A 288,358-nucleotide genomic window follows, 5' to 3' on the forward strand; every position below is an offset into this window, starting at 1 on the left:
ACGCCCCCGATTAAACATCGTTTCTTGGCTGCCCTCTTCGGTCCTTGTTCCTCCTTCCCATTGTGTCCCAACGCAGTAAGTACTGTGTGCTTCTGCTCCGTTGTGATTGTGGCCCTGTGTTTCACTTCACGGCCAGTGTTGCCATGTCCTCTTATAATAAGCGACTTTGGGCTTGTTTTTTGTTGTTACAAAGTCGCTTATATTTTAACGCGTATTGTTGCGCTTGTTCACTTCACCGCAGAGGCCTGCTAAGCTTAATTAAAAAATAATTAAATAGGTGTGGCGCTGACATCTGCGGCTAAGTTTCATTAGTAGCAGGGGCCGGCAGTGCGTGAAGCGAACAAGCGCAACAAGAAGCCACGGTCATGGGAAAGTTAACTCCTATGTCAAATTTGAAATGGGAGTTAACTTTCCCGTGGGTGTGGGTTGACGCCCCGGCTCATCCTTTTCCCCGTTTCCTCTACTGAAATGAGTCACTGTCTTCTGAGGCTCCTATCAACACAACCCTTGGGACACAGGAGCAACACACCCCATAAGTTGTCAGATCACATGTGTGGCTTGGGTTAAGAGGGGTGTCGCAAAGGAGACTCCGGACAGGGTGAGACAAACAGCATCAGTGGACTAAGGTTGCATTATAATTAATAAACACAGACCTGCGCACCGCTGAAGGCAAAGGCTCAACGCGGTTCAAATTCATTTTATGGGATTGTAGTAACGAAAGGTCTGGCCAGCATGCTTCATGGCAAACAAAACTTTTATAGGAGAAACACACACACATAATATTATGTGAGAGATCCAGTCTCAGAAAAAAAATGTCACTTAAGCATTTTCCTGTTGATATGTGCCATTTGGCATGTATACCTTCACAATGACAGTGTGTTACACTACAGTGAGAACCTGCAAATGTGTTAACATGCACACAAACAGGTCTCTCACACTTAGCTTCAGAGTATCTCCCAAAATAAGTGCTAAGTGGCAATAATCCTCCTAAAAATAAGATCTTTCAAAATTTAGTGTCAAAAGACTTTTCTGGCAAGCAATGGTACAACTTCAAATGTAGACATTGCCCCTCCCCAGTCATTTATTGACTTCATGGATAAAGAGAGCACCCACATCTCTGAGAATAAGCGCTTAAAATTTTAAATATCAACAATATGTGTAATGTAAGTGGTGTCAGAGCCCACATTCATTGTTGCAGCGCTGAGGAGTCTCTGAAGCGAGGCCTTGTGCTGTGAGTCAGGGCATGGTGGGGCGGCCTAGCCAAGCTGGCTGAAGATGCAGAGAAGAAAGAGGTTGGACCTACAAGACAGGGAATAGCCTCTTAATACATTTATTCTTTCATAAATACCAATAAATGTTCCAATTTAGTTTCTAAAAACTTTTATTCTCATGGTAAATTAATATACAGTACTAAAACATTTTAATAAACAGTTAATTATAAATTCAACTCAGACTGATTCACTCCTACCATTCATGCTGTTTTTTTGATTTTTGTAACACACTAATAACATGCGTATATTTTTTGGCCTCATATATAAAAGGCCTCTAACTCTATTTAGACAATTCCACAAAAGTCCTCCATCCACTGTTCTGATGGTTCCGTCTGTGCGTTCTTATCACACCGACATTCGTCTACATGTGTTTCAGTTGTCTATTTTCGGGATGTCAATATTCATCGACCCTTAATTCAACAACCTTCTTCAGGACAAGATTACTGGGAGTTTGTTCATTCCCACAAACATCAAGTAGGTTGAGTATCACCACTTAGAATAGAATCCAATTGATTCTCTCTATTTATACGATCTTTTGGCCCTTTTTCTCAAGAGGGGTTCTTCGCAACTCAGATCCTAGATAAGTTCAGCTACTCCAGTTTAATTCTGAATCCGGAAATGTCTTCTAGAAGTGGAGATTGACTGTTGGGGCCTGTGTAGGACTTTGATAACTGACTTTGGTGGCTTTAGAGTGAGTCAGGGGTGCAACCTAGACTAAAGGGGGGGCTTACCATTCACATGTTGGGAGAGGTGCTGACCTCAGAGACTGGAGGCGAGTAAAACAAACTTACTTCCCTTCAAATACTAAACCCCCATCACGATTTAATTTGCCTAAAAATGAATGCATAAGAATGCAGGTGCTAGAACGTCAAAAGGTGTAACCGCGATGTGGCTGTGGTGGTGGTGGGACTGCAACTCTTTTGCAGCCAGTCTTGGTCCTTGGCTTGACTGTGCACTTCTCCAAAGTCCAGACCTACCTGATGGCCTGTTGTGTGCATACAGAGTGTGCTAACAAAATTGTGGGGCCTCACTGATCTCATTCCACAAAAGCTGTTAAGATGACTCCTGTATCAGCATTGTGTGAACGTTGACTACATGATAGTGCGCTGCTTTGAATGCTATGGAAAAGGAATTGGAACAGTTTGTGGTTGTGTTGCACACTGGGCTTTCCCTTTTCTCATACTATGCAGTGCATGCACCCATTGCACACAAAAGTAAAACATTTTGGTTTGGGCTGTTAGGTGTCGTATAAGCCAAAACTATTGCATTGGAGTACAGATAGGGAAGACCATCCAGTCCTGTTTGTTCCCTTTTTGATTCTGGGATTTGAAGGTTTTCCCCACTTGTTATTTAAGAAAGATATACATCCTAGAAGTCCAGGCAAAACCAGGTCTGGATAGCTTTCTCGCACATGGCCATGGGAAACTTTAGAGCTCCGCAAGACAGTATTAATGTGGGCCTTGAAATAAACATTTTAATATTTGCACCAATTGCAGCATGAAAGGTAACTTCCTAAACTGTACAGTGGGTTAAAATTCCAGCATCACTGTTTAAACAAATTGTGTGATCCTGGACAAATAATTGAATCTCTTCTAGAAAAGCACACTGGTCTGAGCAGAGCCACCATTCATTTTCTCCCGTTGTTCTGTCAGTCACCAGTTGGACGACAGACCAGAGAAGCCAATGATATACTTTAAAATAACATATATACAATAAATGGAAACAAGAGATACTAAATGTCATATATACAAGACATGGAAACAAGAGATACTAAATGTCAGAAAAATGCAATAATAATCTAATATTTTTGTTATAACACATGTGTTCTTTCTATGTATATTTAGGCTATTGTTCTGTTTCTTACATTTGAGACCTATCCACAGAATTTTAAGTGTGCGCTTGTTTTCTCTGCTTATTTGGATATAAGTCAGCTTGTTTTGGGCTTGTTTTAGAAGGGCATTCCAGTTTATTTGTGATTTCTGACCTGGCAACACTGGTAAAGGCATCTGCTGCCTCTCCTCTCCTAGGCCCTCCTGAATGGAGCAAGACCGGTCACGTGAATCATCCATGAGGCACAGGGAGTCCTCCCCCAGCCTGTCGGCCTCTAAGCGCAAGTCCAGGGTGCCAAAAGAAAGTTCTGGACCCCTGACAACAGCCTGCACTACTGCCCTCATCGCCCAGGCCTCCCCTAGACCCACAGATTTCACAACAGAGGCGGACTGCCCAGCAAAACGTTCCAGAGAAGCTCCGAGAATAAGGCGATATCGGCCAGGTGCTTTGGCGCTAAACGAGATCCTTAGGTATCAGAAGAGCACATGCCTCTTTATCCAAAAGTTTCTGTTCTTGTGACTGGTCCATGAACTCTGCGTTGAGTACACCAAGGGGTTGGAATTATGTTGGCAAGCACAAGCACTTGCTGCACTTCCAGAGGCCACGGAAGCATTCGTGGTGCTTCTGCTCCAGGAATCCTACTACTGCACTCTCCATGCCAAATGAGTCACGCTGCATTCTCAAGACATGCAACTTGCACGCCGCTTGCGTGGGCTCGATGGTGGATGGTGGATTTAGTTGACTCTATAAGAAAGAGTACAGCTTTCACCAGGATTATCGGTAGCCAGAGCCTTAAGACCCCTGTACCCCCCAGGAGCCACTCTTTTAAGTGTTTTTTTTTTTAACTCCTATGTTTTCCTGATTGTGCTTTTAATGAAGTTGAGAATGTTGCATTGCTTTGAATGTTCATGCAGTTAATTTCCCCAAGCTGCTCCAATTCTCAGCTTCTCCCATTATTCCTATGTCTGACCCCCTGCACCCTAGTCTTCTTACCTCCTGCCCTGTGCCCTAATCACACTTGCCCACTGCATCCTCTCCCTCTGGTTAAGGCTCCTCTGCATGCCTCATTACCTATTATGACAACACTTCTATTGTATACTTTTAGTGTCTGCTGTTTGCAGTGCCGCTCTGCTTTTCACTGTCTGAATTCTTATGTCTCTGCTGTTCCTGCTCATCGGTCTTTCCGCCTGCCTTTTTTGCCCTGGCAAAGTCGGCTATCCATACGTTTCCACGTTTTAGCTCTCTCCACCCTCAGCAATGCTTCCTCCTTTCTCCCCTTCTAATCAGCATTTCTAGATTCCTATGTTTTATTTTCTATTGAATGTTTGTATATTGTAAGTAAGGTGGGTGCCGAATCTTCCAATTTTCATACAGGTTGCCGTTCACACTCTATATTCAGGCCTAATGTTCTCGTACGTGGCTAAACAGGGGCATAACCACCTTACACAGGTATTTCTTCATTGTTGGCAGTGCAGGATCAGCACCCTTAGATCATCTGACAGGGGTCAGACATCAGCGACTTCAGGAACAGTTGGACTCCAGGGTACTTTGACTACTGTTAAGCCTTTCAGGCAGCCCCTCCGAACATAGACTAATATTAGTCTTTTTCACATTAATCTGTTGTTTCCATGTTGTTCCAGGCTCCTCTATTGCCCCTTTACACCAGTTTAGGAGCACCCTCCTTGGCCAGGCTTTGAACTGCCCTCTAATCCCCCTTTGTCTGGATACTCTATGTTCTTCTTTCTTAACCATGATCATCTACCCCATCCTTCCCGCTCACTTGCCCTCTCATCTCTTCCATCCTTCCCAACTCCTTTTTTCTTTTGATATTAATACTTCTTGAATTCCTTTTTTTTGACACAACGATCGCTAAAGAAGATCTAGTGGCGGGTATTCCTGCATGCAAAAGGAAATTTCAGTCCTTCTATTGGTGCGTCATGTTGGACAAAATAGGCAAGAGTAAAACCTACTACGAATATGCCAAATTTACCAGAAAATGGGGTGATCGCGTGCGCTATTTAGAAATCTTTCCGTGCAATAAAGCCAGAAAGGCCTATTTACGTTTCGAATTGAACCAGCTGTGGATTAATGAAAAAGAACAATACTCGGATCATAAAGTGGTTAATATGTCGACTGGCAGATGTCGTTTTTGTAGCTATTCCAACGAGTTGGAAACCTTGAAGCATCTGACAATGTATTGCTCATTCTTTGAACCTCAGAGGGCCATGATTTTGGGCACATTTATGTTTACATCTTCCAGTACGTGGAAGAGAGCCTGTGGCAACAATGCATGTGGGGGTCTAGCCAGCAGTTGTTGCTTAGAATAACGCAACCCTTAGACATAGTCGAGGAGGCATTGTCTCAAAAAACAAAAGTAGTGAAGGGCGTGGTCTAATAGCCCATCAACCATGGCTGATTCTGTGTAATTGTTGTTAACCTTAGCCTTGAGCCCTAGGTCTAGTCACATACTGATGCCCATATACTGAAGTTAATTGGAGGGTTCTTGCTTCATATGTTGGGCAACCTTACCTTATTGTTAAATTAAATTGTTATAAGTGGACCAGGTGTAACCTAAAGTTGTTTGAAATATGACGATTACCATATTATACGGTCAAATGTTTTGTTGTTTTTAATGGAGTGATTTTTATTGTAATATGAACTGAAGGATATTAATTATGTTTTTTCCTTTTGTATATATGAAATACTTTGTAAAGGTTTGTTTTAAGCCATAAACAATAAAAAAAATCATTTTTTTAATGTTCTTCCTCCTCCCCTTCTTCTTTGTGCCACTCCATCATCTCTCTCTTCATTTTTTCACCTTTCTCCCCTCATCTTTTTCCATGTTAACCAAGAATGTTATAACACACACACTATTATCTGGGCAAGGCTCCCATTTATATCCCTCTTGGGACTCTTAATTGTGCCTTTGAGTGTGGAACTTGCAACAGCTGTGGAGCTACCAGGAGCAGGCTCTCTGATTGGAGGGCATCTCCTCGATCTACAATTTCCTTATGTGAATTCACTTAAGTTGAAGTGGACCGTACACTAAAAGAACAAAAGGGCAGTCTGCCATTGTGGAGTCAAATGGTCCTAAATTCATGTCTGTACAGATCCAGGATGGTGTTGCTAGTTTATGCTGGTGCTGTGTTTCTCTACATCCGATGTCTTGCTTCACTGTGTTCGCGGGGATATGACTTGTGTGTCCGTAAACCATGCTTGCATATCTGTTACCTGTTCGCTTCTAGTATCTGTTATGGGTAATAAGTTGTTTGCAGAGTTTGTGGTACAGCGGCTTCCAAAAGCCATACTCACAGAGCACCACATTTCCTTCTCTTTTGAATGCATGCTACAACCTAGAGATCACACATTAAGGGTTTCTGGCATTTCTGTGATGCACAGCATAAGTTTAGGGATGGGACGAAGATCAAGCAATGCGACATAGTGGGTGGTTCCCAACCCACATGCTCTCCAGGGCCTATCTCCTAGACTCTTCAAAGTGACTTTGTCAGAAACCTCCTCCTTTCTATGGTGCCCTCCTAGTTTCTTTTTTAGGAGTTCACGCATATCAGCTTAGGAAATCAACATTTGCCAGTAAATGTCTATTTCAGTATTTTATGGGAAATGTGTAAGGTTGCAGGGCCAGCAATCCCCTCATGATGCATATGTCCTGTGACATATTTTAAATCATCTGTGACCCATATGATTACCAGGCACGCTAGCTGCATAGTTTTCTTCCCTTGGCAAATATCTTCTAATAGTAAGGATGTGGCACGCACTACCACTCACTGCTCTTGTGAGAGTACTTTGCCAAATCCTTCTTGTGAGGCATCCATCTGGAGGATAAAAGGCCAAGAGAAGTCAGGAAGAATGAGGAGGTTTCGATGGCACAGGGACCACTCCAACTTCTCAAGGGCCTTTTGGTTCTGGGTTTTCTCTCGTAATTGGTTGGCACACTTTCGATTGTTCTGTCGAGGTCCCTCGATTGTCACGAACATGGGAATGAGACTCCTAACAGCATCTGACTAATCCCAAACATTTTCTGAATTCCTTGTTGGTGGTCGGCAGTGGTAGTTTTTGCACTGCTTTTCCGTACCCGTTATTGGGCTGACTGGACATTTTGCACATATTTGACAGTATGTTGGACCAGCCTTCCTCAGCACTTCTGTCATTAGATATAAGTAGCTCATATGTTTGCTCCAGGTTTGAGTAAAATGGACTATGTTGCCCAGGTAAACTCCATCGTATGCCTGGGATTTGTGATGAAGTTCTCTGCCTGGATCTTGGGTGAAGGGTTGGGTGACTTAGAGTCTATGTAGCACTGCTTCTTACATAGTGCAGTGTTCAAGGGTGGTATAGGAGGTTGCCCTAGTCCACTCCACCCTCTCTTGACCACATGGCAGGGACTTGTCAGTTGCCATTCCCAAGAGACTGTCCTTTTAAGAGACTTGTTTTGTAAGTTCCTCAACTCTGTAGCAGACGGTACAACACTAGCTACACCAGCGCAGCACATATTTGACCTAGAAAAGCGCCTAGTTAATGTGGACACACATCTTATTAGTCCTTGTGAGCTTCTTTCACGAAAAGACCTGGAATAATGTGAGAGTGGAGGAAGCCTGTGAAGCACACAGCTCTGCTGTACTAACAGAAGTACTAAGATGGTGCCGGCCCCATATTTCGCTCATTGTGGGCGGGGCAGATTGGAGACCCTCCAGTTATTAACAGAAACCACTTATGTTCTTTAAACTCAGAACCCGCAATCCTGAGAGAGGGGACAGGACCCTACATAAAGGATGGGGATTAGCAGAAGGGGTGGATGTTCAGAGGGAGGAGCTAAAAGGAAGAGGCAGGTGTGGAGAAAACTAGAGGATATAGGTGAATAGGGGTGGGAGGAAAGTAGAGCAAAGCAATTAGATGAGGAGGTGAAGACAAAGGAGCGAGAGGTGATGTGTCATCAGGAGGAGGTATTGAAGACTAAAACAGGAAGGATGATGAGGTATCGGGATGCAGAGGTGGTAAGACATGGGTAGGAGGGGTAAACAGAGTGAAAGGTGATGAGATATCAAAAGGTGGAAGGAAAGACTGGAAGTAGAGATGGTAAGACATCAAGAGGAGGAGGCAGTGATACATCAGGAAGGCAAGGCGGTGAACAAGAAGGAGGGAAACGCAACCTTACATTATAATGAGAGAAAGAATAGTCTGGGCTTGTCAGAAGAAGGATAAACTCCAGGTATGCCACAGACCTGGCTGATCAGAGTGGAGGAGTGGAGTGGAGAACAAACACTTTGCTCTTTGTTGCTCAGATGGCAAGCTATACAGCAAGAGGGCGGGGTGTAAGAGGATAGGTAAATGTGTAGACAGAAGCCTCATAGGAATGAGATCACACTGGTGCAGTGAGGAGGTAGAATGAGATGGGGTCCTGGGAAGTTCCCTGGTCAGAGAACAAGACCAGTATCACATCATGCCTAATTATAATCTATGTTGGCCCAGCCTTTGGTGAAACATTTGACTGTGCTTGATCACAAACAACCTAGCCTCTGTCCATTGCCTACACCTTGTGTGTGGGGGCAGCTAGACCCATCGACCCAGGCGGACAGGTCTCTCAAGCTAATAAGAGAACTGGAAGGAAACAAGGGGAACCCATACTGTTACCCAAAGAAAAAAGTGCAGGATTTAGATACCACTGACTGAATGACTAAAGCACTCACGGATTGCCGGGAGGAAACTTGATTCTTTTTTTTTTACAACTTTATTTATTTTGGAGGCAGCATATGTATACAGTTACGCACATGAGACAACCTGTCCGTTACATATCATGGAGTAGCTTAACTTAAGCATCCCCCTCCCAAGTACCCTTTGCGGTTGCCCCCGGAAATCTGAGGTTTGTGGGTCATCACCGCCACTGGGCGGGGTGAGGGTCTCTAGGATCTCAGGAATCTCGTTGCCTGCTGCGGTTGGAAGGTTAGAGCTGGGAACCAGCTATGATACTCCAGTGCCAGAGACCAGGAGTCAGTGAAGGGGTGTAAAGCTCTTTCCTTTGCCGCTGTGACTTTCTCAGCCACCAGGATCTCCCACACTTTTATCCACCAAAGGGGTATCAAAGGTCCTTCCCTTGTTTTCCATTTGCGGCCAGAGTAATTTTGGCCGCCAGAAGCAGTTTCGTAAGCAGTTTGGCGTTGTTCCACGTTTTGGGTTAACATTCCGGTCTTGCCACTCCCAGAAGGATCACCCCCGGGTCTATGGGGAGCCTACGGTGGGTTATGTCCTCAACGATGGGTGTGATCTTTACCCAGAATGACTGTGCCGTGGGGCATTCCCACCACATGTGGAAGAAGGTTCCCCTGCTCCACATCGTCTCCATCAGGTCGGTCTATAGATGACTGAAAGTGGTGGAGGCGCTCCGGGGGATAATACAGCGGTGGAGGAGTTTCAAGGCGCATTCTTTGTTGGTGATACACCTAGAGACTGAGTTGATCCTTGTCCAGATGTCCAAACATGTTTGATCCGCAATGGAGTGTCCTAGGTTCTCCTCCCACCTGGCCATGTACAGCGGCTTGGTCGTCAGCATATCCTACTGTAGGAGCTTCTACAGCTTAGTGATCTTCCCTCGACTGGGGCCCTCCTGCAGTGCATGCTATAGGGAGTGAAGGTCCCTCATGGCCCCTTAATGGATCGTTGGCTGCATGATCCAGTGCCTAATCAGGGCGTATGTAAATCTCTCTGTTTCCCCCAGCTGGAAGCAAATCTTGCATTCTTTTAAGCGCAGTGGGGTGCCATTATCATAGAGCTGTGAGAGGGTCTGCAGGTCCCCTTTGGACCATCTGCAAAAATTTGCTATATCCATTCCGGGAGAGAAGTCCGGGTTCTGGAGGATCGGGGAGAGAGTGCTTAGGCCCTTGGGTACCTTCTTCTTTCGCTGGGCCCTTGACCATGTGTCAAAAGTGGCTTTGGTGGATGATAGGATTGAAGGCCAACGGCTATGGGTTATGCCTGGGATGTGGAGCAGGGAGTTCAGCTGGAGAGGGCATTTAGTCTGTTCGATGTAAGTCCGTTTGGGGGGGGTTGCCTCTTCCGCCCAGGCTGTAGCATTTGAGAGTTGGGCTGCTATGTAGTAGTTTGTAAGATTGGGAAGGCCCATGCCACCCCATTTGGCCGCTCCAGTCACATCCTTCAGCGGAATTCTAGCTTTACCCACTTTCCAAACACATTTTGAGAGTTTCTTCTGTAGCTGCTCAAGGGGTTGTTTCGGGAGAGGGACCGGCAAGGTTGAACTCTGGTATAGAAGTCTGGGGAGAAGGTTCATCTTACATGCTGTGACTATGCCTAACAAAGAGATTTCCTGCCCCTCCCAGCGTTTCAAGTCGGCTTCCAGTTACTTAAACTAAGGATAGCTGTTTCTGGTCCGCTTAATGCGAATCCCGAGGTAAGATGAATACGTAGTGTTCTATTTCAGCGGGCATTGTGTTTGGAGATCTGCTGCATCGTCCGTGCTCAAGTTTATCCCCAGTGCCTCCGATTCAGAGTAAATTACCTTGAACCCTGCCACTTGTTCGAAGGCTTTTAATTCTTCCAAGGCGGCGGGGAGAGAGGATTGACAGTCAGTGATGGAGAGCATTACATCATCAGCGTATAGGGAGATTGTAAATTGTTCGCCATCTATGTTCATCCGAGCTATCCTGTCAAATTTTAAGTGAATCCTTCGAGCAAACAGTTCCATCACAAGGGCGAAGATCAGTGGGGAGAGCGGGCATCCCTGTCTCATTCCGCACAAGAAAGGGACCCAGGCTGAGACTTTTTGATTCATCCTCAGCAAGGATTTCGGGGCCTAATAGTTAGCCAGCAGCATCCTGCGGAATGAGGGGCCAAACTGAAAGGCTTCCAGCTGAGGTGCATTCCAGTCCAATTTATCAAAAGCTTTGGTAGCGTTTAAGGTTAGGAGTGCTAGTTCCTGCCGACCTTGGGCGGCTACCTCGATGAGAGTGAGGGCCCGTCGGATGGATCTGTGTGATTTTTCCAAACCCAAAGGTTCGACTCCCAAAAGTTCAATTATTATTATTTTTATTATTTATTTTTTAAATTTTCTGCAAATATATATGTGGGGGAGACCCCGCAGAGCCCCCCCACCTTACCCCTATACATTTTTATACACTTTACTCCCCCACATATATATATATGCGAAAAATTGGGGGTCAGACTTTTGGGAGTCAAACTTTTGGTATTCGGTCCTTTTGTACAATACCTCGTCGGATATTGTCCCCTGTGCTTCTGCCTCTGATAAAGCCTATTTGATCCGGGTTTATGATGGATGGCAGGAACAATGCCAGCCTGTTCGCCAGCACTTTAGAGTAGACGTTTGCGTCTACGTCAAGAAGAGAAATAGGGCTGTATGATGTACAGTCTTTCGGGTCTAAACTGGGCTTCAGGAGTAGGATTGTGGTGGCTTCCTGCATGGAGGGGGTTATTGTGCCTGCGTCTCGGGAGGAATTGAATAGTTCCGTCATTGGGCCCAGGAGCAGGGCACGGACTAGTTTATAGAATTTATGCGAGAATCCATCAGTTTCTGGAGCCCTAGGTTTCAAAGTTGGGAGCACCTCCTCAATTTCCTCAGCCGAAACGGGGTCTCCAAAGAGGATCTGTCCGTTTCCGACAGGTGTGGGAGTTTGGCGTGTGCCATAAATTGTTCCTGTTGCACTTACAGGCGGGGAGTGGCTGTCAGCATTTCTGCTAGGTGGGATGTTGCTACCTGTAGTTTTGATTCTTTCCCATAGAGGATCTTGCCTTCCGGACCCCTTAGGGCAGTGATGTAGTTTCGACGGTGAGATCTGGCTAGTTTGCTAACCAGGAATCGGTTGGCCTTATTACCATTCACATAATAGCTTTGTTTAGTTCTGGTCAGGGTCTGGGCAGTGTCCTCCGTGTAGTGGGCCTCCAATTTAGTGCGGGTCAATCTCAGGAGTTTGGCTGTCTTAGGTGACCATCCCTTCTAATGCAGTGTCTCCACTTCAGCCACTTCCTTTTCCGTCTGCTCCTTTATGTCGGCGCGTCTTTTCTGATATGCCGCTGCCTGAGCTATCAATTCCCCCATGATCACTGACTTCATGGCTTCCCATCTTTTCGCCGTGGAGGTAAGGTCGTGAAGTGGGAGAATGGAAGGCCAGGCTCCCGTCCTTCACCTCTCGCGCTTGGCCTAGAGGGTCACGACCCAGACACCCGCCACGAGAAGAGTTTGTCCATTTACCAGACGACCAGATACCCTGGTACAGGAACATACGGATGTGTCCATCTGCCTGCCCAGCAGCCCGCACTGGCCATGCCGACACCTGCGGCACAGATCAACTAGACTAAAATCTACACGTCGTTAGAGATGCCATGACGACCTAGACAACGGGAAGCACATCTGTACAAATATACACACTGGACATTCCCACACCAATCTACACGAAGAATATACTCAGTGCTATGACGTAGGCGACAGGCATATTCACGGACGTGCATCTTTATTATTTTTACATAGGCTTTCAGAATGCAGAAACGCAAGACGCGTCATGAACTCATCTATAAAGCTTGCTCACGCTTCTCTTGAAACCCGTTACCACCATGAGAGGTATAATGAAGACACGATACTGGTCATGGAACTATATGCTACTATAACCTAAAGCACCTATGCACCAAACGGACTACTTATGCACCAGGCCCGAGTAGGCCTCAAACAAGAGCTCCCGTGGACATTAACAAAGCAAGAGTCAGGTTGCTGATCCTGCAGAAAGAGCCGGGTGAAGCAACCAGCCAAGGTCGCAATGTTGCAAACCTACATTCCAAGAACAAATCATCAAAGGCACGATGTTGCAACCTCGTACTCCGCGCACCAACGTTAAAGTCACACCGGCAAATTAAACCAGACGCACAGTGGAAAAGCAATATTAATTGTGCAGAATTCTGCCTCTTTCACGGTCCCTCCCCACGTGACCAAGCCGAACCTGACGAGATGCCAAACCCAGGAGAGAAGAGGCGTCTGGATCTCTCGCTACGGGACACAGGCAGATACACATGAAAGGCTCAATGGACATCTGCGACAGTGGGAGCGGTCAGCCTTCCAGCTATGAATAAATCCTCACATTGTCTGCACGTACCCATAGTGAAACATTGTTGCAACTTGCAGGTACACCGAGAGCTGGGAACAGCGGTGGTCCCAGGCTGGGAAGCTCACGGGCGCACCAATCAGAACATGGGGCTCTTATCACTGACGCCAGTAATGTTAACCAATCCCCAGGAGTCTTCATGTAACAATTTTCGTGTATCTAATTGTAGGGACAACCCAGATATACCACCTGACTACCCTTTGTCCACTAACATCGTTCTCTATATGTGTGCTATACTAACCCTACCACTCGAGCAACCAATTAAGAGTGGCGATAGGTTTTTTTGTTAACTTTCTGAAGTGACGCAAGTAGCGCGTCATAATAAAGTAAAAAGGGCCTGCGAGCCCCACGATTGTGTGTGTGTCAGGACGGACGCGTACGCTCCTTGACCCATCCCTGCCGTTTTGTTTAATAAACAGCAGAGTCACCTTGCTCCTTGTGTGTGTCTCATACTCTATCTCATCTGGGATATACACGGGAGGAGTTGGGGCCTCCCTGCCTGGAGGTCTGCGGACGGCCCGGCCGACCCCGGCAGAATTTCCCCCCGACAAGTTGGAGGCACCGCTGAGATCTGTTTAAGATCGACTTTTTATTTTTTACTTTTTCCAGGCACTCCCGTTGCGAGGAGGCCCGGCGGCGCGGCCCCCTCTGCCGTTGCCCCCTTCTGAGGACTACAGGACCATCGCGGAGCTGCGAGAAGACCGGACAGCGCAATCCGGATATTGGCCCTCGGGAGCCGGTTGAGAAGTATCCCGCCCGCTGTCGGCGAGTGTCCAGACGTGGTCCAGACGAGGGGAGGTGGCGAGCCGCTTGGAGGGGTGCACGCAGTCGAGCGGCCCTGCATCGAGAGAACTTGGTGAGCATGCCACGCACAACAAGCAATGTGAAATTGTGAGGGAAGGGGTAGGAATTAAATACGGGAGGCGGGAGGTGTTGTACAGATGCGCGGCGAAGGTCTAACAACTTAGTGTTGCCAATGGAATGAATGGTAGCGAAACGAGTGCGAGAGCAGTCGGCTACGTTACGCGAAAGAGGGGGGCGGGGCACGAAAACATCACGTGCGGCCGCTCGTAAGACACTGATTGGCCTAAGTCGCGACTACGTGTGAGGGTGGGTGTGTGTGGTTTCCTACGATTTGGCATTTATTGATCAATGAGTAGACGAGGATCCCTATTGTTCGAGCAAGAAACTCGATAGGTAGATGACGTTTCCCTGTAGGCGGTAGCTAGTTGCCTAGTTGCCCAATACAGAAGATAATTGGCTGGTTAAGCCCTCCTGTTGAGGGGCGTATCACACGCGAGGCGACGCAGCGTGCGCAGTCCGATTATATTATTGATTTGATTACCTTGTTCCAGGAGAGACAGGAAGACAGCTGTAGGGTTAGCGGGGGTAGATTGCAAGTGTATTTTGAACTTAAAAAAACATAATAAGAATGTACCAGTAGCTCGAAGAGATCGGTGACGTCACCAGTAGGGATTTAATAGGATATCGCGAGCACAAGGAACTTTGGTTTTGAGAGTGGTGGGGAAGAGAAACATGATAAGGGAGCGGATACGGAGATAAACGATAGACGAGTGGATCGGAAGAGGAGAAGGGGAGAGGGGCGTGGCTGCGCACGGAGAACGCCGGCCACGGCAAGTGTAAAAGGGGGAGGAGAACGGGGAAACAGGACGACTGTATAAGAGCGTCGTAAGGGGTACGCAGCCGCAGGGGGCTGCGTGCGCTTCGGCCACCGGGGGCCGTAGGGGAAGGAATATACAATATAAAATCATACACATATATATTTTTGTTTTTTATGTTTTTTAATAATTTTTACTGCATATTCTGTCAAAGGATTGTCGTAAGTCCCCACACTTGCGGGGCAAGGTAAACAATATAAGGTTGTATATTGTAAACTGCTAGTGAAGGGAAGGGTAACAAGGGGAGCGCCACTATGTCATACGGGACAGGGTCGGGAGGGTGGGGGAACACCCTCACTACCCCACTACAACACATATGCACCACACTGCCACCCCATAGGGAGAAATTAATTAAGTACAGCATAGAGTGGACCCAAGGGACGGACAACAAAATGTTAACACCATGGCCGCCTAATGGTAGTTTCGATCCATATGCCCAACATTCACTGCTAAACCATCTGCACAATACATACAAGGGGAAGAAGTTGGCAAACCATGTGGAGGTGTTTAACTTATGGAGGATGTTCCAGGGGTCCCGACCAGGACCAAATGGAATGTTCACTATGGGGGAAACACCGGAAGAAAAGGAGATTAAGAAAGAAGGAACGGATGGGGAAAAGGGGTGTGAAAGCACAAAGAATACGGGGAACGGAGGAGAGGGAGGAGAAAAGATTGATAAATCAGACGACATAAAAAAGGAACCGAGCAATGAGACCCATAACACCGGGAGTGAAAACAGAGGGAGGAGGGTTGTACCCTTTAAGAGAATTAGGAGAAATAGAAGGACAGTTAAGGGCGGCTGAAGGATACTCGAACCCGGCATACAGCCCTCCACCATATGTGGCTCATAGGAAGATGACAGTGGGGGAGGGGAGGATTGGAGAAGAGCAGACTGTAGAGATAGGAAATGATGAGTGGGTAGCTGCACAGATATTATTAAAATTACGAGGTTCACTAACTGGAGAAGAGAGGGAGGTAGTAAAGAGAACAGACGAGGATAGTGCAAGAGAGAGTGAGATGAGGGGGGAGGAGCTAGTACGACAAAAGGAAGAGATTTTGGAGGAAAGATTAGCAAAGCTAAGGGATGAGCAGAATGAATTGATCAAACAGCTTGAGAGGGAGGAAAGAGAGAGAGTGAGGAAAAGGAAAGAAGGTAAGGACGAATTGGAAAAATTAAGGGAACAAAATGAGGAGCAAAGGAGAGAAGCTGAAAGGGTAAAAGCAGCAGCAGACAGGGTGTCAAGAGTAGTGCTGAGAGAAAAGAAGAAGGAAGAAGAAGAAAAGGAAAAGGAAATGGCAATATGGAGGAGGAGGGTACTATCAGAGACAGCTAAGAAATATGAAGAGGGGAAAGTAATAGAAAGTATAGTAGAAAGAGAAAGGGTGAAATGGGAAAGGAAGAAAGAGGATGAAAGAATATTGGAACAGATGAGCAACGAAGTGATGGAGGAATTAAAAAGGAAAAGGGAGGAAAATAGTAGGGAGATGGAGGAGAGAAGTGAAGGGGAAAGAGAAGGGAGGAGTAGGGAGAGTGAAAAATGGGGGGATGTATATAGAAGTAGAGAAGTAGCAACAACATCAGCACTAGGGGGAGCAGTTGGTAACAAAGGAAAAGGAGAAATGGACTTAATAGACTTAGAAACAGTAACATTAAAAGGGAAAAAGGCAGAGTGGGGGATACCATTTATGACTGATTTTTGCAGTGAGGAGGAAGAAGGAGTAGAGAGGGGAGGAAGAAAGAGTGAAAGGGAAAGCTTAGATAAGCTATACCTCACTCGAACAAACATAGACTCGCCATGGATCAGTAGGAGAAGGGAGGAGCTGGAGAGAAGTGAGGAGGGGGTGCAACAACTAGTGGAAAAACAAACCCATGAAACCACACCATCCCCATCTCCATCACGCCCTCCCCCATCGCACCCTACATGCTCAACCACCGCACGCTCGCTGCGCACAATAAAGCTCGCGCCCTTCATGGACGAACTGACTCCCTATGCATGTCGGCTTAGAGACCTCCCTAGTCGCAGGCAAGACAGACAAATAAACATGCCCACATTAAACACAGGAAATGACGAAAAAAGGGGAAAGGACGGAGAAGGAGTTAGGAGCAGGGGTAATAAGGACGAACTTGAAGAGGTAAAGGAAACAGGAGAAGAGGAGGGGTGTGAGGACTCGATATTATGGAACGTAAAGGGGGACACAAGACACAATTTAATGCCACTGTTGGAGAGAGGAGGGGTTAGACCACAGTATGTACCTTGGAAGCATACGGATAAAGAAAATATAAAATGTAGGCTCCCATCACTAAGTGGAGGTGCGGGTAAGTGGATATATGAAATGGAAAAACACACAGCAGGACAGAAACTAGCAGTAGGAAATGTGAAGGGCCTGTTAATATCAATATTAGGGGATAGAGCGGATGACATTTGGAAGAGAGCGGGATTCCATGGGGTAACAATAACGAACACATCGCATGATGGGGCACCATTTGCAAACTGCAGACATGCGCTATGGCAGGCACTGAGAGTACAGTACCCAGACACATCAGACATAGGAGCAATTACTTCCCGTAAGATGCGTGAGAATGAGGATCCTGTTGATTATATCCAGGATATTCAAGAGAAGTGGCGCATGGAAACTAGAGAACAATGGGACAAAACACCAGCCATATTTTATAATATACTAGTACAAGGGCTCCCAGAAGGAGTTCAGAAACAACTAAAGAAAGTAGTGGGAATGGAAGCAAAACCATGGCCAGAAATACAACTGACTATAGTACATCACTGCAGGACATGGCAAGGAAAAATGAAACAAAAGGAAGAGGACAGGAAAACAGAAGAGGCCAAACTAGTACAGAAAAAACTTACTAAATACACAATGGAAGGGGCACTAATAACTACGCCCACACCAATGGCCCAAAGCCCCACACAAGTAGTGGCTGCACAAGATCCCGCTCAAATAGCACCTCCACAAAGTGTAATACAGCAAGTGCCGCCTCTGCAATTACACGCACCAAACATGGGAGGAGGGTAGCCAATGCAAGGAGCTGGGTATTATAGTTATAACAGGGGGAGAGGAGGATTTATGAGAGGGAGAGGATACGGATATAATACCCAACAGCAGGTGGGGGGACTTAGAAATTCCTACCCCACAGGGCAACCAGTATACCAGGACAACACAGGGAGCTTCCCATGGCAAAGCAGGGAACCACCCGTGTGTTGGAGTTGCGGACTATTAGGACACATGTCACGTACGTGTAGGGTCAGGCCAGGAACACCAGCATGGAATGAACAAGCACAACCTAGGACCTCACAAGAACAGCAGGGCATACAACAACAGCAGACGTTACAACAAGGAAGTGACCCACAACACCAAATAACCCAACAACAGCCACAAACATATTCACTGCCACAACAACAAATAACACAACAACAGCCACTGCCACAACAACAAGTAGCGCTAACACAACCACCCCAAACTCAACAAACGCAATTGGGTAGGGTGACGGTGTTGGGACACAACCCTTACACAGGGAATGGCCAATCATTGTACCCTCAATAGGACAGCCCACAGACGGCCTTGGTGTGTCCCATCCTGTCAGTAACACCTAATAGTGCGGAGGAGCCACGCATAGAGGTAACGATAGGTGACAAAAAATTATCAATCCTTGTTGACACCGCGGCAACCCGGTCTTGCATAAGGGAAGGTAAATTTAAGATGTCAGGCGAAGCCATGAACACCCAAGGATTTTCTGGGGCTAAAGGGTTGGTTCCCTTTACTGATAACGTTCCCTTATCTATTGGAGATTATGATCTGTCGGTTCCACTTTTGTATTATAGTGCCTCACCAGTAAATATACTGAATATGACAATCTCCTTTACAGAGGATGGCATAATTTGCTCTACTCCAGGGATTAACATGCTCGCAGCACGACAGATTATGCAAGCATACTGTGGACAGACAGCGATTAGGGCGGAGCCAGTAGATGGCGAGCTATTCCAGTATGGCACAGACATGGCATTTGGGAAAATATGGAGGAGGCCAGCAGCCTATCTGTTCCGACCAGAAACACCTGTTAATGAACCAGAAGGAAAGGTGTTTGTAATGGACATCGAGAGCATTATTGCAACAGCTGATTATGTTGCTGTGCACGCCCAAGATAAAGAAGGGAGAGCATGGAGGGCAGTGATAGCACTAGCAGAAGGATGTAGGCTGACCCAGGTGTCAGATGAGGAGCTGTTCTCAGAAGAAAAGGAGGAAGGTGAAATGGTGTTCATGATGAGTGTAGAAATATGGCTAAGAGTGGCTCACAAACAAGTAGCACAGAAAATTGCAATGGCACTTGAGGCACCCGCATGCACCCCAGTCCCATTCTTTAAGGAGGATATGTCAAAGGTGCCCAAATCATTATGGACTATTAGCCCTTATGACGTGGGATGCATAAAAAGCATAGGGGGTGTAAGGATAAAATTGAAAAAAGGTGCCATACTACCAAGAGTGAAACAGTACCCATTGTCAAAAGAGGCAGATGAGGGCATATATGAAACCATAACGGCCCTTATAAACAATGGCATATTGGTCCCCTCAGAATCACCATGTAACACGGCTGTGTACCCGGTGCGCAAGGCTAAAGGGGGGTCTTGGCGCTTCATACAGGACCTCAGGCCCTTGAACAACATAGTAGAAGCAGAGTATCCAGTAACAGCAAACCCGCCCACAATATTGTGTGGCATTCCAGCAGAAGCATCACGATTTACAGTGATTGACCTGAAAAATGCTTTTTTCTCAATATCATTACACCCAGACTCACAAGATTTGACAAGCTTCACTTACCGAAATACAAAGTGGAAACATACCAGATTACCACAGGGGTATTGTGAATCACCCTCAATTTTCAATAGAGTAATACAAATGGATTTGGGTAACGTTGAGGTGGAAAGCACAGTGTTGCAGTATGTGGATGACATAATAATTTGCAGTACAAACGAAAGTAAATGTAGAGAGGACTCCTTAAAAATGTTGACGATATTGGCTGAAAAGGGGTACAAGGTAGACATGGAAAAGATACAATACTGTCAGGAACAGGTACTTTACATTGGCCAACTGATATCCCAACATGGAAGAAAGATTGCACCACAAAGAGCACAGGCCATTTCAAGCACTCCTATGCCACAGACTGGGAGAGAACTGCAGCAATTTCTGGGGCTGTGCAACTACTGTAGAGCATGGGTATTTGATTACAGTTCATACATAGGACCCCTGCTTGAGGGTTTGAGGGAAGCCAATAAAGGGGAGAAAAAGTTGGGGTGGACTATGGAAATGAGGGAGTCCTTTGACGAATTGAAAGACGCGATATCAACTGCTCCAGTACTGGCATCCCCAGACTATGAGCGACGATTTTTTATATTTTCACATTGCGACTCAGCAGTGATGAAAGCAGTATTGGCCCAAAAAACGAGCATGGGCTATAAACCAGTAGCATTTTACAGCGGTCACTTAGACCCCGTGATGTTAGGCCACTTCCCTTGCGAACAAGGTCTCGCTGCAGCTGCTTTTGCAGTGGAAAAAGCATCAGCAATAACCATGGGGTGTCCAACTACACTGTTTGTGGAACATGCACTATTTGCAATATTGAATAAACCCAAGTCCACACTAACGACACAGAGGGCATCAGGTTATGAGATCATTTTGTCTAGGGCTGAACTAGCAATTGTTAGATGTAGCACGGTTAACCCTGCAAGGTTCCTAGCAGAAGTAATTGAGGAGGGAGATTACGCCCACGACTGTACCCAAATAACTGAAATGTACTCATGTACTAGAAAAGTTGAAGAAAACGCACTAGAGGTAGGTGAGCTTTTGTTTATTGATGGGTCATCAACTATTGATCAAGGAAATGGGATACGGAGGACTGTAGCAGCAGTAGTAAAAATGATGGAGGCGCTGGTGTGTGTGGCTATTAAATGTGTACAATTACCACAGCATTACTTTGCTCAAGCCGCGGAACTGGTTGCACTAATATTGGCATTGAAGGAACGTTTTGACAAACGAGTAACCATATATTCCGACAGTGCATATGTTACATCCACTGTCCACTCAGGGCTATCAAAATGGAGAAGAAGAGGGTTTAGGAGAGCTGATGGCACTCCAGTGCAACATGCCCTCTTGTTGGCTGAACTAATTGAAGTAATAAACGACCCCCAAGTGCTAGCCCTAGTCAAATGCACCGCACACACCAATGGTGAAGACCACGTCTCAAAAGGGAATGCAGCAGCAGACGCACATGCGAAATATGCTGCATACTTTGGTGAGATATGGAACCCCACAGACTCACAGAGAGGGAGAGGGAGGGGAATGGCTAGGGAGATGTTAATAAGAGAAGGGTACACCCATCTCCCAGCCACACAGATTATGGAGCTACAAGTGGCTGCACCAATGGCCGAAAAAGAAATATGGGTAAAAAGAGGATGTACAATGTCACCAACCGACGCACTATGGCGCCAGGGTGGCACTGGAAAAGTTGTAATACCATTGGCACTTTTAAATACCGCCCTGAGCCAATTACATCACCCAGCCCATACAGGCAAGGAAATAATTGCAGCACGAATTAGAGAAGATTGGTTCTGTCCCGAGTTAAATTCTCATGTGTCAAATTTTATCAGCAATTGTCTCACATGTCAACAGTTTACGGCCGGTCATACCCTAAAAGTGATAAGAGGTACCATACCCCGGCCAGAAGGACCTTTTCGGCACCTTCACATTGACTATGTTGATATGATCAACATATGTCAAGGTAATAGGTATATGATTGTAGTAGTATGCCCATTTTCTAGGTGGATTGAAGCAGGGCCCTGTTCACACCCAGATGCATTTAGAGCAGCCAAATTCCTAGTAAGGGAGGTCTTCCCCAGGTGGGGAGTGTGCGAGGTGTTAAGATCAGACAATGGCCCGCATTTCGCAAACGAAATGTTCCAGCATATCACATCCCTGCTGAGCATAAAACACAAATTTGCATGTGCATACCACCCACAGGCTAACGGTGTATGTGAACGCCTGAATGGCTTACTGAAGGAGGCAATTGCAAAAATACAACAAACAACAAAGAAAAGTTGGTTGTATTGCCTTCCATTAGCCCTATTTGAATTGAGGAATAGGCCAGGGTCCGACCACCACCTCACCCCTCACGAGGTGGTTACTGGACGTCAAATGCGCCTTCCCTTAACGCCAACGTCAAGGGCATTCACTGACCACGAAAGTTCAGCGAGTGTGTTAGGTGATGAAATGTATCAATATGTGTCTTCTTTGATTACTAGTGTTGTGTTTGTGTCTCAACAGCTCGAGCGCACACGGGGCGGGTCTACCAGAAATCAAGAAGAAGGCGCCAGTACAGAATTGGAAAAGGAGAACTTGTGCAAACTTGCCAAAGGTGACCACGTGCTACTTCGCAATTTCAATAGAAAATGGAACGATAAGAGGTTCACTGTCCCCCATCTGGTAGAGGACGTATCAACAAGAGCAGTAAAACTAAAGGACAAGCGTGCCTGGAACCACCTACATGATGTAAAGATCTACAAACTGCAGACCCGCCCCAGCGCCAACGACAGGTCCATTGGAAGAACAGCAACAACATCCCAGACAGCGGAAGGAAGTTCTACCACAGACAACGACCCAATTGTTCCCTTACCGTGTCACTACCCAGCTACCCCGGAGACAATAACTGACGAAGAAAGGGGTGATCCCCATACTGCCCACCCCATGGTCACACGTTCAAAGAGTAAAAATACTTCCGCCATCTGAGCCCAAACCCCCCGCCCATTGACTCCCAAGTACAGTTATAACTTAAACTGAAAGACATTGCCTGCACAAATACACATGTAAACACGTGAATGTTCTCTTTTTTCTCTCGCACATACAGGAACTGCGTATTATTGTATTGTTAAGAAAAGAGCTAACTAACAAGTTCACTGTCCAGGCGTAGATGGTACTCCCAGACGATAACTACCCAGAAGAATTGTCACACCAATTTGTATACGAAATAAAAAGGCCAACATACCTAAAAAGGAGAAGGGTACGTGTCTACTACACAGCCTTCCTCCTGGCCATAGAATATTCCATGCCCCACCTCCGCCCATACTTGCCGGTCCTAAGAGACCGATCACTTAGAGTAGCGTGGGAGCAGCTCTTCGCCTGGGCACTGAATGACTATTTGATAGGGAGAGCTTAAAGGAAACAAAACTAACATTTAATAACAAGCATTTTGAGAATTTTTAGGCGGGCAACTTTAACGTCGCAAGAATACGCTGCCAGGACTGCAGCAAGGTAAGAGCAAAATGCCGGTGAGATTAGCATATGTAATAAAAATAATAGGGATTTTGATGATCACCGGGTTCTTGGCTGCCTCTGCCTGGCAGTACAGCTATGCTATCAATTTTATTGCTGCACCCAAACCTAATATACCCCCGTCCCCTGCTGCAACAGGTGTTACGTCAGGTGGTAATAGTAACATTGCACCCAAGCAAAATAGAGTTAAACGCAGCACATACTCAGACCATAAAGGTATTGATAATTATATACAAGATTCAGCACACGTCACAAACAACATATGGTACCAACACATGACCCGCATTGGTAAGCAGACAACTGAGGATAGCTGCTACGTTTGCTCATTAATACCATACGCCATGAGTGCTTCACGAACATTTGTTGCCACAGAAATAGATGAAAAGACAGCACAGTGCATAATATACTTGGCACTGTTCCAAACGAAAGGAAGATTTCAAGGAACAGTAGTGCACATGACATGGAAAACACGAGACTCATACCCATATGAAAACAACTTCCTCAAGACCTATTTGAGTTACTACAAGAGTAGTTTACATGCTGAAGCATTCAAATACATAACAAGTGGCCCTGCAAAAGGAGAAACAAAGAAAGTAACACTGCAGTATCTACCATGTGATTGGTACGCCACTGAAGTTCCGGGTAAACAAGGATGCTGGGAGAGGCCGCTGGTGACGATAACAGGAAAGGTGTATCTGGACAACAGTTGGGAGATAGGAGTGATTGGCAGCAACATGGTAACAAAAGAAACTATCTCAACCATCGAGACACACAATCACTGATGTTGGACGACGTGGATCAAGTATGTACCAATGCTCACGTGGGTAGAAGAAGATGAAGACCCAATAACAATACTACCGTTGACTGCGCCCAAGGTATGCTACCAGCATAAAGGAGAGGTGGACGTAGGATATAACACCAATTGTGCAAGTGTGATGGAGTTACCTGAGGGGGGAGCGGGAACAGCAGTAATAATGGACCATTATTGGGCCTGTGGAGAAAAGGCATACCATACACTGCCTCCCCTGTGGAATGGTGTGTGCACAATGGTACACGTCAATGTACCATCACTAGTAGTACCTAAGAAGCATGTCAATGTGGCGAACTTTCCTAAAATGGATGAAGGGGACAAGAGAAAAAAGAGATCTGCACCATTTCAGGAGGAGCAAGGGAACAGGACCAACAGCAATGATACTGTCCTACATAGGAGAAAAAGACAAGGAGAGCCACTGACAGGAAATTACCTGTGGGGAAGGTCGGAAACGGCACTAACATCAATACCGCCAGAACACAGACTATTCAGCAGAGCAGCAATATTCTTCTCCTCAATAATACACCCGGGACTGCAGGCTTACGCAAACGCAAAATGGCTCCAAATAACTAGATGGGAACTAATGATGACCATCAATTCTACAGTAAATGGGTTTAACGCAATAAAGGAGGAGCTGCGAGCTGTAAGGATGGTAGCACTCCAGAACAGATATGTATTGGACCTTCTCACAGCAATAGAAGGAGGAGTTTGTGCAAAGATAGGACAATCATGCTGCACGTTCATACCTGCCAATGATGCTGACAATGGTACACTGACAGAAGCAGTTTCACAATTGGCCCAGATGCACTCCAAAATGATGGATGAAAGTAACGGTGTAAACAAGGATAAGAGCTGGTTTTCACTATTATGGTCATGGATGCCATCCTGGCTGTCAGATGGACTGAAAATAATAGTGGGTTGTACTATTTTGGCTGGAGCTACGCTGATCATAATTAGATTTTGGAAGGCCCGGAAGGCACGCACTACTGACGAGTTGCTGGAAATGGTGGGAATGCACCCCTTGATGCCAGCAGATGACGGCCAGCATACAGGTGTGATAATACAGGAGAGGGAGAAGTTGCGCACCCAAATCATCACCAACCATCTAGACCCACCATCAGTGAAGGTCGAGAACCCAAGAAACCCCAGGAGCTACATAGGAAGATGGGTATACTGTACTCCTGGAGGAACCTGTGAATATATGTATTGGTCATTTGAAGATCATGTAAACCATTATGGACATCTCGGAGGAATAACTAAGATATGGCGAGTAAGAGGAGATAACGAGAAGGATATGTTTGTGGTCGACAAGTCGACCAGAGGGGGGACTGAAGTGGGAGAATGGAAGGCCAGGCTCCCGTCCTTCACCTCTCGCGCTTGGCCTAGAGGGTCACGACCCAGACACCCGCCACGAGAAGAGTTTGTCCATTTACCAGACGACCAGATACCCTGGTACAGGAACATACGGATGTGTCTATCTGCCTGCCCAGCAGCCCGCACTGGCCATGCCGACACCTGCGGCACGGATCAACTAGACTAAAATCTACACGTCGTTAGAGATGCCATGACGACCTAGACAACGGGAAGCACATCTGTACAAATATACACACTGGACATTCCCACACCAATCTACACGAAGAATATACTCAGTGCTATGACGTAGGCGACATGCATATTCACGGACGTGCATCTTTATTATTTTTACATAGGCTTTCAGAATGCAGAAACGCAAGACGCGTCATGAACTAATCTATAAAGCTTGCTCACGCTTCTCTTGAAACCCGTTACCACCATGAGAGGTATAATGAAGACACGATACTGGTCATGGAACTATATGCTACTATAACCTAAAGCACCTATGCACCAAACGGACTACTTATGCACCAGGCCAGAGTAGGCCTCAAACAAGAGCTCCCGTGGACATTAACAAAGCAAGAGTCAGGTTGCTGATCCTGCAGAAAGAGCCCGGTGAAGCAACCAGCCAAGGTCGCAATGTTGCAAACCTACATTCCAAGAACAAATCATCAAAGGCACGATGTTGCAACCTCGTACTCCGCGCACCAACGTTAAAGTCACACCGGCAAATTAAACCAGACGCACAGTGGAAAAGCAATATTAATTGTGCAGAATTCTGCCTCTTTCACGGTCCCTCCCCACGTGACCAAGCCGAACCTGACGAGATGCCAAACCCAGGAGAGAAGAGGCGTCTGGATCTCTCGCTACGGGACACAGGCAGATACACATGAAAGGCTCAATGGACATCTGCGACAGTGGGAGCGGTCAGCCTTCCAGCTATGAATAAATCCTCACATTGTCTGCACGTACCCATAGTGAAACATTGTTGCAACTTGCAGGTACACCGAGAGCTGGGAACAGCGGTGGTCCCAGGCTGGAAAGCTCACGGGCGCACCAATCAGAACATGGGGCTCTTATCACTGACGCCAGTAATGTTAACCAATCCCCAGGAGTCTTCATGTAACAATTTTCGTGTATCTAATTGTAGGGACAACCCAGATATACCACCTGACTACCCTTTGTCCACTAACATCGTTCTCTATATGTGTGCTATACTAACCCTACCACTCGAGCAACCAATTAAGAGTGGCGATAGGTTTTTTTGTTAACTTTCTGAAGTGACGCAAGTAGCACGTCATAATAAAGTAAAAAGGGCCTGCGAGCCCCACGATTGTGTGTGTGTCAGGACGGACGCGTACGCTCCTTGACCCATCCCTGCCGTTTTGTTTAATAAACAGCAGAGTCACCTTGCTCCTTGTGTGTGTCTCATACTCTATCTCATCTGGGATATACACGGGAGGAGTTGGGGCCTCCCTGCCTGGAGGTCTGCGGACGGCCCGGCTGACCCCGGCAGAATTTCCCCCCGACAGTCGGGTGGGTTCTCCTTAAAGTAGTTATGTATTGCTTTGGTTATAGCATCCCGCACCAACATATCTTGTAGCATTGGCTCAAAGAGTCCAGCAAGGCTTTTCCCTGGGGTCCTGGTCGAAGATCCGGGCAGTCAACAGGACTGGAGCATAATCGGACAGGACCCTTGTGCCGACCTCTACTTCATCATTAAACATTAGCAGTTGTGGACTTGCCAATATCAAATTTATTCGAGACGAGGAGCGGTGGACGTGTGAATAGAACGAGAAGTCCGTCGCATCGGGATGAGGACCCTCCAGGTGTCTACCACCCCCAGGGTTTTAAATATGTGGCATAGGCCCAATGCATTTTTAAAGTCCCTAGATGCAGGGGTTCCGGATCTGTCTGACAAGGGGCTTGGGGCACCATTAAAGTCACGTCCTATAACTACTTGGCATTCGATAAAGGGGAGGAGCTTCGATTCCAGATCAATGAAGAAGGCTTCCTGGCCCTCATTTGGGGAGTAGATGGCAATTAGCATGTGTAGTTGATCATAGAGGTCACACTTTACGGCACTGTATCTGCTATCTGGGCTTCGCAGGATCTCATTTTCCCTGAAGGGTGTTCCCTTCGCTAGCAGAATCGCTGTGCCCCCTTTCTTGCTGTTGCCCTGTGCCAGGTATTGTATCGGGAATGCCTGATTTTGCAGCCGTGGAGAGTCTTCCGTCAGCAGGTGTTTCTCCTGGAGGAACACCACTGAGCTCTGGAGGTCTTGCAGGCGCCTAAGGGTGGATTTGCGTTTTTCCAGCGAGTTCAAGCCTCTAACGTTTAGTGAGAGGTAGCGCAGCTTTATGTGTGGTGGAGGTGGTGGAGGTGTACCATGTTGTACACCTTCAATGGTCAGGTGAGGGCAGGGGGGTGAGCTACCATAGGGAAGGTCGTCCTCAGGTGTTGGGTTGTGGATATCGTTATGCTGCAACCAAATTTTACTTGTAACTAAACCAGGCCCAAATTTGGCCTGCCAACTTAAGGGGCCAAGAAAGGGCCCAACAAAAAAGGTCAAAAACCAAAACTTAACCAAAACAGGCCCCGTGGGCCAAAGGCCAGAGTGTATGTCCATTCACTAAGCTGGGGCATATTGTGGGACGCCTGGGCGCCGAAGGTGTGTGCTCAAGCATGGAGATCAGGATGCTTCTTGTTAGTTTTGTGTGGCAGGTGGCTTTCCCCCTCTGGTGACTTTCATCCGACAGTACACTGTGATTTCAAAGTCGAGCTGTGGAGTCTGTCGGGGGACGGGTTTGCCAGGTCTTTGTCCAGAGTCGATTGTTCTCCTCCCATGATGCCTCCGGCTTCTTCGAGGGAATGGATTATATCTGTCTGTCCTTCGAATGAGAATTGGAGTTTGACTGGGAATAGCTACCAATATTTGATCTTTTGGTCTTGGAGGAAGACAGTTAGCGGCCACAGGGTTCTCCGTCGCTGGACTGTGGTAGGCGCCAGATCCTGGAAGATTTGTTTAGAAGCACCTTGATAAGTCAGGTCTCCCTGCATGCGACTGGCTGACATAATCTCTTGCTTTGTCACAAAGAAGTGGACCCTGGTAATTACTTCCGGAGCGTCTGTCGTGGAGGCGCCCCTGCTCCACAGTCTATGGATGCGATCCAACATGAGTATTTAGAAGATGTCACTAATGTAGGCCGGCAGGGCTTGGTCTGATACTGAAGCGGGGACCCCTCTAATGCGGACATTATTCCTGCGTGCCCTATTTTCTAAGTCCTCCTGCTTGCGGTGCATGCTCTTGCTGTTTTCCTCCAGGGATTGGAGTTTCTGCTGCAGTTCAGTAATCTGTGCCGAATGGTCTAGGACTTGGTCCTCCGTCTCGCCCACCCTGTATTCCACCTCCTCCATATGGTTGTCAAGCCCCTCTAATTTTGTCGCCACCTCTGTCATGCAGTTGAGGAACTCCGTCTTGATGTCCGCTAGAAGGGCTTGAATATCATCCTTCGTGGCCCATTGGCCCTGGGATCTCTCAGGTGATATGGTCTGGGTTCTGGTGGAGTCAGCTTTCCTGGATTTCTCCTGCAGGTGTAACATACTGGCTGTGTCTGCTGATTTCAGGTCCTTCTGCTTGGCCATTGTGGTGCTACAATGGGAGCCGGCTGGGGTGGGAGCTCAGGAGGTGTTGGATCGCCAAGTACCGGTTGCTGGACCAGGGCTTACAGACCCCTCGTGAGGCCTTCGGCTTAAAAGAGGTTTTGCATAGCCCTCGGGTTATATGCCCGATAATAGAAGTGCTCTTTTCTTTCTCGAGGATGTAGCCGCTCAGATTGTGAGTGGAAGGTCCTTCTGGCCAGGCAAAGGGAGGTGTTTGTGTCTCCCGGCTCAGTTGTGACAAGAGCATTGAACTGCGCCCCTTGCATCACCGGAATGGGTGAGGGGGTGTCCATCCGGCTATTGGGAACCTAGCTGGCCGTATTCAGGGCGGTACTTCGGCTGTAGGGCCAGTGCTAGCTCTCTCCACAGCTTGGCCCCAGATGAGTCATGTAGCGCTGTCTATTTGGGGGGGGCCTGCTCACATGAGCTGTCTGGGTGGACCTCTGCCCTTTGCTGCCTCTTCTTCGACCCTTACCGGAAACACTGTGTCGTCTGGCCCTCCTGTGCGCTTCTCAGAACCCGGGCCGGGTGTGCCAGGGATCTGCCAGGGTCTCAGCTGCCCTCCCGGCCTGAGAAATATGGGACTGGGCAATGGGGCTTCTCTCTGCTCTGCTGGTCGTCCCTGCTGAGCGGAATGCTATGGCCTACAAATGGGGGGTGGTGTCCTCCGTAGCTGGGCGGCTGCGGCACCCTCTCCAAAGGTGTTGGTGTTCGACCCTTCGAGAAGCACGGGGTGGAACAGCTGGGTCTGAGTATGTGCAGGCCTCTCTGCTTGTCTGACCCTGCTGCAGCGAGTCGCACTGGCCTTTTACAAGCAGGATGATGTATTTTGCCGTCGTGCGGCCGAGCCTCCCCTTCCAGTGGTGCCGGTGTCTGGGTCCGGGTCTGTGCGGGTTCACTGATTCAGGGGTCCGGCAGCTGAGGATGTTAGTCGATTACGTGATGTGTGCCGGGGGCTGTCTTCAGCACCTCTGGGATCCAGTCTCCCAGGGGGGAGCCCAGATCGGGCTGGTGCGGCAGGTGGCCCCTTTTCTCACCGGGCCCTCTGCTAGTCTTCCGGTGCTTGACTCCGCTTCGGCGCTCCCGCGTCATACTTCCCTGCACAGGCAGCTTCCAGGGCGGGCTCGGGAACGCCTGCAGCTCCACGGACAAGCCTCCCTGGGTGTCAGGCTCTCCGTTGGCTGGCAAGTGAGTGCGGGTACTGGAGCTGGACGTCGCTGGGGTCAGGGGGGTCCAATAATAGCAGGGCATGGGCCGGTGTGTTGTGGGGACCAGCTCCTCCTTCCCCGGGCCGTGCTTTCAGGGGGCCGCCATCTTGAGTTTGGGATCCAAGCCCTGGCGCTGAACAGATGTACACATTTCTGAGGCTTCATGGCTGAGGTATTGCGCCTGTGCTGCCCAGTAGTAGCTTTCTATGTCTGGGAGGGCGAGTCCGCCTTGTGTTACTGGGAGAATCAGTATGCTGTGGTCTACTCTGGCAACCTTGCCTGCCCAGATCAGGTCAAGGATCATGGTTCTGATTTGATGGAGGAACCGCTACGGCAGTAGTAGGGGAATCTTCGTGAAGAGATAAAGCAATTTAGGGAGTATTATCATTTTTGCCAGGGCTATTCTGCGCCATCGTGTGAGCGGGAGTGTTTTCCATCTGTTGACTTTGCTCCGGATTGTGTCCAGTGTGTTTTCGTAGTTATCTTGCATAATGTCGAGCCTGGACCTAGACATTAGAATGCCCAGGTATCTGACTTTTGTGTGCTGCCACTTGAAGCTGAAGTCTTCTGCGAATTCCTCTGTGGAGTCGGTGAGAGGGAATATGATTGATTTTGAGTTATTGATTTTTAGCCCAGAGAAGTTACCGAATTTGAGTACTGCTCGCATTGCCGGGTTCAGGTTTTCCCGGGGGTTGTGAAGAAGAAGTGCAACGTCATCGGCCTACAGTGACACCACTAGTTTGTGTGGTCCCAGAGTGAGACCTCTGTGTAGATGGTACAATCTGAAATCCGATGCTAAGGGTTCCATAACCAGGGCGAACAGCAGTGCCGATAGCGGGCAGCCTTGTCTTGTCCCTCTTCGCAGGTGTATTTCGATAGAGCTTTTGTTGCCAAGTGTTATGTTAGATGACGGTTGTTTCTTACAGAAGAGCAATCATTTGTATAAACTGTTTTCCGAGGCCCATCCGCTCAAGCACGGCGAAGAGGAATGGCCACTCAACGGAGTCAAAAGCTTTTTCAGTGTCTAGTAGAACTGCCACTACCTGGGTCTCCGGGTTAAGGGCGCTCATCACTCCAAACATCCTTCTCAAACCGAATGTCGCATTTCTGCCTGGGACGAACCCTGCTTGGTCTGCCAGTACCAGCGCAGGCATCAGTGGCAGCAGCCTCCTGGTAAGGATTTTTGCGAAGATTTTGATGTCCAGGTTGATTAGCGATATCGGTCTGTAGGAGGTGCAATCTTCATTTGGTTTGCCTGGTTTGTGGAGGAGGATGATATTCGCCATGTAGAGCGTTGGTGGTAGCTGGTCTTTTTCTATGGCTTCCTCGTACACTTGGAGCAGGAGTGGGGCTAGGAGTTCTGCGAAGAATTTATAGAATTCGCCGGTCAGGCCATCTGGGCCGGGGGCCTTGGTGCTCGCCAGTGTTTTGATTGTTTCTAGGATCTCTTCTTTAGTGATGGGTGCATTCAGGGGCTCTCGGAGCTTGCCGTTTGTCCAGTAGAGCTCTATTGTGTTCAAGTATTGTGCTATTACGTTGGGGTCCATGACGTAATGGGAATTATATACGTTTTGGTAAACCTACGGAATGCTTCCACAATATCTTCTTTGGAGTATTCTAGGTTGCCTGATTGGTCCAAGACTGATTCGATTGTTGTGGGCTTCCTGTCTGCCATGACCAGTCTGGCTAGGAGTGATCTGGGTCTCTGTCCCTCACCATATTGCCGAATTTTGTGGTGTCTCCCAAGGAATTGAAGCTCTCTTTCTGCTGTTGTTCTAAAGGTTTCCAGTTCTAGTTTGAGTGCCGCTAGTGCGTTGGGGTCGTTTGGGGTCAGTAGAGTCTGTTCGAGTGTTTTTAAGTGACTTTCGCTTGCTGACAGCTCTCTTCGTATCAGTTTTAGGATTCCATTTTCCTTGGCTAGGCTGAATCCTCTGATGAAGCACTTTAGTGTTTCCCATAGTGTACCAGCGGACGCCACGTGCCTTGATTTATTTCGAGGAAGGTTGTCGGTTCGGTTCGTAGTTCGTCGGTGAAGACCTGGTCTAAAAGGGCTCCATGTTTGAACCTCCATTGGGGTCTATTGATGTTACCTCAGGATGTAATACACTCAAGGGTGACTGCTGAGTGGTCCGAGTGTGTTTTGGGTAGGATCTGGCAATCACCCCAGTGGAGTCTGCTATGTTCTGGCACGAGTATGTAATCAAGTCTCGAACTGGATTTGTGGACCCAGGAGTAGAAAGTGTATTCTTGAAGGTCCCAATGCTTATTTCTCCAGATGTCTCTGAGGTTGTAGGCTTTGCATATTTCTATGATCTGTAGACTTGCTTTGGAAGGTGCGGGCGATGTTTTGTGTGTTTTATCTTTACATGAGTCAAGTGGTGTATTGAAATCGCCGTCCCAAATTATTGTGGCTTCTCTGGTGGATTCGAGGTGCATCAGTACCCAGTCAAAGTTATTGGGGCTGTCTATGTTGGGGCCGTAGGAATTGATTAGGATGAGTTATTTCCCGTCTATGGTTCCGTGGACTAGTAGTGTTCTGCCCTCTGAGTCTTTTTGGGTCTGTATCAGTTTGAAGTTGGTTGTTTTATTAATCAGTATTGCCACGCCTCTGTCGTAGGTGGAGAAGGAGGTGAAATATCTGTGGCATCCCCATTCTCTGGCCCAATGGTTTTCTGAGGTGGGACGCAGGTGAGTTTCTTGAATGAGGGCCACATCGATTTTGTGCCGACGTAGGTATTGAATTATTTTCCTCGTTTGCCTGGTTGCCTCCTTTAATGTTCCAGGTAACTAATTAGAATTTTTGTGAGGTCTTCTCGCTGTTTGAGCTGCAAGGGTTTGGGAGGCCTTACTTCGCAGGTTTGCATGGTCGTCTTTGGTCTTATATTGTTTGTGGTTTGAACGCATTGGAGCTTGACACAAGGTTGGCGGTTTCGGTCGGGTGTGAGCGTAGGATGCCTCGGCTCCGGTTGGCGCATGATCGGGCCACCAACCTGCTTCAACTGGGAACTCATTCCGGTTGGTGCATGCTTCACTGAACTAACTTGTTTGAATTGGGCAATCTTACGTTGCCAACTGTTTCCCTCCCCGATTCACAAGGAACCGCCAACTTGCTCATCTTCGATACCCTCCCAAGTAACGTTCAACTGGAGAGTAATCCCCAACTTGTCTGGTGTCCCCTCCCACATCCCCCGAGCAGCCCCCAACCTGCTCGTTGACTTTACCATCCCTGTTACCATTCAACTGGTGGGCTTTAACTTTTGCTGCGCAAGGGGTGCTCAGAGCCTTCCAAGTCTCATTTTCTAAAGTGTTGTGTTTCGGTGGGGTTGTCGTTGGTTTTGTCTTGTCCTCCCTCCCCCTACGGCTGTGGCTGCTTACGGCAGGTTTCTCCGAGCTCTCTCTCTCTGTGGCAGCACTAAGTTATTGCTTGGTGGTCTGCAGCCCGCCTGGTCTAGGTATGTGCTGGCTTCTTTGGGTGTCTGGAAGAATTGAGATTTTCCGTTATGTTGCACCCTGAGTCGGGCTGGGAAGAGCATCGAATGGGGTATCTGGTTCTCGCGTAGCCTATATTTAATGCTTGTGAAGGTTCTTCTGTGTACTTGCACAGCTGGTGAGAAGTCTGGATAAAAGTGGACGGTGTCGCCGTCGTGTTGTTATTCGCCTTTTTCTCTCGCCAGTCTCAGGATCGTGTCATGATCTTTGTAGTTAAGTAGTTTTGTGATAATTGGGTGGGGTGGTGCTCCCGGGATCGGCCTTGTCACCGGGATCCTGTGGGCTCTTTTGACGATGAACAAGTGGGACAAGGCTTCTGACCCGAAAAGTTCTGTGCACATCGTCTCCACGTGCTCTTGCATTTTCATCTGTATTTGACGTTCTCTGACCCCAACAATCCTCAGGTTATTTCTCCTGGAGAGCCCTTTCAGATCTTAGTTACGTGCATTAGCTGTTTTCATCTGCGATTCTAGTGTTGACACTCTGGCTGCTAGGGCATTTGAGCTGTTGTCAAGATCAGACACACGGTGTTCGACTGTGTCTAGGGGCCTCATTACGACCCTGGCGGAAATCGCGGTGCTAAATGCACCGCGGAGCACGGCGGAAAGCTGTCGATAGCGCCATGGAGGTTGGCGGATTTTCCGCCCCATGCCGACCTTGGCGGGGCGGTAAATCCCCATTCCCCATTTTACCCTTCCCCATTCCCATTTTCGCCCCATAGGGTATAATGGGAGTGGGGAAGGCGTTAATTGCGCCACCGTAAAATACGGTGGCGTAATTAACAACAAGGTCCCGTAGCGCCATGGATTTCTCCGCCCGGAAAAACCAGGCGGAAAACGTTCCATGGCGCTACGGGAACTCGTAGTAGGGCGGACGGGTCCGCCGCGAATAACGCTGGCGTAAACCCACTCCACCAGGGTCGTAATGAGGCCCTAGGCGTTCGGTATGGTTGTTGAGCCGGTGTTGCAGTTGGTCCACCTTAGAGGAGAGATTATCTATCTTGCTATCGAGATTCCCAATACCAGCTTTCAGTTCTAAAAGGATTTCTCTGATCTCGAGGGTGTGGGAGGAATCATCCTCTTGTGGTGCTTCGTGTGTTGGGGACTCCGTCCCCATGTTGATCCGTGGTGTTTTGGATGAAGTGCCGGAGTCGAAATTCAGCTTCCGCTGTGATTTGTCAGTCTTTCCCATGGCGTTTGTATGGCTGTAGATGTTAATAGAAAGGTTGGAGTGGCAGGTAGGTGGTTCTCTGACTTGCGGGCTTGAATACAGCTCTGGGAGGTCTCACCTTAGTCGCTCCTTCATGCGTGGTGGTTTTCCAGAACCAGTTGGGTAGATGAGTATCTGGGTTGAGCTTAGGGTAGGTTTTCTGGAAGCTTTACGACGAGACTATGCTCAGCTGAGCTAGGGTTCTGAGATATGTGCAGTATCTATCTTTTGTTGGGCTGTGGGCTGAGTGGTTATTGCGTTCACCTCCACATCTTGTCCTCCTGTGGGAAAGCAGGGTGTTAGGCTTATTCCTTTCAATTGCCTCTGTGGTTCTCTCTCATCGTGACTCCGAGTCTGGGCACCTTGTGGTTGTTTAGTTGTAGCGGCGCACTGATTGCAGGGAGCTCTGGAGCAAGCAATGTGGCAATGTGGTAGGTGCTGAAAACATGGGGCAGGTTGTGCAGCTCACCCTATGTTGTCTTAGGATGGCTACGTTCAAAGGAGCTGATTCCGTGCACTTCCCGGTGTGGCTGGGTGACTTCAGATCGTTGGGACGATTGGATTTAGTGTCTGCATCTCGTTCACTCTGATGAGCGCTGATCGGTCGCAGTTGTGGTGGAAATGCTTCAGTGGCATCTGCTTCCGCATCGCTGGGTCTGTGTGACATATGTTACGTTTTGTCGTATCACCTTCATGAGGGTTGTAGCAGAGGGATAATGTTTTCAGCCTATCTCTTGTTCCCCTGCGGTCAGCAGTGTTAGGTTAGCACAGAGGTGCCCTGCTATCTGTAGACCCCAACCGTGATGACCAGAGCCCTTGACGGTCCAATCTTAAATTAAAGTGGACTCTAAGTATCAATAGGAATCATAGTAAACCATAGCATATATTGCCTTGTCCTATCCCAATCTATAACCTATCCCATCTTTAACTTAAGAACCTGTAATATTGTCAGAACCATTCTTGCAACTCTGTCTGTAATTCTTAGTGTTAGCACCAACCTTATCACATTTTTGTTTTACTAGACCATAAGCAATCAGTGATTTTGAGTAACTAAAGTAATTCCCATAACGAAAATGGGCTATCCACCACATGAAGGGTGACAAGCGGCCGTGTGTAACTGTGGAGATTCACGGGTGGCATTCTCTTTTTCTTAGCCATGAATCTAGTTTAAGTAAAATCAACCTGCCATTTTAAAACCGATTTTCTGTTTTTCTCTGTTCTATTTTTCTAAAAACACCTCTCATTCAAACTTTCATAACTTTCTCAATTTAATAGCTAGAGACTTAAAACAGTGTATTTGACCCGCTTTTCTTAAAAATCGCATAGTGAAAATTAGGCAGGAATTTGCATTTCTGCAAAAGTTTTACACATGTGATTTTCAATTCAAAGTATTTCCAAACTTCCATTCTGAATCAAATTGTGTACTGTTGCTCTTATTATAGCTTATGTTTGTTAGGATCTTTTAATTGTTGCTCCCATAGATATTCATCTTGATTTAAGAATTTTGCGCACTTTTCATTGTTTTGCTCAGCCATTTTCAAATGCCATTTTAAAAGTGTAAAATTTCCAAAATGTTTTTCTCTCTTGTTTGGGGAGGGAAGATTGTATTTAAATCCTGTACACTGTTCTTTATTCCTGAATACCTGCTGTTTACTTACATCTGTGTAGAATTGCTTATTTGTGAGTTGAGAAATTTGTAGGGGGAAATCTCAACTTAAGCGCTATCTTTTCAACAAGCCAAAAGTGTTCTTTTCTCTGATATTTTCTATTCTGTGTTGCTATAAGTGAATTCAGCTGCCTTGCCTACTTTCTTATTTGTTTTGTCACCACATTGGTGATTGCTGCCCCATATATTAAAACATATGTTTGATTTGAATTTTAAATAAATAAATAAATAAACAAATAAACAAATAAATAAATACATATTACCTTTACCAACCAGCCTGATTCCTGGTCCATTGTGACCTGGGGGTATTTTGAGAAGGGGTGTGATATGAGTGGTATATCACTCAGAATATTGAACCTATAGACACAATAAATAATTATTTCATTTGGGCATTGCATGCTAGGCTGAGACCCGGGTGTATTGCCTGATTGGAATCCTTAACAGTCCCTTTAACAAAGTTTTTTTTTCTGAATTTCATAGGTGTACTCCGCAGACCCCCGGCCGGCCCACAGAGCCGAGGTTTGCTCTGAAGTACTTTAAGACGAGATAGCTGCACCCTTGAGATGGATTGGGTGCAGATTAAGTACTCCAACAACAATCAATAAGGACAACTCAATGGTTTGGCAAAGGGAGTCCGTTTAATGACAAGTACAAAAAACAGGGAGTCATGGAAATCGGCAGTGATGCGATCGTCCTTGTCGCTTCAAATCCAACGAACTTTATAAAAATCATAGCATTTATACTGAAAACTCATCATCGCTGACGTGTAACACTTAAAAGTTAATGTGCATTTCTATTGGTCAGGAAAAGGTAACGTTACTATAGGTACTATATCTGTATATGGTAACGGAGTGAGGGGATTTGGTAAAACACTGTCAGGTGGGCATCTAAGCCCTTCCTTCAAAATGACTACTGCAGACATCACTAAAAGTACGACGTCCTATTGGTTCTATTAGCTATAGGACCCTAGATTATTTTGTCCGTTATGATTGGGTTGGCACCAACCCCATGCATACATTTCCACTTTTCTTAGCAGCACGCAGAACGGTCAGCCAGGTGCGAGGTGCCCCCTAGTTACCTAGCCTCCCTCCAATTAAGGTTACCATCAATCATCACTTCAGCAACTATCTGTCAATTATTTTACTGGGTTTGGCCTCAAACTGCATCTTCTGTCTCGAAAAGTTCTGATATCTCTGCCTGGGCGGATGCCAAGCGTAGGTGTGAACCCGTGTTTCTTCTCGTTCGGCTGGTCATGTGCTACCCACACCATGAATATGTCTAGTTTCTCTCAATTTGTGCATTTAATTCTTATTCAGCTTGCCACCTGCCTACGCATCCTTATCTTGGCCTTTCAGACACAGCATATTCTGTTCTTAAGTTTCAATTATGTGTAGCTACTGTTCGTTCCTTCTATTGGTATGACCTTGGCTCTCCTGGCACTAGTTGCATCTGCTGAGTTTCGATTCAGCCGTCTCTTCTCGTTTTGCTACAATATGAATCTTGTTTTGTTTGGCCTCTAGTAACCTGGGTTGATTCTGCTTTTCGTACAAAGTGGAATCGCACTTATAATACTGTGCTTCGTTTTGAGGAAGATTATGTATAATGGCGCTTGCCACACTATTCTTCTACTTAGCATAGCAAGCCACACTGTTTTCTTAGTTTTACAAAGGTAGCGGGCGCCCCTCTCTCGTAAAACTATTTGTTAAGGAACCTGGGATTGGTAACCCTAGGTCTCCTGGGGGCAACCAGACGTGGTCTCCCTCTCACTGTGCTTAGAGAGGCATCAGCTTCACCTCACTGATGATCCCCAACAAGGGTGAAACACGTGTATGGGGTTGCTGGTGGTACTCTCGTTCAGATTGGAATTGCCATTGTATTTCGGTGCTGGACTGCCCCTGGGCGGGACAAAGACTGATATGCAAATGGATATTTCCCATCTGTGAAAGGCACAGTGAGTAAAAGCAGTGGCTGCGAACTCTCAAGTGGTTAATAACCACCGAACAGGTTATCATGTCTGTTCTTGCGAGAGAGGGGCGCCCGCTACCTTTGTAAAACACACTGTTTTCTTAGCTTTCTTGCAGTTCCAAGCATATTTACAGGTGTTAGCTGGTTGAATATCTTCATCCTGCTTACAGCTTAAGCTTCTTTGTATTTCAAAATTGTTCTCACCTTTTAGGTTCACAATATCTTTATTCATGGCATTTCGTCTCTGTGTGTCATCCTCAGGTCATCATTTCTTCTATCTGTGAGTCTTTCCGGGCACTCGTGAAATCACCATTTGTCTTCCATTAAGGCCTTTACAGTCTCTTCCGGGACAGTACTGAGTCAATCTTCATTTTGTCTCATTTGCTGGTAGGGTTTTCTCAATGGATACCTTACTGTCCATGGTTTTCTGGGTATTGGGACTTCAGTAGGCGTTGTTTTTCTGATAGGTACTGGGCAGAGCCCTACGTCGGCTTTCTGCTGATTTATTTGCTCATCATATGTCACATATCTTGGTGTGAACGTTCCTGGTACTTCAAAATGGGCAACTGGAGTGTAGGCTTTATCCGGGACCTCCTCTACACTCCACCCTCTGGGCGATTCATGGACCACTTCCACCTCCGTCTTTGGATTCAACTTACTCGATTCTTCTGCATTTGTCTACACTCCATCGCCTGGGTTTATTCTTTCTTCATCTTCTGGGTCTATACATGATGGTTTGAAAAAGTGTCTCTTTGGTGTCCATATTTTTATTACTCCTTTCAGGATTCCTGCTGTTCTTACAGGTTTGTCTTTATTGCATGTCATTAATTGACATTGTCCATTTAGGCTACAGTAAACCTATCTTCCCACATAATTTCTGTGCTTCCTGGGATAGAGAAACTTTGTTCCTTCTGGTGCGTGAATACTTGTCTTTACAAAGACTCTTATTTCTTCATCAGTCAGGTCTTTGGGCTTCCATCCTGGCTTGACATCAATCATGATCTTCATCCCTATGGCTTTCTTCGCAGTCTTCTGGCATTGCGAGATTATTATCTTGATAACACAAATCCTAGCAATATCATCACTAACAGTGCTCCCAAGAACTTAAATGCATCTGCTATCCATTGTGGAACCCACGAGAATAGTGATCCAAACCAGCTGTCATCATCAACTTCATCACTTTCATTGATCATCTGGTTCTGTAGCTTCGTCAGCATACCTATGGCTTCTGTTGAAGTTCCATTTTCCTCATTGTGAGAAGCTTTAATGTGCAACATGATTCTCCAATTTTTGCGCAAACTCCTCCATCCATGGCTGTGATCATGTCAAGGACATATCTGTTCTGGAGAGTCATTAGTCGGATGGCTCTTAACTCTTCCTTAATCGCATTTAATCCTTTTATGGTCGTGTTAATCATCTGCAGTAACTCCCATCTGGTTATCTGTAACCATTTAGTATTTACTCCAACTTGGATTCTTGGCATAAAAATCATCGTGAACACTGGTGATGTGAGGGTGAACAGCCTGTGTTCATATGGGATTGATTTAGCAGAGAAATAATTTTATCTCTTCATTCACGTCAGCAGTTCCACAGATCTCTTCTTCCTCAGGTGAGCATCTGCTTTCGGGAAACTGTCATTATTCAGTTCACTTTTCGGAATCACTAATGCTGGAACGTGGACGTTCACTATTGCGCATATGCCTCCCCAGTTTCTTGGCTGTCTGATGTATGCTTTGGATCCACATGCCCAATAATGATCCATAATTACTGCAGTCCCATGATCCATTCTTCTTGTTCCATTGTTCCTGAAGCACAATTTTGAGCTCTTCAGTGGTACTATCTGCAAGGGTCCTCCTCTGTCTTCGACCCATGTCAGTATTTTTGCAAGCTTTGGCCACAATGGCTTGCAGCCATTCTGCACGATATCAACAGTTTCTTTGTAGAGTCCAGTGATCACCCAGGCTCTGCAAATCACCACTCCTTTTTCCCATCCATCTGGTGAAAACACTGTTCCCCAAATGCATTTGGGCTCTATTCTTCCACTTTTGAGCTTCCTCTGGAGTTTTTCCTTGGACATTTAGTCTCGAGTTCACTTCCCATCTCATTCCTGCTCCTTTAACTTCAGGTTTCTCGTACCTGATCACATGATTCCTAGTATGAGCTCTGTTTCTTGTCTTAATGTCTTGAACATAATCATCTTCATCGGGATAGGCTGTTTCCGTTGCCCATATTAGAGAAGCATCACTTCCCATGACCTGGCCTCTAGTTTTTGCACATGGCTACGTGTGAAAGACAGTGTGCTGTCTGGATATCAATTTCTACAGCTACAAAGATCTTGGACTTCCCCATGATGTATGGTAGAAGTGCACAAACAAAGCATTCCCCTTCTGAATTCCGTCTCCCAACTTCTTTCATGTGCTTGTACCAAATGTTGTTTCCCAGATGTGCTGTGCTGTCCAGGTAGTTGTTCAGTTCATTGTCATCCCCATGCATGCTATCTTGATTTTTAAGGTTTTCATGTAGTTTGCTATCACGACATCTCTGAATGCATCTGTATGGCTCTTTCTTGCTTGAGGATTCTCAGGTATCCTGGTCCATGGTGCAGGCCTCCTCATCTGCGCCATTTGAGTTGACCGAATTCTGGCAGCTCTCTCTTGTTCCTCATGTAGTTTCTTCTTTCTGGCTAGGAATGTTCGTATCCATTCTGGCATGGGTCTAGTATATGGTTGTACTGTGGAACTAGTGCTTGTTCCTTTCGTTGGAATACATATACTTGGCAGTACAAACTCGGCTTGTTTGTTCTTTGGCTCTTCTAGTCTTTTCCTCTCTCTGGCTAATGACTGCCATACTGCGTCTACTATTAGTTGTGCTTGTGAGATCTTCTTTGAGTTTGTCTTCGTCTCAATGTCTCAGGAGGGTTTATCATTGCCATTTCTGTTCGTCTCTTCTCCAATTCTTCTCGCTTTTCACAATGTCTATTGTGGAGTTTCTTATAGTTCGCAGTCTTTTCTTCTTTAATGCTGTGGATTGTGGTTCTGCAGTCATTGACACTAGGCTTATTGCATGTGCATTCAGTGTTTGCATGTGTGCGGTTGTCAAATATCTTTCTTCATTCTCTCCTTGCTGACCCGTGTCTCCGGCATTTCTTTTTGTTTGTTACCACAAGTGTGTGTGTATCATTGCTAATCACATCCATTTCAAGTTCATTCACTCCACCATCAGATCTTCTAGAGACTGGAATGACTATGTAAGGTCTGGGTGCTTTTGTGGGTTTCATGCGTGCATCAAATGCAGTTCTGATCGTTAATGACAGTAAAATAGTAATGAATATGATGCATAGATACACTATGTCCCTGTATGTCAGGCGGCAGCATTTACTTCCAGAGAAATGTGGTCGTCTCTCCTCCTGCGGGAGGACCAGATTGCTGCTCTGGACCCTCATCTCGATCATTCGCTAAATGTCAATTTTATTGTGTTCCCTTAGCCAATATCGTCTTTCGAGTTCTGCGTTTAGGAGTGTCAGATGCTCCACAAGTGTCCCCCCTCTTGTGGATGATGAGTTGTCTCTTATCTGCTAGACTATGGAACAAATCTAATTAAATTACACCTCAGTAGGTCATTTTACTGTGCATGTTCAAAATAAGTAAGCTCCCAGTCCACTCCTAGGATTTGCTTCAGTCCTGAGGACATATTGTATGCTGATCAGTGTGAAGAAATACGGACAAAATAACAAGTGCAATAAGTGAAGTCCTTGACACTGCTTCCTTGATCTGTCCCTCGGCGGAAGGAGTTTAGAATCTCCTCAGATAGTTCTGCTGATGGTTAGAGAGTTCTATTTGCAGTATGATTCCATGCAAGGGCATGCCCATCTGTGCAACATTAGCTGGATCTCTGATGAATGTGAGGATGTCAACATCGATCGGTCTCCCCACTAGCTCTGGAAAGTCAGTGACTAGGCGAAAAAGGACATTGTGAGCCAATCTGCTGTCTTCTAGTGACATGGACATCCGTCCTGTATTGCTGAGATTCAGGATTGTATGCTTTCTCTTTAATGTAAACAATGTCTGCACTGTCCGGTCACGTGGATTGCGACTAGAATTATGATTTTATTTAGGAGATAGCTTAGGTGCTCTGTATTTGCTGGATCTCAAAGAAACGTGAGTGTATCTGTTGTCCTTCTGACAAGAGTTGGACAGTCTTCGATTATCCAAAAGAATAATGTGTTGATAAGCTCATTGATTTCCAGCTTTTCGATTTTCAGGATCTTGAAGAAATTCAGTGACATTGGTGAGCCTCCCTACCAATGACGGGTATGATCGTAGCACTAAATCAAAATAGGTGACCACATCCTTGGCATTGTCGCTACTGCGGGACATCATAAGTGCTTCCAAATAGGGTCTCGGTATGGAATGAGTCGGGATACTATATTTGCTTCCAATGTAAGTGTCCTTGGTCAAAATCTGGCATATTCTTGTCTCATCAAGGCTTAAGTGTGCCTCAGACCAAAGTTCAAAGTTCACAGGCTATGTTGTGGCTTATGCCTGCAATTCTTCTTCTTCACCCTGCAACTAGGATGCACAGAGTGTCCGTTTTTATGTCCTTATCCCCTTTTTGCTTAGAGGAAGTGTCCAATTTAAGCCACAACTTGCAAAAAGTTATTTGTCTTTTTTTGGCTGGTCATGCGTCCTTCTTTGTCATGGATCTGTCTGCACATGCTGTGGTTCTTCCCCGTCGCTCATCGATTCATCTCGTTGGGGTGCAGGCAGGGGGCCTTCTCCGATGTAGGGTTTGATATCACAGAGAAAAATCCAAGCTCTCCTGCCTTGTAGTTTCACTGCAGATGGAGTGCAGTCCTCCACCGTGAAGGGACCGTTAAACCTTGGCTCGTCCCACTTTTTCCTTGTATGATTCCTCAAAAGGACGGCATCTCCTGGGAAGACGGATGGAACACATAAACCTTGAACTTGGTCTTTTGTAGTATTTCCTTCTGCACCCTTTTCGCCGTCGCTGCAGCTGGTCTGAAATTACAGTAAGGCAAGATGTCATGCAGTTCAGATAGTTTTGCATTTCAGACCCTAAAATGTCTCCTGTTGACTGGGCATCACATGTAGCTCTATCTCGGGGTGTCAAATGAGTTCTCATTCTTCTTCCTGTGGCTATCTCGTGTGGCGTAAGATGATGGTCGGAACCGGGTTGGTTCCGAAGTGCATACAGTGCCAAAGGAAGGCAGTGCAACAATCCCTTCTTTAGAGTAAGCTTCAACTTGGCTATCCTTTCCTTTAACAAGCCGTTGAGCTTCTCACAGATTCCGTTACCTTGTGGATGATACACTGATGAGAACCTGTGCTTTATACCAAGCAGCATGTTAATCTGTTCAAATATCGTATTAACAAAGTGAGGGCCATTATCTGATCTCATGACCTCGCACCCCCCCACCCCCCCACCTGGGGAACACTTCCCTCACAAAAAATGTGGCCGCACAGGTAGAGTCTGGGTGTGTACATGGACCTGCATCAATCCATCTAGAGAATGGACACCTCACAACAATTAAGTATCTGTACCCGTTACATACTTGAATCATGTCGACCTAATCGACATGCAAGTGCTGAAAAGGCCCATTTGGCCTTGGGATGACCCCTCTCATTACTTTTAATGTGTGCCCAGCCGTGAATTGCTGGCAGATTATACAGTTCACCATAAAGAATGCAACGTACTCCACTAAATTCGGTATGAACCAGTCTTCAGCAAGCGTTGCTGCTAGGTTCTCTTTTGTCATGTGCGCCGGATAATATAACTGCTCCAGCGCTATCTTTAATAGGGCTACAGGCATTACTGGTTTACCAGTGCTGCCTTGTTGCCACAAGCTGTCCGAGGGGTTTAAAGAACACCCTCAATGTTTCCAAATATTCTTTTCTTCCTGTGGTGCCTCCCCTTGAAGTTCCATTAGCTGTGTTTGCCCCAAATTACTGTAACTCTCAGGTGCAGTTCGTGTAACCATAATTCACTCATTGGCATGGATGACTTCCACTTCCATGATCGTTTCACTTTTGGATACGCTTGGCTTCCGTGTCTGCTGCTTGATTTCCGCATGAAATAAAATCTGTTCCCTTTGTGTGGGCGGCGCATTTCACGACCGCTATGCCCACTGGGAGCTGTAGTGCCTTAATCAGCTTGTCCAATAAGGCTGCGTGCTGCACTGGCGTGCCGTCCGCTCTCAGGTAGCCCCTCCTTTTCTAGCGTGCTAAGCCTGCATGCACTATCGACTTCACATAGGCAGAGTCACTGTACACTGTTACTGCCTGGTCTGCGTGATTCTCAATGGCGAGTATCAACGCCAATAATTCTGCAGCCTGTGCTGAATAATGAGTTGGTATTCGTGCACTAAGAAGCACTCGAAATTCTCCATTTGCTGTGTGCTTCATCACAGCGACGCCTGTGTATCTTTGCCCGTCACTTTGATCGATCCTTGAAGACCCGTCAATGAAGACGATCTCGCCTCCTGCCAAGGCATCTTCTTTTTCCCTGGGGATTTCATCATAGCATTCTTCATAATTTGTGTTGGCTCTCCTTTAGTGACTGGCTCTGCTATAAACACAGCTGGGTTCACTATCTTACATCTGACTACCTTAATCAATGGATTTGATATGATCACTTCATAAGCAGAAGCTCTCTGAGATGTCAATGTGCCCCAATGAGCGAGTGCTCGACGTACAATGTCATGGAGCATCCCATCACAATGGTTGCAGCCTTCTCTATGGCGAACGCTGCGGCAGCTAAACTTTGTTCACACAGGAAATTACCTCTCATTACTGGGTCCGAATTCCCACTGTAGTATGCCAGGGGCTTGTACCCCAACATGGTTCTCTGTGTGAGTACTGCTGTCATAACGCTGCCATTCGTGTGTGAAAACAGGTAAAATTCCTCAGCATAATTATGAATCCCTAGAACTGTCACTGTACAGATGGCTTTTTTGAGTTCAGCAAATCCTTTCTCCATGGTCTCAGACGATTCAATCTTTTCTTTCGTCACTTGGGCCTTCTTTTAGGGCCTGAAGTAAAGGCTTAGTGTAAGAGCTATAGTCGAAGACCTATGCCCTAACGTAGTTGCATAGGCCTAGAAAGCTCTGCATCTGTTTTATCGTGTGTTGCTTAGCTGTGTTCAGTATGGCTTTAGCCCTTTCTGGGGTCACTCTCTTTCCTTCATGTGAGATCAGCTGGCCTATGTACAGCACTTCTTGTTGACAATATTGTAACTTTTCCTTGTCAACCTTATATCCTTTCTCAGCCAGTATAGTCAATAGCTGAACAGAATTGTGCCTGCATTGCTCTTCTGTGGTGCTGCAAATTAAGATGTCATCCACGTATTGCAGGATGACACTTTCGAATGCAATATTGCTCAAGTCCATCTGCAGGACTCTGTTGAAAATAGAAGGAGACTCACAGTACCCCTGTGGCAGCCTCATGCTTTTCAGATGCATTTGTCTGAATGTGAATGACATCAGATCTTGTGAGTCACAGTGCAACGGGATTGAGAAAAATGCATTTTTCAAGTAAATCACTGTGAAATATTTTGTCTCAACGGGTATACATAAAATTGTAGACGGGTTAGGGACTAGAGGGAACGCGGCCTCAACAATATCATTTATTGGATGTAAATCCTGGATTAGCCTCCAAGACCCCCCTTTACTTTTTTTCACAGGGTAAACTGATGTATTGCATAACGACTCTGACGTCACTAAGATGCCTTGCTCTATCATAGCTGAAATTGTCTTAAAAATCCCTTCATCTGCCTCTCTGGACATGGGATATTGTCGTTCTCTTGGGAGGATTGCTCCGGGTTTTAGTTTAATCTTCACCTCTCCAACCCCCTTCAAGAGGCTTATGTCATAGGGTCCTGTAGTCCATATTGAGACAGGCACTTGGGACATGTCATCATCAAAATATTCAGGACGGTTTCGTGCCAACATCATTCTCTGAGGTACTTCTCTTTTGATCATTTTTACCCAAAAGGTGAGACTCACTTCCACCATTGTCTCTCCCATATCTGCTTGCTCTTCAAACAGATCGTCATCGGTGACGTCAGTCAATCGATATCCTTCTTCAATGGCGATTACTGCGCACCACTGTCGGCCTTCGTCATCATAACCGTCAATCAAGGCCACTCTCCCTCGCACTGCAGCTGTGTGTATCATCAAGGGAAATAATTGTCCCTCCTCCTCGTGCATGGGTATTCTCGGTCTAAATAGGAACTCGTCAGGGGTTCTCATGATTCTGTCTGTAAAGGCCTGGCAATCCTGCCATAAGCACACTCATACCATATGCAAATATTTCTGGCTCTAATGGTATAGACTTCATGGCTGTGTCTCCTGCGTATGCTCTGATTATCTCACATACATTTGAATAGTGCATTCCCGTAGTTGAACATATTATGCCCTCCTCCGTGAACAAGATTGTCATGTTTAACTTTGTCATTAAATCTCTCCCACTGGAAGTGCATGTGTGAAGGGAGCACGACTGGTAACTCCTATAAAACTCTGAGTATCTATGGCCTCGCCAGACAAGGAAAACTTGCCTTCACGTATGCACAAGCGTGTTGCACCCGTGTCAACTAGGAAGGAATATTCTTTATATTCTTTATCCCCTATAACGACATCCACCCTAGGTTCCCTGTGAGGGTCTGGTGTCACTGATAGCATACCAATGATTTTGGCCCATTGTGCGCTGATGGATTTCCCCCATTCCCATTGCTTCCTCCCATTCCAAGGTTCGGGGTCTGCGCTGTGCTAATTGTCTGTGACAGTTACTTCGGTTCCCGTTGGGATTGTCCTTGTGGAAAATTCCCCATATTCTGAGGTTGCACGCCTTGTTGCGCTCCTGGTGCTTGTTGTTGCATCGTGTGATTTTGTGCAACATCCTGCTGTAAAACTGCAGGTGGATTTGCGATGCCTGCTCCTGTCCTTTGGCCATTCTGCATCATGCCTTGGTTTCTGCATGTGCACGCTAAGTGCCCTGTCATTCCACACAACCAACATACTGGCAGTGGTTGGATCATTTGCCCATTTGACATATCTTGATTGCCATTTTGCATATTCTGGAAACCTCCTTGGTTATTCTGAAAGCCTCCCTGATTACTCTGCCATCCTCTTCCTCTAAATCCTATTCCCCGTGGGTAAAACCCTCTATTGCCCTGATTATTCTGCTGTGGATTAGCTACCTGCTGCATGCTTGATTCAGTTGCGCTAGTTATCATGGCTCCCTCAAGAGCATACTTTGACAATTTCTTCTGCACCAGTTTCGCTACCTCACCCTTTCGAGCAGCTTCCTTCTTGCGATTCTTTTCTTGCAGTAGTCTGCAATAGTGTGCGATGGTCAGCTGTATTTCTGCCCAAAGTTTAGCCTCAATACCTACCAAATTCATTCTTGAGCTGTTTCTGTACCGGCTCTGGCAGCCATTGGCACAATATATGGTAAAACACAGATATAGATTTCGTCCAAGATTCATGAGTCTCGAGCACCCATGCATCTTGAAAATTGTGTATATAAATTAACGGATCCTCAGACTCCTTCATTTTCCGTGTCATTATAGCTCCCATATTGGAAGTATCTGGGTATAGCACTCGTAGCGTTTTCCAAACTGCTGCTCTACAATTGTTAAATGGAGCCCCGTCATGCGATGTATTAATCGTGGTTACACCAGGGTAGCCTGCTCGTGCCCACACATCGTATGCTCTCTCACCAAGTATGGCGATTAGGAGACCTTTGATGTCCCCTATAGCTAGCGTGTTTCCTCCTGTTTTTTTTTCTAACTCATGTATCCACTTTCCGGAACCCGATGTCAGCATTGGAAGCTTGTTTTTCAAATGTTCTCGATCCATGTGTGGCCATGGAATATATTGCGGTCTTACTACCACTTTCTTGAGCAACGGAAATTGGGATGCATAGCCCTCTCTCTCTGCTCTCATTGTTCTCCTGTCTATTGCAGGGGTAATATTCCTGCATCGCCGTCTGCCTGGCAATTTCCTAAGCCTGTCTACATAGGGCGGTGATGACGCCCCTCTGACCATGAGATAATTTCGCATGTCGGTCGGACTGCGTGGCTGATTCTGATGCCCTCGGTGCAGACTCATTGGTGTCTGACCATCTTATTCCTTTTTCCCTTGGGAGTCGTCTTTCGCTTTGTCTCCCTTCTTCATTTTCCTCACGCTCCTCCCAGGGATGTCATTTAGGGGTCGCAAGAGGTCGCAACTGCGACCTCTGAGGTCTCCCTTGCGACCTCTGTCTTAAAAAAAAAAAGAAAACCCCCCATTTTTTTTCTTTTTTCTTTTTTTTGGTAATGCAAGCTCCTGGGCTGTGGCCAGCACCGTGTGGCTCTTTACTTCTGGAGTGGCTGGCTTTCTTGTTCAGGACCCTTTAAAAAAAAAGAAGAAAAATAAGCACAGGAGTGCCACAAGTCTAACACTTTCAGCACTGGCCCTAAATAAGAAAGAATAGGAATACCAAATAATGTGTCTTTCTGGAATTCTATACAATAATTGCTAGACTCATCAAAGGTTTATTTGAGGAACACTTCGGGGGCGAGTCACTGATTTAGTCTGTTCTTAAATGCCTCAACTCAGTCTTTCATCCGTCTGAGGTTGATAAATGAGTTCCAACACAGGTTGGGTGATATTGGGTGTACATTTTTTCTATATAAATCGCTTAAGCATAAGTGCTATATAATAACACATCATTTGGTCAGGTCATGGATGTCTGCTTGCATTCACAGTAATTTAGTAATATGGGCCTACATACACTGATTTTAACGATACATATGGCGATCCATTCTTGTATGAAATGTACTTGTATGAAATGTACATCACATTATAGTGATATCATAACCATATTTTTCATAGTGTACAATGCTATGCCATTTCCTGTTTTGTCAACGGGTGAAAGGTTGTATTCCATAGCTTCCTGCGATATCACTTCGGGGTGGGGTCAAATGACATCACTTCCTGTGATGTCATCAGGGGTCAAGGGTCGTGTGATGTCACTTCCGCTACCCCTGGCATTTTGGTGAAATGACGTCCCTGGCTCCTCCCTTTCCGAGTCGGACATTGTCTGTCCCCAATTCGCGCAACTTCTTGTATAGTCATTGTTTCTACTGATTTCTAATCTATCCAGGGATAGTTCCCTAGTCCCACTACTTTGGGTCTCATCCTCAGTGTCGTAGAGCTGGGTGCTCTCTAGGCGCTCGTCTTCCCCCTCCCCTTGGGGTGTTTGTTCTAACCCCATTTCATCATATATTCTATCGAACGTTTCTCCGATGCTTCTGGTGTCGAAGTCATCTTCCATATTTGCCCTAGAATTCTTCCATATCTTCCCAATCTACTACTGGATCAGGTTTTTTGGGAACTTCTCTCCCAAGATATTCAATATCGCGTGCTCTCTGTCTCTGCTTACTTTCTATGTCGTCATCTAATTCTCTACGCTTCCTCGCCTCTTCTCTTACTCTTTCTTCTTCCTTTTTCTTTTTATTTCTACATTCATCTGCCCTTCGTATTCCCTCATCTCTTTGGCCCTCATTACGACCCTTGCGGAAAGCGACTGACCGGACCGCCACAGCGTAAATAGCGTTTCCGCCATAGCACGAAGGAGCTAAGTGCGGCCCATTCCGACCCATCGGGCACGAGCACCACGCCATGGCGGAAGTGCAAAGTCCGCGATGGCGGAAATGACCCCAAAACGGCCCACACCGCCGCCGTACGGCGCCCCAGGTGCAATACCGCCACCCCTCTTAGCGGTCACCGCAGTGTGCGCCTACCGGAAAGTACGGTGGCCGGAAATATACGGAAACGGAAGTCAAAACACGGGGCCGGAACGGGAAACATCCCGGCGTACACCTATAAATACACTAAAACCACACAACCACTAAAAACACTACCCTGAGACACACCCCACCCCGTCAACCACCCTAGCGAAACCAAGAAAAATGGGAAAAGTAGCGAAGAAAGCGTGCGATCGCAAGCGGCAGGTCCACTTCTCCCGTGAGGAACTCACCGTGCTAACAGAGACCCTCCAGGAGAATGCTGCCGTCGTCTTCAGCACGCAAATGACCAGGACGGCACTTGCAAACAAGAAGGCCATATGGGCTCTGGTGGCACAGCGTGTAAGTGCGGTGGGGACCGCACCCCGCACCCCACAGCAATGCCGCAAGCGATGGGACGACCTGCGGATACGCGTCCGCAGCATACTCTCCGCCAACCGCAACATTGCCACAGCCACCGGGGGAGGTCCTGAATCACCCATCAAGTTGACCCCCTGGGAAGAAATCTGTGCCTCCACCATCGGAATGGAGAGCATAGAGGGAGTCGGAGGGATGGAGAAAGGAGTGCAGACATCCGAAGATTCAGGTAGGTGGGCCAGATATAACAATCCACACAGTCCATCCATGTGAAGTACCATGCGTCCACATAGTGCAACAGAAAAACATGTCCAGGAGAACGTCCACACACATCGGCCTGATAGCGCACGTTAAAATCCACAATAAATACATAAATAATTAAAAACCCCTAATACACGCACTACACGTGCAGCAGGCACACCCAAACTGCAGGCTGCCAAACAACTGCACCCTCACTCCACACACAAATCAAAGCACCTCCAAGTCCCCGACCCAAATCACCCTCAGGTACCACCCCAAAGCATGTGATACAATGCCATTCCAATTCCCACAGACCCATCAATAACCCTCGCCCTCCTTTACTCCACCACAGGGTCCGATCCAAACGACGAGCTACAGGACACCCCTACCAGCACACCTGCAAAGAGGGCCAAGACCAACGGCCAGAGACCCTCCACCTCAGCTGCACGCATCAAGACACGGCAGCAGCACAAATCAGGTGGCAGCACAGAGGAGGGAACATCAACAGGCACCCCAGCAGCCAGCATGGCCACCACACCACCACCACAGGTCCCCCCAACGGATGCCACAGAAGGCACTGCCTCTGGTGGCAGCAGCACCATAGGTGACACCCCATTGATGGCAGCATGCTCGGACACAGAAGACGGGGATGTCGAGGTCAGATCCATCCATGACCTGTCCCAATCCCCCTGTCTGTCCCATCCCGTACAACATGAGGATACCACGCAGGTGCAGCCACAAGACGACGACTGGCCATCCCCCCCAAGCCCTGTGGCAAGGCAACATGAGGACGACAGCCCCTCTGTGACACCACCGCAAATGGCCATGGCCCAGCAGAGGCAACAGTCCCTCGACAAGTTGATCGTCCAACAGCAGCAAATGGCCACACTCCTCAAGGGCCATGCCGATGAATGTGGGGGCACCAAGGCAGACATAGAAACATCAACAGAGACACTTAGGGCAGAAATGGAGAGAGGTACAGAGACGCTAAGGGCACAAATCGAGAGTAGCACCGAGAGCCTGAGAGTCCAAACGGAGAGTAGCACCGAGAGCCTGAGAGTCCAAATGGAGAGAAGCACCGAGAGCCTGAGGGGGAAACTGCATGCGACGTCCAAAGACGTATGTGCCGAACTTGCCGCAGTGCGCCGTGTGCTCACTGAGCTCTCGCAAACCCTTAGGGACATGCATGGACGTGAGCAGGCAGACACATCATCCGTTGCAAGTTCCGTCCAGGGCAGCCCCCAACGTAGATCTGGGAGGACCCGGCGCTCCACAGGCAGGGGTGCCCCTGATACCCGCAGAGGGGGCATGCAATAGCGACAGCCCACTGACAATGAGCATCTCTGGACACTGGTATTCGGGGGGGAGGTAGGAGGGTGGAGGGGGTGTGTTGGGCTCACTTGGGTGGCGGGTCGATAGGGTGTTCAACATGATATCACATATGCCATAATAAGTGCACGATCAACAAATGAGATGTGTGGACATTGATCTATGTGTACTAGGCCATCATAGGCGTATAGTCCATATTGTGCATGTCCCAGACACACGCAGTGCCACGAGTCCCGTGTCCATGTATCAGCCACCAGGCGTGAGTGCTAGAAGCATACATCAATGAGATGCTGACGGATGTCACGGGCCTCCGGTGCCTCGCAGACTCCATGAGGTGCTGCCACATCCCCACCCTCATCATGACCATCATCAGGTGCTTGCAGTTCTGCGTCAGGGGGCATGGGCACATTTCTACGTACGCACATGTTGTGGAGCATGACACATGCCATGACCATCTTTGCAACCTTCTCATGGCGGTACAGGAGTGCCCCGCCAGACCTGCTCAGGCAGCGGAAACGAGTCTTCAGTAGGCCGAATGCCTGTTCTATGACTACACGGGTACGTGAGTGGGCATGGTTGTAGTCCTCCTCATGCTGGTCCCGTGGGTTCCGGACTGGTGTGAGGAGCCATCTCTTCAGTGGATATCCAGCATCACCTGTATGTGGACGAGAAACGTAGGATGTGGAATGCCATTGATACGTACGCACACCCCCCCCCCTTCCTGCCAGTACATTGCCAAATCACATACCCCACATCATCATGCATGCAATGAGACTCACCGAGTAGCCAGGATCTGTTCCCTGCGTGTCGCTCCATGTAGCGTGGAATGGTAGAGTTCCTCAAGACCATGGAATCATGGGTTGATCCAGGGAATCGGGCACAACAATGCGTAATGATCCTGTTGGAGTCACACACCATTTGTACATTCAGGGAATGAAATTGTTTTCGGTTGCGGTACTGGGCCTCCATGGCATGTGGGACGACCAATTCAACATGGGTGCAGTCGATGGCACCAATGCAACCCGGTATGCCGGCAAGTGCATGGAATCCCACTTTTGTGTTGGTTATTTCCTGCTCCGAGCGTGGTAGAGAGATGTAGTCGTCTGCGTGCTGCAGGAGGGCATCGAGCACTTGGAATAGTGTCCGTGAGAACAGTGGCTGAGAAATGCCATGCAACTGTCCGACTGTGTGCTGGTAGGTGCCAGTGGCCAGGAAGTGTAGTACAGACACCACCTTCAGTAGGGGTGGGATGGCGGTTGGGCTATCTATCATGCTGACTAGGTCAGCCTGTGTCATGTCCACAATGGCGGCTATGGTGTCCCGGTCCAGACGGTAGAGGGTGTGGATCTGCTCATCAGTGAGGTTGAACGGATGTGCTCGGAGGCGTGGGATTGCGGGCTGCCTGCGTGGTGGTAGTGGCTGTGCTGGTGGGCCTTGCTGGCCCTGCCTTGGCCTCCTCCTCCTCCTGCGTCTCCTCCGTGCGGCTGGTTGTAGTTGATGTTCGTCTTCCTCTTGGAGTCGGAGCACTTGCAGTGCTATCAGGTCCCCCAGGGCCAACATCGCGAGTCCTGCCGGTAGCATTTCGCTGTGGTTGTGGGAGGAGACTGGCTGTGCAATTTATGTGTTTCCAGGCTGTATGGCCTCCACCTGTGGTGATTGATTCCACCTGTGCCAACTGCTCTCCCCTTTGGCCGAGCATGTCCCGCGCACGACGCTGCTAATCGGGTATTTGTATCTTGCTATTGCATTCATGTATTTGTACCCGATGGCCGTGTAAGATTGGTTGATATGTTCATTCTGCTGTGGTCCCATTGTTTCCCATACTGTCTGTGCAGTCGCGGACAGACTTGTGAAGGGTCAGTGGAACGTAGTACTCGAGTAACGGTGGGCCCTCATGCATCACTGTACTGAGTTGCAACGACGGGCGTGGCTTCCCATTCGTGGGTGAAGGCAGTTGCCATTTTCACGCACAGCCGCACTCGATGGAATAATTAGTGATTTCAAACGGCCACAGATGCCTTTTCGACGTGATGTTGCAAATGAGGAATTCGAAGGGCGGCGCTTTCGGTTTCCGGCTAGCGGCGAGGAGATGCCCACAGGTCTGTCTGCAAATATAACGTTCTTTTGTTCTATGTCCTTGAGACAGGGCCCATGGCGAGGGAGCAATGATTGATATGAATAGTTTGGGATGCGCAATAGCTACGTGGGCGATGAGGCCGGGCATTCCCAAATACATGTTACTTCACAACACTGGATTTACGGGCTGGGGCACTGTGGATTTAGCAGGCTGCATTACGCACAGACTCAATGGATGTTTCTAATGTCATGTGAGTAATTATTCAGGCGTTTTGATTCCTGGATGAGGGTATGATGAATGGATGCATGGGCAGGTGATTTGATGCAGAGTTTCCCTTGTACAGGGCTTCTTGGGGTCTATCCGCCTCCCCTACGCTATGTGATGCAGGGCTGCCATAGTGGGCCCATCGTCTATCTGGCCTTGTTGAGCCCTCCCTGTCTCGACGCGCACTCAGCCACTTGTGTCCATGCACGTTAACATTCCCCTCTGATGGATTCTGTTATGGCAGACGCATGCACAGGTACACTCGTTTGTGATGTTGTTTACACCTCGATATAGAGAGTTATAAGTCGCAAGTGGTTTTGGGGTGGTGATGATCCTTTGGAGTGGGCTAGCATGCATATGGCTGTGGATTTCGTGTGCTCATTGAAGTGAGTTGTTCGTATGTGGTTCTGATGGCCATTCTGTTCTTGTTCTTTTCTTTTGGTTGACAGGTATCTCCTCCCCTTTTGCCACTGCCATCTGTATGCCACTCCTGCAGATGGATTTTACTCCCAACACCTGCTGCTTCGTGTTAATCGGTGGAGCAGCATTACGATCTTATGGGACGATCGCCAGTGGCCCACATGCCCTTACGCAGTACTGGTGGCTCGGAGCAACATTTCGGCCTTTCAGCTGGACTAGTGCCTCCACATTGGGACGGCCCTGCGGTTGTGTGCGCTTCCATGTAGCCTTTTCGTACGTGAATGTGGCTCTGTGTACCATGCTGGAACAGGGCGTCACACAAGTGGTGGATGGTCATTTCTTGCGGATGCAGCCCTCAATGGTGAAATGTGTTTTTGAGTTCGTGGCCTGATGGCTGTATGGGCTTGGTGATTTAGTTGTGCATTAAATTTCTGATCGGATTTGGCCCGTGTAGCGTTTTTCTTTGCAAGTGATGTGGCATGTGCCTATTTGTGGGGCGATGTATTGTGAGGAGATCTGCATTGGGTTCCTGCTTCGGGGTTTAGTTGCGTGGTACTGTACTGGGCGCGTTTGCCTACTGAGCCCGTGAGGTCAGGGATGGGGGCTGCCAATATGACAGTTTGAATGTTGTCATGCTCAGGGGCGGGGGATTGGGTTTTGTGTAACAGATGCCGGTCAGCCAGGTGGACTGGTGGAATGATGTGATTCTCGGTATATTGCTGGTCACAGGTGCCTGTGTTTGCGTGTGTTTCTTGGTGGGGGACTGTGGTCATGTCCATTGGAATGGCTTCTGTATTCGTGCCATCTGTGCCCTGCAGCTCCCATTGGCACCTCTTGTGTTGATTTTGTTCGTTGGCATGCATGGGTGCTTTGTACTTTTCAATGGTTGCATTGTGACTTCTTTGCACCTACAGGGAGTTGTACTTTGTGGGCAGGGAGCGGTGTACAGGCACTCAGTGGGGCCGTTTACGGTTGATTCGCGATGCCGTACTTCTCACCATGGCGGAATGGTCCATTCCGCCATGCCTGATGGCGTTAGGTACATGTCCGCTAGGGTCGGAATTGGCGTACCGTTGCACCATGGTGGTGTTTGCGGTTTGGCATGGCGCGCGCGCGCGTGCTTAGTGCAGTTAGCGTTGGCGTTCACTACGGTGTCGCTAATGGCTTCGTACTTTGCGGTGACGGGTCATAGTCGCACCGAGCGCTATTCGATGGCGGTATTGCATTTCCGTCATCGTTTTCCCATTTCCGCCAGGGTCGTAATGAGGGCCTTTGTCTCTTTATTCTTTTCTCACGTATCCTTTGCTCTTCCTCCAACCTTTGCTGCTTATGTCTGTCTTGATCATTGGCTGCTCCTGGGTTGCGATTGAGCTGTCTTTCTTGCTCTTCGGGATATAACTGTTCTCGCCTTTGTCTGTCTTTCTTTCTTATTCTTTCATCTCTTAACTCCTTCTCTTTCCCATTTTTCTGTACTTCGTCTATCCTTTCCTTTTGTTTCGCGTCATCAATGCCTTTAGCATCAAGTTTCAATAAAATGTGCCCTCCCATCCACTTGTTCTTTGCGAATGCTATCTCATCAGTTGTGTCTTCATTTCCCTTCCATCTCTTCCCTTCTCTCTCTTTGTCGAGAGGTGCACTTGTCTGTGCCTGATCCCTTCTTTCATCATCGTGTCTCCCCTTGTCCCTTGGGACTGTGGAGGTAATATCCTTATCCCTATCTTTCCCTTGATTTTCGTCACTACTTTGCGTGGGTGACTCATGCCGGCTTGCTATACCCCGTGGCTGCTTTAATCTCTCTCAGCGGGTATAATCCCTCATCCTTACTTTTTTCAACTTTCGTTTCGGATGGGGCGGGTGGCGCATTAGGCGTCTCACCCCCCTCTGTCCATACATTAAGTATCCAATCTATTGGCGGCTCCTCTTTTTTTCCCTGATCATACATTTTCCAAAGGTTTAGAACAGCGAGGCGTTTGTCTAGCTTTTTGCCTGTGTATGTGACATGCAAATATGTCATCATGTGTTGCAAGACCGCTTTAGATAAGGACCCACCTTGTGGCCATGGCATAAACATCTTGTGGGCGGTTCCTTTAACCCATTCTGTACTATATTTCTTTAGCTTGGGTGTGTTTCAGCAACTGTTTGCATAAGTGTGTCAATGGAGTTATGCCCTCCATGCTCAAATCTGTTCCTTTTCCTCTTGTATAACACTTGTCAACACTTTCGCATGGCTTAAACAGTTCCAACAATATGAGCGTGCACCAAACACTGCAAGCTCCAATCCAAACTTTTCACAAAATGTTATACCTTCTAATTTACTCAAAAACATCAATTCATATGTGATTTTATCTCAGCTGTTAAATCACGTAAAATTTAAATCAGTTTTCTCAAGGAAAATTTTCGATGTATGACATCACAACAAAAAAACATGTAAGACAGACGCTTGACAGACTAGACGAACACCAGCTTGTCACGGGTATCTCTGCATCTAATCATTACCCCTTCATAGAGTCTAAACATACCCCTTTCACAACGTCTTTAACCATCATGGTAGTCTAATTGTTCCCCCTTCAGCTGGGACTCTGGGTACACGTTTCTTCTAGCCGATTTTTTTAAAAGCATAGGAATAAGGCGTATCCTCTCACTTCTCGGGCGTCCTGCCTGGTAACCTTTATTTACTTAATTATTTTTGAGTCATTATCCCCTTATATATCTATATATGCATTCTTTTCTAATTCTAACTATATTTTGCTTTCCCACCTCCCTCTGTTACCTTTTCCCTTTACTTGTTCTAGAGCATGCACTTTTGCCAGAACCCTTCGTTTTTTTTTCACTCACCGTTCGCATGGTTCCTCTCTAGGTCCTCGGGATCACTGCCTTTGTTACCACCTTCTTTGGCTTTTCACCCACTCAGCTGCCCGTAGGAATGGGAAGGGATGTGTGGGGAACACGGGTCCCTTCAGACCCTGGTCTGCAGTATTTTTTTACACTGCCACTGTCTACGGGGAGCTTCACGGTCTACTTGGCCGAATAGCAAAGGATTTGTGATATTGCCGAAGACCTAGAGTTACTTTATGTCGACGGTCAATGTGTGTCTTATTCTAATCACTAATCGATAATCGATAACCATCCGATCTCTGCTACCAAGTGTACTCCAGAGACCCCCGGATGGCCCATAGAGCCGAGGTTTGTTCCGAAGTACTTTACGATGAGATAGTTGCACCCTTGAGATGGATGGGGGTGCAGATTAAGTACTCCAACACCAATCAATAAGGACAACTCAATGGTTTGGCAAAGGGAGTCTGTATAATGACAGGTACAAAAAACGGGGAGTCATGGAAATCAGCAGTGATGCGATCGTCCTTCTCGCTTCAACTCCAACTCCAACGAACTTCATAAAAATCATAGCATTTATACTGAAAACTCGTCATCACTGACGTGTAACACTTAAAAGTTAATGTGCATTTCTATTGGTTAGGAAAAGGTAATGTTAATTTAGGTACTATATCTGTATATGGTAAAGGTGTGAGGGGATTTGGTAAAACACTGTCAGGTGGGCATCTAAGCCCTTCCTTCAAAATGACTACTGCAGACATCACTAAAAGTATGTCGTCCTATTGGTTCTATTAGCTATAGGACCCTAGATTATTTGGTCGGTTATGATTGGGTTGGCACCAACGCCATGCATACATTCCCACTTTGCTTAGCAGCATGCAGAATGGTCAGCCAGGTGCGAGGTGCCCCCTAGTTACCTAGCCTTCCTCCAATTAAGGTTACCATCAATCATCACTTCAGCAACTATGTGTCAATTATTTTACTGTGGTTGACCTCGAAACTGCATCTTCTGTCTGGAAAAGTTCTGATATCTCTGCCTGGGCAGATGCCAAGCGTAGGTGTGAACCCGTGCTTCTTCTCGTTCGGCTGGTCATGTGCTACCCACACCGTGAATTTGTCTAGTTTCTCTTAATTTGTGCATTTAATTCTTATTCAGCTTGCCACCTGCCTAAGCCTCCTTATCTTGGCCTTTCAGAGACAGGATAGTCTGTTCTTAAGTTTCAATTATTTGTAGCTACTGTTCGTTCCTTCTATTGGTATGATCTTGGCTCTCCTGGCATGAGTTGCATCTGCTGAGTTTTGATTCAGCCGTCTCTTCTCGTTTTGCTAGAATATGAATCTTGTCTTGTTTGGCCTCTAGTAACCTGGGTTGATTCAGCTTTTCGTGCAAAGTGGAATCGCACTTATAATACTGTGCTTCGTTTTGAGGTAGATTATGTATAATGGCGCTTACCGCACTTTTCTTCTACTTACCATAGCAAGACGCACTGTTTTGTTAGCTGGTTTTATATCTTCATCCTGCTTACAGCTTAAACTTCTTTGTATTTCAACATCGTTCTCCCCTTTTAGGTTCACAATATCTTTATTCATGGCGTTTCATCTCTGTGTGTCATCCTCGGGTCGTCATTTCTTCTATCTGTGAGTCTGTCCGGGCCCTCGTGACATCACCATTCATCTTCCATTAAGGCCTTTTTGGTCTCTTCTGGGACAGTATAGAGGCAATCTTCATTTTGTCTCATTTGCTGGTAGGGTTTTCTCAATGGATACCTTACTGTCCATGCTTTTCTGGGTATTGGGACTTCAGTAGGCGTTTTTCTGATAGGTACTGGGCAGAGTCCTACTGCGGCTTATTTGCTCGTCATACGCCCCATATCTTGGTGGGAACGTTCCTGGTACTTAAAAATGGGCGAAAATCATCTGCATCAAATGGAGCAAAAAATTGATCTTTTGAAGGAATAGTGTGCTCAGAAATATTATTGTCCCGAGGGTTCAGACATGTGTTTCTAAGCATACGTTGGTCGATCTTACAAACATTTCCTATGCACCTTACCATTTTTATCCTCTTTTTTACACATGTGAAATCAGGCAGCAGGGCACGGCTATCTTGCGATAATCTTATCCGTTGCCGCATCGGCCAAGGTAGACTGCCCTGGCGGCACTTATTCATATGGCCCGCCCCTGAGGCTGACATCACCAAAGCTAGTGATATTCTCTGCCTATCTCCAGAACGTTACTAGGCAGCGTAGCCAAACGCACCCACTCATCACCTACGTGATAACATTAGTTGACTCAGAACCCGGAATATCAACACACATCATCTCACAACACAGCACGTCCCCATTTTGAATTTAAAACCATACTTTAAAGGAAATAGCAAAACTGTACATTTTTTAAAGTACTTTTATTTCACAATAAACGCTCCGAGAACATCCGGCGATTGCCATAATCAAGCAAATGGGTAATTTTTTTCTTCATTCTCGATCCACAAATGTTTGTCATGAGTCACGCAATGTTCCTTTTGGGTATAAAAAGCGCATTGGACGCAATGTGAATCGCAAGGTTGTGGCATCAGCTTGGCACTAGGCCACCGTAAACGATGTCAGGTTGCTCTTTATCACTGCTGCCGCTTAAGGGCATATTGGCCCGTGGCGATCGTCCCAAAAAAGAGTCGCTGATATCCAGCCATTCACGTGTATCTGCAGCTGCCGGTTGAAAACCCCATCAGTTGGTATCTGGAATTGATGACAATCGCAGAAAGGCAGGATGTACCTGTTTAAAAACGATAACAGAAATGTGTCTCAGTAGCCGATCTTCAGTACAGTTTATCATTTTACCCATTAATTCGGCCCTGTGTTAAAACTAATGATGAACATGTACGTGAAACAATGGGAACTCAAAAAAAACAACGTGAAAAGTAGTCGTCAATTTACTTCAAAGGTTACTGCTATGCAATATGTTCACCTCGAAATGGGATGCTGATGCTATAATCAGGGAGCAAGCTAAAGGCACGAAGAACACATAGATGGAATTTTAATTAAATATTACACGTGTGTGGAACCTGGGGGAACCCACTAGTGGAGTACACACTTCTCGAAGCTGCACTGCCCAGGAGCCCGGGACAAAGCCAAGTACACACACAGGTTGTATTTGCGTGTCGTTCCAATATGACAAAAACAACAACCGGGTACAATGTAAGCCAGCAATAACGGTCGATGAATGATAGGTTGACAGGTTGCTCTATAAAATCGTCGAAAGTTAAACTTACTTAATATTTAGCATTTCCATTCTCTCAGCGTAACGGAGACACTCCGTTCAGGTCAACGAATTTTCATAAAATGAAATTACATGTTCCTTTGTCCAGTTTTGGAATGGTGAACCTTATCATATTTGACAGTGTTACATCCCTCCCTGCAAGCATTCCTTTTGCAATCCTCCCTTTGTTTCAAGGTCAAACAACAATTGAACCTTATACTGTGTACGATGCATGGGTTTGCTGAGCTCGGAAACAAAATTTCAACGGTGCTGACCTTCACTCACAATGGCAGCCAATAGCCCTTCAGACCAGAGTGGCATTAGAAATATTTTTTCAAAAGATATGAATTGTTTGCTACCATTTACCAATGCAGGCCAAATTTCTACGGATTTACTTTGTTCCTCTGGAGAACTTCGCACTCTCCCAGCAACTCCCACAGCCAGGCCACACCACCTGTCAGCTCAGCGCATTTACTCTTCACACGCAAAGCATGTAAACATTTTTTGCAAGCAGCAAATCTCGAGCCCTGACAAAATGTGCTTGTACGAGAATGTCAGAGGAAGCCCTGCTGCAACTGCCTCCAGCCAGGCCGCGGTCCCCTGACCCCATAACTGCAGTTATGTGTTAGAGGCCTATAATTTGCACACATGTCTTTGTACTATCCCACTTTGCGTCACTAGCGAGGTGAACGGTGTGGGGGTCTTGCCACCTTACAAATACAGACACATAGTAAATATGTAATAGTAATACTTTTATGTTATACTGCAGATGGTACCAAAAACAACTGCAAGTTAAGTGGATTCACACATGGTAAAGTATCACTTGGTAAGGAAACCTTCACAACAATAGATATAATCTACCATGCAGGAGCAACAACCAATGCATATCACTACACTGCAAATATAAAAAACAATTGTGGATGGGTCAAATGTAATGATACTAACATTACTGTGAAACATAGATTACCAGCAAATCTTGTAAACGCTTACTTAATATTCTTAAAACCAAAACTTACTAACTAATCTGTGTATGAACTTAAACAAAACTTGACCTTCAAAACTATGACCAGTTAAAAAACGTCAACAAGTACCTAACTGCCTCAAGATTCTGCAACATCCAAACAAATAAATGAATACCATTAAAATGAAACAAGAGATAAACAGTTACAATACGCCAACAGGTATCTAACTGCAACAATACTACCACCACTTCCACATCAAAAACCATACACATATTCAATTCCTCCTATTGAACTCAATGAAAGAAATGTATTGTACCACAACGTAGAAAGTTTTTTTTTTAATCCAGCATGGATGTTTTTCCCACACACCCAATGATTTAATCAACAAACACAGGAACTGAGCAAATTGCACAGTACACTGGTTTGAACTATAGTACTTCTAAAGTGCTAACTATGAGGGTCTACAAAATACAGAAATATCTTCTATGCAATGCAATACTCATTATAAACTACCTACACTAACATGTTTTTTCTTTTATCACAGTGATTGAAAAAAAATGTCTGCTCGAACTACCCATGTCATGAAAAAACTGCAAAAAACAAGGGGGTTCCTGGGAGTCTCTCTGCCAGACATTAGTCCTGGTTACAAGAGCCTTACCCAGATTCTTTAGCTCACTACCTTTCACAGAGGAGAAATATCCCAATCATATCAGTCTTTGTCCTGCCCAAGGGCAGTCCAGCACCAAAATGCTAGACAATTCTCCTCTAAACAAGAGAACCAACAGCAACCCCACACACGTGTTTCGGTCTGGTTGGACCTCATTAGTAGTGTGGAGCTGTGCCTCTCTCAGAATAGTGAGCAAGGGGTCCACGTCTGGATTCCCCTAGTAACTTAGGATGAGACCCAAAGTTACCTAAATATGCAAAAGACAAGGGGGATCCTTGGAGTCTCTCTGTCACACATTAGTCCTGGGTGCGAGAGCCTTACCCAGAATCTTAAGCTCACTATCTTTTACAGAGGAGAAATATCCCAATCATATCAGTATTTCTCCTGCCCTTGGGCAGTCCAGCACCAAATTGCTAGTCAATTCTCCTCTGAACAACAGTACCAACAGCAACCCCAGACGCGTGTTTCGGTCTGGTTGGACCTCATCAGTAGGGTGGACCTGTGCCTCTCTAAGAATAGTGAGTAAGGGATCCACGTCTGGATTCCCCTAGTAACTTAGGGTAGGAACCAAAGTTACTTAAATATGCAAAAAACAAGGGGGTTCCTGGGAGTCTCTCTGCCAGACATTAGACCTGGGTGCAAGATCCTTAGCCAGATTCTTTAGCTCACTACCTTTCACACAGGAGAAATATCTCTATCATATCAGTATTTGTCCTGCCCAGGGGCAGTCCAGCACCAAAATGCTAGGCAATTCTCCTCTCAATAAGAGTACCAACAGCAACCCCAGACACGTGTTTTGGTCTGATTGGACCTCAACAGTAGGGTGGAGCTGTCCATCTGTAAGAATATTAACCAAGGGGTGCATGTCTGAATTCCCCCAGTAAATTAGGGTGAGACCCAAAGTTACTTAAATATGCAAAAAACAAGGGGTGTCCTGTGATTGCTATTGGTACTCTTCTTCAGAAGAGAATTCCCTAGCATTTTGGAGCTGGACTGCCCCAGGGCAGGACAAAAACTGCTATGTTTGGGATATTTCTTCTCTGTGGAAGATAGTAGATAAAGACTCTGGGTAAGTCTCTCGTAACCAGGACTAATGTCTAGCAGAGAGACTCCCAGGACCCCTCTTGGTAATATGCATGGAAAACCTGCATACAACCACAAAAAGTCAAATAGTAAGTATATAATGATTGGACCAACAAACACCACAGCATAACACACCCATTCAATCAAACACCTCACCATACACCACAATCCAAAATGTTTGCTTCCATGGCTATCTTATGCTGCAGTGCTTCTTGACAAACACTACAATCTTGACTGCATGGCCTGGCCAAAACTCTTCATACAGCCTCACCAAAAGAAATACTAAGTATATAATAATTAAGCTCACCACCACCACAACATAACACAGCCATGCAAACGAACACCTCACCAATAAATACAACCGAAAATGCCTAGAGTCTTCAATACCAACATTCTGAACACAATCCAACAAACTAAGACACATCATGTCACTGTCCTATAAACACTAGTACACTACTACCAATCAGTACACACATTTTTGAAAACATATCCCATAAGCAGCCCACATACTACAGTCAAAATCTTTGGTAACATGGGTGTGTTATGCTGCGGTGGTTGTAGCCAGGGCCTAGAGTCTTGGGGTGCCGCGCCGAAGGCCTATGGCACTTTGGCCATGCACCCAAGACTCTAGGCCCTGTGTAAAACCACCAAAGCATAACACACCCATAGAAAGAAACACCTATCAAATAACCACAACCCAAAAACATAATACATCCACCTCAAAACCTACCCACTTCAATTAACATTCTAAAGAATTATTACAACCAACGTACAAACTCTTCAATACATACCCTCTTCACCCAATGCTCTTCTAACGACCCAAAATCAACATCATAGTAAATGAAAATAGCCAGTAGTGCGCCCAATGTTTATTATGTCCGCGGACCTTCTCCCACCTAAACAAATACAGCATTTGACCCATCTCTTACTCCCCCATCCTCCCCAAGTACTCATACACACCAACACACTCCCCAAAATTGGATTTATGCTCACTTCCAGCGCATGTCCGTGCATCCAATATGGCGTGCGCATCGAAACAATTTGACGCACCTCACGCCTCATCCCAGCCAATCAGACAACACAAAGCGAACAGGAAGTGTGTCCATGGAGCAGACATAGATATCACACAATTTTTTGCCTCACGTTTTGTTTGTTTAGAAAAAACTACTGTACGGATTTACACCAAACTAACCAAAGCACACTTTCAGGACCAAGCCGCTGCTCCTGCCACAAATTTGATGAAAATCCGTCCAGCGGTTTGGGCTCTAGGTGCGATAGACATTTTTCCCCATTATGTCTATATACTTTTTTTGCAAAGTTTGGTGAAGATTCGTCCAGGGGGAGTGAAGTTATAAGCTGGCCTAAAAGTGCTCTCCCTATGGTTATAGCAACTTAACCATAACTACATGGCCAAATATATATATTATAGAGGGGGTCCCAAAACGTCTTTTTTTTTCAATAGACTGAATGGGGGGAAAACTTTGCGCACGGCTACAGGTGAAACCACTGGACGGATTTTGACGAAATCTGCGGCAGGTACAGGGGCTTGGTCCAAAAAGCGTGCTTTTGTAAATTTGGTCACCATCCGTGCAGTATGTTTCTTTATAATTATCAAAAAGTAGGTCTGAAATAATTAGTGATATCGATGTTCACTCCGCGGTCACACTTCCCTGTTCGGTCGCCGAACAAGATACCGATTGGCTAAGGGGCTGGCGTCATGACCGCAGACACGTGACGTCTCTGCCCATTGGCTGCTGCGAGACGTTTTCTGCGTCAGATGGTTTGGATGCGCCCGACATCTTGGATCCGCGGAAAGGGGAGCAACAACCAGCGTACACATGCTTTTTTCATTAAACTATTTTGCTGTGTCACAGAGCATTGGGAAAGGTGTGGCAGTAAGACATGGGTGATCAGTGCATTTGTTCTTCAGTCGTCATGAAGTAATTTCTATGGACACCTTGTACGCACAGTAAATGTGGGGTGTAATAACGATAGCACGTCAGTCCATGTAGTGGGCAGGAAATTTGTAACATTTCAGTCCATGTAGTGGACAGGAAATTTGTAACTGTTGAAAGCACACGCGTATTGGTAGGCAACATTCAAATTGACAACATTCCGTGAATGCATTATTTTTTCCAATGGCTATTATTATATTCATCGTATTGGTAGGCAACATTGAAATTGACAACATGTCGTGAGTGCATTATTTTTTCCAATGGCTATTATTATATTCATTAGTACGCCGCCATGGGTGGCACATGCTACGGTGGTTGGGGCCAGGGGCTAGAGTCGTAAGATATGGGTGATCAATGCATTTGTTCTGGGGGGCGGTCATCATGATGTAATTTCTATGGACATCTTGTATGCACAGTACATTTATACCTACTTAATGACGTATTAATGACGTATGTTCTATGGCCTCCTTGTACGCACAGAAAATTAGGGGTCCAATAAGTCCAGTATTTCAGCCAGTGCAGTGCACTGGGGAATTTTTACATTTGTAAGGACACGTGTGGTGTTAGGGAACATTGAAATTGACAACATGCCGTGAATGCATTATTTTTTCTAATGGCTATTATTATATTCATTAGTACGCCGCCATGGGTGGCACATGCTATGGTGGTTGTGGCCAGGGCCTAGAGTCTTGGATGCATGGCCATCGGCCGAAGGCCTTACTTCCAAGACTGTAGGCCCTGGCCACAACCACCGCCGCATGTGCCACCTATGCATACACCCGTAGTGTTGCATTTTGATTGGCAAGTTGTGGGGAGTGCGTGCAGTGTTGGGTGCATGGCCGTAGGCCATGCACCCAAGAACAAAGTGGTAAGTACTAGACTTGGAAGACACTGCACACCCATCCCATGTAAGATCCACAGACATGTAGCTAGGAGTGAAGCCTCTGGGCAGACGCACTGAAGGATAACACACCTACAGAATAACCCCCACTACCACACATCACTGAGGTGGTTGTGGGGAGACCCTGCACTCTTGGGTGCAGGGCCGAAGGCCATGCACCCAATAATACACTTATACCTACTTAATGACGTATGTCCTATGGCCTCCTTGTACGCACAGAAAATGAGGGGTCCTATAAGGCCAGTATTTCAGCCCGTGCAGTGCACGGGGGAGTTGTTACATTTGTAAGGACACGTGTAGTGTTAGGGAACATTGAAATTAACAACATGCCGTGAATGCATTATTTTTTCAAATGGCTATTATTATATTCATTAGTACGCCGCCATGGGTGGCACATGCTATGGTGGTTGTGGCCAGGGCCTAGAGTTCGGATGCATGGCCGTCGGCCGAAGGCCTTACTTCCAAGATTGTAGGCCCTGTCCACAACCACTGCCGCAGGTGCCACCCATGCATACACCCATAGTGTTGCGTTTTGATTGGCAAGTTGTGGGGAGTGCGTGCAGTCTTGGGAGCATGGCCGAAGGCCATGCAACCAAGAACAAAGTGGTAAGTACTAGACTTGGAAGACACTGCACACCCATCCCATGTAAGATCTACAGACATACAGCTAGGAGGGAAGCCTCTGGGCAGAGGTACTGAAGGATAACACACCTATAGAATAACCCCCACTGCCACACATCACCGAGGTGGTTGTGGGGAGACCCTGCACACTTGGGTGCATGGCTAAAGCCCATGCACGCAAGACTGAAGTCATAAGCAGTGGAGTTACAAGTCAATATGGGTGTGGTGGATTGTGCTAGTTGTGTTGATGCCCTAGTGTCTTAACTTCATGGCTGCAGACGATGGTCCGAAAAGTAAATTTATAAGCAGCTAATTTACAAGGACCATGGTTTCCATATGCAGCGATGGTTGTGGATAGGAACTATACTCCTTGTACCTTGGTTGTAAGGCGTAGGTGGTAGGTTACTCACCGAAGATGGAAGGGCAGCCTACAGGCACTGCAGCATATTAGTACCATAGATTAGACGTGTATATTCCCATGTGTAGAAAATGCCTGCCAATATACTTACTGCTTACTTTGTTCAGAATCCACATACTTTTTTTTAATTGGCTATGGTACTTGGCGGAAGTATCACTTTTTCCATTTCTGTGATGAAAGAAAAAGGTGTGTTAGTGTTTGCATTTTTTGAAAATTTACTACATTGCATAATAGACAGTAAACTTTTGTTTTGTGTACTGTGCATTGCGCTCAGTGCCTGTGTTTGCTTTTCTAATCCTTGGGTCTGGGGAGAAAAATCCTTGTCGGATTAAAAAAAACCTTCATTTCCTATGGTACTAACTACTTCATTTTTTCCTTTCAGTGTTTGCTTCATCTTTCTGATGAATGTTATGTTTGTTGCCTTCCTGCCCATTTTGAACAACAGTTAGATACCTAAAGGCGTATTCTACCTGTGCATTTGTTTCCAATGATCTGTGATAATCATTTATTTGTGTCATTCTTCCATCCTGTTGGATAGTTAGATACCTGTGGGTGTATTCTAACTGTTTGTAGTCTTTCACATACTTTGTTGACAATCTTGAAGTACACATTATTTCGTAAATTTTGGCTTCAAGAAAATTAAATACGCATTTGTTAGGTTAGCTGGCAACCTCTGCTTTAGAGTTATGGTGCTATCATTACATTCAAACCATCCAGAATTCATGTTAATGTATGTAGTTAGTGACCTGCATTGGTTATAGCTCCTGCATGGTAGATTATTCCTACTGTTGTAAAGGTTTTCTTTCCAAGTGACACTTGACCGTGTGTGAATCCAGTCAGTTTGCAGTTGTTTTTGGTGCCATCTGCATTATAACGTAGAAGCATAAGTATTATGTAGGAACTATGTGATTGTATCAGTAAGGTGGAGCGATTGTCTGAATTGCAAATACTACATAATCTGCCATGGTTTGCATTTTGTACAAGTTGCTGAAATGGAATGCTCTCACTATTTGGTATGGAAACATACACAAATCGCTCATTTGGGATTTCATCCTGTATCACTTTGCTACAGAGAGTGCATGTATGTTTCCACATGTACGAAATTTGGAAGATTTAATTTACAGGTATGCTTTTGCTTTCTTCTATGTTTGCGGCAATTGATGAAACTTTAGCTTCTTTTCTTTTCTTTGCTGAATTTGCTGTTGCATTTCTGTTTCATTTACTTTTCTTTTACCACGTTTCACTTTATCTGGAACAGGGTATTGCTTCAGATGAGGGGTGTACAGTGAACGCCATCTATTGTATTCTAGAATGCAAGCAATATCAGCTTTGACTTTACCTGAATCAAAGTTTATTAGCAATAGACTGTCAAGTGTACGTAAGCGTGATAATGCTATGTAGCTCATGCCTTCCTTAAACACTGTGTTTCCTATATCTATCAATGCTTTCTCTAGGGTAAGACCTTGGGATTTATGAATGGTAAATGCATATGCAAGAGTTAGAGAAAATTTCTCTCTACGTACATCGCATGTCTTTGAAGAGAAGGAATCGAGCAATTGAGCGCCCTATCCTTTTCACTTCTGAAACTTTATCAAAGCGAATATTTACAAACTGAATGTTGCTATCACGTGGGTATGATTGAAAGCCAACAACTGTGCCCAGTGCTCCATTAACTAGCCCTTGCTCTACGTCAAGGTTACGTTTAAACATTACTCTACAATTTAATGATCATTTCAATATTTTTTCCAACCCAGCTGGGTTGGAGATTGAATTTTCTAAACTATTTAGTCTTGTTGTGGCTTGCTCACACGTGGGTACTGTCATACCATGTACGTCTAGTTTGTCTGTGGCGCTAATTTCTATTATTGCTTGCATTTCTTTCTTTAACATTGTTTCATTGAATTTGAAACAGCTTGCAATAGTTGGCATTAAGGCCATACAATTGACATTTTTGTGCGCTATTTGCTCCATAACATCAGTTGCACATGTATTATCGCCATAAAATGCATGTATATGCCGGTTTTTCAATACAGCTTGTGCTTCTTGCGATAATACACCAACTCTAATACTTTTTAAGGTGTTGGCATAAGTGAGATCTGCAGATTGCCGCATGTTCTCAGTTAATTCTCTGTATTGGAAATGTTGCCAAAGGTTAACATTAACTATGCTACCAACAGTTTTCCTAAGAGTTTGTGGCCTTAGGTTTTAAAAATCGGTTCACCTTTCACTGGTGTCAATTGTAGAAGATCTCCGAAAACGATAATGTGTTTCCCTTAAAAGAGTTCTTCGTTATTATTTTTAAGTGCTTCTTGCAATCTGAGATGAATCAAAGCCAACATTAGCTTGGAGACCATGCCCACTTCATCTATTAGTAGCATTTTCATTTTTTTCAATACTCTAAGTAATTTCATTGCAGCTTCTGCAGAAAGTTTGTAGTAGTCTAATTTATTTTGATGCTCTACTGGAAGCAGTAGTAATCGGTGTAAAGTCACACCGCCTATGTTGTAGGCAGCTAAACTTGTGGGGGCTGTTACAACAGTTGACAGTTTGTTGTTTGCAATTGTTGAAGGAACTTGCTGATGATTTTGATTAAGAATATTTTCCCTGATCCAGCTTCACCACTGACGTACAGCAGTATAGGTTTGTAATTCTGGCAGGTACATTCTTTATTTTCGTGTTGTACACCATGTACAATTTATTTTGTTACGTCTTCAAAAATGGTGCTCTGATTGTTGTTAAGTTTTGCTTGTTGTACAGTTAAATCTTCTGTATCTCTTGATACTGATACGTGGTGTTTTCTACTTCTGCCATAGCTTCTTCAGCCTCATTTGCTATTAGTGGTTGTCCTAATGGTTCTTGACTTCCTGTTACAGAAGTTTGACTACTGTCAAAGAGTCTTTATCTAGTTGGCCCTGAAGTAGTTCTTCCTGTTGCTGCTCATTGTGTAACATTGTTTTGTACTGCGTAAAGTTCACATTGGTGATAGTGCTTTCATTTGCTTTGAAAGCATCTTCATAGCACTCATAATAATCTAGTATGTCTTCCTCGTTTCTCCATGGTTTGAAAAGTTGTAACAGAGACATGTAATATAGTTCTTTCTGTTGAGGAGTTTTGAATGACAATTTCACATGATTAATTAAGCTTTGTTTGTTAAGTTTCACTAAGCTCCCTTCACAATCGTTCACTCTATATCTACGTTTGCTTTCATTGGGTTTTACATTATTTGTGTATGCAAAGTTTTGACCTATGTGGTATAGACACATGCTTTCCAGAGTGGTACTCCTGTTCGGATAGTATGTGTCCAGTAAATTGTTTTTTAGAATGTCTTGGCTGTTGCGATCATTTCTGGCAATTTTTTGTATGTCCTCATATGATTTTAGCACTCTTTTTCTAGATTTTGCAGGACCAAGACTGAGCCATACTATGTTGTCTGATTTTCCATACAAAGCAGTGCCGGTTTAACGATCTGCTGCTTCATAGGCCCCACATTCCCTATGAGAGAGCATTTTTATGCCTAGGCTGTACAATTTCTGTGATAATGTTTTGTCTGATGCTAGGTCATCCCAGAGGTCTTGAAGCTCTGTTTTTTCTGCTTTTGTTAAGTAGGCTGTAACATATCGTGCAACAGCAGTTGAATTGTCTGCAATGTACTGCACATCTATGTTTGCATTCCATAATAGGGCAATGATTGCATTATAATCAGTGATATATTTTGATTCTTCCCTTCTTTTTATGTAATACGTGTTTTTAGGTGATTTACCTTTAACACTATGTCGAACTGAAGACATGAAGTTGTGTACTTCACCTGTTTCTGTAACTGGTCTAGGAAAACCAAGGCGGCATTTGGTGTAATATTTATCTTTGTTTTTGTATTTGCCGCAACAATATTTGCCACATTTGTGTCTTTGAAATTGTAAAATCTGCCCATGCAGCTCACTATGTGTCTGTTGCGAAGGGATTTCACATGACATATTTTTGGGTAAACTGCAAAACAGTGCTATCACTGTCGTGCCCAAATTTCGGTGCACCTTTGATCCATAACAGCATGTGAATATGTGGTGCTCCTCTCGCTTAATATTCTTTTCTCCAAAAGAAGTGTTGCACTTCTCCAAGGGGAGGAACAGTTTTATTGCAAATAAAGTGTAGCATTGCAATGAAATGATGATGGAAATATCTTTAGACATTAACTGGATCTGGAGAGCAAAGTTCTCCAGGTGTTAATATATCTATGTTGTTTTTGTTGCCGTTTCCTATGCGTAGGAACTCATGTAAATCGTCCCATGCATATTCTGCACAACTTAGCGTAACAAACCAAGTTGGTGGTCCAAGGTTTCTGATCATGCAACGCATGTCTCTGTGCCGTCTGAACCAGTATTCCTTTGTACCATGCATGTTTGCAAACAAATTCGTTATACTTGGTTGTTAATCCGCAGCTTTTTCTTGTACTTTTTGTATTAACTGCGTAGCTGACATATTTTGAAAGTGCGTTCCAGATTTAAGAATGTGTGCAACTCCATAACATAGTGTTGCTAATTCACTTTCATAGAGTAGGTGGAATATGTATTCCACATTTTGTCTAAATCTGGGATCTTGCGAATACATTCGTAATGAGCGGTATTCTGATGCCCCAATCTGAGTGGGTCTATCATCGTATCTTCCACCTTTGCCAGTAGGAAATAGCAGCGGAAAAGCATGTGGTTCTATACTTTTTTGCCAAATACTCATTGGTTACCCTTTGGTTTGTCGCATTTGGTAAGTTTCTAGTGCATCATCTATGCTTTCATTGGAAAGCAATGGATGAATTGTGTAATGGTCCAAAAGAGTGGATACTGTAGTTGGATCCAGAAGTTCGAATTGTCCAGTTTCTGATGGCTCTTGAATTATTTCTGTTGTTTGCCTTAGGCTTTCATCAATATTTATTTCCTTGTAGTACTCATTATTGTCTTTTAGATATTGCAATGCTTGTCTAACTTTGTGTAAGTCCACTAATTGTTGCCAAATTCTTTTGTCCTTTGTTGGTACTCCATTTACCAAGACTATTAAAGATTGCTCTATTGAACGTTCCACTCCTAGAGTGTGTACATTTTCCGTTAGATCTAATGGCAAGTAAACTACTTTGCCACAAATGCCTTTCACCAATTCAGAGGAAGGTAATGTTTCTGTTTTTGGATGAAGGCGTATCATTGCTTGAAATGGGTGAACTGTTTGAATTATTATGCTCTCATACAAACTGAGCTGTTGCAGGATTTTTGGTAATGGAAACAATTCCAAATTATTTGTAATAGCACGTGAAGGAGTGTGGTTGTTGTCTAATTTTGCAGTACAGTAACTGCAACATATTAGGTGTTCAGTTATTTCATATTTGTTTTCAGCTAAAAGGTACAAAGCTAATTCAAACCATTTAGAGTCTTCATTCTTTTCTATTTTGTATGCTATGTCCACATTTTTTGTGTTCCTTTTGTAGAACATTCTGCGGCAACACACACACACAGGGTTTGGTACTTCAGCCGATGACCTTTTAAATTTTACTATTTCTTTTCTGTATGTGTGTAATAGAAGGTTGCTATGTGCAGAATTGCCGTTACTATGTTCTAAAACTGTTGCATTTTTTACGTGGCTCTCACTTCCAAAATACTTTTTCTGAATACGGTCCATTTCTTCTTGTAAGTATTTGGGTGTACCATGCAGAAGAGTGGTATTTAAATTGCCTAATTCTGAAGCTGGACTTTTTGCATGGTATATTTTATACACTAAATTTCTTACATTGGAATGGTGTACTGATATTCTTTTGATATCATGCAAGGTACTTTTGCATATAGGCCCAGAAATGCAGGCTAATGAATGTCCTTTTAGTCCTGTGTCTTTCCGCACTGCACAAATATCCATATTTTGCAGCACTTTCATTTTACTTTTGTCTTTACCTTTTACATATTGATTGAGGAACTAAACGTAAAGATTTGAAAGCTTTGTTTGGAATGTCACACAGTGATGTGCACGGCCATTTGTATACTGGACGGTGTGGTTCTGCTGAATCGAGAGGTAATTCTGAGTTTTCAGGAGATAGTTTTGTAAGCAGTGTTTCTTGTTTCTTGTTCCATGATGGTAGTATTGATTTTCTCATACCCTCGTCCACTGCTATGGATGGCAATTGTGTTTGTTTGATTATGTTTGTATGCTTCTTCATTAAAATATGGCTCTGTGGTTGTTGTGTGACTCCATTCACCACCACAAACATGAAAGAAATTATTTTTGTTCACATTCCGTTTATTGCTGAGTTTCTTTTGTAGTTTGGTACTTAGTTTTGTTAGTGCTTTCATCCTATTTAACACTAATGTGAACAACTTCCTTTTGAGAAGGATTGCACTGTCCACGAGTGCTTGTAGAATTAACTTTCTATGGTACGTTTTAAGGGGTGAGGATGATTTTGGTCCTCTTCTTAGTAGATTCTGAAGGACTCTGTGATGAAACATTTTTGCTAAAATACTTTTTTTTACTATGGGTTCTTCTTACACTATCAGGATTATTAGGAACATTGTTAGCTGTACTGGCAGCTGTTTTTTTGACAACATTTCTGTGTTTTGTGACACTTTTTGATGGAGGAGGTACAGTTTCGGTAGTTGAGACTTCCATTATTATGTTACCCAACTGCATTAGCTGGTTTGTACCAAGATTCTCTACAAACTCTACAACAGGTGGATGCTTACATCGGGCACCTTTATTTTTCTTTGCTCTAATTCTGCGTTCCTTTCTACGGAGTTGCTTTTTTGTAGGCATTCTTTGGTGTCTGTTGAGAAAAAAATATACTTTGGTCTTTTGTCCAATGTATGTGTGCAGTGTGCATGTGTGCATAAGTCTGATGGGGAAGCTCTTTGTCATGGTGTGTCAACGTACAGTGAACTCTAACAATCATTTGGTCAGGCTACTTTACTGTTTGTATACTACTACAATGTGCTTCAGATGAGAGTACAAAGTGGCCTACTGTGACGCAAACCATTATTAATAACCGAAATGCCAAAAACTTGCTACAGCAACTTCTTTTCACAATCTAACCTTCTAAGGATTACCCATGTTATCTCAGTACCAAACACACAGGGATTTGTCAGCCATTCTGCCTGTTATTCTTTGTTCAATAAATGGATATTTGTAGGTAGAATGGTTTACAAATCAATGCTTGCTTTGGTGCCCAAAATACACAAATAACCCACGCAGCCTCTTTAAGGAGTAGTTACAATATAAAGGTTTACTGTACTTACTTTTTTGTGCAAGATGACCAGGTATCTTCGGATATGTCGTCTTCAGTGTAGATGCTGTTGATTCTCAGGAGAGTAGTCTTCACTGCGAATTAATAAAACAAAATCAATTACTTTGTGTGTTTGCAGCAGTGATGATACTGCAGACATTACTTTTGTTTCTTTCGTCAGAGGATTGAACTTTCATATTTCAACCCAGTGCAGGTGCACATTTCACTTCACTCTGTGCAGTCTTTGCATAGTACTTGCAATATGGTACTTGAAAGTCCTTCAAAATAACTAAATCTTTTAAGGGTATGGAAATGCCTTGTTCTTTATAAAGTGTACTATGCATAGGAGAGAGGTTTGTAAGCGATAGGGCAAAGTACTAGATGGGGAAACATTTTTTACTTGTTAATGAAAAGCACGATGTCGAAAAATTGGGAGACCCTCGGAAGGAAATCTCAGCACTACAATCGGGAGCGCTTACTATTCTCATACGATCACATTGCAAGTAGCATTACTGTAGGCCGTACAGAGTACAGAACTCCGACATTTCGACATTTTCACATACACAATTGAGGTCTGCCCTAAATAGGCATGCTTGCAACGTATGTACAGGTTATGCGGAAGACAGTAAGCAGTCGTGCGATTTGTGAATGACAAATCTGCAATCTTGCACTTTAAAGGGGGAGCGTTGTTATGTATTCCCTATGGACATTTAGCGGCATTAATTGTCTAATTTAAATCATAAGGTTTCCACATGTTCTCTGATTAAAATATACATACCTGTACTCTATACTGATGCATGTGGACATGTATGGAGGTGTACGTAGAAAATTCACAATCCTTGCACAGTAGCTTGTGAAGTAGGTGCTTTGCAATGGTATGTGACTTCCATTCAGAATCATCGACAGTAATTTTGAAGTGTGCAATGTTCATGATGGAGTTAAAATTAGCGATGTTCTATGTGATTGGTGAATGATTGTGCAATCGCTTAGTTGTGTCCAATGAGGGACTCGCTTTGGTACCGCTGTAGAAAGGGTGGAAGGACTGGGTAAGAGTTATGTGCCGCACGTAGGCAACGCTTGTCCGCTGGTATGGCGTGTCACATACAAGTTTCTACAGCAAATCCTGCATGGAAAGGCGACTGTAGGCATCAGCCAATCATATGTTCACATTACTCTTTTGTGTGGAAAGACCGTGCGCACACTGAAGATGGCAGAGGTGGAGAGGGTCAGGGTTTTGATGCTTGGAGACATTTTTGTGCATGGCTTACAACACTATGCCGAGAGTAGGCATGTGGCACACCATTTCGATGTGTGAGGAGTGGAGGTGGTGTGGAGCGCTGACACTGATGCCAATGCTACGGCAATTCTGCAAGTTTGTAGAGACATGCGTAGAATGTCCACTCCTCATGTGGTAATTTTGCACTACGGTGCTTGCCATTTGGGATACCTGACTTCACGTACTTTGTTGACAGATTTGGCACAGTTGGTTGAAGCACTCATGGCCATCTTCCCAACAACAAAAGTAATTTTTTCTGCTTTACTCCCGAGAGTACAATGGAACAACACTTCTGTTTTCTGTCCAGATCAAAGCATCGGGAGGTGTATCATCAATCGCGGCATGCGTGCATTCATGCTACGAGTTGGTATGTTTTTTTGTAGCCACGATAACATTGCTCCAAGCAATGCGCATTACTTTGAAGGAGATGGTGTTGCGCTATCTTCTTTGGGAAATACGATGCTCTTTTGGAACGTAAGGCTTGCTTTAGAGAAGGTTCTGTAATGTTTGCAAGAGTAAAGCAAGGAAAAAAAATACAAAAATAAAAACATAAAATACCAGATGTCTGTATGGTATCTGGCCACATTTTTTTTTTAAAACGCCTCTTTTCAGAGCCTACCTTAAAGGGGAAAAAGGGGAATAGTACTTTAATGTACTGTCGTCACGCTCTGATCCTGTACATGTCCGCGAACATGGCGGTAGTTAGCAACCAGCACATATCACCACCGGGGATTCAAGGGTGGAGCCGCATGTAAATGAGAATGAGCAGAGCTAGGGATTGGTCCATAAAGTTCAGTAGGTGTGTTCTGGCCGACGTACTTTAGTAAGACCGTCTTCTCCCTAACAGGAGACCACACAGCCATGGCTTTCCATGCTCGAAAACAGATTATCTGGATTTTGGGAGACTCATGGATACATTGGTTGAAGGTGCATGCAGAAAGCTGCAGTTTATTTACAAATTTCGGAATTCCACATGCGGAAGGGCACTGGCATGGCGTGCGTGACATGAGATGGCTGAACTTGGTACCTCTTTGTGTTACTTTACTGATAGAGCGTCCTCCAGATATACTGATCATTCATTGTGGAGTAAACAGTTTAGGCCATGTATCTGGATTTTCTTTGCAATTTGCAATGAAGGAAAGACTTGCGAAGCTCATGGACATGTTCCCAAATTGTCAAATACGTTTTTCCCGTATTGCCCAAAGACAAATATGGCTGCGTTCTTCTGCGTTTTGTCCACAAATGGAGAAAACGAGACGCAATGTTAATAAGGCTGTGTGTGCATTTTTAAGAGATGTTGGCATGTCCTCTTTCCACAATGAAAATATTTTGTTTCGCAGCACTTTCATTTTCCGCAGAGATGGGGTCCATCTCAGATATGCTGGCAATCAGATTTTTCTTCGCAATGTACAAAATGCATTGCGACCTCGTTTGCAATCATACTATCCTATCTGACAATCCGTTTTCCCCAATCCACTGTTTTTGACCCACACAACACACCACCGAAAGGTTCTTTTCAGAGCCACCACTTATCCCCAACGTACACTTTATTGCATTTGTGCCCCTTGCACCGTCCCTTTTTTTCCTCTACAACTGTCCGTTAACTTTTTCAGAACTCCGCAGGGGTCTACGCCCGTCACTTCATAGTTCTAATGTTATACTGAGAAAGGCACTCTGAAAAGAGCCTTTTCTGTAATTTTTGTTGTTTTTACGTTCATTGCTTAACAGCACAAGGCACACTAGGAGAAGAGGCGAAAGGAGGGTACGGAAGGGAGACCAGCCACGGGGATAAAAAAGGGCAACTGAACAGAGAAAGATTTAGGGTGAGCTTTATTTAGGTAAGAAGCAGATCTTCTGGTGCTCGGTGACTGCAGCCTCAAAAGCAACTTCGAAAACTCTCCCCCCTGCAGAGTACTGCGTCACAATACATGCACACTACTGTCACCTTTGAAAGGTAAGGGTCAACAGCATTGCGAATGGCTTGTGAGGCAGATGGAGGGAGGCGTTTCCCCACAGGAGTGTCACTTGTGGTGGGAGGATCGGATACCGAGGATGCTGTGGAGGAACTCAAACGACTACGCTCTTCACATGGCATCACCTTGCGAATGTCTGCAGTGTGGAACGAAGTGTGGTGTTGCTTCATGATTGTCATACCAAAACTGTACGCTCCAAATCTCCCGCGACTCAACACCACCTCGCACTGGTTACACTTCACCAGGTTCGCACGTGCTTTTGGTACTTTCCCATAAACGGAAAACAACTGCCACACCCTCGACTCCCGCCGAGTGCTCCTAGTGCAGAGTTCCTCCACCTCATTCTCTTACTCCTCTTCTTCCTCGATCTCTACATCCTCACCCATCTATCTCTCTGCAAGCCCTTGGTGAGGTGGTGGTGGTGGCGGGTTTGGGGGTGGTGCAGAGGCTAATGACCCAACAGCAGCCATGGAAGCCATACCGATTAGTTTCCTTTTGGTCACTACAGCAGTAAAGGCAACACACCTCCATCTGCTATAGCTAGAAGGACAATGAAGATGCGCTCGGGGGTGCAGCCTATTGTAGGGGTGCAGGAGTGTGCCTTGTGACCGTCTTCATCCCTACAGCATGGTACACAAATTTTACACAGCAAGTCCTGAGGTGGCCTATTGTTTGGGATGCGTGAAATTACATTTTTACACTCTACAATACTTTGCCTTGTGTCTACAACAGGGGTGCACAACTGATTTTGACAGAGGGCCGAAAGTACCCTACATGATGGCTATAGTGGGCCGAAAAGTAAATGTGGGTGGGGTGGTAGGCGCGGTGGGGCGTGGCGTGGCAGGAGGATTTTTCAACCCCTAATTTTTATTAAACACTATGCCCCATAGCCCCCACCCCTTAAGCAAACACTATGCCCCATGGCCCCCACTCCGCAACAAAACACTATGCCCCATGGCCCCCACCCCTCATGCAAACACTAGGCCCCAAGACACCCACCCCTCATGCAAACACTATGTCCCATGGCCCCCGCTCCCCAACCAAACACTATGCCCCATGACACCCATCCCTCATGCAAACACTATGCCCCAAGACACCCACCCCTCAAGCAAACACTATGCCCCATAGACCCCACTCCCCAAACAAACACTTTGCCCCATGACACCCACCGCTCATGCAAACACTATGCCCCAAGACTCCCACCCCTCATGCAAACACTATGCCCCATGACACCCACCCTTCATGCAAACACTATGCCCCAAGACACCCACCCCTCATGCAAACACTATGCCCCAAGACACCCACCCCTCAAACAAACACTATGCCCCAGGCCACCAAGCATGCACCATGCATACATACTCATACAGACCCCAACCCCCCACCCCTGCATACAAACTAACAACCATACACCATGCACCCATACAGACCCGAACCCCCCACCCCCAACTCAGCACACAAACTCACAAGCATACACCATGCACCCATACAGACCCAAACCCCCCACCCCCAACTCAGCACACAAACCCACAAGCATACACCATGCACCCATACAGACCTGAACCCCGCCCACCCCCAACTCAGCACAGAAACCCACAGCATATACCATGCACCCATACAGACCCCACCCCCAACTCACCATACAAACTCACAAGTATACACCATGCACCCATTTAGACCCCACCCCCAACTCACCATACAAACTCACAAGTATACCCCATGCACCCATACAGACCCGAACCCCCCACCCCCAACTAAGCACACAAACCCACAAGCATACACCATGCACCCATACAGACCCGAACCCCCCACCCCAAACTCAGCGCACAAACCCACAAGCATACACCATGCACCCATACAGACCCGGACCCCCCACCCCCAACTCAGCACACAAACTCACAAGCATACACCATGCACCCATACAGACCCCACCCCCAACTCACCATACAAACTCACAAGTATACACCATGCACCCATACAGGCCCGAACCCCCCACCCCCACCTCAGCACACAAACCCACAAGCATACAACATGCACCCATACAGACCCGGAACCCCCCACCCCCAACTCAGCAAACAACCCCAAAAGCATACACCATGCACCCATACAGACCCGAACCCCCTACCCCCAACTCAGCACACAAACCCACAAGCATACACCATGCACCCATACAGACCCGAACCCCTCCGCCCCCAACTCAGCACACAAACTCACAAGCATACACCATGCACCCATACAGACCCCACCCCCAACTCACCATACAAACTCACAAGTATACACCATGCACCCATACAGACCCGAACCCCCCACCCCCAACTCAGCACACAAACCCACAAGCAAACACCATGCACCCATACAGACCCAGAACCCCCCACCACCAACTCAGCAAACAAACCCAAAAGCATACACCATGCACCCATACAGACCCGAACCTACCACCCCCAACTCAGCACACAAACCCACAAGCATACACCATGCACCCATACAGACCCGAACCCCCCCACCCCCAACTCAGCACACAAACTCACAAGCATACACCATGCACCCATACAGACCCCACCCCCAACTCACCATACAAACTCACAAGTATATACCATGCACCCATACAGACCCGAACCCCCCACCCCCAACTCAGCACACAAACCCACAAGCATACACCATGCACCCAAACAGACCCGGAACCCCCCACCCCCAACTCAGCAAACAAACCCAAAAGCATACACCATGCACCCATACAGACCCGAACCCCCCACCCCCAACTCAGCACACAAACCCACAAGCATACACCATGCACCCAGACAGACCCGAACTCCCCCCACACCCAACTCAGCACACAAACTCACAAGCATACACCATGCACCCATACAGACCCCACCCCCAACTCACCATACAAACTCACAAGTATACACCATGCACCCATACAGACCCGAACTCCCCACCCCCAACTCAGCACACAAACCCACAAGCATACACCATGCACCCATACAGACCCGAACCCCCCACCCCCAACTCAGCACACAAACCCACAAGCATACACCATGCACCCATACAGACCCAAACCCCCCTACCCACAACTCAGCACACAAACTCACAAGCATACACCATGCACCCATGCAGACCTCACCCCAACTCACCATACAAACTCACATGCATACACCATGCATCCATACAGACCTGAACTCCCCCCCACCCCCCAACTCACCAAACAAACTCACAAGCATGCACGCATACAGACCCGGACCCCCCACCCCCACATCTCAACATACACTGAAAGTGCACACAACAACAACAAACATTCAGGCAGACCCGACCCCTCCAACCCCCTCCCCCCAGCATCTCAACATACACTTCACCTGCACACAAACACATTCAGGCAGACCCGACACACACCCCAACCCCGCATCTCAACACACACTGCAATTGCACACCAACACATTCAAGCAGACCCGACACACACCCCACCCCCGCATCTCAACATACACTGAACTTGCACACAAACACATTCAGGCAGACCCGACCCCCCCCTCCGCGTCTCAACACACAATCCACTTGCACACTAACACATTCAAGCAGACCCTACACACACCCCACCCCCTCATCTCAACATACACTGAACTTGCACACAAACACATTCAGGCAGACCCGACCCCCACACCCCCTCCGCATCTCAACACACACTGTACTTGCACACAAACACATTCAAGCAGAACCGACACACCCCACCCCCGCATCTCAACATACACTGAACTTGCACTCAAACACATTCAGGCAGACCGAACACACACACCCCCTCCGCATCTCAACACACACTGCACTTGCAACCAAACACATTCAAGCAGACCCGACACACCCCCCACCCCCGCATCTCAACATACACTGCAGACATACAAATACAAACACACCCATACACACCTGACACACCCCCCCCCCACCTCTGCATCTCAACATACATACAAAAACAAAAAACACAGTCAGGACGGACCCGAGACAGACACACACACACACAAACATACAGCCCCCCCACCATGTACTTACCCAGACATGCTGGAACACTGGCGAGGCTTCTGGCACTACGGCTGGCGTGGCAAGCAAGGCTGAAATGCCTTCTGGCATCAAGCCTTACTGGCCACGCCAGCCGTAGTGCTGGCACTCCATTGGTGCAGCACACACGCACTACGTGGCTCGTAGGAGCTGCATGGTTCGCGTGCACTGAACCAATGAGGGCCAGTGTTTTGTCCGGCCCGGAAGACAACAAAGACTTTCCTATTGGAGGTTGGCCGATGCTGCTTGCGGCCCGCCCTCCATTAGGAAAGTCTTTGTTGCTGGCGGGCTGGACAAAACGGCATGGCGGGCCGCAACTGGCCCGCGGCCCGTATGTTGTGCACCCATGGTCTACAAGTTAATTTGTATTGTTGCGGAAGCACACCAACCGTGGAAATTAGTCCCCACGCTCAGCGTAGGTGCGGTCACATGATGACGTCCTCAACACATCCGCCCCAGTAATGAAAGTCCCCTGGACAGCAAATGCAAAGAATCAAACGTGCGCATGCGCACAAGTGTCCTACGGACAGTGTTCGGGTTCTCAAACTACTTCAAAGTGCGACACAAGTGAGACGGACAGTTAGGAGCAGGCGCGATGTTCGCAATACTTACGTTCCTACTGCGCATGTGCACGCATGCTATGTTCACTGTACGGACAGTTCCAGTGTCCTTAGGACAACTCCATTTTGTTTGCCTACGAACTTGCCGGCCACCGTGCCTGTTCTAACGACAACACCATTTTGGCTGCGCCCGATACGGACCGCTATACTGTCCTTCACACACTCCCATTTTCCTCATTTACACCCATTCCGGACATCTGGTGTGTTCTACAAACATGTATTATCTCGTTTCCAAGCAGTACGCCGAGGTAGTATATCCTTTGGACACCCCTTTCTGTTTATTTACGCACATTTTCAACAGATGGTGCATTCACACATCACATCCGTCTTACTTGACATTAGACAGCACCCACATTCCATTGCTTGCGGATAGGTCGAACAGGCGCGCTGTTCGCGAACATTTTACGTATTTTACGTCTTTATAAAAAAAAATTCTACACACAAACTCTTTCTCTACAACTACTGTACAAAAACATTTCAAACACACACACATCAATCTAAAAAAATAGCGGGGGAAGCGGACACTGAAACAAATATGGGAGAATTTAGATTCAACACGGGGTGGTTATGAGGAGAAGATTTGTGAGGGGATGAAGGGATGGATATTTCGTCAAAACGTCTATTTTCCTGTTCAAGGTTTGGGGATGGTTCACTAGGGAATGGAGAAGCAGGGCAGGTGCAGGTGGGGCAATGATGACAAACTTTTCAATTTTCATATTGTGCTGGTCAGTGAATAAAACCACCTAGCCTACATTTTTCAATGCACCAAAATAAGTGAGGCACACATGTGATGTCATCAGTGATGTCATCAATGATATTTGTGATGTCATCTTTGATGTCCTGAGTGTTAGTTTTAGCAATGCACGTAGATGGTGCGAGTTATGGTTGCTTAGCTTACTATAATGGGGGAATGTGCAGTGGTGTTTGGTTGCACTGTGAAGTATAACATTCCTTTATTGACATTTTTTACTGAATGCACATATATATGTATGGCAGGGAAGGAAAAGAAAGGGGCTAAACAAGTGATGTCGTCATTGAAGTCACCATTCACATTTGAGATGACATCTTTCATGGTCTGGGTGTTAGTGTTAGCAGTGCACAGGGGTGGTGGCAGGGTTAGGGGCTTACTTTACAAAGTTTTTTTTGTAGTATATATATATATATATACTGTAATGTGCATTAATGAGTGAGTGCATGATGCGGCCTGGGTGTGCCTGTGTGTGTATGGTGAAAGGGGGAAGCTCAAATGTATGGGTGGCTGGGTGTGCGTGAGTAAGTGTATAATGAAAAGGTGCACACTTAAATGTATGGTTGGCTGCCTGGGTGTGCCTGTATGGTGAACGGGTGCACACCTAAATGTATGGGTGGCTGCCTGGGTGTGCCTGTATGGTGAAAAGGTGCACAATTAAACCTATGGGTGGCTGGATGTACGTGTGTGTGCTTGTGTTCAGGGGCTCAACAAAACCTACATTTCGGGGGGGCTAACCCTTCAAATGTTGGGAGAGGCACTACCTTCACAGGCAGTGGGGTAGGGGCACACTCATTTGTTTGGGGGCATCTAACTTCTTTACGCATTCTAATGAGACTATTCCAGTGCAGCTCTGATATGGGCTGCAGACCTATGACAAAGAAAAAAGAACAAATGCTGTCCATGTAGCTGAACGGTCCTGGGCGGTGCAAAAGACAGGCCGGGCCCCTTGGCTCCCACTTCCGGCATCAGGTGGTGGTGCCTGCCAGTGACATCATGCGCTGCCCTGCGTCGAAGTGGGCTACTGCCTCTTCTGTTGCCCCTCCCTTCCAGGCCCGCCACCACACCTCCCTATATGGCATCCTGCAAGATTGCCGGGGCTTCTACAGATAGGAGCACAATTGTGCATATTGTCTGATGGTTTTCTTGATAGGACCATGTGATCAGCATCTTCCTCTTCGCCCCTTGGTATTGACCCTCTGCCACTCCCGTTCCTGAACCATACTTACTGTCTCTCCCCAGTACCCCTGTAACCACATGCCTACCTGTCTCATTTGTACATTTGGAATCCACGTCAGAGCATCTGCCTCTCTTTCCGTTGGCAAAGCACGTTGCCATGTGTTCTCCTACAGGAACCCAATGGATGATGAGTAGCCGGTGACATGCTCCTGATCATCCACAGGTGATAGAAGTCGTGTTCGAGACAGTTGAATGGTCTCTCACCCCATCCAAAAGTCCTCAATAAAAGGCCATTTAGAAAGCAATGCTAAAACACAAGATGTCATGCATGGGCAGGGAAGGCAAGTGGCAGTTCTTTGTGATTTCAACGAGGAGAAATCATCGAATTTGAATCCATCGATTTATTTTATTTTATTCCCTTTAGCCACAAACATATGCAGGGGAGACCCCACAAAACCCGCCTTCCCCCACCTTAATTATCACCCTTACCCACCCCTGCATATGTTTGCAGCCAAATTCGGTAAAAATAATTGGATGCATTAGAATTCGATTCATTCTCCTGCAATTAAATCTACCTACCCCCAGTTGGCTACACGTGATTGCATGAGGCAATACTTTTTGGTCCATTACTAAAGATTAATTATGTGTTTAATGGGCTGAGTTAGGTTTCATATAGAGTAGAAGAGCTTGCATTCCATCGTATTTGCTCAATATCAGGGACGTCATTTGGGGGTTCCCAGGGGTAGCAGGTTCTATCCCTGGCTCCCCCTCTGCTACCACTAGGCCTGTCCTTGTGACCCCTGGGCTACTGGACAAAGAGGCAGTGCCAAGAGCAGATATCTGTGTTGCACCTAAAAAAGGTGGTTGTCAATGCGGCTAAATGCGCCACAGCTTTTTACACCTTGAATCTAGATATCGTTAGCTGGAGAAATAACAGGGATGCAGGAAAAACCATCAATCCGCCATCACTAACAGGTTGGCAGTCCATTAGTGAAGAATGCCTGAATGGTTGAGTTCAAGGGCAGGGCTTTCTGTGAAGCTCGTACCAGTAGCAACAGGAAGGGTATGGGGGCTAAGTTTAGCTACCTGGGGATGGGTAAGAGCAGTTCCCAGTACTCAGTGACAGCACAGCATGAACGCAAATCTCATCAGTGTTTCTCATTGTCTTTTTTGCACAGCCAGTGGGCCACAGGGTCTGTGATGAGAGGGGTGTGCCCCAGTGGCTTCTGCCACCAATCCTGCCTGGGCACCGTGTGACCTGACCCAGATCTGCCAGATCTGCATCATGGGCACACTGTAGATAGACGCAAGGTGAGATCATTAATTTACATGAAGTTGCCCTGTGCCTTTGAAGTAAACCAACTATTGCTTCCTGAAGCAAAAAAAAGTTATATTTGGAATGATAGCTCATGGGCAATGCACTGGCCTTGGAAACACGAGGATGCAGTGCAACATGGGTTCAGTTCCTGTTCCAGTGCTTAGAAGCTGGAAGAGGCTGGCATTAAGCAACATATAAAGGAACAAACACATTAATAAAATGGGCTTTTTCTAAGGGTGATGTCATGATATGATATTTTATTTATATCGCGCTCATACACAGATGTTTCATAGCGTGACCAGGCAAAGGGAGGGAGAACAGGGGAGAAAACAAAAACAAACGATCTTACTAGACCCAGTGACATTGAGAACGCGTAAATTCATGGGGAAGGGATAAAGGGGGATAGTGCATGGGAGGGGGAGAAATTGGAAACTGTAGAGCATAGGAGAGAAACAAGATGAATAATTAGTTAATGAATAAATAAATAAAGATGATTAAGAAAACGGTAGTGCAGCCAGTGAGTGGCAAAGTGCAAGGCAAGTCAGATAGGATATATCTGATAAGTGCAGAAGACGAATGGGGGGGGAACTGTATGGGTACAGATACAGGCCCAAGTGCAAGGGATGGCCAGGAGGCAGTGCGAGAGGGTGGCAGGGGGAGCAGGTAACTGGGCCCGAAGGACAGGGGTGACCAGGTGAGACAGTGCCTAGAGAGTAAACAGATCAACAGGGGAGAAGAGGGGCGAAGGCAGAGGCGAAGAGGAAGGTCTTAAGGAGCTTCCAGAACCATAGATGGCTCTCTTCAAGTTTCAGGGTGGCAGGGAGGCAGTTCCAAAGGGAGGCCCCAGCCGAAGACAGAGATCTGCCCCCAGCTCGTTTCTTTGAAAAACGGCTGACCCGCAGGGAGTTAGAGGTAGAGAAGTGAAGGGCTCGAGAAGGGAGGTATTTACGGAGGGATAGTTGAAGGTATTTTGGACCCAGGCCCCAGAAAGCCTTGTGGAGAATGCAAAGGGTTTGAAATGTAATCCTTGCATCCACTGGGAGCCAATGGAGGAATTTCAGACCTGGAGTGATATGATCCCAGGGCTTGAGGCCAAGGACAAGTCTTGCAGTCCTGTTCTGGATTAGTTGTTAAGAGCGGAGAGTGGAGGCAGGTAGATTTAGAAAGAGGCTGTTACAGTAGTGCAGCCTAGAGAGAATCAGAGCTTGGGAGACAGTGAGCTACTGAGGGAAGGAGAGGAAGGGAAGAGTACCTCTGAGGAGGTGTAGTAAGAAGTTAGATTTTAGAGATGTGTGCAGAGAAGGAAAGTGTGGAGTCAAAGATGACCCCGAGGTTCTTAGCTTCACAGGTAGGGGCAGGCGGAGGGCCAAGGGAGGCCGGCCAGAGAGTGAGGGGAAAGGATGGAGAGGGTGTGCCAATGAGGAAGATCTCAGTTTTGTTAGCATTTAAACAGATATCATTGGCGGCACACCAATTTTGAATGGCGATTAGAAAGTCAGAGATGAGGGAAGGAGAAGAGGTAGCAGAGGGAAGCCTGAAAATGAGTTGGGTGTCATCAGCATAGCACTGGAAGTTTGAGCAAAAAATGGAAATGCAGTAGGCGAGAGTTGCCAAGTATTGGTTGAAAAGCCAGGGTGAGAGGTTAGACCCCTGGGGACACCACAGGTAGAGAGAGAGATAGAGGATAAGAAGGACCCAAGTTGTACCTGGTGTACTGAGGAGCGGGGTTTCACTGATGGGCCCATAGATCAGTGCACACCTTCTAGTACTTGTAAGGCAAGATAGCTGCACCATGTGAGGACTGGGGGTACAGGATTCACTTACTCCAACCCGACTCAATAATGAGAACTCAGTAGTTTGGCAAAGGGAAGTCTGTTTAATGACAAGTACATCAAACAGAGAAACAAATGGAAATCAGCAGCATTGCGATCACCTGTCTCACTCCAACTTGCCTGAACTTCAGCTGAACAGCAATTCTTATAGGCAATATTTGTCATCATTGACGTCTAATTCTACAAAACTCGACATGCAATATAATTGGTTAGGAAAGGTAACTTAAGTATAGGTGCTATATCTGTATATGATAATACAGCATGCGGATTGGATAATTCTTATCGGGTGGGCGTCTACGCCCATCCCACTACATCACACGTGATTGACGTTACTACAAGTACGACGTCCTATTGGTTCTACTATCTATAGGACTCCAGATAATTTGGTCCATTGTGATTGGGCAGGTTACACCCCTAGACATAAATCCCCATTTTAATTAGCAGCATGCAGCATGAACACCCATGTGCCTGGTGCCCCAAGTTTCACCCTGCCTCCCTTCCATCAATCAGTATCTTACGGCTATGTGTCAATTAGTTGGCTGGATATGGCCTCGAAACTGTAGCCTCTTATCAGGAAAAGATAAGAGGCTACATCAGGCGGTGGTACCTCTTCGCGCCTGGCTGGTCATGTGTCTGTTCACCAGGAATCTGCTTCAATTTCCAGCTTTTAGTGTATTTAATTCTATTTCGGCCTTGCCACCAGCATGGGCCCCCTTTATCTTGACCTTCATGGGGCAAGCTGGTATGCTCTGAAGTTTGAGTCTTGTTAGCTGAAGCTCTCCTCCCCTTCTCTGGTTGACCTCGATTCCCCGGCATGAGCCGCTTTTGTTGAGTTTCAATTCCGCTCCTTCTCTTGACTTTGGCTGGGTTCTGAAACTCGGCCTGTCAGGCCCCTGGCAACCTGGGTATATTTCTGCTTTTACAAAATGGAGTTGCACTTGTATAATGTTCCTCATTGAGGTAGATATATGGTTGGCGTTTGCCGCTCTAATCTTCTATCTTCTACTAAGCATTGCAAGCAGTATCGATATCTTTAGCTTCTTGCGTTCCAAGCCTATTTACACGTTCTAAGCCTATTTACACATGTTCAACTGGTTGGCTGCTTCCATCTTGTCTCGTAGCAACGTTTTCTCACGTTTTAACATCTTCTCTTTCATGTGTCCATTTCATATATTTTCACAACTGCTCGCACTGGTGTGCTATCTTCGATAGCCATTTTGTTAATTCACGAGTCCGTTCAGGCCCTTGTGTCATTTCCACCAGCCTTCCATTGGGGCTCATTGGGTCTCTTCATGGACTGTCTCTTCGTTTCGTCTCAGCGGCTGGTACAGCTGTCTGATAGGGTACCGTGCTCCCCAGGGTTGTCTGGTTATGGGCGCTTCAACAGGTATGGATCTTCTGATTTATACTGGGCAAAGTCCCAGTGCAGCTCTTTGATGATTCATTTGCTCCTCATACGTCACATACCCTGGCAAGTACGCTCCTGGTACCTCGAAATGAGGAGATGGGGTGCAGGCCATGTCTGGGACCTCCTCTACACTCCCCCCTCTGGTCGGTTCTTCGACCACTTCTGCAACCTTTTTTGTATTTATTTCTTTTGATTCTTCGGTGTCATGCTCATCGTCTTCAGGGTTTGTACATGATGGTGTGAATGTGTGTGTCTTTGGAGTCCATATTTTTATCACTCCTTTCAAACTCCCTGCTGTTTTCACATGTTCGTCTTTGTTCCATGTCATTAGCTGACATTGTCCATTTGGACTGCAGTAGATCAATTTTCCTACATATCATCTTTGTTTCTTCGGATATGTGAACTTTGTTCCTTCTGGTGCAAATTTGCTGGCTTTCACAAAGTCTCTTATTTCTTCATCAGTCCGGTCTCTGAGCTTCCACCCTGGTTCAACATCAACCCTTATTTTCATCCCTATGGCTTTCTTCACAGTTTTCTGGCACTGTGCAATGATTATCTTGATAACACAGGATCCTAGCAACACCATTACTAGTAGGGCTCCCAGAACCTTGAATATATCTGCCATCCATTGTGGGGCCCACGAGAATAGGTCTCCAAACCAGCTGTCATCATCCACTTCATCACTTTCATCGATCATCTGGTTTTTAAAGTTTGTCAACATACTTATGGCTTCTGTTAAGGTTCCGTTTTCTTCATCATGTGATGGTGCGAATGTGCAACATGATTCTCTGATTTTTGCACAAACACCTCCATCCATTGCTGCGATCATGTCAAGCACATATCTGTTTTGGAAGGTCATCCGTCTGAGTGCTCTCAGCTCTTCTTTGATCGCGTTGAATCCTTTTATAGTGGTATTGATCGTCTTCAATAACTCCCATCTGGTTATCTGCAACCATATAGCATTCACTCCAATTTGGATGTGTGGCAAGAGCATCGTAGTGAATACTGTTGAGGTGAGGCTGAACAGCCTGTGTTCGTATGGGATTGCATGGAATGCCTCTTCTGATTTGGTAGAAAAGTAATGTTCTCTCTTCATTCTGGATACCAATTCCACAGGTCTCCTTCTTCTTAGATGAGCATCTGCTTTCGGGAAACTGTCCAACTTCAGGTCATTCGTAGGGATCACTAGCGCGGGAACGTGGTCGTTCACCAGTGTGCATATGCCTCTCCAGTTTTTCGGCAGCCTTATGTATGGCTTGGATCCACATGCCCAGTAATGGTCCATAATAACTGCGGTTCCTTGTGTCATTCCTGGAGCTTCAAAGATTCATCCGCAGTTTACATTCTCTCCATTCTTCCTCATGCCATTACTTCTGAAGCATGGCTTTGGGCTTTCCAGTGGTACTATCTGCAGGGGTCCTCTGTCTTCGACCCATGTTAGCAGCTTTACCAGTTTTGGCCATAGAGGTTTGCATAATTTCAGCAAAATTCTCTATTGCTTCTCGGCAGGCTCCAATGACCATCCAAGCTCGGCAGATTACTACTCCTTCTTCCCATCCATCTGGGGAAACCATTGTTCCCCAAATCTGAATTTGGCCTCTGTTCTTCCAGATTTGAGCTTCGTCTGCAGCTTTTCCTTGAACATTCAGTCTTGGGTTTATTTCCTATCTTATCCCTGATCATTTGACGCCAGGGTTCTTGTATCTGATCACGTGATTCCTTGTGTGCGCCCTGTTTCTTGTTTTAATGTCCTGGACGTAGCCGTCTTTGTCCGGATAGTCCTTTTCGTTGGCTCATATCAACGAGGCGTCTTTTCCTATAAATTGTCCTCTGGTGTTGCACATTGCTACATGTGACATACAGTGTGCTGTGGGTACATCAATTTCTACAGCCACGAAGATCTTGGACTTGCCCATGCTGTACGGCAGGAGAGCACATACGAAGCATTGTCCTTCTGACTTCCTTCGTCCTACTTCCTTCATGTGCTGGTACCATATGTTGTTTCCAAGATGGGCGGTGCTGTCCAGGTAATCGTTAAGTTTATAGTTATCTTTGTGAGGGCTTCTCTTGATTCTCAGCATTTTTCTATAGTTTGCTATGACTATGTATCTAAATGCATCTGTGCTGCTTTTCCACCCTGTAGGTCTTGGTGGAGCAGGGTCCTTTGGCTGCATTGTGGTAGGAAAAGAGTTTTTGTTTCTCTTCCTCTCCGCTTGTAGTTGTTCATCAAGGTTCTCTGCTGCCATTGGCTCACCAACTGCTGAATGTGTGGTTGTGTCGTAGATCTGGTGCTTGTTAGCAGTGTTTGAGCTCACATGTTTGTCGTCATAGTCTCTGCAGTTCTATGTTTCAGCTCCTCGTGCAGTTTCTTAGCTCTGACTATGAATGGGAACCAATAATCTATCAGCGTTTGTGTTTTCTCTGTGAGTTCCTTTGCGGCTACTTCTGTTCTTTCGAGGGATTTTGATATGACCTCTCTCTTGGGTTTCTCACTTGACTTCTCTTGGTTACTTCCACTATTTTCTGGAACTGATTGTTCGGCAGGCTGTCTCCCATTCTCTGCTGCCTTCGTTGGAGGCCCTATAGCCACTGACACTTGCCCTTGTCTGTGTACATCCTGTGTGTGTGTGCGTGCAGTGGTCAGTGCTATATTTTTATTCATTCTGTGCTGACCCTGTCTCCAGCTTTTCTCTTCATTCGTTACCTCAGATGTGTGTGAGTCACTGCCAATTACATTTAATTTTAGTTCGTTATCTTTACCATCAGGTTTTTTTGTAACTGGGATAACTATATAGGGTCTAGGTTTCGTTGTGGGATTCGTATGTACATTATCCGGTGGGTGCACTGAAATTGGGACGCTTCGTGCACCAATTAAGAAGGCAGTGATTGTTAATGACAGAAAAACAGTAATAATAACTGTACATATGCATATTATCGTTCGGAAAGACATTTTGCAGCATTTTCTTCCAGGAAAGTGGGGGCGCCCTTCTGCTGGGGGTAAAACTAAGTTACTTTTCTGGGCCCCCATTTCAAATGAGTTCATAGTCAGTTATTTATTCCTTCTCTTGCTCTGATCTCGTAGTTTGAGAGTTTATTACTATTAAAGTGACAAGTGCTTTCCAAATATCCCCCCTGTTGTGGGTGATGACGGTAGTCTCTGGGTATGCAGTACAGTTCCTGTAGTAGACTATGGAAAAGGGTTAGGCTAGCAACTTTGGTACATCACATTCATAATGCATATCTATAGTAGGTGAGGTCCACTGCACTCCTCGAATTTGCTTTGGTCCTGAGGACATGCTGGAACCTGTTCAATGCGAAGGAATGAAAAGATGGAACTGCTAAAAATTACACAAAAATAAAATGTTGTAAAAATAAAAATAAAAGTGAACATAAAAAAAATACAAATAAAAAATAAAAAATACGGAAAAGTATAGGGAAAACACAACGAAAAAATAGGATGGTGTAGTTCTTGTCTTCGTTCGCCTCGATCTGTCCTGCGGCTGAAAATTGAAGAACTGTGTCTCTGTCCTCGGGTTGTTCCACGGCGGAAAGTCTTACTGGAATCTCCTAAGGTATTCTCGCTGGAAATTCGATAGCTTCACATGGAGCATTATGCCTTGGAGGAGTGTGCCCATGTGTGGGGCGTTGGCCGGATCTCTAAGGAAGGTGATGACGTCAACATCTTCAGGCCTCCCCACCATTTCCGGATAGTCTGTGACTAGTCTAAGCAGGACATTGTGTGCCAGCCGGGTGTCCTTGGGAGATAGGGACATTTGTCCTGTTTTGCTATGGTCATGGGCTTTTCTTTTGATTCGCACAGCCTCTGCACCTTCCGGTTGCGTGAACTACCACAAGGTGATTTAGTTTAGTCCACAGCTGGTTCAACTGGGCTAGATTTCTTGGGTCTCTGTTGAAAGTGTATGTGTCAGTTGTTCTCCCGACAATCCTGGGCATTTCTCGATTACTTGAAAGAACAAATTAAATTTGAGTTCATCAATGTCTAATGGCGGTGGAAGCATTTATGTCCTCTTCGCTGTGCTCTGGTAGCTCTGCGAAGGCTTCCGTGATGACAGTCAGCAGTCGCCTGCTTACTTTTTTGTTAGCTGGATCTTGAATAAAGTCTGTGACGTTGGCTTCTCTGCCTATGAGTGACAAATAAGATAACACCACGAGTTGAAAATAAGTGAGTACATCCCACTTGAGACTTCTGCTGGAATGTACGATAAATTCTATGAACAAAGTCTCGATACTGGTTGCTTCAGGATACTGTGTTTCACTCTCAGAAAATATTTTGTTTGTAGTCTATCAGAGTCTTGATTCTTTGTACTACTTGGGCATGACGTGCTTTCAATAGTTTGTTATTTCAATATTGTTGTGGCTTTGGATATGCTTCTCTTTACCCTGCAACTAGGATGCACCAAGTGTTCGTTTTATGTCCTTTATTATCTTTCACTGGTTTGAGAAAATGTCTTGTTTATAAGACACAATTTAAATCAGTGTTCCTTTTGCCTTTATTTTGCTGCTCATGCATCCTTCCTCCTCGCCATGGATCTTGTCTGCATGTGCTGAGGTTCTTCCCCGTTGTCTGTGGTTTCTTCGCAGTTGTATGCAGCAGGAGGGCTCTCCCCTATATAAGGTTTAATGTCATTTATGAAGATCCATGCCCTTCTGCCCTGGAGCTTGACGGCGGAAGAGGTGCAGTCCTCTACGATGAAAGGGCCATTGAATCGTGGCTCATCCCACCTTTTCCTGGTAAAGTTCCTCACAACCACATTGTCACCAGGGAACACTTTGCACGGTGTCTGCTTCAGCACTTCCTGATGTGTTTTGTGCTGCACTGTCCCCTTTTCGCCGTTGCTGGCCTGAAATGACAGAGGTGCTGAATGTCATACAGTTAAGGTACTCCTGCATCTCTGTTCCCAGAACTTCTCTAGTCGGCTGGGCATCACATCTAGCTCTATCTCGGTGGGTGAGAGGGGTCCTCATCTTTCTACCTGTAACTATCTCGTATGGCGTAAGATGATGGTCGTAGCCGGGTTGGTTCTGAAGTGCATACAATGCCAGTGGTAGGCAGTGCAACCATCCCTTTCTTAATGTGAGCTTCAACTTGGCTATCTTCTCCTTTAACAGGCCATTGAGTCGCTCACATATTCCTTTCCCCTCCGGGTGATACGCCAACGAGAACTTGTGCTTTATACCAAGCAATAGGCTGATCTGTTCGAAAATTGCATTAACAAAGTGAGCCCCGTTGTCTGATCTCATTACCTCGCACACCCCCCATCTAGGGAACAATTCCCTCACTAGAAATTTGGCAGCACAGGTAGCGTCTGGGTGTGTGCAGGGACCTGATGCAGGGACCTGATTCTATCCATCTAGAGAATGGACACACCACCACAATTAAATAGCTGTACCCGTTGCACACTTGAATCATGTCGATGCAGTCGATATGCAAGTGCTGGAATGGGGCATTTGGCCGGGGGATAACTCCTCTCATTACTTTTAATGTGTGCCCAGCAGTGAATTGCTGGCAGATTATGCAGTTCACCATGAAGAACGCAACTTGCTCTGCTAAATTCGGTGTGAACCAGTCTTCTGCGAGCGTTGCAGCAATATTTTCTTTAGACATGTGTATAGGGTGTATAGGGTATAGGGTGTATAGGGTAGTGTAGTTGTTCCAATGCTACCTTTAGCAGGCTGACAGGCATTACTGGCTCATGCTACCATCATCCTCTCATGGGTACGTGCCACCTCCACGTCCATGATTGTTTCATTTTGGACGCCATGCGCTTGGCTTCCGTGTCGCATCATGGTTTCCACGTGACACGAAATCTGTCCCCTTGGTGTAGGTGGCGCATTTCACGACGGCTATGCCCACTGGGAGATGTAGTGCTTCTATCAACTTGTCCAATAAGGTTGCGTGTTGCACTGGTGTGCCGTCCGCTCGGAGGTAGCCCCTCCTTTTCCAGTGTGCTAGGCCTGTGTGCACGGTAGATGTCACATAGGCAGAGTCAGTGTACACTGTTACTTCCTGGTCTGCATGATTCTCAATGGCAAGTATCAGCGCCACTAGTTCTGCAGCTTGAGCTGAATAGTGAGATTGTATTTGCGCACTGACGAGTACCTGAAACTCCCCATTCGCCAGGTGTCTCACTACGGCCATGCCCGTGTATCTTTGTCCGTCCTCTTGGTCGGTTCTTGATGAACCGTCAATGAACATGATTTCACCACCCGACAGGGAATTTTCCTTTACCCTGGGGATTTCATCATAGAATTCCTCATAATTCGCACAGTTGTGTATAGGTTCTTCTTCTGTGACTGGCTCAGCTATGAACGTAGCAGGGTTTACAGTTTTACATCAAACTATTTTGATTGATGGGTTGGAGATAATCACCTCATAGGCAGATGCTCTCTGTGACGTCAGCGTGCCCTTTGGCTTCTCTAGTATGGCGAATAACGAGTGCTCGATGTACAATGTCATGGATCACCCCATCACAATAGATTATGCCTTTTCAATGGTGAACGCAGCAGCAGCTAGATTTTGTTCACATGGGAAGTGGCCCTTCATGACCGGGTCCAGACTCCCGCTGTAATATGCTAGGGGCTTGTACCCCAGCTAGGGTCACTGCACGAGCACTGCCGTCATAAAATTACCATTGGTATGTGAGAACAGGTAGAATTCCTTGGCATAATTAGAAATCCAGAGAACTGGGGCCTTACAAATTGCCCCGTTAAGTTCTGCAAATCTCTTCTCCATTGCCTCAGTCCATTCAATTTCTCCTTTTGTTGCCTGGGCTTTCTTCAAAGCCTGAAGCAAGGGCTTGGTATACGAGCTGTAGTCTAAAACCCATGCTCTGACATAATTGCACAGGCCTAAAAAGCTTTGCATTTGTTTTATCGTGAGTGGTATTAGCCGTGTTCATGATAGCTTCAGTCATTTCTGGGGTTATCTTTTTCCCTTAGTGTGAGATTAGATGGCCTATGTGCAGCACCTCTCGCTGACAGTATTGTAACTTTTCCATATCAACTTTATATCCTTTCTCAGCCAGGATTGTTAGTAGCTGGACAGAGTCGCACCTGCATTGTTCCTCAGTGATGCTGCAGATCAGAATGTCATCCACATACTGCAAAACAACACTGTCTACTGTAAAATTGTTTAGGTCCGTCTGCAGGACTCTGTTGAAAATGGATGGAGACTCACGGTACCCCTGTGGCAACCTTGTGCTTTTCAGGTACATTTGTCTGAAAGTAAATGGCGTCAGGTCTTGAGAGTCACGGTGCAACGGGATTGAGAAAAATGCATTTTTCAAGTCAATCACCGTGAAATATTTTGCCTCAGTGGGTATGTTGCACAGAATTGTGGATGGATTAGGCACTAGAGGGAATTCGGCTTCAACTATACCGTTTAATGCTCTTAAATCTTGGATTAAACGCCAAGACCCTCCCTTTGACTTCTTGACAGGGTAAATCACTGTGTTGCAAGGTGATTCTGACGTCACTAGAATTCCTTGCTCCATCATGGCGTAAATTGTCTTCGCGATTCCTTCATCTTCCTCTCTGGACATGGGATATTGTCGTGCTCGTGGTAAAATTGCTCCTGGTTTCAGTTTAATTTTCACTTCACCTGCCCCCCTCAGGAGGCCTACGTCATAAGGCCCTGTAGTTTATACCGCGGCAGGCACTTGGGCCATTTCGTCATCAAAGTATTCTGGACGTATCAGCGCCAACATCATTCTCTGTGGCACCTCCCGTTTAATCTTTTTGACCCAAAATGTGAGACTTACTTCCACCCTCGTCTCTTCTAGGTCAGGGTGTTCTTCGAACAGATCGTCATCAGTGACGTCAGTTACTCGATACCCTTCTTCGATGGCGATAATCGCACACCATTGTCTGCCTTCGTCATCGTATCCTTTGACCAACACCACTTTCCCTTGCACTGCGGCAGATTGTATCATTAAGGGAAATACTTGTCCCTCCTCTCCGTGCATAGGTATTCTGGGTCTGAATAGAAACTCATCAGGTGTCCTCATAGTTCTATCTGTGAGGCCTGGCAATCCCGTCATGAGCACCCGCACTCCATATGCGAAGATCTCTGGCTCTAACGGTATATCCCTCATGGTTATGCGTCCTGAGTATGCTCTGATCATTTTGCACACGTTCGAATAATGCAATCCAGGAGTGGAGCATACTATACCATTCTCGGTAAACGAGATTGTCATATTCAACATAGTCATTACGTCCCGACCCAGGATGTTTACTGGGGTCTGACGTGAATATAATAAGGGTACATTCATTTCGCGCTCTCCCACAGAGACTGGGAGTTCGTCTGTAAAGGGAACTCTACTGTGAGTTCCTGTGAAACTCTGAGTATCTATGGCCTCGCTGGAAAAAGAAAACTTGCCTTTTTGTATGAACGAGCGCATTGCACCCGTGTCAACTAAGAAGGAATATTCTTTACCCCCTATGACGACATTCACCCTAGGGTCCCTATTAGGGTCTGGTGTCACTAATAGGATAGAACACATCAGAGTCTCCCGGGAGCTGTCCTATTTCATATATAAGTTCGGCCCACTGTATACTTGCTGATTTCTCCCAGCCCCAGGGTTGACTCCAGTGACATTTGCGGTGGTGCTTGCTGGGATTGCCCCTGCGGTACGTTCCCTATGTGCGGGGGTTGACCCACTTGCTGTGCACCTTGCTGCAAGCCTGGCGCCTGCTGCTGCACTGTGTGATTTTGTGCACTGCCCTGCTGTGGGACGGCAGGCTGATTCACCATGCCTGCCCCCATCCCTTGGCTATTTTGCCACATGCCTTGGCTTCTGCACACGTGGGCCACATGTCCTGTCATTCCACACATCCAACACACTGGCGGTGGTTGGGCTATCTGTCCATCTGGCATAGCTGGACTGCCCATCTGCGCGTTCTGAAAGCCACTTTGATTATTCTGAAAGCCTCCCTGGTTACCTTGAAACCCACCCTGATTACTCTGCCATCCTCTTCCTCCAAAACCCCTTCCCCTCGGGTAAAATCCCACGCTACCTTCGTTATTCTGTGCTGGGTTAGTCGCCTGCTGTGTGCGTGGTTCAGCTGGGCTTGTCAGCATGGCTCCCTCAAGAGCATACTTTGAGAGTTTCTTTTGCACCAGCTTCACCTCCTCACCCTTACGGGTTGCTTCCTTTTTCCGATTCTTTTCTTGCAGCAATCTACAGTAATGTGCAATCGTCAACTGTATTTCAGCCCATGGTTTAGCTTTTATTCCTACCAATTTCTTGAGCTGTTTTTGCACTGGCATAATATATGGTAGAATACAGGGATAGATTTTGTCCAAGACTCATGTGTTTCGAGCACCCATGCGTCTTGAAAATTCTGGATATAAATCAACGGAGTCTCTGACTCTTTCATTTTCCGAGTCATTATAGCCCCCATATCAGACGTGCCTGGATATAACGTTTGCAGCGCTTTCCACACTGCTGCTCTACAGTTATTAAATGGCACTCCGTCATGGGAGGTGTTAGTTAGGGTTACCCTAGGGTAGCCTGCCCGTTTCCATACATCATCTGCTCTTTCACTAAGTATGGCAATTAGGAGGCCTTTAATGTCCCCTATAGCTAAGGTGACGTCCCCGTCATTTTCTCTAACTCATGTATCCACTTCCCGGCTCCCGATGTCAGCATTGGAAGCTTATTTTTTAAGTTCTCTCGGACCATGTGTGGCCATGGAATATATTGTGGTCTTGCTCCCCCTTTTCTAGTAGCGGGAATTGGAATATTCAGTCTTCCTTTTCTTTCCCCATAGCTCTCCGGTCTATCACTGGGGTGGCATTTCCACCTTGCCGTCTCCCTAGTAATGCCCTTAATCTATCTGCATAGGCAGACGCTGCCGCCCCCCTCTGACCGTGGGGTGTTCCTTCATGTCGGCCTGACTGCGTGGCAGACTTCGGTGTCCTACTTGTTGACCTGCTAGCGTCTGACCATCGTACCCCTCGGTCCCCTGGGAACCGTTTTTCGCACTGTCTCCCTTCCTCTTGTGCCATATTCTCCATTTCCCACCCGGAGTCAGACTCTGAATACTCCCAGTTTACACAACTCCCCGCATCTTCTTCGTTCTGCCCAATCTCCAGCCTGTCTAGGGACAGTCCCCTGCTCCCACTACTTCGAGTGGCATCCTCATATAGCAGAGGGCTCTCCAAGCGCTCATCTTGCCTTCCCCATCCGATATTTGTTCTAGCCACATCTCATCGTATATTTTATCAATCGTTTCCCTGATGCTTCTGGTGTCAAAGTCATCTTCAATATTTGTCCCACTTATACCTTGCACCGAGTCGCTCGGAGGAAATAATTCTTCTATGTCTTCCCATTCTACAACAGGATTGGGTTTTTTAACTTCCTGCTCCAGATATTCAAGATCCTGTGCCCTCTGTCTGCGCTTTCGTTCTGTTTCCTCATTTACTTCCTTGCACTTCCTGACTTCTTCTCTAGCCTCGTATACTTCCCTCATCCTTTCGTTTCTACATTCCTTTGCCCTTCTAATTTCCTCCTCTTCTCGTCTCTTCGCTCTCTTCTCACGTACCCTTTGCTCGTCTTCCATCCTTTGCTTACTCTGTCTGTACTGGTCGTAGGTTGTCTCTTGTTTGCGATCGAGCTGTTTCTCTTGCTCTTCGCAATATAGTTGTTCTCGCTTTAGCCTATCCTTCCTTCTTGTCCTTTCATCCCTTACTTCCATCTCTTTTTCTCTCTCTGCTTTGCATCTCATCAGACCTCTCTCTTGGCCTTATCTCATCACTTCCTTTTCCATTCAACTTCAGTAATATCTGACCTCCCATCCATTCGTCTTTCGCAAATGCTATCTCATCAACTCTACCTTCATTTCCCTTTTGTTTATTTCCCTCTTTCTCCTTATTAGGAGGTGCACAAGTCCCAATCTTTTCCTTCATCTTCGCGTCTCTCCTTGTCCCTCGAGACCGCAGAGGCAATATTGTTTTCCTGTTCCTTTCCCTTATTGTCGTCACTACTGTACGTAGGCGACTCATATGCGGGGTTGCTATACCCCGTGGCTGCCTTAAGTTCTCTTAGCGGGTAAAGCCCCTCTGTTTTACTCCCTTCAATGACTGGCTCAGGTGGGGCTGGTAGCGCGGTAGGCATCTCACCCCCCCTCTGTACATACATTTAGTATCCAGTCTGTGGGTGGTTCTTCTACATTTGTTTCTTCAAACATCTTCCACAATTCTAGAACAGCAAGATGTTTCTCTGGCTTCTTGCCTGTATATGTGGCGTGTAGGAAGGTCGTCATATGCTGTAAAACAGCCTTAGAAAGGGTCCCATTCTGTGGCCAAGGCATAAACATTTTGTGGGCGGTGCCCTTAACCCACTCTGTGCTATACTTCTTGAGTTTTGGTGCATGCTTGGGTAGCTGCTTGCACAAATGTGCAAGTGGAGTAACTTCCTCCATTCTTGATTTCGTCACCAACAATATTGATACAGTTTTTTATCCTTTCAATAGTATGAGCAAGCACCAAATACGCAAGCTCCAATCCAATCTTTTCCCGCCAAAATTTTATACTATCAATTTGCTCAGAAAACTATCAATTTGGTGGCGATTCTCTCTTAGTTACAGAATCACGTAAAGCCAGATTACATTTCAAACAATCAACAATGCAATTATTTTACATTCGATGTACAACAGAACACATATGACAGACACTTGACAGACTAGACAGACACTAGCTGGTCATACATATAACTGCCTTCTAATCAATACCCCGTCATGGAGTTTAAACGAACTCCTTTGATGCGTCTTTAAACGTCACCGTAGTTTAATTGTCCCTATTATATGGGCTATGAGTTCACGTTTCTTCTGACCGCTGTATTAAAGCGCAGGAACAAGGCGAATCCTTACGTTTTTATGTTTTTATCTCAGGTGCCCCCCTGGTAATCCTTTGTTTTTATCTCAGGTTTCTCCCTGGTACCCCTTGTTTTTCTCTCGGGCCCCCCCCCCCGGTATCCACTCGTTATCTCTTATGCTAAAGTCATTACCCCTATATATATATATATATATATACATACAGTCTTCTCTACTTCTGACTATTTGATTTTTTTTTTTCTGCCACCCACCGTTACCTTTCCCTTACTTGCTCTAATGCCTACAAGACATTTGCCAAAGTAACGAGTTTGTTGTTTCACTCACTGATCGCATCTTTTCCTCTCTGGAGCCTCGGGATCACAGCCCCTTCCTCTTCCAGCCTTTTAAGGGTTTTTCATCCGATTGGCTGCCCGTGGGAATGAGAAGGGTTATGCTTGGAAGGCAGGTTCCTTCAGACCCACTGCAGTTTTTTGAAGTTTTACTCTATCATTGTCCAGGGGAAGCTTCTCAGTCTACTCAGCCGGAATGGCCAAAGGACTCGTGATATTGCCGAAGGCCCAGACTTACTTTGTGCCATCGGTCTAAAGGTGTCTTAGTATTATATAATCAATAATCAATGGCTGAAACCATCCTCACGCTACCAAGTGTACTGAGGAGCGGGGTTTCACTGACGGGCCCATAGATCAGTGTGCACCCTCTAGTACTTGTAAGGCAAGATAGCTGCACCATGTGAGGACTGGGGGTGCAGGATTCACTTACTCCAACATGACCCAATTATGAGGACTCAGTAGTTTGGCAAAGGGAAGCCCGTTTAATGACAAGTACATCAAAAAGAGAAACAAATGGAAATCAGCAGCATTGCGATCACCTGTCTCGCTGCAGCTTCCCCGAACTTCAGTTGAACAGCAATTCTTATAGGCAATATTCGTCATCATTGACGTCTAATTCTACAAAACTCGACATGCAATATAATTGGTTAGGAATGGTAACTTAAGTATAGGTGCTATATCTGTATATGATAATACAGCATGCGGATTGGATAATTCTTATCGGGTGGGCGTCTATGCCCATCCCACTACATCACACGTGATTGACTTCACTACAAGTACGACGTCCTATTGGTTCTACCATCTATAGGACTCCAGATAACTTGGTCCATTGTGATTGGGCAGGTTACACCCCTAGACATAAAGCCCCATTTTAATTAGCAGCATGCAGCATGAACACCCATGTGCCTGGTGTCCCAAGTTTAACCCTGCCTCCCTTCCATCAATCAGTATCTTAGGGCTATGTATCAATTAGTTGGCTGGGTATGGCCTCGAAACTGTAGCCTCTTATCAGGAAAAGTTATGGCATCCTTGGGTCCTGGATGACCTCAGGCGGTGGTACCTCTTCGCGCATGGCTGGTCATGTGTCTGTTCACCATGAATCTGCTTCAGTTTCCAGCTTTTAGTGTATTTAATTCTGTTTCGGCCTCGCCACCTGCATGGGCCCCCCTTATCTTGATCTTCATGGGTCAGGCTGGTATGCTCTGAAGTTTGAGTCTTGTTTGCTGACGCTCTCCTCCCCTTCTCTGGTTGACCTCGATTTCCCCCGCATGAGCCGCTTTTGTTGAGTTTCGATTCTGCTCCTTCTCTTGACTTTGGCTGGGTTCAGCCTGTCAGGCCCCTAGCAACCTGGGTATATTTCTGCTTTTACAAAATGGAGTTGCACTTGTATAATGTGCCTTATTGAGGTAGATATATGGTTGGAGCTTGCCGCTCTAATCTTCTACTAAGCATTGCAAGCAGTATTGATATCTTTAGCTTCTTGCGTTCCAAGCCTATTTACACACGTTTAACTGATTGGTTGCTTACATCTTGTCTCGTAGCAACGTTTCCTCACGTTTTAACATCGTCTCTTTCCTGTGTCCATTTAATATATTTTCACAACTGCTCGCACTGGCGTGCTATCTTCGATAGCCATTTTGTTAATTCACGAGTCCGTTCAGGCCCTTGTGTCATTTCCACTGGCCTTCCATTAGTGCTCTTTGGGTCTCTTCATGGACTGTCTGTAGGTACTCTTCGTTTCGTCTCAGCGGCTGGTACGGCTGTCTGATAGGGTACCGTGCTGCCCAGGGTTGTCTGGTTATGGGCGCTTCAACAGGTAAGGATCTTCTGATGTATACTGGGCAAAGTCCCAGTGCAGCTCTTTGATGATTAATTTGCTCCTAATACGTCACATACCTTGGCGAGTACGCTCCTGGTACCTCGAAATGAGGAGATGGGGTACAGGCCATGTCTGGGACCTCCTCTACACTGGGAGGTTCGATGATAGAGAAAGGAGGTCAGCCAGGCCAGAGCCTGATCAGTGATACCCAGGTTGTCACAGAGACGATTGAGCAGGATGGTGTGGTTGATCGTATTGAAGGCAGAGGAGAGATCAAGTAGGAGAAGGACAGAGGGAATGTTAGAGTCAAGGTTGGAGAGCAGGTCTTCACGGATGTTCAGGAGAGCACTTTTCGTACTTCTAGCAGCTCTGAACCCAGATTGGTGGTCATGGAGAGAGCCGGCAGAGTCAGAGTGAAGGTTAAGATGAGAGATGGCAAGCTTTTCCAGGAGCTTACCCAAAAAGGGGGAAATGGAAATTGGGCGATAGTTAGCCGGACAAAAAGGATCGGCTGTGGGTTTCTTGAGGAGAGGATGCACAAGGGAGTGCTTCAGCGGGGAGGGGAAAGATCCAGAGGTGAAGGAGAGGTTGCAGAAATCTGCAAGGGCAGGTGTGAGGGTATCAAGGTGGTCCTTAATAGTTTTAGAGGAACAAGGATGGACCTGTTTTGATGAGGCTTTCATAGATCGGACTTGTCTAGCAACCTCATCAGGGGAGAAAAGAGGAAAGGCAGAGAAAGAGGGAGGAGGGGAAGCTGAGGGTGGATCAACAAGCAGATAAGGGGAGGGGAGAGGGAGAGGAGGAGAGTGAGGACAAGATATCCTTGGTTTTAGAGATTAAGTGTGAGGCAAGGTTATTGCAAAGAGCCTGAGAGGCGAGAGGAGGGGTGTATACTGCAGAAGGTTTGGCCAGCTCCTTGCATATTTTAAAGAGTTCGGCCGAGTTGTTTGATGCTGCAGAAACACAGGCTTGAATATGGACTTGCTTTTTGGTGCATACAGAGAGTTGGTATTGCCTTTGGAGCAGGCGGCAGGCCAGTTTGTCAGAGGATGAGCAAGAGGCCCTCCATTTCCTCTCGGCCGCCCTACACTTACGTTTAAGTGTAGCTAAGTCGGAGTCATACAAAGAATTGCACTTGGCTTTGGGCTTCAAACGGATCTTCATGACAGGGGCAAGAGCATCAAGAGTAGCACTGATAGAGGAGTAGAGCAGGGTAGGGCAGAGACAGGGTGTGAGTCAGCCTGAAGTGGAGGAGGGGGTGAGAAGGAGGCAGTGAAAGCCTCAACTGACACAAGCTTCATGGGCCAGATGTCCAAGAAGGTGGGTGGCAGTCTTGGGGCAGGCTTGGCTTGAGGGGAGGAGATGGGAATAAGAGAGGAGAAGAAGGAGTGATCACTCCAGGAGAGAGGGGTGATGAGGGGGATAGATAGGGGGAGGCCAGAGGAGATCAAGACATCAAGTGTATGTCCGAAAGAGTGAGTAGGGCTGGAGAGGAGGATAGAGAGGGAGAGTGTATCACAGAGGTTGGGAAAGAGCACAGATGAGGAACAGGGAGAATCAAGATGGATGTTGAGATCACCAAGGAGGAGGAGTTGAGAGGTAGAGGCCAGGAGGGCACTGGTGAGGTCTGCCCACTCAGAGAGAAAAGAGGTGACTTGGCCAGGGGGTTGGTAGAGAGTGGCAATAGTAAGGGAGTGGCTAGGCGAGAGAGATAGCCTACAGATGAGGCATTCAAAAAAGTGTAGGTTTGAGTGGGGATGATAGAAGTAGGAATCCACTCAGGGAAGATCAGGGCTACACCCCCTCCAAGCCGGGTGGATCTGGGGACGGAGAGGATCTTGTAGCCGTCAGGGAGGAGAGTGTCAAAGCTCATGTCAGAGCTGGCCGTGAACCAAGTCTCAGTAAGACCAAGGACATTGAGGTCAAGTTCTTCCAGGAGGTGGCAGATGTCAGAGGAGTGTTTGACAGCAGAGCGAATATTGAGAGTGGCAAGATGAAGAAGGTTGCCGGCCTTAAAGACCTTCCGGGGAGGGGTACAAATCACAGGTACGCCCTGCGGAGGTGTGTAGGGAGTATGAGATGGGGCAAGGGAGGAAGTCATGGAGCTGCTACTGTTTGTGCAATGGTTCAAGGTGCACTTTGAAAGAAAATCCCTCTGTGTATTGTCCAAGTGTAAAATCATGAACTGGTACAGCCTCTGATTGTTTCCTGGTTGGACTTGTGTTGGCCAGTTTCTGTTTCCAGTCTGTGGCCAGACACTTGTCAGGCACTGGATGCCTGCGCTTTGTCTGTTAACAGTTTAGCCCGAGTGATATACAATAGTCCAGGTTGTTGTTTTGGATGTCTGCTTACATTCACAGTGATTTGGTAATATGGGCCTATAAACATTGATATTTATGCTACATATGGTGATCCATTCGTGTTTGAAATGTATATCATACAACAGTGATATCGAGGACCTGACCCTGCAAACACCACCGCATGAGTGTGCGCATGGGCTGACAGGTGGGACGAGACGTAGAGGCCGGGCCACGGGAGCACCAGATAAGTGTATGACTGTGTGTGAGTGTGCATGAAAACGTGTGTGTATGCAGGATGGGGGGAGGCGGGTAGGAGCAAAGGGGAGCTCAGAGGGTGAAATCCCCTGAATAAAAAAGAAAACAGCACCACAGGCATGTCCTTTTCCCGCTTTCTGAGGTCCTTTATATGTGCAACCTTCAGAAAGCGAGATAATGACATAGAACCATTTCTCCAAGCCTTGTGCTAGATGCTGAGAAGCTACAGGAATACCCCTCACAAGGCCCCCTGGAAGACTCCAATGGAAATAATTATTCGATATAAACCCTGAACCCACCTTTTGCAATTTGAAGACTATACAGAGGTACAGGATGCTGAGATGTGGGAAAGAGATTCCGAGAGGAAAAGGAAAGCAAAGATATCTGCTGACCAACAAGGAGGATTGAGGGAGCCACAGCTGCCTGTTGGAGAACAAGTTCTGGTCTGTCAAAGACATCAGAGGAAGACAGACACTGGGTACGACCAAGACCCATTCGAAGTGACGGAGGCTAAAGGGTCTGCAGGGGAGCCTGGCAACATTAAGCCCAGGGGGCAAGTTTACTTTTCTGGCCCACAGTTCAGTGGCCCAAGCCCACAGCGCAGTGGCCCCCACTTCCAGAACAAGTAAACTCAATACCAACATCTCTCCCTCCCACACATTCTCAAGAATATATAGTGGACATTATTAACATTACTTTCCTTTTATGCAACATGTCTTTCAGTTATGTTTATGTTTTCTTAGTGACCCAGCACCCCTGTAAATTCTCCCTCGTACCAAACATAGTAACATTATTTCACCAGGATAATATAATTGGTGAAATGAGAAAGCTGGGATTTGAGCCCAGTTGTCAATGTGTAACAGTGTGCAATTTGACAGTCGGCTACATCTCATTCAATCCCATCCTTAGAACAATGAGGTGGTGAAGCTAGAGAATCCATTGGTAGAGCAGAGCCATTGCTGAAGTAGGGGTCTGGGTTTACTCTTAGAGCCAAACATGAGCTAGCATGGCAAAAGACCCATACCTGGCATCCTGCCTCCCCAGCCCCATCACAAACCCCATACCTTCACCTCGTGTACCCACGCCACAATAAAAGACCCTCACTTGTCATCCTGCCACCTCACTAGTATGCTTAACATAAATAGTTGAAATTATAATTTGTTATAGAGTAACACTTTAGAGTATAAACCCATATGAGTGAACATTTCTCTACAGATACTTAAGGAAAATAAGGCGTAATTTGCTCAGGATCAGATGATGTATAAAGGTTGGAAGGTGGGGTTTGAGCCCTGTTTTCCTGGTTTCACAGTTTCCAATTCAGAAAGCAGGGGAGACTTCATCTTCTTTTCCATCTTCAGTATTAGAAACAAAAAAATGATTTCTGCAAAGTTGTTATTTAAGTGCTAATCGAGTGTACTGTTCAATAAATATGGTTTTCAAGGGATCAATTTATCGACACGGGGGAAGCATATTCATCGGCTGTATCCTGAGGCAATACATCTGAGAAACAGACTTAGATTATATTCATAAGGAAAACTTAATATATTTATAATCTTGGTGTGTAAAATTGTGTGTACCTTCAAAACACCTAGTCACATGATAAAGCAACCTGAAAAAATATGGGAAGTAGTAATGTAACCATATGTCCATGAGGCAAGTATGTATCACTTAGTCAGAAACAATGAAGATGGTCAAGCCAGTGCCACAATCAGGTGCAGTGGTATGGCGGTCAGACATAGATCTCAGCAACAGTCATCCTGCTGACCCATCATTCCAGATTTGAACACCTATGTCATTTACCCTATTTTCCTTACCCATCATCCTCCAGTGTCCTTCCCTTGTACCACATTCTCAATGCCCCCCTGCTTTTTACAATTAACGTTCAGAACTCTGTTCCCTTTTTGCTCCATTCTTTAACTATTAATTCAATCCCCATCCCTTAGCTCACTGACTGTCTCCCTGAACTCCTCATGCTAGACTTATCACTGATCTAATCTTAGATAACTTGTTCAGTATTTTCTTGTCTTGTCTAGCGCCACTATGCCTGCAGGCCTCGGTTTGTGCTATATAAACAAAATAAATACATAAATACATACACCTTCTTCCCTTGCCCACATTGCTCAGTCACCGATTCCTTGACACTCACCTCCTTCTTGCCCATCACACCAAGCCCATATCAAGCCCTCACCTCTTGCCATTGTCCTGGCTTACAGTTAGACATTAGACCACTTTGATTTGCCAGTCGCCTCTGCCAGACATGACAATAAGCTGTGATTGGGGTCTTGCTGGTAATTGAGCCTATGGAGCCTATGGAGCTTGCATTTCAACAATGAAGGGCGAAAGACGGCTAGGAGACATTGCTTTTTTGTACTTCGAAGTTGCACTCTCTAGGAAGGTCGGCTGCATTTTTTCAACTCACAGAAGCAGAGAGACATGCAAGGGGAATATTCCTTGGACCTGGTGAAAGAGAGGGAGGGAGCAAGAGTGGCCCATTATATTTATGTTTGTTTTCATGCCTGTGCGTGTTTAAGTACTGTGATTGGGGTAATGTGTTTGAGTGTATTTGTTAATGTTAAATGTTAAAGGTATCTGTACCGTGCACCGTCACCAAAAGAGTTGGTCCCCAGGCGCTCTGGTGGATCTGCAAACGAGAAGGCGGGATGGGTTAGTAGGGTGAAGAGGGAGTAGGCTAGTGAGAGGAGTGGTGTTCTGTTGGCAGCTTCATCTCGGTATACACTGTGCACTGAGCTTTGGTGCGAGTATCTGAGCGATGTCAGTACTCGTGTGCTGTTGGTACGGCTTCTGTGTTGTTGCAGTGTGGTGAAGGGCATGCGGCTTGTGGTGCGAGAGGTGTTTGTGTGAGTTTTTTTGAGTGCGTTAAGTATGCAGAAAGTTTGAGCTTTTTTGGTTAGTGGGTTATATGTTATGCAGCTAATCTTCCAAGCAGGAACGTCATTTCACCAAAATGCCAGGGGTAGCGGAAGTGACATCACACGACCCTTGACCTCTGATGACATCACAGGAAGTGATGTAATTTGACCGCATGGGTCCTCACGCGAAGCGATGGAACATGACCTTTCACCCCTCGACAAAACAGGAAGTAGCATCACATAGCATTGTTTCTAGGTACACTACGAACATTATGGTTACACAATCACTGTAAAGTGATATACATTTCATACAAGAATGGATCACCATATGTATCAATAATATCAGTGCGTATAGGCCCATATTACTAAATCATTGTGAATGCAAGCAGACATCCAAGGCCAAACGATAATGATGTGTTATTATATAGCACTTACACTTAAGCCTTCATATAGAACAAATACATACACAATATGACCCAACCTGTGTTGGTACTCATTTATCAACCTCAGCAGATTGAAAAGCTGAGTTGACGTTGCTGGGAGTCGAACATGCCATTCATACGCACATTGCAGCAGCCAGCGCTCAACCCACTGAACTAGCTTACCAGTTATAGCTATCAGAAAACCAGCCACTCCAGAAACAGAGTGCAACATGCTGCTGGCCACAGTCCATGAGCCTCAATGAAAATAAAAATAAAACTTTTTTATTTTTTATTTTTAGGGGTAGCAAGGGAGGCCTCAGGGGAGGCAGTTGCGACCCCTGGCAACCCCTAAATGACGTCCATGCTTCACAGTATGGCTGAATGCCTAGATTTTGGGGGTCTTGCACGGTGGGGAGTGGCTCTGGTCCCGCAGTAAGCCCCGCTTCAGCATACAGCGGACTGGTGTGTGTGCCACACCTAAGTCTGAGTGCCCCGCAAAGTCACGAAGAGGTCCGGGCCTCACAATAAACCATGTCTCACCATACAGCATGCAAAGATAGAGGCAACTCCCAGCTACGAGAGTCCTGCGCAGTGGGAGAGGGGTTCAGCTTCCACAGTAGGCGGGCCCCTGCACAAATGGACAGAGACAGAGGCCCCATCCAGACCTGAGACCCCTGCCGAGTCGGAGAGAGGGCCAGGCATCACAATGAATTTAATGCACTTGCTAATATTCACAAGTCCACCCACATGTGACCCAGGCCAGCATCCACAACTGCATCCCAGCGTGACGCCTGACAACATTTGCAACTCCATCCAATCTTGTATGTGCCAACATTCACAACTCCAAGTGTGTCGCCTGCCAACCCTCACAGTTCCAACCAAGTGCAGCACTTTGCCAACACCCACCATCCAATCAAGGTGCGACGCAGGCCAACACTCACAACCCCATACAAATGCAGCACATGCCAATATTCACAGTTCCAAATGTGTCGCTTGCCAACCTTCACAACTCTAACCAAGTGTGGCACTAGCCAACACCCGCAATCCAACATATTACAATACCATATAAGTGCGGCACCCGCCGACCTCCATAGTCCCATCCAGATGCGGCGCCAGCCAATGTTCACAACTCTGTTCAAATGTATGCGCCTGTGTATGTATAGTATATGTATACAATAGTCACAATTCTGTCTATGTATAGTGTTTTATTCTAATGAACTATGTATGGTGAGATTGGAGTGTCTATTCTCCTCCTTGGGTGTTGGAGCAGGAGTTTTGGTGTCCTCTTTCCCTACTAACTATGTGAATTTGTCTGCTGGAACTTCGGGTGAGGTACAGGCCAGGATGCTATGGATGAGTCATCTAAGTGCTTCCGTCTTAGTCTGTCTATGTGTTCAGTCTTTAGTGTCCTCCTCTTGTGACTATCTCTCATTATGTCTTATGGTATTTCGTGCAGTGTGCATTCCTTGGATTCTGTTTGTGTTCGGTTGTTTAGAACTGGGGTCAGTATCTTTATTCATCATTGTTTTAGCGGTGTGGGCGTTCTTGTGGATGGTTTTCTAGTTATGCAGAGAAGAGCCAGGATTTGAGCAGTTTCCTGAATACCAGCTGGTTTCTTGTGTTCTGTATATTCTTTGGTAGGTCATTCCAAGTTTTTGGTGCCTGGTGAGAGAAAGAGGATTCTCTGAGTTTTCTTCGCTTGTAGGGTTTCGTTCCAGTCAGATGTTTTTCCTTGATCTGAGCATTCTTGTCGGCTGGTGTAGGTGTAATTTATCTCTCAGTAATTCTGCGCCTTGGTTGTGTATTGCTCTGTGCTTTATGCACATTGATTTGAATTTTATTCATTGTTTTACTGGTAGCCAATGTAGTATTTTTAGCACAGGTGTGATGTGTTCTCTTCGGGGTAGTTTGAGAAGGAGTCTTGCTGCTGCATTTTGTATTTGTTGTATTTTTTGAAAAGTCGTTCAGGCATACCCAGGTATAGGCTATTGGCATAATCTACTCTGGACATGACCAGAGCTTTGATGGTAAGTGTTTTGTTGGTGACTGACAGGAACAATGGGATCCTTTTTGTTGCTCGCAGGAGGAAGAAGCATTTCTTGAGTAGAGTCTTTACTTGTGGCTCTAGAGTGAGCTTGTTGTCCATCAGGACCCCCAGGTTTTTTACAATCGATGATTGCGCTTGGGTCGTACCAAGTTCTCTTGGTCAAAGGATTTAGTTGATGTCTCCTCCGTTTTTTGTGATGATCATTATCTCTGTTTTGCCTGGGTTGATTTTGAGGTGGTTCAAGTTCATCCAATTGAATATATCACAAAGGCAGTTCTTTAGTGTTGTGTTTTCTTCTTGGGTGTCTTGTATTCTGAACATTATTTGTGTGTCGTCGGCGTAGTTGTGGCAGGTGAGGCCTTGTCTTTTGATGATTTGATTAATAGATATAGGTAGATGTTGAATAAAAGTGGGGAGAAAGATGATCCTTGTGTCATGTCACGCGGGAGACTGGGGTCTGCCGCTCCCCTTTCCTCCTGGCGAGTCTACCCGCGCGTTCGCGTCTGGGGACTCGCCGGGAGGGGAGCGACTGGTTACGGGGCCGACGGCCTTCGGCGCATGCGCGGGAGACCTCTGTCTCGGTTCCGCGCATGCGCCGTGGACTGGGCTCGCCTCCTTGGAGGGGCTTGCCTTCCAGGCCTCGTTGTGGGTTCGCCGGCGCCCGGAAACGGAACGGCTTGCGTTCCAGGCCTCTCGGGCGCCGGCGGCCCATAAAAGAGGCCGCGAGTTGAAGCGGGTCGCGTCTCAACGCGGTTCGCTTTGCTCGCCTCGTTGTTCCTGCCTCCAGCACTTACCTGGGTCCTGTCTTGGGCCAGCCTGCCTCCAGCTCTTACCTGGGTCCTGTCCTGGGCCAGCCTGCCTCCAGCCCTTACCTGGGTCCTGTCCTGGGCCAGCCTGCCTCCAGCTCTTACCTGGGTCCTGTCCTGGGCCAGCCTGCCTCCAGCTCTTACCTGGGTCCTGTCCTGGGCCAGCCTGCCTCCAGCTCTTACCTGGGTCCTGTCTTGGTCCAGCCTGCCTCCAGCCCTTACCTGGGTCCTGTCCTGGGCCAGCCTGCCTCCAGCTCTTACCTGGGTCCTGTCCTGGGTCAGCCTTCCACCAGCCCTTACCTGAGCCCTGTCCTGGGTCATCTACCACCAACTGTGTATCTGGGTCATACCCTATGCTAGCCTGCACTCTCCTGTTCCATCCTGGGCATGTTTAGACAGTTCTTTATTTGGCCAGACAGCAAGCTCCATCTGACCTCCCTCTTTCCTGTCTTGCCTGACTCCGAACTTTATCCTGTGTACCATTGGAACCATCAGCACCAGCCAAGCTCCTTTTGCCTACTGCGAATACCCTTTCTGCCACACTGGTCTATCAACCAACTGTCGCTGCACAGAGGTTCTTGGAAGATTCATGGTCTCGACAACAAGCTCCACCTGGACTATGGTTCCATCCATCTGAGCCTAACAATCCTCTTGTCACGCTTATCTGGAGAGTGCCTTTCGTGACATTGGGAGTTGGTCCATCCTCCACCCAGTTCCTCTTTTGGGTGGTGGAGAGGCTGGTTCCTCGTGCCACTAGTTCATCAGTTCCCGGACTCCAGACTGGCGACCTCTGCGAGACCAACCACCAAGACTGCAGGTACGCGGTCCTCTCGGGCCAACCAGCTTGACAGATTGAGACGCCTGCCTTCTGATTCAGAGATGGATGATTCGCAAGACATGAGGAACGAGTTGCTAGCTCTCAGGGCCGAGATGACCGCCCTGCGTCAGGAGAATCAAACTTTACGTCAAATGATAACGCAAGGAGCACCCAGTACCTCTCAAATAGAGGGATCATTGGCTCATACAACACCAATCAAATTCGACGGAGACCCTAGACGGGTGGCAGAGTTTTGTAACCACTGCAGGATACATTTTCTCTTCAGGTCTACCTACTTCAACAACGATAGGGCCAAGATTGGGTACATCTTGGGGAACCTAACTGGGAACGCATTAGCTTGGGCAACTCCGTTTGTGGTTACGAACAGTCCTATTTTGAATGACTTTGCTGCCTTTGAAAAGGCCTTCCTTGAGGTGTTCCAGACGCCGAACCTGGCCTCCGTTGCACAGAATCAATTGATGGACTACAAACAGGGAAGCACTGACATCATCACCTACATCAGCCGCTTCCGACTTTTGGCTACCGACTCCCAGTGGCCCGAAATTACACAGAAGACACTGTTTCGTCGAGGCCTGAGAGAGGAGTACAAGGATGAGTTACTCCACATCCCTGAACCAGAGAGCCTTCAACTCTTGATTGATCAGGTACTCCGTATTGACCAAAGGTTAGCCGAACGAAAGCCTGAGAGACGTCGGCTTGACAGAAGCAGTCCCAGGACGACCAGCTCACCCGCAGGTTCGTTCGGGTCGACCGAATCCGGACCTGAGCCCATGCAAGTAGGAGCCATGAGAGGACCTTTGACGGAAGAAGAGCAGAAATGAAGGAGGTCTTTGCGTTTGTGTCTTTACTGTGGAGCAGCTGGGCATTATTTGGGTACGTGCCCTTTGCGTCCGCAGAAGAAGAAGTCGGGAAACTAAGAGACCTGTCGTATACTGGAAGGGCAACGACAGGTCCTATCCCTTCCTCAGACCCTTCTGTTATTTGTTCTATTCGTCTGCCCATGCAACCAGCGGTGCTACAGACCCTGAAGGTCCAAATTAAGTTACCAGACAAGAACCTGGAAGTAGTCGGTCTATTGGACTGTGGGGCTTCTGGCAATTACATTGACGAAACGTTCGTCTCCAGACATAAGATACCACTCATTTCCAGACACACACCTCTGTCTGTGGAGCTTATTGATGGTACTCCCTTGTCTTCTGGACCCGTTAGTCAGTTCACAGTTGGACTGGCTCTTCTGATTGCTGACCATTACAAAGAACTTGCCTTGGATGTTATTAAGTCACCGACCTACAAGGTGGTCTTGGGATTACCTTGGTTGCAATACCACAATCCTTTGATAGACTGGAGAACCCAGACCTTGACCTTTTCATCCGCAGTGTGTGCTCAAGAATGCAAGCTACCGGTTCCCACCATGGCCGTTTCGACCTCTCTATAAACAGACTGCAGTGGGGTCCATCTATGTTCCACGTCTCTGGTCCCACAGGAATATTCCGAATTTAAACAGGTTTTCTCTGAACCCGGCGACATACCCCTTCCTCCACACCGTTCCTTTGATTGCTCCATTGAACTGCTGCCGAACCACGTCATTCCCCATGGGAAAATATATGCCCTAACACGTGACGAGAAGCAAGTTCTTCAGGAGAATTTGTCAGAGAGTCTAAGAAAGGGGTACATTGTGCCGTCAAAATCACCCGCAGGATTTCCCCTGTTTTTTGTAAAGAAGAAAGAAGGTACATTGAGACCCTGTGTCGACTACCGGCAGTTGAACGACATAACAGCCAAAGACCGGTATCCTTTACCTTTAATTCGCAGTATCCTTGAAACCCTGCACACTGCGCGAATCTTCTCCAAATTGGACCTCCGCGGAGCTTATCATTTGGTGCGCATCAGGAGTGGGGACGAGTGGAAGACAGCTTTCAAGACACCTTTTGGGCATTTTGAGTACAGGGTTATGCCTTTCGGCTTATGTAATGCCCCCGTTGTTTTTCAACGATTCATGGACTACATCTTTGGTGATCTGCTAGGATTATCCGTCTGGGTTTACCTGGACGACATACTGATTTTTTCTAAATCCTTAGACGAGCATGTGGAACACGTTCGTGAGGTCCTTCGTCGGCTGTCCATCAATAACCTATTTGCCAAAGCAGAGAAATGTAGCTTTCACCAACCCAGCATTGAGTTTTTGGGATTTGTTATCAATCAGGAAGGTATTGGGATGGATCCCAAGAAGGTGCGAGCCATACAAGAATGGAAACATCCACACGATATCAAGGCTCTCCAACGCTTTTTGGGATTCGCAAACTTTTACAGGCGCTTTATTCCACAGTTCTCGCAGATCTCGGCACCTCTCACCAGGCTAACCAGCAGCAAGATCTCTTTCGAATGGGATTCCGTGGCTTCTCAGGCTTTCGACGTCTTGAAGTCGGCTTTTATGGCTGCCCCGATCCTGCGCCATCCCCAGGAAGAGTTGCCCTACATAGTGGAGGCCGACGCTTCCAGCTTCGCGGTAGGAGCAGTCCTTCTTCAGAAAGATCCAACCACGTTAGTAGAACATCCAGTGGCCTATTATTCTCGCAAGCTGAGTCCCAGCGAAAGAAACTACGCGGTGATTGAAAAGGAACTGTTGGCCATCAAGACCGCATTCGAGGAATGGAGACATTTTCTCCTCGGAGCTCGCTTTTCTGTGGAGGTGCGGACAGATCATCGCAATCTGCAATATCTTCGCTCTTTGCAATGTCGGACTCCTCGTCAAGCCCGGTGGGCCTTCTTCTTCTCTCCGTTTGAGTTCCATGTTACTTATATCCCGGGAACCTCCAATTTGAAGGCGGATGCTCTTTCCAGGTCCCTGGAAAACGTGGAAGAGACGTCTTGTCCAGATCTGCCACTGATTTCTCCTCGCCATTTTTTGCTGGCCTTGTCCCCTCACCTTAAGTCCATCGCGGAAGCCACTCGGTCGGATCCAGAAAGAACGACCCTTCTTAGTCGGCAATTGGTTTCAGAACGAGATGGACTGTTGTTTTTTCAGAAAAGACTCTACATACCTAGAGGAGCTGTTAGAAGGGGCATTCTACATGGATTCCATGATTCACCCATAGGAGGACATCGCGGGATCAGAGCCACTCGAGATTTGATATCCCGACAGTTCTGGTGGCCTGGTTGGGCGACCGAGGTCCAGAAGTACATCGAAAGTTGTCCAATTTGTGCCCAGTGCAAGGTTCCTAGAAGACGACCATTGGGATTGCTAATGCCCACTGAAATAGCACCCTATCCGTGGCATACTATCGCTACCGATTTCATTGTGGATTTGCCTCCATCAGAAGGGTACACCTGTATAATGGTGGTTGTGGACAGCTTCACCAAACTGGCCCATTTCATCCCATTCCAGAAAATCCCTACAGCTACTCATATGGCTTCAGCATTTCTGCACGAAATTTACCGGTTGCACGGCCTACCGGAGAAGATCATATCGGATCAGGGAACCCAGTTCCTTTCATCATTTTGGAGCCAGGTGTGTGGTCATCTGGGAATACATAGAGCTCTAAGCTCAGGCTATCACCCACAGACCAATGGGCTAACCGAAAGGACCAATCAGACTTTGGAGGAGTACCTCTGCTGTTTTGCCAATGCCACACAGTCTAATTGGAAAGATGGGTTAGATCTGGCAGAAGTGTCCTACAACAACACCGTTCATGCTTCCATTGGAGTCAGCCCATTCTTCTGTTCCACGGGTCTACATCCTCGATTGATGCCTTTTCAACCAGTTCCATCTAGTACTGTTCCCTCTGCTGATGGCCTGGTCTTACACATCCGGAAACAACAAGAACTAGCACGCAAGATCTTGAGTGAAGCCAAGGATCGGATGAAGAGACAGGCAGACAGGAAGAGGAGTGCAGAACCAAATTTCCGGGAGGGTGACAAGGTGTGGTTATCCTCAAAGAACTTGCCCCTTCGCAACCTGCCCGTCAAACTGGCCCCTCGATATTTGGGGCCATTTGTTATCACCAAGAGGCTGTCCTCTGTAGCCTTCCGTCTTCGACTACCCCCTTCTTGGCGTGTACATCCCGTTTTCCATGTGTCCCTGTTGAAACCCTATGTGGTCGATAATTACGGCCGCACCTCTCCTCGCCCGGCCTCTGTTCTGGTGCAGGGCGTCCCGGAGTTTGAGGTACACGAGATCTGTGATGCCCGTTACCGCAGAGGGGTACTCCACTATTTGGTTGATTGGAAGGAGTACCCCGCCTGTGATCGTACATGGGAACCGCGCCAGCACGTGCATGCACCCCGGCTGATACGTGAGTTCTATGTACGATTTCCCTGGAAACCTGGGGCCCCGGGTCTTCCTGGGAGGGGGCATAGTGTCATGTCACGCGGGAGACTGGGGTCTGCCGCTCCCATTTCCTCCTGGCGAGTCTACCCGTGCGTTCGCGTCTGGGGACTCGCCGGGAGGGGAGCGACTGGTTACGGGGCCGACGGCCTTCGGCGCATGCGCGGGAGACCTCTGTCTCGGTTCCGCGCATGCGCCGTGGACTGGGCTCGCCTCCTTGGAGGGGCTTGCCTTCCAGGCCTCGTTGTGGGTTCGCCGGCGCCCGGAAACGGAACGGCTTGCGTTCCAGGCCTCTCGGGCGCCGGCGGCCCATAAAAGAGGCCGCGAGTCGAAGCGGGTCGCGTCTCAACGCGGTTTGCTTTGCTCGCCTCGTTGTTCCTGCCTCCAGCACTTACCTGGGTCCTGTCTTGGGCCAGCCTGCCTCCAGCTCTTACCTGGGTCCTGTCCTGGGCCAGCCTGCCTCCAGCCCTTACCTGGGTCCTGTCCTGGCCCAGCCTGCCTCCAGCCCTTACCTGGGTCCTGTCCTGGGCCAGCCTGCCTCCAGCTCTTACCTGGGTCCTGTCCTGGGCCAGCCTGCCTCCAGCTCTTACCTGGGTCCTGTCTTGGTCCAGCCTGCCTCCAGCTCTTACCTGGGTCCTGTCCTGGGTCAGCCTTCCACCAGCCCTTACCTGAGCCCTGTCCTGGGTCATCTACCACCAACTGTGTATCTGGGTCATACCCTATGCTAGCCTGCACTCTCCTGTTCCATCCTGGGCACGTTTAGACAGTTCTTTATTTGGCCAGACAGCAAGCTCCATCTGACCTCCCTCTTTCCTGTCTTGCCTGACTCCGAACTTTATCCTGTGTACCATTGGAACCATCAGCACCAGCCAAGCTCCTTTTGCCTACTGCGAATACCCTTTCTGCCACACTGGTCTATCTACCAACTGTCGCTGCACAGAGGTTCTTGGAAGATTCATGGTCTCGACAACAAGCTCCACCTGGACTATGGTTCCATCCATCTGAGCCTAACAATCCTCTTGTCACGCTTATCTGGAGAGTGCCTTTCGTGACATTGGGAGTTGGTCCATCCTCCACCCAGTTCCACTTTTGGGTGGTGGAGAGGCTGGTTCCTCGTGCCACTAGTTCATCAGTTCCCGGACTCCAGACTGGCGACCTCTGCGAGACCAACCACCAAGACTGCAGGTACGCGGTCCTCTCGGGCCAACCAGCTTGACAGATTGAGACGCCTGCCTTCTGATTCGGAGATGGATGATTCGCAAGACATGAGGAACGAGTTGCTAGCGCTCAGGGCCGAGATGACCGCCCTGCGTCAGGAGAATCAAACTTTACGTCAAATGATAACGCAAGGAGCACCCAGTACCTCTCAAGTAGAGGGATCATTGGCTCATACAACACCAATCAAATTCGACGGAGACCCTAGACGGGTGGCAGAGTTTTGTAACCACTGCAGGATACATTTTCTCTTCAGAAATGCGAGACCAACCACCAAGACTGCAGGTACGCGGTCCTCTCGGGCCAACCAGCTTGACACCTTGTGGTACTCCGCATGTGGAGTCTCTTGGGTTGGACTTGAAAGGTTTCATCCATACTGTTTCCATTCTGTTTGTTAGGAAGGATTTGATCCATAGTACGGTGGTGTCTATTATTCGCAGTCCTTCTAATCTTGTTATGAGGATGTCGTGGTTGACTGTGTCGAATGCTGCAGATAGGTATAGAAGTATCACGGCAGTACTGTTGTCCGAGTCTGCCTTTGCTTTTAGGTCGTCCCATAGTGAGAGGAGAGCTGATTCCGTTCCTCTCATTGGTCTGAAGCCAACATGTGCCTGGTCTAGTAGGCAGTACTCTTCTATGTATTATTGGGTTGTTTTTTAAGCGTACGTTTTTAGCAGTTTGACTATGTACGGGATATTGGAGATGGGTCTGTTGTTGGATAAATCCTCTGCGTTTCCTGCTGTGTCTTTGAGTAGCGGCCTGATGTATGCCGATTTGAAGGCCTGTGGTATTTTACCTGTTGAGATCGAAAGGTTGAGGACATTCCTATGGTATTCCATGGGAGTTCCTTATTTGAGAATAGATTTGTATATGTCCGGGGGCAGTGGACTTCGGGAGAGCTTGATTTGTTGCTTTGATTTACCAGTTTGACAAAAGTCTCCACTGATATTTCGGGAAAGCTTCGTAGTTTGTTCAGATGTTCCTCGTGAGGAATGGTGGGGTCTGCAGTGTGATTGTGTGGTCTGCGTTGTATGGATTGTTGGATGGTAATGATTTTATTTTTGAAGTGGTCTCCTAGGTCATTGCATAGTTTCATCGATGGAATCGGCGTGTTGTTGCATCCCTGTGTTTTATTTATTTCATTTATGATTTTGAAGAGGTCTTTTTGCGTGTTTGGTGCTTTGAAGATTTGGTTATTGTAGTGTTTCCTCTTCGCTTTTTGTATTTCCTTTTTGTATGAGCAAATCTGTTGCAATAATTTCAGTTTGTTTGCAGCGTTTTTGTTGATCCTCGATTCTGATTCTAGTTTTCGTTTTTTTCTTTGTGACAGTGTAAAGTATAGGTGAAAGGATGTATCTGTGTTCATGTGACTTCGTATCTATATATCTGAATCGGGTGTTGATTGGCAAGTGTGTCCTTTGTTGATCACATCAGAGTAGAGTGTTCTGGACAAGACAATGAAACACTATCAAATACTTAGGTGGGTCATTCACAGTTTGGTGGTAACAGCAAAATCTCGGTATTTGACAAATACTGTTAATTTTACTGTCCACCCAGTTCAGGGTTTGATCAAATACCATCGGTGGCATTCCATGGGAATACCGACAGTGGTATTAGGCCAGGGATGTCATTTGGGGGTTGCCAGGGGTCGAAATTGCGCCAGACATGCAGATGAACTGGCCTGCTGTTAAATCTCAGTTTATTACTATCCACTACAGAGTGTAATTTACTTTATGACTTTGAGAACATTCAGACATGTTATTGCTCATTTTACTATAACCGGTAGGATAGCTACAGCTGGTGAAATAGCTCAAGTGGTTGAGCACTCATACTGTGATGTGTGTGTGTGATATGCAGGTTGCAGGTTCGAATCTCGGCAAAGCCAACTCAGCCTTTCATCCCTCTGAGGTCTATAAATGAATGCCAACACAGGTTGGGTGATATTGTATGCATATTTGTTCTATTTAAAGCTATTAAGCGTATGTGCTATATAAAAACACATAATTGTCTTGGGAGGATAGCTCTGGGGCAATGTTCTCACCTTGCAAGCAAGACGACATGTAGCACCACAGATTAGGTCCACGCTTAGACACCTCTGGGTATTAAGCGCGTTATAAATAACCTATCATATCATTAAAAATTGGCCTTGGACTGCTTGCATTCTAATTTGGTAATATAGGCCTATACACACTGATATTAACGATACGTATGGTGATTTATTCTTGTATGAAATTTATATCACATTACGGTGTTATCATAACCATATTTATCGGACTGTACTTAGGAACAATGTGATGCCACTTCTTTTGTGAAGGGGTGAAAGATTGTATTCCATCACTTCCCGTGATGTCACTTAAGGGTGGGGTCAAATGACATTACTTCCTGTGATGTCATCAAAGGTCAAGGGTCATGTGATGTCAATTCCGCTACCCCCGGCATTTCTGTGAAATGTCGTCCTGGTTTTAGGCAGACTTTTTGCAGAAAATCCACCTATTTTTACTTCCACCTTGAGGTTGGAGGTAAAAAATCCAAACTGCCCACAAATGTTTTAAATCTTTAATTTTACTGTACAGAACCGAAGCACAGATGCCTCCCTTCAATAGAGTGAACATTGTTTTTACACAGGACCATGTTCTGTGGGTAAAAATGTGGGCATCTCTGATTGTCTTCTCTCACCACCTTACCCATATAAATCACCCTTTTGTGCATACAAAAAATAAACAGTGTTGATATGATCCACTACTGTACATAATCTTTCTCCCTTCAGATTGATGCTGAAAAGAAATGTTAAAAATACCTTTTAACATTACCGCCATAGGAGGTGGTATTTCTGCAATAGCAGTGCAGGTACCTCTGCTGGTGGTAAACTTCAAGTAGGGTGGATTTTCAGAAATACCAACTGTAGAGCTGGTAACCTTTTTCAGTGGTATTAAACATTCTTGTATTCTTCTAATAATTAATATCTGAATATTACACCTATCTATGTGTGTTTTTCAACTTTGTCCTAAAGTAAGTACCACAAATAGTCTAACAGCCATTTCTATAACCACTATATGAGTAACATCCACGGGTGCTATTAAACTCTTTCTGCATGAACACACTGGTGATCAAGAAATTCACCAGAACATTGTGGAAGCATTTGTACAGAATCAAACTGAGGACAATCTCTAACGAGATATGGTCCCTTACTTCCTCAGCAAGTAGGAGTCAGGTTAAGCTGCTGTGGATTGTAATAGAACAATGGTGTATGGGGCAGTGGTGCTAACATCACCATCCAGGGTCACAGAATCTGTTATTTAAATGCATATATTGTCACTGGGTGGTATGGACACGTCCCTGCAGCCAAGATATCTCTCCCCTTCACTCACTGTGAAGGCTCATGTGTGGGGGCCACTAGACACCTCTAGAACATTGCTAAAATCAAGATGAATGCCTCGCCCCATTTACACAGAATATGAGCAGGCTTTGCAGCACTCCTTCCTTTTCTGGCAGGCTAGATTCTTAAGGATTTCATCTTTTTCAATGATTTATTTTTTACATTTTGAAGCTGTGGGCTATAGGGCAACAGCCCACCCAGCCTGTGGGGCAATTGCCCATTTGCCCCCTTGCCATTCCCTCTCTGGGTCCATGGTCATTGTGGCAAGGGACGGGCGTAACATAACTCAAAACGCCGCCTTCTTCCGCAGACTGCACAAATCAGGCACCAAAGCAATGAGGCTACCAAGAGGAGAAGAAGAACACATGATGTCGATAGAGCGTGTCAGAGGAGGGAGTGGTGGAAATGCCAGTGGAGAACCTGGCAGAAACCAATGAAGAGGGATCCGGGGAGACTTGCAAATCCTTGGGCGTACACAGGGTCAGTCGGAAACCTTCATGGCTGATTGAACAAATGTGAGCCCTAGACGCTTAATGATAAGTAGGGGGGATATGTTGTCGAGTGAAATAGGTATTAGGCCTTTAAGGGGGACTACACTTGAGGAGGGAGGGCACGCAGGAGTGGGGAGAAATGGCAGGGAATGGGAAGTCCTTTTTGGAAGAAGAGAAATAAAGGTATTGCAGCACATGCTAAGGGCTCTGTGCCGTCCTTCATACAAGGGGTCTAAACCCCAACACCAACATATTCCATATTTCTGCTCCTTTGACCATTGGTGCATTTGCTCCTGTTCTTCTGTGATCAATTTTGCTTGATTCTACAGGTCCTTAGGGGCGTTGGTTTTGTGCAAATCTCACGGGGTACCAAGGTACAAAGAGCATGTTTTTAAACTGGGCAAGGGCCGGGGTTACATCTGTGAGTTTCCCATCTTCTCTATCTGACTCTTTCCCAACATACACAAAAAGAATCACATTTTTTTTATAATTGAATGGCAATTATATAAGTGTTTTTCTCATCCCTGCTGTGATGAACCTTGACTAATCGGGTAACTATAATGTATAGTCTCTGAAAATGGATGATCGGATGTAAAGGAAACAAGAGCAACGATGTGACTACTGTGGTTTTCTCCCCATATGACAGAGAGGCATTTGACTCTATAATCTAGTATCATAGAGCTGGCTAACAAGGCACTAGGCCTTATTCCCAGTATGAAGGTCACAGTAAAAAATTGTGGTAGCGGATTTACCACAATTGGTATCACAGCCAGATATCCTGAGTTTGGAGGTAAGTTGGAGGAAATATCTCCAGTGCTTGGTTGGCAGTATTTCCTCCAGAAAAATAAATGATCACTGGCAGCGATTCCTCCAAACCAAATTGCTGACCACAAACATTCAAACTATGGAGTTTTGAGCTCCATACCCGAGGGTGTTCACGGTATTCAATGGTTGGTGGAATTGACACAGGGAGTTCTGCTGAAATCCTAATGAGGGCCTGAGTTTGCAACCTATCATCCCTTCCCTGCACCATTGAGAGGTGCTGCAGTAAGCTGGTCAGGCTATCCTAGAAATGTGATGCTGAATTCTGTTAAAGTAACACCTGCACTGAGAGGATAGAACAGAGGCAAAGAGGCAGCTGGAAATTCAGTGAGCCAAAACGCTTACCAGTAATGGTAGTATGAGTGTTTACCATACGGTTCCATGTCATAATGTCCCCACAAAAATGTCTCCTAACAAAAAAGTCTCTGTTTTTTCCAGAAACATTATTACATTGAACATGCGAGGGACACCCCAGCAACCCATGATTTTATTTTTTTTACAAGGGGAGCAGGGGACATCCCTGCAACCCATCCCCATACATGTCACCATATATAATGTCTCCAATGGCTTTTCCCGGTGATATGCATGGGGACATTATTACCTGATACCTGCCATACTAGTGCATTTGTATATGAGTGCATGGCATATCAGCCACATGCTTTACATTTAGTATATGTATACAATAGTTTTCACATTTAAAGCTGCACAAATGTACAAAATATGCACCTATTTCTATGTGTACATTTTGGGTAGAAGCTGTACACTGATTATGAATATATGTGATAGTAGCATGTTCTATAATAACAGGTAGCATATGTGTGTGTGGTGGGAGATCATGCTGCGTAACAGCACGTGGTGTAAGTGTATGTGTCATAAGTGTGTGTGTTGTAAGTGTGTGTGTGTCATAAGAGTGTGTTTCGTAAAAGTGTGTGTCAGATGTGTGTTTTGTCAGAACAGCTGGTGCCATAACAGCATGTGGTATAAGAGCGTGTGGCATAAGTGTGTGTGGTAAGTGGGAGTGTCTTAAGTGTTTGGTAGAAGTGTGAGTGTAGTAAGACCGTGTGTGGTAAGAGCATGTGTTGTAAGAGTGTGTGTTAGAAGTGTCTGTGTAAAAAAGGTGTTGCAATAGCATAATTGGTAAGAGCGTTCATGAGAAGAGCATGTGTGGTAACAGCGTGTGTTGTAAGAGCCTTTTGTGTAAGAATGTGTAAGAAGGAAGAAGGTGGCGTCTGTTTTCACAGAATCTATTCTGTCTCCTGTCTAATGTGAGGAAAGCTTTGTTTTGCATTGCCCTGTAGCCTTCTCAATTGTTGAAGTACAGCAGCATCCCCAATACAAGCATGCAGCTGACATGGACCTGCTCCCATCAGAAATATTTCTTATATACAGACACAGGAGTTTTATTTTTACAGGTCGGTCACAGGACATTACGGTAACTTTGCTTATTGGCTATTAGACAGGATATGCAACTACGCCCTTTCTTCTGATTGCTATAGAAATGCTTGCAGTTCTGTGTCACAACTTTGTATCTCAACATGGATCCGCCGGGACCCAGACCAGGGATGCAAGGGATGCAACCCCAGTACCCGATGTGAACACAGTAAGCACATATTGCAGTGATACGAGTTGATGTATGTAACCTGCCCCTCTCCAGATGTTTTGTGCTACAACACCTGGGGATGATGGGAGCTGTAGTCATAAACACCTGGAGAACCATGGTTGTAGGTCCATGATTACTGCAGTGAGCACAAAGTCCTTGACTAAAGCTAGGGAATGTTTTAATGATTTCAGGTATTTGCTTCTAGTCGCTGAATGCTGCAATGTTGCGGCATCGAATAGTGCCATTTTGCTATGTTAGCCGGTCAGATAGCACAGATATCTATGTGCAACTTGCTGTGGCAGGTTCGAATCCCGGCAGGGTCAACTCAGCCTTTCATCGTTCCGAGGTTGATAAAATGAGTACCACTCTGTGGGGTAATAATGTCTTCTATTATTTGAGCACTCTGAGACCTATGGGGGTGTAGCGCTATATAAGAAATACTTTATTATTATGTTGCAGCCATAAATCTGCTAATGGGAATGACCATGCTAATCTTGGCCTTTCATGTGAAAGAAACTGTGTGTCTGAGAGCTCTGCTCATCACAAACTCTGTGGTTTTCAACATGTACTGTTGCATTGTTCATAGACTATAATTGTTCACATTTTAATGTTGCATTGAATATACATGGACATGTCCTTCTCCCCCAAACCTGCACGCCCCACTCCTACATCTCCACCCATGACCAGAGGAGCTGGATTGGAGCTGCTGTCAAACCTATATTAGGACGTTGATTGACAAATGTAACAGCTTCAATGTCTCTGGGGGAAGGTGTGTAGAAATCAAAGCAACGTTAACAATCACTTTCCAGGGACACCAAAGCGATGGCATCAGAGGGGAGCAAGAATGTCTATAGTGTCTGGCATATAATTTCCCACGAACTAGTGTCCCGTTAAAAGGCCATTGGTCTGATGGCAGTGGAGTAGTTTAAAGTCGGGTGCGAACGGGCTGTTTTGCTGTAAGAGCAGTGAGAGGCAGAGAAGTAAGAGAATTCAACTGTGGTGCAATGGGTGTGGGGCAGGATAACTAGAGACAATAGGCATTGTGCGCCACCTCTTGGGCTGTGTTGTAATTAAGCCTATTTCTCAAGATCAGTGCTGGATGTGTTGGTCGGGGGTGTGGGGGTATTGGGGGCGGACACTGTACTGTACTATAACGCGGAGCGCTGGAAAGTGATTGCCACTTTATAGCTGAGTGCATGCTCAGTTGGCAGCCATATTGGAATGGGCTGAAGATGATTTACACTTCTCGAGGCTTCACTGTCACAACAATATCTGCACAGCAGCAGCGAGAGTGTGCCAAGGAGCTGGGATTGATCTCTCCGCCGCCTTTGACTTTCAGGATTGGACTTTTGGAAAACAAATGTGGGCGCTTTTGTTTCGATGTCCACAAGCAATTGCAATGCAAAACCAAAGGAAAAAGCAACCCCTACAATAAAATTTCAAGGGGTTCAGGTATCAGTGGCAGGGGAGGAGGGGTTGGGGGGAAAACAGCTTGGAGTGGGGGGTCATTGAGAAGAGTACTGCACAGTTTTCTGTTCATAAATCAAAAATAGAAATCATAAACACATACTTCATAAAATGTTCAAATTAATGAATGACTTTCACCTGTCATCAATCAATTATAATACAAAAGACAATAAGGAAATAACAATCTCCCTACTAAAAATACATGAAAAAAGCAGGTAGAACAGAACAGAAACACAATACATACTTAATAAATGCTGCTGGTGAAATATGTAGGAAGGAATGAATGCATTATAAGTACCAGTGGGTGGAAAAATGAATCATGTCACCCAGTTGACTGAGAAGTCACCCAACCGATTAGATGTTTGCCCAGTTAATGAGGCTCACATCCGGTTTGAACTCCGGCCCTCGGCCTATCGCTGGTACACCAGACAGGTGCTAAAATCTGAGGCCACTGCTGACCCAAAGAGCAAGCAGTACATGAATCCCTGAGTGTTTGAAAGGATACTTACATCCATTTTATAGCCAGGGCCAGCAGATGAAGGAGCAGGCGCTCCCACCCCATTGGATGGTAAGGTGCCACATAGAGTTGAAATGATAAGCAACATCTGGACAGGCTGTGCAAGATCAATATTCATGATAGACTGAGGACAAACCACCTTCCAGATCTCTGGCTGCTGCGGTCAATTCAGCTGATAAATATAGCAATGCATAGGGGGTATGGTGACAGGTACTGCGAGTAAAGAACCCCTGAAAAGGCTTGTTTTAGATCCCCAGCGACTTCATCATCCTTTTGACTTTTGACTTTCTCAGGTATGCATACCTATTGCCTTGCAGGCCACCGATATTCACAGGAAAGTAATTAACAGTGGCCATCACTGACCTAGATCGTGCCTGAAACTTCATGAAAGCCACTTGTGATGCAATGCAGGTATATGTTATGGACACAGACATCATGAACATGTGGTGGAATGCTCCTGTGTAGTGTTCATAGCATGACACTTAATGGATTTTGCATGTATTTCCCAAGAGAACCAATTATAACCTGTATGGCTTTTACCTCATTTTTCTCAAAACGTGTGCTGTAAAATGCACCATTTGAACACATTATTTTAAGAGGTTTTGTGTGAGAGAACTCTCCACCCCAAACCCCTCTCATTAATTGGGGCTCCCTTGATACACTTGGCTGTTCGCGCTATCTGTTGTTTTGCCATGTCCAACCCCATTTGTACTCTGGCGTGACGTTAATTTGCATCTTTCTTCTATTCACTCTTCTCTTCCTTTTCTTGCAATTCTAGTCTCTTATCTTTCTGCTCTTTATACCCCTCCCTCTCATGGATCTGGGTCCAGCCTGGATCTTATTTTTACATCACCACTTTCTACTTCCTCTGTTTTTGCTCGCTCTATTTAGTCTTCTGACCATCATCTTCTATTTCATTCTATTCTCCATTTTATCCTCTAACTAAATCATTGTGTTCTGATGTACCTATCTATTCCCGTCACAATCTTTGTTCTTTCAACACCTTTTTTAAAACTTTTATTTACAATGTAACCATAAGTATATACAGTACACAATAAGCACATGAACCAAAAGAAAACACACAATTTAAGAAGCAATCAATAACACAACTATGTACACCCCTCACCTCCCCCCACCCACCCCAAAAACTTAATCAAACTAGTACAGCGAGAGAAATTTTCCCCGGATTTTATCAAACAGACCAACTTTCCCCTCTCTCCTGTACAACACCCTTTCCATTTCTGCCAAATTGTGCATTTCATTCATCCATGATCCAATGTCCAAGGTCAAAGTAGTTTTCTGGTTGCGCAAAATGATCTTCTTGCCCATCATGGTCCCCCTGAACAACCATTTTTTCTGACATTGTGTAAGGTAGTCCAATAATCAATCACTTCCCAAGATCACCATATTGAAATCCAAGGCTGGCAACCCCTCAACCACTCCATCACACACTTGACCAACCTCACTCTAAAACAACCTCACCAACCTACAATCCCACAGCATGTGTTCCAATTTACCGGGTTCATGTACACATCTCCAACAATGCGAACTTCCCAACATCCCTCTTCTCCACATTTTTTCTGGTGACCAATAAATCCGATTAAGAATCTTAATCTGCCTTGACCTCTCTGTGAGTCCCAAAGAGCATAGTTTAACATTCATACACATTTGTTGCCATAAGTCCTTAGAGATATCCAAACCAATCCTCCTACTCCACTCCCCTCGTAGTAAATCATTACCTCTGTAATTTGACACAATCGCCATGTGTACTCTGCCTGCCAATCCTCCTTCCCCTCCCATCTTCCTTGTAAACAGATCCAAATTGATCCTCTTCAAAAAGTTGACTTGCCCAATTGCTTTTTTAAGCTTTCTGTAATCCGAAATCCTGAAGTTCTCTATTTTAAATTGATGTTGCAACTCACTTGCTGTCATCCAGATATCATCCTTAAACATATCAGAGATGAAGTGAACACCTCCCAGAAACCAAGCCGCCCACAATACAACGCTACCATTTATCTTAACTGAAGGGTTCATCCACATCGAGGCTCCAGGATCCTTAAGAACATTAACTCCCAAAAGACCACACAAATCCCTCCATGAGTTCCTCAAGCATTTAATGAAATTATCTTTTCCACAGGATCGTCTCGAAGTAGAGGTCAGCATGGCCTTTGGCGTCAATGGTCCATTGAAGCTAGTCTCAACCACTACCCATTCATCATGTGCTTCTTCCATGAAGGGAACCAAAAAATTAGATGAATAGGCCAGATGATCGGCTTTGAAATTGGGAACCCCTAAACCGCCTTTCATCAATGGCAACTGCAATTTCGACAGCTTCAACCTAGGTGGTTATTTGTCCCACAAAAACTCCTGAAGAAGTCGGTCCAAGGCCTTCCACACCAGAGATGGCACCGTGAAAGGAAGCATACTTAGAACATAGTTAATCTTCGGGGCCACCACCATCTTCAAGGCATTCACCTTGCCCCAAAGCGACAGATTCAACAAACTCCATCTCTCCAAATCATCTCTCATCGTATTACATACAATTTTCATGTTCTCCGAAACCATGTCTTTAATCTCAGGCATCAGCCAGATTCCCAAATAAAGCATTCTGTCTTGACACCACCTAAATCCCAAATCAGTAATGAACTTCTTCTCACTAATGTGCATTAACGGCATGACCTCCGATTTTGTCCAATTGATCCTATAACCTGAACACAACCGAAATTCCGTCATTATATCCATGAGGGCCAGTATAGATCGCTTCAGGTCTCTAAGTACAAGGAGCATATCATCAGCAAACAACCACAATTTTTGCTGCAACCCCCAGCATGTCAATCCCTTCAACTTATCCTCAATTCTGATAAAAGCAGCTAGCGGTTCCAAAGCTATCACAAAAAGGAGTGGCGACAGTGGGCATCCCTGTCTAGTTCCTCTTTCTAAATTGAATTTCTCTGATCTTATACAATTAGTGTTGACTTCAGCTGTAGGATTGGTATAGAGTAATCTTATCCATGACATAACATTTTCTCCAAATCCCATTTTGACCATCACCGAGAAAAGGAAGTTCCAGTTAACCCTGTCAAAAGCTTTCTCTACATCAAGCGACAGGACAGCACTCTCTTCTGCTTGATCTCTCGCTTTGGATGTTGTGTTTAACAGTCTCCGGATATTGCTCGAAGTTTTCCTTCCCTTCACAAATCCAGATTGGTCCCTGTGAGTTAATCCTGGAAGCACATTATCCAACCTCAAAGCCAAAATCTTAATCAATCAGTATTTATGAGACTAATAGGTCTATAACCCATTGGTAGTGTGTCATCTTTCCCCTTTTTCAGGAAAACAGAAATCATTGCATGTCTAGTAGATTCAGGTAGTGAACCGCTCCTCAACGATTCTGTAAACACATCCTTCAATAGATGCAGTGCGGAATCCGGCAAAACCTTATAGAATTCAACCGGAAATCCATCAGGCCCAGGGGCTTTCCCGGTATTCAGTTTACCAATTGCCCTCTTAATCTCGTCCACTGTAATGTTTTCCTCTAATACTCCCGAGTCACACTCTGAAATCCTTGTTCGATCCACTTTTGCCTGGAAACCACCCCCGTTGCCTGTCACATCTAACTCATTTTTGTATAGACTCACATAAAAGTCCCGAAAAACCTTGTTTATCTCCTTAGGATCATAGGTGATTCTATCATTCCTATCACAAATCGATATTATGGAACGTTCAGCCTCCCTTTTCCGTAGTCTGTAAGCTAACCACCTGTCACACTTCTCCCCTTTCTCGTAGTAAGCACATTTTAGATTGAAGTTCTTCCTGTCCATACGTTCATCTACTAACTTTTTCATCTCTCTCTGCAATTTTTTCAGCTCCAACACTGCATCAGTACCTGATGGGTCGGCCATGACTCTTCTAGATAACTCACTTTTCTGTTTACCTAGTTCAGCCTCTTTGCTGTCACTCTGTTTTTTCTTCCCACTAACAAACCTATAAGATGTCCCCGCATCGTGCATTTAAATGCTTCCCAAACAATACCAGGATTCATGCCCCCAGTATGATTGTCAGCTACAAAATAATGAATTGCCTGTATTAAGTTATCCAAATGTTCTTTCTGCAGTAACGAGCAGTTCATCCTCCACAAGAACTGTTTGACTATCGGGTATCGTAAACTCAAGTGCATGAGTACATGAGCATGATCTGTTAAAAGTATATTACCAATTTCACTCGTTTGATAGGACTCTGTCATCCTCCCAGCCAACAAAAACATATGTAGTCTAGAATAGACCGAGTGTGCTCCCGAAAAAAAAACTATACTCCCGATCGGATGGATGTTCCAATCTCCAACAATCCTTTAGGTTGTGTTCAAAAAGCATATCAGTCAAGGCTAAGAACTGCCTATCCGTACGGGTAATGGATGAATTCATACTCCTCTCCATATTAGCATCTAACACAATGTTGAAATTGCCGCCCAAGTAAATATCCCTAGATCCTAGATCCTGCAAAATCTGCGCCACCTTCCTAAAAAAGGACCCATCATCTACAGACAGTGCATAAATATTACACAAAGATAGTATTTAACCTTGAATGACCACCAGCAATGCAATTATCTGTCCTTGTTTGAATGAAATATCTTTCAAAACCCAAATTGGAGCTTTCTTCCTAATAAGGATCACCACACCTATGGATTTTGAATCAAAAGATGTTCCGTAGACTTCCTCCACCCAACCTTTCTTTAGAAATTCCAACTCATCTTTCTTCAAATGTGTTTCTTGCAAAAAACACACATCACCCCTTTGTTCATTCAGAAAATCCAAAACTTTCTTCCTCTTATTTACATTATTTAATCCATTGGCATTCCAAGTTACAACTCTTAGATTGGCACTCATTCTCACCACTCTTCGTCTCTCACACTGTAATCCATAAATTATGTTTTTGAAGCTTAATAAATTCTGAAATGTATACAAACTCACATCCACAAAACCCCCAATCCCACCCCCTCTGAAACAGAAACAGTTAGCGAACCACATGCATATGTTACAATACGAATAGTACATTTGAAAAGTCCTTGTGTCCCGGCTACCCCTCTGCATTAAAATGAACTCAGTATTAGACAATTAGTACAAACAGTACAAATATAAAGACTCAAACTCTAACCCATTTCTAAAATAGCACAACAACATACTCCCCACATGTGTCAATAAACAAAAAACAGAAATATACGCACTAATAACCACCCAACAATATCGGCCCCACCACAGCTCCCATGACCAGCCAGCTCACCACACCATGAAACCCGCACTAAGGCACCTATCATTATCTGCGGTTAGGGCCCTACACACAGCAGCAAACACTGACTACTTTAACTTGGTAACACCAACGGCTCATCCTATATGATATTTAAGCCAACCGTTCTTACCCATCCGTGTTAGACAACAGATATCCAACCCCTATGCACACAACCCACATACCCCCCACAAAAGCCCGCCACAACCACAGGTAAAGTTTCCATCCCCATGAGTCCCCTACACGGCCACTGGAAACATAACTCACAATTATCAAAATTGGACATCCTCACCACAAATTCTACCTCCTGTCCCACCCAGTCCCTTCCTGCACCCTCATCCTTCATCCCCACCTAATTCAGCATTCGAAAGAAAAGGTTGACCAGATACCTGCAATCCGACCTACCCATATTAGTCACCTGGGACCACAGATTCATGTAACAGCCCAGCTTTGCAAACGGAATGCATCGAAAAATATTTCCCGAGTGTCATGCATCTTAAACTCTGGCCGATACAAAAAATCTTCCCACATTATGACAAAATCGACTAATACCAGCAAACAAAAAAAAACATACCTCATCTCCCACCCATCCAGACTGAGAAGCATCAATAATAATAAACCACCTAGAACTTAAACCCTAACGCCTCTATGACAATAAAATAGACGTTGATCGTTGCCTACACTCTAATTGGTAAGCAAAAAGGTGGAAAGTGTATCAAAACAAAAGTACAAGTACCCCCAGACTCTACAAATCCCTAACATGCCTAAACCATAACAACAGGTTCACATGCATGTAGTAGGTTCAGACTATGTATGCTCAAAGTCATCATACTAAAATACGATTCTTATATATCGCTGTAAATTATAACATAACAGAAAGCAAACCAAAGTCTCAAATTGTAAAGCATAACCATGACTGACTGTGAAAATGTACACCAAAATCTCTACCCACCCAAGCCTGCTGTTCCCAAAGTATCATGCAAGATAATGTAAGGTAAATCAAAGTAGCATATCCAGGCAGTAATTGAGTGACCAAAGCCCATGCTTAACTTTTAACATCACATTCAATTAGGTTAAGAGCAGCAGCAAAGATCGATTAGAGCATAGTACGGAGCATTAGCTGACCGTGCCATCTGGAAGCGCCGCACCAGGAAAAGTCAGCATGTAATGAAAGTGAATGGTGGTGGAAGGTCATGCAGGTTCTAACTCTCTCCATCACAGTCCCCAGATGCTCCACACAATTGGGCAGATAACTTGATCATCCTGTGGCAGTCCGGTATTGAGGCGTAAATCAAAGCGACACTACATGCACGTGACTCCGTTGCAAATAACAAATGGCTGTACTAGCACTGCTTGCCAACCGATGCAGTCCCCAGCAAAGCCAAACCCACATGCTTAGCACACCACCATTGTCCGGCCCGAAGCAAAGATCGTCATGCGCATATTATTAAAACAAATTCAACAAACATCTCCTTCCATGCACTTCGACATTGCCAGATACGCTTCCTACTCAACTGCCACCCGTTGAATGTTCCTCGAGTCCCGCCAGACAAGCCTGGGTGTCGATCATGGCACAGCCGTCGGAGCCTGGGCAAACACACAGAGGCGGGATCTGACAAGCACAAGCCGAGGGCCAGATTCCTGAATAAACGATGGGGGAGACGAGGCTTCCAGTGCAAGTCACATGACCCTAAAACAGCTGTCCACGTCCTTCGCGCTGGGTCCTTTCCTCGAACACTGACTCGAAGCAATACATCAGATGTAAGATGCACAAGCACAGTGAGTTTATCTTCAAAACAAAATCGTTCAACTGAATTTGACCGACAGCGCCATTTTTAAGTCTTTATGAGCCTTTGTAAAAAACAAAAAAATATATATATATGTTAATGTTAAAGGACATTTGTACCACGCACTATCACCACCGGAGTGGTCCCCTGGCGCTCTGGCGGTTCTGAAAGAGGAGGGGAGGTTGAGTTAGTGGGAGGAAGCAGGAAAAGTGCAAGGGAGCAGTGATGTGCTGTTGGCGGCCTCAGCCCGGTGGGTCAGTTGGCTGGGCTTGGGGTGTTTGCGGCCGGTAGTCGTTGTGTACTGTTGTTCAAGACTATGTGTGTTTTTGTTTTGTTGTTGCAATGTAGTGAAGTTTGTGCAGTTTGTTGTGCTGTAGGTTTTGGTTGTGTTTGGTTTGGAGTTTGAGAGGTGTATGCAGAAAGGGAAATGTGTTAGTAGGGTTGGTTAATTTGCGTCTCTATCCTGAATTGAGGCGCTCAGCCTGCGTAGTCTCCCTTGATGCGGCTCTGTCCTGATCTGGGTCCGTGTAACGCTCACCTGATTCCCACGGAGGCACTGATCCCGGCTGGGCTGCTATCGTTTCTTCAATTGAGAAGCGTAGAGCTCGGACGACTCTCAGGACTGGGCTTCCTCTTATCGAATGTCTGACTTGCAGGGTAAGTTTTCTGCAGGTGGAAGAAAAAGGGTTAATCACCGTTTGATGGGATTCCTTCTCCCACCAATCGCCAGTTTCTCCCACAGCCTAGCTTTCTACTTGTCTCGGCGAGCTCTCACCTTAGGCGTATAAATGCTGAGCTCTCCATCCTGCGTCTGGTGCAGGGGTGCGTGGATTCCAGTTACGTCACTGGATGAGTTCAGTGTTGAAGCTCAAGTCTTTTGCGGCCTTAGTTGTGGCACTGGTGCTGGGATGCCGAAGAGCGATGCCGCCGTTACTACACGAGCAGATGCCTGTAAGTATACTGTAGTCTTTAGGCTTTAAAAGATGGGCACCTCAATAATGTCCCTTTTCCTTTGTTTCAGGCCTCGGGATGCTGTGGGCGTAGTTTTCCGCTGCACGTGCCGATGCACGTAAGTATAATGTTCATTGGCCGCTTTTAATGGCACTTCTAATAATGTCCTTTTTCTAGTTTTCAGGTGCCGGGATGCTGCGGGCTTTATATTCGTTGCCACTGCACGTGCCGATGCACGTAAGTATAATGATCGTTGGCTGCTTTTAATGGCACCTCTAATAATGTCCTTTTTCTAGTTTTCAGGTGCCGGGATGCTGCGGTTGATGCGGCCGCTTCTGCGCGTGCAAAAACTGGTAAGTTAAGATGAATGCGACTGCCTTCACCCAAACCCCTTTTTAATTATGTCCTTTGCCTTTCAGGTGCAGAGAAGCTGCCGAAGAGAAGGCCGCGGTTAGCTCCGTTGCAATCACGGATGGATCAGGTAAGCGGGCGCGGCTGCAAGCGAGTTGCACTTTTCTAACCTTATGTTTATTCTTTGCAGGTTTTGCCGGTGACTGGATTCCGGGATCTGGTAAGTATTGTTCTGTGTCTTTCTTCATCCACAGGTTGCTGCGCGGAAGCTAAAGATGACTCTGGACCTGGAATGCAGGAGCCGACTCGGTGAGCGTCCTGCTGCTGCTGCAGAATAACGCGAAGCACGTGTTTTCGATCGGGCGTGGTTTAAATAGCAGAGAAGTGCTTCCAGTGTGTGTTCTTCCACCGGTTCCACCCAGGTAAGAAAAGAGTTCCTGAATGGAGGGAATAGTTCCTCCCAGCCCTGATGGCTGGGGACTTCAAGCAGACTGGATTGTTCTGGGTAAATATGCAGCATGGTCTGCCTCAGGTAAGTCCACCCAAGCATTAATACACTGTTTATCAATATGAGCCCGGCGCCTATGGCGCCGGGACTGAAACCCTTCATGAGCCTGGCGCCAAAGGCGCCAAGTCACAGTCCAAAGGGCCCCTTTAGGGGTCTGCTGGGTCCGGAGTAGTGGAAGACGGGACTGCTTCCGAGGGCGCTGGGCCAGCCCTGGCCCCTCGGGAGTAGCGCCCATGACAGCACCCCCCCTCAAGGCCCCTCCCAAACTTGTCCTCCCCGGGGGTTTTGGTTTATCGGGAAAGGTTCGGTGAAATTTCTGGACTAGACGAGGAGCATGGATGTGGTCATAGGGTTCCCATGACCTTTCCTGAGGTCCGTAGCCTTTCCAGTCGATTAGGTAGAATAGCTTCGATCTGATGATTTTAGAGTCCAAAATGTCTTTTACTTCAAATTCGGGCTCCCCATTGACTTGAATGGGCTCTGGAGGATTGGTCAATCTGGTTCCAGGTTGCATGGGTTTCAAAAGAGAGACGTGAAATACAGGATGTATTCTCATATGGGTTGGCAATTCTAATTTAATGGCCACTGGATTAATTATGGCCGTAATTGGATATGGTCCCAGGTATTTGGGGTTGAAGGTGCGAGGCCCTTTTAGCGATAAATGTTTGGTGGACAGCCAGACTTGATCCCCAACCTGGTATTGAGGGGCATTGCTTCGGTGTTGATCTGCTCCTTTTTTGTACCTCTCTTTAGCTTGTTGTAGATGTGCAGTTGCTTCCTTAAAAGCTTGGGTAATAACGGTGTGCAATTGATCCATGGCGGGTGTTCCAAGATCTTGAGGTGGATCAAGGTTGGAGGTTTGAGGATGAATCCCATACAAGATGTAGAAGGGACTCTTCCCGGTACCCGAATGAACTGAATTGTTGTAAACATATTCAGCTATCCAAAGGATGTCCTTCCAGTTACTCTCCGACTGTTGTAGCATGCATCGTAAATATTGCTCGAGAGTCTGGTTTGTTCTCTCGGTTTGCCCGTCGGTCTGGGGATGATGGCTGGTCGAAAGTCTTACATCGATTTGAGCTAATCGACAACAGCTACGCCAAAAGTGGGAAATAAACTGGCTCCCCCTATCTGAGATTAGTACTGACGGGAAGCCGTGTAGCCGGACGATGTTTTCAAGAAATACTTTGGCTAGGACTGATGCTGAAGGTAAGCCTTTTAGCGGAATGAAGTGGGCCATTTTAGAAAACAGGTCCACAATAACAAGAATGGTGTTGTACCCGGAACAGGAAGGTAAGTCTGTGATGAAGTCCATGGAAAGGGTATGCCAGGGACACGGTGGGATGTCTAATGGTTGCAGAAGACCAGACGGCCTCTTCTTCTGACCCTTGTTTTGAGCGCACACACCGCAGGACATCACGAATTCCTTTATGTCTTTTCTCCACGAAGGCCACCAGAAGTGTCTCTTCACCTTTTCTGTGGTTTTGGCAATGCCAGGGTGACCCTCAATTAATGAATCATGATAGCAGGAGATTACCTGTCTTTGTAAATCGGCGTGTGGTAGGGACAATCGTCCTTGGAAATAAGGCAAGTCATTGCTTACGGTGAAATCTTTTCCTTTTTGTAACCAGTTCAGTAAGTCTGGTGAGGTTGCAAGTTGTTTAGTTTTTTCTTCAATATCCTCAATGGATTGTGAAGAAATCAGACCCACGATCCTTTGTTCAGGAATTATTGGTACAGGTTCTGGATTGGCAACGTTATCTCCCATTCCAATTCGGGAAAGAGCATCCGCTTTGCTGTTCTTTTTGCCGGGGCGATAAGTGATCACGAAGTCAAATTCAGCAAAGAATAGAGCCCAGCGAAGCTGTCTGGAGGATTGAGCCTTGGCGGTTTTCAGATACTGCAGATTTCGATGATCGGTGATCACTGTGACGGTGTGTCTGGCCCCGAGGAGATAATGCCGCCATGCCTTAAAGGCTGATTTAATTGCTAGAAGCTCTTTGTCTGTGATGGTGTAGTTGATCTCAGGCGCCGAGAACGTCCGAGACCAGAATGCCACAGGATGCAGTTGGTTAGTCTCTGAATCTCTTTGTGATAGGACTGCTCCCATTGCTAAGCTGGAGGCATCGGTTTCAACGATGTAAGGGAGGTCCGGGCGTAGGTGATTCAGTATTGGCGCTGAGGTGAATTTAGCCTTTAGCTCTTGGAAGGCTTGTTATGCTTCTGCGGACCATTCAAAGCATTTATTTTTTCTTAAGAGGGCAGTGATGGGTTGTACCACTCGTGAAAACTCTGGAATAAATCTACGGTAAAAATTGGCAAAGCCTAGCATGCTTTGAACGCCTTTCACGGAAGTAGGAGACGGCCATTTGAGGATAGCGTCTACTTTTCTCGAGTCCATGTGGACTCCTTTGGGTGTCAGAATAAATCCCAAAAATTTGACCTCAGTGACATGAAAAACACATTTTTCGAGCTTGGCAAAAAGTTTATGTTGGCAAAGTTTTTCAAGGACCGCCCTGACATGATCTCGATGGTCATCTTCTGAAGATGAGTACACAAGAATGTCATCTATGTAGACGACAACGCAGACATCAATGAGCTCTCTGAGGACATCATTCATAAAATATTGGAAGGCGGCCGGTGCATTGCATAGTCCAAAGGGCATCACTTGGTATTCAAATAGCCCATACTTAGTGCGAAAGGCCGTCTTCCATTCATCTTCTTCCTTGACCCGTACCAAGTGATAAGCTCCCCGGAGATCAAGCTTAGTATAAATACAGGCGTTTTTTACCTGGTCAAGGAGTTCCGGGATCAGAGGTAAGGGGTACCGGTTTTTTACTGTTATCTGGTTCAGAGCACGGTAATCTATACAGGTTCTGAGGTCACCTTCTTTTTTTGGTACGAAGAACAGAGCCGAGGATGCAGGGGACTTCGACGGACGGATAAAGCCATTGGCCAGGTACTGGTCTAAATACTGTCGCAGATGAAGGTTCTCAGGCTCGGTAAGGGCGTAAATCCTACTGCAAGGGGGAGTTGCGCCGGTTAGCAAATCTATCTGACAATTGTATGATCTGTGGGGTGGCAAGGTGTTAGCCTGTTCCTTTTGAAAAACATCTTGGAACTCTCGATACTCTAGAGGTAATTGTGGACCGTCAGCCGTTACTGACGCTAGGCCAATGTTGGGTCGTGGATAACAAGTTGGTGTGCACTCTGGGAACTTTATCGTCTTTGCTCGCCAATCAATCTGAGGATTGTGTTTCTCCAACCAAGGAATCCCTAGAATTACTTGGAATTGAGGAGCCTTGATCACGTCGAACACAATTACCTTCTGATGCCCGTCTTGGCCTAGTATCGTCACTTCAGTAGTGGTATGGGTCACTGGTCCGGAGGCGATTTCCGTCCCATCCACCGTGGTAATGACGTCTTTAACCACCTTTGGACAAAGAGGTAAGTTCATCCTGGAAGCCAATTCGCGGTCCACATAATTTCCAACGGCTCCGCTATCAATGTATGCCTTAATTGCATGCAAACAATCCGGTTGTTCTGGGTTTACGAGGACCATTGGCATTATGAAGTGCGAGGTCAAAGAACTGGTTTTTACGCTCGGCAAGCGGACCTCTACACTTGTCGGGCGAGGTCGTTTACCGGCTCAGGCTTGTCAGAACTCTTATCAGAAGCTCCCACTGTCTTCCTAGGTGGTTTCACCGGGCAATCTCGAAGAAAATGTCCTGAATTTCCACAATAGAGACATAGTTGCATTTGTCGTCTCCTGTCGCGTTCTTTCTGGGTTAGGGGACCCTTTACAACCCCAATTTGCATAGGTTCGACGGCTTCAACTCCTTTGGTGTGACTTTGAGGCTTAGGGAACACTCGTGTTTCAAACCTGGATCGATCTGCCTTTCTGTTTTGTAGTCTGTGATCCGATTGGACCACCAAATCAATGTACTCTGAACAATCCTGAGGAGGATTCACTACCTGGGCAAGGACGTCTTTGAGTTCGCCACGCAAACCCCTGTGAAAAAGCGTGATTCTTTTGTCCTCAGGCCATCTGGTTTCCACGATTAGCCTATTGAATGATGCAATGTAGGCCAAAAGATCTTGATTGCCCTGTCGTAGGGAAAGGAGTTTGTTGTCCAGGGCCTGCCCCTGGGAATGCCTTGCAAAAAGTCTTTCCATATTTGCCTGGAAGGTCGGGAAATCACGAAGGATCGGGTCATCCTGTGTAACCAGAGGGATCAACCAATCAGCGGCACTGCTGCTAAGATACAAAAGCACAAAGGCTACCTTAGTCTGGTCAGTCGGAAAGGCTGCAGGTCTACAAAGAAAGTGCAATCGGCATTGATTTATAAACACCGCAAACCTTTTAGGGTCACCAGAGAAGCGTTCAGGCGGTGCCAATGGCACATTTCCGGGTAGGTTGATTTGAACAGGATTGGCTGAAGCCGCTGGGATATAGCTCCCTCCTGAATTAGGTAGCGGGGTTTGCCCCGCTTGTGTCTGTAATAACTGTCTGGCGAGATCATCAGTTCGTTCTTTTGATATTATCAATTCCCTCCAAAGGGCATTCGTTTCCTGGTGGGCAGCATGAACTTCAGCTCTTAATTCCCCTAATAACTGGGCCAGTTGGTCTGTGTCGGAAGTTTCCATAGCGTCTGGGTAGGAGGTTATTGGTGGGCTTCGCGTTCTGTAACTCTCACCTGATTCCCACGGAGGCGCTGATCCCGGCTGGGCTGCTATCGTTCCTTCAATTGAGAAGCGTAGAGCTCGGACGACTCTCAGGACTGGGCTTCCTCTTATCGAATGTCTGACTTGCAGGGTAAGTTTTCTGCAGGTGGAAGAAAAAGGGTTAATCACCGTTTGATGGGATTCCTTCTCCCACCAATCGCCAGTTTCTCCCACAGCCTAGCTTTCTACTTGTCTCGACGAGCTCTCACCTTAGGCGTATAAATGCTGAGCTCTCCATCCTGCGTCTGGTGCAGGGGTGCGTGGATTCCAGTTACGTCACTGGATGAGTTCAGTGTTGAGGCTCAAGTCTTTTGCGGCCTTAGTTGTGGCACTGGTGCTGGGATGCCGAAGAGCGATGCCGCCGTTACTGCACGAGCGGATGCCTGTAAGTATACTGTAGTCTTTAGGCTTTAAAAGATGGGCACCTCAATAATGTCCCTTTTCCTTTGTTTCAGGCCTCAGGATGCTGTGGGCGTAGTTTTCCGTTGCCGCTGCACGTGCCGATGCACGTAAGTATAATGTTCGTTGGCCGCTTTTAATGGCACCTCTAATAATGTCCTTTTTCTAGTTTTCAGGTGCCGGGATGCTGCGGGCTTTATATCCGTTGCCACTGCACATGCCAATGCACGTAAGTATAATGATCGTTGGCCGCTTTTAATGGCACCTCTAATAATGTCCTTTTTCTAGTTTTCAGGTGCCGGGATGCTGCGGTTGATGCGGCCGCTTCTGCGCGTGCAAAAACTGGTAAGTTAAGATGAATGCGACTGCCTTCACCCGAACCCCTTTTAAATTATGTCCTTTGCCTTTCAGGTGCAGAGAAGCTGCCAAAGAGAAGGCCGCGGTTAGCTCCGTTGCAATCACGGATGGATCAGGTAAGCGGACGCGGCTGCGAGCGAGTTGCACTTTTCTAACCTTATGTTTATTCTTTGCAGGTTTTGCCGGTGACAGGATTCCGGGATCTGGTAAGTATTGTTCTGTGTCTTTCTTCATCCACAGGTTGCTGCGCGGAAGCTGAAGATGACTCTGGACCTGGAATGCAGGAGCCGACTCGGTGAGCGTCCTGCTGCTGCTGCAGAATAACACGAAGCACGTGTTTTCGATCGGGCGTGGTTTAAATAGCAGAGAAGTGCTTCCAGTGTGTGTTCTTCCACCGGTTCCACTCAGGTAAGAAAAGAGTTCCTGAATGGAGGGAATAGTTCCTCCCAGCCCTGATGGCTGGGGACTTCAACCAGACTGGATTGTTCTGGGTAAATATGCAGCATGGTCTGCCTCAGGTAAGTCCACCCAAGCATTATTACACTGTTTATCAATATGAGACCGGCGCCTATGGCGCCGGGACTGAAACCCTTCATGAGCCTGGCGCCAAAGGCACCAGGACACGGTCCAAAGGGCCCCTGTAGGGGTCTGCTGGGTCCGGAGAAGTGGAAGACGGGTCTGCTTCCGAGGGCGCTGGGCCAGTCCTGGCCCCTCGGGAGTAGCGCCCATGACAGTCCGACTGGCATATAAGGTTCCTTACTCCTTTGGCCCCCACCTCTAACAGGCTCTCTCATAGCTCCCCTTATCCTCTCTTCCTGCTCCTGTGGCCTGCCAATGTCAACCTCTCAGGTAGTGTGGTGATTGCCAATATCTCGACAATTCCACACCACTGTGGTCCCTGGCGGTAACTAGGGGCAGGCGAAGTGTTGGTGGGATTGTCTGGGGTAGTTGACTCCATCTCCGTGCATGCCGCCTGTGTTCAGTCTATCCGGAGTCACCCGTCCAGGTGCTGTGGGAGTTATCCTCTCGGGTGGGGGATATCCGTCTCCTTTCCGGTTTAGTCATCCTTTTTCCAGTTTTGGTTTCCATATTTAGTCTGTGGTGTTGAAGAGCCAGGTTTTTAGTGATTTCCTGAATTTTAGGTGATCTTTAGTGTTTCTTATTTCTTTTGGGATGTTGTTCAAGGTTTTTGCAGCTAAGTGGTAGAAGGAGGTGCCTCCAAGTTCTTTCTTAAGGTATGGTTTGAGTTCCAGGCGGATTTCGTTGTTTGATCGGAGGGGTCTCGTTGGTTTGTAGACAGTTATTTTCTTTTGTAGGAATTCTGCTCCTTGTCCGCTGATTGCTCTGTAAACAATATTTATATATTGTACAAATGCGGGGAGTACATTGACACACTAACCTCCAGTCATTCAATGATCCTTGTTATGGTGCTGTTCCAAACAAGTCACAGCTTCTCTAGGATCTGATGTGATTTTATCCCCTCCAGGGAACACCAGGGTCAGCATATTATTTCTTATTTTCTTATTTTTCACACCCGCTTGTCTCGCCAAATCCTTAGCTTCCTTAAACGACTTCCTTATGATCAAAGACTCCTTGGGGTAATCAGGGTACAACAAAATCTGCTTGCCCTTGTAAAAGATGTTTCCAATCTTTCTTGCTTTGTTCAGGACCTCTTCTTTGACTCTTGTATAAATGAAGGAAATGAGAATTTATCTTGTGTTAGGTCCATTCTTTCTGCCAACCCTGTAGGCATTATCAATGTCACCATGACTGATCTGATCACACCTGAAGGTTGTTTTCAAAACATCCATTATCACCTAAAGCAGATCCTCAGTATTTCTTTCTTCTATCCCCACCAATCTCAGGTTCTTGCTCCTGCTTCTCAAATCCAACTCTAGGCTTTTTTCTCTCTGCCTCTGCACATCCTCCTTCAGACTGTTGTAGGCTCGGAAACTGCCTGCCATTTCCTTTGAAATGGAGGTTGAACCATTCTCCAGGGCAGAGGTACGAATATCCAGTTGTGAGACTTTCAGGGACATATCTTCCATCGCTGACTTGACATCCCCCATATCTTGTGCTACTTTTCCCAGGTCTTGAGTCATTTTCAGTAGCAGAGAGTAAATATCGTGGATGTTTGGAACCTCATCCATCTCCGGTATTGATTTGGGTGTCTTGGGGATAGGTTTTTCCACAGTATCAATTTTCTTTTTTGAGTTAATAATTCTAAATAATCAAATAAGGGAGGGAGCCAGGAGCTACAAAATTAAGCTGCTGTCTTTGCTGCCTGTATTCCAGAATCCTTTCAACACCTCTTTGTTTGCCTCATCTTGTTTCGCTCGTCTTCCTTCTCATTCCTTGTTCAGTGCTTTATCTGCTGATGATGCGGCTTCTGCTCTTCTTCGTTTTCTTACTCTCTTGACTCTTTAAACCCAACTTCTTCTTTTTTTCTTTATTGGAAGCCACCCCAGCCGTGGCTCACCTCACATCTTCGCTTAATTCAGGGAGTTCTCTGTTTGTCTTCTGATCTTTCATCCTCTTCCTCTTATCATGCACTTTTTGACTAGGCCCTTTTGACAGCTAATCGTTCATGTTTCTAAACGTTCATGTTACTCTGATCTTCTGTGTGCACAATCTGCTTTTTAATCTTCTTTCTCCTCCATCGACCTGACTGTTTTCTTAACTCTTCTTTAACTGGCTCAGACATTGCTTCCTATTCATCCTCAAAAGTGGCCACTTGTTGAGCTGCCATTGTTCCACCTTCTTCTTCTTCTTCTTCTTCTTCTTCTTTTTCCTCCACGACACCCTCCTCCATTTTGTCATTGTTGCCTATTTCAAATTCTGATACTTTGTCTATTCTAGCTCATGCTCATCTCACAGCTTCTCCATTGGATGCTATTCTTTTGTCACTTATACCAAGAGTCTACCCATCGCTGATGTTTTATCTTACCGCCCTTTTTAATATTTCTCTCATTACATTTACTTTTCTGTCTTCTTTTAAAAACGCCACAATTCTTCCTATTTTGAAAACAACAATCTTGGATCCTTCTCTGCCTGCAAACATTTGCCCAGTTTCACTTCTTCCATTCCTTTCTAAGATGATTGAATGTCTTGTTTATTCTCAGGTTTCTGTTTTTGTCACAGAGAATCATATTCTTCCTCATTTCCAGCCAGGTTTCCGTCCTCACTCTACAGAAGCTGCTTTCCTTCAAGCTGTGACTGACTTCGTTCTGCTCGCAATTCTAAACCCTCCTCTCTTCTTATCTTACTGGATTTGTTGGCTGCTTTCGACGCAGTGGATCATACTTTAATTCAAACCTCTCTTTCTTCTTTTGGCTTTGCTGGCTCTGTTTTATTTTGGTTTCATTCCTATTTATCTAATCACACATACTCAGTAACCTGGGCTGGGACTTCTTCTAATATTTCACCTCTTCTTCATGGCTTTCCCCAAGGCTCTGTTCCTTTTCTCTTTTCTCTTTACACTTCTCCCATAGCGGATATAATTTCACATTTCGGTATCTCACATCATTTCTATGTGGATGATACCCAACTGTTCCTGTCTTTCTCTTTCTTCACATCTTCTTCTCATGACAATTTAGCTTCCAGACATCAAAACCTGGATGTCTGATAATTTTCCTGTTGTGTGACTCAACCAAAACTGTAGTTCTATTTTTCCCTGCTAAAACCCTTCATTCTCCTTCTTCTCCTTCTTTTGTCTCTTTTCCACCTTCTCTATTTTCTATTTCTGGTTCTGCTCATAATCTTGGTCTTTACCTTGATCTGTCTTTCTCAAATCATACCTTAACTCTATCTCACTCTTGTCATTGTCACCTTTTCAATATTCAGAAAGCTCCTCCTTTTCTCACCTATAATGCCACTAAATCTTTGATTTCTTCTCTTCTTTTTTCACATTTATTCTATTGCTCTACTTTACTCTTTGGGATCCCTAGGCCTCATTATAAGCATGGCGGTCCGGGAAATATGGTACCGGTAAGCATGCTGGTAGCGTAGTTCCCGGACCGACATACCACGAGCTGTGCTCACGGGCACCTGTCAGCATGCCAGGTTTAACCTGGCAGGCAGAGCGGCACCCGCGAGCACAACACGTTGGATGCACGGTGCATCCGACGTCCCATTCCCATTCAGCCCTATAGGGACAAATGGGGATGGGGAGTCCCTTATTGCCGGCACCCGCGAATTGGCAATTACCGGGTCCGCCAAACTCGCCATGACCCAGTTCTTGCCCATTCGTGGGAGCCGGTAAAAATGCAACTCCGGCACCAGCCGTGCCGGTTTTGCCAGCATGGCTACCGCTGGAGTAATGAGGCCCCTGTCTCTCGTTTGGCTCCATTAAAAACTATCTTTAATGCATCTGTTTGTTTGTTATATTTACTTTCTCCTTGTTAATTTTGTTTCACTTGTCTCTTGTCCCTTTGGTTTGCTATCTTTTCACTCATACCTTAAATTTAAATCTCCCTATGGTCTGGCACCCCTGTATCTTTCAGCTCTTGCCTCTTTATATGTCCCTTCTCGCGCTTTATGTTCTCAGACTCAGCTCTTGTTATCAGTTCCTCACCCCCTTGTGCTCAGTCACGGTTTTGTTCTTTCTCATTGCTTGCCACATACCAAGTGTCTTCCTCTTTCTCTTTGCTCTATTACTTCTTATTCTTTATATCATACTTTTCTTAAAAACTGCCTTCTCCAGTGTTAAGACAAATTTGTATAGCTTGTGATTTTACTTTGCTTGTACTGTAAGTGTATTATGTTCAGTGCTTTGGCGTAAAGTACTATTTAAATTACAACTAAAAAAAAAAAGAAATACAAATACAAATTGACAGATGTTCATGACCCGCCACTCTAAGAATATTCACCTGCCTCCACTGACCTCGAATCCTTTACAATGCCATTACGCAATCTATTTGCTGGCATAGATGGATTGTGGCCATTGCTTCATGAAGGTGATTTAAAGGGACCATTAATGGTATTGAAAGATTGTGGCTGCAGCTTCACGAAAGTGACTTAAAATGCAATGCTGGCATTTTTTGTCTACTGTTGTGGGTGATGCTAACCACAACAGGCCATATTAAAGTGTAAGTCGGGCGTGCACCTTAGGGGCGGCTTGTGTCAGACACCATAGTTGAGTCTGTGTTTATACCCATCACATGTAGTGTTATTTTTTATTAAGTAGTATTTGTTGCCTAGCATTGTGAATCGATCTTAGCAGTTATTATGGCTGTAGGCGATAAGGGATTGTTAGATACTTTAGAAAGCTCCACTGACGTAGTCTTAGAGGACAGTACACTGAGAGTAAATTGGAGTTACATTTTTCTTTTTCTTTTGGATAGATTAGTTATAAAACTCAGTTTGCATTTCATAGATTATCGATTGCCTGATTGTCTGGTTTACAGCTGTTATCTTTTTAAGAGTTCATTTTTTAAACAAGTCCTATTAATTTTTTAATTTATATTTTGGGACTACACTTCTAAGCACCTTTAATTGTACCACCTGACCCTGAGCATGGTATCGAAATATCTCCAAATATGTTAGTTCGATTTTTCACTCACCTGACAACTGGGAGGATGCCACCCGATACCAGGACCAAGGGACTTGGGGTAAGAGATGGACAGAAGACAATTATTGAATAGAGGGAACAGGTGGTGTGGTGCACTTTGACTTCTTTCCTAATATCACAATATTTTATTAAATACAAACTAGGAACATGCACACACACCATATAAGTGAAATAAGATCCTGTGGGGATGTTACCAGCTGTCCAAAGTGTAGCACTGTGGCAGGAAGTGTGCATACTAGGAAGCAATTGTGAATAATTAAGTGAGATACCATTCCCACCCACTGAGTGTGGTCAGCCTTGTATGAGTCTACATTGAATGCTAAGAACCAGTAAGTGAAGCACTGAGCAAGACAATTTACATAGGGAGGAGATATGGGTCATGGGAGGAAAAAAGATTCACATGTGTATGGTGTGACATCCTAAAGTCGACCCCAAATGAATTTGTGGTAGTGCCTAGCAGTACACACCTAAGGTGTTCAGGTGTCATTGAAATTGTTTGAAAATCCTACTATATTTGGAAATTGACTGTAGGTTCTATTATACAGAGTCATTGCAATAATGATTTGATGCACCAGGATAAAAATCAGGTGAAGCACAAAGTGAAAGTTGCCAAGAAGACTTAGTCAGAATCCGTTTCCATAACATGTGTCACTTGGGGAGTTAGTTACTTCCTCCCTGTCTTCTTTTACTCATGTCCCCTGATCCAGCGGCCGCAGAGGCGGCATTGGTATACTCTATCGCTCCTCCTATTCTTTCATTTCGGCACCCGTTGCCATGCCTGTCTACACCTCTTTTGAGTTTATTTACAGGATTTTCACTGCTCCCCATGCTGTCTCTTTCCTTGTCATTTACCGCGCACCTGGCCCACTTGGGTCATTCTGTGAGGATGTTAATCATATTCTTTGTCATATTCTTCCCAGCCCAACTCTGCTTGTTCTATTAGGTGACTTTAATCTCCACCTTTCCTCTATTCACTCTGCTTTTCCCTGTCAGGAAACGTAAAGGGATCCAGTATTCAAACCGCTCCGGAGTCTGGTGTAAAACACCGAGACATGTTACATCTCCTGTTTCCACTCATATCTGCCCTAACATTCAAGGTAATAAAGCATCTTCCTACGGTAGGCATACTCATATTCATAAAGTATGCTTTCAGTCACTCCAAAAGCGCTGGGGATTGCCATGGCAACGCGGACGCTCTGCGTTGTTGGGATCACATTTCTTTTCACGTTGAACCGAGTCTGGCAAGTCACGTGACGGGTCTTTGGACTATTAATGGACCGTTCGAACTTGGCGCTTCGCTTCTGAATTTGTATTCTATTGCATTGTTTTCGCGTTCTGGATTCTTTGTTATTTCTTGTGACCTCGGCTCGTTTACTGGATTCCTTTGGATTGCCCTCTTGTTTTATAGCTTCGTACCTGTTTTTGACCTTGGACCGGTTATCGACCTGCTTGCCTTGTGATTCTGTCTTCTGTTCCTCTACTGGTTTTTGACCTCGGACTCTTCACTGACCTGCTGCTGCCTCTCCTCGGTTCTTCCTTACCTGTACTGTGCTTACCGCGGACTTCAGACCCTTCTGGAGTGCTGAACTAGAGATGCTTCGTGTTGCTGATTAGGCGTCCTCGTGCCGGCGGTGGGTAGGTGGATAAAGGAACACTTCACTCGGACTCTGGGATTGTGTAATACAGGCATCCTCGTGCCGGCGGGTGTTAGGGTTTCCTGGACTTACCTTGGATTTTCAAGTTTTTCTTTCCTTCATGACTCTGCAAGAAAACACACAGATGGTAAGAGCGTTCCATGTATTTACATTCAGTACCTTAGCGAGATTCATGATTAGTTTCTAATTGTTGGTGTTCTTCTAGGTTAGACGTCTCGCTGTTCCCCTTACTGACCCTTGCTAACCTTTGCAGGTATTACCTTGTCTTGTCTTCGAAGATTGGGTTATTCTGTCATCTGCTGTTGCTAATTGTTACTTCCTTTACAGGTTGGCGGTTCCTGTGGCGTCCATCCATCTTTTGGTTAATAGATCCTTCAGGGGGTATTTCTGAGTCCCTCTGAAGGGTATATTGGCAGAAAGCACTCGTCAGCGACACGACGGGTTCAACTGCCAAGAGTTACCTCCGCTTCATTGGCACGAATATCAAGCCTGTGCTGACACTCCCTTTCTTTCTATTCTTGACTCTCACTTACTATCCCCACTCTCTACTCCTTCAACCCATATCTCTGGCTCTTCACTGGATTACATTTTTCTTTCAACTTTCACTGCTTCCTCTGTACTTGATTTACCAGTCTATCTTCTGACTGCTCGTTACTCTCTGTATCACTTCTCCCTCCTATTTCTCTAATCTCCTCTACTCCTCCTTCACTTAAAACATTCTATCGATTCGATCTACGCAACTTCAACTCTTGGCTTTATCTCGACACTTGTACTACAATTCTTTCTTCTCTCGTGCATTTTAGCTCTCCTTCTGTGGATGAGGCCTCCTCTACTCTTTCTTCAACTCTTTCTTTAGGCCTTCACCAACTTTATCCTCTCTTTTTGGCCCACCCTCACACCTGCCCAACCTTGGCTCTCTTCTCATTTCTGTTCTATGCAGCGGCTTCTCCGTCGCTTGAAGAGACGCTGGCGTAAAACTTGATTTCCGTCTAATCACTCAGCTTATTGTTCCTACCACACTCTCTACGACAACTGTCTAAACTCGGCTAAATGCACCTACTTTTCAGACTTTCTTCATACTCAATCTGCCCATCCTAGGTGTCTTTTTCAATCTTTAACTCAGCTTCTTTCCCACCCTTCCCCTGGTACCTCTATTAATTCTACCCTCTCTGCCTCTGCTTTTGCTCTCTTTTTTCTTCCAAAATTCACTCTTTACACCAGAACATTGTAAACTCGTCCTCTTCTAATACTGTATTTTCTTCCCCACCTACTCTCTCGATTCTTTTTTTTGCTGACTTTGCTCCTGTCTCTGACTCTGATGTAATCCTCCTGTTGGCCAAAGTTCATCCTACAGCAGCTCCTGCGGATCATATTCCATCTGTTCTTATTCCTAAAATCTATCCTTCTCTCGTACCATTTCTTGTCTCTTTCTTTAACATTTGCCTTTCTACATCCATCTGTCCCATAGCCTTTAAGCACGCAACCATTATTCCCATTCTAAGAAAACCTTCGGCTAATCCTCTCATTGTTTCTAATATCTGTCCTACCTCTCTTTCACCCTATTTATCTAAGCTTCTGGAGCGCCTTGTCTATTCTCAGATTTCTTCTTTTGTCTATGATGTATCTCTTCTTCCATGCTTTCAGTCTGGGTTTTGTGCCCGTCACTCCACTGAGACCACTCTGATCTGTGTGCTTAACTCTCTTCTTTCTGCTTGCCACTCTAAACACTCCTCTTTTCTTATTCTTCTTGATCTATCTGCAGCTTTCAACACTGTCGACCATTCTTTGCTTTTGGACTCTCTTTCTTCATTTGGTTTTAGGGGTTCTGTTCTTTCCTGGTTCTCTTCTTATCTATCTAATATAACTTATTCTGTCTCTTGGGGTGGTAAGACCTCCTCACCTTTCCCTCTTGACCACAGTGTTCCCCAAGCCTCAGTCTTTGGTCCTTTTCTATTTTCACTATATACTTCACTACTTGCTCCTATTATTTCTTCTTTTGGACTTTCTCATGACTTCTACGGCGACGACACACAACTCTTTCTATCCTTTTCGTCTTTCACCCCGGAAATTCACCACACTCTTACAACTTGTCTCTCTGCCATTAAATCTTGGATGGCGTCTCACTTTCTCACTTTAAATGCTGGGAAGACTGGGGTCTTATTCTTCCCTGCTAACACTGTTCCCCTCACCCCCAACCACTGTCTAGTTCCTTTCCTCCATCTACTCTTTCTATTTCTCTTACTGCACGCAATCTTGGTCTTTACCTGGAATCTGATCTCTCTTTTACTCATCACTTTTCTCTTGTGTCTCGCTCATGTCACTTTCATCTCTATGATATTCGTAAAGTTCGCTCTTCTCTTACTTTCCACACAACGAAACTTCTTATCTCTTCCCTCATCTTCTCTTGACTTTTCTATTGCTCTGTCACGCTCTTTGGTCTTCCATGTTCTCGCGTTGCACCCTTATAATCCATCTACCATTCCTCTGTTTGTGTACTCTGTCTCCTCTCCTACCGTAATTCTATTTCAGCATCACTTGCCTCTCTTGGCTGGTTACCTTTCCATTCCCAACTTAAATTTCATTTTCTCTGCTTAGTCTTTAAATCTTTCTATGGCCTAGCCCCTGACTACCTTGCTGCACTTGTGTCCTTCTACACTCCCTCACATTCTCTCCACTCTTCTTGTCTTCTTAGGTTGACCGTTTCCCGTCCCCCTTGTGCCCAGTCCCGTTTTCGTTCCTTTCAGCTTCTCGCTCCTCTTCATTGGAATGCCCTTGCCCTCTCTCTTCGGTCTATCACTGTCTACTCGTTGATCATAATTTTTGTACTGTTTGCTTTTAACTCTGTGCAGTGCTTTGGATTAAAGCACTATATAAGATTCAATAAAAATATAAAAATAGATAGGTGATTTGTTTTCATATTAACCACTTATGCCTTTTTCTTCCATTAGGAGGGACAAGGATGGCTCCTTGCGACCTCAAAGCAGGTTCTTTTGGATTGTGTCTTCTCATTAACAGGAGAATTATGTTTGTCACTGCAAACCACTAGGATTCATATTAAGGGTTACTGCTTAGTCCATTTGTCGTGTTTCATGATCTCCATGATCATGAGATAGCTCAATGTGTTAATGTCTTCAATGCAAACATCAGTCTATGATCCGGAGTTCACTGATTAGATTTTCAGCAATACTGACACAGTTTTCAGTTGTCTGAGGTCCACAATATGAGCACCATTTAGTTGCATAGTGGCACTAGTTGTTACTACTGGGCTTGGATAGTGCCTGTAAAATAACATATAGGTATCAGGATGATTGATATTTAGGGTAAGGGTTTTCTAATCATCTTCATAATCATCAATAAACTTTATTTCGAAAACACAATTCCATAAAAGCGAAGCAGCAAAAATTAAAGCACAGTACAAGACACCACTAAGATACAAGGGAGAGAAAACCGTAGCATTTTACCAACATTTGGTGTTGGAGCAGTAAAAACGTCCCCCAGAGATATTTGTGCAATCAGAACAGCCAGGCTTAACTACAAGAAAGGTCCCACTGAAGAAAAAACACATTGGAAGTATGGGGTATGGAATGATACTGAGCACGCTGCCCATAGCAAGAAAAGCATTATGTTCTGGAAAACAATAGCCCAGGGCTGGCTGCTAATCAAAGTAACAATGCAAACACTATTTCGCTTAGTGAGTGGGTGAATTATTTCTCCCTTCTGTGCAATTATTCATCTCTGGTGACCCACTCGTCGGCACCAGGGGATTTAGTTACAACCAACAACGATTTTATTGTGCTTTTTTGCACCAAAGTTTGCCAAGCTTTGCTTCTTTTAGCCAATGGCAAAGCTCCTGGGGGTGACATGGTACCAGTGGACATCTTTAAACTTAACCTGGTAATTTGGGTTCCGGTATTTATCCAACATTTTAACGCAATTATCAGAAATCACCTTTTACCTTTGAGCTGGAGCCAGGCTATTACTGTGTCATTTTTCCAGGAGAGGATAGGGCAGATCTGTGTTGTTATCGCCCAATCTGCCTGATTGACTCCTCAGCTAAATGGTTTGGGAGACTAGTTTATACTAGATTAAATTACTGGGTTAAGTCTGATGCATTTTGGGCCAGTACAGTTTCCCAAAACGAGTTGGGACCATTGACCAAGCGCTCAATCTCAGGCTGACCTTAAATAAATGCGTCCTTGAGTCCAGTTCCTCATTATACCTGGACTTTATGGGCTTTAGCCCAGCATTTGATAATGTTAACCAGGGAAGCTTTGGGAATTTTTGTTGAACATAAGCCTGCCCAAACCATTACTATCCATTTTGGTGGTCCTACATGAGAACCTCACTGCAAATGATTGCATAGCTCGCACTGGTGAGCTGTCGCCACCTTTTCATTCAACTCGCGAGATAAAACAGGGTTTTGTTTTGGCATCTCTGTTGTTCAACCTCTTTACCAATTCATTATTTTGCGAGCTGCGTGCTACCACTTTAGATACCCCAAAACGGGCAGGTAGGAATATTTGTGCTATGGCTTATGCGGACGATGCCGTCTTGCTTGCTCGCATGCCAAATACCTTACAAATTTTGGTCTCCTGTTTTGTAGATTTTATGGCAGCCCGTGATCTGAACCTTTATACTGCTAAATCTAAGTGGATGTGTGTGGATTATCGTATGGGTGAATTACTAAAAATTCTTGCAGCTACCAGGAGACTTGAATGGGTTAAGGAATTCTCCCATTTGGGGATCATATTGAAGAACAACCTCGATTGGCGTTCTCAGTTGTCTAACTGTGCTACAAAATGTGCACAAGTCAATGGTGCAGTACTGCGGTTCATTCGTTTTGGTGGATGCTCCTTGGATACTATACGTCTATCTATAGTGCTAAAGCCGTATCAACTGCAACCTATGGGGCCGAGGTCTGGGCTTCTTCACTGTAGCCCTAATTCAATGCAAAGACAATCCCTGCCTACCTTGTCTATTTTGAGTGTCAAGGTTGATACACTTTTGATTGATTGATTGATTGATTGATTGGGTATTTATAATGCGCCTATACACAAGAGGTGCAACCAGGCAGGGAAGGGAAAACAGGGGAAAACAAGACAACCAATCTCACTAGGCCTAGAATCATTTAGATTGTGCAAGTGCGCAGACAAGAAGTGCAGGGGAGAGGAAGGGGGAGAAGTGAACCCAGTGCCACAGGGTCCTGGGTTAAATGCAATGAAGGGAGGGTCTCCAAGGGGAACAAGCCCTGGAAATGCTAGAAAGGCCAGGTGGCAGTGCAGGAGGGCCCAAAGCCAGTGAGAGGGACTGGACGGGGGGTAGGTAGGTGTCCTATATGACTCAGAGGAGCACAAGGCAGCCAGTCAATGAAACTGAGCAGGAGGAGGGAAGGATAAAAGAGGGAAGGCATTGAGAAACTGAGGAGGGGGAAAGGTTAGCAGGAGAGAGGCAGAGAGAAGGAGGAGGAGAAAAGGAAGGTCTTGAGGAGCTTCCGGAACTTAAGGAGGTCTGGCACAACACAGAGAGCAGCACAGAGGTCATTCCAGAGGGAGGCACCTGCAGAGGAAAGACATCTACCACCCAGTCTCTGATTGGAGAAGCTACTCAACCGCAGAGAATTGGAAGAAGACGAGCGTTCAGCTCTGGAAGGAAGGTACTTAGGAAGAGAGCATTGGAGATAGTGCGGGCCCCCGCCCCAGAAAGCCTTGTGGACAACACAGAGGGTCTTGAACTTGATCCTTGCAGCCACCTGGAGCCAGTGGAGGGATTTCAGACCCGGAGAGATGCAGTCCCTGGGCTTGAGGCCAAGGATAAGTCTTGCGGCCCTGTTTTGGATGAGTTGCAGGGAGCAGAGGGTAGTGTTTGGTAGATTGAGAAAGAGGCTATTGCAATAGTCAAGCCTAGAGACAACCAGGGTTCTGGAAACAATGAGCCTCTGGGGAAAGGTGAGAAAAGGTAGAATAACTCTGAGGAGGTGCAGTTAGAAATGAGACTTTTTGGAGATGTCCGTGTTGTGTGGAGAGAAGGAGAGAGTGGAGCCGAAGACTTGTGTGTATATATACTTTTTTAATGGTAACACCTACTTGGCTACAAAACAATGTACTTGCACCAGCTAGCATGAGCTCTAAAAAGTAAAATAAAATCAGTATGATGTGGGTATAGAGCTTAGTTCCTACAAATGGGGGCTGTAAAACAGGTAAGCACCCCAATAAGGAGCAAAAAGCATTCGTTGGGAAAGGTGATTAGATAGTCAGAGTTAAAAGGCTTTGAACTAAAGTGTTCAGGCTCATTTCCTGGCTTTGCCAGTAGACAATACAATACAACAAATCAATGTATCTCACTTTATACTACTCTGCTGCCTTCCTTGAGAAGGTTTGCCTTCCCACATACAAGTGGCATTGTTTAGCTCATTGTCAGATCTTTCTTTTTATATTAACCATTTGAGTGAAGGAGTCCGAGGCAAAAAGAGAGCCGGCCAAATGTTAAGGTCTCTGGTGAGAATATTTTCAGGTGTGTTTATTTGGCACAGGACATTGTTTCCTTTTTTGTACAATTTCCTATGTACTTCTGCACATCACTAATACAAGTTCAAACGTCTGTGTGTTGGATGCATTGAAATCTTTAAATTACAACAGAAAAACCCAGATGAAATATTTTAAGCTCACATCAATTAATTTCCTAGTACTTGTACACTTGCCTTGATGATGGAGAATACGAATCCAGAATCATTCACCTTCTGCATTACGTTGGGTTATTATGTGAAGCCAACCACCCAAAGGCCGGAACATAAGGCCATGCAAACTATGTGCAGCTCTCTGCTGCTCGCCTTGTTTGCCTCTGGAATCGATGTACTTGCCATCGACATTGATCGATGGCAAGTACAACATGAAGACATGAAGGTAAGCCTAACGTACGTTACTGTACCACCCGCTCATATGTTGTGGTTTTGATTGATTGATTGATATTTTATTTATTTCAGGCTCGTACACAAGTGTTTCAGAGTGCGACCAGACAAGCGAAGGGCAACAAGGGAAAACAAAAACAACGATCTTACTAGGAACCAGTGATATTGAGAACGTGCAAGTACATGGGAGAGGGAGAGGGGAAAAGTGCATGGGAATGGGGGAAGAAGTTGAAAGTGCAGAGCAAAAGAGAAAACAGGTAAATAATAAATAAATAAATAAAGGACAACAAACATTGGTAGTGCAGCCAGCAAGTGGCAAGTGCTGGGTTTAAGGCAGCAGAGAGAATATGTATGATAAGCACAGGAAGAAAAAAGGGGGGGCTGTATAGGTACAGATACAGACCCCAGTGCAAGGGTGGCCCAGAGGCAGTGGCAGAGGGTGGCAGGGTGAGCAGGTATCACGGTCCAGAAGGCAGAGGGTAGACCTGGTGCAGGGTGCCGAGAGAGGACAGATCAGCAAGGAAGAGGGGGGGCAAAGGCAGAAGCAAATAGGAAGGTGTTGAGGTGCTTCCAGAACCAGAGATGTTTCTCCTCAAGTTTCAGAGTGGCAGGGAGGCTGTTCCAGAGGGAGGCCCCAGCCGAGGACAGATATCTACCCCAGCTTGTTTCTTTGAAAAACGACTGACCATGAGGGAGTTAGAGGTAGAAGAGCGAAGAGCTCGAAAGAGGAGGTATTTGCAGAGGGATAGCTGAAGATATTTTGGAGCCAGGCCCCAGAAAGCCTGGCCTTGCATTGTTATACTGTCCACACCACTCCCCACGACCTTGTCCTACCCCCTTCCTCCGGTCACTATGTCCGTCCATACAACCCTGTTCCAATCCGCTACACGAAATCGTAGCTAACCAAGATCTGATCATTACTGTTGAAAACAAATGCTCCATTGGTCACTGTATCTTACCCCATTCAACATGTACCATGACAACGGGGGCTGCTGGGACCAGGCATGCCATGTTGGGATCAGATGCTCAGATCGGCGTCCACGCACACTTTGCACTCTCTAATATGGCCACACTCCCCAGCCATGACAAGGAGCTGAAAGGTTCTCTGCAACCTGACCCACCCTGGCCGTTCCTCATGGGATGACTAATGATCTGTCTGTAGTTGCCCCCAAGTAGATGGCTCCTGATGCTGGGCCCCAACCAATGCCCCTGAGTAACGCCTGTACCAAGCATCCTCACCTCGCCCAGTCAGTCTGCGATGGAAGTAGGACACTCCACCTTGCACACTGACCCAACACTAATGGCAAATAGTAGCTTTGTACCGCCGCTGACACTCACAGACCTGCCCATCTGAAGCCAAGGTAGGATGTTACACATTTGTACTGGTCCGCCCACCCCCCCCCATCTCCACCTGCAAATCTTCACATGCCACTCATACCACCACCCTGTCACCCCGGCATCCACAGATTAAATTGTCCCAAACCAGCTTGTCATCAGTAATCAGTTGCACTACTGTCTCAGCTAACAACTTCATGGTCTCACGCATGTATGCTCAGCGCCAACCTGCTTTTACTGACAGCAAGACAGACGTCTGCCAAGCAATGACTTTCCCCCAGTGCTGCACTACCAGGCCCTTTGTCAGGCCCAACATAAGTAGATTTGCCAGACCGCCTCTTGAATCCCTCATAGACCACAACAATAAGCTTGCACTCAAGCTCCACACTTCACCCAAACAAGCTAACACTACACTCGATTCCACACTCCCCACAGCCCCCACTAACTAATACAGAGTAGAGGGGGTTAACAACATCATACCTAGGGAAATCTCGCCACTCCCGTCTCAGAGCAAGAACGCAACCTCACTCACCCCCTACCACTCAACCCTGTTCTGACTCACTCATATTACCCAGGCTCTCTTCTCGCACCCACCCATGTCACCACTCCACCGCCTGCACATCTCCCCCTATGCACACCTTGGTGATACCCCAGCTACACTTGCCCCACTGGAAATAATCTGCCATCCCCAGATAATCTAACAGCACAGGACACATTGCACGTGCAACCAGGCATTTCAACACCTCATCCACCTCACACAGAGATCCCCAATCTTCCACCAGACCCGGAAAAATGCCTCAAATACGCATTAATCAACACCCCCTCATGCTATAGATATCCACTGCTTGATATTAGAACACCAGCTAGACATCCTAGCTATTACAGAATCCTGGCTACATCCAGCGTCAGGCCCTTCCCTTGCTCTCGCTATCCCATCCAACTACACCATCCTTAGGGCTAACCGCCTGGATGCCATAGGAGGAGAACTTGCACTCATAACAAAAACATCTATACAAATTAGACCCTGTCTCATCGCCCCTGTGCCGGGACATGAAATCCTACTCATGAAGCTAACTACTAACGCCAAAACAATTTACAATCTCCTTTTAATCTATCACCAACCTAACAACACCAACCGACCAGACCTTGACATCCCATTGCTTATTACACCCCTATTGAAGCCACTCACAAAATTGATCATCCTAGATGATATCAACCTTGGCTTCAATGACAAGACAGACATTAACGTCACGGGACCACATCATTTTGAAGGCTTTATTCCCCCAATCCCGCTCCATAATTCGATCCGTTTCTAGACGTTGACCAACGACTAGGTCCCTTTTCTCTAGGAGCCAGCAATAAATTAACCCAGTTTCAGAAAGAAATAATGCCTTTTCTCTGACACATGGTTTTGACTCCACACATTCCATATAGGTGTTTGCCTTCTGTTTAAACAATATACTATGTTTCTTTGCATTCATTGCACACTTAGGCAAACCACCAATGATTGTGTATCTGTTTGTTTTGTTTGTTAATTTTTCTTAAGCATTTTCCATTCTTTTTTTGTTGCATCTGTTTAATAAGATGAATGTGATTTGATCCACATGTACACCAGAAAACGAAAAAGTTTCTCTCTGCATCTAGTAAAAACTGGCTAAATAAAAAGCTACAGTGCACCCTTGAAGGGCCCAATTGCTCATCTTTTTGAATACGTATGACAGTTAGCTTAATGAAATAGCTTTTGCCATCTTATGCATGCTGAATAACATAGCCTTTACTAAAATATATACGTAAAGAGACTTAAAGTAAGTGGCAGGACGCCATCCCTCTTGTTTCAAGACAGACATTAAAGCAGCTGCACTTGCTTCAGCCCTTCACGACATGCACTTAACCCAACTCATCGAAACACCCACTCAAAACAAGGGCAGAATCCTCGACTGGATTCTCACAACAAATGTTACCATCAACATAGAATCGATCTCTGAAGTTCCTGGGTCAGATCACTTCCTGATTCATTTTGACCTCTATATCAGTAACTTTAAGGTAACATCTTATTTTATGCCTAACTTAATTTTAGTCAGAAATACCCACAAACTCACAGTTGATATCCTCAGCACTCTACTCACGGCTGCTCTCATGAAACATGACCCCTCCAACACCGACCCCAACAGCATCTCTAATATTCTATCATGCGTGCCTGCAATCCGCAATAGACACCCTGACTCCTCTTGCCTCTAAGATTCCCCAAAAACCGAAACGGGCCAACCCTTAGTTCGATGAAGAAATCATGACCCTACGCCGCAAGAAATGGGATTTAGAACACTTACACAAAAATAACCCTTCGACACCACTGTCAGAGCCCTAGTCTCAGCCACCAAAACCTACAAATCTGCAGTGGTTTCACACAAAGCCAACTCCTACATTTCTTGTATTACTAATGCAGGGACTAATACTAAAGAGATTTTCTCCATACTTAGGGAATTGGAATCACCCATCCCTATCGCAGCCCCCACTCAAATTGACAAATCCTGGTGTACTACCATCCAGACTGTGCTGGCACATACAATTCACACCCTTCAAGAGAAAATAAATACCAAAAGAGGCCCCCTGGTGATCAAACCCACCTCCTCTAACACGACCAACCCTCCAGCCAGCTTTACCCAATTCACGTCACTCAAGAACAGGTGCTGGCCACCATCACAGCCCTTAAACCATCGAACCTCAAGGGAGATACTTGCCCCGCTTGCCTGGTGAAACTCTGCGCACCCACCCTAGCACCCATCATTATGGATTTATCAATGCCCCCTTTTCTTCTAACTCCCCACCAATATCAATTCAGTCTGGATAACCCCCCTGCTCAAGAAACTGACCCTCAACCCCACTATCCCTACCAACTATCGGACCATCACCACTGTTCCCTTCCTGTTGAAGATAATAGATCGAGTAGCCTACACACAAATCCAATTCTTCTTGCAAAGTAACCACCTCCTTGGTGCCAGTCAATCAGGCTTCTGCCCCAAACATAGCACCGAAACAGCACTACTTGAATTGATCCGTGACTCCGGCAATTTAAGCATCCTCTTACTACTTGATCTCTCTGCTGCTTTTGATTTAGTGGACCATGAAAAACTCTGCCAATCCCTTAGCCAAAACTTTCACTTCTCCCTGAAAGTCAAACTTTGGGTCAAAAGGTTCCTATCCGAACGCACCACTAGAGTCTTCATTGGTGAAGAGGCTGCGGACCCCATTTCTGCACCCCTTGGGGTTCCATGAGGCTCTTGCTTCTCCCCATCACTTTATAATAATACATAATATATAATATAATAATACATACACAAAACCACTCTTGGTGGCATTGGGCTCACTGGGCATCATTTACACAAACTTTGCCGATGACACTCAAATTCTGATCCCTATCACACGTGACCACAAACATGACACGACCGTAATCAATAAGATCTACACCACCATCCAAAACTGGATGGCCTCGCATAGTTTATGCCTCAATGATGAGAAAACAGAACTCCTCATTGTGACCTCCCCTGATTGTCTTAAATCCTTAGACAACAACTACTCTGCCATAAACATTGATGGCACATCCATCCCGGTCCTGAAACAGATAAAAACTCTAGACGTCTACCTTGAAGCTGATCTTTCTATGACCAGACACATAAACGCCCCATCTTCCTCCATGGCCTTCACTTCAAAATGTATTTCTCTTAGCAGACAATTATTGTCTCCCCAGAATTGCTTGATCCTAGCACGAGCCCTGATCCTTTCTAAACTGGACTATTGCAATATTCTCCTACTGGGTACCAGAACTTCAAATCTTTCCAAATGACAACTACTTCAGAACAAAGCCCTACATGCTGCTTTTGGATTAAAACGGAGCAATCACATATCCTTCACCAGATGAGAGGCGCACTGGCTCCCCATAAAAGCAAGGATTCTCTTCAAGACTCTTACCATTGCCCACAAGTGCATTCAGAAGGATGCCCCTGTATACCTCAATGACAGTGTCACCCTTAAATCTTTACCACAGACCTTAGTATCTAGTACCAGCACCCATCTGGACATTCCACGCTACCAGAGTAAAAGGACAGGAGGCACTAACTCCCTGTGGCTGCACCTACTCTATGGAACACTCTGCCTGCACATATCAGAAATGAATAATCGTACCAGCTTTTCAAAAAACGGGTGAAAACATGGATCTTCGATCAATATGATTGATGTCTCCTCTCCCAATCTCAAGTCTTGTCTCTTTAATGTTTCTCTGTTTGTCCTCGTAATCTTGTAGCAATTAAACTTATGTAACTAACGCTGTGATAAAGAACACCGTAATAAATTAATAAATGTGATTTGGGTACTTTCCAAACCAGTTCTGCAAAAGAGGGTATTATTTGAGTGTGTGAAAGCCAAACATTCACAAATATTTGCACCTTGCTCTGTTGTAAGAAATGGCAAATAATGTGCAGATCCCAGCTTCACTTTAAATAACACGTGTGATCCTGGATAACTCATTTAATCTTGTGGTGGTTAACGTATAAAAATCTTCAGTCTCTCAGAATTGTGAGCCCTTAATAGTGATTTGGTTCTCACTGTATGCTTTTCAAAAAGGTCTCAATCATGTTTTAACTAGCAAAAGTTCATTGCGTCATGTATAATAATAGCGCCCTTGATATGTTGCACACCACCAGATCATTTGTTTCGTCGCTGACTAATGTCAATACTGCTTGGAAACCATAGCTCTCTTCAAATCTCAGTCTCTGCTAGCATACATGCACCTTTCTGGTAGCTTCTAATTTGTATCCCTGTCTATTCTATGCCATGGTATGTGTGCCTTTCTTGATGATTTCACTGGACACATCCTATTCGAGCTGATTGCAGCAGTTAGAGGTAATTTAATAAAAAGTGCCTTGAATGTTCGAACTTCACGAGGGAAGCTCGGCTGTGATAGCCTGGAATTCCTGCCATAACAGTCAACCAGAGTGGCCAAAGCGTTCTGACCATGCGATTGAATAGAATGCACTGTATTCTAGCCAATCAGGACACACGGAATGTTACGTCGCTCTCAGTGGCAGAAATAGCTGCGCTTCCTTATTGCCCTGAATATGCAGATTCTCTGATTGGGCAGAATGCCATTCAATTTGAAGGGGGATGAGGTGCAAACCCAAAATTCTCTGGTTTCCATGCACTCTGATCAGCTATATTGGGATCAGTGGCAATGTATATAATAATATCGGGTTTTTATGTAGCGCTTCAAACCAGATTCTTCATGCCTTTAAGCACTAGAAAAACAGTGTTTATTACCCAAATTACTGGTGCTCAATGTATTGACCTTTAAGAACTGAGCTGGTGTAGGAGCTATCACTTATATGAGGTGATGAGGATCTTTGTGGGCATGTTGTCAGTAGTTCCTGAGGGGCTTGGAGCCTACTTAAGAACTGAGAGATGCGGTAGGAGGCAAAGGGAGTACAATTTTTATAGCAGGCGGCTGGCAGCAATGAAAAGCAGCATTATGAACATACCAGGAAAGGAACGCTTCGGGAGGTGATATTTACAAAAGGAAGTGTGGCAGATGGATTGGTAAATCCATTTCTGTTGCGGGCGGCTGCATTTCCGCCCGTTGGAATTTTTTTTCAAAAAGCTTAAGTTGTGAATGATCTTAATTGCCGTAATGAATAACAGAGGTACTTTTAAGTTAAGAGATGATGCTTTCACGAGCATAAGTAAAGGAAGCAATTTGGTCTTGCCTTCATTGAATTGGTTAAGTAGTTGTAATTAGTTATTGATTCAGAATCTGTTGTCATGTGAGGCCTGAATGGCATTTGGACAGCGTGAGTGCATGAGAGCATGAACCTGTATGTTGTCAGGTGTAGTTTCTTGTGGGATAGGTTGTCCTGTAATAGGGGTACTTCATGGAAGTTGTTGAAGCTTAAGAGCAGAGAACAAAGTTTATAGTTTTTTAGATTGGATTTAGGTCTCAAGGGTGTTTGTAATTAGTCAACCAAGGGATTAAGTGATCCAAATGTGAGGTTTTATTAAGTAGGTTAAAATTACATATTAGTAGAAAGAGATTGAGATATGTGTAGTAATAGTGTTTTCTGAACTTCAAACCAGATTCTTCATGCCTTAAAGCACTAGAAAAACAGTGTTTATTACCCAAATTACTGCTCAATGTATTGACCTTTAAGAACTGAGCTGGCGCTGCTAAAGTGCACATTTGTGAAGTGTAGGCTTGCCCCATGAGGGAAGCTAGAGCTTAACCTGCGTGTTATTCACCCAAAATATACCAAACCGCCCTGATCTGCCCGCGCAATTATTTTCGAATGCAGCCTCTCCACTGATGCTCTGCCTTTACAGTCAAAGGCCTCGACATGAAGGGAAACGAGCTACCAAACAAGGGCTGCATGCATCCTCCAGGCCCTCGCACTTCCACTCATTCTCCTGATTGCTGGGCTCATCGAAGGCCCTGTCCACTGAAATGGTGGCATCATGCAAATTACCTGTGCAAACAGTTTCCAGAGCCGAGTGTAGTACCTAGGCTCCTTGAGAAATGCAGCACAGTGAGTACTCAACGTGTTGTGTGACTTATTTTATAGTTGTGCAAATAAGATGCCTTATCCAGAGGGGAGGGTTGGGGGTGTCAAAGGGGGGGGGGGGCACCGATTACTAAAAGCACACTTTTCAGGACCTTGCATAACCCTTTGGATATCGTATTAATCTCCACCTCTCACTCAGCCACTAATACCACTGCCACACCATCCCTACCTGATCACTCCATTATTTCCACCACCATCATCTCCTCTCCACCATCTGACCTCTCATCACCACTTTCCTTACTGATTACTAGAAGGAAAGTCAAACCTTCTGCCATTCCTCCATTCCTCTATGACCTACAGTTATCACTCTCCTTCTTCAAACCTGACACCTCTTCCACTAACACTCCTCCTCCAGCTTCCAATCCATCCACATGACTCCTCCTCTCACTTCCCACTGCTTACTTTCACCCTTAAGTTTCAACATCCTCAACCATGGGTCACCCCAATCATGGGTGACCACTTCTCTGCTTTCATCTCCAAAACTGCCATGGCAGCGCACCTCAACCTCCTACATACTAGGTAAATTAGCCACCTCCTTCCTTTCAATGCTGCCAAGCATCTCTTAACCACAATTGTCTTCTCTAAACTGGACTACTGCACCAGCATGCTCTTTGGTCTCTCCAACTATGCATTCTATCCTATTGACACAATCATTAACTTTGCTACGAGGACTCTCTTTGAACTCCCTCACTTCAAACCTATATCCTCTTACCATCACCAGGCTGGATGGCTGACAATGCAAAACGGCCAGATTTAAATGTATTTCCCATTTTCACAAATCTATCAATGAAAAGGCACCACCGCATCTATCCTCTATCCAACTCTACAAGCCTTCTCGGAATCTCTGCTCTGCCTCCTTGACTACCCTTGTGGCACCTTGCCCTCCCTGTGCATCGTCTCGCTTCTGCTCTTTCTCTCTTCTTGCCCCACTTGCATGAAATTCTCTTCCCAGGAAACCCGAGAAACAGTCCACACAGTCCAAACAGTTCAAATCAAACTGCAAGCCTACCTCCTCGGCTCCGAGCTACCCACATTTTCTCTGCCTCAACTCAAGCACTTGATCCATCATGGTCACATCCCTAGCACAGCTGGCCGTATGGCCTAACTGCACTTAAAAGTCTCCAATGTTGGTTGTCCTTAATCTATGTAGGTCGACCCATGTATTGTACCTGGCGACTGGTCTATTTACTCCCAACCACAATCTTGTCTGAATGTTACTTGAACTCACCCATTTGCAAGAAGCTCACTACTTCCCATCAAATCCAATTTCTTATCTATTGTACATTCCTTTGTGAGCAAAAGAGCATTGTTCTTCCCTGTATATAAAATTAAATATAAATAAAATATAAATATTATAGCACATAAATGGTGCCACCCAATCAGGTACGGCCTTACTGAAAGGAGTGTGAATTGTTAATTTCTTCATCAGCATAGCCCTTTCCCCCTTTGCAGTCCCCTCCAGGTGGAGCTTCTTCTGGCTCAGCGGGCAGTGATGATCACAGAAAAAAGAGGCCAGATCAAGAATTTAGGATTTTAGGAAGAATCTAGACAGTTTTGTGGGTTGAGCGCAGGGGTGGACTGGGAACCAAGAGGCCCTGGAAATAATTGTCAAAGCGGCCCCATATTACAACTTTTTAGCAAGCCCAACCATTGTACTATAGGAACATTTCGAAATAAAATAGTTTACCACACAAACGAGGCCCAGGGTGCAGAGACCTATCGGGAAATCTCCAGATTTCCCTATGGGCCAGTCTACCCCACGTGTTGTTGGTATTGGACAGAGAACACAGCAGGTTTGAATACCTGCAGTGTTGTCGCAACCTCCCATCTTTCATTTGGAACACATTTTTCTTTCAGTTGAGTAACAATGACGCACATTATTTAAGTGACAAGATTCAGTTGAGTTATGAGCACTTTTTATATGGTAAACATTATTTGTAACGAAGCCTGCTACTCCCACTGAATAACGAGTCCTTAGCACAATAGTCAGTATTGCCACATTAGTGGCGGTTGAGAACTAAACAAATTCAAAAGAAGCTATAAATCTAATTATTAAACTGAAACGTTCGTCATGTATGTCTCTTATTAGCAGAGTCCATGTTCTGCCAACACGCGATGAAGAAGGTGCAACAGGTTGTGTTACGATTTGCCATTACTGCCAGCGACAGCAAGGGGCAGCTTTGCAAGCCAGCCCGTAAGAGTATATACCATTCTGGGAGACTTAGACTGTCTGCCAATACTTCTTCACCCCCTCATCTGCTCCACTAACTGCTCCATTATTAACCTCTACGAGCCTCAGTTTTAGACTTCATTCTTCGCAGCTCTTAGAAGCGGGAGGGATGACATACCATATGGAAAGCGATGGTATTATTAATTGATGTCTGCTTACAGCAATAATACAAGTGCACGTCCACACAGTAACCTTATGGCACCTTACCTCCTGATCAGCAGCCCCTGTCATTGTCACTTCCGCGACATTGGACCCAATTAGCCAAGGCAATGCAACCATTACATCACCCGTGCATTCACCCTCCATTGAAAGCTTTACTGCACTCCCAGCCCCTCCCACTTTGCAAGTCCTTGGCTAGCTTCCAGGCATCCCAATCTCAGCCAAGCGCTTGCCCCACACTTGCACAACCCCTCCTCCATCCCCGGCCCCCCTTTTACACCCTGCAATGATGCCACGCCCTGCCTAACTCATGGCCCCCAATGGAAGCCTCCATGCACCATTACCTTCCTCAAAACCCGCCTCCACTACCACCCTCTATATACAGCTCCCCCCAGTATTCGTCGGCTCCGGCCTGCCCTTGTCAAACCCCTTCTCGCCTTATTCCCAATGCATACCACCAAGTGAAATGATGCTGACTGAACAAGATTGTTGGCGATTAGTATCATATCGATGGCGTGCCAGGCAGGTGTCGTTCATTGCTACCAGAAGCATTCAGTCAGAGGTCTGATTTGCAATCCAGCATTGGTGAACTGTAATATTTAAGAAGGCAAGGTTTACCGATTGGGCAGCACCCGGTGCCTTGCAGACTTCTTATGGACATAAGGCTCTCGTGGCCCACTGCAACCAAATATTCTTTTCTATAGGGCGTGGGTTGTGGGTTGTCCTTGTTCAGGGATTGGCCAGAAAACGAGCTCCAGGCATCCGGTCATACTCATGTGCCGGATCCCTTTTTGGTTGGTGGCATATGGTAGAGCTTTGAATCTATTGGGGAGTTCTCCTCTCCGGTGGGGCGTCAGGTGTCATGGATTTCACAGAACTAAGCCTGGCTCTAAAGCCATTGCTTTTCCTTATTTTGACAATTTTCCAGAGCGTTGTGTGCTATGCCACCTGCAGGTGTACGAATCAACAATGCACAAGTACTGAGCTAAGCTTGAGTGTCAATGTGTTAAGGACAACAACCATGACGTCACCCACATGGTGCCAGATTCAGGTCGCTCTGCTTGGTATGCAGAAGCATTTGGCAAAGCACCAGTGGAGGGTGCGGGAAGGATTTCTGTGAAACGAAGCTTTTATTGAAAGTGGTAGGGGACAAAGACCAACTCTGAGGGAAATTCATTCATTGTACTTTGTAAAGAAAAACGGTTCCTGAGCTCAAGGACGAACATTGTTGTGTGGGGGCAGCGAGGAATGAGCAAACCGTAAGCCACGTGACGTGCAATATTTGAATACCAAGAAAGCGTTGCGCAGCAGGTAAGTGGATGGTCTTGTTGAAATGAAGCATGTATGTTAATGTACATGTCGTAGACGATGCCAGGATCTGTGCACATGTTCACAGTACGGTCCCATGTTCTACCCACAAGGTCTTCCTTTTACCCCCTATGCTTATCTTATGCATGTACACTTGTACCTATACATTACCTCACCCTCAACCTACTCCCCATTGGTGGACCAGTGGAGCACTGCCCTCCTATCCAGTGGTCCTCTAGACAGCATGGTGAGCCAGTTGGGTGAGGCAACCCCATGGTACAATGTCTTGGACAGAATCATGAGCTCAAATCATTTCAGCCACACAGGGGAATGAATCCAACTATCTCAATGTTTGCCAAAACGATGAATGTCAAACAGCATCTGCATGGGGAGATGGAGGCCTCCATATATGGTTATTGTATATGCAACAAATGAAGTGCTGAAAAAGGTTGCCAGCTCAAAATGTCAGCAAAGGCAAGAAAAAGTGAAGCCTGCTATTCCAAACGTGTATACTATAAGATTGTGACTGTGGGAATGTCCTTGGCTCCAAGAGTGCCTGTTTCGTGCACAGATATAAGTGCTGGTCAAGTGGCACAGCCAGTAGAGCGCTCGCTTTGACATCCATGCAGAGCCTGCTAACAGAGGTTCGAATCCTGGCGGGGCCAAACTCAGCCTTTCATCCTTCCGTGCTTGATAAATAATGAGCACCCCACACGCGGGTAATAATAAGCAGCCTCAGATACCTGCGGATTCCTAGCACTATGTAAGTGCCAAATTATTATTATTATTATAATGTTGAATATTCCTAGTTTGTGACAAAGAGTCGGGATTCTTTCAACTGCACAGAGGGAAGTCCTATGAACTCTTGCTTTGTCTATAGCACTAAGAAGTAAAGAACAGAAATTAACAAAAGTAAATCTACAACTGTCCCCCGTGGCCTTTCCTTTCAGTTTTCAATGTGAAGTTTCTCCAGACACAAATAGCAAACATGCCACCTACATCCAAAAGCATCTACCCCACCAGGAAACCCTTGGAGCATCCTCAGTAGAAAGGCACCCCCGGTTTGCTACCCAGTCCCACTGCAGAACAATACTCAGCTCTGTGCCATTGATACAATCCTGATTCTTTGTCAGAAACTGGGAATAATCAACAGTCTCTGGCATAGCACAGAGTATGCTGATTGTTATTATTATTGTTTGTTTTCTACTGCTCCAGTTCAACACCGTAGTAGTCTCAACGCACGTAAACCTTGTCCAAGTTAAGGAGCAGTCTTTCTTACACCAGGGATGGCAGAGCTTTAATCTGTTGGAAATCAATGACTGAAAAATGTGTGAGCAATAAGGAGAAGACTGCCAGAGTGTGTTTTGGCTCTAAAGGTGTGTAATTAATTCAATATGTGTAAATGAATGTTAGAATAATATGAACAGAGTATCTCTCTATATACAATTCTTAGGTCTGCTGCTATACTTAGCTGATGCAATTCATCAGTGTTAGGTTGCACTCTGCTATCCAAATGGCCAAGTGCACTTCTACTGCAACAACAGCTATCATTTTAACAAACAGAATGAACACAGTTCTACGCGGTCACCTTCACCTTCCACTATCGCAAACATTCGGAATAATCTCAAGTTACTTCTTTCCACCACCACTTTTCTTCACACAGGGCACAGTAGTTCCAGCATCAAAAAACAGTTAATTACCTGCTCAATGTTGCAGTCTCTAAAGAGCAAAACGTTGTAGGACGAATGCAATGGAACAAGGTTGACAATTGCATGGTGCATCATATTTTTGGGAAACACCCCCACCATGTTGGATTCGTGGACTGTGCCCGTAGTCCATGAATATTGCAGTAAAAACATATTAAAAACCACAACATTGCACTTGTCAGACTAATGAAACAATCTCTGGGGAGTTGAGGGGTAATGAGGATGGGATGGGATATGTCCAGAAAAAGCCCAAATATTGGTGGTTTTCCACCTTCGAAGTTCACAAACAGTTCGGAACAGCCTTGCAATGTTCGCAAACATCTCAGATGTTCACGGGCATCCATACATATTTTTGCATTACAGGGTTGGTGAAAATCAGTTTTTGGATGGTGTATAACTTTGGCGCCACTCAATGAAACTGTATGGAATGTTTTGATATTATTCTAGAGGCGACCTTGAATGGTTCTACAATATATGGTGCTGTTTTGCTATTGCATCACAGTTGGGTTCATCCCTATTTTTTCTCCTCTCTTTCCAGCCAGTAGAAATCTAGCTGGTGGAATAAATATCGAGTTCCTCTACAAATGAAGCAAGCACCATCCTAACAAGACATTTTAGCCCCAGAACTGAGGGGTCTTCTTTTCTCCTTCCTGTGATTCTACCCAGGAGGAGCTGGTTTCTTCAAATTTCAAAGGTTTGGATTTCCTTGTTGTATGTGTGACTGATCAGATGCTCTATCTTAGTTTTAGACGTGTATGCCACAGGGATTGAAATGAGTTCCTTTATTAATTTAGGCTCTCCTTTCCCGGCTACCCAGCTGGTTGGATTTATCAAACAGAAGATCCACGCAGGGTCTATTTGGGTGGAATATAATTCTACATTCCTTACCTTTTTGCGGGTTTTGTAGTATGACTCTAAATTGAGCTATTACAGCAATTTTTGGATTCTTGATGAGAACCACATAGTAACGGTTGATGCTGAATGACTGTGGGGTTGCTAGGCTAGGTCAAGGATCTTTTAATATGTGCTTTTTTAACTTTGCCATATGTTTGTTTTCTTTTTTCTTTCCCTTTGTTCTTTTTTTTCAACTTTTTGATGCATTTTAGTGATGAACTGGATAAAGAAGGAACGCAAGGAGTATATATAGAAATGGAAGAAGAATCAAGCTCTGAAAGGACAAAGGGAATAACATCAAAATGTCCTTGTATTGATCATATATATCCTATGTTGTTCCTTTATATTATAACCATTTCTGTCCTGTCCTGAGGAAGACGACTGTCAAGCCATCTCCCTCTTTCTTAAGAGATAGATGCCTTAGACACCTTTTAAGGTCGTCGTAACTACCTTCTTCGTGATATCAGTGTGGCACATGTGACTGGTGTAAGCCACATTAGGTACCGGTGGTTGACTACGTTGGTTGAAATGGTGACAAGTGCTGTAGGTTGTACTTTTTATTAACTCTGCACTACAAGCCTGTCTGACAATTTGTACATTTTATGCCACCCCAGAACATTAGGCTGGAGAGGCGTTATTACTTTGCAAGTTTTGAAACTTTCTTATCCCTTGTTCTAAATTGATGGAATAGTCTTAGTCAGTCTTATGATCCGACTTGTGGATTGTGCATGTAGATTGAGACTGTGACTAACATTAGGACCTCAATAAGATATCCCTCTCTACGTCTCTATGCCCCCCACACCTTTGTCTCTCTCTTCTTTCCAATTGCTCAGGTCCTCCCTACAATTGTTTTTTTCTTTTGGGGTACGACAGCATTTGATGCTCACCCGGCACCGCAGGGTGCACAATTGGTTATCATGCACTTTACATGTACATACTCAATATTTATTGTCTGTTTTTATGCTGTTTTATTACGGATCCAGCATTATGTGTTATGTAATTCAATATGTGTATAATAAAGATTATCTGATTTTATATTATCCTTGACTTGGCCTATCCCCTCATTGGACTCTCAATTCGATGGTTACTTATTTCACGTGATTTCTTCAGCGATTTGTCCCGTGTGACCCCCTTCTCCCTGTTTACTTGCTTTGTTACTCCACTGGGTCTACGTGGTAGGGGATGCCTATCCTTGATCACATATTAGTACAACACGTTGTTGCATAGACTAATTTGATTGTACATTCTCTTTCTGAGATGTGGTGGCATGTTATTGCAGGATAGAGCACTTATCAGTCTTTTACTACTTGGTTTCCGCACTCATTACAATGGTGGCAGCAGATTCGGTCTTCGTTTCGGAGGAACAACTAGCAGCAGCGATCGAGGTACCTTCTTTCTCTGACAATATAGACGTCATTCAGGGAACTGATGACAATTCTAACATCATCAACGAGACCCTTTTAAAACTTAGGAAGAAAAAATTTCGCACAGAGATGCACAGTCATCTGCTTACTGAGTATCTTAAAAAAAACATTATTCTGCAGGGCCTCGTAGTACGCCTAGAGGCCTGTTTATTCATTGATGATGCAGAATATAAACAGGCTTTCTCTGGCGTGGCCATCAAATGCAGCCGTGATTTAATGCTCTTAACTATTAATACAGCGCTAAAAAAGAGCACCATTATTGGTGAAGATATTCAGAAAGCGGAGACTGCATTTTCTTTAGATTCTTCTATTGCTAATTTAAAAGAGAAACTGGAGCTTATTGAAAAACAAACAAATGAGTTTATCAAATTAACCACTAACAAAAAAATGGATAAACTCAGGAAGGACATTTTGACCTTCACTAAGGAAGGCACTTTCCCCTATTTGAACGTTGACTTTAAGGGACCGGGACAATGGCAGAATCCCTACAATGTTCAAACGGGCTCTATTCCTTACACGAAGAAGGTCACTTTCTCAGACACATCTTCGGATGGCAGTACATCCTACTCTAATAGAGGCTCACGAAATAGAGGAAACAGAAGGAATAGAGGACAGAACCGGGGTAGAGGAGGTAGACCTTACTGGCAATATCCCCAATATGGCCCTCCACCGCCTTTTGCCCAGTATGGTCAGAATCCCCCTTTCCCAGTTCCCAATCTCCCTTTTCCTCCCCCCGAACTAGGACCTCCACCTTTAGACAACCTGTTTCAAACCAGGAGATGGTCCTACCGGAGGTGACACCTAAATCAGCCGTCTATAACATCTCTAACAAAACTTTGAGCCCTCTTGAAATTTCCATGCTCGAGAGGGGTTTTTCATTTGTACCTATGCAAAACCCTTCCAAAATGAATATGGAAATTGAATTAAGAAGTCTATTCCATAAAATCAGACTGAGAGATTACTTTGGCACAAATGAAAGAGAACAAGTAGACGCAGATTCCAACACCCCATTTAGGAGTAAGTCTACCTTCACTCCCAGTCTCAACATGGTCTCTGAAGAGACGGCCATCTTCGAGAAGGCAGTACTCAGAGACTTTAATTTGTTGTACAAATGCTTCGACAAACATCTGCGAACGCCAAGCTTTAATTTCTCTAAAAAAGAATGGCACTGCCTTAGAAAACTCAAAGCAGACATGACCATTGTAATCAAGCAGGCAGATAAGGGGGGTGGTATTGTTGTACTTGATGCTGCCCAATACGATCAAGAGGTAATGCGACAACTTGACAATCCCTCATTTTTATCAAAAACTGAGTGGTGATTCGACTGAAGGGATTAGTAAAGAAATCAATGCCATCTGCAGGGCAGCACGTGAGGCTGAAATTATTAGAGAGAAGGAATTCTCATTCCTTACGGCCAAAGGGACTAGAGTCCCATTGTTTTATGTATTACCAAAAATACATAAAGATCCCATCAATCCTCCGGGCCACCCTATAGTTTCTCTTCATAGTTCCATACTAGAACCTTTGGGTCAATTTTTTGACTATTTTCTGAAACCGCTGGCAGCTAACACTGACACTTACATATCGGACACTACAGACGCCATTAAACATCTTGAAAATTTACCTTTCAATCCGGAATATGAGATATTGATAACCTTGGATGTAGAGTCATTGTAGTCGAACATACCCCAATCGGAGTCCTTACATATAATTAAGAGCTTTCTAGACAGTCGACCATATATTCAACATATTCCGTGTGAATTCTTGATTCAATTATTGGAGATAGCTCTTACCAAGAACTATTTCTGCTTTAAGAATGCATATTATCTACAGGTTAAGGGAACAGCGATGGGGGCGGCCTTTGCCCCCAACTACGCGATCCTCTATATGTGGCAGTTTGAGAAGTCCCTCATCTTACATGACTCTAACCCCTTCTTTTCAGCCATACGCCTCTATAAGAGGTATATAGATGATATAATAATCGTCTTGGATACAACAAAGGGGGTTCAAATTTCTTTTCTCCCTTGGATTAACAACTTAAACCCACATTTGAAATTTACTATGTCAACTAGTAATATCTCGCTTCCATTCCTGGATCTGGCCATTATGATTGACACTGATCACATTTTTGTAGACTTATTTCATAAAGAAACAGACCGCAACACCATTTTACGATTTGATAGTTTTCATCCACAGGCCCTTAGGGAGAGCATTCCCTATGGGTAATTTTTGAGAGCCAGACGGAACTGTACCAGAACCAGTGATTACTCCACACAGGCTGGAATCATTTCCAATAGATTGGCGGCTAGAGGCTATCCTCCATATCTATTGAAACAGGCTTGTAAAAGAGCCAGGTATCAACATCGTGATATACTGCTCACCAGGCAGAATTGGCCAGATATTACCAACCAACGCATTGTATGCACTACCACTTTTAATTCTCATCACAAAGAGATTAAAAAAGTGGTCAACAAACACTGGCATCTTCTTCAACTCAATAACCCCGACCTAGAGTGTCCATTATTTGCCTTTAAAAAGGGCAGAAATCTTAAGGACTGGCTCTCACAAGCAGATTGAGCAAAACCTGCCCCTCAGCAATCGACCATTCATTCGCAATGGGGTTTTCAACCGATATTGGGACATTTCCCATGTGGGTTCTGCAGTGCCTGTAAATCTACTTCGGCCTGTTCTACAGTTACCATCAACGGGAGGTTATGGTTTCTCAAGCAACACACCACGTGTAATTCAACCAACGTGATCTATGTCATCATATGCCCATGTAAGAAATCATACATAGGTAAAACAGCAAGACCTATCAAAACCAGGATCTCAGAACACAAGTCGAGGATACGCCTCTACACCAGCAATGCCCCGCTAGTGTCCCACTTTTTGGAATTTGGTCACAATTGTGATGACTTCAAGTGGTGGGCGCTAGAACGTGTCATAGGGACTTATCGACTTAACACTGCAGCAAGACTCTGCCAACGGGAACAGTGGTGGATGCATCAGACGGATAGTTACCACAATGGTTTGAATCATCAAGAAGAATGGCTCCACTTATTACCTAAAGTTTGACTGATGCCACCCGCCCCTCCACACAGGTGCGAGCCCTGGCTTGCCGGGTTATGGCCCCGGTTGAATAGTGCAACTGGCTTATAGGGGGGAAGGGCACTGCACAGTTTAGTATGCATGATGCTCTGACGGCCAATTGCAGGTGGGCGTTGAATTTTCAATACTTCCATCTAGACTGACACTCACTGTGGCCTATGGCTTACCTCCCTCCTTCCCTCATGTATCTCACGTGGTCTACAATTGACTCCGGCCATTTCTCTGATTGATACGCGTGTTGTAGCTCAGTGACACAGTCTGCATACCCTTACACATAGGGATTTCAATATTGGAATTCTCCCAAGTTTTCCTGCTAGGCTTTGATGAGGGGGTTTTTTCTTCTCCTTCTCCTTCCCCCCACCTTCCCTGTGCTCCTTTCAGGACTTTAGTGCAGTATACTCATGGATGGCGTATAAGGGTGACTTTCCCTTTAAGAGCCACTTCTTGGACTCTAAGTCACGTGACCGCGATTTGCGGTAACGTGACCATGGGATCCTGTTATTTCAGGAAGGGGGTGTAGCTGAAAGTTCGTATTCCAAACATCCGGGAAGTACGCGAGGGCCGCTGGACACATCGATCTGATTACGGTCTTGGATATGACCGTTCGAAAGTCCCGTGTTGCAGACGCTATCTTCATTCTCCAAAACAGGTATGAATACGGCCGCATTCGTAGTCCCAGCCTTCTCTCCCCTGTTCTCTCTCTTTCTGTGGCCATCACATCGCCACGGGGCTCAGAAGGGGAGGGGAGGGGAAGGAGAGAGGAGGGAGAGGAGCGGGGTGCCATGCCCTAACCTTGATCTTTTCCATACCCTTGTTAAATATTGCATTCACTGCCGTGGCTACACAGCGATATAGATTCAGGATGGCATGCAATTGAATACCTGGGACATATACTTGAACAATTGTCGGTTTTTACGATTCAGCCCATTCATGTCTGGGGAGTTAGTTTATTGCACTGCTCAGACAGGATGAACTGATATAGCTTTGACCGCTGCTACAGGTAGCTTGCAATAGACGGACTACATCCATTCTGGAGTGGTTTTAGTTCAACTACTTCTACTGCAGGATTGCCCCAACACATTGTGGCCTGGCATAGATAACTTTTGCTTTATTTGTTCACATCTAATGCCACGCGTAATGGCCCATCATTATCAGTACTAGTTACTGATCCCAGCATATTAGTTACTGACATCACAGTGTATGGGATAAATACACATATGCAACATGTTGGACGCAATATGTATTCTTTACCTATTGATGTCACACGCTTTCCCCTATTACATCACAGTTGGGTTCATCCCTATTTTTTCTCCTCTCTTTCCAGCCAGTAGAAATCTAGCTGGTGGAATCAATATCGAGTTCCTCTACAAATGAAGCGAGTGCCATCCTAACAAGACATTTTAGCCCCAGAACTGAGGGGTCTTCTTTTCTTCTTCCTGTGGTTCTACCCAGGAGGAGCTGGTTTCTTCAAATTTCAAAGGTTTGGATTTCCTTGTTGTATGTGTGACTGATCAGATGCTCTATCTTAGCTTTAGATGAATATGCCACTGGGATTGAAGTGAGTTCCTTTATTAATTTAGGATCTCCTTTAGGATATATCTAACAGAAGATCCACGCAGGGTCTATTGGGGTGGAATATAATTCTACATTCCTTACCTTACTGCGGGTTTTGTAGTATGACTCTAAATTGAGCTATTACAGCAATTTTTGGATTCTTGATCAGAACCACATAGTAACGGTTGATGCTGAATGACTGTGGGGTTGCTAGGCTAGGTCAAGGATCTTTTAATATGTACTTTTTTTAACTTTGCCATATGTTTGTTTTCTTTTTTCTTTCCCTTTGTTCTTTTCTTTTCAAATTTTTGATGCATTTTAGTGATGAACTGGATACAGGAGGAACGCAAGCAGTATATATAGAAATGGAAGAAGAATCAAGCTCTGAAAGGACAAAGGGAATAACATCAAAATGTCCTTCCATTGATCATATATATCCTATGTTGTTCCTTTATATTGTAACCATTTCTGTGTTGTCCTGAGGAAGACGACTGTCAAGCCATCTCCCTCTTTCTTAAGAGATAGATGCCTTAGACACCTTTTAAGGTCGTCGAAACTACCGTCTTCGTGATATCAGTGTGGCACATGTGAATGGTGTAAGCCACATTATGTACCGGTGGTTGACTATGTTGGTCGAAATGGTGACAAGTGCTGAAGGTTGTACTTTTCATTAACTCTGCACTACAAGCCTGTCCGACAATTTGTAAATTTTATGCCACCCCAGAACATTAGGCTGGAGAGGCGTTATTACTTTGCAAGTTTTGAAACATTCTTATCCCTTGTTGTAAATTGATGGAATAGCCTTAGTCAGTCTTATGATCTGACTTGTGGATTGTGCATGTAGATTGAGACTGGGGCTAATATTAGGACCTCAACAAGATTTCCCTCTCTACGTCTCTATGCCCCCCATACCTTTGTCTCTCTCTTCTTTCCAATTGTTCAGGTCCCCCCCTAGAATTGTTTTTTTCTTTTGGGGTACGACAGAATTTGATGCTCACCCGGCACCGCAGGGTGCACAATTGGTTATCATGCACTTTACCTGTACATACTCAATATTTATTGTCTGTTTTTATGCTGTTTTATTACGGATTCAGCATTATGTGTTATGTAATTCAATATTTGTATAATAAAGATTATCTGATTTTATATTATCCTTAACCTGGCCTATCCCCTCATTGGACTTTCAATTCGATGGTTAATTATTTCGCTTGATTTCTTCAGCGATTTGTCCCGTGTGACCCCCTTCTCCATGTTTACTTGTTTTGCTAAGAAGGAACAAAATTAGATGCGTGTCCCAAAATATTTGAAAGGCTTATACATTTGGTGCCATTTTACAAATCTGCACAAATGTTTCAAACAGATTTAAGACCCAGATTTGAATGTTTTTGCAAGTTTGGTGGGATTCTGTGATGGGGGCAAAATTAGAGGGGGGTTTCAACATTTTTGGATGGGTTATAACTTTTTTGCCATTTGACGAATGTGCACTAAATATTTTAGAAAGATTATAAACCAAACCTTGAATTTTTCTGCAAAGGCTGAATGAATTTTGTCAACTGGGAGCTAAGTTATATGACTATTTTATGTGCATACATTTTGACACTTTTCAAAAAATAAAACATGGATGGATTTGCACGAAAGTCATGCAATGAGCATTGGCAAGGACTTGAAAGCATGATTTTGCAAATGTCACCGTGTCTTATTTTTTGAAAAGTATCATCATGTAGATACAAAAATAGTGATATACCATTGGTGATTGAGGTATAGCCGGTAGCCATAGGCAGTGTCCAGATTGTCCGAGTCAAGCCCTGTGGCCATGGGCAGTGGCCGCCTTGTCTGAATCATGGCCAAAGGCCATGACTCTGACAATCTGGCCACTGTCCATGACCACAAGAGACTGGCAATGGGGTTAAAGTGGGCATGGCCACCAGGCACTGGCTATGTGATGAAGTTTTTCAAAATTGGCATAGGTTTGAATGGGAAAATAAATTCTGCTCGTGGCTAAAATTCCGTCCGTGGCTACAGCACGAAGTGCTGCACAGGATTGCATCACCAGGTCGCAGTGACTATCGCTGCATACACTCCGAGACAATACTAACCAGCAGATAATTAACAAGCATGACTGTACAGGTGCCCATGTGGCCACCAAGCCACCCCTTGAAATCATTACCCACCCTTTTTTGCGACCACAGTGGAACAAGATATTGGGATTGGATGCTGGACTCATTTCCACAACCTTGCAGCAATGACAGGCCCACAATTCACATGCCTTGAGAAAGACTCTGGAGAGTTGAATTACTGGTCGGCTGAGTTCCAACAATAAATATTGCATCAAGAATGGTTTTGAACACTGCTTCATTATGACAACAGTTACTTATTGAGTAACCCAGTGCTGAGGTTAACAGGGCTCACTCTCCTATTCTAAACCTAACACTTGAAGAAGGAAGGGCACCATCACAAAATAACCCTATCAGCAGCAGCAGGGTAATCTGTTTACAGTACTAGATGATGTGCAGTGATCTACCCATTCTACCACCCTGCAATTACTTGATAATCGTGTACTCTGATTTGATTATTGGGGCATGCAGCATGGCCAAACCATAGGTTTGAATGGGAAGAAATATTTTGCTTGTGGCTACAGCCTGAAGTGCTGTACTGAGTGACAACAAACCTGCGCAAGGAGCATCGGCAAGGACCAGAAAGGATGCTTTTGCAAATCTGTCCTGTGTTTTATTTTTTTGAAAGTGTAGAAACGCAAATACCAAAAATAATGACATAACTTTTCTGTGCATTAAACATTTTCACTTATAAAAACCTAGTCAATTGACAGAAAAAAACTCTGTTAAAGGGATGTTATGGTTAAGATGTAACCCACCCTTGGTACTCCTCTGCACCAGCAGTTAGCTAGTGGACCCCAGCTTGGGATCCTTATCCATCCATACTGCCCCTTTTATTTATGCACTTCTGTCACTGCACAATGCATATGTGCATTTATAGAAGCACTATGTACAATTTTCGGTTATACGAATGGGAAATGTAGATGTAAAAGATTTGTAGAACATTGTTAAGTGGCAGTTGGTGGGTGGATGTTTCATATGTTGATAGGCTATATGTAGAGGTTTTTTAAGTGATTGGTGGATGCGTGAATGGTTTAAAGCAGGCAATGAGGTAGTGATACAAACATAACAGTAACAGGAGTAGAAGGGCTGTGTTGTGTGATGGTGTGCATGTGCAATTTTGATTTTTCTAATAAGTCATGGACTAGATAGGGGACTGTGGAGACTGGGGTTAGTTATAACTGACAATGGATTATGATGTTTATTGTATACTAGCGAGACGAATTTCAAACAGAAATGTGTTTCTGTGCTTTTTTCTTTTTCTCTAGTATACAATTGTCCATTATTTCCATTAGCATAGTAGAAAATGCTAACGGGATTCTTGCAGAATCTTATTGAATCTAACAACTTTACTGAAAAATGTAATGTAGATTGAGTCTATACGTTTATTTTTTAGTTCTAGTTTTTAACTGTGAAAGGTGGTTCCTAAAGGAACCTTTTTTTATGTTTTTTGTTTTTTTTTGTTTTGCAGAGGCCAGAAAGTGACATCAATGACATTTGTGATGTCATCTATCAGGTACTGGGTGTGTGTCTTAGCAGTGCATGGTGGTGGTGCAAGTTATGGTTACTTAGTTTATGTAACTGGTGAATTTCTGGGTCTTTTTCAGTTTTACCATAACGTCCCCTTAACAACATTTTTTCATTGAATTTCATAGCTTTTTATTAGTGTAACTTAACCATAACGTCCCTTTAACAAAGTGTTTTCATTGAATATATATATATATATATATGGTTAAGTTGCTAAACCCAAAGGAAGAGCACTTTTTGGGCGGCTTATAACTTCACTCCCCCAGGACAAATCCTCACCAAACTTTGCAAAAAAGGCATATGGCACACTCTGCAAAGTTTGGTGAGGTTTGGTCAAGGGGGGGGCAAAGTTATAGGGGTGGTCCCAAAATTTCTTTTTTCCCATAGACTGAATGGAAAAAAAACCTTTGCTCACGCCTACACCCCAAAGCGCAGGACGGATTTTCACCAAATTTGCGTCAGAAGCGGCGGCTTGGTCCCGAAAGCGTGCTTTTGTAAATTTCGTGGAAATCTGTCCAGTATTTTCTTTTAAAACGACCAAAAAGAAGGTCCCAAAAAAATGTGTGATATCTTGCTCCGCTCTGCGGACACACTTCCCTGTTCCCTCTGTGGACAGGACTCTGATTGGCTTAGAAGGCAATGAGGTGTCTGCAGACATCGGACGTGCCCGCCGATTGGATGGTGAAAAAGCATGAAGTGTGTCAGATTTTTGGAAAAGCCCACCATCTTGGATTCACAGACAGCGGCTGGTGTCCACGGAAATCGCACTAAAAACATATTGAAAAACACAGTATTGCAATTGTCAAACTTATCAAATAAAAAAGGCCGTTTCCACCACGAAAGTCTGTGAAGAGTTTGGATGTTCGTGAATAGTCCTGCGAAGTTCGCAGACACCTCTGCATTGCAGGGTTGGTGAAAACCAGTTCTTGGATGGCTTATAATTTTGGCGCCACTTAATGAAACTGCATGACATTTTGCAATTATATTCTTGACCTGATTCTGAATGGGTTTGCAAAGTTTGGTGGGATTCTGTCAAGAGGGGGTAAATTTAGAGTGGGGTCCCAAAATAATGTAAAGGCTTATAAATGAGGTGCCATTTTTTGAATCTGCACTTAATTTGGCAAACTGATAATAGATCTAGGTATAAATGATTTAGCAAAGTTTGGTGGGATTTTGTCAAGAGGGGGCAAAATTAGAGGGTGGTCCCAAAATATTGTAAAGGCTTATAAATGTGGTGCCATTTGACGAATCTACACAAAGTTTTGCAAACAGATTATAGATCTAGATATAAATGTTTTTGCACAGTTTGGTGGGATTCTGTCAACATAGGGCAACATTAGAGGGGGGGTTCTAAAATATTGTAATGGCTTATAAATGTGGTGCAATTTGATGAATCTACACAAAGGTTTGCAAAAAGATTTTAGATCTAGATATAAATGTTTTCGTAAAGTTTGAATGGATTTTGTCAAGAGGGGGCTAGGTTATATGACAATTGTATGTGCATACATTTGACACTTTTGAAAAAATAAAACATGGGTGGATTTCCAGCAAACATTTGTAAGGAACGTTTGCAAGGATCTGAAAGCATGGTTTTGTAAATCTGCGCATGTTTTATTTTTTGACAAGTGTCATAAAGTAGGTACAAAAAATAGTGATATACCTTTGATGACTGAGGTGTAGCCTGTGGCCAAGGGCAGTGGCCACATTGTCTGGGTCATGGAATAAGGTCATGATCCAGAGAATAAGGCTACTGGCCATGTCTATGAGGCACAACACATGGGGTTAAAGTGGTCATGTCCACCTGGGACCGGCTTTGTGGTAAAGCTATTAGAAATTGGGATAGGTTTGAAAGGGAAGAAAAATGTGCTCGTGGTAATATGGTCATAGGGTTCTCTCTTTGCCTCCTGCAGGCTGCCATGGAAAGTGAAGAGGGGCCCGGTATGGAACCCCACCTTCCCTTTCCATGGTGGCCATCTTGGAAAAGGATTTTCCTTCGGTGTAGGAAGAAAAATCCTTTTCTTAGCACCCTGGGTTCACGCTTTGGGAACTTAGGGTGCTAATGGCCTATCTGCCCCATTAAAAGGGGCTGGAATGGGGGGATAATGGTCTGGAGACCTCCTTATCCACCCTCGCTTCGCTTGGGCTGATAACTTGGGCTTCTGGGCCGGTATCCACTGTTCCAGTCCCTGGAACGGGGATGAACGCCACAATATTCCCATTAGCATAACACAAAATGCAGATGGGAATGTTGGAAAATATTATTGAGTCTATGTACTTTACTGAGAAATGTAAAGTAGGTGGAGTCTATATGTTTTTTTAGTTCTATTTTTTAACAGTAAACGGTGGTTCATAAAGGAACATTTCTTTTGTTGTTTTCAGATGTATTTCTTAGAACGAAAGAGCTTAGAAGGAGAGCTTAGAACAAAAGATGGGGAGGAAAATGGAGAAAGAGGCACCAAGCACTTATATGGAGGGACAGGTGGTCAGGGGAAAATGTTGCACGTGTGTTATTTCTAAGGTAGGGGGCAGTGTTTCTCATGCGCCTTGATTACAGGTCCAAAATCACTTTGAAATTGCCTCCCTCTGCAGAATGTTTTGTTGTAGTATGTACAGAGGACTGTTGTCTTTGAAAAAAATGGTTCAAGAGCCTCTTTTATTGCTTGCAAGGTAGCTGGTGGGATTTTGTGTCCCACAGAGGTAGGCTGTGTGGTTACAGTATTGGTTGAGGAAGTAGAAGACAGCCTCCTACTTGCTAAGAAAGGAACAACCTTTATGAGAGCATTGTGGTCACTGGATTTGGTGTGGCGGTGCATGGAGGTGGTCCCGTAGGATTACTGTCTGGGGAGTCTGCGACTGAATATAAAGTTGCACTCAGTGCATTTTACTTTGGTAGCTTTAGCCTTTGGTACATTCCCAACAGCGCAAAAGAACTGACACACCCATGATTCTCTCTGGGTGCTAGAGGTGGCACTTCCTCTACCACATCTTCTTGGTCCTCTTCATTGTCTAGGAAGTACTGCGCTTTTTTTGTTGTGAAGGTCCCCCAGCTGGTGGTGGCTTTTGGGGAGAAAGAATGGCCTTAGCTGATGCCATTTTTAAGATAAATAGTAGTTTTGCAAACATTCTTCCAAGTATGTACTGTGCACTAGATTGTTAATGGATAATGAGTAGGAATAGGTGTTGGAGCTGTGCAAGGGAAATTTTGAAGTTGAAAGTTCTTAGATCAGTAGAAAATGCAGTTCCGAACTGTCCGTGAAGCACAGACCTTATCGCTAAGTGCAGATGGGTTCTCTGATATATCATCTTGCCGTGCACCAGCATATGGTCATGTGGCACTGTCCGGAAGGTCCGCAATGAAGTCAGATGTTCGTAGATGCAAAATCAGTTGAAATAGTTGGAAAAAGTGTATAGAAGTGTTAAAAATTATTCTCAAAGGTGGGAAATGGCAGCATTTTAAGGTGACACTGTAAATTAGACACAAATATTGCTATATTGGGTAAGTATGATATTAGTAAGTTGTAGGAAATTAGCATGCACTGGTAAAAACCCATGAAATTCACTGAAAAAACTTTGTTAAATGGACGTTATGGTTAAGTTGCATTAATAAAAACCTATGAAATTCAATGAAAAAACTTTGTTAAAGGGACATTATGGTTACAAGTAAAACTGAAAATCCCCAGAAATTCACCAGTTATGGTAAGCTAAGCAACCATAACTTGCGCCACCACTGTGCACTGCTAGGACTAACACCCAGGACATTACAAATGTCATTGATGACATATATGAGCTCGAAAAGGTATCTGTATCTGGAACACAATCTCTCCTTTCTTTTCATCATCGGTGAACAACTGTTCATCTGATACTCCTGTAATTGTCAAGGTGGGTCAAGTGCTGTTTACCACTCCATGTTGTCTTGGTCTGTTCCACACAGAATCACCATGCCTTTGCGTATTGCTGCTTCTTCCAACTGTAACACCATTGTTTTCATCCTTCTGCCACTGTGGTCTGAATAAGAATTCCGAAGCCAGTCGGAACACCATCCCCTGTATTCCCAGGACCCATCCAAGCAGAACTTTGACCCTGTACAGCAACATACTATGGTACAGTGGCTGTGCTCGCAAGGTGCTTTGCACGTGCACTGCCAAGAGAAGAGATGCTACCCGGGCATAGTAAATGCTGGGTGTGGAGCACACCATCCCTTTCTCTGTGGATATGATTGCATTCTGTTTGCTGAGCAGATCTCTCCCAAAGATATTGATGGGTGTGTCTTTGGAGTATAGTAAGGGAGCTATGAGGTGTTGTTTCCCTATGGTTAATGGTAAATCTTTTGTTTACTGGAACATCGACCACCACCCCAAGAAAGCCCTGCATATCCATCGCTTTGTTAGATAATTGGAATCCCCCCTCCCGAATGCAGGATTTGGTTGCTCCTGTATCTATGAGAAATGAGAACTCTAATGGTCCTATTTTCACTGCTACCTCAGGTTCCTCTTTGGGGTCATCAGGGCACACACAGGCCTGGACACTCAAGCTTTCTGTGGGCCCCCATATTTCTGAGTATTATTCAACGGGAAGGGGAAAGGGATCTTTCCTACCACGCTGACTACTGTGTAATGGGGCATCATATTTTGCCCAAGCACCACTGTGGTTCTGCCTGCTACTGTGGATGGCTCAACCATCGTTGGTACCGCTACCCTGCTGTTGGCTGTCCTTCCCAGGGGCTGCACTCCTTCCTCCTGTGCTGGCATCTGCACTGATTGTATCTGCCTTGGAGGACACTTCATATTCTGCCACTGGAGCCCCTGCTGTTGTGCTACCTGGACTACATGTGCCTGTTACTGTTGCATTAAAGGAAAGGTGCATGCCACGTGTCCCATGTTCTGACATATGTAGCATGGTCCAAAAACCCTGTATCCTGTTCCTCGATAGCCCCCTCTTCCCCTTTGATAAAACCCTCAATCTGTAGGGAAGTAATTCCCCAGTGGGTGGGCTCCCCATTATGGTCCATAGTGCAGTTGCATGTACCATCCTGGTTGTGGTGTTTGTCCTATGGGAAACCCTCCCTGTGGTGCTGGCGCCACGGCAGTGGCGTCTGGCACTAACAGTGCTCCTTCCATGGTGTATGTGGACAGTTTTGTTTGTACTAATCTGTTTTCTGCTTGTGGTATTCTCGGCTACCTGCCTCTCGGTTTCCTGCTTCCTCTTACAGTAATGTATTGTGGGTTGTATTTCGGGCCAGCCCTTAACCTCTATACCTACTACCTTGTCCAAGGAAGCCTGCACTTCTGTTGGCCGTCCTTGTACTAGTATGTGATGGTATGCATTCGTCCCAGGACCTTTGCGTCTCTTGGGTCAATAAATCCTTAACTTGCTTTATATATTCAGCCAGGTCATCATCATCTTTCATTTTGTAAGCCATCACTGCCCCCAGGTTATAGCTGTCTGGGTACATTCTTCTTAAAACTTCCCAGACATGTGCTCGACAATTGTTAAATCTAGCTCTGTCATGAGCGTTGGTGCTCAATTTCACTCCTTTATAGCCAGCCTGATTCCAACTTTTGTCTGCATTTTCTCCTATAATTGCAGCAAACAAACCTTTTATAACTCCTGCGGCCAGCGTCACCCCACCCTGTCTTTTCCTCAAGTGCCTGTATCCATTTACTGGCCCAGCTATGAGTAAGAGCAAGTCACATATTAGGGTATCCCGGTCCATTGTTTGCCAGGGCACATAATGGGCCCCCCCTCGTCCCTTCTGTGGTAACAGATTACCTGTGTCTTAGGTCCTGTCCCTCCCTGACAGCTTGTGTCACCCCCATGTTTATCTTCCTTGTCCTACTATGTAAGGAAGTGGACCAGTCCCTGTCAGAACAGTCACTGTCCTGTCATTTCCGCTCTTTTCTTCGTCTTAACCTAAGATTGGTGGGTGTCCATTTGGCACTATCCCCATCACCCCATTTGTCTCCTAATAACCCTTTGCCTGAGGCTGAGTCTTCCTCGTCCCGTTCATTGTTCTTTATAATTTCTTCCTCTTCGTCCACCCATCTAATTTGTATTTTATTTTTCCCGATAACCATTCTACCTTATCCCCTTTGCTCTTTCTCCTCACTTCTTCCTCTATCACCCATTCTGCCTCCGTAAATAATGCATCCACCTGTTGGCACATATTATTTTCAATGTCTGCTAGATGTTTTCTTTCATCCCGCATATGCACCTCCTCTCTTTGTGCTCCTTTCTCCTTTACCCCCATTGCTTTCCTCTCATCTCCCTTTGAGGTTTCCCACCGAGGGTTAGTATACCCTGAGGCTAGTCGCAAGGTGGAATAATTACCCATAGAGCAGGGGAAGTGAGCTTGTCCACCCCCTCCCACGGTCTCTTCTTCTTTCTTCAATTTTCCCCTTTAGTTTCCTCGTATAATTTCCAGAGACCCAATACGAGAACGTATTCTCAATTATCTTACTGTGAAATGTCCCTTCCCCTGGCCACGCATGGAAACACTGCCTTGCAGTCTGCCTGGCCTGCTTAAAATTATATTTCCATGGTTTATCGCGATACTGGGGAAATTTGTGGCACACGTGATCTAGTCGGCTGTCCACACAAGACATAATTTCTGTTATTTTTATTCTGCTACCCTAGGTTCCCACTGTTTCTGTTCTTCCAGCTTGTCCCTTTTTTTATTCCCAATCACTCCTCTCGCCACAGAGCCTACCAGACACTCGACTCGTTCGCAATTGCCCTCTCCACTGGCCCAACCAGACACTCAATGTTAGTACTTATCAGCCCTCTCCACAGGCTCACTCTTCCCTATGTTAGCACAAGAATGTCCAGTGTCTAACTGTGCATCACCGGCACACACCCGCTGTTAAAATTCAAAAGCCTGCTTTTTTACACGAGACACCTCTTGGTGCTGACTTGTGCACCACGAGCCCTCACTAGTGAATGAATCTAACTACCCAACGTATCCCATTCTACAGAAAAACACAACTTGTACACCAATGACGCAACTATGCAATCGCCTGCACTATGTGCTGCTTCTGTCTAATGGAGTTTGCCACAGACTACACACCCCTTCTGCTCTTCCACGGGCATGCCCACGCCAGCACCTACTTTCCATGAGGTGGTACGCTCTAATATCTACACTACTATGGCCAATCATCTTCCCTTCTCTGAGGAGATGTCTTATACACCTTAAAAGCAATCTATCCCTCCCCCTCCATATGCATGCACTTTTGTGCAGCATCTTCTTGCATGGTTATACTCGTGTTCTGGATACTCTCAAGTCCCCTCAGTACTGAGCCTCCACCATGTGCTCACCCTTCCATCAAGCACGGGACAGCGCTTGAGACCTGGCAGACCTTTGTAAACTTGGCATCTACAGGGCCTCCTCAGTGATGCGCAGTGAACAGATCTGCGGTTGCCAGACCCGTGCCCTCAGGGAGGGCGGCCTGGATACGCTCAGTGGTCCATAGAGGACTGAGAGATCTCACTGGAGCATCCAAAAATGTAGTCAGGGGGCCATCAATTAGAGCATAAAAAGAACCACATACTCAAAAAGTGGATCAAACACCGGGCAAGACGCAACACTGTTTATTACAGATGTCTGAGCACAAATCAAACAGAACAGTGGACAGGCTCTGATCAAAAGGCTGACATCTGAATGGAATATGAACAGTAGTGTCATACCATGAAATACAATGGTCAGAAATCCATTGATAAACTTGCAAGTTGGAGAATATACCTTTGTTCCCTTAGGATTTTATTGGTTCATAGACATCACCTCCTCAAAGTTTATGTTGATTAGTGAAGTGTGATTGAAGCAAACAGTTTAACAGATTCTCATTACAATGCCTCCCCATGTGGTACCACATTTATTCACATCCTACCCCAGAACAACGTGTTATTACTGAAATAACATTTGGGCTGACCGCCAGAACTTTAATACGCTGCCATTGGTCAGCACCATTGAGAACGGAACACGAGACACCCTGCAGTTGGTGGTAAATGGAGCATTTACACGATACCTGTTAGATGATGACCTTGACAAAATCTGTGGTAGATACTTTGGAGGCTGGCCACCTCCCCATAGCTCGATAACTTATGGTCTGATTGGTAAATAAGAAAAGAACTGACTTATAAATTCAGGAATACGATATGTGAAGGGTCAGCGCCAGAAGAGGGGCAACCAAGGGGTGAAACCATCACCCTATCTGAACTGTGGATTACAATTGAGAAGGATCAGCACCCAGCAGAGGGGGACCCCGCGGTGAACCATTATCGCCCTGAAGGAACTTTCATTTGGTTAAAGGAACTTTTGTTTTTGTTATTTGAACACCTCAGGCTGCAGGCAACAGACTTTCAAAGGAAACGAGACTTGGCCATCGACAGTCCTGAGAACTGTCACTCAAACTGTCATCTCATGCTGGAGAAGCCAGAGACTATACTGTGCTATACTGTGTCTTACTTGTTGCCGCCATGAGCTCCTCACATATGGTTTCATCAGTGGGATATAATCCAATTTACACTAGTTGGAGAGCCCACTTTAATGAAGGCAAATCGTGTTAAACTCCTATTTCCCTCAATGGTAAGAAATTGATGGTGAGCATAAAACCTCCCCTCCCACCTTTGGTACAGAAAATGGGAATACAATTTCTCTCCTTGACCTCTCAAGCTATTTTCCCTGACTGAAAAATGATAGAGTAAATTAGCTATTACCTACGATGTCCCTACAACTATCCAGTCCCAGAGAAGAATAACATTGTGATCTCTCTATACTTACAGATGGGATAGTCTGCCACATCTGCCATCTACATAGTACCCCTCAAAAAGGAGGGCATACAAATCTTTCCCCTCATATCATATGGAAATTAGCTAAAATTTGTGGGACTCAACTTTTCTCCTCTTCCCAGAACTATTTGATGGGGTGAAATACTGGGAACCCTTATATTTGAAACTCTATGGAGCTCTCTACTGGAGAATACCATTGAAGAACCATAGCGAATCTCCCATAAATCCTCCCTTCCTATGCCCGGAGAATCACCATCTCTCTAGACATAAGAAATATAGAGCTCCATCATTAGAGAATTCTCTCATGAACACATTCAGGGAGAAAAGAGAGTGTAATCTAGATACATCTAACTCACAAGTTGAAGGTAGGGGAGGGAAATAAAATACCTATGGAACCTGAGTTTAAGAAAATACCCAAAAAGGACTGCTTATATAAAATCATAGGGAAAATACCTTCGCGTGAAACTTCAGGAGGAAAGTTTAAAACCCTTTATATCAAGAATGGAATTCGGGAATCTCATTCTTATTACTTAGAGAAAAAAATAGAGAATGAACCATTAAGAGAAGAGGAAGAACATCCAAGCGAGGGGAGGTAAAATCTAGAAAACCCTAACATCCGGGAAATTCTTTTTAGCCCTCGGAATAAAGATATGAGAGGGTCAACATCTGCTATCTCCATGAATAACTCAGAAACCTCTCAGGCTGAATAATGCATATTCTGTGGAGAGTGGAACCATGGTAAAGAGACTTTCCCGGAAGCTATAGAGGAATAATTAATGGGCACCCAAGAAAGGGAGAGAAAGATAAAAAGAGAAAAAGACGTGGAAGAACTCTTTAAAACATCCCTAGCTGTTCCATGGTTGAATTCCCACATGAAAACCCCTTGTCCAAACAGCATAGGGGAAGGGCATGTGAGAAACCTGAGGGCATTCTCCCAAATGAACCTCGATGAGCCCTTATTCAGGTGGCCAAAGGAAGCTTGATATGCTCAGATCTCAGCCCTGGGGCGAAAGAGTGAAAAGGAATCACCTAGGTAGGGGAGCCCAGGGTTGTGCTCAGGGAAATGCCCACGTGAGGTGCAGTATTGTGCCAGAGAAGGAGAGGAGGGCGAGATATCTGAGGCTTTCAAGGGATGTATTGCATCTGCCTCCCTTCCTCCCATTAGATCTCTCCTGCCCAGATCCAACAACCCCTCCAATCAATCCTCTAAGGTCCCAAACCCAGTTGCATCCAAAAAGCATAACTCCCAGAATCCTGGTTCCACTGATTTCCATTCGAATACTCCCCATGCTTCTTCTTCCTGTCGTTCTGATTATTATTTTCCGCACTCCCAACCTGATCAGACAATATGCTACGATTCCCACAATCCCCTTTGATCATTTCACAGTCCAAGCTATTTCCGTTTGCCCACAAACCCTTCCAAGCCCGTCCCTCTGATTATCATTTTCCGAATTCTTACAAACCCTCCAGCTTATTTCACAAACCCTACAAAATTCATCCTTCTGAGATCACTATAAACCCTAATCCTAGGGTTATAATTCCATGTATCACCTCTTTCCCTTCCCACTCTGTGGGATGTTTGGAAACCCTACCACCAGCTTTTTCGATACTCCAACCTCTTCCTTTTCCGACATGAACACTGGTTTAAGGTCTTGTAATGGAACTGTGTACCTGACATGTCCTGACACAAGGGTCAGGCAAAGTCAGGCAATTAACTTGAACCACACACACCTGACAGCCCTTCCTTTTCTCCACAGGGATAAAAGATGGAGCAAGAGAATGCAGTACGAGCAAACCGACCACGGCAGACAGCACGATGAGACAGCTACCACGCGGCAGTTCAAGAGAAGGAGAAAGGAGGCAGGAATCGAGAGGGCGGCAAGGAGAGAAGTGACCTTGCTCTTTTTGTCCCAGACTCGCAGAACCTTCGTGGAAGAGAGCCTAAGACCACAGACAACAGCACCATTGTCTTGCAGCAAGTGGTCTGTGAGCCAGAATATATTTTTGTAGAAATATTGTATGTATATATTCAGATTAAATAGATTGTATATTTGTTGTACTTTGGAATAAATTATGGTTTTGTAACAAATAAGAGAATAAAATAATATTGTCATCCTCAATCCACTGGTCAGTTTTTGCTATACTTTGTGTATCTTTACCTGTAGGACCAGGGATTTCAGGTAACCCCTATATTTTTGAACTTGAGTCTCCAGGCACGGCAAGATTAGGACCCATTACTGGGCATGCCTGTGCCACATCAGGCGAGTTTTTAACACTGAAGAAGGATGGATGGAAAAGATTTGAATTAATGATAACCAATTTCACTTTTACGTTCGTAGAATTCCATTCCATTCCTTTTTTTCAACCTGCTATGTAGTAAGGGGGAATCCAATATGGAGATCAAGCTTTGTCTTCTCCAAATAGGGAAGTGCATCGCCAAATCCTGGGTTACATCACTTCTTTATGAGATCACAATCAAGCTCAGGTGTGTTTCTGACTCATTGGGCATCATCAGTGAGTGGAAGCCTGGGATTCTGTACAGAATGGACTCAGGACTCGCAGCTGTTTAGGCCGTGGTCACATTGACGCACGTCTCCTTATCATGGCATAGCTTTCCCCAGATCAGGCTTTCTGGAGCACATCAGGCTCCCATCACTGTTGTCCTCTTCTATGTTGGTGACTGTCCTTGGTGCTCTAAAAGCACTTCTTTACCCAAAAAAACATCTGCACCATTTTTAAGACCCGCCACTCTACTTCTGAGCACTATCCTTTGCCTCTGCCCTTCAGGTCAGAGAATGCACTGATTCCTGGCAGAATAAATTTTTCTTCAGTTTGGGGTTGTCCCTTTGCTCCCGCGTCTCGATATCTCTTAGTAGCTGTGACTTAGAACCCTTTAAGGCAGCAAAGCACAGGAGACACCTCTCTGACTCTTGTTGTATTTTATTTGTATTTTTATTTCTTTTCAATATAGCCTCACACCCAACTCCATTTAGATTCATGAAGGTGAGCTGCCTAGGAACACTGCCTATGGCAACATGACAGCAATATCTTAAACATGGGATGTTGACCTGTTCCCCATCTGGGCATACTCGTGCCACTTATGTTGACTGCCTTCGGAAAGCAAAAAGAGCTGCATAGACATGGTCCAACTAATGCTTCTTCAGCAATGGGAATTCCTCTGGGCAGCAATGCTTTCTGCCCTTTTTAGTTTTTCGTACTCATTATGGGTGCAACATTATGTCACTCCTGAGAACAGTTTTCACAGTTGTTAGGGATTATATCTTCAATGGTGGTTGTGGTTTTAACTCTTTTGTTGAGAAGGATTCAAATTGACATTTTAGACCTTTCAATTCATTTGTTCTGTTTATTTGTCTGGCTACTTCCTAACATTCATACAGGCCTACAAGTACCAGAATGCAAAGGAACAATCAGTGCATTATGAGTTGCTTTAATCCAGCATGGGACAACCCAATCTCTGAAAGGAACAACCTATATAGTGCTCTGTTCCCTCACCTATCAAACAACCTGTCTACCTGCAACCACATTTTGAAACATATTCGCTAAAGCTGGTTACATTCATACATATGCCACGGTCAGAGCTTTTTCTTTCAAAGAAGTATTTTGTAATCCAAACACCCAGACGAACACAGAGCTTCAATATGCCATTTAAAATAATAGACTATTGGATATCACCAACCAAATAGGCCACTAAGATGGAACATTAACCACCCAAATCATTTACAACAACCTTCATGCTGATTTCTCCATGGAGAGGATTAAGAAAGTGGTCTAAATCCCATTTGTAGTTAGATACATCTTGTTTAGATTATCCTAGAAAGCAATATCGATTAGCTATCATTTTAGCGAAAAAGTCTTTCATGAAAGAGAGGTTGAACCTGCTATAAAGCACTACCAAACAAGATTTCAAGACTTTAAAGTTTCTTGAAAATAAACCTATATTGGCACACACATGTTCTCTTTCACGTGACGGGCCCTCGCATTTAGTATCGCACTTAGGAAAGAAAATGCATGGCATTACAGTATCTTCTCCTTACTTATCCAATTCCCTGTCAATCAGATGTCTACTCACTTTATAGACACCAAATTATCTTTTATAACCAGCACACCTATGTTCGTAATTCTAAAAATATCACAAGAACATTATGTCATCCTTGAATCTGACTTCTTGTCCTGGTGTTCAACTCATCCTGCAAGAAATATGAATTGAGGAACTGCACCTTTTTCTTACTGTTCCAGTTCACAACTTTCTAGAGCAATGTAGCTTTCCTGCTTCCCTAAAACACTCTTGAATCCCTCCATTGCTTAAGAGGAAGAATTTGAACCTAACATCCCAGAAAACAATAGGCCTATTTCTAATACTCCCTTAGTCGCTAAGATGATAGAAAAATCGGTCACATGACAACTCCAAGATTTTGTTGACAGCCACCATTTACATGAAGAACACCTTTCTGGCCGCAGACCACAACATGGAGCCGAAATTGCACTTTTAACTGTGCATGAACAATTATTGATATGATAGGTTATTTATAACGCACTTAATACCCAGAGGTTTCTAAACGTGGACCCGGGGAGGCGTTGCTCTGTGTCGTCTTGCTTCCAAGGAGAGCACGTTGCCCCTGAGCTATCCTCCCTAGACTATTGTGTGGTATGGATAATCAGCACAATACTTTACTCATTATGCTGGATCTATCTACTGCCTTTGAGACCCTTGACTCCAAATTCATTCTTCAATGACTTGGTTCTGTGGCAAGGGTGTCAACTAAAGCTCTTATGCGGTTCACTGCCTCTCCCATGGACCAAACCAATTGTGTTACTTTTGATAACCATACTTCTCAACCATCAGTTGTAAATCTTGGAGTTTCACATGGGTCTGCTCTGTCACCCTTTCTGTATAATGTCTTAATGAATCCATTTCATGATTTCCGAGGAAGCTTTGCATGAGGGCTTCCACAGTTACGCAGATGATTACCAGCTGTTCTTTAAGGTCAGTGTGGTAATCACTTTAAATAATCAAGTCTTTAAAAAGATCATTAGCTCTGTTAAAGCTCAGATGAAAGACAATTGGCTTTGTCTAAACAGTAAGAAAAACAAGCTTTTGCTGGTTTTGGCCAGCACCTGTGCACAATACATTTTGAATCAATTGTCTACTGCCTCCTGTAATGCTTACTCCTTCCCTTTGCAGCATGAAGTCAAGCCTCTTGGAATATTTTTGACTCTCATCTCCAGCTAACGCAACAAGTTAATATGGTGCTTAGTAGTTCCAGCCGGTAACTTAGAATGTTCTGCCAAATTCACCTTTTTTTTTAGAGGAATCCATCTTGAGTACCTTAGCTAGGGTTATTGTGGTATGAAAACTGGACTCTGCTAACTCTTCAAAACGTCCAAACCAAAGGTTACAATGCATAGGAAATTGTGCTGAAATTTCTTTACTCAGTCTCATCATCATGCACACGTTACCCCTATTGTGCGGCACCTCCACTGGTAAACCTGTCGAGGCAAGGATTATTTATAAAGGAAGTGAATTACTGGCCCTTACCCTCACCACGAAAAGGCAAGTGGCACTGCCATGGACTATTTGGGTGTGCAAGTGGCACTGCCATGGAATATTTGGGTGTGTCCTGCTTTGACTGAATTCTATCACCCATACACATCAAACTCCCCAAAATAGTGCACACCGTCAAAGTGGTTTAGAGACCAATGCTTTGTTGTTATGTACCCCACAAAGCACAGACTGCCAGGCTTCCCCTTGTATCTCTTTTGTGCAGTAGCACCTGGAGTGTATCAAGTGCTGGATGGGATTACCATAATAACTGATTTTGGGCCCGAATTACTAGACAGACTCAAAGAATATGGCAAAGTACTACTTTATTATCAGTTCAATAAAGTAGGGAAATCTGGCACAAATAACAAATAGCAGCTATCACACTTTCTAATACATCTCAGTTACACAAAGGCTTTATAGCTCAATATGCATCAGCTATGATGTCATTCTATGTGGCAAATAGTAAAAATCTATTGGGCCGAGGGATAGGTTAAAGGAACATATGTACCTGTAGCTATAATACAGATAATAGTAGAATAACAGCAGCAGGTTTGCTTCTGAAACAACCATCATCACATAGGCCATCCTGAATGGTATGCACCCTCTTCCAACCTTAGACATTCGGCTCGTTAGCAGCATGTAAACAAAACTAAACCCAGGTGCGGCGAACAGCGTCAGACAACTGCCCACCTAGCCAACTAGCCTAAAATCTCTCATCTGGTAGGCCCTAAGCCAAAGCCTCTTCTTTGTGTTGACCTTGTTGACTGTTCTCTTCTCCAGAACCTTAAAGGGAGTGAAGGTACATTACTATGTTTGTCTGGAGTGTTATGAATAGCCCTTGTTGTCTGGTCTTGCACCACGAGTGAGGAGACCATGATTTGTCCATTCGTTCCTCTTATTTAGTGATATGATATGGCATTTGTAACGTGCTTGTACACAAGTGTAGTGCTATTTGATTCAATTATACTATGTGCTAGTACTCTTCTTGGCCTCTGAAGATGTAGTTGCTCCATCTTGTATATGCTTTCCATGTCTTTAATTGTACAATACTTGGCACTCGCAAATGTTCACTCCTTTACTTAATCTAAGAGAAATATGTCTTACATACATGGCTTATCCTCTACTCCTTTTGTACCTTGCAATTGCTTCTCACTGTGACATCCTTGATCCTTAGCCAAACCAATATTCTTTGTTCTTCCATGAATTTGTGTTTCAATGCCTGTCAGCTTCACAGCCTTTGTCTTTCTCCTTAGCTTACTGTTATATGAAACAGACATCTATCTTCTGAGCATGACTGCTTTGCCCTTGTTATATTTTCTACTGTAACAAGCTTCCATATTTATTATCTACCTTGCGTTTCTGTGTATATACATCTACTGCATCTCTTCTTACTTATTTTCTCAGTATGTATGACTTCTTCATATCTACATGTTCATTTACTTTGTTACTTCCGTCACATCTTCATTTTTTGAGTATTCATATATCATTTCAGTGCATTCTTGGCTCTTCTCTTCATGATGCCACTTTACACCTGTCAGACTTTACTTATAGTTCTTCTATGTTCAGTGGTGTCTGTAAACTTCCTTCTACCACTTCAGTTTGAGGGTCCATTCAGTACGGTTGTCTGAGCACATAATGTCTTTTATATCTTCGATGTTGTATTGGGATGATACCAGGTGTCATGCAGAGTGCTTTCTTTCTGCTTTTCCAATATGACGGAGGGGAGGTGGGGGATCCACGCTTTACTGGCCAATCTTCTCCTGGGTCTAATTGAATTTGTTTTGTATTCTGATTTGTGAAATCCTTGAAAAGACAGAAACAATTCTACTCAAGAACCAAGGATAGATAAACAAGGGTTGTGATTTAAGTGACTACTGGGAGAGATAAGACAGTGCCATGGGCAAGGCTGCTGTGGTTCCACTTAGATGTGTAGCTGATAAATAGCTATCCAGGAGAGGGTGTGGCAGGTGTGAGACATGTAAGAAGTGGGCCTAACATCCATATGAAAAGGTAGGAAGAGAAGGTGAGTTTTTGTAGTGTTGGCTTGGGGAGGACATCAATATTTATGTTTTTGGCAAAGTTTGTGAAGGTGTGAAGTATATCCCTGGGATATGTAAGGATGGCCTTTGAGCACCTTCAGATGCTATTTTAATGGTCTAAGGTGGTGCTTAATCCTGGCTCACAAGTGTCCGTCTGCTTCTTCACCAACACAAAGAAGCATGTTACTGCCTAAATATTCTCCCACCGCGCTACCTCCACATTTGACTTTTTACCCCTGCAGACCCAAGTCTGGTCACCTTTGTTTACCTCAAGCGTGACACTCAGCACCAGGGTGCCCTACCGTGACAGCTGGTGCAGCACCTTTCATTACAAAGCCTGTTTGGCAGCAGTCCTGCTTATTTAGCTAAGAGTCTGGCCAAGCTGCCAAGCCGGAGAACACCAAGATTGAATGGCTCATATATACTATTGGTTCCAATAACTAACTGGCACTGGTGAGCAAGGGAGCATTTTTCGCTGCTGCTTCCAAATTATGGAACACTTTGCCTGCGGATTTAAGGGACACGGCATTGTTGGAAACAGTCAAACAGAAATTGAAAACGCATCTCTTTTCCTAGTTGTTCTTTTAATGCTGCTACTAATTTAAGTTCTTTTTAGATTTTTTCTGCTGTTTGTTTTTAGCATCTTTGTGCTTGTCTTTAATGTTAGCGCACTTATCCCTACAGGCTCGCTTGCGTTGGTGCGATGCACATAATACAAAATTAAAAGCTCTCGGATGTGCCTTCCGCCTCTGAGCACAACTGGACATTTTAGGATGTACGTCACGTGTGTGATTTTCGTGGAGTGTTGTCTGCGCTATCCAAAGAGACGTGTTACATTACCTCATACAAATGGGAAGATATAGCACAAAAGATGACCTTTCACATTATGTGTATTCATATATTTGCAGTTCCTAAATAAGCATTCAGGATGTTTTCACAAAGCTGCAGAGAAGAGCAAAACGCGAATGTGTGGGACGTTTTCATTTAGCTGGGTTGAAAAGAAAGGGAAAAACAGGCACAGTGCCTTTGGTGAGGAAACAAAAATGGAATTCCAGGGTTAAAGCAGGGACAGAAACTAGGTTGATTAAGGAGCGTAATTCAGGGGAATTGCGGGAAAAATAGCTATTGATTTTTCATTGTCTAGTCCAAGAAAGCTTTAGTTCTCCGAACGATCTAGTAGTTTCTTTATGCTTTTATACAATCCTTTTCTATTATAAAACATGCTTTATTTGGGATTTCTCCTTCACTTTACACTAACAGACTACACTGCTCGATAAAACAATTATTTTAAAAAGAAATGTCCCTAAAAATACAATATTTGGAATAGCAATGCTAATAGGGTTAATTGCACTTGTTTCTCCATCTAGGCCTAACTATTTAAAGTTTTCTGGGAAAAGATTGACTCTTCCCAAGGAGAAGATAGAGCGCTGTATGGGCTGCCACATTTATACCACTTTTACTTGGAAGTGGTTTTATCTTGCACCCCTTTTTGCTTCTTCTGGGGTTCTGGAAACCAAATCCCTCGTGGTTTAAAATAGGCAGCTTTCCATTTGTGACATCTGTCACCAGTTCTCAGCTCTGACTTAGCTGCCCTTTTATGAACACGTTTCTGAGATTTGAACTAACAATTTCTGTCAGGTATACTTCCGGTCCCCAAGCAGGTTTAAAGGAGCAGATACAGTCCCTGGGCTTAAGGCCAAGGATAAGTCTTGCAGTGGTATTCTGGATTAGCTGGAGGGGGCGGATAGAAGAAGAAGGTAGATTAAGGAAGAGGCTGTTGCAGCCGTCCAGCTTGGAGACATTGAGCTTCTGGGGGAAAGTGAAAAAAGGGAGGATGCCCCCGAGGAGGTAGAGTTGGAAATGGGCCTTCTTGGAAAGGTCCAAGATATGAGGAATGAAAGAGAGAGCAGAGTCGACGATAACTCCCAGGTTTCTTGTCTCAGAGGAAGGAGAGGTGGAGAGCCCATTGAGGGAGGCTAGAGTGAAGGCAGAAAAGAGGGGACAGGAGTCCCGATAGGAAGAATCTCAGGCTTTCTGGCATTGAGACAGAGGTCATTTCACCAAGACAGGATAGCGGACAGGCAGTCAGGGATGATAGAGGAGGAAAGAAGAGATGCAGAGGGTAGTCTGAAGAAGAGTTGAGTGTCATCTGCATAACACTGGAATTGTGGTGAAAAAGTGGAGATAAGGTGAGCCAGAGGAGCGAGATAGATGTTAAACAGCCAGGGCGAAAGGATAGAGTTGTGGGGAATGCCACAAAAGGAGATAGATGAGGATGAGGAGAAAGAACCCAGAATAAACTGGGAGAGATGGTCAGTGACGAAGGAGGTCATGCAGTCCAGTGCCTGCTCCGAGATACCAAGGGTATCATGGAGCCGTTTTATGAGGATGGAGTGGTTAACTGTGTCAAAAAAAGCAGAGGAGAAATCGAGTAGTATGAGACCACCAGGTGAGTGTGAGTCAAGAGATGCGAGCAATTCTTCACGGGTGTTCAGGAGAGCAGTTATTGTGCCTCTGCATGATGGTCATGCAGGCAACCAACAAGCTCAGTATGCTGGCTCAGTTGAGGGAAGACCAATTTCTCAAGATGTTTCCCAAGGAAAGGGGTGATAGAGATGGGGCCGTAGTTACCCAGGTCCGAGGGTTCGGAAGAAGACTTTTTCATGTGGGGGTGCATAAGGGAGTGCTTGAGCGAAGAGGGGAAAGATCCAGAGGCAAGAAAGTGATTGCTAAAGTCCATGAGTGCAGGCTCAAGGGAGCTGATATTGTCCTTAATAGTTCTGGAAGAACAGGGAGAGAGACTTGTGTGAAAGAGACTGTCATAGAGCGAAAAACTCTAGGTACCTCATCCGGTGTGATAGGAGAAAAGGAGGAACGAGTGGATGAGGATGGAGGAGGGGCCAAGAGTGGCAGGGGCATGGGGGTATGGAAGGGGGAAGGAGAGGATGAGAGAGAACTCAGGATGTCCTGGGTTTTAGCAGCGAAATGGGTGGCCAGTGCAATGCAGACGGCCTGGGTAGGAAGAGGCGAGGTAGAGACTGCGGATGGATTGGCTAGTTCTGTACAGATTTTAAAGAGTACAACTGTGTTGTTAGAAGCCCCTGACATGCGGGCCTGGATGTGAGCCCTCTTCTTGGAGCGAATGGAGAGACGATATTGACTTTGGAGAAGGCGACAGGCCAGTTTATAAGAGGATGAGCTCGAGGTCTGCCATTTCCTTTCAGCAGCTCTACACTTGTGTTTCAGGACTGCTTGATCGGAGTCATGCCAAGTATTACGCTTGGAGGCAGGTTTCAGGTGTATCCTTATGACAGGGGCAAGAATATAGGGAGTGTGAGTGATAGGGAGAGTTAGATTGTTGAGAGCCGAGTTAATAGTTGTGTCAGAAGTTGGGGGAGGGTGGGATGAAGGTTGTTGAAGGCTAAACCAGCAGCATACACCCGCTTGATTGGATGGATGTCTGCAAACGGGGCTGGCTGAGTGTCATGATGCCTACCTCCAAGGAGCCAGGTCCGACCCAGCAACCCCAGAGGCAGGCATCATTTCCCCCAGGGGAGTGCCAGCGGGCCCAAGCTGGGGCCCTTTGGACGCAGTCCTGGCGCCTTAGGCGCCAGGCTCATGTTGGACCTCTGTCCTGGTGCCTTAGGCGCCAGGCTCATAAAGCTAGACATGTGTTCAAGTGTTTTAATGTGCACTTACCTGATGCAGACCATGCTGCCACATCCAGACCCTCTTGAGGCCTGAATGGAACTACTTTACCTGTGGTACTACTTTCCACCCGGGTGTGGTCGGGGAAGGATACATACCTGATTGGAGGAAGGATACACACTTTCCAAAGCTATTTAAACCACACCCGATCAGCAACTCACGCTTCGCGTTGTTCTGCTCCTCGCAGCTGGACGCTCACCGTGTCAGCTCCTGCATCTGGACTTCAGCCACGCCTGTCAGCATCCTGGGTCACCTGCAAAGGGAGACAAGAGACCTTACCAGCTAAATCTGCACCAGGGAGACATCACACCGACGATCCTGAAAAGGAAGACATCATTTTTTAAAAGCATTTCGTTACGATCTCTGCAGCGCTGCATTTCACTCACCTTTCCTGGGTGCCTCCATCTTCAGCAGCGATCATCCGGATACACAGCCACTTCCCAGAGCCTAGAGAAAAAGACAAGAATAAGAGGTGAGAGAAGGAAGGGAATAAGACTTACCTGTTGGGTCATTCCCATTTCATTTCGGGTCTTGCCGCTTCCACGCATTTTCCGGACCCCGGCCCCTATGGGGAAAAAAGACAAAGACATTGAATGAGCGTATGTAAAGACAGTTCCCGAGCGCTCATCCAGAACTAACCTGCCATTTACTGGAACTGGAACTGCACGTTTCACTTGGGGTCGGCGCCATATCTCCGGCATTCCGAACCCTGGCCCCTAAGGGGAAAAAAGACATAAGCATTAGCGCTTGCTGCAAAAAGACAATGAACATTATTATTAAGCTTGGACTTTTGAACTTGCAACAGAACTTTTACAGAGCCTTACCTGAATAGTCAAGCTTACCTGAACTCCCATCAATCCTCAATCCAGTGAAGTAACTGGGTTTCAAAGCGCCCCTGCATCAGAAGCAGGATGGAGAGCTCATCCTTCCTGACCCTAAGGTGAGACTTCACGGGGAATCGTGGAAGGGTATCGTGGAGGGTTGGAAGAGAGTGGGAGGCTTGAGCATAACTCAGTCAGTAGGTAATACTCCCTTTTCACGCACAGGGGAATATTCCTGCGAGCCGGAGAAGCCAGAGTAGAGGGCCCTTCCTGTCCATCTTCAGAGTCCTGCGCTTTACCATTGAAGAAGCATCAGCACTCGAAGCCAGACCTGCGCCTCCGTGGGAATCAGGTGAGCGTTACAGAACGCGAAGCCTACCCACAATTTCCCACCCGGGCGCTATGGAGACTTCTGAGACTGACCAGCTGGCCCAGCTTTTGGGGGAATTACGGGCAGAGGTGCACTCAACCCGCCAGGAGACTAACGCTCTCAAAAGAGAACTGATCTTATCCAAGGAAAGAACAGATGACCGAGCCAAAAGGTTATTACAGGCCCAGGCAGGGCACACTCCTTTACCTAATTCCGGAGACATTTCCACATCAATGGGTTTGAGTAACCCGGTACAAGTTAATCTACCTGGACACATGCCTTTGGCCCCGCCTGAACGTTTTGCGGGGGATCCCAAGAAATATGCCGTCTTTATGAACCAATGTCGTTTACACTTTCTATGCAGACCCGGAGCCTTCCCTAACGACCAGACCAAGGTAGCCTTTATACTATCTTACCTCAGTGGCAGTGCTGCCGATTGGTCTATTCCATTGGTAAATCAGGATGATCCCATTCTCCAGAATTTTCAGGGCTTCCAGGCCAGCATGGAAAGATTGTTCGCTCGACACTCTCAAGGACAGGCCCTTGATAACGAACTGCTATCCTTACGACAAGGTAATCAGGATCTTCTGTCCTACATAGCCACCTTTAACAGACTGGTGGTGGAAACTGGATGGCCAGAAAGCAAAAGGATCACATTGTTTCATCGAGGCCTGCGCGGAGAGCTTAAGGATGTTCTAGCTCAGATAGTAAACCCACCCCAGGTCTGCGCAGACTACATTGACTTGGTGGTTCAACTTGATCACAGACTTCAAAATAGAAAAGCAGATCGGTTCAAGCATGAAAACTGAGCACCGATCAAAACCCACGCTAACTCCAAGAGTACCGACGTATCTGAACCTATGCAAATCGGTGGTGTTAAAGGACCATTAACGCAGAAAGAACGAGAGAGAAGGCGGCAAATGCAACTTTGTCTGTATTGCGGGACTTCCGGTCACTTTCTTCGAAATTGTCCAGTTAAACCACTTAAGAAGGTGGTTGGAGCTACTGATAACGAATTAGTGACACCTGATTCGGGAAACGACCTAGCCCGGCAAGCGTAGGGGTCCGCTTGCCGAGCTTGAAAACTAACTCTTTGACCTCGCATTTTGTCATTCCAATGGTGCTCGTGGACCCAAAACAGCCTCAGCAGTTGCATGCTATAAAAGCATACATCGACAGTGGAGCTATTGGAAATTACATAGACCGTGAATTGGCTTCCAGGATTAAGCTTCCTCTCCGCCCGAAAGTAACCCAACATGTCATTACTACAGTAGATGGAACCGAAATAGCCTCAGGGCCTGTAACGCATTCCACTGTTGAAGTGACACTGGTGGGTCAGGATGGACATCGGGAAGCAATCGTGTTTGATGTGATCAAGGCCCCACAATTTCAAGTAATTCTTGGAATTCCTTGGTTAGAAACACATAATCCCAGAATTGACTGGCGAGCAAAGAAGATAAGTTTTCCTGATTGTGAACCAACTTGTTATCCAAGAAATCCAGCTATGGGTCTAGCCTCAGCAACTTCCACCCCTGTACAGCTACCGTCAGAATACCAAGAATTCCAAGACATTTTTCAGAAAGAACAGGCTAACACGTTACCTCCCCATCGGTCTTATGATTGCCAAATCGATCTGGTACCCAATGCTCAACTACCTTGTAGTAGGATTTATGCTCTTACGGAACCTGAGAACCTGCATTTGCGTCAGTATTTAGATCAGTACCTAGCCAATGGTTTTATTCGCCCGTCCAAGTCTCCTGTCTCTTCAGCTCTGTTCTTCGTGCCGAAAAAAGAAGGCGACCTTAGAACATGTATAGACTATCGCGCCCTAAATCAAATAACGATTAAAAATCGTTATCCTCTGCCCTTGATCTCTGAGCTTATCGACCAGGTGAAAGACGCTTGTGTGTACACCAAGTTAGATCTCAGAGGAGCTTATCACCTGGTGCGCATAAAAGAAGGCGACGAATGGAAGACTGCATTCCGCACCAAATTTGGGCTCTTCGAATATCAGGTGATGCCCTTCGGTTTGTGCAATGCACCTGCCGCCTTTCAGTACTTTATGAATGATGTTCTTCGGGAACTTATCGATGTCTGTGTCATTGTTTACATTGACGACATCCTGGTGTACTCTTCTTCAGAATCTGATCACAGAAAACATGTTAGGGCAGTTCTTGAGAAACTGCGCCAGCACAGACTATTTGCAAAACTCGGAAAATGCGTTTTTCATGCCACAGAAGTTGAGTTTCTCGGATTCATCCTGACACCTCAAGGAGTCCGAATGGACTCGCGAAAGGTGGACGCCATCCTCAAATGGCCATCTCCAAGCTCGGTGAAGGGAGTTCAGAGCATGCTCGGCTTTGCCAATTTCTATCGAAGATTCATCCCGGAATTTTCGCGAACAGTCCAACCCATCACCGCTCTCCTAAAGAAAAACAAACGCTTCGAATGGACTCTTGAGGCCGAACAAGCCTTCCAGGACCTGAAAACCAAATTCACCTCTGCACCTGTATTGAAGCACCCACAACACCCAGATCTCCCGTACATAGTGGAAACCGATGCATCCAGTTCGGCCATGGGAGCTGTCCTGTCGCAAAGAGACCCAAAAACTAACCAACTACACCCAGTGGCCTTTTGGTCCAGAAAATGTTCTCCTCCTGAAATCAACTACGCAATTACCGATAAAGAGTTACTGGCCATCAAATCTGCTTTCAAGGCTTGGCCTCACTACCTTCTCGGGGCAAGACACACCATCACCGTAATTACGGACCATAGAAACTTACAGTATTTAAAGACGGCCAAAGCTCAATCTTCACGACAACTCCGATGGGCTCTATTCTTTGCGGAATTTGATTTTGTAATTACCTATCGCCCTGGCTGCAAGAATGGAAAAGCGGACGCCTTATCCCGGATTGGCATGGAAGAACCTAATTCGAGCTTAGAACCTGTGCCCATCATACCTGAGCAAAGAATCTTAGGCTTAACTTCATTGCAAACTATTGAGGATATCCAAACTCAAGTAAAACAACTTCTAGACTCTTCAACCTTACTGGAATGGAGTCAAAAGGGTCCTCATTACACCGTTAAGGAGGACTTACCCTACTTCCAGGAGCGGTTGTTTCTGCCAAGTAAAGAATTGCAAGAACTTGTTATTGCCCATCATCATGAATCTTTAATGGAAGGACACCCTGGTATCGCTAAAACGGAGGAAAAAATCAAACGCCACTTCTGGTGGCCTTCTTGGAGAAAAGACATAAAGTCTTTTGTACTGTCTTGTGGAATTTGCGCCCAAAACAAGGCTCAAAAGAAAAGGCCAGCCGGCCTACTTCAACCCTTGGAGATTCCACCGGCACCATGGCACACCCTGTCAATGGACTTTATAACAGATCTGCCTCCTTGTGCTGGTTACAACACAATCCTTGTAATTGTGGACCTATTCTCCAAAATGGCCCACTTTATCCCTTTAAAGGGTTTGCCTTCAGCTTCCACCTAGGCCAAGGAATTCCTGGAGAATATAGTTCGCATACATGGTTTCCCTTCCATATTAGTCTCGGATCGTGGAAGTCAATTTATCTCACATTTTTGGAAGAAGTGTTGCCAACTAGCACAAATAGATGTGCGGTTATCCACCAGCCACCACCCCCAGACCGACGGACAAACCGAGAGAACCAATCAGAGTCTCGAGCAATATCTTCGGTGCATGTTACACCAATCCGAGTTAAATTGGAAAGACATCCTTTGGATCGCAGAATATGCATACAACAATTCAGTGCATTCTGGAACCGGACAGACCCCCTTTTATACTTTGTATGGTCACCATCCTCGGACCTCTGACCTAGATCCACCTCTGACCCTGGAAATGCCTGCAGTAAATCATCTGCATTCCACAATAACCCGAGCCTTCAAAGAAGCTGCAACTCATTTACAGCAAGCCAAGAAAAAGTATAAAGAAAACGCTGATTTGCACCAAAGTAAAACTCCTCCTTACCAAGTAGGAGACCAGGTATGGCTAGCAACTAAATATTTACCCCTCAAGGGCCCGCAAACCTTCAATCCCAGATTCATAGGACCTTATCCCATCAAAGCTATAATCAACCCAGTGGCCTTTAAACTGGATCTACCGTCCAACATGCGTATTCATCCAGTTTTTCATGCATCACTTTTGAAGCCAGTACAACCAGGAACCTGATTGTCCAAGCCTCCAGATCCAGTTCAAATTGAAGGGGAATTAGAATTCGAAGTTAAAGACATTTTAGACTCCAAGGTGGTAAAGTCGAAACTCTTCTATCTTGTTGACTGGAAGGGATATGGACCTCAGGAGAGATCGTGGGAGCCTAGTAACCATGTCCACGCACCTCGATTAGTACAAAGGTTTCACCGGAGATTTCCGAACAAGCCCAAACCCCCAGAGGGAAGAACCTTGGGAGGGGCCTTGGGGGGGGGGTACTGTCATGATGCCTACCTCCAAGGAGCCAGGTCCGACCCAGCAACCCCAGAGGCAGGCATCATTTCCCCCAGGGGAGTGCCAGCGGGCTCAAGCTGGGGCCCTTTGGACGCAGTCCTGGCGCCTTAGGTGCCAGGCTCATGTAGGACCTCTGTCCTGGCGCCTTAGGCGCCAGGCTCATAAAGCTAGACATGTGTTCAAGTGTTTTAATGTGCACTTACCTGATGCAGACCATGCTGCCACATCCAGGCCCTCTTGAGGCCTGAATGGAACTACTTTACCTGTGGGACTACTTTCCACCCGGGTGTGGTCGGGGAAGGATACATACCTGATCGGAGGAAGGATACACACTTGGAACTTCTTCCAAAGCTATTTAAACCACACCCGATCAGCAACTCACGCTTCGCGTTGTTCTGCTCCTCGCAGCTGGACGCTCACCGTGTCAGCTCCTGCATCTGGACTTCAGCAACGCCTGTCAGGATCCTGGGTCACCTGCAAAGGGAGACAAGAGACCTTACCAGCTAAATCTGCACCACGGAGACATCACCCCGACGATCCTGAAAAGGAAGACATCATTTTTTAAAAGCATTTCGTTACGATCGCTGCAGCGCTGCATTTCACTCACCTTTCCTGGGTGCCTCCATCTTCAGCAGCGATCATCCGGATACACAGCCACTTCCCAGAGCCTAGAGAAAAAGACAAGAATAAGAGGTGAGAAAAGGAAGGGAATAAGACTTACCTGTTGGGTCATTCCCATTTCATTTCGGGTCTTGCCGCTTCCAGGCATTTTCAGGACCCCGGCCCCTATGGGGAAAAAAGACAAAGACATTGAATGAGCGTATGCAAAGACAGTTCCCGAGCGCTCATCCAAAACTAACCTGCCATTTACTGGAACTGGAACTGCACGTTTCACTTCGGGTCGGCGCCATATCTCCGGCATTCCGAACCCCAGCCCCTAAGGGGAAAAATGACATAAGCATTAGCGCTTGCTGCAAAAAGACAATGAACATTATTATTAAGCTTGGACTTTTGAACTTGCAACAGAACTTTTACAGAGCCTTACCTGAATAGTCAAGCTTACCTGAACTCCCATCAATCCTCAATCCAGTGAAGTAACTGGGTTTCAACGCGCCCCTGCATCAGAAGCAGGATGGAGAGCTCATCCTTCCTGACCCTAAGGTGAGACTTCACGGGGAATCGTGGAAGGGTATCGTGGAGGGTTGGAAGAGAGTGGGAGGCTTGAGCATAACTCAGTCAGTAGGTAATACTCCCTTTTCACACACAGGGGAATATTCCTGCGAGTCGGAGAAGCCAGAGTAGAGGGCCCTTCCTGTCCATCTTCAGAGTCCTGCGCTTCACCATTGAAGAAGCATCAGCACTCGAAGCCAGACCTGCGCCTCCGTGGGAATCAGGTGAGCGTTACACAGAGCTGGGGGAGGTTTGGTGAGAGGGCCAAGAGGTCACAGGTGGGAGGAAAGGAGAGTGTGGTCAGACCAGGATAACGGGGTGGTGAGTGGGGTAGAAAACAAGAGATCAGAACGGATGAAGGCATCAAGAGTGTGCCCAGCCGAGTGAGTAGGCTAGAGGGAAGAATAGAGAGGGAGAGAGAGGTGCAGAGGTCACGGAAGAGAGTGGAGGCTGCAATTGAAGTGTCTGGGTTGATGTTGAAGTCACCCAGAAGGTCAAGATTGGAAGTGGAGGTCAGGAGCGAGGAAGAGAAATCGGCCCATTCTGTAAAAAAAGAGGAGATAGGGCCGGAGACCTGTAGATAGTATTAATGGTCAAAGAGGAAGTTGGAGAGACGCCAAGCTTGCAGACCAGGCTTTCAAAGGAGGAGTACCACTGGGTGGGTATGAGGGGAGTGCTATACTTACGGGGGTGGTACACCGGTTGGAGCAGGTGAAGGAGGTGCTGAAAGAGAGGAAGGAGGAGTATCAAGATCAGGAAGGAAGTCGATGAGAGATGGCAGGTGCCAGTCAGAGAGGAGAAGACAGGGTTGAGGACACTGGGCCATTATGTCATGATTCCTCCCCCTCATGTCCCCAGCCCTACACGATGTCAGCTGGAGCCAGGCCACGATCACCTACATGGCCCTCAAGGGCCTCTCCATCCCTCCAAAGACCCACTTGGAGTCAGACTTGGCGCTTGTGGCACCAGACTCACTCACTCCCGTAGGATAACATTGGGGATTGGACTTGTAGTGCATTGATGGGGACAAGATGGATGCCCCCACATATTTCAGTTCCCAGAACTGCATGTGCAGTCTAGTCTTTTGGGTGTGGTTCAGCCCAGAGACACCTGGGATACCCAGAGACTATTTAAGCTACGCCCAGGATGAGAAACATGCTTTGTGTTTTCTGCACCTGCAGCGTGACACTCACCGTGTTCGGATCGGTCTCCAGTAGGCCTACATCTTTCTTCTGCGCCCAGCTCCTGGAACAACAAGAACACCGTTAGGAACAGCCTTACCTTGCGGTGCTTCTGCCCATCATTCATCGCTCCTTCTGTTCTGCGGGCATCTTCAGCGGTGTCATTCCCATCCTGGCACGCCGCTTCCTAAGGAAAATGGAAAAGAACAGAAAAAAGGCATTAGTAAGCATTCTGCAAATCTTCGCTTATTTTTAAATACTGTACGAGCCTGAATCCCAGCCGCTCTGGGAACTCTGTCTCCGGAACTTCTCATCCATCTGCAAGAGGGAAAAGACACTACAGGTTAGCCTGGAAACATCTTTAGGCGCCGCACACTGCGCTTACTCACCGCATTTCTTCTTCATAACAGGCATCCATGCTGAAAACATTGTGGCACCTAAAAGACACAGGAAATGAACTCAGTTCAATACATATACGAAAGGGGTGCATCGCGCATTGTGCTCTCACTCACCTTCAGCGCTACTCATCTCAGCAGCACGCCACCATCCCTGGACGCCCGCCATCATCTAAGGAAGGAAAGGAACGAAGTTAGAGAACTGTTCAAAAGACTCATTATGCTTACCTGTCAGACTCTTGCCAGTGAAGTAACTAGGCAGCAACGAGCCTGCATCAATCAACGAGCCCCTGCGCTGAAAGCAGGATGGAGAGCACACTATCCAAGAAAACAAGGTGAGCTGTGGATCAAAGGGAAGGGTTGGACCCCGGGGAAGAAGGGGTTCAAGCACACAAAGACAATAGGGAGTTAAACTCTACCAATCCTGTGTTTCAGGCCCAGTCTCCAGTCGAATAGCCTCCAGGGAAGGGTTTGAGGTTGTAAGAGGTCAGAACAGGCTGAGTGACGTCCCCGTGGATACCAGGTGAGCGCTACAGAACACAAAGCCTCACATCAAAATCCACCTGGGCATCATGGAAATGTCAGAAACTGACCAGTTAGCCCACATGTTGGGGCAGCTACATTCCGAAGTACATGCGGCCAGGCAGGAGACCAACTCCCTGAGGAGAGAGCTGATAGTAGCCAAAGAACGCACTGATGATTTAAGCCGGCAACTTCTCCAGTCACAAGCAGGGCATGCACCATTGCCAGAAAGCGTGCCCTCGATGCCAGCGCCATCAGCCAATCCCGTTCAGATAACCCTTCCTGGGGCAGTTCCCATGGCCCCACCCGAACGATTTACGGGGGATCCCAGGAGGTTTGCAACGTTCATGAACCAGTGCCGCCTGCACTTCCTTTGTAGGCCAGGGGCCTTTCCGAATGACTAATCACGGGTCGCTTTTGTGCTATCCTACCTGAGTGGTAGCACCGCGTACTGGTCTGTACCCTTTGTGGCCCAAGACGATCCTTTGCTGCATGACTTTAGGGGCTTTCAGCAGGAGATGGAAAAGCTGTTCGCCCGTCCTACTCATGGGCAGGCATTAGACAACAAACTTCTGTCCCTACGCCAAGGGAATCAAGACCTATTAACATACATAGCCACGTTCAATAGACTCGTAGTTGAAGTAGAATGGCAGGTGGAGAAGAGAACCACATTATTTCATCGGGGGTTCCAGGGGGAGTTCAAGGATGTTATCGCACAAGTAGTGAACCCCCCGAAAGACTGCTCAGAATTCATTGACCTTGTTGTTCAACTGGATCATAGGTTGCAGGACCGAAGAGCAGATCGAACCAGACCGGACCCTTGCCCTTTATATGTGCGTTCAAAGGACAATACTGCCCGAACAACGGAAGGTTCAGGAGAACCAATGCAAATCGGGGGGGGTCAGAACCCCCTTGACTAAAGCGGAAAGGGATAAAAGGAGACAGCAGTAGTTATGTCTGTACTGTGGAAGGTTAGGTCATTTCCTTAAAGAGTGCCCTGCGAAGCCACCGAGGAGGACGGTAGGGGCCACGGACAAGGAAGATACCATCAAGGAATCGGAAAACTCCCCAGCCCGGCAAGTGTAGGGGTCCACTTGTTGAGCGTAGAAAGTGAACTACAGACCTCCCATTTTGCCCTATCTGTGGTCTTGATCAATCACCAACAACCATCTCGGATGCACGCAGTAAGAGCGTACATAGACAGTGGAGCCGTTGGGAATTACATCGACAGGATCCTGCGGCAAAGATGGGGCTTCCGTTACGCCCTATATCGACCACGTACACTGTTACCACTGTAGAGGGCACGGAAATAGCTTCTGGTCCAGTATCCCAAATGCACTGCAGCTTTAACCCTTCTGCGCCAGGATGGACACCAAGAACCTATCGTTTTCTACCTCATTAAGGCACCACAGTTCCGGTTGATTTTGGGAATGCCATGGTTGGTAGCTCACAATCCTCCAATCGATTGGCGAGCAAAAGAATTGGCCTTTCCTGAGACTTGTGCCCACACATGTAATTGCCAAGAGAAACAACCAATAGACACCAGAACCTCCACGCTTGTGACCGTGGCAATCGGCACCCTACCAAGTGAATACCAGGACTTTCAAGATGTCTTTCAGAAAGAACAGGCTAATACCCTGTCACCGCATAGACCATACGATTGCCAAATCGACCTGATACCCAGCGCACAAATCCCTTCTGGGCAAATTTACGCACTCCCGGAACCAGAAAACCAGCACCTGAAGGCCTATCTTGACCAATACCTGGCCAACGGGTTCATCCATCCCTCGAAGTCTCCAGCAGCCAGTCCTCTATTCTTCGTACCGAAAAAGGAGGGGGACTTGAGAACGTGCATCGACTATCACGCACTGAACCAGATTACCGTAAAAACCGCTACCCCCTGCCACTGATCCCTGAATTGCTTGATCAAATCAAAGATGCCCGAATCTACACAAAACTAGACCTGAGGGGGGCATATCAGCTTGTTCACGTAAAACAGGGGGACGAACGGAAAACCGCTTTTCGCACCAAATACGGCTTGTACGAATAACAAGTAATGCCCTTTGGCCTTTGCAACGCGCCTGCTGCATTTCAATACTTCATGAACAATGTCCTACGGGAATTGATTGATGTCTGTGCTCTAGTGTACATCAACGATATCCTAGTATAGTCCGCATCAAAGCAGGACCACGTTAAACATGTCCGATCCATATTGGAGAAACTCCGTCAACACCAGCTCTATGCCAAGCTTGAAAAGTGCTCATTCCATGTCTCCGAGGGGGAATTCCTGGGCTTTATTCTCAGCCCGAATGGAATCCGAATGGATGTACGCAAGGTAGATGCTATCCAGAACTGGCCATCCCCAAATTCATTCAAGGGGGTTCAAAGTATGCTGGGTTTTGCAAACTTCTACTGCTGGTTCATCCCAGGATTTTCGCAAATCGTGTATCCCATCACGTCATTACTAAGGAAAAGCAACAAAAAGTTCCAGTGGACAACAGAAGCCGAGGAGGCTTTCCAGGAACTCAAAGCAAGATTCACATCTGCCCCAATCTTACGCCACCCTCGCCCTGATCTCCCATACCTGGTGGAAACGGACACCTCAAGCATGGCTATGGGAGCCGTCCTCTTACAAAAGGACCACGAAATGGCCCAGTTACACCCTGTTGCCTTCTGGTCACATAATTTCACCCCCGCAAACTCAATTACGCTATCACAGACAAAGAACTCCTGGCCATTAAGTCAGCCTTTAAGGCATGGCAGCACTACCTCTTGGGTGCCAAACACACAATCACTGTAATAACTGACCACCGGAACCTACAGTACCTAAAAACGGCAAAGGCCCAATCCTCACGACAACTACGTTGGGCTCTTTGTTTTGCTGAATATGACTACGTGATTACATTTCGACCAGCGGTGAAAAACGGGAAGGCCGATGCCCTTTCCCGTATGGGGATGGAAGAGCAAGGGTATCAGACCTCTGACCCAATAGCAATCATCCTGAGTCACATGCTCCTAAGAATCACAACAACCATAACTCAGAAAGAATTACATGAAGAAATCCAAAACCTGATGAGTCTGGAGCAATTACAATCATGGAGTGCACAAGGAGAATATTACATGATAAAAGATCAGTTCCCCTACTTCAGGAATCATTTATTTTTACCAAACCAAGAACTACGAGAACAAGTCATGTCCGGTTATCATGATTCCTTGATCGAGGGACACCCCGGAATCGCTAAAACCCTAGCAAAGGTTGCCCACGTGGCGTAAAAATTCATTATCCAATTCATCCTATCTTGTGGAGTGTGTGCTCAAAACAAGTCATCCAAGCAGAAACCGGCTGGGCTATTACAAACATTGGAAATCCCACCAGCACCCTGGAACACGTTGTCCCTCGATTTTATTACTGACTTACCACCCAATCAAGGATTTAACACTATTCTTGTGGTCATGGACCTATTTTCAAAAATGGCACATTTCATTTCCCTTAAGGGGCTCCCAAATGCTTCCACTCTGGGAAAGGTATTTCTTGAAGGCATCGTACGGCTCCATGGGTTTCCTTCAGTTTTGGTCTCAGACCGAGGTACTCAATTTGTATCTAACTTCTGGAGAAAATGCTGCTCTATGGCCCAGATCGACATCCGGCTATCCACCAGTCACCATCCCCAAACTAATGGTCAAACTGAGAGGACAAATCAGACGCTCGAGCAGTATCTGCGTTGCATGTTACACCAAGCTGAAGGAAGCTGGTTCGACCCATTATGGATAGCTGAATATGCTTATAATAATTCCCTACACACCAGCACTGGGCAGACACCCTTTTATACCATGTATGGCAGGCACCCACGTACTTCTGAGTTGGACGTTCCTACAACCCTGGAAATGCCAGCAGTCAAAACCTTGCACACAACCATTTCTCAAACCTTTAAAAGGGCAGCTGAACACCTACTTCAAGCTAAGAATCGCCAAAAGAAGTTTGCTGATCAACACCGAGCAAAGGCCCCCAACTACCAAGTGGGAGACAAAGTCTGGCTGGCGTCTAAACACGTGTCCAATAAAGGAACCCGAACTTTCCGTCCAAGATACCTGGGTCCATTCACCGTCACCTCTGTGATAAATCCTCTGGCGGTCAGACTAGCTTTGCCGTCAAACATGCAGATTCATCCTGTGTTCCACATGTCTCTCCTTAAACCTGCACCTTGCTTGCTTAGACAATTTCATCAAAACCATCCAACCATACCAGGACCAGACAGAAGAGCCACCTTGAGAGGGGCCTTGGGGGGGGTGCTGTCATGATTCCTGCCCCTTATGTCCCCAGCCCTGTAAGATGTCAAGCTGGAGCCAGGCCACGATCACCTACATGACCCTCAAGGGCCTCTCCATCCCTCCAAAGACCCACTTGGAGTCAGACTTGGCGCTTGTGGCACCAGACTCACTCACTCCCATAGGATAACATTGGGGATTGGACTTGTAGTGCATTGATGGGGACAGGATGGATGCCCCCACATATTTTGGTTCCCAGAACTGCATGTGCAGTCTAGTCTTTTGGGTGTGTTCAGCCCAGAGATACCTGGGATACCCAGAGACTATTTAAGCCACGCCCAGGTTGAGAAACATGCTTTGTGTTTTCTGCACCTGCAGCATGACACTCACCGTGTTCGGATCGGTCTCCAGTAGGCCTGCATCTTTCTTCTGCGTTCAGCTCCTGCAAGAACAAGAACACTGTTAGGAACAGCTTTACCTTGCGGCGCTTCTGCCCATCATTCATCGCTCCTTATGTTCTGCGGGCATCTTCGGCGGTGTCATTCCCATCCCGGCATGCCGCTTCCTAAGGAAAAGGGAAAAGAACAGAAAAAAGGCATTAGTAAGCATTCTGCAAATCTTTGCTTATTTTTAAATACTGTATGAGCTTCAAACGCTTACCTGAATCCCAGCCGCTCTGGGGAAACTCTGTCTCTGGAACTTCTCATCCATCTGCAAGAGGGAAAAGACACTCCAGGTTAGCGTGGAAACATCTAGAGGCGCAGCATACAGCGCTTACTCACCGCATTTGTTCTTCATAACCGGCATCCACACTGAAAACGTCACGGCACCTAAAAGACACAGGAAAAGAACTCAGTTCAATACAAATACGAAAGGGGTGCATCGCGCATCGCACTCTCACTCACCTTCAGCGCTACTCATCTCAGCAGCACGCCGCCATCCCCGGACGCCGGCCATCATCTAAGGAAGGAAAGGAACGAAGTTAGAGAACTGTTCAAAAGACTCATTATACTTACCTTACCTATCGGACTCTTGCCAGTGAAGTAACTAGGCATCTCAGAGCCCGCATCAATCAACGCGCCCCTGCGCTGAAAGCAGGACGGAGAGCACACTATTCAAGAAAACAAGGTGAGCTGAGGATCAAAGGGAAGGGTTGGTCCCCGGGGAGGAAGGGGTTCAAGCAAACAGAGACAATAGGGAGTTAAATTCTACCAATCCTGTGTTTCAGGCCCAGTCTCTAGTCGAATAGCCTCCAGGGAAGGGTTCAAGGTCGTAAGAGGTCATAACCGGCTGAGTGACGTCCCCGTGGATACCAGGTGAGCGTTACACATTATTGTGCCATTGTGATAAACATTAATGATGCACCTCGAGAATGTGAAGTCAGCCAAGAGAACTTCCCATCTAGTGCCACCATTAAAGGGTGAGGAAGAAAAAGGGGAGAGCATGGAAATCAGAGTGGAATCCAAAGGTCAGGAGAGGGGTCAGAAAAGAGGATGTCAGTGACAATTTGTCTGGATGTGTCACTGGCATAGGTGTCTGCGATAGGTAATCCAGGATTACCAGAAAGGAGATCTTTTTTGAACTTTTTTCTTCCAGAGTTAGTGAGAGGGGGGGATAGATGATAGCATTGCGTTAGAGTAGCTAGCAGAGGTGGAAAGAGCCATAGAGGGGAGTGGGACAGGAGTAGATACTGCACTGGCACAAGACAGCTCACAAGGTGGCCTAGCATTCAGGGGTTGTGGGTAGTCAAAAAGTCACACCTAGATTAGATTTTGCACAAAATCAGTAAATAGCACAAATGTGGCGGTTGCAACAATTTAAAAAGTACACCTAGATTGGATTTAGCACGAAAGCACTAAATAGCACAAAAAGGAAGGTTTGAAAAGAACTCCTAGATTGGATTTTGCACAAAAGCACTAAATAGCACTAAAATGCATAAAGGTGCAGGTTACGAAACTTCAATACCACACCTGGGTTTGCTATTGTACAAAAGCACTACACATAGCATAAAATTGGATGTTGTGAAATTTAAAAAGCACATCTAGATTGGATTTTGCACAAAAGCTCTAAATAGTAAAAAAGTTAAGGTTGCAAAACTTAAAAAGGCCACCCAGATTATTTTGCAGAAAAGCACTAAGTAGCACTAAATAGCACAAAGGTGGAGGTTGCACACCTCCAAAAAAAGCACACTTGATTGGATTTTGCACAAAAGCACTAAATAGCACAAAAGTGGAGGTTGCGAAACTTAAAAAGCACACCTAGATTGGATTGTTCACAAACACACTAAATAGCACCAAAGTGGAGGTTATGAAACTTACAAAGCACAGCTAGGATTGACTTTCCCATAACATGCCAGTGCAACATTACAAGGGTTAGGCACAAGGATGCAGCAGAAGTACGTTAAAAAGAGATGTCCAGTAGTTAGCCATTTCCAGTTGGAGGAGGACACAGTTAGAAGTGAGGCTGTGAGCTTAGGTAAGAAAGGTCAGTGGGCAGCTAGTTCGAGATATTTGGCCAGGGCAGGACATCCAGCACGCTTACCATTGTGGGGTGATAGCACATTGATCCTGCTCTAGAAAGAGAGAAACCGCTTGCTAGTTCCGAAGCAGTGCTGCGCAGAACACAGTTATAAAGGGAAGGAGAGGTGCCTTCCAGCGCCCGAAAGGGCCAGACAGGGAGGGCCTTTAGATGAGGCCCTTTGTTTGGACCGGCATTCGCCTGCCAGCTATGTGGGATAGTGCTGAGATTCAGAAGGGCCAGCCAATCAGCCAAGGGCAGCCGTAGATGTATCGATCAGCTGCTCTGGCCACCTCAGCTGGTGGCCATCGTGTAAAGGCCCACACAGGCCAGAAAACAATGTGCGTTGCACCAGGGAGTTCAGCACAGTGGATGGTGGGAGGCTGCCTGGCTGTATCAAAGAGAAAACAAGGTGCGGACCCCCACTTTCTTATATTGTGGCCCTTTAGGGCGGCGGCATTCGCCTGCTGGCTCCGGGGGATACTGCTGAAATGAACAAGAGCCAGCCATTCAGGGCAGTCGGAGATGTTTGGATCAGCTGCTCTGCCTGCCTTGGCTGACGGCCATCATGAAAAGGCCCATGCAGCCTGGAAAACAATGCATGTTGCCCCCAAGGAAACACCCTCTGGTAACGTACATTCTCAAAATGAAAATAAAATAGCATTTTAAAATTCATTGGGTGAAGAAATAATATGTATGAAATGCAGGTCTGGATGGCTGCCTTAGCTAAAGGACCATAAAACCCTTGGAAGCAAGTAACTCATATAACTGGTTTCGCTGTGAACAGTCCACGTTCCTAGCTCAGAGTTGCATTTTAATAAAACAGATGTTGTTCACACGAAACTGTTGAATGTAATATGTTCTCAAAGTAAGGCTCAGGCAGTCTTAAAGTGGATGACAGTAATTTCCTAAAATTACTCATGTTCCTTTAAAAACACATTGAAGTGAAAGGTATTTCACCTTGAGAATGAACTTGAAGGGGCCCCTAGGGGACCCTCGCATGTGGAAACAAGGCACAATCACCACACATGAACTGATACGCCAGACACGAGGTTGTATTCCCAAAATCTAGGGTTTATTGCAAAGCAAATAGTCTCAGTTGGCCAACTGGGTCCCACGCCCCGCGACGTGTGTCTACCAGACCTCGGGGGACGCAAGAGAGACGAGAATCGTACAACAGTTACATATATACAAAGCAAGCATCTTATAATCAGTAGTGACACATCCAATTCCGCCCCTAATACATTTCCTTTGAATTGGGCACGATGATTGACAATGGTGACGAGTATGACATCTTCAAACATTCATTTAGCGACAGTTTGCAATTTCGCGAACCTACAGACATAGATCTTTGTTTAAAGAACACAATGCTTCTGTTTCTACAGCAAGCTGTGCGTAGGGGAGAGACACATTCCAGGCCTTGCTATCTCCTGGTTTATATTTCTGTGCTGGCGGTGAATTTGCTCCCCAGAGTTCTACAGGGCTCAGGAAAAGGGGGGCCGCAAAGAAGAGCAAAGAAGAGCATAATTAAAATCATTCAATGTTCGCTTCTACCTTTTTTACTGTGTTTCCGAGACTAGCTGGCACCTGCTGTACTGATTAGAATGCCTTGCTGCTTACTTCCCAAGGATATGTGAGGGAGGAGACCGGCCATTTCGGTCTGGGTTACTGCGTTATGTTTCAACATGTCTCTCGCGACCTTGCGTTATGCATCAGTGGAGCAGAATACTATTTCAGCGAAGCAGTTTTGACATGAAGCAAAAGGCAAATGTTAGAGAAAACAAAATGGCGATTTCAGTCACCTCAAAATGGCCGCACTTCAGTCAAGCTTATGGCTAAATCTTTCTAATCCTAAACACATGAGGCGGTTGGCCTTCGGCCAACAAAGTACATTGCCTTCCGATCGAGGGGTGTCTGTTTTTGTGGACTGACAAACTGTCCAGTGGGTGTTTCTTTACCATCTGATGAAGAAGTCTGTGAGACTTAGAAAGCTAATGCACTGCTCCATCTCTGCTTGATTTCAGTTTATCCAATACAAGGTATCAAAACATGCATTGTGTGCAATTTTAAACTGGACCAACATGGCACCAAACTTTTCTTTGCACATATTTGCCTGCAATAATTTCAACATGGGTTCCCCCATCCCCCACCACTTCGGAGGAGGTAATACCTACTTACTTGCAACCCTGCTATATATTGTACCCATCTCTGTCTTTAAGCTTGAACCTCTATAGAATACAATCATTCTTTTTTGCTGGTGAAGCTCCAGGTTGTCTCTTGAGAAATATTCTTTTGTGGCACTGATCTCCCTGTGAGTATCATTAGTGAAAAGGAAGGCAATGATTTTATTTCCTGCAATCCTTCGGGGAAAGGTGTTTTCACTGTGGGGTGAGCTGCTCTATGGGAGGTAGAGAGGAAATTATAGAGATCCAGGACACTACCTTGGATGACCCCTCTTTTCATGCCTGTCAATGCTCATTTTGTCCCCAGACCTAATTTTTCCTGTTGTTTCCTCGTAGAGGCTTTGAATGATTTGGCAAGTGCTCTCAAGGAGCAGGGCCACCATTTTGTGGTCTGGGTTACAGACTCCTTTGGAGCCCCCCTCTGAACCAGAGAAACCAGAATCTCAGATCTCAGTTACAACCCACAGCTTGATATTCTCCCCTGCAGCAATGGACATAGTATGAACACACCCTCCTAGTCCCCTACCTTCTTCAGACTTGCTGGAATCAGAATAATAAAAATGCATCATTTGATGGGCAACATTTTCAGTCCATGACATGAGTACGAGTATTTATGTTCAAGGATGCGTACAGGACACATCGTAACAATTTCAGCCACGAGAAAGGTGTAATTCAGTTGCAGCGCACAAATAAGTAGCCATATGAAAAAGGCACCCATACCTCAGCACAGAGAGAGGCCTCAGGTTGGCAGTCACATTAAAAGTACAAGTGCTCAAGAATGTACATATATTGAATAGATTGTGGCTATAAATGTGAAGCTATGGCTTTCAAGTGGTTTTGCTATTAGTCAGCAAAGGAACAAATTAAATTGTTGTGTGCTATATATAAATGGTCACTATTATTATATACAATGCAACATTGTTGCCAGTTAAACCATGAGTGAGACTTTTTTGAAGAGCATAGCCCCAGAAATAAATGGCTCTTAAGGGCTGACAATTCTCAAATGTTTTCAGACAGGAATTGTTGGCAGGTTAGACAAAATTATATAAAATAAGTTGCCCAGGATCACACAGGTTGGTTAAGAGGTGAGGCTGAGATTTGAGCCCATCTTCAATTTCTTCACTTGACCACATTGTTTCCTAGTTCTTATCATAGAGTGAGGTGCAATTATTGGTGAAAGTTTGATTTCAATGAACTAAAATAATACCCTGTTGTTTTAAGATGTGACTTAGAAAATATACAAATCACATACTAACTCGACATGACAGTATTTAAAAACAAAATTTTATAGAAGCATTTTATGCAAAAAGACAATGATTCTAGCTTCATTTTCACTATCATAAAGGCAAATATACAAACACAACAATATTAATTGATGTGAGCTTAAAAGGTTTCATGTGGGATTTTTGAGTGTATTTGAAAGTTGTACATATACCTAGCACACAGAATTGAATACTGTTATTTATGATGTGCAGATGTGCCTTCATAGTTGTATAAAAAAGCAACAAGGCAAACATATACAGTGACATAAAATGATTTGTCCAGGATCACTGTATCATCTGCTGGCAAAGTCGGGATATGAGCCTCAACACTTCAGTTCCACTGTCTTGAATTTGACTACCTAATCACCACTTCCTACTAACAATGAATGCTCCTCTTTGGGGGTGCCTGCCAGTTCTAACAACCCTCATTTGGAGGAGCAAAGCTCTACATCGGCACCAGACTGATGCTATGTTACTTTTTATAGCTAGCACTAAATGGTGCAGTTGTTTTTCTGTGTAGCACACGGTTTTACTATCACAAACGTATATATGCATGCAAGTTTATCCACCTCAAACACAGCAAAGGCTGAGTCGGCCTTGCTGGATCTTGTGATCTCTGTAACAAATGCTTAACAAACAGAGCTATATTCTGAGCAATCATGGCACTCAAATGTATTAATATACATTTCAACTTTCAGTAGAACACATGATCTATATATTCCCCACAGAAGGGTGAAAACACTACAGCATTGTGCTGTTTGAACGGACAAGCTGTGTGTACTACAGTGAACCCGAAAAACATTATAGGGTTGATTAATACATGCAGAATTTATTTATTCATATGTTTAAAGCGCACATCAGCCCAGAATGAACTTGTCAGCAACAGCCTGACAGCAGGTTTGGTGCCTCATCATTACACCATAAAACATCCTGGTACATGGTAAGTTTTGTGACAAAATTGGGAACTGGGTGCTTTCAATGAAGCAGCCCTGTGCCCCCCCCCCTAACCCCCAGATAGGGGACTCTGGGCATGTGCCCATTTTGCCCTCCCATAAAGATGTTGCTGTCAAGGAGGCCTAACTTCCACAGTTTATAGTTAGTTAGCTGTATTTACTGAATCATGTGCATGCTTTAGATGTAAGAGAACCCAAAAGAGTTGCTCACCTTTGTCTTTTCATGTAATTGCTAATCACCCTTGAGAGTATAAAATGATGGCCCAACGTGCAGCAACCATTCTGGAATCCAGCTTGCAATGGTAGGATCACTTTGCTCTCCTCTACCCAATCCCTATGTTTGATTAAGAACCATTTGCAAAACTACTTTGCTATCCATAACCAAAAATGTTATTGGTCTGAAATAAGTGGGGTACCTCTTTTTGGACTTTCTTGTGGAACAATGACTCCCACTTTCCAAAATGTAGCTATTCTGGCACCTTCACAAATGCATCAAATCGCCCTTGTAATTACCAGTGCCTGCCTTTCAAGCAAGGCTTGGAAGAGATCATTTGTTTTAAACATGGGTCCCTGTAGTCCCTTCTTTGAGGCTATCTGCTGGTCTCCTAACTTCTCCTACCACCGGTTCTGCAAATCCACACAGAGGCCATTTCTTCTAAATACACAATGTTTCATCTAGTGATACTGTACCATGGTCCCTCACCGGCATGGTACCTCACCCAGACCTCAGCATGGTCATCTAAATGCAAAGCTACTGCATTGCCATTTGCTGATGCACCCTTTGATACAGAGGACCGGAAAGTCCAATATACTTCTTGATAACACTATTTACAAAGCAACCCCCAAGCTTGTTTATGTGGGTTTCCTCTTTGAACCTTCGTAGCGTCTTGCGCTGCTTCTTACTGACTCATTTGCTACTGCACTTGATCGCTGACTTTGCCTCCATTGTCTTGCTATTTACTTCTCCTTAGCTTTGGCAAACCTGCAGCCCTCATCCCATCATTCCAGCGATACCCCCTGCAGGCGCAGGCAATAAGGCGTATGCTTTTGTCAAGGGGTCTTGCAGACTGCTACTTTGATAACCAAGCCCAAGTGGGTCCTCAAGGCACCTTCTGCATTCATTGCTGGCCCACCTTGTTTCTCAAACCATGCGTCCAACTGGCTGTGCTTGCTTTCCTTCTTCATAGAGGGGAGATTGTATCTTAAAGATTGTAGACACATGTTTTTACCCCATTCCTAGCACACCTTCTTAGGCTTTATGTCTGGGAAAGAAATAGTGCACTTCCCATCGTAGGTGGTCGTTCCCGGGACACGCGCACATCGATAACTCACAGCACACCCTGAAAGGGATAGTGCACTCAAAAATGTTTTTGTTTTAATTGATGGGCAATAATCAAAAACATATATTAAACATCTTTTTAAAGAAAGTTCCTATGTAAAATTTTGAGCAAATAATGCTCAAACCCAAAAAATGTTAAGCACTAGGAGGCATCCATTTTCTGAAATGGATGAGCCTCTTGTGCTTGTGTTAATTTCTGCCATCACTGCACTAATCAAGCAAAAGCCACCTACTGGTAGCTTTTATTACAGCAGCTTTTGCTTCATTATTGGCGGAGAGCAGAGAATGCAGGCAGGAAGGCTGCTGCCGGTAAGTGCTTTTTTCTTTCAAAACTGCAGCAATTATAAATACGACTGCATTGTATTTATGATTGCCGTGGTGTTCTTTCTAAGTTTCGTGGGCTCCCCCGGCTCGGTGGAACTTGGGAAACTTAGAAAGAAAACCAAGGCAATTAGAAATACAATGGCGTTGTATTTATAACTGCAGCGGCTTTCGCTTTGAGTCTCCCAGGCTACCGCGATTCGGGGGAGCCCGGGAAACTCAAAGCGAATGTACCGGCATTTATAAATACAACACAGTTGTATTTATACATGCTATGGTTTTCTTTTTAAGTTTCCCAGGCTCTCCCGGCTCAGGGGAGCTTGGGAAACTTAGAATGAAAACCACAGCAATTATGAATACAACCGCGTTGTATTTATCATATACCAATCATTAAAATCTGATCACACAAAGTATCTTTTCTATGTCTGCTTCATCCTTTGCTTCTTTCTTTTTAATGTTCTACATGTACAGTGGCCCCATTTTTCGCTCAACTAGAAACAGCTGTGTTTGTAAACCAACAAAGAATTGCAAAAATAAAATATGTTATTACCCTTGCATTGTACATCGTGGAATTGTTGAGGTGAAGCTGGTGGTAAGTATAGGCCCATTCAGAGAGGATTAGAAGCCTTTATGCAGGTCCTGTGTCCTGGCCCTCATCATGTGATTGTGGTCTCAATGCTTCAAATGGTGACACAGTCGGGACGGGTGTTGCTGTTAGCTGAGGCATTATTCCAGAGAGAGGACGGGCAGACAAGTTAAACAACCTTGGGATGAGAGAGATTGTTTTGAATAGGTTTGGGAACTGGCTGAGTGATAGGTGCAATGACTGCTAGAGAGCAGAGCCTTCGGAAAGACAATAGGTCTGGCTTTTGTGTTAGGAATTATTATTTTTCAGGTATTATTTCATAAAGGGCCAACAGTAAATACAAGCGCATCGTAGCACCCCAAGTGGAAGGGATTGGGACCAGGGAAGGCAGGCAAGGGGAAAGGAAGCTTCTGGTCCTTAGGAGCCTTGGAACATTCAGTAACATGTAGGTGCCAGGGGGAAGGGGGAAGGAGAAAGCGGAAGCTCAGTACAAGTTGCAGTACATACCTAAGTGTTCCGGTTCGAGTAGTGCAGGGCTGCCATATCTAAGCAATGCCCCTATAGGGAGCTCCTTCAGGGAATGTTAAAGGCAAGCTTGAACAAGTGTGTCTTTAGTCGTCTCCTGAGCAGGAGATGACGGTCCAGGTACCTCAATGGGTTAATCCAACAGAGGCACCCGAACTGTTCAGCAGTCTCCCAGCAATCATCCTTCTTGTCCTGTCTGTGGCATTTGACTCTATGACACTCACCACACGTCTAAACAGCCTTAGAATTTCGCTTGGAGTCAAGTGTCAGACTCTGAGTTGGATTGCTTCATTACTTCAGGACAAAGGCTCTGTCCTCTCATTGTGGCTGTTTAAAGCCTACCTTAAGAAACTGGCAGTGGAGGAAGTGCCAGGTACATTATCCAGGTTGAGGAGTTTGTTGCTACTAATCAGTAAATTGGCCATCAAGTCAGACCATTTAATGGCGAGCATTGAGGCATACGCGTAGACTTGAAGGCTGAACTCTCAAAGGAATTTGATGGTAGAATAGGTATTTTGATCCCAGGGAAGGACTGGCAACATTTGGCCTGTCGGGCCAGTTTACTTTTCTGGGCCCTGAGTGCAATGGCCCAAGCCCACAGTACAGCAGCCCCAACTTCCAGAATGTGTCTTCTCAATACCAGCCCCCCACACATTCTCAAGTATATTTAGTAGACATTCTTGAAATTACTTTCCTATTATGTGTGTGGTTTCTTAGACACTTGGACATTTGGAAATTCTCCCACTTACCAAACATAGTAAGATTATTTCACCAGGAAAATATAATTCATGGAATTGGAAAGCTGGGATTTGAGCCCAGCTTTCAATGTGTTACAGTTTATAATTTGACAGCAGGCTACACCTCCTCTCATCCCATTGCAGTTTTATTTTTTTAAAACAATGCAAATAATTCATTGTTAGAGCAGAGCCATTTCTGAACCAGGGGGTCTGGATTTGCCCTCAGAGTCAGACATGAGCTGGCACAACAAAAGATGAATTCCTGGCTTCCTGCCTCCTCTGACCACAACAGAAAACCCATAGCTGCACCCTGTGTACCCACTCTGACAATGTAGTACCCTCATTGCCATCCTGCTTCCTCAACACTATGCTTCACATACATTACATATATTATTAACATTATTCATACAGTAACACTATAGAGTATAGACCCACATGAGTGAGGCTTTCTCTACAGATAGTTATGGAAAATAAGGCGCAGTGATGGTGATGCTGGAAATACATTGGAGGGACAGGGCCTGCATGTCCTTGACCTATACTCCTTTTTCATGTCTGTTCTGTGTTATTTACTGCATAGGAGTCCATGCGGGACTCCTGGCAGTGCAGCTCTTCCTCTTTTTGGGCCTGGTGAACAGACCCTTGGGATACCCTTATGGCACCCATGGGTTGGGGTACAACCCTGTACCCCTAGTGTATGTCCGTGGTGTACTATGTCTAGAAGATAGATCCACCGTTGTTCCAACCTGTGTAGACCCGATGACATGTCTACCATGTGAGTTCCTAGTCTGATTGTTTGTAGCACAAACCACTTCAGATCAGTGTCTTTGTGATTTTGTTCAATGAAATGCTCGCCTGAGCACAAAGTCTGTTATTGTGATTGTTTACATAACGTTAACCTTATTTATATAAAGAACTGTGTAGGCACCAATGTATCTGCAAGAGGGTAGGCTATTAATGGTCAGTGTCCCGGGCAAATACATCTGAAAAATGGACTAAGATTATAATTATAATGAAAAAATATGATAATTATAATCTTAGTCCATACAATTGTGTGTACTCCCAAAGCACCAAGTCACATGATAAAGCAACCCAAAAAAAATATGAGAAGTAGTAATTAGAAGTAGTAATTGAGTAGTAATTGAAACATATGTTCATAAAGCAAGTATGCATCAGGTAGTCAGTAAAGGAAAGGGGATCAAGCCAGTCGCATGCAAGTCAGACATCTATCTCAGCAACAATAAACCTGCTGACCTGCCATACCAGATGTGTACCTCCACCTCATTTACCCTATTTTTCTTGCCCATCATCCTCATGTGACCTTCCCTTTAATTCTCAATGCCTCCCTGTTTCTTACAATTAACTTTAAGACCCTTGTTCCACTTTTGCTCCAAAATGTTACTATTAATTCAATCCCCTTCCCTTACCTTGCACACACCTCCTTCCCTTGTCCACATTTCTCAGTCAACAATTCTTTGCCACTCACACCCTTTAATTGTCCATCCCACCAAGCCCATTCCTTGACCCTCACCATCTTCAGTTTTCCTAGCTTACAGTTGGACATGAGACCACCTTGATTTGCCAGTTGGTTTGTGCCAGACACGACAAGAGGCCGTAGAAGGGGTTGTGCTGGTAATTGTGGCTATGGGGTTTTCACTGCGATAATGCAGAGCAAAAGACGGCGAGGGCACGTAGCTTTTTTAATTTTCCCAAGTTGCACTTTCTTGGAAAGTCAGCCGCATATTTAAACTCATGGAAGCAGAGAGAACTGCAAAAGGAATACGCCTTGGACCTGGTGATGGAGAAGGAGCAAAAGCAAACTATTATATTTATGTATGTTTTCAAATAAGTTGGAGTGTGTGTGTGTTTCAGTTTCTGTTACTGGGTTAATGTGTTTGAGTGTATTTGTGACAGTGTAAGGTTTAGGTGGAAGGATGTATCTGTGGTCATGTGACTTTGTGTTTATATATCTGAATCTGGTGGCCTTTTGCTGGTCACATAAGAGAAGAGTGCTCTGGACAAGACAATGAAAAACAATCACAGACTTAGGAGGTCTTTCAGAGCTGGTGGCAAATTCAGTTGTCTTTAACATTGACCCTATTCGGGGTTTGATCAAATACTGTCGTTGGAATTCCATGGGAATACCAGCAGTGGTGTTTTGGGTAGCCGTTTTGCAGAAAATCCACCTATTGTTACCCCCATCTCCAGAAATCCCACCTCTGCTGGTAGTAAACTCTGAGTGGCTGGATTTCCAGAAATACCACAGTCGGAGCCAGTAACTTTCTTGAGCGGTATTAAAAAATCTGCCTAACTCTAAATGCCCCCTTTGTTTGTAGTCTACTAATAATTAATATCTGAATATTATATCTTTCTATGTGTGTTTTTCAACTGTGTCCAAAAGAAACTACATCAGTCTAACAGCCATTTCTATAACCACTATATAAGTAACATCCACGGGTGCTATTAAACTCTTTTTGTATGAACACAATGGTGATCAAGAAATTTACCAGAACATAGGGGGCGTCGTGATAAGCTAATGCAGTTTGTAACATAAAAATGAATGGTGTATGGGGAGCAGTGGTGCCAACATTACCATTCAGGGTCGCAGAATCTGTTATTTAAATGAATAAATTGCCACTAGGAGTTACGAACATGCTCCTGCAGCCTACGCTTCTCTCCCTCACTGTAGAGGCCCATGGGTGCGGGCCATCCAGGCACATCAACAAAATTGCTGACATCAAGACAAATGCCTCGGCCCATTTACACAGAATCCTAGCCAGCTTTGAAGCATTCGGTTCTGGCACACTAGATTCTGAAGGATTTTGACTTTTTTGATTATTTGTTTTACATTTTGGAGCTCTGGTCCATGTGGAAGCAGCCCGGCCAGCCTGGGGGAAATTGCCCTTTTGCCCCCTTTTCCAGTCTACCATTGGCTTGAGCAGTCCCCACTCTAGAACGTTGGCAGCAGGCAAAGTTCTGTGGTTGTCATGTTCTGTGATGTTTATGCTGGAGGAGAGCAGCTGTGTTGACTCTCATCTCAATAAAGATGTACTTTAGCTGTTCCTCTGCTGACTGCTACTTCTTTATTTAATACATTTTTTGTATGTGCAGTGCTTAAATTGTGTGGGGGCGTATTTCTAATCCTAGCTGGAATATGTTGTGGTGTTTTGGCAACTTTATTATTTTAACTGTTAGTCATTCTGGGTTTGCTCATTGTTATTTACGAACTTGAGAACCCAGGTTGGCAGGGAATGGCTATTTATCAATTTTCATGAATAGCAATGAGTTAGAAGGTGACAATTTTGCTATTCACCCACACAGAAAACCAATATATATTTAGGCGCAGACGCGGCGCTCGGAACCAACACTTCTTTACTGCATACTAGGCCGGCTCAATCTTTCGTCACTTCCTCCCTTTCCGCCCACCTGGCACCCCGTGCCCTCAGGCTCCCTCCCTGATCACGTGGTTTCATTTTAACTTCTTTTGCGATATCACAAAAATATTGGGCACTGATGCTGGCCATGTCCACACACTGCTTTAATCAACCTGCTTGTCACTGCTGCACATTCTCTACTGTAATAACCAGCAAAGTGGATTGACTACAACAGGACAGTCGCCAGCCAGCAGCCCCAACACAGGGTCAAGGTAAGTGAAATGGCTAATATCGAAGAGCAGTGCCTGGCACGAGTGCCAAACCAAGGAAGATGATCTTGCTGCAGTGTTTAGCAGCGCGTTCATCAGTTCAGTAAGGATGTTGCCTGCATTTGTACAATAATTTACCATAGAAGGAAAGCATGTTTGCTCCTGTTTTCTATTGATAGATTATTAAAATGTTCTATTTGCCACTGATGGGATCAGAGCAAAATATTAACAATAATGTAGTTGAAAGAAACTTAAATATTTGCATTATTTCAAGACACAATATGCTATGTCAATTGGTATATGTAAATCGCATCATGCATCCATTGCCCTCAATGAACCGGTGGTATTTGCAGCCTTAACGCCAATTATGTTGGTACTGTATGGAGCAGGCATGGGTGGTGTCAGTGGGCTGAGAGCTTCCCGCCCGATGTGCCAGTGACATGCAAGAAAATATCTGGGCCCTAGAACTTATTTATTTACACATTAAGCACAGTGTGTGAAGGCATAGCTCGCATTCAGTCTCCAACGCTTCTTCAGATTATCTGCTTTTAAAGGCAACATGCAACTCTAAATTCCTTTTTTATCCACATAGGAAAGGGAAATGGTCTGATGTGAACCTAGACTTAAAAATCTCTACTACCATTTATTGATGTTTGCCCAGCAAACACGTGCGTTTGAAAACATAGCCCAAACCTTCTCCACTGTGTGGGCCCACACACCCTTCGCTTTCTATGATGAACGTAAGACGACTCCTCTTCAGCCTTTTCATGCATGTAAAATTAACAGGCTGCAGCAGAGGCTATCATTTCCAGAGAGTTAAAAGAAATCATATATCTAATAAACGAAACTAATGGACCCATTGGTCAATGCAGCAAGTGTCTAGAATCTCACCTTTTTTAATCAAACGCACTGTATGCAGCAAATACGGCATGTGCTTAAGTTGAAATACATCATGAAAAACTGAGGTACTTCCCATGATGTTACCAGTACTGAAATGGTGGAGGTCGATTGTTTGTTGTTGTTCCCTGCATGTGACAATAATTGTCCCGTAAGTGTGGAGGGATGTGCTAATGCTCTGATTACTCACCGGGAATCTTCATCACTCCTGGTCCTACTCTTCCTCGTCACAGTACTTACCACTTGAGGCCCCTGCCTCCAAAACAGGACCCTCTTCTATTTCTTGTTTTTGTATAACTCAACCCCTTTACTGACAATCCTCAGTTTTATTATAACCAAGTCGGAGCATGGGACCCTCGCCGCAGGGAGGCAGAGGAGGTTTATCAATACTGTGATGAGGAAGAGCAGGACTAGGAGTAATGAAGATTACCAGTAAGGAATCAGAGCATTACCTCCGCGTCCACTCTTCCTCGTTCCAGTACTTACCTCTTGAGGAATACCAGAGCAGCAATGGGGAGCGGTCCCAATGAGACACAGAGACAGAAGTGCAGCAACATAAAGCACAACTTTAATGACCCTAATACTCACATTCCACTGACAAAACTCCAACCCCAAAAGGACCATCCCCGGAGTGGGAGACATTCAACCGAGAGTGGTTGATAAAGGTGCTCTGATCCGCCCAGGTGGCAGCCCTATAAATCTCCTGCAGAGAAACCCCCTGTGCATCCACCCAGGAAGCAGCCATTCCCCTGGTAGAGCGACCCTGAATGTGGTCAGGCACAGGCAGGCCAGAAGACACATAAACCATGGAAACGACTGTACGGATCCACCGGCTAATGGAAACCACAGAGGCCTTCCACCCGCACCTGCAGGTCCAAAATTAACCAAGAGACTATCAGACCAGTTGAACAGGGCAGTTCGAGACACAGTTTCCAGAATTGCCCAACGCACATCAATGGCATGCCAAGCCACCTCATCCGGCGTCTACGGATCTTGAAAAAACACAGGGAGAAGCAGATCTTGAGATGTGTGAAACCGAGACACAACTTTAGGCAAAAACCCAGGATCACATCGCAAAAAACACAGAGTCTGGTAGAAACATCAAAAAGAGGGGTTCACACAACAGAGCCCCGACCTCCCCCAGCCTACAGGCAGATGTGATAGCAATTAGGAAAGCAGTTTTCAAAGTAAGGTGCTTGATATCAGTTTCAGACAGGGGCTCAAAAGAAGGCCCTTGAAGGAACCTCAAGAGTAGAGGGAGATTCCACGGGGGAAGGCCCTTATATGCACATGGACTGGAAACAGAGAGACCCAGAAGAAACTTCCCCACCAAGACCTCCCCTCAAGATGGCCATCAGAGTCCCCTAAGAGGATTTTAATGGAGGCTCATTGGGAGCGAAGAGTGGAGACAAAACCCTCCTGGAGAAACTGGAGAACAGCCGGCAGACCACATCGTAGGGGGGGTCCCAAACCGCCTACACCAAGCCCAAAAGTGACCCCGCTGCCTGTCATAGGCCTTCAGAGTAGAAGGCCATTGAGCCTCAAGGATATACTCGACCACAGGACCCGAAAACGTACGAGAGCCTAACCGAGAATGTGTAATAGCCAAACAGCCGATTGAATCAGCCTGACCCTGAACCCCAGCCCCGCCTACATAGGACACGGCCACCTCAGAATCAATCAAGGCTCCTCGGACTGAAATTCCACCAGGGAGGGGAAACCAGCTCTGCCAAGGCCAAAATGGAGCTTCCAACAGTACTGTCGCCTTGCTTTCCCTGATGCACTGAACCACCCTGGGAAGAAGGGGGAGAGGAGGGAACACATAAAGGAGACCCCAAAGCCACGATATATTCAGGGGTTCTACGTTATTTCGCCGCTGTATTTTTCATTGCGGGTTTTTTTATTGCCGTTTTTTTTTTCGCAAAACCCCCCAAGACCCCCTTTTTTTTATTCCCTTACACCCACAACCATAGATTTAATTTTTTACCGCCCCCCAAAAAAATAAACATGAGTTTTTTTTTCAAAATAAAAACGGCGATGAAAAAACGCGATGAAAAATACAGCGGTGAAATGCGTGTATACCATTCAGGGCATCCAGCCCTTAATCCCCCCTGGTCGGAAACTGGGAGCTGAAGAAAGGAACCTTGGCAGAAGCTGGAGAAGCAAAGCGATCCAGAACCAGGCGCCCAAACCTGATGCAGATCTTCGCGAACACCCTGTCAGACAGAACTAGTTCCAAGGAGGAGGGGAAGCGGTGGCTGAGCCAATCTGCCTGAATATTGTCCACTCCCCTGATGTGACTGGTGCGGTTGACATAGGCCAAAGCTGTGGTATTGTCTGTACTGACAACTACTGCCTGGCCTTCCAGAAACTTCTCAAAGAACAACAGGGCTCGTAGCATGGCACACAACTCCTTCCAATTGGACAAGCGAGGTACCTCTTTTGGATCCCACAACCCCTGGGCCGAGGGGACACCAAACGTGGCCCCCTATCCCTGCCCGCTGGCATCTGTAGTAAGAATGGTCTTCAAGGGGTGGACCAGCGAAACCCCCACACAGAGATTTGGAACCTGCAAACACCATTGTAAGCTGACCACCAGAGTTTGAGATAACGAGATCAGGGCCTTGTACGCCTGAGAAGCTGTGAGCCAATGGGCCAGCAGATAAGAGACCAGAGCATGTAAATAAAGACGAGCCCAAAGGACCAGAAAAATACAAGAGGCCATGTGCCCCTGAAACCTGAGCAATAGGAGAGCCGTGACACCCTGCCGCCTGAGAACCCAGCCAAGGACAGACAGCAGAAGCTGGACCCTTTCCGTGACAGAAAAACTCTACCAATCCTGGTGCAAATCTGAGCCCCAATGAACACCCTGAGAGGATGCCAGTTGAGCCTTCTGCCAGTTCACCAGAAACCCCCAGTCTCGTAAGGCCTGGAAAAGCAGCAGGAGATGTGCCAGAACCATGCACCAAAGGGCCGCGTTGACCAACCAGTCATCTAGGTAGGGAAAATCTGAATGCCCTTCAGGTGGAGCTGTGCCAGCAGGGGAGCCACCAGCTTGGTGACTAACCTGGGTGCTGATCACATCCCAAACGGTAGTACTCAGAACTAAAACTGCTCAGACCCTACAGCAACCCGGAAGAACTTCATCTGGCAGATATGGAGAGACACGTCTTAATATGCATCCTGGAGATCCAGGGATGGCTGCCAGTGCCCTCTGTGTAATATTGGGAAAATGTTCTGCAAAGTCTCAATTTTTAACCGCGCCTTCCACAAAGGTTTGGGCACCAGAAACAATTAAATCTGGAACAATGAATTAACAGTACATGTTAATTATTGACTCAAAAATAAAAATAAATGTTTTATTTATATTTCTAAAATGTTGACTTTTTCCCCTTTTTAGAAATGCGAGGCTCGGAGGAAGTGGAAGATGAGGAAGAGGACAGCTAAATGTGCTTGAGTTTTTTGGTGCGTTCCTCCATAGTGCAGACAGGATCGTACCTCAGCACAATACTGGAGACCAGAAACACTCCACGAGACCTTCACCCATTATACCCGGCCCAAGAGAAACAACTACAAATAGGGGAAAAAAGCCACTTAATCCCCCTGGTAACCGTCAGCCACAGCTGCGCCTGCCCCAAGCACTTGAGAACCTCGGGAGGCAGTGCCGCCCCGCCTCCGGAAATCTCTCCATCCGCCTTAAGGACGGCATCAGGTGCACAATCACAAAGCCGATAAACATCAAGCCAGGTCAGCATAACTCTCAACCATTCATATCACAAAGGCGGGTGCAAACACCCGATTTTGTTTTTGGCGGGTGAGAGGCCCATTGAAATGAATGGGCGTGCTGGAGGCTTGGCGGGTGAATCAGCTGTTTACAAGGCGGGTGACACCCGCCAAAAGCGTGTGAGTTGAGAGCTATGGGTCAGCACCGAATCCGGGTGAGCACAGGACCCCAAGCCACACAATACACAGGGTGCAGCCCCTTACCTACATGCCCCAGGCCCGAACGACCTAGGGCACTAATGCCTAACTCGCCGGTTTCAATGCCTTGCATCCGAACCAGGAAGAGGCTCCAAGCTCACCCGGTTCCCCACGCTGCAGCTTCAGGGAAATCGAAGGTCTGCCAATCTGCCCCGTCAGGGGTCCAGCACACGGCTCCACGGTGCCCTGCACCCGGAAGGCCTCTTACACGCCCATTCATTTCAATGGGCCTCTCACCCGCCAAAAATAAAATCGGGTGTTTTCACCCGCCTTTGCGACACAAATGGTTGAGAGCTATGGGAAGACAATCCCCTGCCGGAGGCAAGAAAAATTAAATGGAGGGTTGTCAGTAAAGGAAGGAGTTATACAGAAAGAAGAAATAGAAGAAGGTCCTGCGAGGTTAAGTAATGGGACGAGGAAGAGTGGACATAATGCATTGTGTTCATTTATGAACCAAAAAGATGCAGGGGTTAGGAATGGGACCACAATAAGAAGAAGAGCGATTAGCGACCCTTCTGTCTTCATCAGATAGCAGTAGTGCAGGTGTAAACTGCTCCTGCTCCCTTAAGATTTAGAATCCTTAAACAAAGATACAAATCCTCTTTTTAATCACTTTTTTTATCAGACGTGGGGTACTTATGAAATATTTCATGTGATGTTTCAGAGCTACCTTTTCATCATAATGTCACATATCATGTGTTAATGCGGTTTACTCTATGTGGTATTTCTGTTAGGGCTAATGATAACCTCATGAGCGCCCAACGCCCAAACGCTTTTCAAGGAATAAGGGCCTCAGCTGACGTCTTACTTTAACAAGCACTGCAAAATCAGTAAAAACATAAAGGTTATGTTCACCAGGTCCTCTAACACGAATCAGCTAAATAGGAAGCAAAAGGTCTTGGGCGTGCTCCTCCCGGTATGAGCAAATGTAATGGCATGGGGAGTGAGACCCAACTTCGTCTTCTAATCTGCCTTTTTAAAATTATGATTCAGTGATTGCCTTTAGAGAAATAAGATGTCTTCTCATTTCACCTTTTTCGTTTTGAAAAGGCCCAATGCAATAACATCGACCTTAACCAATCAACCCCCTCCATTTGTGCCTGCACTGTCTTCCTGGCCCGCGGCACGAATTCTTGCCACGTCATTGCTATGGTGACGCGTTCAGTGATAAACGCCTGGCAGGGGCTCTAGGGGGATCTCTCCAAACCAAAGCTGCAATTACCTGGAAGAAAAGCAGCAGCTGCACCCTTCCTGGGGGATTTGCTGCCTGGCATTGGTTGGGCGTATGCACACCTGTGTCGCACAACAGAAAGGGGGGGCAGAGCTGACTGCACAAACTACAGATCAAACGCAATGTGCACCTTTAATAATGGCTCCTGAAGTCAAAATACACAAACAGGTATGGTGAATGCCTTGAGTACTTGCCTGCAATCTTCATGACAGTGTTCTCGTCTTCATCGCAGTCCTTATGAGGGCAGTTCTTACCAGAAAGAAACAAACACCATCCCTAGTCCTTTGCACTTCCTAAAATATTTAGCCCCTTACCTTTATTTGAGGAAACAAATCATTGCAACGACTACACGCGACCTGTTTCTATTGCAGTGATCGAAGACATGTCCCACTACAGAGTATGGAGGGAGTGAGGGAGCAGCACTCAGCCTAGAAGCAATATGACTTGTGGGAATTACTATTACTGTTAAATAATCAGAACATTTTCTTTTCAGGTGGGTGCTATGTGTACCAAAGGGGGAAGTGCTAGAGAATAAGTCGATGTTAAGTGACTTGGTGAGAGTGGTCCGCTGCCAATAAATATGTAAGTGCAGGCCTGCGCTGGCATAGGCCGGTGGGTGCCAAGGCAAGTGCTGGAAGCGGGCGGAGGCTGAACGCGATTGGGTGTCGGAGGCCAGGACCCAGGAGGACACATGTGGGCCCTGGTCACCAATCTCAGCAACTGTGAGGTTTAGCAGAGGGGGGAGGACGGGAAGGAGGAGGTGAAAAAGAAGGTGCTGATGAGCTTCCAGAATTTGAGGAGATCCAGCTCAAGACGAAGAGGACGAAGAGGAAGGGGGAGGCTTTTCCATAGGTGGGACCCTGCCGAGGAAAGAGAGTTGGTGCCGAAGGAATGTAAAGATCTGCAGGGAGAGTATTTAATTGCAGCCCTATTCTGGATTAGCTGAAGGGGGTCATAGAGAAGAAGAGGGTAGATTAAGGAAAAGGCTATTGCAGTAGTCTAGCCTAGAGATAAACAGAGCTCTAGAGACATTGAGCTTCTGGGGGAAAGTGAGGAATTGAGGAGGTGGAGTTGAAAGTGGGCCTTCTTGGTAAGGTCCGGAAGGAAAGAGAGGAGTCAAAGATGACTCCAAGGTTTCTGGCTTTAGTTGAAGGAGAAGCGGGAGAGCCCATAAAAGATCCCCAGAGTGTTGGGAGGAAAGAGGGAGCAGGAGTCCCAATAGGAAGGATCTCAGTCTTGCAGGCGTTGAGGCAGAGATCATTGGAAGTACACCAGGACTGGATGGCATATAGGCAGTCAGGAATGATGGAGAAAGTAAGGAGAAGATCAGAGAGAAGTTTGAAGAAGAGTTGTGTGTCATCTGCATAACACTAGAAGTTGGGGGAGAAGGTGGAAATGAGGTGCTCAAGCGGAGTAAGATAGGTGTTAAAGAGCCAGGGGCAAAGGTTGGAGCCCTGGGGGACGCTGCAGGTGTCACAAGTCTCTCCCCTTCTCACCTGTTTCTGTTGTGTACTTGTGACCTTCTGGGATTTCTTCTTCTTTACGGTCCGGTATTTGTATAGACCCGAACGCCGATCTTCGCCGTCCAGCGTGAGAGTAGCGGTTCAGTTTCCAGGAGCGTTCCAAAAGTCCAGGGTAATTCCAGGAAGTAATTAAGGTACGCTCGGAGGCACGGAGGACCGTGAATCGAGCGCGGAAGGTTTTCTAGGAGATTGGGGAGGAAAGGGAACAGGAGGGAATTCAAGGGACTGGGAACAAGGAATCAAGTGAGAGTCCCGATCGAACTCCGGCTAAGCACGTCCGACTACAGGTAGCGGTAGCGTTGAGACGCGCAGAGCCGCGGGGGCGTGTCTCTTTTGTAGGATGAGCAGCGTGGAACGCATAGACTTATCCGGAACATTCTGTTCCGGGCAGCCATGTTGGAAGGATAACTGCATGCAATCCCCTGCGAGTCAGGGACTAGGAGGTCCAGAAAGGACGTAGACGACGGTTCATGACAGTATGCCTCCTCTGGAAACCAGCTCCTCCGGGTTTGCCCGGATGGATCAGATGAAATTGTCAAACCAATCTGGGAGCATTCATGTTTGACACGAGTTCCCAGGTACGCTCACTGGAAGGGTACCCTTTCCACTCAACCAGATATTGTAGTTGACCACGTCGATATCTTGAGTCACAAATCCTGGAAACCTTGTATCCAGTTGATCATTTACAATAACAGAGGTAGATCTAGGAGCTGTTCGGGATGACTGAATGTATGGTTTTAACAGAGAAGTGTGAAAGACTGGATGGATTCTTTTCCAAGATTCAGGTAACCGAAGTCGAAAGGCCACTGGGTTGATGATTTCTTGTATGGAAAAGGGACCATAGTATCTGGGAGCCAGTTTATTGGGGCACAGGTGTCGAGAAAGGAGCTTCGAGGATAACCAAACCTTATCTCCTACTGAATAGGAAGGTCCAGGTCTTCTTTAGAGTCAGCATAACGTTTGACATCTTCTCGGGCCCGTTCTAGGTATTCCTTAACCTCCTTATGTACTGTGATGAGGTTTTCGATCCAGGAGTCTACTTGTCACACCACATTGGAGACCGGGGTCCGCCGCGCCCGCTCGTCCCTTCACCTCCTGGCGAGTCTACCCACGCTTCCGCGCTTGGGGGCTCGCCAGAGGGAGAGCGTTGGGTGTCGGGGCCGGAGGGCTACGGCGCATGCGCGGAAGACCTCTGTCTCGGTTCCGCGCATGCGCCGTGGACTGGGCTCGAGCCCTAGGAAGGGCTTGCCTTCCAGGACTCGCTTTGGATACGCCGGCGCCCGGAGGTGAAGCGGCTTGCGTTCCAAGCCTCACGGGCGCCGGCGACCCTTAAAAGGAGCCGCAGTTCGAGGCAAGCCGCGTCTCAACGCGGTTTGCTTCGTTCTGCGAGCTTCCTACCTGGGCTGCCTGCTACTCACCTGAGCCCGCTCTGGGCTGCCTGCTACCTTACCTGAATACCTCCCTGGGCCTGCAGTCTACCTTACCTGAGTTCCTCCCTGGGGCTGCTTGCTACTTTTACCTGAATTCCTCCCTGGGCCTGCAGTCTACCTTACCTGAGTTCCTCCCTGGGGCTGCCTGCTACTTTTACCTGAATTCCTCCCTGGGCCTGCAGTCTACCTTACCTGAGTTCCTCCCTGGGGCTGCCTGCTACCTTACCTGAATTCCTCCCTGGGCCTGCAGTCTACCTTACCTGAGTTCCTCCCTGGGGCTGCCTGCTACCTTACCTGAGTTCCTCCCTGGGCCTGCAGCATATCTTACCAGAATTTCTCCCTGGGCCTGCCAGCTTACCTTACCTGGGTTCTCCCTGGGCTGCCAGCTTATCCTACTTGGGATCTCCCTGGGCCTGCCAGCTTGCCTTACCTGGGTTCTCCCTGGGCCAGCCAGCTTACCTTACCTGGGTTCTCCCTGGGCCTTCCAGCTTACCATACTTGGGTTCCCCTGGCTCTGCCAGCAACTTACCAGAATAAACTCAGGATTTGCAGGCATACTTTTACCTGGACCTCCCTGGGTCTGCCAGCATACACTGACCAAGGTCCCCAGCAATTGCTGCCCTAGAGTACCTTTCGGGCTCCTTCAGTTAGATCTCCTGCGCAGCCTTGGTTCCTTCCTTTCCTGTCCGGCCTTACCCTCTTCATCCTTTCCTGTGGACCAAGAATATACCTGCCACGCCGGAATCTTAGACCTCCGCTTCAGTTCACGTACTTTGGACTTTATTCCAACGGACTCCATCCCAGCCCGTGATCTGCAACAAGACCGTAGCCTCTCCTGCCTGTGCTTGCACAGTCCCTTCGTCACGTTAATCAGGAGAGTGCTTTCCGTGACATTGGGAATCGGCCCATCCTCCACCCAGTATCAGTTTTTGGGTGGTGGAGAGGCTGGTCTCTCGTGCCACAAGCTCATCTTTCGACTGGATACAGACTGGCGACCTCGGCAAGATCAAAGACCAAGAAACCAGGTACGCAGCCCTCTCGTGCTTCCCAACTTGACACTACTGTAGGTACTGGAGTAGGATGTGGGAGTATGGAGGGTAGAAAAGATGGATGGAATTCTTGGCTACAGAAGAAGGGACTGGTCTTGATAGCTGAATGATCTGAATTGTTATAGGCGAATTCAGCCTTAGGTATTAGGAGTGACCAATCGTCCTGAACTTTGGTGGCGAAACATTGTAGATATTGTTCGAGAGTCTGTTCCACACGCTCCGTGGCTCCATTGGTTTGTGGATGGTAGCCAGAGGATAAGGCACGTTGGATTCCCAGAATACAACATACTTGCTTCCAAAACTGAGATTTGTACTGAGGTCCTCGGTCTGAAATGATCTTGGAAGGAAACCCAAGATGTTCCAGGAAATTTCCGGCAAAGTCTGATGAGGAAGGTAGTTTGGATAAGGGTGTAAAATGAGCCATATGAGTAAACAAATCAATAGTGACCATGATTGTTGTGTAGCCTGTAGAGGGTGGTAATTCCACAATAAAATCAGTGGCGATGACTTCCCAGGGTCTTGTTGGTATTGCTGGTTGGAGTAGGAGTCCGGCTCGCTTCTTATTATCGTGTTTGTTCTGATTGCAAACTGCGCATGTTTGGACATGAATCCTAATATCATCCTTCATCTTGGGCCACCAAAACTGTCTTTGTACTAGCTGGAGAGTGTTGGTTATCCCACAATGTCCTGAATGTAGGGCATCATGACATAGACTTGTGATCCTTTGTCTCAGTCCAGGAGTGGGAATGACTAAGCAATTAACTTTGAATAGATACCCGTCCTTAGATGTGAGATTCCATCTGTTATTTCTCTTGTGCTCCTTCCAGAGTTCCGAAAGTCGAGTTTGGCCTTGGATATTCTCCAGGAGGGTGAGTGCTTGGGCAACAAAGATCGTGTGAGGAAACAACTTTGGAAAGGTCCGATCCTCAGAGTTTTCATAGTCTAGAAAGGGCATCAGCAATTATGTTTTGTGATCCAGGGACATGATGGATGTGGAACTGGTACTGGGCAAAGAAGAAGGCCCAACGGGCCTGACGACTGTTCCTACACTCCAAAGATTGTAGAACTTGAAGATTTCGATGGTCCGTACGGACCTGGACTGGATGCCTAGCTCCCAGGAGTAGATGTCGCCATTCTGTGAAGGCTTGGCGGATGGCTAGCAGTTCCTTTTCCAAGACGGAATAATGAGTCTCACTGTGCGTCAGGGTTTGTGAAAGGTAAGCAATGGGGTGCTCCAATTTGTCCTCAAATTCCTGTTTTAGTACTGCTCTTATGGTGTAATTGGATGCATCCGTCTCCAATAGGAATGGCCGGTTAATATCGGGTTGAGCCAGGATGAGGGCTTGAGTAAACTCTGTCTTTAATCGTTGGAATGCCTTGTCTTGATCTGTAGACCAGAGAAATGGAGCATCTTTCTTCAAGAGAGCAATGATCGGTTGAACAATTTCACAGAAGGACGGTATGAACTTTCGGTAAAAATTGGCAAGTCCCAGGAAAGATTGAATCTGTTTCACAGATGTGGGAGCAAGCCAAGATAGTATGGCCTTTACCTTTGAAGGATCCATTCCAATTCCTTCTGGACTAAGGACAAATCCTAGGTAATGAACAGAAGTGATGTGAAACAGGCATTTCTCAGGTTTAGCTAGGAGTTTGTGTTCACATAATCGTTGTAAGACTGCCTTAACATGCTCTTCATGCCTTAGAAGGTCCTTGGAGTAGATCAAGATGTCATCCAGGTAGACGATAACGAAGAGGAACAGCATGTCCGAGAACACCATATCCATGAAACGTTGAAAAACTGCTGGGGCATTAGCAAGTCCAAAGGGCATGACCAGATATTCAAAATGGCCGAAGGGAGTTCTAAAGGCTGTTTTCGATTCGTCACCTTCCTTTATAGGAATGCACTGATTTAGACCATGGTAGTCCAGACATGGTCTGAGTTCTTTGGTATCTTTCTTAGGAACGAAGAACAATGAAGCACCCGCTGGAGATTTGGACAGCGTATGGTGCCATTTTCCAGGTTAGTATCCAGGTATTCTCGGAGAGCCTTCTTTTCAGGTTCAGATAACATAAACTTTCTGCCGAAAGGAATCACAGCTGTGGTTCGGTATCAATGGCACAATCCTCTGGCCTGTGAGGAGGGAGAGCTTGGACTATCGCAGTCGAAAAAAACATCAGAAAAGGCTTGGTAGGCCCTGGGAATCTGGATGATGTTAGAAACGGTGACTGGACTTTGTTGGTTCTCTTGAAAGTCTCTAGAAGGCTTTGGTAAGGTATCCAGGGATAGGCAGTGAGCCATACAACATTTAGATCCAAGAAACAGTGAGCCGGCTGCACAGTTGATGTAAGGATTGTGCCTCTGTAGCCAGGGCATTCCAAGAACCATCGGATAACGGGCTGATTTAATGAGGTCAAATTTGATTCTCTCTTCATGGTGATTAATAGAAAGTAGAATCTCTTTAGTCTGAAGGGTAATGGGTCCTGAGGAAAGAGGCCTTCCATCAATTGCCTCTACTGGTTGCAGTGTAACTTGGCTTTCATGTGGAATGTTATGAGCAGTGACCCAATCTTGATCTAGAAATACGCCCATAGCTCCGCAGTCAACTAATGCCAGGATGGGGTAGGATTCTGTCTTGGAAGGCGATAGTAGGGCCTGAAGAACCACAAGGATGAGAAATACAAGCAATTGCTAGGAGATTACTTATCATAATTAAACATAACCTGGGCATGGGAACAAGACCAACTTGCCCTGTCTACAAGCACATGCAATTAGGCGTAGTGGTACTATAAGGAATCTCTTCATGATCTTGCCCTTCCCTACCTATCATCTCTCCTCTCCTTCTACTCTCCCTCTCGTCCCCTCCGTTCTGCTGATCACTACCTACTCAATGTTCCCCCCGCACCTTGTGCCCCTTCCCACTTCTGCTCCTTCCAGCTCATTGCCCCACTCCACTGGAACTCTCTCCTTCTCCCTATACATTCCATCTCCCCATACTCCTCCTTCCGCTCCTCCTTAAAATCCCACCTCCTCCAATCTCCCTCCTGACAGCTCTCTACTACTTTCTTTCCTGCTTCTCCCCACTCAGGGTTACCTAAATTGTTCTGCTTATTGTTCACAGTTATTTGACTCATTACATGTAATTCATTGTATTTTGTTGTTGTTTCATGTAAAGCGCTTTGGCTTAAAGCTTTATATAAAATGGAATAAATACAAATACACATTTTAAACGGTGGGGCATCGATAGGTGGGCAAGTGCTTGCACCATCCATGTTTATAATATGTACCAAAAGCATACAAAGCATTGGCTAGAATGGGCTACCGACATAATGAATCCACATCCCTCATAGGGAGAGCAAATCAGTTTTGGATTGCAGGTTGTGTATAGCCACTGGGCATAGTGCTACTAAGTTATTCATCCTTCTAGGGGCACACTGCCTTCACAACGCAGTGGGGGGTGCATTGCTTCAAAACCTTGTGTGGCAATGTTGGACATGCCTGGATGAGAAAAATACAGAGTAACGGAGCTGGTATTGTATAGATAATTGTTTGAAGTATCCATATCGCATTTGTCTTGGCATACAGGGGTATAGTGTTTGGTAGGTCAACCGGGTCCTCTCAATCAATTTAAAATAGGAACTTAACTTTAAAATGCCTTAGTGGATGGTTTGGGCATTATATGGTAAGGATGTGATGCCTCCAAGTGGGATCAGTATTTGGTTGTTGGTCTGCTTCTATCCTAGAATGCTGAATAACTGGTTTTTAGCCACTTCCAATAGGTTCAGTGGTCCTCTGTTGTCCTGATTTCTTTACAAATCGAGTTCCATAATTTGGCTATGAGAATGGAGACAGCTATTCCCCTGAATTTAGTTTTATCATAGTTCCTTGTTTCTGATGAGAAGGTCAGTCAGAGTTCTTCTTGGTTGGTATTGGGTGATTTTTGATTGGAGGAATTCAGCTCCCTGTCCATTGAATGTTCTATGAGTGATGAGGAGAGATTTGAAATTGATTCTGTATTTACTTATTTATTTATTTAGATATTTATAAAGTGCACCGAACCCAGGGGCATCTAGGCGCTGGTTTACATGACAGTAGTGGTTTCAAAAGATTACAATCATAGCTGGTACATTGGTTTACATGAAGTGGTAAATGGAAACCAAAGAAGACATGGAAGGGCTTGGGTAGTGTGTTCCCTCCTGTTTAGTCTGAGGGGGGGTCCTTCCACTGTGTTTTGGATGTGGTGTAGTTTCCTGGTGAGAGTCAGTCAGGCATTCCTAGGTACAGGCTGTTTATAGTCTATTCTTGATAATACTAGGGAAATAATAATGAGGATTCAGTGTGGGAAGTTAATGTACGGGAGGATGCCTCGTATTAATTGTAGACAGTAGAAGCATTTTCTTTCAATTGCATTAACCTGTGGCTCTAAGGTCAGTCCACTGTTCATGAGCATTCCCAGGTTTCTTAGTACAATAGAGGTTTCCGGCTGTGTTCTTGTTTCTTGGGCCTAGGTGAGCAATATCTGTGTTTGATTGGTATTTTGTGGGGTGATCATTATATCCATTTTGGTTGGGTTTAATTTAAGGTTGTTTTTGGTCATCTAAAAGTTTATCCTGTTGAGGCATTTATTGAGAGCATTGTCAGATTCATTGTTGGTTGTCATCCTAAAGATAAGATGGGTGTCGTCTGATTATTTATAGCATGTGAGTCTGTGAGTTTTGATGAGTTTCATGAGCAGGGCCATGTACATCTAGAAGAGAAGAGATCAGAGACTTGATCCTTGTGCTAGGAAGCAGCTGGTGTTTCTCATTTGTTAGGTGAACAGGGGTAGGTAGGTACTTTCAGTTCTCTTCTGTAAGTAATGATTTAAGCCATTGTAGTGCAGAATTTTGAGAAATGGGTTCTTCCAGTCTTCTGATTTAAAATTGTGTCTTATCATATCAAAAGCTGCTGATAAATGCAATACTATCAGGGCGGGTTAGGTGTTTTTGTCGCCATTCATCTCTAGATCATCACACATTAAGAGGAGCATGGATTTGGTTACTGTCCTGGATCTAAAGCCTACCTGGGATTGGTCCAGAAGTCTGTTCGATTCAACGTGGTTGAGCATTTACTTGTAGACATGGTTCTGCGAGATATTCATGGGGTAGGGTATGTTTTTCATGCCTCGTAAAAGAGATTTAATAAAGGAAGATCTGTATGTTTTCGGAACAAGTGCAGTCTTCTGTTGGAAGACAGATGATTAAGTCATCCATAGTTAGTGCTCCTCCATTAGCCCAATACTGCACAGGTGAGAAATGTTTCTCACTAAGGCAACCGTACCACCCATATACCAGGCAGGTACAACAGGAGATGGACACGATCTAAGCTAAAGATGGCAATAATAAACAAACTAACAATGAGACAATGAGACAATAAACGTGCATGCATTAGACACGAAGGAAATGACACTCAACATGAAGGACACAAACACTAGGTAACATATGCATTTATACAAGAATACATTTTAAATGGCATCCATATAGACATGAAGAATACTAACATAAGCAATGTATAAGCTGAATGCAACATGAACGATACATGAATATAGCTCACTAACATAGAAAGACGGGAGTAATGGGCAGCTATCTTTTCCAAAAGGAAGCATCAACATGCTTCTAAGTAAATGAAAGGTCTCAAGAGTTCATGAGAACTCAAAATGGTGAAATTACAAAATGCAGATTCGTGCAGAGCTTAGACAATAGCTAGCAACCCAAGACAAGGTTACCATGACTAAGGGAGGATAGGAACATTGCAGTGAAAGCACGAGATAACAATTCCCAAGATGCAAGCCATATATCCTTAGATTAATTAAGAGAACAACCAGCCTCTATAAGCCAGGTTCAGGACAAGTATAAGCCAAAAGATTCTATGAAGAATAGCTCAAGAGCGTCCCCAGTGGTAAAATAAACCATAAAATGTGCACCAATGTTAGCCAAAATACTAATAAATGCAGGGTGAAATAATTCCAAACACCGTTCCATCACATGTGACCCAAAATTGAAGAACACTGTCTATTCATTAGTAGTGGACACAGATAAGACACCTGCCTTACTCCCTACACGCAGCCCCAGACACGAGATGCCACACAAGGCCAAATACAAAGAGAATCCCCCTGGCTCATGGCCTAGAAATGAGGGATGGTATCTTCTTTAATTGAAAGGAAAGCAATCCAGTGGACCTCTCTCCCCCTACTCCTGTCTGGCTCTTGTCTTGACGGCATATCTGTTGTCCAAGTTTGGTTAGTATAAGGCCAACAAATGAACACCCCTGATACTAGGCCGCCCAGAATTTCTTATGCCAACCAATAGTTTATTATAGAGGTGATGTCTTTTTATTGTTATCAATTTAGAGGTGGTCTCAGGAGGAGCCACCAGACAAGCATAACCAAATCAGAACTCTAACCCCTATAGAATGTATATGTAGCTACTACTATTCTCCAATCCCCATACCCCATAGGTTTTGGTAACTGTGAGTGAGCCTCATCACGAGTTGGGCAGTAACCCTTAAATCCGGCAGGAACGCTATCAGCGCCGGATATAAGGGTCCGTCGGATCACGAGTACAAATACCGCTGGTGCCATTACAGTCGGCGCAAGCACAGCCGGCTGTAAAAGCGTTGGCTGTAAAAGCACCAGTATCCATTTGCGCTAAAACATAGCAATCACGAGTCTGGTGCAGGCGCTATTAGCACCAGAAAAGCACCGGATAATCTGCCGAAAATACCCCTAGCAAAATGCTGGAGGTAAAACAACACAGGGCACAGAAATAAGGGCCCAGGTGAAACCAATGCAAATCAGAGGCCTACAAAGGACCAACCCATGCACAACACACCCTCCCCAACACCATTACACCAGCAGGAGCAGGGAGGAAACAGCAATAAGGGCCCAGGTGAAACCAATGCAAATAAGAGGCCTACAAAGGACCCACCCATGCACAACACACCCTCCCCAACACCATTACACCAGCAGGAGCAGGGAGGAGACAGCAATAAGGGCCCAGGTGAAACCAATGCAAATCAGACGCCTACAAACCACCCACCCATGCACAACACACACTTCCAAACATCATGCTGCCATTTGGAGCCGGGAGCCTTAATGTGGACATCTGCCTGCTGCGCCTGGAGCTACAGAGGCCAGCCAACCAGGCCGGGGCCCTGGGAGCGCAGCGGGTGGTGGGGATGAGGAGAAGGAGGAGGAGAGCAGCACCAGCAAGGCGGCCAGCCATCCCCAGGGTCAGGCCAACACCCTGGGCCCTGACTGATGGCCAGTTGGCGACCGAATATAGGCTGGACAAGGCAACCAGTTGCTGGACACAATCCAGGATGACATCTGCAGCCGTATAGCCATCAGCACAGCAGTGCCCCCGCTTGTGAAGCTTGTGTCCGTGCTACAATTCCTCGGACTGGCAGCTACCAACACACAGTTGCCATGATGCATGGCATGGCCCAGTCCACCTTCAGTGCCATGCTGGGACAGGTGCTGGATGCACTGTTGATCCATGTGAATGAGCACATTGCATTACCAGCCACACAGGCACAGGTGAACCAGCTGAAGGGTCAATTCCATGTCATTGCCCAAGTTCCGAATGTTATAGCAGCCCTGGGATGCACACATGTAGCACTCGTACCACCCCAGGCACATGAGGCAGCCTACAGAAACCAGAAAAAGTACCATTCCCTGAATGTGAAGATGACATGTAGCCCTGACCTCACCTTCAGCCACTGCTGTGCCAGCTACCCAGGATCCACCCACGACTCCATGGTCCTGCGCAACAGTATCCTGCCAGCGTACATGGAAAGGCACTGAGGCCAAAACACATGGATGCTGGGTGAGTACAAATGTAGTCCGTAATGCATGTTGAATTACATCTGATGGGGCTGGTCATATATAGTGAAATCCCTGCATGCCAATAGGCAGCACCAGCACTGCAACATTCCCATGCATGTACCTTGCATGACAACCCTTGGACATGTCCAACACAGCGGAACACACCCAGTGGATGGCAAAGACATGTGGCAGCACAGTCAGATATGGAATACCAAATACCACAAAGCCTCCTGTGTGTGTTGCAGTATAGCTTCCTACCCTGGCACAGCACAGACATCCCACCCTGGCCACCCGACAGTCATGCCAATGTTACACAAAAGTAGGCACATCGACAAAAGCACTACACAAAACTAGTCTGATTAACGACAATGTAAATCCCTGAAACACTGACCCCTGATTGGCCAATCACATGCCTGGAGAACTGTACATAATAGTGCCAACCAGCAAATGCAACAGCAGCCAAAGGGAATGCCAATGGCACATGGGCTAACCACATGTCGCATGCACAAGCAGATAGAAGGGTCCCCTCCTCCAGTGACAAGGGACAGAGCACTGTTACATTTAGAAACAGAGGCGTTGCAAGTTGTAAGTACTCCTTTGATTCAATGCTGCCCCTAGCACAGCACACTCCACAATTCAAGTGACCAAATGATAAGTAGGCCACATGTAATACATGAGTGTGATGCACTTACCAACTGACATATCCATAGATACACAGCTGTATGGAAACCTCACACCATGCATGTCCTGGAAGTTAAAGGGTGGATGCCAACATTGCAATGAGATAGCATGACCTCTTCAACACGAACTTGATCCTGCTGACAATGTCACTGATGACTGAGCCTTGTGCACCCACTGAGCCTACCTTGTCCTCATACCTGCGTTCTCTCCCCTGCAGGTGATTCTGGATATCCCCAGTACACATGGCTGATGACCCCTGTGCATCATCCACACAATGCAGCTGAGCAGGCATACAACATTGCCGATGGACGTACACGCATATGCGTGGAGAGGGCATTTGGACTGCTGAAGACACGCTTCCGGTGCCTAGACTGTACGGGAGGGGCACTGATATATGCACCTGAAAAAGTTGGAAAAATTGTACTTACATGTGCCATGCTGCACAACATTTGCTGTCGCAGTAATGTGCCACTGCCCCCCCAATGCCATGTGCAGCCACCTGAGGATGGGGGTGAAGATGATGATGTGCCAGAAGGTGTTGCACGCGCACACAGGAATGGGGTGAGGGAGGGGAGGTTGGCCAGACAGGGCATGATTGAGAATTATTTGTGATATGGGTGATGGCTACATTTTGCACATGTGACTTAGACATTAAAGAGCACTTGATCACAATCACAACTGTCCATGCATTGTATGAATTTTAAATGTGAATTATTTAAAGATTGTCAATCCCACTTTCCCCCAGTAAACACCCAGCACACAATCCCCTCTCCCCCAGTAAACACCCAGCACACAATCCCCCCTCCCCCCAGTGAACACCAAGCACACAATCCCCCCTCCCCCCAGTGAACACCCAGCACACAATACCCCCTCCCCCCAGTTAACGCCCCACAACAGTGCAGGTAGGTGCATGTTCTCAGGGCACCCACAACAATGCCATGTCCATCTATGATGGTCGCGGGTACTTTCCATGTCCTGGCCCCTCTGGTGTGTGGGATATCAGGCGGCGCAATGAACGGCGCCTAGGTGAAGGCTCAAGGGATCCCTCCGTGGGTGTAGTGGAGGTTGATGGGACTGGCCCGGTGACCTGCAGATGCTGACGGAGAAGGTTGGTCGATTCCCTTGTCTGCTCAGTGAGTGCAGATACTGCCTCGCACAACTCCCGTACCCTTTGGCCAAAACCTGTCAGGGCTGAGGTGCATGGCTCCACCAATCTGCGTGTGCGCGCGTTGTCTCGGGCAATGAACTTGCAGACATGCCGTATGGATGCGCTGATGGCCTTGATGTGCCAGCTGTGCACTTTGTCCATGGACTCCACTTTTGCCTGTTTGGCCTCAATTATGTCCAGACGTCCCATCAAAGCTGCTCCCGTGACGAAAAGTACCCCTGGTGTGGCAGGTACTGGCCTGGCAGTTGTGCGCTGCTGGGGGGGGGGGGCTGATGGGGACATGTTGGCAGCTTGGATGGGCCTCCTGTGGTCTGAGTGCCGGTCTTCCGGGGTGCCATATGATGGTGTGTCTACATCAGGCTCTGGCGTGCGGACACGACGCACATGCACACGTGGTGTTTGTTCTCCCTGTGTGACTGGCCCTGGGCTTCGCTGTGGTGTGCCCATCCCTTCGGCATCGTTGCTTCTGGGGGAATGCAACTGTACTGCCTGAGGCGCAGCTGGAGGTGTCTGTCCCCCATCGGAAGTGTGCATGATGGCTTGGGGTGAGCTAGGCGCTGATACCCTGCGGCCATGTGGGTGCTGCAGCGGTGTGGTTGGGCTGCGGTGTGGTGATGTGGGATGGGCCCGTCATCGGTTCGCTTCCGGGCGGCCCCTTTGCGGGGTGGTGGTGCTGGTCGAGGTACGCTGCCTCGGGCGCTGTGATGGAGTGGCCTCCTCACCGTCATCGTCATCCCGTGAAGATCGCTGTATGCCTGTGGGGTACATAGGGTGTGGATTGATTTCAGGGCAGCCTACATTAGTATCAAGCAGTTCATGTCATCAAGTGGGATTGTAGGCAGTAGCGATTATGCATGGCACTTTAATTTTGTTCAATCCCCATGTAATGATTGGTAAAATGTGTGAGTGAAATGTTTGTGTGTCATCATCACATGCGGGATGGGGATGCACCATGCACATGGTCCTGGGGGTTTATTCATGCACACTCCTACTCTACGTAGCTGCCCCATGGCAATGGATGTCTGTCCTCTGCCCCTTGTGTTGATGCATTGCACGTACAGGGGAGTCTAGGGGGCACTACGGTTCAGTGGTTCAAGGGCTCAGTTATGGGTGTCTGCAGTGCTTCACACACATTTCATGCACATTCATTCACTCAGGGTCTGCATGTGTGGTCCTTTCAGATGCATGCATTTGGGGTGGGACTCACCTGCTGTCGGCTGGATACCAGTACCAGCCTCCACTCCACCTATTCCATCTATGGTGCCCATGTCGATTAGGGCAGTCATCTTCTCCTCCCAGGTTGTGAGTTTGGGTGGTGGTGGTGGTGGCCCTCCTCCAGTGCCCATGCTTGCACTCCTGTGTTGTGAAAATATGCCACATACTCTGACACGCAAGTCATTGAGGCGCTTGCGACAGTCCTCGCCATCCCGGGGCACGCGTCCCACTGCAGACACCCTCTGGCTGATGTTCCACCAGATCTGTGCACAACGCTGCCCGCTTGTCCTGCGCTGCTGTAGTTCATCATGGTGGATCTCTGCCTCCTCCACCAGTACGGCCAACTCCTGGTCACTGAATTTTGATTTCCTGACCCTGTCCAGGGCTGACTTGCCCCTAGTACGCTCCTGTGACATAATTCACTCTTCCCAGGGGTGGATGGCTTGCAGGGGCTGTGATATCCAAAGGATTCTGATTTCCAAAATGGCTGCCGCTTTGTTTCCCGTTCCGGCGGTGACGCGTTTCCTGTGCGCTAATAGCGTGCGCTATTAGCGTGGTATGGCGGAGGCGCACAGTGCGCTGGATTTACGGGTTCTTGGGCATTTTTTACATCAAGTGCTATTTTTGCGCTACCGCCATGTCCCTGTGCGCATGCACGCAAACTCGTGATCTGGCGGACTATCCACCGGGGGCTTGGTGTTAGCGCTAATAACGCTCGACGGGAAAACCAATGCATTACCGCCGAACTTGTGATGAGGCCCAGTGTGTGATAACATCATCCATGACATATATTAGATATGAAAACAATTGTTTTTGATAAGCACGCTGAGAGCATTGACATTTCATGTGTGTATGCTTTCCCCACTTAATGTGAATGTTAATAAAGCTGGGGTTTGCCTTGTATTTTGTCTATTTCCGTTATTGAGTCTGGTTTTCTCTGGCTCCTGATCCTCTGCATAATTTGGGGGTTTTCCCAGGACCTCTTAACACTTCAGCGATAGGTTCATTAATTCTGGGGTATAAAGGGCTTGTGTTTTGTAGACGATAAGCAGTTTGTAGTTATCAGGTGGGCATGGGTCACTGGGAGATCTAGCCTTGTTGGTTTCCTTTAGTAACTTGTTGAAGGTTTCTTTGAAGATTAGTTTGAATTGTTGGAGTGTTTTGCTGATTGGTGTGGCTCTCATTTCTGATATGTTGTTTGTATTTGAGGAGGCAGTGTCTGCGACCTGCTCGATTGTCTATATTTTAAGTCTGAGTTGATCCTGAATGTGGTCACATAACATTGAATTCTAGTATTGCTGCATGAGATAGGGCTCTTTATTTCCTTGATGATTTTGTATATTTCCTTTTGTGGGTTTGTTGCTGATTTTATTCTTTTGTTGTAGTGTGCTTTAAAACGTCTGCTTTAAATAGCAGAATGTACTGCTGGTTATAACTTTGTAAAGTTTGTTGTAGTTTTTTCTCCACGTTATTTCTTGTTCCTGCTTAGTTTTCTTAAATGCTCCCAATTCCTGTGTGTACCATTTTGCCGCTATTTTCTGTGCCTTGTGTGAAAGTTTTTAGTAATGTCAGTTGATCTAGTGCTTTTGTGATACAGGTGTGGAATTTATCTTCAAAATAATCTGGCACAATTTTGTTCTGTTGGTTCATGTCGAGTTTGGTATTTTCCATTAGTTGTGTTAGGTTTTCTAGGTTGAACATTTTCCACTTTCTTTTGATTGTCATTTGTTGCTTTGGATTTGTGGTCAGTGCACGAGTTGGGATTTTGATGGTGAAATAGATCATTTGGTGGTCACTCCAGATGATTGGTACCGGTGAGGCTGTAGTGGTGAGTCCATCCCTGCAGAAAGTTGCATCGAGTGTGTGTCCAGCTTGGTGGGTGGGTTGACCAGAAGGATTTTGATGGATTTACATTTCCTCTCTCAAGCCAGATGTTGAAATCTACCAATATGATGATGTTGCCCTCCTTTATGGTTAGATTGACTGTGGCATTGATGAGTTTGGGTGAAAAGTGTGGGTTGTAATTGGATGATCTCTAGATAAGTTGGAAGAGTAGGTTAAATTGGTTGATGAGTTTGAAGTTCACCAGTAGGGATTTGCAATCTACTAAATCTGTTGAGGGTAGAGATGTGGAGGTGATGTTTTTTTTTTTTTTTTAGCCAAGGTGATTCCTCCTCCTCTTCTGCCTACACTGATTATTTGTGGTTATTTGTAGTTGTTTGGCAGGGCTTAGTGGGTGACTAATCTGTAGTTATCACATAGCTATGTGGCTGTGAGGAAGAGGGTGTCTGTGCAGCCTTCCCTTAGAAAGTTGTATATTTCGGCTTTGTGCATCGTCATTGTATTGTATGTTGAGTTGGCTGCAGTGAAATGTGTTCGTTCTGGGTGATTCGTTGTCAGTGCTTTTTCAAGTGGCGTTGTCCATGGGAGTTGTGTGAGTTATTTGTCCCCAAAATGGGTATGGCTTGGTGTTTCATTGTTTGTTGATGTTTCCTCCATCTCTTTGTTGAGAAACTCCTGTAGATTGCGTTTCAGATGTGTCTGTCTTGAGTTGTCTTCTAAGATTGAGAAGTGTGTTTTCCAATCTCTTGCTATGAAAGGTGTTTTGGGGTGAAGGTACGATTGTGGCTTTGATTCGTAAAGTCAGCTTTTGGGTTGCAGCCTTCTTTATTGTGAAGTTCTGTTTTTTTAGATGGTACATTTGTAGTAGGTCGTCTAACAGTGATATTTCTTCCATCTCCTCAGCTAATTTTTGTAGTCTGTTTGATTGCAAATCTGATTGTAAGTGGAGAGGTATTGTGCGATGTATGAGGTTTTGTGCCTAGTTTTTCTGGGAAGGTTTATGGACTTCAGTGAGGGTTGGATGTGATTTTGAGGTGTTGTGAAGTCTGATTGGTGGTTCCTGGTATTTAGGGATAATCTTTGTGTCACTTTGCTTTCTCGCTTTGTTATCCATTCTTGTCCGTTTGTCTTTCTTGTAGTGGGCATTGCTGTACTTTGGAAGTGTGACAGTATGAAGGCAGTAGTGAGGCGTAGGGTCTTAAATTATTGTTGGTGAGTGTGCAGAATATCAGCGTTACAAAATATCAGTGCCGCAAACAATCAGTTGTTGATCAGTTACTTTTAATAACTCCACTTCCTTTATGACAAAGTATCGCTTTTCCAAATGTTTCCGAGCAGTATTGTGGTCCTTTGTCAAGCGGCCTACTTAAGAACTAATGAATATATTTTAAAGCAAATCTCACAAGGAAGCAGTCTAACTTCTTTTTGCACTGAAAACAAAATCTGGAACAAATACGCACTTCACTCACGTGGCATTGCACGAAGTAAGTCACATGGAAGACGAAATCCAACGGACCAGTCTGGCTGCTCAGGAGAAAATTAAAGTGCAGAATGGCACCTTAGCCAGTTTGCATTGTGCATTGTGCATTGTGCATGAACACATAGTGCCCAATTCATACAAAAATCAAATAAAAACGGAATTCTGACACTTCAAGTGCTCATAAGTGCTGCTAAAAAGACATGTTGCATCACGCTTCAAACATAGAACCTTACTCGTTTTTGGTTGCAGCAATGCAGTCCCTTCTATCTAGCCGGTAAGATAGCTCAGCAGGTTGAGCACTTGTTGCTGTGATCTATGTGTGTTCTGCAGGTCGCATGTTCGAATACGTGCAAGGTCAACTCAACCTTTCATCCTTTTGAGGTCGATAAGCGAGTACCAACTGCAGTTGCGTGATATTGTATGCAAATATTTACTGTGTAAAGTGCTCTGGCGAAAGTGATCTGTAAATAACACATCATTATCATTTACAACGTTCCCGCAATGTGAACATTTCAAACAAGGGTAAGCACCTTCATGTTTTCCCATTGGAATGCTTGAAGTTTTCACAATGCCCGAGCTGTTAATCAAACCTCCAATGTGTGTGCTGGGAGTTGCCGCCTGCTTATTTCCCAATATGGCGCCAGAGGCAGCAAGCGAAAGCGGAGCAGCGAGAATGATTTGTTGGAACTGGAAATAGTGTTTCGAATACTTCACAAGGCAAAGCATGTGGTGCGAAGAAGCCTCAAGAAAAGCAAAGTGAGCTGTCATTTAGGGTTTGGTGTCCACTCAGTCCACAACAAAGTGCAAGAGGTGCTGAAAGAGCGAAATACAACTAGCGGAATGGTTTGTACCAAGCTGCGGTTCTAGCACTTCACAAGGCAGAATGGTGCTTAGAAGCCTCAAGATGAAATGGCTTGAGAGAGAGAGAGGGAGAGAGAGAGAGAGAGAGAGATTGGGCAATAGAAGCGAGGAATGGGGTGCAGCACGAGACATAAGGACCACAACGCACAGTGAAGGCCAGCAGGGAGAGAGATTAATCCATGACTGCATGTGACGGAAGGTTTTCTTGAAATAACCCTTTCAAAAATCTTTTCTTAGCTCATCCTTGACAGTGAGCAGCCACCTATCACGCATCCAGCATGGCATGGAGGTGTTCCGCACAGGCTCATTCACGTGTGCGGTTTAATATTCTGTTGGCTGATAGGGTCTTTGAGGACACATTTCCTGACCAGGTGATGACATTTCCCAGAGAGCCTTCCAGTCTTGGTTCGAAAGAGGAGGCGCCCTCTTTGTTTGCTTTGGATGTACTGAATGGGGGAATTCCATTTGTAGAGATCCCCTAGGGCAGGGGAGTTGCTAGGTCTGGAAAAGACCCGGGGCTAAGCTGATGTCGGTACTGTTGGGACTGGGGGCTAGCTAGTCTTTTGGCTGTAGCTCCTGAGATTCTATGCGGGGCTACAACCAAAAGATCCGGGGCTATAGCCCCCTTAGCCCCCCCCTAGCAACGCCCCTGCCCTAGGGTATCACCTGTCCATTTACGTGTTGGGGTGGTCGAGCCCACAATGAGTCCCGGTGGGAATTCAGGAGGAATATCGCGGCCCTTAGCACGAGGGATTAGCCATACATCTGTGGCTCCTCAGGCCCCACTGCCAAACGGCACTCGAGGGGCTCGGACAGCCAGCCTCAAAGCCCCTGTGTGGTATCCATAGAGTGTAACTCACACATCTGTGCCTCAGATTTCCTAATTAAGGTTGTTTTTTCCGTCCTAAGGTGATGATGACCAGGGGCTTTGACAAAACGTCAAGGGCATGTCCCAACAGGCCTGCACAGACGGCAAGTAATGAGCCAACCGCCCCTGACTTTGTTTCTTTTCAGCAGATTATTTGCCAGAGGTTTCTAAGCACGGACCCGGGGTTCGAACCTGTATTGCTCCGTGTCATCTTGCTTCCAAGGCGAGTACGTTGCCTCTGAGCTATCCTCCCGAAACGCTTTGCAAGCTTGAGTGGCATAGGCCATGTCCATGTCAAGTCACAGGTGACTGGTGGGGCCCATTAGCATTTCAAAGCCTAATCGATGCCTCCTCCGAAATAAATGCCTTCAGGACACACGCCTCAGTTTTTATGCTAACAATGTAAACTGGTCTGTGTTAATGTGCTCACCATATTTGCGGGATTGAAAATTATGGTACTTCTAGGCCAGACTTTATAAGGATAAAAACTAAAAATATACAAAAAGTGCAAAATGACAAGGCTAAAGAAGATGGGACTTACAATACATGACTTCAGAGCTTTGTTTCTGCATATTTGAGAAAAATAGAATGTGACTGAAATTATTATTTTTTTAAAATTAATTTGTTTAGTTGATTAAACAACTTTTCAAATTATTTTTATACAAAGATGAAGCATAAACAAAGATGAAACATGAAATCCTCATAAATTTACAAATTATTCAACATAAACACCAACATATAACGATAACATTCATTATTCATCAATACATAAAATATTGTTTCTAATTTTCAAACATGCATGAATGAATCAGTATCATCCTATGGTTTGATCTCGGACTTACTGCGCATAAACCATGAAAGTCTCAATTAACATGAAATAACAATTCCCTACGTGATCACTCGGGTCTTCAAATATGGTAACACCATATCTAAGTATTGCACAATCGCTATTTGCACCATTACTCTCGGGATTGAAAACAAAAGATGCCATATTTGCTCTTGTGTTAGATGGTTCTGTACAATTAATTTCCTCCCAAAATATTTTTCTCTCACATCATTCAGAGCCGTGCACTCGATTATAAGATGTTTTAATGTTTCTCTTTGTTTAACATTCAGGCAATATCGACAATAGTTTTGATTCAGACAAATTTGTTTCCTTCTATACAATATGTCCCTGGTACTCCACTGATTTAATCCGAATCTCAGATATTTACAGTGTAAATCATGAGACAGGCATTTCAGCAGGTAGTCGGCCATTACCCCATATTCTTTGGTACCAAACAACAATATGTTAAAGTCCTTAAGTCTAGAGCACTTCACCATATTTCCTGCCCAATCATGTTCAAATTTTTTACTTTTGCTCGATCTGGATTAGCTAAAAGCAGATCAATTGTCACAGAAGCATCGGCTGCAGCGTTCAGAGTATGATTTTGCCACCTGCTCGGAAAACTATTCTTGGATGCTAGCAAGTTATGCACTATGATATTCAAAAACGTCGGCTTTCCTAGCCCCTCCAATGTCTTCCGGAGGAAAGCACATTGCTTCCACGTGACTTGCGAATATAAGGACAATAAGCCTAATTCATATAGCAATATTGCCATTGGGGTTCCAGAAGGCAACTGTAAGGCTGTTTTCCGGTACTTGGATTCTTTACTATCCCAGAATCTACGATCTTGGGGGAGTATGGCTCCCACTCCATACAAAAGAATTGGTGTTACTTTCATCTTATAGAATAACACAATATGTTTCAAGGAGAGCTTTCCAAATTTCTTTACCAGTATCTTGGATTGGGAAATTAAAGATTGCAATTCAGATTTGATTTCACAAGTCAACTCACTTACTGTTTTTTTTTGCCGAATTATCACTCCTAAGTAATTGTATTGATAAACTATGGAAAGTTTGCACTGTTGTAATTGCCATTTGGGATGAAACTTTCTGGACATATTGTTGCACACCACAATTTGCGTTTTTGATGTATTAATGACTAGGTTATTGTCCTCCGCATAAGACCCTAATTGATTTAGCATGTTTTGGAGACCCATAGGGGTTTGAGATATCAAAACCAAACCATCAGCGTATAGCAGGTACAGAATTATTTGAAAGCCTATCCGCAGGGGGACACAAATGCAGTTCAATATTGAGGATCCTATGTCTAATATAAGAAAATGAAACAGAAAGGAGGCTAGGGCACATCCTTGCTTCAACCCTCTTTGGGTGATGATTGTTGGAGACAATTTACCATCCAGATCGATTCTAACACGCATAGATGTATTTGTGTGGAGTAGCATTACCAGGGTTATTAGCGTAGAAGGGCAACTATGTTGTTGAAGCTTTGCAAGCAACAATGACCTGTCCTTTGAATCAAAAGCGGCTTTGAAATCGATGAAGCCCAAGTATAAAGGTTGACCATCAGAAACTTGCTGTGATTGTATCGAGGAAAGGGCAAGAATGTTCGGAATTGTACCCATTCCTTTCACAAACCCCGATTGAAGGGGATCTTTCAGTTGGTTTTCGTCCACCCAAGCATTAAGTTCTCTAAGGATGATACCACAAAATATTTTGCCTGGTGCATCCAATAGAGAAATTGGGCGATAGCTCACAGGTGATTGATCGTCACCTTCTTGTAAATCGGGACTGTGATAGCTAGAGTCCATGATTTTGGCAATTTCTGTAAGTGGTTTATGGCAGAAAATATGTTAAATAAAAGAGAGACCCAGATCTCCGGATGGGCTTTCATGAAATCATTTGAAATGCCATCAGGGCCTACCGCTCGCGAGTTGATAGCTGTTCTAATCAATCGCATGATTTCATTTTGATCTAAATTCAAATAAAACCCAGAAATTGAATAATGTGGATCTACGGGCATGCATCCTAAAGGTAGTGACTACAATTGTTCAAAATATGAAACCCACTGATGTGTGTCAACTGTGGAAGTTTGCAGATCCATTTGATGAACACTGTTTGCTTGATTCAGAGCGGACCACATTTTGGAGATGTTTCTCTCTGCAAATATCTTTAGCATATTGGCTCCATCTCTCTGATAAAGCATTGACCTGTGGCCTTTCAACCAATTTTTGTGTGCCATTCTAACTTTGTGAGTGAGAACCATTCTAAGGCGAAGAGGAAGCCTTGAGAGCCTTCTTAACTCTGCATTGTATGACGATTTCCTTATATAATCCGATCTGTCAAAAATATGCAGATGACTCCTAAGCTTACAAACAGGGAATCTATGTTGACTGAAGGCCTGGATCATATCACTATAAATCAATCCCACATTTTCACCTTGACGGTCATTTGTCTTATTTGAGTGAGAGATTAATTGATTAAAATGAATCAAGGCGTCCTCTGTCCATCGGAGACAGTTCCCACCTGCGTTTACGACCAGGCAACCCCGCTTAGGTACACTCTGTAAACAGCTGTTTTCAATTTGAGTTTGCCATTCGGCACAAAACATATTATGATCACTCACATCAGTGGGAGAAATATAAAAAGTTTGCATCACTGACCATAATGCAGTGTTTACATACACATAATCAATTATTGATATGGTGTTTCCTTTATGCCAGGTTGGAGCAGGAGGAATGTCAGAATTAAGAGCACCATTCAAGACATGTACATTTCTATGTTTCACTAAACTGTTCCAGCGCGCCAACCTCTCATTATATCACTTACAACCTTTCACAAAACAATTTAAATTAAGGTCATCAGCTAAAATGAAATATGAGATGCTCTGATCTTCAGGTACCATGTCTAGCAAGTTATTCAGGTCCCTGAAGAAACACTCAGTCGTAATGCCCGCTGGGCTCCAATAAATGTTAAGGACTGCATAGGTAACCCCTTGAAGTGTAATTCTGACCAACAACATGAATCCATTTGGAGCCGCCCAAAACCTAGATGAACACCCCGGCCCCACTTTTACAGCAGTTATTAGGCCCGAAGACAGTCTTCCGAAAGCAGATTTCAAGGCAGGATTCAAATGAACTTCATGGTTGTCCCATATCAAGGGAAGTGTTAACCAGGTCTCCTGTAAAAGGACTACATCAAATTTGCTCAGGTTTCTTTGGTCATTATTTAAAAGGTGTTTGAATCCACGAGAGTTCCAACTCATGAGTGAAATCGGGGGCTGAAGAGTAGAAGGGGCTAGTTAATTCAGATTTGATTTGTGCTTGCAAGTGCATGGTTCCATCAATTGACGCAATTTTTTTTACATCACCGTTAGCAGGAGGTTGGATATTTGGAGAAAGATCATCATCCTACACCAGTGTTGGTACAGCCAATCCCCCATCATTAGAGCTTAGCGAAAAACCCAAATCATGCAAAGAACCCTTTGCCTGCCAGATCAAGTTTGGACCCACTCTGGATTGCATCCATATTCCTACAGCATTTAGATTTTTCTTGTTTATGAATTCAACCAGGGTAAGGTCGGCTGATGCAATATCTTCTAACATCTGGATGTCGGACAAAATTGCCATCACCGCTTTCCGGTTCAGATCGAATTGAGTGCAGGGCGCTGGTCTACATTTTAGGATCAGAGAGCATAGACCGGGGCAATGATCGGCCTTCACACTCACCTTTTTCACCTGAGTATTTTTAGGGACATCAGTCAGGCCAACCAGACATTCCTGGGGCCTGTCTTAAGGTTCCCCAGAGAGTTCTCAATTAAGGACAAAATTGCATCAGAAAGGTCAGGTACGGACTCCAACTTGACAGACGGGACAGATTTGTCATCACAAGAGGGTATAGCCTCAGCTGCAACACCCTCATTGCTAACTGTATGGTTTGTGCAGGCGCAAGGGACCGCTCTGTTTGCAGATAAAGGTTCAGAAATACTGGGACCCACAGGGACCTGCTTCCGAACAGAAGGATAACTATCAGGTAAGTTACCACCAAAGTTTTGAGCCAAAGTCGAGGTAGTTGGTTGAGCACATATTTCTAAATGAGGAGGTACATGACCCGCCATGTACGCATCTACCGCTTTCCGAATTTCAGCTCTATACAACCTCTCATCACTCATGGGGTCCTTTACCAAACCCTTGTTCGCACCCATTCCCTCAGAACTGGGTGCTTGACAATTATTGGCTGGGGCAATTTTTCCTGGCAACGACTGAGAGATTTCTTTCACAAGAGCATCTAGGGGATGGTAGGTCAAGGCCTGATCCGGACTGGATTGCATAAACCCGTTTTTCCTCTTAGCGTGATTTAGTAACAAATATTTTTTTTAATGGCTTGAGATGCTACAAAATTGTTCTTGAGCAGCATTGAAATGGCTTTCAGGAACTGCTCAGTGACCACCTTCCCGTATGTTTGAGAGCAGGCTGATTTTTAGGAAGTTTTAGTTCAACATTACTCCCCACAATTTTTCCCATTTGTTCCTTTTTAGATGACAAAGGGCCCTCCCGCACTTTATTTGAGTTCCTGTCAATTGAAGTGAAAATTGTGTAGATTCTTTTGGCCAGAATCGGCATGATAACCGGCTGTGATGCCTGCAAACTCAAGTTCCGCCCTGTGACTTGGGGGGGAGACACGACTGAACAATCATAAATAATAGAGTTGATACAGGGAAGGGCTCCCACCTCACATGGTTTTGAGTCGCTTTGGGTAAGAGTGCAAGGCAACTACTGGATCTGTTTGACAGGTTACAAAGGCTTTCGTATGCATGAGCTGCAAGGAGAGGACTTTCTTCAGAGTGTCCCCCTGTGAGAGCATTCTCTGATCTAATAGTTGATATAATTTGCTCAGCGAATGAATGGCCAAGTTCATGGCTTGTAAGGAAATGTCCACCTGCATATCAGGAGATCGAGTGTGTGGGGAAGTATTAGTGCCAAGTGTATGTATGCGCAGGCTACAAGCCAGGGATTGAATAGACACATCATCAGACTCAGTAAAGCTGTGAGTGGCCTCAGAAAACATCACCGGTGAACAAGACAAGTTATCAGACAAACACTTATCGGAGAACACCGAACCATCACTATCAAGATCATTAATGGCGGCATCGCCAACAGACTTCACTGGGCAAGAAACTGACAATGGCATGTTCATGGCAGGTACTAAGGAATCAAGTATGGCTGTGTCTGTAATTGACAGTTCATTTTGCTGAAACTCGACCACCCGTGATGGAGCCATGAGAACCGGCATGGATGGTATGGGCAGCGAAGGTTGGGGGGATTGAGAGGAGGATTAAAAGAAAACTGCTCCCCACTCCCAACCACCCTCATGTTCTGTATCAGCTCCACATCCGACACCCTCCTTGCTCTGTGCGCAGACAGGGAGCCGCTACAGAACATGCGAATGTCCGCGTTCACGAGCGAATTCCTGTTACCTTTCACTCTTACGGGTGTCGAACATTCATAGCTGGGAGTCCATACCGGAAGAGGAGAGTTCGCACTCAGTGGCACTCAGTGGCAACGGAGCAATCCTCGGCAGAATGCCCGTTTTAAGAGTTTGTATGATCATTATAAATCGTCCTATTGGCCGCTTAACCGCACAGGAAACACCCGGAAGTCCTCAATGCCTTGCTGCCTCGGCGATGAGGCAAAGAGGTTCTTCCTGGTGCTTCCCTCGGTGCGTGCGTGCTGGTGCGTGCGAATGGCTGCTTTTAAAGCCTTGCCTTCCAATGGGTGTGGCTTAGGTATATGCAGTAAATAAACGCTGTTGTTAGCGTATACCAGTTAAAGAGGACTCTAAATAAGAAAAAATGAAAAACGCAATGAGCAGGGAACTTTCACTGATCTTAGATGCATTCAACGGTCAAGTCCAAAGTACTGTGAGATGTCCGTAGGTGAATGCAGCGAATCCAAAAACAATGGGGTAGAGTCTCGTGCAAAGAGGTGCTTCCTGGTGCTTCCCTCGGTGCGCATGCGCTGGTGCGTGCAAACGGCGGCTTTTAAAGCCTTGCCCTCCAATGGGCGTGGCTTAGGTATATGCAGTGAATAAACGCTGTTGTTAGTGTATACCAGTTAAAGAGGACTCGTGAGAAGTCCGTAGATGAATGCAGCAAATCTAACAACAATGGGATGGAGTCTCGTGCAAAGAGGTGCTTCCTGGTGCTTCCCGCGGTGCGCGCACCACTTAATTGATCTGTATGTTACCTGCAAATGCGAAGTCCTAACCGAACGATTTCAGATGCTAATAATTATATTAGGTGACAAAAATTGTGCAGCTGGTGTCTGCACTGTTGGCTGATGCATAGGCCCTCTTTGCGCCTTTTTTTGTTCCCTTGTTGTCGCTTGTGCCCAAAGCTCATGGTGCAGGGATGGAGAAGGAACGGGCAAGCGAGATCCAGCACAAAGGATGGCTTCTGATTAAAGGAAACATGCACGTCTAGTCTTAAGAGCAAACTTTGTATTGGAAAGACGATGGAATCTTGGAGACTAGTGGATGTCAGAAACAAGGAAAGGGGGTTGTTTTACAAAAAAAACAATTGTGAGTATGTGTACCATTGCAGACTGAGAGTGCCATCCCTGGCTTGAAGCCACAGAATCAAATTCTCCTCGAGTCGAAGCGTTCCTATGCTGGTGGCGTGTGCAGGGTGTTCCATTTCCTTGCACAGTGCTCTGTGGTACGTGGGGCCACCTGGTGGAACGCTCATACCATCGGGTCACCCTCCTCCCTTTGTTGAAGTGATACGCCCGCCCCAGACTCTGGAAGGTTTGACTAAAAATGTGGCACCATGGAAGCCTGCCTAAGGAGCATCATGCCTGCAGATCCCCTGATACCTTGCTCAGGAAATCACCTAGAAAAACCCCTTACCTGCTCCAGTCCCAAGCCCCCACTCTACCAGTCCTCCTGGAACTGACACCTCCCTCTAGCCTTTAATTTACAGATAAAGAAAATGAATCTACAATTGTACTCCTTTCACTTAACATGCTTCCATAATACTTAATATTTTGTCACGTCGGTTTTTTATGAGTTGTGTACCTTCAAAGTAATCTCCTAACAGTCCCGAGAAGCCACACAGTACAATATGTCAGTCCCAAATAGATCTGGCTAGATATGTGATCAAGTGCCTATATTTAAGATTGTGATGAAATCCCAGCTTCACCTCTAAACCAAAGTGTGTGATCCTGTGTGGTCATTTAATCTCACTCTACATTATTTGACACAATTGGGAGTTACTAGACGTGGTTTAGTTCACAGTATATATTGTTGCCGTGCGAGTGTCTCCTTAAGAGACTGACGCCGGGTCACGTGAGCAGTGTCACGTGATGAGGTATGCAAGGGGGAGGGGACGCTATGGCAGTTTATGTTGTGCATTGAAATAAAGAAGACGTACGCACAACCTCGGCGTGTCTGTCCTACTTTGACTGCCCCTGGGCTTAACAACTGGCGACGAGGTGTCTCCAGGACCGCCTCCTCCTCCTTCCGTCCTCTGACAGCAACCCAGCTGCAACACACGCCGCAGGCAATTCCTGCCTTGCTGGCACGCGTGCGCCTGATCCCAGGCCCGCCCTCCTCCTCCTACACACGGCAGCCCGATCCCGGCCTGCAATGGCATGTGCCTGATCCTGGCCCGCCCTCCTCCTCACCGCAGCACACAGCAGCCTGATCCTGGCCTGTAGCCACGTGAGCCTGATCCCATGTCCCCCCTCCTCCTCCATCACAGACTCGTGCGAGCCACGTGCACAAAGGGGCGCCTGATCCCAGGCCCATCTTAAACCAGTGCAGACTCCATCACCACGTGGCCCATCCTCCAGCTACAACTCCACAACAGCAAGACAACTGGTCCAGGGTGCACGTGAAGTGCCCCCACATATTGACTGCACGGCAATCCGCCAGCGGTCGCAACTAAGGCCCAGGCCCAGCAGACTCCTGAGAAAGGTGGGTGATACCCCTGCACTGACATTCACTTCTTAATACAGCAAACACAAGCCCAGCCACCTGCAGCTCCCCAGATACCACACCTGCTGCAGCCACAGGGGGCCCACTTCAATACTACCAACAGTGGCACACCCACCTAGTTCACCACCACCACCACCGCACCATGAGCTTGCCCCAAGATCAGCAAGTTCTCGCCCCTCCAGCCGCTACAGGAAACACGGCGGCCACGGCGTGGTGCATGCCCCCCCACCTTCTCCATGATGCCACAAGCGGACAAAGGCCTGAGGTGGGTTGTGTGGTTAGAAGACTTCAACACCTTCATAGACGCCGCAGGGGAAGAAAAGTCACCCAGATTACGCAGCATGTTCCTAAACCTTGCAGGGAACGACATCAAAGTCCTGCTGAAAACCATTCCAACGGCTGAACAAGCTGACTTCCCAGCACTAATTGCGGCCCTAAACAAGAGACTGGTAATTGAACCCAACAGGGTCTATGAAAGGTACATATTTAATCAGTGCACGCAAAGGATCGACAAGACCGTTGATGAGTTCATCACTCGCTTACGCATAAAAGGAGCAAACTGCCAATTTCATGCTTTCTCACTCAATGAGGCCATACTGCTGAGAGTAATTGAAGGATGCGTATCCCAGACCCTAAAAAAGCAACTCCCCAAGAAGCCAATCACCATAGAAGAAGTGAGTGAGATGGCTAGGATCTTAGAAAGGGTCGACAAACAAGTCACACAGACAGCAGGCACTGCCGGGACAAAATAAGATAAGAATGAATTAATAGCGGCCATGCAACCCAACGTCACCAGGTCAACAGAGAGAGCCTCCAACCCCAACTACTCAATGACACTGAGAACCCAGCGCCAGTGCTACCGCTGTGGGATGGCGTTCCCCCATGCAGGGACCTGCCCCGCACTAGCCCAGAGATGTGGCAACTGCGGCTGAGAGGGACACTTCCAGTCGGTCTGCAGGGAAGGTAGACCATTTCCGACACAACGACTGCCCATTGCCCCCCACTTTAAAATGCCCAACAGGAACCCACAAGCTCAAGCATACCAAACACGTCTCTACCACCAAAACCCGAGAAGATACGTCAGAGTAGTTCAAAATGTCTACCCGACCGACGAAAACCAGGAAAACGAGGGACACAAGCAGGTATCCCACATAAGAGATGAATATGACGGACCCCCAACCCACCAGATCTATTATGAGGCGGACCAACAAAGGTTCGACTACGAAGTCGATGTGTATGACCAATACCCGCAAGACGAATACATCAATCTCATCATGGATGAAGGAGAAGCATGTGAAGCACCCAAGATACCGGTAGAAATAGGAGGTACACAATTCTGTTTCCTGGTCGACTCAGGAGCAACTGTCAACATAATGGGAAAAAAGAGTTTCATCAAATGCCCGATAAACCGACCCTGATACCATCTGCCTCCAAGATATACCAGTGGGGTGCCGCAACCCCTCTACAAACAGTTGGTTCCTTCAGTCATCGACTCATGCACAGCAACCACTCCACGACGACAGACAGTCACGTCATTCGCAGTCCGACCAAAGGGAGATGCCTCCTTAGCTACAGAACAGCCTCCTGCCTAGGACCTATTGAAATACATGTCCAAAAGGGTGACAAGATCTGCTCAACAGAGCCAACTCACGAGACAAGAGACAACGTATTCAATGTCCAATCGGGGTCCACCCGAACAGACATAATGTCTAAGGAGACCATTGTGACAGAATTTCCACTCATCTGCAAAGGCCTAGGGAAACTAAAAGGAGCACCCGTGAAACTTCACATTGATCCCACCATCTGACCCGTTCCGCAACATCCAAGGAGGGTTGGCTTCCACCTGCAAGCTGCAGTGTCTGCGGATCTCAAACAACTCCTGGAAGATGGAATAATTGAACCAGCCACGGGTCCGACCCCCTGGGTCTCCCCATTAGTACTTGTGCCAAAAGACAGAGGACGACTCACACTTTGCGTGGACATGCGGATAGCCAACACCGCTCTCCAGAGAGAGCGACACCCAGGCCTGAGAATTGAGGACATGATAGTACAACTAAACAAGTCCACCCTCTTCTCCAAACTCGACCCAAATCAAGGGCACCACCAGATGGTACTCCATCCAGAATCGAGAGGGATCACCACCTTTACCACGCACGATGGGCTTTTTCGCTACAAGCGTTTACATTTTGGCATATCATCAGCCGCAGACATTTTTCACGAAGCCATCAGACAAATCATTCGGCCAATACGAGGTGCACTGAACTATAGTGACGTCACTCTTGTGTTTGGGCAGTCGAAAGAGGAACATGATGTCGCCCTTCGCGCTACTTGCACGGCCATTCAAGATGCAGGCCTCACTCTAAATGTTGACAAATGCCGATTCAGCAAGGCCAAATTAAAATTCTTCGACACATCTTCTCCGCAGACGGAATGACCCCTGACCCTGACAAAGTTGCCACAATTTTCAGCCTTCAAGAACCAAGACAAATAACGGACGTCAGATCATTTCTTGCCATGGCGGGGTACTGAGCGAGGTAAATACTGCACTACGCCACAATTACTGAACCACTCCGGAAGCTACTCCAAAAGGACATGCTTTTTGCCTGGACAACGGAATGCAAGGAAGCATTCAACACCATCAAACAGTCGCTGGCAGGAGCCAGGAAACTCGCATACTTTGACCCGGATTGGCACACTGAAATAGTAGTCGATGCAAGCCCGGTAGGACTGGGAGCCATACTCGCACAGACCAACGGAGTTGACACACACCCAAGACATGTAGTGGCATATGCCAGCAGGGCGCTGGCACCACCCGAGTCTGCATACTCGCAGACAAAAAAGGAGAGCCTAGCCGCAGTCTGGGCGTGTGAACACTTTCACAATTTCATTATAGGGAAAAGGTTCACCCTCATCACCGACCATCAGGCCCGACTTTCGCTGTTTGGGAACCCACGAACAAAGATGCCCCCCAGAATTGAACGATGGGGCATTCGCTTACAAGAATACGACTACCGGATCATCCATCGCCCAGGGGGTGAACACAACCCAGGGGACTATTTGTCCAGACAACCCCCAGGAAAGCCAACACCGAGATCAGGTGACACAGAGTACATAAGCTACGTCACCATGAACGCGCTGCCCAGATCGATATCATTGGAAGCCATTGCCCTGGCGTCAGCAGCCGACCCATCCATGACCCTGGTGATCGACCTTACTGAGCACAACAAGTGGAAAGACTACAGGAGGGCATTAACAACACATCCCGGTGCGAACAGAGATGAACTAGAGAGGCTGGCAAAAGTCCACATGGAGCTAGCCGTAAGAGACAAAACCATACTCATCCTCAGAGGATGCAGATTGGTGATTCCAGCCGCCCTACGGTCAGATGTAATCAAGACAGCCCATGAGGGACACCGTGGAGCGGACAATACCAAATGGCAACTATGCTGCCACGTATGGTTCCCCTTCCTTGAAGCGCTAGTGGACCGGTGGATAAGCAACTGCATGGCGTGTCAATACACAGCCAGAGCTGATGCACCCATACTCCTACAGCCAACGTAGATTCCAGAACACCCATGGGAAAAAGTGGCAGTGGACTTTTATGGTCCCCTAGAATCAGGGGAGTACCTGCTTCTATTTATCGATGAACACTCACAGTTCCCAATCGTAAAGAGATCCTCGTCCACAGTGTTCGCCCACATAGCAGCCGTCTTTGACAAGGTCGTGAGTGAATGGGGAATACCAGAAGTCATTAAGTCAGACAACGGCCCGCCATTCTGCGGGCATGACTTTGCAACATTCACCAAGCACCTAGGTTTGAAACACCAGAAGATAACTGTGCTGGCCACAAGCCATTGGGCTGGCCGAGAGATTCATGTCATCCATCAAAAAGACACTACACAGAGCCAGACTAGAAAACGTTGACGCACACCAGGCTTTGTGCAGGATGCTGCAAGACTATTGTAACACTCCACACAAAGCCACAAACAGGACCCCTGCCAAACGCATGGTAAAATATCAAGTTTGCACACGGATCATACGACATCCAGCAAACAAGCCAGAAACAGACCCTGAGATCCTAAGGAGAGACGCGGGGTGGAAAGAACGAGCCCGCACTCAGGCAGATGAAAGAAGAGGAGCACGCCCAAAAGAATTTCAAGTGGGAGATGAAGTGTTAGTACAGCAGACAGCAGTCAAGAAGACTGATCTTCGATTTGACCCACAACCTCTACAAGTCACAGCAGTAAAAGGAACCATGGTGACGGCCGAAAATGAAGAGAGAGAAATCACTCGGAATAGCTCACAGTTCAGACTAACAGTGACAAATGGAAGTGAGAGACTTCAAGATTCTCACCACGGCCAGGAGTAAAGAGAACGGAGAGGCCAGAAGAGGACCCCGGAGAACCCGCCAGCAGCTGGCCCCATAGAGCTGTGAAGAAACCAGCACACCTGGTTGAAGAATGTTAATAATGTTAATAATGTTGTAAGGAAATTTTGTCCAGGAGTGATGATGCCGTGCGAGTGTCTGCTTAAGAAACTACGCCGGGTCACGCGAGCAGTGTCACATGATGAGGTTCGCAAGGGGGAGGGAACGTTATGGCAGTTTATGTTGTGCATTGAAATAAAGAAGACGTATGCACAACCTCAGCGTGTCTGTCCTCCTTTGACCTCCCATTCCGGGCTTAACACATATTATAAAAGAAATCTGCAGTTATACTTGAAATGGGAAGCACAATGATATACTGTGCACAGAGGGAGAGTGCTGTGGGTGCGTGCTGTCTCGCTGTCCTGCTGGAGTCATAAGTGGTGTATGTGAGATTGAATCTATTCTCTTTACTTGCATTGCTTCAATTCCGGCACCAGTGTGAGGGATGAGCTTGTGTGAATTAGTGTTTCTACGCTATTCATTAATTCCATTGGATCTAACAGTATGTCCTGTCTCCTGGAACCGGAAGCCCATTTAACCCGCAGGCCGCGTGCAGTGGCAGAGTGGTGTGGGTGAGTGCTGTCTTGCTGTGCTGCTGGAGTCATAAGTGGTTTATGTGACATTGGATCTACTCTCTTTACTTGCATCGCCTCAATTAAGTCACCGCTGCGAGGGACGAGCTTGTGTGGATAAGCGTTTCTCCACTATTTATTCATTCCATTGGGTCTAACATTAAGTCCTGCCTCCTGGAACTGGAAGCCGACTTAACCCGCGGGCCATGGGCAACCTGCATGCACGCAGTGGCAGAGAGCTGTGGGCGAGTGCTGTCTCACTCTCCCGGTTTGATGGAGTGCTGGAGTGAAGTTAAGATACTTGCATTACCATCACATGTCTATTAAGCACCTACAAACCGTGGAAAAAGGCCTGTTAGAACACACACGAAAAAAGGGAGTTTAAGTAGCTGAAACGGAAACAAAACACCAGGGAATGCCATGCTGATAGAAACTGCTATCCAGGGATCTGATATTGATCCAAAACAGTTACCAAATGAGACTGCAAATGGGCTAATAGCTTCATTTTTTCCAGTTGCTCAACTGGAAGTTCAAGCACAAGTCCATGTGCAGTCTGAAACTAGTCAGTGAAACCTTGGAACCAACGTAAGTTCAAATGTAGATGATATCGACAATCGATCCAGGGCAAAATGGCGACTTTCGAAAAACTGCGGCTGATGCAGCGGACATATCTTCCCCTCACAAAAATGTATCTCAAAACGAGCCCAGTAATGCAGTAAGACTATCAGCTTCACCCAATTTCTGCCCACAATTGCATTCCACCCTATTACACTCTACGCACTCGGCACCTGTGGATCAGCCAACTGAAATACAGTCATGTTCAGCCGCGCTACAGTTCGCCATGAAGATTTTACTTAAATTATGTGGACAGCTAACTAAAAACTTAAGTGGGGCAAATGTGAACAGTATTTTTCAAGAATCACCCTTGGTTAAAGCAGAAGCAAACTTGATCAATTTAAAGTACGTCAATAGCGGACCTTCAGTGGTGGAGCCACAGCAACTTGCAAATACCCAAAAGGATCTGGAAGATAGGATTGAGGTCCTGTCGGGGGAACAAAACGAAGATCAAGTCAATACTTCCCCACAAAACTATAATTCATGCAAAGAAAAGCATCACATGCCGAAACAAATCTTGAAAGATAGACGCTTACAAAACCAGAAGGCAGACGTACTAAGTGAACAAGATAAATAGTGCAAGAAATCAAAGAGAGCACGTAACAAGTGTGCCCGACGCAAAAAGAGGATTGAAAAAAGGGGGTTTCCCTGACAAGCTGGATACTAGATAGTGATTAATAATAATGACTTTGATGTGGAGCTAATAGCGGAAGTGGAGAAGTTGGAGAGGCATAAAATAAATGAGAGCAGATCAAATATCTGCTCTACCCCTGATGGATATGCGAAAAGGGCAAAGGGATTTCTACGAAATGACAATGATAACAATATGGTCCAGTTGCCCAAAAATCATGACCCCGGCGCCCCTCACTTACTATCAAGAGTATGCCTCAGAAAAGAATAGACAGGAAATGTAATCGCTCACTGTTCTTAAACACAATACATACATTCACCCTCCTACGTGTGTTAGTTTCTGGGGAGTTTGACTTTGTTGAACCCCTTATTTGCCATAATGCAAATGTCACTTGTGTGCACTGTAGGCTCCCTGACTCTGCCGCCTTAATTCGGAACTATAAACATCAATTATACAATCTTGGCCTAGAGTTGGACGTGAACCCGACTATTTCAGACCCAGAGCTGCCTGCTCCCGAGGACAAACAAACTGATATCAAATCACATCATGGTGGGAAAAATGTAAGAGCCAACAAAGACAAGGCTAGTATGGATAAAGTCCAGAGGGTATTCTGCTGGCTCGTTGCAGCACTTCCAGCAGTGGGACTAAAAGAGCAATGAAGTATCTATATTTCTAGTTGGAACATGAGGGGTTTCGATCACCTTCTGAGGCGTAGCGACTCTGTCAAATGCTTAACTGCTAATCATATCTTTTTATTGCAGGAAACATGGCTGTTAAACCATTTTCACATGGATGGATTTGACATCAAACAAGTACTTACAAAAAAAGGGGAAAGGGCCGTCCTTACAGTGGCATTAGTTATATGCTGGCAGTTGTAATTGAGAGTAATTGAGAGTACAATGGGTTATAAGGTAGCACATATGCTAGTGATTTCCATTTATGACCCACCTGGGGGAACTATATCGATGAGCTTATGAATTCCTTGGTTATTGTATTAGCTGATTGGTGGGGGATGGAAATTAAGGTTGTATACTTGTTTGTGGTGATTTAAATGTGAGGTGTAACTGTCCCAATAGGATCACTCCTGTCTCCGGTGTGTTAAGTGATTAAAAAATGTTATACTTAGAACCAAACGCCATGGGCCGAAAGTGGACATGTTTTTTGGATGACTGGTCCTTATATATGCTTAATGGCCGAACAAAAAAAGACTGCCCGGGGCTTGCCACAAACAAGCAACCCTGCACTGTCTATTTGCAGATTATAACTTAATGCAATATACCATCAACCTGGCAGTTTATCCTAATGACCATAGTGACCATGCCATAGTAACTATGGAAGTTGCCATGGTGGTTGGAAAAAGATTCATGCGATCTTGGGTCTACCACATATTAATCATGCTGGTAATCGTATCAGCTGGACTGAGAAAAATATACAGATGGCGGAAAGGTGTATACAAGAATTGGGCCAGGAATTCTATGCCAACCTAAGGAATATGACTGTGAACAAGATTGAGAGCTGGTTCTCCAAATTTTCGTCAAAGGTTGCATTACATAAAAATCATTCCATGACAACAGACCACGAAAAGCATCACAATTACAATAAAAGAATACGAGACCAGAAGGGATAACTGAGGTACGAGATCCATAAAAGTAGAGCTGAACAGCCCACTGTCAGAACCCTGTGTAGACAACAACACTTAAAAGGATACATGGTGGATCTTCACGAAGCGGAAGTCCACATATTCCCTCACTTCTTCCTCTGATGTCTTCACCAAACCCCACAGCCAGGCCCCCCTCAGCGAGGGAAACCTTCCTAACAATATGTCCCACTGCTCGAGGTAAAAAACCTGAGCTAATGGAACATATTCCTCGAAAGGTCGACTGACCTTGCCACCCAGGAGGACCACCAGGCTGTTAGGAGCAAGACAGATTGGTTAGAATCATGATCAGACCAATTAGGAAAGGACAGGGAATGAACCCTAATTGGACCCACCTGGTGATTCTTGCTTTGTCGCCCCAACTCCTGGTATAGCTGTTATACAAGCAGGATCCTGCCAAGGGTCTGCTATGGGGCTATTCACAGGAGCAGGAAAGAAGACGATCCAAAACAAAAACAGGTCCTGTGGCTGGGTCCAAGGAAAGGGAGACAACGACGGGGAAGGAAAGGTTAGTAAAGGAGGAACTGACCCGCACGGAAAGAGGGTCGCACTAGGTCCGGGGTGCAGCATTCAGCAAAGCGTCCCACAAGTCCAATGTGCTGTTTAAATTGTTTGGATGGGATAGGAGGAGTAGAGAAGCAGAGAGAAGAAGGAGGTAGGAAATGCTCAGGACCCAAAATCAGAAAGGAGAGTATCACAATCCAATAGTAGGCAGGATTGGTACGCAAGCAGGTCTTGACAGAGACAGATTCATTAGGAGAAAACAGGTCCAGGGACGTACTGGGTCAGAAAACCATAGTAGATAGACTGGAGATCAATTCGCTAAACAAAAGAAATTCCAGGGGGCGGTGCGAGGTAGGCAACAGCTGATCAATGCCAAACAGGGAAAAGGCTTGAGACACAATCTGGGGACAAAGTAGAAGTCAGGAAAATCAGGGAACAAAGAACCAAGATAACGGCAGTCATGGAGCACCGAATTCCGAGTGAACAACGTGTAATCAGAAGCGCTGTCACGTGGGCGGAAGTGATCTTTATGGGCCAATCCTCATGCGTCTTCCGCATCGGGCCGTGAACACAGAGGCCATGTGATGTAGACATCGCCCACGTGCTACACAACACCCACGAGCCAGGGGGCATGACTGTGCGGAAGCCAGCGTCTCCATGGCAGTGACCACTGTTGTTTCCAGCAACCGAAGAGGGGACGCCGCCTCCTGCACCAAATAGGATTCTGGAAATAGGGTGGAGGCAGTTGAAGGGCTACTGAACCCTGGGCCATGACACCCACCCCCAATATTCTTGTCTGAACCAGAGCGATAAAAAACAAATATCGGGCATGGGTAAGATGGTGGCGTCAATCCTTGAGAGCACAGGCATGGCAAAACATGATTAAAACACTATGCTCTGCTCGCCTCATTATCCTGGATAACCTCCAGGCATTGGTGGGGGCTAGTAATATTTTGGATAGATTCCAAACGTGATTCAGAAAGGGGTCCTCTACAATCCATAACTTGAAAGCTATGGATTTGTTGATAGACAACACGAGAAACAAGGAAAGTCAAGGATTATATGCATTGTTTGTAGACTTGCATTCAACCTGGATACTAGGGAGTGATTGGGCTTAAGCTGAAAGCTCTAGGCTTTCCACTGCTTCTGTTATTCTTCTTGAAGCTCTTTCATACCAACAGCAGTCTTCGGGCCAGATTGGATAATGAAGGAACCTTAACATAGCCTATAACTAATTCTAAGGATGCCAAACCGAGGTATGTTTTCGCACCACTACTTTTTAAATTATATCTGGCGGAGTTAGCTGAAGACCTTGGGAAATTGGAAACATGTCCACCTAAGATTTCTACTGCCCATGTTAAATATCTAGCCTATGCTGATGATAGTGTACTTATGGATCTCAACTTTGCATAAGAAAACTCACTGAGCGATTGTGGAAATATGCCGGCGAGAATCATCTAAACACACAAAAGGATTCGGTTTACCCAGAGTGACAGGTAGTAGACTGGGGCAATCATAAAGACAATCAAAAAGGAAGGTACTGCTACCATGGGGGGGGGAATCCCCATGTGGTTGTATTAATCAGAACCTAATTGGAGATCCACAACATTACTGATAGAATAAATCATGAAATTCAAAAGTTGTCCGAAAAGAAACACACAGACGAATTAAGGAGTAAGATCAATAATTATATTGGAAAATTGAACTTGTTTTTACGACTAACAATACCATTTATGAAAATGCAATGGTATGGTGTTAAATATCTCTGACCTTTAAAGGAAAATTGCTTATAAAGCAAATACAGTATAGCAAAAAATAATAATTAAAAAAACTATTGTGAAAAACAATCATATAGAACATCAAGGAGAAAACCTGTATCAAGTTATACACGGTTGGCAAACTGTTTGTTTATCTCATCTATATAATCCTTGGCATTGGTAATTAAAGTACTGGTGGTGAATTTGGCCTCTTCAGCGTCTAAAGTCTTCTGAAGTTCTGTGCTTATTCTTTGGACAGTAGTGATAGTGAAGACCATTTAATCACTACTACATTTCTTGGCAATAAAGCTGAAGTTCGTAGTGTATTCCTTGTCTTCCAAAAATAGGTAAGTTTTGTTGCGAACAACTAGAGAGGGATCATGTTAGCTTTAATGTATCCCTGCAGGAAATGCCCATGCAATTCCGTCCGGAAAAGCTTTTTCTTTAATTTTAAAAGGTCATCATCCATGTTAGTTGAAATCGCAGGTGTATTTGGACCTGGTGGATCAAAAAAAGAGGGCCCTTGTAGCAACTCCGAGGTCTCTTCCTCAGTATAGCTCAATGTGGCATTTTCTGCCATATTTCACAGACAGGCAGTCCCCGATGGAGCAGTAAGAAGAGCGTATCTGTTAGAGAACAGTTTATTATATTGGGCTTTGCCAGTTCACAAACACAATTGAATTGAATGCGAAGGGAGCTGGGTCATAGAAATTAATTGAATCCAACCAAATCAATAGACCTCAAGCCCTACTTAAATGTCACATATCCTAATGGACAACATCTAGTTGTCTTACATGAAAACACACAAAAGGATTCCTTTTACCCAGAGTGACAGGTAGCAGACTGGGGCAATTATAAAGACAATCAAAAAGGAAGGAACTGCTACCACGGGGTAAGCCCCATGTTGGCTGTATTAATCAGAAGGTAATTGGAGATCCCCAAAATTACTGATAGAATAACTCATGAAATTCAAAAGTTGTTTGAAAAGAAACACACAGACGAACTAAAGAGTGAGCTTAATAAATTATATTGGAAAATTGAGCTTGTTTTCACGACTAACAATACAGTTTATGAAAATGCAATGGTTTGGTGTTAAATATCTGTGACCTTTAAAGGAAAATCGCTTATAAAGCAAATACAGTATACCAAAAAATAATAATAATAATAATAATAATGAAAGAAACTATTGTGAAAGACAATCATATAGAACATCAAGGGGAAAACCGGTATCAAGTTAGACACGGTTACCAAAACATGACATTTAAAATTCACAAACAATGATTCACAAAGCAATTGAATGTTACCCATAGGTATTGACTAGACAAAGGTTTGCTGTTACAAAAAGCACAGGGCACAGATAGGATATAGAATACGAGCAAAATCCATGCCCACAAACTAAATGAAAGTTCTACATAAATTATGCCACCAGATAATCAAGCTGACAACGATTCTATCTAAAAGTTCACATAAAAATTCTATATTCCATTCTCTAGAACATGTTAACTATTTTTACACAAAGACACACTTTGCCGACGCTGCAGGGGGTAAAATGGATTGATCCAGTGGGTATGTGCTGGCAGTGTCTCCTAAGAGTACAAAGGTTGTCAGCCTAAAAGTATTGAATGTATTCCCCCTTGCTCAATGAGCGTTGATGTACCAGGCCTTGGGCACCCGTCTCCCATGTGGGTCGACTATCCCCAAATCCAGCCTGGAGCTCTGGCCGGGCTGCGTTACAGTCTTTCCCTCTGGGGAAGAATGGCGACCCTGCCGGGGTTCCCCGGATTGGCCACTGGACTTGGGGATAGTCACCCCAACAAATCCTGGAGCGCTGGCTGGGCTGAGCTACAAAATTTCCCTCGGGGAAGGGATGGGGACCCTGTCGGGGCTCCCTTGGACAGCCGTTGCACCTGGGGATAGTCGCCCCATATGGGTAACAGCCGCCCAAGGCCAGGGACATTACCCCGACTGTCCTGGATCTGTGGCTGGCCTGCGTTACAGCTTCTCCCACTGGGAAAGGTCGGGGACCCTGCTAGGGCTCCCTGGGATTGCCTTCTGTGGATTCCCACAGGTGTCTTCTTTTCAGAAATCCATGGGGTTCCCTGTTTTCCTTGGTGGCCATGACACCCCAGGCCCAAATCTGTAGGTTGTCCACAAGAGAAAATTCCTGCAAAATCTGCTCTGCCGAAACATTTGGGGATACCAGTGGTTTAGCCTTTTCACTTTACGCCCAGGTAGGTGCACCCACAGATGTGAGGTACTGTTTTCATTGGGACATATGTGGGAATGAGAGAAGGTAGGACATGTGTTGTTGGTGGCATGTTTCGGTGGTTTTCAGGTGGGAAATATCTGAAAATTGTGTTTTTTTACCTAAATCTCTGACTTTGCCGTGGCTTGCTGGTTATACATTCTAGGGCTATTTGCGCAAGTCAGACCTCTGTGGATTCCCACGTGTGCCTTCTTTTCAGAAATCCATGGGGTTCCCTGTTTTCTATGGTGGCTCCGACACCCCAGGCCCAAACCTGTAGGTTGTGCACAAGAGCAAATTCCTGCAAAATCTGCTCTGCCTAAACACTTTGGGATACCAGTGTTTTTTCCTTTTCCCTTTGCCACCAGGTAGGTGCACCCACACATGCGAGGTACTGTTTCCATCGGGATACCTGTGGGAATGCGGGAAGGTAAGACATGTTTTGTTGGTGGCGTGTTTCGGTGGTTTCCAGGTGACAAATATCTGAACATTGTGTTTTATCCCCTAAATTTCAGACTTTGACAGGGCTTGCGGGTAATAAATTATCAGGGGAGTCGCACAAGTCAGACCTTTGTGGATTCCCACGGGTGTCTTCTTTTCAGAAATGCATGGGGTTCCCTTTGCTCCTTGGTGGCTGCAAAAACCCAGGCACAAATCTGTAGGTTGTGCACAAGAGCAAATTTCTGCAAAATCTGCTCTCCCGACACACTTTGGGATACCAGTGGTTTCGCCTTTTCCCTTTGCGCCCAGTTACGTGCACCCAAACATGTGAGGTACAGTTTTCATTGGAACACCTGTGGGAACGCGGGAAGGTAGCACATGTGTTGTTGGCGGTGTGTTTCCGTGGTTTCCAGGTGGGAAATGTCTGGAAATTGAGTTCTTTCCTAAATTTTGGACATTGCCGGGGCTTGTGGGTAATAAATTGGATTCCAACGGGTGTCTTCTTTTCAGAAATTCCTGGGTTTCCCTGTTTTCCTTGGTGACTGCGACACCCCAGGCCCAAATCTGTAGGTTGTCCAAAAGAGCAAATTCCTTCAAAATCTGCTCTCCCGAAACACTTGGGGTTACCAGTGGTTTAGCCTTTTCCCTTTGCGCCCAGTTAGGTGCACCCACACATATGAGGTACCATTTTTGTTGGGACAATTGTGGGAACGCGGGAAGGTAGGACATGTGTTGTTGGCAGTGTGTTTTGGTGGTTTCAAGGTGGGAAATGTCTGGAAATTGGGTTTTTTCCAATGTTTTGGACTTTGCTGGGGCTTGTGGGTAATACATTCTAGGGCGATTCATGCAAGTCAGACCTCTGTGGATTCCCACGGGTGTCTTCTTTTCAGAAATTCATGGGGTTTCCCTGTTTTCCTTGGTGGGTGCGACACCCCAGGCCAAATCTGTAGGTTGTCCACAAGAGCAAATTCAGCAAATCTGCTCTCCCGAAACACTTGGGTTTATCAGTGGTTTAGCCTTTTCCCTTTGCGCCCAGGTAGGTGCACACACACATGTGATGTACCGTTTTCATCGGGACACCTCTGGGAACGTGTGAAGGTAGGACATTTGTTGTTGGCGGCGTGTTTCAGTGGTTTCCAAGTGACAAATGTCTGAAGAGGGTGTTTTTTCCCTTAAATTACAGACTTTGCAGGGGCTTGTGGGTAATACATTCTAGGGCGATTCGCACAGACCTTTGTGGATTCCCACAGGTATCTTCTTTTCAGAAATGCATGGGGTTCCCTGTTTTCCTTGGTGGCGGTGACACCCTAGGCCCAAATCTGTAGGTTCTCCCAAGAGCAAATTCCTGCAAAATCTGCTCTCCCGCCACACTTGGTGATACCAGTGGTTTAGGCTTTTCCCTTTGTGCCCAGGTAGATGCATCCACACATGTGAGGTACCGTTTTCATCGGGACACCTGTGGGAACGTGGGAAGGTAGGACATGAGTTGTTGGTGGCGTGTTTCAGTGGTTTCCAGGTGGGAAATATCTTAACATTGTTGTGCGCAAAAGCAAATTCCTCCAAAAAATGCTCTCCTGAAACACTTGGGGATACCAGTGGTTTTGTCTTTTCCCTTTGTGCCCAGGTTGGTGCATCGACATATGTGAGGTACTGTGAGGTACCGTTTTTGTCGGGACACCTGTGGGAAGGCGGCAAGGTAGGATATGTGTTGTTGGCGGCATTTTTTCAGTTGTTGCCAGGTGGGAAATGTCTGAAAATTGTGTTGTTTTTCTTAAATTTCAGAGGTTGCCGGGGGCTTGTGGGTATACATTTGCACAGGTCAGACCTCTGTGGATTCCCACAGGTGTCTTCTTTTTAGAAATGCATGGGGTTCCCCGTTTTCATTGCTGGCTGCAACACTCCAAGCCCAAATCTGTTGGTTGTCCACAAGGCCAAATCCAGTCTTCCCCTGGGCATTTGATCTACCAGTGGTTTTGCCTTCTCCCTCTGCACCCAGGTAGGTCCACCCCCACATGTTAAGGTACCATTTTCGTCTGCACACCTACCATTCAAAAGGTCTGCCTGTGTTCTTTTTAAAAATGTATGCTTGCAATTCCTCACCACATTTGTTTTCCTTATTTACACATGCTAAGTACGTCTGTTTAGGCCATCAGCATAACAATCCTGTGTACCATGGCTCAGTTTACGGCTTGTGGTATTGCTTGTTTTGTGAAACATATGAAACATTTGTGATTTCCTAACTAGAAGAGTCGGAGGAATGTAGAGGTGTATTGCTTTTCTCAATTTTCATAGAACCCATTACCTTACAGGTCAAACCATGTCCGGCACATACTTTTTTGTCTGCCAATTATTCCCCAAACTATGGGAATTTTACCTACATAGTGGTTGCCTGACCTGCAAAATGACCCCTTTGTAAACTTGGAATGCTGTCTACTTTTCAGAAATGTATGCCTTTCTGTCTTCCCATTCAGCTTTCCTACCCTCCTCTTCCATTCCGTCCACCCCTGTCCTATTGGAAGAAAAAGTGTAAAATCGCCTACCTCTCACAAAACTGATGGTAACCTTATAAAAATATGTTTTTGTGGTTTCCAGTCAATCTGTTCTTGAAAGCCTGGTAAATGGTGAATTCAGAACAGCAAGCCATTTGTTCCTAGCTCTTACAAGGAAAACACCACAGGCGTCTTTGTACATCTTTGTATTGGTATTTTTTTTAAAAAACACCAAATTTGCTTTCCTTTTGGTTATTGTCTCTCACACCATACAGCAAGCTAAGGTTACTTGGTGGTGTAATGACTGCCGACATGTGGGAAGAAAAGTTACAAGGTATTCAAAGACGACATACCAACATCACCAAAAAAGGCCGTGGCACTGGGGGGAAAACCATTGGCAGTTAAGGGGTTACAAGCTTTTTGTCAGCTCTAGCCAAGATTGTGAAACCTAAATATTGAAATTCTTCCACTGTTTCCAATCTGTTATTATCCAACCACCAATTGAATCTTTGTGTTTTCCTGCCAGATACAAACTGTATGAATGTTGTTCTTTTGGTATTAATCACTAAATCATTTCAGCCAAGGAAAGCATTTAATAATCTTTGTAAACTGAGTTGGGTGGAATCCAGCAGTATCACATCATCAGCGTATGAGATACAATAAAGGTTTTTCCCATTCTTCATTGGGGAAATAAATGCTGAGTCAGCCAATTTATGGTCACAGATTAAAAAGGCACAAGGCTAGTATACAACCTTGTCTTCAGGCCCCTATGGGTTAGGATTTTACTTAACAATTCCCTTTGTTGGTCCAGCCTGGTTTTTAAGTTAGTATCTCTATGGATATGTTAATGTTAATGGCTCTTGTACCGTGCACTCTTGCCACTTACATGGTCTCTTGGCACTCTGGCGGATCTGCAATGGAAGGAGAGTTGGTGGTGTGTTAGTGGGAACTAGAGGGAAAAGAGCAAGAGAGCTTTGATGTGCTGTTGGCAGCTTCAGTTCGGAGAAACCGGTCACTGAGTGTATCCATCTAAGTTTGATACAGTTCCTACCCCCACCTAATCCACCTAAGGACTAAGATGTTTAAGAGCTGGTTTACCAAACTCCATTTCTTCAACTTTAAGCATAGACGATATCTGTTGACATTATGGGTGTTGGATTCTTTTCCAGGCAGACCTTTGTATTTTATCAATAATGTACCCGTTCAAATTTGTGTCAATGCTACCGCGAAAAACCTGTCTGATTTTTGTTAAGGTTCCCTGTGTTGTTGCCCCCTGCGTAGGTTCCGTAAACATCAAGGCCATAAACAATTTGGCATCTGCGTCCAAAAGTGAAATTAGCCGGTAGATAATAGGGTCTATGTTATCCCTTTTTTTAATGAATTGAAACTACATACAATGTCTTCCAAGAAAGTGGAGTTTGCTTCAGGCTCTGAATTATTCAGAAAAGTATTTTTAAAATATTGGCTCAGACATTTGGCCTATTTTTACGAATCCTATTACATAGGCCATTAGGCCCCTCTGGTCTGAATTTCCACTTTTCCGAATAATGTTAACAATATCGCTCATGTCATAGGAACTAAGCCATCTGTCCTTATTAGGATCCCATAAGACATTATTGACTGGAACCAAATACAATTCTGCAAAGTGATCTATCCAGGTAGATTCTAGGATCAGATTTTCTTGGATAGTGGACTGAGAGAAATTCGTAGAATTAACCATCTTCCAAAAATGTATATCAGACTACCAAAGAATACAGCCTAGCATGTTTTCACCATCATTTTGGAGAAGTTAATTACGAAAGGCTTTAAAGTAATTTTTATATTTTTGGTGAATAAGGCGAATAGATTCAGACTTTAACTCCCTACTAATAACAGTGTTGCGAACCAAGGCAATGTGATGTCTCATCTGCCTCTTTTTAAGCTGTTCTTTGGGGTTAAAGACGTGTGGCCAAGGAGATATTGTCCTTAATGTGAGAAGGTTATTGTCAATAACGTTACGAATGAAGGTAGGAAAACCCAGTGGAGTAAAAGTGTCACTCTTCCATTCATATGTGGTGGAGTCAAAAACCAAGGTGTCTTCATTATTGCATTTTTCAATAAAGAGTGGAAACCCGACTATGCGGTTTCAACCTGTGGAACAATTACATCAGGGTTCGACCCCTATTACTTCCTTTGCCAAAATCCCTTAGGCTAGCTCTTAGCATATTATGGTCACTAGTCTGGGAGTCTGGGAGTCTATACTCTCAAGTGTAAACACCTATCAAAGAGGACATCAGAGGTGAACTGTCAGAATCTGTCATATTGTTGACCCCGTAGTGTAGCCGACAAATTATTTTTAGCAATAGAACCCCCTGTCTGAAGACTACTGCAGAACAGGGAGATTTATTCCGCAAAAGAATGGAACCAGCGAACACCTGTCATTCTAGGATGCAAGAAAATATAACCAATAGCTCTTACAATAAGCATATAGTGTGATACCCTAATGGACAACAACTAAGCTTCAATAAGAAGAGGATAATGCACTTCCACTCAAGAACCCAAGGGACTTCGATAACAAGGCCCATAAGAGATCACCAGTATCTGTCAATGGAATGACCCCTGAGTGATGACACTAACACAATGATAATGACTGCCTGTGGTGTCTATGTGGTATGGAAATTAATTTACCAATGAGAAAACAGGTTATGGTTTGCATGGACCAACTTGGGAGCACTTAGCAGATGGAGCAACCCAAGGTGCTGTCCCGACGGAGCGAGAATGCCTAGGATGGGATTAAAGTCTCTAGTCCCAACGGCTATCCCGACGGAACGCGGACGCCTATGGGGAATACCAAAAACACACGTAGAGTCCAAGTCCGTGTGAAGCGGTAAGTGAGAAAAGGTATGCTCCACCGTGCAAAGTAACTGGTCCGCAGGAATGGGTCCGGATGAAATGGGTAGCCTCTGAGCTGTAGGTTGATAATGCTGACTCCGACGCTGATGAAACCGCTGGTACAAGGCGTGGAATACGAAAACATGTGAGACAAGCGAAATCCAAAAGACAGTCCGGGTCGAGGTGCAAATGTTCCAATAAGCCAGAAGCGTGGTACCAAGGGAAAACGAGGATAGCAATCCAAGGGACAGTCCAAAATTCAGGCAGGAGGTAGGTAAACAAGGTCCAGAGCAACACAACCGACTAGGAGCAAACCAAGGTAATCCGTTAGCAAAATCAATGGTCAGACAGGAAACAAGAAAATAGTAGTAGCATTTCAGCAAAATCAGAAGCAACGCCGCGGGAGAACTAGACGCTTAAATGACTTGATCCGCTCACATGATTGAAGCAGACGTTGGGGAGCCACAGCTTCCGTAGGCGGCCACAATCTCCATGGCAACTTCCATTCAACACTATAGTGGTTCTTGTAACATAAGCGCCAGCGTTTGTGGGAGTTGTAGTGCGGGTTATATAATCTGATGTTCTGCGTACAGAGGGGAACGCTATGATGTTACTGTTAGCATGAATGTGCGCCGTGTTGCTTTGTGTAAAGGTGTCACCTGAGAGAGCAGTTGGGCGTGATTTAACCCTAGCAATTACTGCAGGCATGACATGAACATATAGTTGATGCAAGAGAATATATTATCTTGATACCAGGTATAGCACCCCGATAAGTCTTCCTCCATATTCCCATTCAGAAGGAACATAACCCAGTCTGCAAAAATTGTATCCACAGTTTTTTCCCTTTTCTCTGCTGGGTTTGATAAGCTGATATTTTCTTCCCTGGAATAACCTACATATCATGATACATTAAACAATTTGCATTAAAATCGCCCACCACCATAATGTAATGATTCACATATTAGTCTTTTGCCTTGTTAAAATATTAGCAAGATTACCCATGAACATATTCAATGTAATTACCATTTTGTTCCACTATATATTCAGCAACACTAGTTCCCTCTGATGCATAGTAATGGTAATATGCAGGGCTAGGAGACCAGAAGGATGGTAATCGAAGATGAAAACTTTCGATGCACAGCTAGGGTTAATTGCTGTTAATATACCTCCCTGAGATCTACCCTGTGATGCTCTTTGAATGAACAACTGTAAAAAAAAAAAAAAAAGTCAAATGTAACATGCTGTAACAACCAGGTTCCTTAACTTGAAAATATCATGTTCTATCATTACATGTGTCAGAAGTTTGGAATGACCTCATGAATTCCATGAAAGAACCCTAGAACCCTAAAGAGGGCGGGGGGTGCTAAATACCTGGTCGGGAGACCATAACATGCCTAGCCGACACGTTCAGAGCTGTAGTAAGCCATACCCATTCTTGAGGAGTATCCACTTGGAAAGAGAAAGACTCAATCAGAGGAACCTTCCAACACGGGTTTCTGGATGCAGAACACGCAATTTCAAGATTGTCGAAGAGGTTTTTTTTCTTGGCCTGGTCCCATATGACCGGAAACAGGACTTAGACATTGTATCAGTAAACAACATCATATCAAGGCCTCTTTGGCGAAGATCTTCCCTAGCAGCTAGTAACATTTTACAAATGATACGAGATGGACCATTGATAACAAAGCAGTCAGGTCTGGAGTCATTAATACAGTGAACCAACTCAATATTTCTCAAAGTTATCAGGCACAGAGATGGTATATCATGAAAGAGGGCACGTACATTCCACAATTTAACACTACTTTTTCATCCAGTGGGAAAATTGATTCAATAAAGATACAAGAGTGGAGTGTCGATTGGTGTTAATTAGGGGATATCACCCCATAAAGATTCCCCAAGAGAGAGGAAGGCCGATCCCCTTTAACCGAGGTAGATACACCAAGGGTGTCCTCTGATAAAATGAGAAGGGCCTCGGTACCTCAAAGCCACCTCCCGGGAAAGGTTACAGGTTGAAATGCCTGATTCGTTGACCATGTGATTTCCATCTGAGCTCTCAACTCCATTGTTATTCTGCTTCATTGATTCCTCCATTAGATGTATTTTTGGCAATGTATTGCCCTTATTCTGTTTCTTGCCATTTTATTTTGTATTTGACCAATTCCGCCACAGGTTGCACGCTGTCATCACGACTTTGGTGGTAACTCTTAAATCCGGTGGTAGCGCTATTACTGCCGGATTTAAGGGTCCGCCAAAGCAGGACTTCGGCGGATTTCTCCCCAGCTCTGAGCTGGGGGGAAATCTGCCGAAAATTCGCGCTATTACCGCCGGCGGGAAATCCACCGGCGGTAGTAGCGTGAAATTTCCCCATTGAGCCCAATGGGGAATGGGGCATTCCCGAATGGGCTCAATGGGGAATGGGGATTGACATTACCGCCGAACTCGTGATCCGGCGCTATTAGCGCCGGGGAGTTCGGCGGTAGGGCTAATACTGCCGGCGGTAATACCGCCGACGTTACCGCCCAAGTCGTGATGAGGCCCAAGGTCGAGAGTATGGGCATCATCACGAGTTGGGCTGTAGCCCTTAAATGCGCTGGTAACGGTATTACCGCTGCATTTAAGGGCTGGCCCTATCACGAGTTGGGTGCTAAATCGGCTGTTTTACCTCCAGCTTTTTTCTGGAGGTGAAAATCCCTGTTTTCAGCTGTATTACAGTCGGCTGTATTAGCCTGCAGTATTAGCACCGAAAATTCCCCATTGGATCGAATGGGCCCATACAGGAATGGGGATTTACCGTTAAGGCCCAACCCGTGATCCGATGGTAATACCGCCGGACCGGTCGGCGCTAGGGCTATTACAGTCGGCGGTATTACAGCCGGGAATACAGCCCAACTCGTGATGAGGCCCTATGTCTTCGTATGATTTGTGAAGCTTCAGCCTGCAACGCCTCTTACATAGATAGGGTTAGCAAAAATGTCAAGAATGAGCTCATATTCTATCTCCTAGCCTTCCGTTATTTAGTCTTTTTTTTAGATTCTAATTAAGAGCCTGAGTTTTATTCGTCAAGGTTGACGCTTTTGTTGATTCTATACAAATGACTGACGTTAACAGTGTTGATCTTACATGGACCTCACAAGAAAGTTTACTTAACCTCTGAAACACTTTTCAGAATTCTTTCAAGGGCGGGTATCCTCCACCACTGTGATATGGGGGAATATTTTATGATTAGAGGGAGCCTGCTCCTCTCTCTGTGAATCTTCTGCAGGCGGTGAGAACCCTTGTATTTGTATTTGTTTAAAAGGTCAGTGTAATCATCAACTTTGATCTGGCTGTCACTCAGCATGCAAGTATGAAACTTGACTTCAATGTTTAGGAGGTCATAGACTTTGACCAAAGAATTTAAAGCAAAATTTAAGGCCTCAGCGGAAGGTGTGGTTAGGTCATGCGGTCGGTCAGTAGCACAGTGCTTGGTGTGTGACCTATCAGAGCAAGATGTAATAGTTGGGTCAAAAGATTAATCACCATTTTCCTCCATCTGGCTAGTGAACAGAGCTGGCATATCAGATAGAGAGCCCAATGAGCAGGCTACAATAGGAATTCTTACTTTACTCCCATCATCCTCTTTATTTTGATTAATATTACGCAGCTCTAGCGATTCTCTGATCGAGTTGCTCTGGGACGAATTGTTTACCCACCACCACCGTAGCATGCAATGGTCCTTACCAATACTAGTACTACAACATTTTGAAAGAAATGGTTGGTAACTTTTTATAACATATTATTTTACGTCAGAGTGACGTCATGGTTCAAAGAAAGTGCCACCTCTAACTGGAGTTTCTGCATGTTGGTACTCCAAGAGAGGTACAGGTTGGTGAGAAATTGCGTTGTCATGAGTATCAGTTGGGGGCGTTCTCTTCCCTGCAGTCATTGTCTGCCCCCAAGTGTTTGCTTCTCAAGTAGAACATTTCAATGTGCAGGCACCTTAAGAATTGATAATACATGATATACATTGACACTTGCTGTTATGCAGGGATCCTTAGCCTTCTCCTACCACTTCCAACTGCTGGCAACCGCACTCACCAGCACTCTGCTGCGCTACACGGCTGCTGGTGATTTTCATAGCATGCAGTGAAGGGTCTCACATGTCAAAATGTCCAGGTCCAATGAGATTCACAAGAAAAGTAGTACCAGCCAGCAACTGCACTCACGAGCACTCCGATGCATTCCGCCACTGATGATGATTTTAAAAGCTTGCAGTGAAGGGTGTCACATGTCAAAATGTCTGGGTCTAAATACACTGGCAAGGAAAGCAGTACCAGCCAGCAACTGCACTCACCAGCATTCTGCTGTGCTCCGTGGCTGCTGGTGATTTTAAAAGCTTGCAGTGAAGGGTGTCATACACCAAAATGTCTGGGTCCAATGGGACTCACAAGGAAATCAGTAGCAGCCGGCAACTGCACTCACCAGTACTCTGATGCATTCCACGGCTGCTGCAGATTTTAAAAGGTTGCAGTGAAGGGTGTCACTTATCAAAATCGCTGGGTCCAACAAGACTCACAAGGAAAGCAGTAACAGCCGGCAACTGCACTTGCCTGCACTACCTACACACCAATTCTTTGCACAACAGGATGAAAAGCATAAAAAGCAAATATTGGAACATTGTACCTCGGACTCCAGGTCACCTATGAGGAGTATTAGGGCACGCAAGTCTACACAGACCAGATATTTCAAAGTGTCACCAAAGTAGGGTGACCAGATATTCAAAATAAGAAACCGGGGCGGCTATAAACATAGAAGTAGGATTACAACAACCGCCCTCCACCGCAGACGTGCCGCTGGTGGAATCACAGAGTTATTAATAAATACTTTCCAATGCCAGCACTGTTCCTTGATATACACTGCGCTGTTTTACCAGTGAATGGAAGCATGAAAAATAAAGATGCCTTTTGGCTTACTGCACAAAAACCCAGACTCATTTAAAAGTGGAAAAGGTCGCTTTAATGTGACAGGCCAAAGCTTACAATTAAACGCTTACCTGGCTCCATGGCCTTACAAACTAAAGAAATATTTAAACAACCAATTAACTAATTAAACATTTTCATTTTCCCCCAACAATTAAATAATTAAATAAAGCCATTTCCTCCCTAACTGTCCCTTGGACCCTACCGTCTCCTTACCCCTTTTCCAGGCGTCCCGCTTTCTCCCCTGGGCCATGCCCCTCCAGGCTCAATACCTGTTCCCCCGGGGTGGCCCGCTTGTGCAAACAGCACCACCCCATCCTTTCCCGTGTCATTCCCCCATTGTGCTTCCCTCCCCCCACATCAAAAGGGGCCATGCCCCTGGCACCAGAAAAACCCTCCCCCGAGGTGTTCTTTCTGCCCCACCCCCCCACCACTTTTCTTTACCTCCAACTCTTTAACCAATCTCCCAGCCAAGAGCCCAGGTCCACCAGATAATGATTATTCCCATAAATCAACAAGCGTACACCATCCTCTCTAAAGATCATGAAACCTTCATACACTATTTCCTTATGTTCCATAACCTGTACCGCCACTGAGGCACAAAACTTAACCATCTCTCTATTGATCCCTTTTCTAGCCTGCTCTATCGCTCCCTCACTTCTCGCTCCCCTCCACACTCTCCGCGGCAACAACTTAGTCCACACTACAGCTGCTTGAGGCCACATTTCACGCCCCCAGGCTAAATCCCTTTTCATTTTCCTTAGCAGAGCCACCCCCGTATCCCTTACCAGGTCCTTCTCTCCAGCATGAATAATCAACACCTCTGGAGCCCCATAGCGTTCCCTCAACCCAGCCAACATAGGAAGCAACTGGTCCCAGCGTAGACCCCCTAACCCATGCCATTTTACCACCACATCCTTATAGCTACACCCCAGTTGCCTACCAAGAACCCTTTTCTCTGCTTCTTTCCCAGCCCACTTAACAATTGAATGGCCGACAATCCACACGTGCGCCAACTCCCCCTCCTTTCGCACACCATCTGAAAAAGAAATTACAAAAAATTACTACAAATCAATACATTCTACCAAACGCTGTTGTCAACCAGGTCCTCTGGCACCTTCCTTCAAAATTCCCCTTTATCAAACTCCCTGACATACCCCTTGTATCTCCCGGACCTCCAACGTCCCAAACTTTTCACCTTATCCTCCGAAAAACCCAGCCTATTACCCTCAGATGCTGCACCCATCCTAAATGAATGTGTACCAAAATCCCCTGCCTTTTCTCCTACCGCTACCAGAGCCTTATGCAATACCCCCAGAACTTGTGCCACTGAAACCGGCGTCCCATCCTCATGCTTAAACACTAAGCCTGTCTTACCCCCACAACGCTCCTTCCACAACCTGCCTGTCTGCACTGGGCATAAGTCCTTGCTCCCCTGACCCAACAAAACCCAAGAACCCTTTCCCTTTTGGTCCGTCTTAGACCTATTAATTTTGATGTACAAACCCAATTCTGTAATTTGCACATCCTCCCACTGCAGTCCCCCAAACCCCCCTTTTCACCCCACCAACTCCGAAACCCGAAAAGCCCCAAAGAATAACCAAGTAAAACAAGTCGCAAACAGCTCCCCTTCCCATACCGACCAGCAAACTCCCCCCACCGCCTTAATCAACCTCTGCAGCAATTCTGCCGATATCGGCCTCCTCTTATCCTTGTCCCCTTCCAACATCCTACTCGCCATTTCCCCCCCACTCGGCTGAAAACCCCAAAACCATTTCCCGTAGAAAGCAATCCCGGCTAACTTCCCTGCTATAGTTGCTCTTGACCAGCCCCTGTCCATGCACCTCAGGTGGAAGTTCATGACATCGTCCCTCCTCCGCTCTTCCACATCCCATCTACCCTTCCAGCTACAAGCTCCCCCTCCAATAAAATCCTCCCAGGCCCTCCTGTATGACTCCTTTGATGACCCGGCCAATGAACCCTCCACCAAAGCAAGCGCTCTCAGCTTCCTATCTTCCACAGCTCCTCCGGAATCTGCTGCCCCTGCTGATCCGCATCTGGAGCCAATCCACGGAATCTCTGCCATTGAAAACGAGATAATGCATCAGCGATGCCATTATCCTTCCCTGGCACATGTGTTGCCTTAAACAACACATTCCATTCCATGCAGCGCAGAACAAACTCTCTCATCAGTCTTGCCACCCTCTGATCCCTTGCTGACTGCCTGTTCACCATATGGACCACGCATTCATTGTCAACATTGAAATTCACTTTTGTATTCTGCAAATCCTTCCCCCACAACTCCAATGCCACCATCAAGGGGAAAAATTCAAGGAATGCTATACTCCTTCCCTCTTTCAACCACGTAGCTGGCCACTTCTCCGCACACCACTTTCGCCCCCAAAAAACTCCGAAACCTCCTGCTCCTGCTGCATCAGAAAATATCTGCACTTCCCATGTCACCGGGTCTCCCTGCAACCACATTGACACCCCGTTGAAACTCTCCAAAAAGCGCAGCCAAATTCTGCAATCCTCCCTCACTGCCCCCGATACTCTTATCCGATGATGTGGGCACTTTGCTCCCGCCATAGCCCTCGCCATGTTCCTACAAAACGTCCGCCCTGGGGCCATCACCTTGCATGCAAAATTCAAATGCCCTACCAATCTCTGCATTTCAACCAGCATCATTTTCTTGGCCCCTACCGCTCTCTCCAGCAATACCACCAGTTTGCTCACCTTGTCGTGCGGTAAGCGTGAGGTCATGGCCACTGAATCCAGTTCAATTCCTAGAAATGTCAACACCACTGCCGGCCCTTGTGTTTTGTCTTCCGCTAAAGGCACACCCAACTCCTCCATCAGCTCCTGAAACAACTTTAGCATTTCTTTGCACTCCCCCTCTCTTTCTGCCCCGCTAATGAACAGAAAATCATCCAGATAGTGCTGGACACTCTCCCAACCCGAGGTAAATGAAAAACCCACTGTAAGAAGGAGCTGAACTGTTCAAACAAAGCGCAGGAAATTGTGCACCCCATTGGCAAGGCTTTGTCTATGTATATGCGGTCCTCGAACTGCAAACCTAACAACCAGAAATCCTCCGGGTGCACCGGCAATAACCTGAAAGCCACCTTAATGTCACACTTGGCCATGAAGGCCCCTCGCCCTTCTTTCCTTACCAGCTCCACTGCCTGGTCCACACTTGCATATACAACCCCACATTCTTCCGGGGCAATGAAATCATTGACTGTCATGCCCTCCGGCCAGGACAAATGGTGTATCAATCTGAGCTCCCCCGGAGCTTTTTTGGGCACCACCCCCAGTGGGGATATAACTAAGTCACCTGCAGGTCATCAAATGGCTCTACAATCCTGCCCGCCGCTATTTCTTTGCTCAATTTTTGTCTTACCACCTCAACATTTTCTTTGGCTGACTTCAAATTTTCAGCCCACCGCCGCACCCTTGGGCCCTGGTACCCCAATCTGAAACCTTGACAAAACCCCTCACTCAAAATCTTAGCCCCTTCCCTGTCCGGATAAAATTGCAACCATTTTTGCAGCACCCCCACTTTAATTGGAGTAAAAGCTTTTCCCCACAACCCCTCTACCCGAACCTCTCCCCCTCCCCCTGTCTCCCTGTTGGAAACACTGAGTAAGAGGGTGTTTTCCTCCACACTTGCTACACTCGTGCCTGAACCTACA

This window comes from Ambystoma mexicanum, chromosome 1q, assembly GCF_040938575.1.
Source record: "Ambystoma mexicanum isolate Mex_15411 chromosome 1q, UKY_AmexF1_1, whole genome shotgun sequence".
In the NCBI taxonomy this organism is placed as follows: Eukaryota; Metazoa; Chordata; class Amphibia; order Caudata; family Ambystomatidae; genus Ambystoma; species Ambystoma mexicanum.